Source organism: Lissotriton vulgaris, chromosome 1_1, assembly GCF_964263255.1.
Source record: "Lissotriton vulgaris chromosome 1_1, aLisVul1.2, whole genome shotgun sequence".
Lineage (NCBI taxonomy): Eukaryota > Metazoa > Chordata > Amphibia > Caudata > Salamandridae > Lissotriton > Lissotriton vulgaris.
The window spans coordinates 713121965-713410322 of record NC_141685.1 but is presented as its reverse complement, the minus strand read 5'-3'; the positions used below and the strand labels follow the sequence as shown (position 1 = coordinate 713410322).

Below are 288358 nucleotides of genomic sequence, written 5' to 3'. Positions count from 1 at the left end.
CCACTGACAAGGTTTCAGTTTCAGCGGGTGCTTGCGATGTCAATTACAGCTGCGGGCTTGAACCCGGGCGAGTTTGGGACCCATTCCTTTCGGATAGGGGCTGCTACAGAGGCTACAGCCAGGGGTCTGAATGTAGAACAAGTTAAACGTGTGGGGCGTTGGTCCTCCAATTGTTATAAAAGGTATGTGCGTTTGCACATGTTGTGAAGCTGTAATGATGTACTCACGCTTCTTGTTTTGTTTGGTTTTCAGTTACGCAAGCCTACGAGGCGGGGCGGACTATGCAGTCGACCCAACACCGGGACAGCGGTCAGACATCACCGGCTGTGAAAACGGAGGTGTGGGTCGTGGGCCACTCATACGTGAGGCGTGCCGCGGACGTATTCAAGGCAGGTGACATGGTGCACATGGCTGGGGAATACGGGTACAGTGTGTCCTTCTACGGAAAGGGCGGTCTCTGTATTGACCAGTTTCAATCATTTTTCGAGGGTTTGCTAGGGCGGACGAGGTCACCGCCGTCTGTAGTCATAGTACATCTTGGGGGCAATGATTTGGTCACCACTGGTAGACGACTTCTCCTGGAGGCGATGCTTTCCACTGTAAGTTGGTTAGCGAGGAGAGTTCCAGGGTGGACAATTGCGTGGTCCCATATGATCCCACGAAAAGTGTGGCGGGGGGCTATCTCTGTTTCTGCTTTAAATCACTCGGTGAGAAAAATTAATAACAAAGTGAGTAGGTTGTTCCGGTCCAATGCACTGCATTCTATTTCGCATGGGTGTATTAATGATGACAGTATGTATTTGGGGGACGGTGTTCATTTGTCTCGGGTGGGGAATGAGTTACTCATAGGAGACTTCATAGCGTGGCTAAAGATGTTGAAACATGACCTTTAGATAGGAGTTTGGTGGGGGGTCCGGATAGCCGGTCAACTATCCGGACCTGTGGCGGTAAGGTCATGATCGGTGAGCACTAATTGGAAGATCCCTATGAGTGGGCGTTACCCATTACGGATGGGGGCGCTCGGGGGAGGTGGCCATTGGCCCCTCAACGGGGAGGCGGTCCCTTCTAAGGATGGGTCGCCGAAAGGAAAGGGAAGGCGGTCAAGGCCCCTTCATGGGTAGGAGGGGTTACAGCCCCCTCCTGGGGAATTTCCCGGGGCCAGGACGTCTGCGACGGCAGATGTGGTAAGTTGTGTGGGGTGTGGGGGGGGGTCTACGCTACCTTCTAGATACCTCACACGAGCCTCGTACGACCTTTAAGTGGCGTCGAGTTTTACTGGGGCCCCCGTCAAGTCAAGGGAAATTGGTTTTGCACTTGAGGTATGCCTCCGTGCCGCCCCTCACAAGGGAGGGGGATATGTCTGGGTTAGGGATCTTGACACCGGTTACGACCTTGCCGTTGGCCCTTAAACGTTAGGATGTACAATTTCAAATTTCAAGTAAATGTTTTGTAGGATGTTAGTTCGGCTAGGAGAACCTTTGTATTAGAGGATATGTTAAGGTTAGCCAAACATCGCAATGTGGTAATGAAATTGTACATATTATGAAACTGTTATTTTAATGTTTTAATTTTGTTTCATATTTTAATAAATACGGCCGGGAAGGGTAACTCCCTTCCCGACTTCCAAAAGTTCAAGAACGGTTTCCAGTTTCCCATCCTTGGGGAGTGTGTTGAGAGGGGGTGGCGGGTATCTCAGCCATATGGCAAGGGGCGACCAATCGGTCCCCCCGAACGTATGGCAGAGTACCACGATCCCCCCGGGAAGCCATCTTGGGCGGGAGGCGAGTCTCGGCTGGTATGCCCGAAGCGGCGTAGCCGGGGTGCGCCTTTTTCCCGCCCTCGAGTGGGTTGGCCTAGACACTAACGCGGCTGGCCACGCCCTTGGGGCAGGCAGGGGCGGGTTTACGCCCGCCCTGAAGACGGATATAAGGAGTAACAAGACCAGAAGGCATCCTCTTCTTCCTGTGCTCTGAAGCTGCACCTCCTCGCTGCACGTGAGCTCGAGACGGAACGAAGAGCCAATTTTGACCCACCCACCAGCCCCTGAAGACAGCGAGTGGTTTTAATAAAGTTTGAGGGATAACGGTGATTTTCCTTTACAGGTTGTGGTATTATCGTGAAGATTTTGAGTATGCAATAAAGAATGGTCGATTGTGTTATGTTTTGCAAAATAAAGTAATTCTGCTTTAGTGTTTATCAGTACGCATGTGTTTGAATAAAGTTGTTGTTGCTACTGTTGGTTAGATATAGTCATTTAGTATTTAGTTAGCATTGTCGTATTTATTTTGGTCGGGCGGTAAGGTCATGATCGGTGAGCACTAATTGGAAGATCCCTATGAGTGGGCGTTACCCATTACGGATGGGGGCGCTCGGGGGAGGTGGCCATTGGCCCCTCAACGGGGAGGCGGTCCCTTCTAAGGATGGGTCGCCGAAAGGAAAGGGAAGGCGGTCAAGGCCCCTTCATGGGTAGGAGGGGTTACAGCCCCCTCCTGGGGAATTTCCCGGGGCCAGGACGTCTGCGACGGCAGATGTGGTAAGTTGTGTGGGGTGTGGGGGGGGGGTCTACGTTACCTTCTAGATACCTCACACGAGCCTCGTACGACCTTTAAGTGGCGTCGAGTTTTACTGGGGCCCCCGTCAAGTCAAGGGAAATTGGTTTTGCACTTGAGGTATGCCTCCGTGCCGCCCCTCACAAGGGAGGGGGATATGTCTGGGTTAGGGATCTTGACACCGGTTACGACCTTGCCGTTGGCCCTTAAACGTTAGGATGTACAATTTCAAATTTCAAGTAAATGTTTTGTAGGATGTTAGTTCGGCTAGGAGAACCTTTGTATTAGAGGATATGTTAAGGTTAGCCAAACATCGCAATGTGGTAATGAAATTGTACATATTATGAAACTGTTATTTTAATGTTTTAATTTTGTTTCATATTTTAATAAATACGGCCGGGAAGGGTAACTCCCTTCCCGACTTCCAAAAGTTCAAGAACGGTTTCCAGTTTCCCATCCTTGGGGAGTGTGTTGAGAGGGGGTGGCGGGTATCTCAGCCATATGAGTAGTGCGCTATACAAGTATCAATTTACATAGCGTAGAGTGTAGTGTGTCGTAGAGTGCTGTGATGTACACTGAAGTGGCGCACAGTGGAGTGGTGTACAGTGGAGGGGCATACAGTGCAGTGGCATGAACTGGAGTTTCATAGAATAAAGGGATATACAGTATAATAGTATAGAGTACAGTGGTGTGGAGTGGCATACAGTGGATTAGTATAAAGTGTAGTGGTGTATAGTGGAGTGACGTAGAGTGAAGTGGAGAAGAGTGTAACAGGGTAGGATGGAATGGGGTAGAGCGGAGTGTGTTAAATGTAGTAGAGGTAGTGTGAACATGTGTGAACGGATTTAGATGCAATGTGGCAGGAATATACATAACGAGGACAAAATGGCAATTTTTGGTAGTATATATGAATAGTGTAAGTAGTGCTAAAGTTATATATTTTTTAAAACATACTTATATATTGTACGGTGGTATACTGCTGTAAGTTTGTGGCATGCCAAAGTGTGTGCAGATGAGAAGTCAGTATGTGATTGGCTAATGGCTGTGTTTGTGAAAGATAAAATACAGCCATGCAGTTTTTATCACAGTTTTGCTGAATTCTGTATTTTGCTGTACTCTGGTTTGGGGTCTTAGATATAGGTAAGTACTAAGTTTTATTGTTGTCCAGTACCTATTACCACTTTGTTTAAGTGGTAATAGGTAAATAATTTAATTTATAAATTTTTATCTGTTGTTATAGGAGTCTAGGGAAAATTGCAATTTTTTTTAAAGTAGCGTGGTAATTTGTAGGTATTACCATGCTACTATCTATACTTTTTGTGCATATTTAAATATGTTAAAAATCAGAAATACACTTCTCTATTCTATGTTTGTAAAATACAGTGTAGTCCATTGTATTTTTAATTTTTAAAATAACTTTTTATTTTATACTTAGTTTTTTAGTGCTGCAGATTTCCTGAGGTTGTACCACAATAATCTGAAGTTTTTCTTTAAATATTTACAAACTTATAAATATTTTCCCCTACCTATTATCACTTTACTGAAGTGCTAATAGTTAGGGGAAAAATACCAAACCTACTTCTAGATCTGAAGGCGTAACACAGAAGAGAGCCAAACCGTACCTAAAAATAACATGGCTGCCTTTACCTTTGTAAAGGCAGCCATTAGCCAATCACTTAATGACTCGTCATCACTATGTACAGTGGTACTTCTGTAAAAATACCACAACAACAGATATCACCAAGTTAAAAAACCATATATTATGAAAAATGCTTACCCTCCTCCCTGTAGTACCCAAAATGATCATTTGCACACCATAATGTCTAATCCTGCCAAATGTCATTGTCAGAAGGATCAGCATGGGAGTGAAGAAGTTGAGACAATTCCTTGGCATGTGGTGTTACAGGACCCCTTACCATTACCTGCCCACTCATCTTTTGTTCTGCAGACGTTGATTGATGTTCAGGCCCCGCTAGACACAATAGTTCATCATCCTGAAGCCTCACAGACAGAAGAAAGCTTAGAAAGACATTCCCATATAGGAATGCAACACTGTCCATTTAAGGCCCATGACATTCCCATATGTGGGGAAGATACAGATGTTTCAATTAAACTAAAGACCACAGCTGAAGAGGATTGGCGGTGTGAAATGCGTGGAGATACAGCGTCTACAGGGAGCGCCTCGGAGAGGAGGAAAAGGATTATTCCCTGACCGACATGGACCGAAGATGAGAACACCACTGAATCCTTCGTTGGTCCTGAAAACAAGTCAGAGTGCTCTGCCCTGTTCTGGGAGAAGGGCGGAAAAGAGCAGTTGGGCCCCCGACATCACGTAAACCCAGCCATGTTCCAGGAGGGACGTGGCGCAGCCAGGTATGAAATTAAACACTGGGAACAAGGAAGGCTGGAGGTTCGTAAGTGGGTGAAGGGTGGAATTCGGACAGAGTCCGAACCAGCTCTTGGGTTCACAGGTGATTGGGCACTCGTCACTGCCTTTCAAGTACAGAGACACATGCATACAAGAGAAACACACAAGAAAGAAAAAAGATATTCTCTTTAAATTAAGAGAGGACTTCCCAGTTAATGGAGAATACCTAGTGAACTAACTTTGGGATACAAATAAGTGTGGTATAATGGACTTCTCACCCGTGGTGTTGGTTAAATCTCCAGGTGCTCCAAAACAACTCCCTCCCCTGATAAAAATAGAGAAAATAAGGAGTACACAAATAGTTATCATTGGCTTTTCCTTGAGGGCATTTTTCTGCCGGAAGGTTTTGAGATACAGCTCCACTTAGAGGAAAGAAGAAAAACATAAAGACTGAATAACAAAGACTTAATTGAAAATAAAACCTTACTATACAAATGAAATCCTGTGTTAAAAATTCTAAGTCTTGAGATGCATTACAGTCATGTTAATCCATTTAGCAGTTTCGGGGCTACATCCAATCCAAAATGTCTATGTAAAATGCATTGGGGTCAACTCAAAACCTGTTTTGGAACCCCCCCTTTTTCTTTACCTACCTTCACCAATCACTGCAAAACTTTGCATTCCCTGCCAATGCAGATAGAGGAATAAGTCTTCTAAGTTTCTTGTAGATTCCTCAAACGGGAACAAATTTATTAAGATGGACAATTCCTAGGAATTCCTATCTCAGATAAAGCTAACTATAACTACCACAATTCTGCAAAATATATATACCTATATTACCTACTGGTGGTTACCAGTAGGTAGTTATAGTTACAATTAGAACCATGTTTCTAAAGAAAAAATCTTTTTGGACATGCCTATTTCTTTGACGCTGTTTGATGAATCTTCACAAAAGTTTTCTAAAACAAAGTGCATCAGTGTTTCTTGTTGTGCTTGGAAAGATTGCAGCCTATGATTATCTCTGATAAACACTGTACCCCACTTATGTCGGTGGAGCAACGGCCCATGACGCAATAGGCCCCAAAAGGCAACATGAAGACATCAAGATTTCACCATGAAAAATTAACCATTTTGGCGATGTGAATAGATGTGGTGTTTAAACCTTTGCTTTAGGCTACCAAACCTAGATATTTCTGTAAACGAGACACTTAAGAGGATCCGGATCAGTGTCACTTTTGTGGATCCCATACAGTTTTTTTATCCAGAACATTAGCTAAAATCACGCATTTAACTCACATTTCTGTGAGGTAAAGTTCTGAAAAGTGAGGGAATCTACAAAATTCCTTCTACCATGGTGCATAGAGACATTATTTATTATCATAAAAAATTACCCCTTTTAGAGCTGTGGGAGCTGCGGTATGTAGGCTTAGGGGGAACTAACTGTTTATAGCACCTGTTAACTATCAGGTTGATAAACAACACAAAACTCACAATTCCTATATGTGAGGCAATGAATCAACAAATACATATCAGACATTGTCAGCCAACTCATAATGACATTTTCAACTGTTCAGTGACTTAATATTGAGGGTTATAATATAGAATGCCCAAAATATCGACTCCAAAATATCGTAGTACAGAATATAGAATCCCTATCTACAAACAGGTAAGTACTAAAATATCTAATCCAAAATATAGAATGTTAAAATATAGTTAACTAAAATATCGTATTTTTTAAATGTATTAAAAATAATATAAAATGAATTAAATATTAAAAACAATTCAATAAAACATACTTAAAATAATGTCAAAAAGCTTAAAATGTAAAAATAATAATGGTAATATAAAAAAAGTAGAGAATTTGTTGGATAGTGAGAGGGTAAAAATTACTATTCCCACTCCAAACATCCCAACAGTATGGAAAGTGTTGGATAGCGGGGGTAAAAGTTACTATTGCCACTCCAGAGAGTGCAACAGTAGTAAAAGCGTTGGATAGCGTAGGGGTAAAACTTACTATTCCCACTCCAGTGAGTGCAACAGTAGGGAAAACATTGGATAGCGTAGGGGTAAAAATTACCATTCCCACTCCAAAGAGTGCAACAGTAGGGAAAGCGTTGAATAGCAGTGGGGTAAAAATTACTATTCCCACTCCAGAGAGTGCAACAGTAAGGAACGCGTTGGATAGCGGGAGGGTTAAAATTACTATTAAAATTACTATTCCCACTCCAGTGAGTGCAACAGTAGGGAAAGCTTTGGATAGCGTAGGGATAAAAATGACTGTTCCCACTCCAGTGAGTGCAACAGTAGGGAAAGCATTGGATAGCATAGGGGTAAAAATTACTATTCCCACTCCAGAGAGTGCAACAGTAGGGAAAGTGTTGGATAGCAGGGGGGTAAAAATTACTTCCCACCCTATTCCCCTATAAACCCACAACCCACTCCAAATAATAAATAATACAATTAATATTTATCAATTAATCAATTAATAAAAATTAATGACCAATTAATAACAATTAATTACCAAATAAATACAAATGTATATACTTAATAATTATCAAGCAATTAATTATGAATACATATAAATAAAAATAAATAGTAACTTTATTACAATTAAATTACCACCCAATTGCCCTATAAACCCACAACCCGCTCCAAATAAATAATACAATTAACACAATTATCAATTAATAAAAATTAATTACCAATTAATAATTAATCAATCAATTAATTAGCCATACATATAAATAAAAATTAATATCTAATTTACTATAATAAAATTATTCCCACCCTATTCCCCTATAAACCCACAACCCGCTACAGAATTAAATTACGCACAAATTAAATTACATAACATATATTACTTTAAAAAACATTAAACATACATTACAAAATTAATACATAATTTTAACTCATATACTACCATACATAACAATAAAAAAAATCGATATTACGGAAATCGATATTTTTATTTCGATATTATGGAAATCGATATTTCCTACCCCAAATTCTATATCCTGAATAACTATATTTTTGTAATTCGATATTCTGTCCTATCTATATTTTGGAGCCGATAGTCTGTCCATTCTATATTTTGGATTCTATATTTTGGTCGTTTACCATATTCAACATCAGCAAGAACTCATTGGTATCTATAAAATCTACCCTTAGTGACAACTAATACTACATGGAAAAAAATTGCAAAACTGTGATTGAGCTTTAGAAAAATGACCGCTCTCTATCATAGATCATATCAGCTTAAAATGCTTTTCGGGTCTTTCGATGTTATCCATCCATGAAAAAATTGGGTTTGAGGGTTTGAGGGCAGACCTGACTATAACCCTAAATCTGAGCATTTAGTTGCGTGAGTTAAATTCATGTAAATTTGAAGATATTCAAACGTTTTTGCTTTGTCTCTTGTTCCTGTCCAACTGAATTCCATTAGTCCACTATGAACCTTGTATTTCCTTCAATACACCAGAAACTGCATTGGCACTGTGTAGATTTTAAAGGGATTACAGGAACTGTAAATTGTTTTAATGATAGATTATTAATGAATTTATTTATTTATATCATTTGTAAAGCGCCTGAATCACCCCACATGGGGTATCTCCACGCATAGGACATGTGTAGGTATGAAGTGCAATGTTAAAAAAGGCAGAGTTTTAAGTTTTTTCCTGAAACGTAGATAGTTAGTAGATTAGTCAGCAATTAGCAATTCGGATGAGACAGCAGACTAAACAAAATGCAATACAGGAAATTCAAGACCCAATAATCGGTAGAGTAACTGACTCAGAGAAGATCAGAGAAGCATTTTTACAGTGCTCTCTATACAGAAGAGGGAGAAATAGATCAAGAGGAAATCACTGAATATCTAGATATAGATACCAGTGACAAACTTAACACCGAAGACCAGTTAATCTTGGAAAAGGCCCTCGACATCGAATAAATAAGAAAAACCGTAAAAGATCTCTCCCGCTGGAAGGCAACTGGAGTAGATGCTATCTCACTTAAATTTTACATAGTATTTCAGGATCAACTTCAAGAAATCTTGTTGAACCTATGCTTACATTTATTTAGAGGAGGGCAACCCCCCAGCTCATGGTCTACGGCTAAAATTGTGATATTCCCTAAGAAAAACAAACCCCCTGACCAGATGGGCTCTTATCGACCCATCACATTAATAAATGCAGATTCGAAAATATACTCCAAACTACTCGCTAACCGTATCTCATCAATAATTCATAAAGTTACTTCCAAAGTTCAGCACAGCTTTATCCCTGGGAGAGACACTACCGATCACACGGAGGGTAATTAGTTTGTTTGACTACACCCAGGTGGCAGGAGCCCCGATGGCATTAATTTTACTCGATGCTGAGAAAGCCTTTGATCGGGTCTCCTGGCCATTCTTGTGACAGGCAATGTCCAGGGTCGGTTTCAACCAGGCATTTTTCAGGCAATACAAAAACTCTACATTAATCCTCAGGTGATGGTGATGGTTAATGGAGGTAATTCAAAAGTATTAAAAATCTCGAGAGGAACAAGGCAGGGATGCCCCTGCTCCCCGGTGTTGTTCGTTCTTTATATTGATCCCTTTATCAGGAGACTGAAAAATAATAGGAATATAACTGCCATCCGGACAAATAAATACTCAACAAAAATTCTCGCCTATGCAGACGATATTGCCATTGTCACTGCTAACACAAACCTGGCCATGCCAATTATTGAACAGGAAGCATCAATATTTGGCACAATTTCAGGATACGCTCTGAATCGAAGGAAAACCCAAATAATTATCAACAACAAATGCGTTATGACAGATTCACGTATAACAAATTCAGCCACTTACTTAGGGGTTACAATAACCTCTGAATTAGAGAATCTAGTCGACCTGAACCGTAAACCTATATCAAACAAAATGTAAAAAGATCTCCGCCGTATCAATAATTTACATCTTTCTTTGATTGGACGGGCAAATGCTCTAAAAATGGTCTACTTTCCAAACCTTTTGTATATATTTAGAGCCATTAACCTGGATATCTCAGATCAATGGTTTAAAACAATGGAACATATCTTTACGGACTTTATTTGGTCATACACACAGCCCCGCCGCGCCTATAAACTACTGACACTTCCCAAAGAAAGAGGAGGATTAAGTCTTCCAAATCTCAGGCTATATTATTGGGCAAGAGTCTTGCTATATAATCATGAGCTTTTTCTTCTTGATGGAACAGGGACAATTTGGGATAAAGACGCACCGACAATTCATCAAATAATATTAGATGACAGAAGTATTGGCTATCTTTGAAGATATCTCTTCGATAGTTACCATAAAAAAGTAAGACTAAAAACACTCATAGTCGTGTTTAAAGTTTGAAAATCTGTGAGGAAAATGATAGGTCTGGGATGGTTATCTTTTTATACACCGATACAAAATAACCCCCTCTTACCAGACATATTTAAAGATTCCTATATTGATAGATGGATCATAGCCGGAATTACTTATATAGGCTGTTTTTTCTCCTCAGAAGGGATATATTCTTATGAATTTTTGAAAGACAAGTATCATCTTGAATGGAGAGATTTTTTTAAATATCTCCAAATAAGAGATTTTCTATTACGACGAGTGAAGAGTGAAGACATTATGTTTAAAAGCACCATAGCTGAAACTCTTAGCCATTATCAGGAAAAAATACGGATTGGGGGTTTTTACCAATTATTATTGACACATTTATCTGATGACAGGCAAAAGATTATTCAGAAATGGCAAAAGAAATTTATAATCTCAACAGAAGAATTTGAGTATGTAAATGGGCTATCACAAACCTCACTCATGTCCACCAAATTACAAACACAATTTTATAAAATATGTTTTTTCATGTACTATCCTCCAGATAGAATTGCCAAATGGGGTAATGGGGAGGAACATGCTGCTTTCGATGTAACTTACAAGATGCGGAATGTATACATATTTTTTCATCTTGTCCCTCTTTAATTTTACTTAAATCAAAAATTTTACATTTCCTCTCATCGATCCTCAAAACTGTGGTTAATCTATCTGATCAAACAGTTGTATTTGGCCTAACAAACTGTACTAATTTGAATAATGGTCATGAATTGATTTTTATTTCGATGGCCGTATTAAGAATTTGCATAGCATCGGCTTGGCTAGATCCTATTGCCCCTCATATCAACAGTGGTTTTCAAGACTGTTAGCAATTTTTAATTTAGAAATGGCAATATATAAAACTAAAGGTAGGAAACGTAGAACAAAAGGCTTAAAAATTTGGTATCCTTTAATAGAATGGTCTGAATCCTAGTCACTCATATAACAATAACATGGCTAAAACCGTCTAGTTCTAATGTTTACCCATCTAACCTTTTCGTTGTACAAAATCCAATAAAAAGAGTTTAAAAAAATTGCAAAACTGTAATTGAGCTTTAGAAAAATGACCGCTCTCTATCATAGATCATATCAGCTTAAAATGCTTTTCGGGTTTTTCGATGTTATCCCTCCACATAAAATTGGGTTTGAGGGTTTGAGGGCAGACCTGACTATAAACCTAAATCTGAGCATTTATTTGCATGAGTTAAATTCATGTAAATTTGAAGATATTCAAACGTTTTTGCTTTGTCTCTTGTTCCTGTCCAACTGAATTCAATTAGTCCACTATGAACCTTGTATTTCCTTCAATACACCAGAAACTGCATTGGCACTGTGTAGATTTCAAAGGGATTACAGGAACTGTAAATTGTTTTAATGATAGATTATTAATTAATTTATTTATTTATATCATTTGTAAAGCGCCTGAATCACCCCACATGGGGTATCTCCGCACATAGGACATGCGTAGGTGTGGAGTGCAATGTTAAAAAAGGCAAAGTTTTAAGTTTTTTCTTGAAACGTAGATAGTTAGTTGTAAAACGGATATCGAGGGGCAGTTGATTCCATAGTTTGGGGGCCAGGTAGGAGAAAGATTTTCCTCCCTGTCTGGCTTGCCTGATATGGGGATGACAGGCATGTAGTGTAGTTCTTATATTCCCAATAGGCTTTGCGCATTGGAATAATATATCCTATAGATGTGACGTAGGACTTATGTCTACTAAGTCTCTATCGAATATATTAGACTTAATTGTGAGTGCCAGCTAACTCAGAGGTCACTGGAAACTTTCTTGAATTCACAAGAAGGGATTTAGTTTCTGACAACCCCATAAACATGACAACTTTGTTTCCCAAGATAAAACTGATCTTAAGAGTCGTAGAAACAATAGATAGATATTTCACTCAATCACTTGTGCATGCTTCGTTTCACCAGAGGTGCAGAGAAATAGATAGATGGGCGTTTTCAATAAAAGGATTTATTGAACAGTCTTCTTTCTCAAGCATAAGAAATGAAATGCTACAATCGTAAAACTGGTTGCAAAATATAATGCATACAGTAGAAAGAGTAGAATAAAATAATACTGTAAGAGCATTGTATGATTCCTAAACCATAGATATATACATACAAAAATAACAGAGGCTAAAAGTAATGAACTGGTGCTTCTAAAATACGCCTACCCCGCTGTACCTAACCTAAGCTTAGTAAGAGGGAAGAAGTAAGTGAGGTGTAGCATAAATGTACTATTCTTTGACAAGAATCTGTCCAAGATTTCTCTTAGGGTCTAGCAGCTCCGTACCTTGATTTGGAATGAAGAAGGTCTGGCTCAGGACTCGATTTCCCAACAAACCGCATGGGTAGCTTGGAAACACTCGAGCTGGATTTCTTGGCAGGAGAAAAGACAGCGTCTCTCTCACTGTGTCTGCTGGAGGGTCAGCTTCCTTCGGCACTTGCTGTAGCAGGATGCGTCGGGCAAGTAGATAGTTGAACTGCTCCAAACCACTGTGTGTTTGCTATGGCAAGTGTGTGGAAAGGGGCGACCAACTCGGTCCCCCCGAACTTATGGCAGAGTGCCTCGATCCCCCCGGGAAGCCATTTTTGGGCGGGGGGCGCGTCTCGGCTGGTATGCCCGAAGCGGCGTAGCCGGGGCGCGCCCGTTCCCGCCCTAGAGTGGGCTGGCCTAGACACTGACGCAGCCAGCCACGCCCTCGGGGCAGGCAGGGGCGGGTATACGCCCGCCCTGAAGACGGATAAAAAGGGACGCAAGACCAGAAGACATCCTCTTGTTCTTGTGCCCTGAAGCTGCACCTCCTCGCTGCACGTGAGCTCGGGACAGAACGAAGAGCCAATTTTGAGCGTTTTAATCTTTCTTTTTGTCTTCTAGATACTTCGCTTGAAAGATGCCCAAGAAAGGCGCGAAGAGAATGACGACTGACCAGATGGTTCGGGTCCTCATGAAGGAGATGTCCGAAATAAAGAAGCGGTTGGCGGAGCGAGACGGGGAGGAGGGAGCGGGGCGTCCACCGGCCGGAGGGAAGCCAAAGAGGCCGAGAAGGGGGCCAGCCGGGGGAGATGTCCCGGTCCCCTGTTCCCCGCTCGAGGCGCCAGCCCCGGTACCGGCCCCGGTACCGGAGGAAGGGAATCCGATTCCCGTCGTAGTCACCCCGACATCCACTGAGGAGATGCCTCCCGAGTTGGCGGCACAGTTAGCAGCGTGGTTGGGGGACAGTAGCGAGGGCGCCACGGCTGCCGAAGCGCAAGCACTGATGAAACAGTTGCGCGAGAAACGTGATACAGCCAAGGTACCCGCGCCGGCTGCGGTGATAGACAAGCCACGAGTGGCGGAAGCAGCGTTCGGTGCAGGTAAGCGGCCATTGCCGATCGCGAGGGATGAGTCAACACCCTCTCGTAGAGAAAAATTGGGGCAACATGTTCCTTTGACAATAAAGGAGAAGATTTGGGCGGGGGAATATGTAAACATTTTCTCCTTGCTTGTTGATCATTATGAGGTTGAAACTGTTAAGAGTCAAAAGGATCTGATGCATCCAAGTGTTTGGCGCGCAAAAATGGCCGCCTTTAAAGTGAATGAGAATATTGGCAACTGGGGCAATGCATGGGGAATTTTTACGTCAATTTTGGGGGAACGTAGGCCTGAATTGCTCCCTGAGTTTCCAGTATATCAGTCACGAATTATGGGGTACTCGACATCGCACCAAGGTAACCAATGGTTCTGTTATGATAACCTTTTCAGGAAAGCGATGGAGCATAACAAAAGTTTAACCTGGGACTGTTATGATTCTTTGACATGGGATAAAATGAAAGAGTCAGGGATGTTGAAAATGCCGTTGGTGGGGAGTACTGTTGGTGAATCCTCCCGCCAATATGGGGGGACGCCCTTTCGGTCAGGTACGGGTACCGACGATTATCCGAGACCCGCCGGCAATGCAGGGAAGAAGGGTTTCTGTTTTAATTTCAACAAAGGTAAATGTACTAGGCCCCCGGGATCGTGTAAGTTCAAGCACGAATGTAGTGGTTGCGGGGCACCCCATCCTGAGTCCTCGTGCAGAGCCAGAACGGGTGAGAATGGGGGTAGAGGAGGCGCCAAACAGGTCTAATGTAGTCCGAGGGGCGCCTTTACCAACCCCGATTGATACCTTGGCGATGATTCCCTGGCTCAGCGAATACCCAGATCGTACTTCTGCTGGGGTGCTGCGGAACGGTTTTTCATATGGTTTCCGCATCCCGGTGGGGGACTTTCAGGGTGTCGGGACGTGCAAAAATCAACTTTCCGTCTTGCAGCATACGACTGTAGTGCAGGATAAGATCCGGAAAGAGGTTATCCGAGGTCGTGTTGCCGGCCCGTTTAGTGTTCCCCCGGTACAGAATTTTGTCTGTTCTCCTTTAGGGGTGGTCCCCAAGAAGGACCCAGGTGAGTTTCGGTTGATCCACAATTTATCAGCTCCTCATGGCCTTTCTGTGAACGATGCAATTGATCCAGAGGTATGTTCGGTGCGGTACGCATCATTCGATGCGGCCGTAGCCATTTTGAATCGCTTGGGGCCCGGGACGCTGATGGCGAAATCAGATATCGAGTCAGCGTTCCGTTTGCTCCCGGTACACCCGGACGACCAACGTCTTCTGGGATTCATGTTTCAAGGTTCGTATTACATGGATAGGTGTATGCCGATGGGGTGCTCTATATCTTGTGCATATTTCGAGAAATTCAGTAGTTTTCTACAATGGGTTTACACGAAGGAAACGGGTTTTCGAAATGTGATGCATTACCTTGATGACTTTCTGTTCCTTGGGGCCGCTGGGGATGACGAATGTGCCCGGGCCTTGACTGAATTTTGTGTATTAATGGATCGATTTGGCGTGCCATTGGCACCAGGTAAAACTGTGGGTCCCACGACTTGCCTCGAGTTTCTGGGGATCGAGTTGGACTCTAGTGAGGGTTGTTTTCGTTTACCAGCTGCCAAAGTGTCGGAATTCAGGGCAGCCCTGCAAATGTGTATAAATGCATCTAAAGTTACGCTGCATCAATTGCAGCAATTGGTGGGGAAGTTGAATTTTGCCCTGAGGGTGATCCCAATGGCCCGCCCCTTTTCCCGTTCAATTGCCCAAGCGATGGTCGGCCTAAAGGAGGGTCATCATCGCACGAGACTATCGGCTGAGGTCCGCCAAGACATGCGTATTTGGTTAGCATTTTTGGCGGATTTCAATGGTCGAGTCGTCTGGAACAAACCAGCCTTGTCCTCTGAAGAGCTTGGTCTATGGACGGATTCAGCGGGAAGCATGGGCTTTGGCGCCATCTTCGGCACAAAATGGTCGGCACAACGGTGGCCAACATGGTGGCATGATGAGGGGCTGACGAGTAACATTGCTTTCCTTGAACTGTTTCCCATTTTGGTGGCCCTCAGAACCTGGCCCGATGGATTCAAGAATCACTCTGTCATATTTTGGTCTGACAATATGACCGTTGTAGAATGCATCAATAGTCAGGCAGCACGTTGTAAAATGATTTTAAGGCTGCTTAAAGAAATTGTCTTACTGTGTATGCAACTGAACGTGGTATTCAGAGCGAAACATGTCCCAGGGGTGATGAATCAGGCGGCTGATGCACTGTCTCGTTTTCAAATGCAGGCTTTCTCGGGTTTCCTTCCCTCAGCGGACCCAGAGCCGGCACCCTTTCCCGAAGCTCTCTGGTCTCTCGGTGCCCCGAACTTCGTTACCTCGTGGGAGAGAGTCTAGCACCAAGGACGAGGAAGGCATATGAAGGGGCGTTTCGGGCCTATTTAGCCTTTTTGGGGACTGAGAGAGGGGGGCTTTGGGGGCAGGAGGATTGGGTAGTACATTTTCTGATGTCCTTGCGTAGGGCTGGGAAGTCGGTGGCTACAGCCCAGAGGCATCGTGCTGCCATTTCCTTTGTGGCCAGGGCTCATAATATCCAGGACCCGACAGCGTCTTTTGTGGTACAGAAAGCGCTGCGTGGGTGGCAACGCCTTGAGGGTCGCAGAGTAGATGAGAGGCGCCCGATAGGTCTGGATAGGTTGTCCCAGTTGCTGGCCACACTCCCCGTCACATGCTTGTCTCAGTTCGAGGCCTGTTTGTTCCGAGCTGCTTTTACGCTTGCATTTCACGGGGCGATGAGGATAAGTGAGCTGGTGGCAAGGAACAAGCAGGATGTGGCGGGGGGTTTGTGCCGGGAACACGTTCAGATCCGGGGTGAGACGATGGCTGTATCCTTTGTCAAGTCCAAAACCGATCAAGGTGGGGTAGGGGACTGCATAGTAATTCGCAGGATCCCAGGGTCCTCCATGTGTCCGGTAAAGTGTTTAGAAGACTACCTAGCACGAAGGGTGGCATCATGGGGAGGGACATTGTTGAGACACGCGGACGCCACCCCACTGACGAAATTTCAGTTTCAGCTGGTGCTTGCGATGTCAATTACCGCAGCGGGCTTGGACCCGGGCGAGTTCGGGACCCATTCCTTTCGGATAGGGGCTGCCACTGAAGCTACAGCCAGGGGTCTCAATGTGGAACAAGTGAAACGAGTGGGGCGCTGGTCCTCCAATTGTTATAAGAGGTATGTGCGGTTGCACATGTTGTGAAGCTATGATAATGTACTCACGCTTCTTGTCTTTTGTTTGGTTTTCAGTTACGCAAGCCTTCGAGGCGGGGCGGACTATGCAGTCGACCCAACACCAGGCCAGCGGTCAGACATCACCGGCTGTGAGGAAAGAGGTGTGGGTCATGGGCCACTCATACGTGAGGCGTGCCGCTGACGTATTCAAAGCAGGTGACATGATTCACGTAGCTGGGGAATACGGGTACAGGGTGTCCTTCTACGGAAGGGGCGGTCTCTGTATTGACCAGTTTCAGGCATTCTTTGAGGGTTTGTTAGGGCGGACGAGGTCACCGCCGTCTATAGTCATAGTACATTTAGGGGGCAATGATTTGGTCACCACCGGTAGACGACTTCTCCTAGAGGCAATGCTTTCCACTGTAAGTTGGTTGGCGAGGAAAGTTCCGGGGTGCATAATTGCGTGGTCTCATATGATCCCACGAAAAGTGTGGCGGGGGGCTGTTTCGATTCCTGCTTTGAACCATTCTGTTAGAAAACTTAATAACAAAGTGAGTAGGTTGTTCCGTTCCAGGACATTGCATTCTATCTCGCATGGTTGTATTAATGATGACAGTATGTATCTAGGGGATGGCGTGCATTTGTCTCGGGTGGGAAATGAGTTACTCATAGGAGACTTCTTAGCATGGTTAAAAAACGTTGAAACATGACCTTTAGGTAGGAGTTTTGTGGGGGTCCGGATAGCCGGTCAACTATCCGGCCTGTGGCGGTAAGGTCATGATCGGTGAGCACTAATTGGTAGATCCCTATGAGTGGGCGTCACCCAACACGGATGGGAGCGCTCGGGAGAGGTGGCCATTGGCCCCTCAATGGGGAGGCGGTCCCTTCTAAGGATGGGTCGCCGGAAGTAAAGGAAAAGGCGGTCAAGGCCCCTTCCTTTGTAGGAGGGGTTACAGCCCCCTCCTGGGGAATTTCCCGGGGCCAGTGACATCTGCGACGGCAGATGCGGTAAGTTGTGTGGGGTTGGGATAAGGTCTACGATACCTTCTAGATACCTCACACGGGTATTCGAACGACCTTTAACTGGCGTCGAGTCTTTAGGTGCCCCCGTCAAGTCAAGGGAAATTGGTAGTAGTTGCACTTGAGGTACGCCTCCGTGCTGTCGCCCCTCCCAAGTGGGAGGGGTAAGTCGGGTTAGGGATCTTGACACCGGTTATGACCTTGCCGTTGGCCCTTAAACGTTAGGATGTACAATTTCAATATGTCAAGAAAATGTTGGTAGGATGCTAGTTCGGCTAGGAGAACCTCTGTATTAGAGAATCTGTTAAGGATAGCCAAACATCGTAATGTGGTAATGAAATTGTACATAACATGAAACGTTTAATGTTTTAATTTTGTTTTAATAAATACGGCCGGGATGGTCACTCCATCCCACTTCCAAAAACTTCAAGAACGGTTTCCGGTTTCCCTCCTTTGGGGATTGTGTTGAGAGGGGGTGGCGGGTATCTCGGCCATATGGAAAGGGGCGACCAACTCGGTCCCCCCGAACTTATGGCAGAGTGCCTCGATCCCCCCGGGAAGCCATTTTTGGGCGGGGGGCGCGTCTCGGCTGGTATGCCCGAAGCGGCGTAGCCGGGGCGCGCCCGTTCCCGCCCTAGAGTGGGCTGGCCTAGACACTGACGCAGCCAGCCACGCCCTCGGGGCAGGCAGGGGCGGGTATACGCCCGCCCTGAAGACGGATAAAAAGGGACGCAAGACCAGAAGACATCCTCTTGTTCTTGTGCCCTGAAGCTGCACCTCCTCGCTGCACGTGAGCTCGGGACAGAACGAAGAGCCAATTTTGACCCACCCACCATCCCCTGAAGACAGCCAGTTGTTTGTAGTAAATTAATTTTGCTTACATTTCGTTTACAGGTTGTGGAGTCTTGTTGATTTTGAGTATAATAAAGAATGGTCGGTTTGAGTACTTTTTTGCCATTAAAAAGATTCAGATATAGTGTTGAATTTGAAGCATGCTCTTTCGGTCATAGTGGCCAATGTATTCTTAGGTTTTGTTAGCACTGTATTTGTTAGCACTGTCGTATTTATTTTGGTAGGCGATAAGGTCATGATCGGTGAGCACTAATTGGTAGATCCCTATGAGTGGGCGTCACCCAACACAGATGGGAGCGCTCGGGAGAGGTGGCCATTGGCCCCTCAATGGGGAGGCGGTCCCTTCTAAGGATGGGTCGCCGGAAGTAAAGGAAAAGGCGGTCAAGGCCCCTTCCTTTGTAGGAGGGGTTACAGCCCCCTCCTGGGGAATTTCCCGGGGCCAGTGACATCTGCGACGGCAGATGCGGTAAGTTGTGTGGGGTTGGGATAAGGTCTACGATACCTTCTAGATACCTCACACGGGTATTCGAACGACCTTTAACTGGCGTCGAGTCTTTAGGTGCCCCCGTCAAGTCAAGGGAAATTGGTAGTAGTTGCACTTGAGGTACGCCTCCGTGCTGTCGCCCCTCCCAAGTGGGAGGGGTAAGTCGGGTTAGGGATCTTGACACCGGTTATGACCTTGCCGTTGGCCCTTAAACGTTAGGATGTACAATTTCAATATGTCAAGAAAATGTTGGTAGGATGCTAGTTCGGCTAGGAGAACCTCTGTATTAGAGAATCTGTTAAGGATAGCCAAACATCGTAATGTGGTAATGAAATTGTACATAACATGAAACGTTTAATGTTTTAATTTTGTTTTAATAAATACGGCCGGGATGGTCACTCCATCCCACTTCCAAAAACTTCAAGAACGGTTTCCGGTTTCCCTCCTTTGGGGATTGTGTTGAGAGGGGGTGGCGGGTATCTCGGCCATAGGCATATTTATACCTTGAAGGTACCGAGTTTGACGTAAAGGTGGACATAATAACATCATCAAAGAGTCCCAGTTCTTTGAAAACTCCATGAGTTCTTGGACAAGTCAGTTTTCGAGCAAGGGGAAGTCCCTAGCTGCTGAAGCTGAGTTTTCCAAGAAATCGTTGTAGATTTTCGGAACTAGTGGAAGTAGCCCTCCCGTATTTGGACTGCATGAGCTATGTCTAAATATGGTTAGGATTTCTATGCCTATATGAGGATATGGTGATTTATACCTATTTAAGGGCATGAATCGGAAAAAATTACAATAGGGTTCTAAAATGGCACACAACACCCACTCCACGTTATCATGTTCAACTAAGTTTAAGCACTAACATTTACAATCTAGAGCATGTGTTTACAATCCCACCCAAAAATTTGAAAATGGTTGTAGCATTTTTACAGTACGCATTTAAAGCAATGATTTCATTGTAAGCATATATTATGGTATTAGCAATGCTAACCGAATGAGTCAAGAAAATTACATTCATGAAATGGCTCTTAGTTACAGAAGAAAAAGTCAAGACTATCCCATAGCAGAATATACAAACTGTTTCGGTTTTGGTATGCGTTTTAGGTCAATATTGTTCCTAGGAAGTATTCAAAGAATTCTTGCTCTCTAAGAATAGTTCTACTTTAAGCAGATTGCTTTGTGCAAAAGTTCATTGCGTTTTGGAAAAAAGTCAAATCAAATCGTAGAATGAGGAGAGGGAAAAAAAATAGAGTTCAGAAGTTTTCTGTGTTGAAAAAAGTGAAGGTCGAACTTCAGATTTCAAAAGAACGCTGTGTGCAAACTTCAAAAGTTATTCTCGGTGTCAGGAGAAAACATTAAGTCGTCAAGGCTGGCAAAGAAATCGTCTACCACAGTAGATGAGTGTTAAACCACTTTATTACAAAGATCAATTGTACAGAGATGTGAAGCATCGCCGTCAGCGTCAGCCGCATTAGCAATGTTCGTAGTAGATGGAAGCTGTGTGCCTGTTGGTGCGCATATCGCACCTTCTGATGGAATTGCTGGTGAGAGCTCAATGAATGCCATCATCAGGATTGGTAGCCGTTGGGGGCAACACAATACATGAGCTGTTACCGGACCAACCAATGCGTTAACATCCGTTGGCAGCGCTGATGGAAGTGTTAGAGAGATATCCAACACGGATTCCTCTCCACAAAGCAGGCATGGTAGAACAGGTAAGATGCAATCTTGCCAGATTGGTCTGAATGACAGGAACCATGTGGTATTCAGCTCTCTTAAACGAGCCAAGCCAAGGATCTGTGTTATTCTTTCAAGATACTGCATGGCCAGGAGAGCATTCTCCATGGTAATTTGGGTATCGCTGGTGGCCGGACTTGCCATAACGGAGCAGGAGGACTAAAAATAGGATCCCTGCTACGAGTCCCAAGATGAGAGGCAGGCCGCCGAACACAGAGTGCACGAAGTTAGGAAAAATACCCAGGACTGCTTCAAAGGGTGATAACAGTCCCGAAAAAATCATCTTAAATACATGAACAGTACAGCTGGTATCAGACATGTTTAAGATACAACCTAACATTTCTGCAAAATGTATGGGGCAGTTTGTTGATAATGCATGTATCTCTACAGAGGACCTTGCAACTTGCAGATCATACGTCTCTCTGGACGAGGTCAGTGGCACCGTTTTTTGTAAAAGAATAGCTTTCATTCTGCTTAAAGTATCAATCGTATAGAAGAGATATTCAGTGAAGGCCATAGTGGCGACTCCCCGTCTGTCTTAGTTTTTGGAAACAATACATGCATACAACAAGTGACTCTGGCTGACACACTAACCAGATAGGCTGTCCTTGGCATCATTCCACAACAGCTGTGATCATTCAATATTATGTAGCTACCATTGGAAAGCTTCCTAAAAATTGGATCTATCACAGCCGCCGGGGAACCCTGCAGGTGGCATGATAAGTTGTTTGAAAAACCCTTGCAGGCTCCATGTAAATTAATGCCTTGACACAGAAGTGTACCGCTTAATGTGGTTTTACAGTTTCTACCACTAAGAAATACCTCCTTTTCCCCACTGCAACATTTGTGTGTGTATGGTAAGGTCGACTTTATGTATTCCTTACCCAACCTTTCATACAGGCCTGCTGGTATGTGTTTTAACCAATATTGAAACTGGAAAATCGTCACTGGTATCGTGATGGTGCCATGTATTATCCATTCAACTGATAGTTTCTCAGAAACGGTCCATGATAATCTCTCCAGTTTTTCTATGCTCAGCACCGTATAGTCTGCTCCCCTCTGTGCCAAAGAAATGTGTTTATCTGTAAGGTTAAATACAGAAAACAATGACGTGGTGTTGATTAGACACCAAGGCACATAGCCAGAACGAAGTTTTTGTAACGTCCAGCCTAACAGCATTATAGAACGTAATTGAGACTGGCCATGTTGTAACATTAGCAAGTCCTGTTCCATTATGTCTATGTCAGAGGATACAATGCTGTCCAAAGAATAACTTCCGGACGACAGAGTTGTTAACCCATTGTCAACTACTGATAGTGCTTTCTCTAAATTAATACGATTAATTTCTCATATTCTTTGCGTGGCTTTCCAAGCTTCATTGTAAGCAGTGTAAATACCGGCGTATATGAAACGTTTATGACGTGGTTTACGCGATCCAAGTCAGATGTCTCGCAAGTCAACGCCATCTTTAAGTAAAGTTAAGTGTTGTTTTATATCTGGGAGTGTGGATTTTTGTAGCCGTTCTTGTAGCCATTCAAGGCACAGTTTTCCTACACTGTAAGTTGTTATTATCCCTGGATGTTGTCTCTGGACATATCTTGGATCTGGCCTAGTTACTGTAAACCCTTGTGTCTTGTTCAGGAATCTATCTTGACAGTTATTTGTGTCTGTGGGCAAGATTAACCATTGTTTCCATTCAGGATTAGTTCTGTTTTGTTGTAAAATATAATTTACGTCTACCTCCTCATCTGTAGTTCTATTACTATCAGGTGTGAGCTTCAGTATGGACGGTTTGTTTAAATCTTTTATCTTAGCCAGGCCAAGACAAGATGTCTGTTGTACAGTCCCATTTAAGAACAGTATTTGTTCAGGGATGATGCAGGCTCTGAACAATGCTTCTAAACCTTGTACCTGCCTGTTCTTCGTGCCCCAAACAGTTTTTGTCTCAATGTTGTCTTTCCAAAAGTCAAAGCCTAATGTCGACAATTGAGCATAAAAGGCCACAGAATAAATCTGTTTAGTATTTGTCAACATACTTTTCACGCTTGTCTTATTACCATTTTTAAAGTAAAAGCTTTCTGGATTTGTGACATTAAAACCTGTAAAGTATGGAAATATTCTTTAGAATGTTTTAGAGCTATCTTTTGGAGGTGTTTAGTTTAGTTTAGTTATTCGATTTGTAATGTGCAACAGATACCAAAAAAAGGTTTCCCGTCGCAATAGGACGGAGAGGACGGAGAAGCGTAGGAGGTGATGGTGGTTATTTGTCGAAAAGCCAGGTTTTTAAAGCCTTTCGGAACTGTGAATAGTTGAGTTCATTTCGAAGAGTTGTAGGTAGAGAGTTCCATGTTGCGGGGCCAAGATAAGAAAAGGCTTTGCCACCAATCCTAGCACGTTGGAATTTTGGTACGATGAATCTCCTTGGGTGGCGGAGCGGAGATTGCGGGTGGGGAGGTATGGGCTAATCAGGGATTGAAGATAAAGAGGGGCGCAGTTTTTTTTATTTTGTGCATATAACTCAATGCCTTGAATTTAATTCTGTTCTCGGTTTTAAGCCAGTGTAGCTTATGTCTGTGAACCGAGACAGAAGTGGCAATTGGAACTTTCCACAAGAGTCTGACAGCAGCATTTTGTACTAACTGTAGCCTATGGACTACAGATTTATTTGCTCCTAGGTATAGGATGTTGCCCTAATTGAGTATAGATGTTACTAGAGCATTAACCACTGTTTTCCTGGTGGATTCTGGCAGCATCCAACAGATTTTTCTTAACCATTTCAAAATGGTGAAACAAATAGCTGCAACTTTGACGGATTGCAGGTGCATGCTAAGTGAGTCATCTATTATGATGCCCAGATTTTTTACTTGGGAAGAAGGGGAAGGAAGGTTGCCCATTTCGGTGGGCCAGTCTATGGGGTTCCATAGTTTTTTGTCCTTTCCTAGAACTAGGACCTCCGTCTTTTCTCCGTTTAGTTTGAGAGAGTTTTGCTGCATCCAGTGAGCTATATTAGTTAGACCAGTTTAAAGCTTTGAAGGGTCATTTGTTTTGTGAGAGGACAAGGAAAAAATGATTTGAGAATCATCAGTGTAAGACAAGAGAGAAAGTCCTGATTTTTCAGCAACCTCGGCCAGGGGTTTAACATAAAGGTTGAATAATAAGGGGCTCGGGATAAAGCCCTGAGGAACACCGTGGATAAAGGAGTGAGTTTCAGAGCAGGCTGAGTGTGAGAAAACTTGGAAGGTACGTTTATCAAGAAAGGAAGTGAGCCAGTGTAGGGCAAGGCCCCTTATGCCTAGTGATTGTAGTGTGTTAGTGAGTACTACATGAGACACGGTATCAAAAGCAGCGCTCAGGTCTAGCAGAATGAGAACTACTGTGTCTCCATTGTCCAGGTGTTGACGTATTTTTCCTGTGACTCCTAATAGGGTGGTCTCGGTCGAGAAGCCCGCTCTGAAGCCTGACTGGGATGGATGGAGGAGACCATGTGTTGTTATAAAGTGGTTGAGATGCCAGTGTATGTGTCTTTCTAGAATCTTGGAAAAGATGGGGAGCAAGGATATGGGGCGGTAGTTACTGGGTTCATCTGGGTCAACATTAGACTTTTTCAAGAGTGGGTGAATCATGGAGTGTTTCCAAGTAGCTGGGACAACCGCTTGCTGTAAACAGGTGTTCAAGAGATTGACTATCACTGATAGTGAGGAGGCGCTTAGCTGTTTGAGTATTGGGTCAGGAAGGGGGTCTTTCGGTGATCCAGATTTAATGTTTTTCAAGTGTTTTGTTAAGTGTTGGACAATGTTCCCATTGATTATAAGTTAAAATATTTCTAGGGTTTCCAGATTTGTGCAAATAATGGTGGCCAAAATGATTAAAACAATACATTTCTTCATAATTTGATGAACCTACTAAGTATTCATGTTTTGCAAAATTCGCTGACATTTCTACGTCTGCCATCATGATATTAAGTCTCAAAGGAAACCTTAAATTGGTGTGGAATCCTCAGCGGCGCAACAGGGCCATAAAAGTCATAATCAGTTCTATCCCAAGCTATACCACCAGGTGGAGGAACGGCTGTGAAGTGGACCTGAGGTTGAGTGTGCTGCTGCGCCTCGCTGCTGGTTGTGCGCGCTGTTTAGCGCTTTAAGCTGCTTTTTAATCGCCTGTTTTTTCCATTTTCTTTTAATTGTCCCCTCTTTTTAGCCACATTGTTTCTTGCCTCTTACCTGCACTGTAATTCTTGGAAACCCCACCGCTGCTTAGCGGGTCCGGTTCTGGGGAGGTTTTGGGCAGGGAGCGCCATCTTAGAGCAGGAAGGGAACTGTGGCCGCTATCTTTGAGCGTTCCTGCACTCGTGGACAGTGTGAACTGCCTATTTAAGGTGTGGTCAACACGGGGGCAGCCTGGTGAAGTGGACCTGAGGTTGAGTGTGCTGCTGCGCCTCGCTGCTGATTGTGCGCGCTGTTTAGCGCTTTAAGCTGCTTTTTAATCGCCCGTTTTTTCCATTTTCTTTTAATTTTATTTTGATTATCCCCTGTTTTTAGCCACATTGTTTCTTGCCTCTTACCTGCACTGTAATTCTTGGAAACCCCACCGCTGCTTAGCGGGTCCGGTTCCGGGGAGGTTGTGGGCAGGGAGCGCCATCTTAGAGCAGGAAGGGAACTGTGGCTGCCATCTTTGAGCGTTCCTGCGCTCGTGGACAGTGTGAACTGCCTATTTAAGGCGTGGTCAACACGGGGGCAGCCTGGTGAAGTGGACCTGAGGTTGAGTGTGCTGCTGCGCCTCGCTGCTGGTTGCGCGCGCTGTTTGGCACTTTAAGCTGCTTTTTAATCGCCCGTTTTTTCCGTTTTCTTTTAATTTTATTTTGATTGTCCCCTGTTTTTAGCCACATTGTTTCTTGCCTCTTACCTGCACTGTAATTCTTGGAAACCCCACCGCTGCTTAGCGGGTCCAGTTCCGGGGAGGTTTTGGGCGGGAAGCGCCATCTTAGAGCAGGAAGGGAACTGTGGCCGCCATCTTTGAGCGTTCCTGCGCTCGTGGACAGTGTGAACTGCCTACTTAAGGCGTGGTCAACACGGGGGTAGCCTGGTGAAGTGGGCCTGAGGTTGAGTGTGCTGCTGCGCCTCGCTGCTGGTTGTGCGCGCTGTTTAGCGCTTTAAGCTGCTTTTTAATCGCCTGTTTTTTCCATTTTCTTTTAATTTTATTTTGATTGTCCCCTGTTTTTAGCCACATTGTTTCTTGCCTCTTACCTGCACTGTAATTCTTGGAAACCCCACCGCTACTTAGCTGGTCCGTTTCTGGGGAGGCTGTGGGCGGGGAGCGCCATCTTAGAGCAGGAAGGGAACTGTGGCCGCTATCTTTGAGCATTCCTGCACTCGTGGACAGTGTGAACTGCCTATTTAAGGCGTGGTCAACACGGGGGCAGCCTGGTGAAGTGGACCTGAGGTTGAGTGTGCTGCTGCGCCTCGCTGCTGGTTGCGCGCGCTGTTTAGCGCTTTAAGCTGCTTTTTCATCGCCCGTTTTTTCCATTTTCTTTTAATTTTATTTTGATTGTCCCCTGTTTTTAGCCACATTGTTTCTTGCCTCTTACCTGCACTGTAATTCTTGGAAACCCCACCGCTGCTTAGCGGGTCCGGTTCCGGGGAGGTTGTGGGCGGGGAGCTCCATCTTAGAGCAGGAAGGGAACTGTGGCCGCCATCTTTGAGCATTCCTGAGCTCGTGGACAGTGTGAACTGCCTACTTAAGGCGTGGTCAACACGGGGGCAGCCTGGTGAAGTGGACCTGAGGTTGAGTGTGCTGCTGCACCTCGCTGCTGGTTGCGCGCCCTGTTTAGCGCTTTAAGCTGCTTTTTAATCGCCCGTTTTTTCCATTTTCTTTTAATTTTCTTTTGATTGTTCCTGTTTTTATCCACATTGTTTCTTGCCTCTTACTTGCACTGTAATTTTTGGAAACCCCACCGCTGCTTAGCAGATCCGGTTCCGGGGAGGTTGTGGGCGGGGAGCGCCGTCTTAGAGCAGGAAGGGAACTGTGGCCGCCATCTTTGAGCGTTCCTGTGCTCGTGGACAGTGTGAACTGCCTTTTTAAGGCGTGGTCAACACGGGGGCAGCCTGGTGAAGTGGACCTGAGGTTGAGTGTGCTGCTGCGCCTCGCTGCTGGTTGCGCGCGCTGTTTAGCGCTTTAAGCTGCTTTTTAATCGCCCGTTTTTTCCATTTTCTTTTAATTTTATTTTGATTGTCCCCTGTTTTTAGCCACATTGTTTCTTGCCTCTTACCTGCACTGTAATTCTTGGAAACCCCACCGCTGCTTAGCGGGTCCGGTTCCGGGGAGGTTGTAGGCGGGGAACGCCATCTTAGAGCAGGAAGGGAACTGTGGCCGCCATCTTTGAGCGTTCCTGCGCTCGTGGACAGTGTGAGCTGCCTACTTAAGGCGTGGTCAACACGGGGGCAGCCTGGTGAAGTGGACCTGAGGTTGAGTGTGCTGCTAGTCCTCCTCGCTGCTGGTTGCGCGCGCTGTTTAGTGCTTTAAGCTGCTTTTTAATCGCCCCTTTTTTCCATTTTCTTTTAATTTTATTTTGATTGTCCCCTGTTTTTAGCCACATTGTTTCTTGCCTCTTACCCGCACTGTAATTCTTTGAAACCCCACCGCTGCTTAGCGGGTCCGGTTCCGGGGAGGTTGTGGGCGGGGTGCCCCATCTTAGAGCAGGAAGGGAACTGTGGCTGCCATCTTTGAGCGTTCCTGCGCTCGTGGACAGTGTGAACTGCCTACTTAAGGCGTGGATACCACGGGGGCAGCCTGGTGAAGTGGACCTGAGGTTGAGTGTGCTGCTGCACCTCGCTGCTGGTTGCGCCTGCTGTTTAGCGTTTTAAGCTGCTTTTTAATCGCTCGTTTTTTCCATTTTCTTTTAAGTTTATTTTGATTGTCCCCTGTTTTTAGCCACATTGTTTCTTCCCTCTTACCTGCACTGTTATTCTTGGAAACCCCACTGCTGCTTAGCGGGTCCGGTTCCGGGGAGGTTGTGGGCGTTGAGCGCCATCTTAGAACAGGAAGGGAACTGTGGCCGCCATCTTTGAGCGTTCCTGCGCTCGTGGACAGTGTGAACGGCCTATTTGAGGCGTGGTCAACACGGGGGCAGCCTGGTGAAGTGGACCTGAGGTTGAGTGTGCTGCTGCGCCTCGCTGCTAGTTGCGCACGCTGTTTAGCGCTTTAAGCTGCTTTTTAATTGCCCGTTTTTTCCATTTTCTTTTAATTCTATTTTGATTGTCCCCTGTTTTTAGCCACATTGTTTCTTGCCTCTTACCTGCACTGTAATTCTTGGAAACCCCACCGCTGCTTAGCGGGTCCGGTTCCGGGGAGGTTGTGGGTGGGGAGCGCCATCTTAGAGCAGGAAGGGAACTGTGGCCGCCATCTTTGAGCGTTCCTGCTCTCGTGGACAGTGTGAACTGCCTATTTAAGGCGTGGTCAACATGGGGGCAGCCTGGTGAAGTGGACCTGAGGTTGAGTGTTCTGCTGCACCTCGCTGCTGGTTGCGCGTGCTATTTAGCACTTTATGCTGCTTTTTAATCGCCCGTTTTTTCCATTTTCTTTTAATTTTATTTTGATTGTCCCCTGTTTTTAGCCACATTGTTTCTTGCCTCTTACCTGCACTGTAATTCTTGGAAACCCCACCGCTGCTTAGCGGGTCCGGTTCCGGGGAGGTTGTGGGCGGGGAGCGCCATCTTAGAGCAAGAAGAGAACTGTGGCCGCCATCTTTGAGCGTTCCTGCACTCGTGGACAGTGGGAACTGCCAATTTAAAGGACTCCTCATGATGAGCAGTGGTGACACGCAGCGGGAGCGCCTTCCCTGCGCCTGAGTCGTGCCAGAGTCCTGCCCGTCTGCGCTCGTCAGCGTCTCGGAGGCCGGCGAGGTAGGCCCGTAGGTCTTCTCCTACGTCTTGCTCCTTTTGTGCGTCGGGGTGAGCTCCGCTAGCTTTCATGTTCTTCTATCCCTCCAGTGAGCTTCTGGCTCTACGAGGACAGATTTCCACCTGCCACCATGTCTTCCCTGGTGGCCGTTCTCTCAGGAAGGGCTGTTCTGGCTGTGGTTGGCACATGCCGAGTCGGGAGGGCTTTCTGCCTGAATCCACACCCCCATACTTTCAATCTCCTTAACACCAGATCTCTCAGTAGACATTCCACTGACATCTGGAACTTGCTATCAGACTCAAAAACATTGTGTCTGTTTCTTACTGAGATATGGCTGAGTGAGTGCTCCGGCCCTGATCTGGCCGCTGCTATCCCCCGGATTACACTATCTATAGAAGGAGGTAGGCAGGGGTGGAGGTGTGGCACTAATTGTTGACAAGAGTTTTCCTTGTTCAACCTTCCCCGTTGATAATATCACGGGCTGCGAAGCCTTAGGTTTTACTCTTAGGCTATCTCCCCGTCAAACCTGCGCTGGGATTATTATTTATAGGGCACCGGGACCGCTAGGCTCCTTCTTTGATGAACTACAGATGGCACTTTCAGTGCCTTGTTTGAGATCGGAGCATTGTATCCTATTGGGAGATCTTAATCTTCACATGGACAATACAAGTGACCCGGATACTAGTAAGCTGCAGGACATTGCCTCTTCTCTAGGGTTGATTCCCTATGTTTCCAGCCCTACTCATTTTCTCTACTAGTCTAATAAATGTCTCCCCACCACATCCAGTTCTGTGGTCAGACCACTTTTTAATCAAATTCGGCATTCCCTTTGCAGCTACACCTGGTACAAGACCGGCGAAAGATACCAGAAGGTTGTTTCGGCCTTTCCATCGAGTGACGGCAGAAATGCTCTCTGATGCTCTCTGCCAACATCCCTGTCTGTTATCCGGTAACCTGGAACAAGATCTTGACTTGGTTCAGAAGTGGCTTACAATTAGACTTGAGGAGCTAGTCCCGGGTAAGCCAGCCAAATCTGCGGGTAGACATGCCTCGCCCCTTGGTTCACTCCTCTCTTAGGTCAGATGTGCCAAGATTGCAAGAGGGCTGAAAGAGCTTGGCGGCGCATGTATGACCCGGAAGACAAAATAAAATGTAGGGATGTAACCCGACTGTGCCACAAACTTATTGTGGATGAAAAAAAAGTCTATCTTGAGCGCAGAATCGAAGCAGCGGAAAATACGAGCAAAGAAATGTTTAGAATTGTAAAGGAGTTTATCTCCCCCTCCTCGAGTACGCCCATCCATTCTCACACTGAAGTTTGGCTTAGCCAGCTCAGTGACTTCTTTATTAATAAAATCAAATCTATCCAGGGCTCTTTTCCCGATGTGGGCCTTATTCCAGCTGCCGGTCATTTGACCACTGTGCCACCATCCTTGAAGGAGAAAGGCCCTTTTCTGTTGGTCTTCCCTCCCATTTCTCCTGCTTCCTCCCTCGACCTCCTATCTCGGCTTCAATCGGGCTCACCGCTTGATCCTTGCCCAGTGAAATGCCTAGGGAGAGTGGCGCCGGCAGTTATCATCTTGCTCAACCCACTGCTTAATTCTTTCCTGACAACGGGAGAGGTTCCTATGGCTTGGAAGCACGCCTTGATTCTGCCGCTGCTTAAAAAACCATCTCTAGATCCCCTTGTTCACGCCAATTACAGACCAATCTCCCTCCTTCCCTCTCTGGCTAAGGTGATTGAGAAGCATGTGCATCTCTCCATTTCCAGCTTTATCTAGAGCAATAATATCTTGCATGATTCTCAATCGGGCTTCCGTGCGAATTTCAGCACGGAGACAACTCTTCTTGAGATCACCGATGCCATAAGAGAGACTCTGGACGGGGGGGTAAAGCCATCTTGGTCATGTTGGATTTGTCGGTGGCTTTCGACACCGTTCCCCACGACGGTCCCCTTTTAAGACTCCGGGAGATCGGCTTTCGTGGGACGGTGTGGAATTGGTTTAAGTCCTTTCTGACCAACCGCCGACAAGTGGTCTGGGCACGCCCGTTTTCCGCAGAAATGCCGCCGCTGGAGGTTGGGGTTCCTCATGGGTCCATTCTGAGCCCCACCCTTTTTAACATCTACATGGCCCCTCTAGCGGCGGTGGCGGAATCTTTTTGGTGCCCGGATCATATCCTATGCTGACGACACCCAGCTCCTTTTTACGTGTAACAAGGATGAGAATTTTGACGGTGGCCGGATCAAGGAATGCTTGGGCGGAGTATTTGACTGGTTTCAGAGGCATAGACTGAAGTGCAATTCCGATAAATCGGAGCTGCTTTTTTTCGGATGCCCGCCAGATCCCTGTTGGAAGACATGGTGGCCCCACGATATGTTCCCGCCTGATGCTGCCTCGGCAAAAGCCAAAAATCTAGGTGTCCTGTGTGATGATGCTCTCTACTTTAGACCCCAGATCATAGGGCTGACAGGGAAATGTTTTGGCATCCTGAAAATGATGCGGAGGTTTCTTCCACTACTGTCTCTGCAACACAAAAAAATTACTGTCCAGGCCTTGATAGGCTCGCGTCTTGATTACGCGAACGCTCTCTACCTCGGCCTTCCCAAATACCTGATGGCACGCTTGCAGGTCGTGCAGAATTTGGCTCCAGAGCCATTTTTGGACTACAGCGAAGGGCAAGAGCTTCGGAGCTACTCAAGAGACTGCATTGGCTCCCAGTCTCTAAGAGAATCACTTTTAAGATCTTGACCCTTGCTTTTAAGGCCCTCCATTCAATCGGCCCAAAATACCTTGGGAAGCATATGGCTTTCTATGCCCCCAGGAGGACTTTAAGGTCCGCTTTGCTGGCCAAAGCCGTTGTCCCCACCATCAGACGCGCTCGCATCGGAGGTCGTTCCTTCCGGTACCTGGCACCTCGATGCTGGAATGAGTTTCCCTTTTCCCTGAGAATAGCCAACAGTTTGCTCTCTTTTAGAAAGGAACTGAAGACTTGGCTTTTCTCCCAGTAACTCTGTCGGACTGCGGTCGGTGTTGTGTTGTGCACTCTTTCTCGCTGTTCTCTTTGCCAAAGCGCCGGGACACTCCATGGAGTAGCCGTGCGCTATAGGAGAGACCTTTATAACATAACATAACTGATGACAGGTCTTGCTGTTCACGATGAGATGATTTGTGTGGTTTCAGGAGCAAGTTGATGTTCTTACTTGCTGTGTCCATTTTACTATATTTTCCATCTATCAGCTTTCTCAACCTTAAAACAAGATTGAGCCATAGCAGGTGACAAAGTACACCTAACACAATCCAAAATTCAACCCATGGTGAAACTAGATATGTATTTGCAAGCTGGTGTTAATTGTTCCTTGAAAGTTTTATTTGCTGGCGTTGTTTCTGGCTCACTTGGATCATCAGAAAACGTATCAAAGTTTATGAAATAGCCAGAGGCAGTTCTGTCAATAGTTGGTATTGCATCCAGATTATTTGAAATCTCTGGAGCTGCTTGTTCCCTTGACATGTTTGTATAGTCAGATGCTACATAATTGTATACGGGAGTTTCTTGACAAATTGTTATTTGGGTTTCAAGAGGCACACGTTCCATGGCTTTATTGCATGGTCCTTCTTTTCTCACTGCAGAATCTTCAAAGGTGATGAGTCTTTCAGTTTGAAACTCTTGGATAGTAGCAAGATTTGGTTGTCTGCTACATCTTGGGAGTCCACTGGGCCTACTACTTATTATCTGCTACATGATGTGGCTTTACCAGGTCAATTGACATGGACCGGTTCTCCTTTCTTCCAGCAAGGGGCGGCAGTAACACTGTTCTTGATCCGTGGAATGATAGTACAGGTACTGGTTTTCTGTAAGAAGGCCCAAATTCCTTCGTATCCGCTATTTTCTCTCTGACCAGATCCCCAATCTTTGGAATCCAGACAGGTCTCGCTTGGACAGGTGGTTTTTCTTCAATGGCCGTTGGCTTTTCGATAGTGTTGCTTAGACTTCTTGTTTCATTTAAGTCCTGTAAAACAGCCAAACGATCTTTGATATCAAAGGTTTTTTGTTCCACCACTGAAGTATGATGATCAAGGTCTTCAACCATCATTCTAGTACCAAAAAGGATTTCATATGGAGTGATTCCACCCAGAGAATTTCTTGGCAGGTTATTAAGACTACGTTGGACATTTATTAGTTGTTTGACCCACCCATCAACCAAACCTAATACCCTAGCTGTTATAGATTGCTTTATGTCCCAGTTTTTTCTTTCCACTACCGAATTTCCCTCAGGATGGAATGGACTTGAGTACCGCAATGCAACGCCCAGATTGGCCATGGCCTCTTTGTAAGCTTTGGAGCTAAACACAGGACCCTGGTCAGAATGTAGTGTGCTGATTGCGTATGTGCAGATAAAGACTCGCAAATCTTTTATAACAGTTCAGCCGTCAGCCGAGCTCTGAGGCCACATCCAAATGAATCTCGTCCTAATATTTGTGGGACCGCTTTTGTCCATGGGGACGTCTGAGCGTGGATAGTCTAATGCTATCTAACAATGGTGTCTGTACGGGGCTGGCTACACTGTAGTCAGGAATCTGGTGGCGCTCCAAGTTGTGATCTCTGTAAAAGTCATTGCAATTAATACCGAATTCGTATATGTGAGCTTTCATCCCTGGCCACCAGTACATCTCTTCTAATTCTAATAGAGATTTTGCGATCCCTTGATGTATCAGACCCTCTCCCATATGTGCTTCATGAATTAGAGCACCTCTCCGGTTCCTGTTTGGAATTGCCCTATCCCCCACTCCAGGGATTCGAGCAAAAGGAACAGAGTTTGCATCAATTATGTATGTATATTCAAGTAAATAATTTAGAGGTAACGCAGCTCTGCTGCCTTTGCTCGTGGCATTGACAGCGAGCATGGTTTCACCGTCTATTCTTGTTTTTGAACAAGTATTTGTAGCTACGGAAGCCATTTGCACAGCTGCCTTTGTGGCTTCATCAGCCAATGAATTAACGTGAACACCATCATGCTGATGACTCAGTGTATGGATCACGATAGTCTTTTGTAGTTATTTCTGTAAAAGAACTACTTGTTCCCAAAGCATTTTATTCTTGATTGTGCCTCCTTTTGCGTCTTTAAAACCATTTTGAACCCAGTTCTGCAGATATTCATTATAAGACTGGACGCAATAATACGAATCACACACTGTGAGTGTGGGGAATTGGCTATCGGTATTTTCAAGCGCCATCTTGAAAGCCTGTAGTTCAGCTCGCTGTACAATCTCCGAGATATTGAGTTTTTGTGACCATGGGTCGGAATTTACCATCGCGCCAGCGACCTTTAACAATCGCGCACACAGCACTATAAGCTTATTTTCCCTTAATTGCGGGTTGTGCTGATCCGTCTGTATATGTTCTAGAGGCGGAATTTCAGTGGGCAGAGGACATTCGTGTTCATATTGGAGAAATTCTTGTGTCTTCAAGTAAGGATCAAAAACGTATTCAACGGCTGTCGCAGCAAGAGAATTAACCCATTGTATCCATCTTGGATGTAAAGCTTTTGCATTTGGAATGCTTGCCTTTGTCACTGCCTCTAAGGCAGGTACAGGCGTAACGACTTTTATGCGTTTACCCTGTGCGAGGGCTCTCTCTTTTGCTACTGCAGTTTGAACCGCTGTCAGAATTTTTTCTGTTGAAGTGAATTTCATTTCAGCTTGTGTGTACAAGTGTGACTTGTAAGCTATTGGTACATTTTCACCTTCATTAGGTTAGGTATGTGAGTCCGCATCTCCAGGGGATGATTCGGATTACAAGTTTGCGTTCGTTTACGCATGTCTGTAAATGTGTTGTTGCTAACATGTCTGCTTGCACTGAACACAAAATTTCTGTGTGTTTTTGAGTCCAATTAGTAGGTTTGAAATCAAGTTTGATTAGTTCGTAGAGAGGTTTAACCCTTTCTGCGTATTTCAGAATGTAAGTTCTTCCGAAATTCACGAATCCTAAAACTGACTGTAAATTTTTCAGTGTTTTTGGAGGTTGGAGCAGCGCACATTTTTCTAAAAAGTTTTCTACCAGGCTTTTGCCTTCACTTGAAAGTTCATATCCCAAGAATAGAACGTTGAGGTGGTAAATTCTTGATTTTTAAAAATTTTATTTGAACCCTTCAGAGGCGAAACCAAGTATTATGGTGTTCACCCTGTTCAAGTGCCTGTCCAAGTCATCATCTGTAAGATAGATGTCATCGACATAAGATAATGCCTCATCATCATACATTTGAAGTAACTCTGTTACTCTTGATGAAAATAATCCTGGACTGTTCTTGAATCCCTGGGGGAGACGAAAAAAGTGTTGTCGTATCCCCATTATCAAGAAATCTGTCAAATACCTTCTTTCAGGTGCAATGTTTTGACAGAAGAAACCGTTTGAAATGTCTAATGTTGTTTTATATTTTTTGCGAACAATGATATCATCAGTGCTGCACTGTGTGCATTTTGTACTGCAAATGTTCTGCAGCAGGAGTTTAAATGTCTGTAATCCAAGACTATAAGATATGTATTGTCTGGTTTGGAGACAGGAAACAAAGGATTGTTTATGGAAGAGGTGCATGTTTCAATCACCCCTTGGTATTCAAGTTGATCTAAGATCTCCCTGACCTGTTTTTTAGATTCTTGTTTAACAGGATACTGCTTCTGAGCAGTTGGTTGATTTTTTTAACTGGATCTTATGATGGTGAGGAGAATCCTCATCCCATCCCACTTGATTTTTTATATAATGTTGGAGCGTGGGCCACAGCCCATTTTCTGGCATAGGTGTATTTTTTATGAATAGGAATATGATTTGAGAAAGCTGGCATAATTATCTCTTCGCCATGTGGACACTCCCTGACAAATTCAGTTTCTCCCAAAAGAATGCTCTGATTTTTCTAGTAATGTCCCCCTCTATCTAGAGTGTTACTTCAAATAACTTATAGGGTACGCTAACCCTGGTATCTGCAGTTTCAACCTGAATGCATTCATTCAAGTCCACTGTCTCCAGCTGGTCCTTCAGGATCTTGCAAGCTATGGTAACCTCTGCTGCGCTGTCCAGCATTGTCTGAGCCAACTCCCCGTTCCTGAGTTGTGTCCTTAAGATCCTCGCATGTCTGATTTTTAAACTTGCTACCTTTCTTCTTTGTGTTATGATTGTCCTCTTCTTTCGGATTTCTGCGAGGAAGTCTGAAAGGTACGAGAGGAACGTCTATCAATATCTTGATATCTGTCAGGTTTTCTCAAATTATCTCTATTTCTAAGGTTATATCTCTTTTCAGAGGGCTCCCTTTGAGGAGACCTACCTCTGGACTTGGAACGCTTCTCTTTAGGAGGTAGTATCAAAAACAGTGGTCCAAGACCATTAATCAAGTGTTAAACTAATTCACACTATTAATCATTATTTACAGTTATTTAAGCCACATCTCGGTACCCAGGCCACCCCAATTCCCATCCCGAAGAAGACCCGCAGGCCGAGGTCCTCAATTACCCTTGAGCCACAAGGGTCGAAACGTCGACACCCACCTTTTGCTTGCACCTGAACCATTCCCAGTACACGCATCTTTTCAAACAAATAATTTATTCAGTTTATAAATCAATTATGTTGAATTGATATTACTTGATATTACCGAGTACAGAGGCCAGGAGCACTTAGAACTGGAAATGGTTGACCATTTTTTTATAAAATGATTATAAATACTCTTTTTATGTCACTCTGCTTCACTCTATTTTTTGTTATCACTTTGGCACCTTTTCCCCCTCCCTTGCACTTTCCTGGTCACACTATGTTTGTTATTTGTACCGAGGATTAAAGTTATCAAATATAAATGACGTATAATTGATCTTACAGAAGGAAGTGATTCAATAAAAACTCCTTTTCTGTAATACTCTTCCTCGTCAGATGTTGCATATGTCTATAACCAAGCACCTTGATATATATGATACGAACTTAATTTTTAGGAGTTCTCAAAAAACTGTAAATAATGATTGAAAGTGTGAATTAGTTTAATACTTGATTAATGGTCTTGAACCACTGTTTTTGATACTACATTGAACCCAGGTCCAGACCGGACAATGGAAAACCCCATTTTTGATAATGGCTCTCTTTAGGAAGTGACTGTCTAGTATTTTCCCACTTCTTTTTAGAAGTAGTTAGAGTGTTTTTGATAAAAAACTTTTTCAGGATTTTCTGTTAGTTCGCGCTTTACTGGTTTCCCTCCCAAACTATCTTTACCTAGTTCTTCATAGGATTTTTCCATTATTCTGGCACGCTCATATGGTTGCTCAGTTACATCAAGTTCTTTTAGTTTTTGGCGGATTGCCACAGATGCTGCTTCACCTTTAATGTTAGCTAATAATATTGCCGAGAACTGTTTGTGATCTTTTAGTAATTTCATACCAAGATTCAAGGCTGGTTCTGGTCCATATTTATTTTGAATCTGTTTCAGGACGTCAGGTATTACCGCCATTGACAGAACACCATGTGTTTTTGTGTAGATTGAAGCAAAGACTGTACCCCAGGTGTCACAGTCCTCCACATGTGGTGCTATCCCCCTTGGTAAACAGATTGTTAGAATCCTGTGTTTCTCATGAGGTGTACTATGGGGAAATACTGCCTCTATTTGAGCAATTTTTTGAGCTAACCAGAATGGAATTTGTTCCCATTTTGCGGGCAATTTACCAATGACTGATTGTATAGTCTGTGGTGTCATTTTATTTGTGTTCCCCTGATGAGGGGTGTGCTGTGGAATTCTTATAGCAGGATGGACTGTTAGAGTCCGCATGACATATTGTACCAATTGTCTATGTATATTTAATAATTGTTTTAGCTGAGCCAATAGTTCTGGACCTGTCATTTGTTCAATGTCAGGATGTGGTGTAGAGCTGGCTAGTACCGGCCATGTTGCTCCAGGTCTACCTAGTGGACCGAGCCTGGTAATGTGAGTTTGATGTTGTAGGGCGCCTTTAAACCAGAGCTGTTGCTCTTTATAAGTTAGTGGAATTTCAACGTCCTCGAAAGGAACGTATTCCGCTGGAGGTTCCTCTATCTTATAGAAGTGGAACACATGTGTTGTTGGATTTGCTTGCCGAAAGATAATCCGTGAATAGAATACCTCTGTCTGCAGATTTTGTGTGCCTCTATGACAAATATGACTCTACCACCTCTTGTTGATAGGCGTTGTTTCTGGCTCACTTGGATCATCAGAAAACGTATCAAAGTTTATGAAATAGCCAGAGGCAGTTCTGTCAATAGTTGGTATTGCATCCAGATTATTTGAAATCGCTGGAGCTGCTTGTTCCCTTGACATGTTTGTATAGTCAGATGCTACATCATTGTATACGGGAGTTTCTTGACAAATTGTTATTTGGGTTTCAAGAGGCACACGTTCCATGGCTTTATTGCATAGTCCTTCTTTTCTCACTGCAGAATCTTCAAAGGTGATGAGTCTTTCAGTTTGAAACTCTTGGATAGTAGCAAGATTTGGTTGTCTGCTACATCTTGGGAGTCCACTGGGCCTACTACTTATTATCTGCTACATGATGTGGCTTTACCAGGTCAATTGACACGGACCGGTTCTCCTTTCTTCCAGCAAGGGGCGGCAGTAACACTGTTCTTGATCCGTGGAATGCTAGTACAGGTACCAGTTTTCTGTAAGAAGGCCCAAATTCCTTCGTATCCGCTATTTTCTCTCTGACCAGATCCCCAATCTTTGGAATCCAGACAGGTCTCGCTGGGACAGGTGGTTTTTCTTCAATGGCCGTTGGCTTTTCGATAGTGTTGCTTAGACTTCTTGTTTCATTTAAGTCCTATAAAACAGCCAAACGATCATTGATATCAAAGGTTTTTTGTTCCACCACTGAAGTATGATGATCGAGGCCTTCAACCATCATTCTAGTACCAAAAAGGATTTCATATGGAGTGATTCCACCCAGAGAATTTCTTGGCAGGTTATTATGACTACATTGGACATTTATTAGTTGTTTGACCCACCCATCAACCAAACCTAATACCCTAGCTGTTATAGATTGCTTTATGTCCCAGTTTTTTCATTCCACTACCGAATTTCCCCAAGGATGGAATGAACTTGAGTACCGCAATGCAACGCCCAGATTGGCCATGGCCTCTTTGTAAGCTTTGGAGCTAAACACAGGACCCTGGTCAGAATGTAGTGTGCTGATTGTGTATGTGCAGATAAAGACTCGCAAATCTTTTATAACAGTTCAGGCGTCAGCAGAGCTCTGAGGCCACATTCAAATGAATCTCGTCCTAATATTTGTGGGACCGCTTTTGTCCATGGGGACGTCTGAGCGTGGATAGTCTAATGCTATCTAACAATGGCGTCTGTACGGGGCTGGCTACACTGTAGTCAGGAATCTGGTGGCGCTCCAAGTTGTGATCTCTGTAACAGTCATCGCAATTAATTCCGAATTCGTATATGTGAGCTTTCATCCCTGGCCACCAGTACATCTCTTCTAATTCTAATAGAGATTTTGCGATCCCTTGATGTATCAGACCCTCTCCCATATGTGCTTCATGAATTAGAGCACCTCTCCGGTTCCTGTTTGGAATTGCCCTATCCCCCACTCCCGGGATTCGAGCAAAAGGAACAGAGTTTGCATCAATTATGTATGTATATTCAAGTAAATAATTTAGAGGTAACGCAGCTCTGCTGCCTTTGCTCGTGGCATTGACAGCGAGCATAGTTTCACCGTCTATTCTTGTTTTTGAACAAGTATTTGCAGCTACGGAAGCCATTTGCACAGCTGCCTTCGCGGCTTCATCAGCCAATGAATTAACGTGAACACCATCATGCTGATGACTCAGTGTATGGATCACATGAGACTTTTGTAGTTCTTTTTGTAAAAGAACTACTTGTTCCCAAAGCATTTTATTCTTGATTGTGCCTCCTTTTGCGTCTTTAAAACCATTTTGAACCCAGTTCTGCAGATATTCATTATAAGACTGGACGCAATAATACGAATCACACACTGTGAGTGTAGGGAATTCGCTATCAGTATTTTCAAGCGCCATCTTGAAAGCCTGTAGTTCAGCTCGCTGTACAATCTCCTAGATATTGAGTTTTTGTGACCATGGGTCTGAATTTACCATCGCGCCAGCGACCTTTAACAATCGAGCACACAGCACTATAAGCTTATTTTCCCCCAATTGCGGGTTGTGCTGATCCGTCTGTATATGTTCTAGAGGCAGAATTTCAGTGGGCAGAGAACATTCTTGTTCATATTGGAGAAATTCTTGTGTCTTCAAGTAAGGATCAAAAACGTATTCAACGTCTGTCGCAGCAAGAGAATTTACCCATTGTATCCATCTTGGATGTAAAGCTTTTGTATTTGGAATGCTTGCCTTTGTCACTGCCTCTAAGGCAGGTGCAGGCGTAACGACTTTTATGCGTTTTCCCTGTGCGAGGGCTCTCTCTTTTGCTACTGCAGTTTGAACCGCTGTCAGAATTTTTTCTGTTGAAGTGAATTTCATTTCAGCTTGTGTGTACGAGTGTGACTTGTAAGCTATTGGTACATTTTCACCTTCATTAAAGGTTAGGTATGTGAGTCCGCATCTCCAGGGGATGATTCGGATTACAAGTTTGCGTTCGTTTACGCATGTCTGTAAATGTGTTGTTGCTAACATGTCTGTTTGCACTGAACACAAAATTTCTGTGTGTTTTTGAGTCCAATTAGTAGGTTTGAAATCAAGTTTGATTAGTTCGTAGAGAGGTTTAACCCTTTCTGCGTAGTTCAGAATGTAAGTTCTTCCGAAATTCACGAATCCTAAAACTGACTGTAAATTTTTCAGTGTTTTTGGAGGTTGGAGCAGCGCACATTTTTCTTAAAAGTTTTCTACCAGGCTTTTGCCTTTACTTGAAAGTTCATATCCCAAGAATAGAACGTTGAGGTGGGCAATTCTTGATTTTTAAAATTTTTATTTGAACCCTTCAGAGGCGAAACCAAGTATTATGGTGTTCACCCTGTTCAAGTGCCTGTCCAAGTCATCATCTGTAAGATAGATGTAATCGACATAAGATAATGCCTCATCATCATACGTTTGAAGTAACTCTGTTACTCTCGATGAAAATAATCCTGGACTGTTCTTGAATCCCTGGGGAGACGAAAAAATTGTTGTTGTATCCCAAATTATCGAGAAATCTGTCAAATACCTGCTTTCAGGTGCAATGTTTTGACAGAAGAAACCGTTTGAAATGTCTAATGTTGTTTTATATTTTTTGCGAACAATGTTATTCATCAGTGCTGCACTGTGTGCATTTTGTACTGCAAATGTTCTGCAGCAGGAGTTTAAATATCTGTAATCCAAGACTATAAGATATGTATTGTCTGGTTTGGAGACAGGAAACAAAGGATTGTTTATGGAAGAGGTGCATGTTTCAATCACCCCTTGGTATTCAAGTTGATCTAAGATCTCCCTAACCTGTTTTTTAGATTCTTGTTTAACAGGATACTGCTTCTGAGCAGTTGGTTGATTTTTTCAACTGGATCTTATGATGGTGAGGAGAATCCTCATCCCATCCCACATGATTTTTATATAATGTTGGAGCCTGGGCCACAGCCCATTTTCTGGCATAGGTGTATTTTTTATGAATAGGAATATGATTTGAGAAAGCTGGCATAATTATCTCTTCGCCATGTGGACACCCCCTGACAAATTCAGTTTCTCCCAAAAGAATGCTCTGATTTTTCTAGTAATGTCCCCCTCTATCTGGAGTGTTACTTCAAATAACTTATAGGGTACGCTAACCCTGGTATCTGCAGTTTCAACCTGAATGCATTCATTCAAGTCCACTGTCTCCAGATGGTCCTTCAGGATCTTGCGAGCTATGGTTACCTCTGCTGCGCTGTCCAGCATTGTCTGAGCCAACTCCCCGTTCTTGAGTTGTATCCTTAAGATCCTGGCATGTCTGATTTTTAAACTTGCTACCTTTCTTCTTTGTGTTATGATCAGCCTCTTCTTTCGGATTTCTGCGAGGAAGTCTGAAAGGTATGAGAGGAACGTGTATTAGTATCTTGATATCTGTCAGGTTTTCTCAAATTATCTCTATTTCTGAGGTTATATCTCTTTTCAGAGGGCTCCCTTTGAGGAGACCTACCTCTGGACTTGGAACGCTTCTCTTTAAGAGGTAGTATCAAAAACCGTGGTCCAAGGCCATTAATCAAGTATTAAACTAATTCACACTATCAATCATTATTTACAGTTATTTAAGCCACATCTCGGTACCCAGGCCACCCCGAATCCCATCCCGAAGAAGACCCGCAGGCCGAGGTCCTCAATTACCCTTGAGCCACAAGGGTCGAAACGTCGACACCCACCTCTTGCTTGCACCTGGACTATTCCCAGTACACGCCTCTTTTCAAACAAAGAATTTATTCCGTTTATAAATCAATGATGTTGAATTGATATTACTTGATATTACAGAGTACAGAGGTCAGGAGCACTTAGAACTGGAAATGGTTGACCAGTTTTTTATAAAATGATTGTAAATACTCTTTTTATGTCACTCTGCTTCACTCTATTTTTTCTTATCACTTAGGCACCTTTCCCCACTCCCTTGCACTTTCCTGGTCACACTATGTTTGTTATTTGTACCGAGGATTAAAGTTATCAAATATAAATGACGTATAATTGATCTTACAGAAGGAAGTGATTCAATAAAAACTCCTTTTCTGTAATACTCTTCCTGGTCAGATGTTGCATATGTCTATAACCAAGCACCTTGATACATATGATACGAACTTAATTTTTAGGAGTTCTCAAAAAACTGTAAATAATGATTGAAAGTGTGAATTAGTTTAATACTTGATTAATGGTTTTGAACCACTGTTTTTGATACTACATTGAACCCAGGTCCAGACCGGACATTGGAAAACCCCATTTGGATAATGGCTCTCTTTAGGAAGTGACTGTCTAGTATTTTCCCACTTCTTTTTAGAAGTAGTTAGAGTGTTTTTGATAAAAACTTTTTCAGTATTTTCTGTTAGTTTGCGCTTTACTGGTTTCCCTCCCAAACTATCTTTACCTAGTTCTTCATAGGATTTTTCTATTATTCTGGCACGTTCATATGGTTGCTCAGTTACATCAAGTTCTTTTAGTTTTTGGCGGATTGACACATATGCTGCTTCACCTTTAATGTTAGCTAATAATATTGCCGAGAACTGTTTGTAATCTTTTAGTAATTTCATACCAAGATTCAAGGCTGGTTCTGGTCCATATTTATTTTGAATCTGTTTCAGGATGTCAGGTATTACCGCCATTGACGGAACACCATGTGTTTTTGTGTAGATTGAAGCAAAGTATGTACCCCAAGTGTCACAGTCCTCCACATGTGGTGCTATCCCCATTGGTAAACAGATTGTTAGAATCCTGTGTTTCTCATGAGGTGTACTATGGGGAAATACTGCCTCTATTTGAGCAATTTTTTGAGCTAACCAGAATGGAATTTGTTCCCATTTTGCGGGCAATTTACCAATGACTGATTGTATAGTCTGTGGTGTCATTTTATTTGTGTTCCCCTGATGAGGGGTGTGCTGTGGAATTCTTATAGCACGTTGGACTGTTAGAGTCCGCATGACATATTGTACCAATTGTCTATGCATATTTAATAATTGTTTTAGCTGAGCTAATAGTTCTGGACCTGTCATTTGTTCAATGTCAGGATGTGGTGTAGAGCTGGCTAGTACCGGCCATGTTGCTCCAGGTCTACCTAGTGGACCGAGCCTGGTAATGTGATTTTGATGTTGTAGGGCGCCTTTAAACCAGAGCTGTTGCTCTTTATAAGTTAGTGGAATTTCAACGTCCTCAAAAGGAACGTATTCCGCTGGAGGTTCCTCTATCTTATAGAAGTGGAACACATGTGTTGTTGGATTTGCTTGCCAAAAGATAATCCATGAATAGAATACCTCTGTCTGCAGATTTTGTGTGCCTCTATGACAAATATGACTCTACCACCTCTTGTTGATTGACCATTTTTTCTAAGCTTTATAGATATGGTTTTTCTTCAGGTTTCCGGGATGATTATAGCATCACAGTCGTCTTCATTAAACCCTGTAACGTCAAAGCCTGGTTGGTTTGCATTTACTGCAGCTCCACCGGTTGCGTTGTTGTCGCCGTTAAGCGACATTGTTTCGTGAAAGTTGCAGAGCAAGTTTCAAGGAAACAAAGATAAGGTGCACAATATTTTGGAACACTGTATCCTTCAACGTTGATTTAACCAAAAACGTATACATAGGATTTTTCGTCCTGCTCAGTTATGGCAGATTTTTTTATCCTTTAACCCACTCTAGACGTCTATTGGAGTATTTTACGGGATAAAGGGGTCTGTGAAAATCACGACTGAGTTACTCTAGTATCTAGCGTTAAATTAGTGCCTTACCAAAAGTTGGGCGCCATGTAGTGTAGTTCCTATACTCCCAAAAGGCTCTGCGCATTGGAATAATATATCCTATAGATGTGACGTGGGACTTATGTCTACTAGGTCTCTATCGAATATATTAGACTTAATTGTGTGTGCCAGCTAGCTTCGAGGTCACTAGAAATGTTCTCGAATTCACAAGAATTGATTTAGTTTCTGACAACCGCATAAACATGACAACTTTGCTTCCCCAAGATAAAACTGATCTTCAGAGTCATGGAAACAATAGATAGATATTTCACTCAGTCACTCGTGCATGCTTCGTTTCACCAGAGGTGCAGAGAAATAGATAGGCGCTTTCAATAAAAGGATTTATTGAACAGTCTTCTTTCTCAAGCATAAGAAATGAACTGCTACAATCGTAAAACTGGTTGCAAAATATAATGCATACAGTAGAAAGAGTAGAATAAAAGAATACTGTAAGAGCATTGTATGATTCCCAAACCATAGATAAATATATACATAAATAACAGAGGCTAAAAGTACTCAACTGGTGCTTCTAAAATATGCCTACCCCGATGTACCTAACCTAAGCTTAGTAAGAGGGAAAAAGTAAGTGAGGTGTAGCATAAATGTACTATTCTTTGCCAAGAATCTGTCCAAAATTTCTCTTAGGGTCTAATCAACTCCGTACCTTGATTTGGAATGAAGAAGGTCAGGCTCAGGACTCAATTTCCCAACAATCTGCAAGGGTAGCTTGGAAACACTGGAGCTGGATTTCTCCGCAGGAGAAAAGACAGCATCTCTCTCAGGGCATCTGCTGGAGGGTCGGCTTCCTTCGGCACTTTCTGGAGCAGGATGCATCGGGCAAGTAGATAGTCGAACTGCTCCAAACCACTGTGTGTTTGCTATGGCAAGTGTGGGCATATTTATACCTTGAAGGTACTGAGTTTGACGTAAAGGTGGACATAATACGTCATCAAAGAGTCTCAGTTCTTTGAAAACTTCATGAGTTCTTGGACAAGTCAGTTTTCGAGCAAGGGGAAGTCCCTAGCTGCTGAAGCCGAGTTTTCCAAGAAATCGTTGTAGATTTTCAGAACTAGTGGAAGTAGCCCTGCCGTATTTGGAATGCATGAGCTATGTCTAAATATGGTTATGATTTCTATGCGTATATAAGGATATGGTGATTTATACCTATATAATGGCATGAATCGGGAAAATTACAATAGGGTCCTAAAATGGTCCACAACAAGCAGGCCTTTCCCTTCAGAGCGAAGGGAGCATGGCGGTGTGTATTTAAGTAGCTTATCAGCTAGATAAGCAGGACTCAGCTGGTTTAAGCCTTTGAAAACAATGCAGCAGATTTTAAAATGAATTCTTTTGCGAATAGGTAGCCGGTGAAGTTTGTGTAGCAGGGGAAGTGAGGGAGCACGATAAGGTGCACTGGTTACCCAACGAGCAGCTGTGTTCTGTACCACCTGAAGGCTTTGCAAGGCAGATTCCTTGGTGGAGATCAGCAAAGCATTGCTGAAATCCAAACGACTAAGTACCAGGGCATGGATAAGGGTTTTACGTGTAGATGCAGGGAGGAAATTGAAGATCTTTCGAAGGAGGCTAAGGGCATGAAAGCAAGCTCTTTTTGTTACAGCTATATGTTTGTCCATGTTTAAGTTATTATCTATTAGTACCCCAAGATTTTTAGCTATTGCCTGCTGGTGACATCATCCTTGAAAAGCATTATTTCCTTCTTTCCTGCGTTCAACTGCAAAAAAATGACTGCTCATTCAACATGTTATAACTTTGATACCTTCAGCGAACATACTTTGGATGTTAGGAGTATCATTCTTGTAAGAAAGAAGAATTTGAGTGTTGTCCGCGTAGGAGATCGGGGTAAACCCGATCTTCCTAAGGAGTGTTGAAAGGGGGGCGACGTACATTTTAAACAAAGATGGACTCAAACAGGAGCCCTGTAGTACCCCTTTGTTTACTGGGGTAGTCTTGGAATTAAATGGTCCAAGATTCACTGTTTGGGTCCTGTCTTGGGGGAAGTCCTGTAGCCAGTCCAAAGCTGAATTCTGGATGCCTATAGAGCGCAATCTGTCCAGCAGGAACTGGTGTGAGATGGTGTTGAATGCGGCAGACAGGTCAAGCAGTATGAAAATTACTGCTTGGCCAGCATCCGCCAGCACACGAATGTCATCTGTTACATTAACCAGGACTAGTTCAGTACTATGCCTGGGGTGGAATCCTGACTAAGAATGGTCCAGACAGTTGGAAAATTCTATAAAGACATAAAGATGGATGTTAATGTGCTTTTCCAGCAATTTGCTATAAAGGGGAAGCAGTGAAATGGGGGGGGTAGTTGGTTATATCATTGGGAGACAATTTAGGATTTTTCCTGATGGGAATGATCTGAGTATCCTTCCATTCTTTAGGAAGTTTACCATCTTTGATAGAGCAGTTAAGGATAGAGCACAGAGGCTCTGCCAATTGGGCTGCAAGTTTTTTAGCAGTTTTAGCAGGAATTAGATCTTTAGGAGAGCCTGATTTGGCAGATTTTAGTAGAGATTTAGTAACCTGGATGGTAAGCAAAGGAAATTCTTTTAAAGTAAACTGTCTTGAATAATCTGGGGCAGGGTCAGTCATCAGATTATGATTGATGTTGGTAATGGAGGATGTTATCTTATTATAAATATCCTCTATTTTTTGTGAAAAATTATCAACTATATTGTCACAGAGTAATTGAGTAGGTTCCTCTTGGCAGCTTTATACTGTCCCTTGTGTATGGGATCTTTAGTTCAGCGCTATTGTCGTTCTAGCCTTTTACATTTACTTTTCTCTGTTCGACGATCCGGTGAGTACCAAGGTTTCAAATTTAGGTACATGATGAGTAAATAATAATAATACATTGAGATATGTGGTTCATCATATTTTGTAAGACATACTAAGGTAGAATTCCACGCACTTTATGGGGAATCTATGATTCCCATAGTGAACATTTTCTTCACTTCTTCCTATACAACTTTCATGTGACCTATTGGACTTGTGGTCTTCATTGCGTTACTTTGGAAGGTTATGTGGTGTTAGACAAGGGAAACCTGTCCAGGATTTTCTACAAATAGCTTGGGGGAATTCAAGCAGTAAAAACTATGTATTTTCACTTTCTCAAAATAAATAAACTCTTTTTTGTGGACACAATCTTTTATTGAATCTTTAGGGGCTATCTGTACCTTCACCCCATGTAGCAATTCTTATAACTGACTCTCTACTTACCGTGTGACTCTCTTTTAATGTGTCTGGCCCCTCTCACTTCTTTAATACAATTATGTGATAATTTTGATCTTCATTCATTCAAGATGCTCAAACACTTGGTCCTAGCCACTTTACTATCATTTTGTGTTTGTTGGATGGTAACAGCAATAATGTCAGATCATTTGATTAAAAAGTCTGCGACTTAGTATCATTGTTATAATGGCACGACTGTTGTGTTTACTGGCCTTTTGTCATACTTCTATCCATGATTTGATTTACTTTACTGATGTGATTCCTTAACTTAAAAACCTTCTCCGAGTTTTATTTTCAATATTCAGCTTTTCCTCCCTCTCCTAATTGGCCACATCGAGAACAGTATGGGGCTTGCTTTCCAAAAAGTATTTCAAACAGGCAGAAGCCAGTGAATATTTTTCATGCCACTTTATTGCATAGTATTTACAACAAGGGGTGGTGAGGGACAGAGTCTCTGAATTAAACAGAAAGCTCTCACCCAGTCAAGAGATCAGGGCTAGATCCAACACCGTTTTTTAGCTCACTGCACCATCCCAGTTTCAGAACCTGGCTGTATGCAAATTAGTCTGTTCCTGTCCCAGTGCATGATGGGAACAGGGCAAACCAAACTACAAAAGCCAATTCTTACACTGGGAAGGAAACAAGCTCCCGGGGACTCAGACATGAGTCCCTTTCTCACTGCTCCATCAGGATTCAAGCAAGCCGGGCCGAAGAAGGCTGAAATGCCAGAAACCGGTCCCCGGTAGCTTGTCTCCTTTCTGGTGAAGAATTGGCTTGGTAGTTTAGTCTGCCCTGTTCCCATGATGCACTGGGCCAGGGACAGACTGATTTGCATATAGCCAGGTTCTGAGCTGGGATGGGGCAGTGAGATAAATAACGGTGATGGATCAAGCCCTGATCTTTGGACTGGGTAAGAGTGGTCTGTTTAACTCAGACACTCTGTTCATCACCACCCCCTTTTCTAAATCGTTTTTGGCCACTATAGGTGTGGCAGGGTATACTCAGACATGAGTCCCTTTCTCACTGCTCCATCAGGATTCAAGCAAGCCGGGCCGAAGAAGGCTGAAATGCCAGAAACCGGTCCCCGGTAGCTTGTCTCCTTTCTGGTGAAGAATTGGCTTGGTAGTTTAGTCTGCCCTGTTCCCATGATGCACTGGGCCAGGGACAGACTGATTTGCATATAGCCAGGTTCTGAGCTGGGATGGGGCAGTGAGATAAATAACGGTGATGGATCAAGCCCTGATCTTTGGACTGGGTAAGAGTGGTCTGTTTAACTCAGACACTCTGTTCATCACCACCCCCTTTTCTAAATCGTTTTTGGCCACTATAGGTGTGGCAGGGTATACTCAGACATGAGTCCCTTTCTCACTGCTCCATCAGGATTCAAGCAAGCCGGGCCGAAGAAGGCTGAAATGCCAGAAACCGGTCCCCGGTAGCTTGTCTCCTTTCTGGTGAAGAATGGGCTTGGTAGTTTAGTCTGCCCTGTTCCCATGATGCACTGGGCCAGGGACAGACTGATTTGCATATAGCCAGGTTCTGAGCTGGGATGGGGCAGTGAGATAAATAACGGTGATGGATCAAGCCCTGATCTTTGGACTGGGTAAGAGTGGTCTGTTTAACTCAGACACTCTGTTCATCACCACCCCCTTTTCTAAATCGTTTTTGGCCACTATAGGTGTGGCAGGGTATACTCAGACATGAGTCCCTTTCTCACTGCTCCATCAGGATTCAAGCAAGCCGGGCCGAAGAAGGCTGAAATGCCAGAAACCGGTCCCCGGTAGCTTGTCTCCTTTCTGGTGAAGAATTGGCTTGGTAGTTTAGTCTGCCCTGTTCCCATGATGCACTGGGCCAGGGACAGACTGATTTGCATATAGCCAGGTTCTGAGCTGGGATGGGGCAGTGAGATAAATAACGGTGATGGATCAAGCCCTGATCTTTGGACTGGGTAAGAGTGGTCTGTTTAACTCAGACACTCTGTTCATCACCACCCCCTTTTCTAAATACTTTATTGCATAGTGGCCCAAAAGTATCATGTGGCCCTGATTCCGTTCATCTTCTTGCGCGTTCTTTGCATGATGCTTTTCAGGCTGTGGAAACCCATCCGGGGCATGTCTCACACTATTATCAATAAGACTTGGAAAAATGGCAAGAATAGGTATAATTTCCAAGTACTCAGCTACAACTAACAGATGTTTGTAGCCTCTTGCAGAAATGGCATGAGGGCACACCAAGTACATGTCATGGACGAGAATCTCTATCATGGACAAGAGGCAGAGAAAAGCTTTGACTACCGTGCCTGGATTGTGCTACTGACATTCTGCTTTACCTTCTTTAAATTACTGTCTAATATGTGTGAAGAGACAAGCCAACCCAATCTATTAAGGTTGAGTTGTTCAATTTTTTTTTTTAAATCAAAGTTTCCCCTATGTGCTTGGGCCTGACATAAATCTTGATTTCTAAATAATATTGGCATTAGCAGTTACAATTATGTCCCTCCTTACAGGTGGCCCATTACCAGCCCAGTTATTTTCCCGCACCGAAATTATCAGGGGACTTGTAACTCCAAAGGCAATACAATAACATGGTTTACAAGTTTCTGGGGAATAATGTGTGGGAATCAATGATTCCATTTTAAGGCCCTGCATGTTTTCAGCAGCCAAAGTCTCCTTGTGAAAAAACAAAAATTGTAGTTCTGATAAGCCGAGCAACTCTAGTTATGAACTTTATGGGATACTCACAATCAATGACAATGGGGGACAATACAATCAAGTTGATAGGTCTCTTTACGAAGTCTTGGCCTAAATTAATAGGATGTGTCTGTGAAACTGTTAGTTAGATGGTCTGCCAGAGACTTAGATTACCTGGTTGCACTGCTCTGAAGTTTGTCCACCTTTCCAGTCAGCTTGTAATTTTCACCTAGTCTTTGGGACTTGGCCAGATTGCTAAACATCTCTGTGTTGGGGAAGAAAGCGTCTCTCCACCTTCCTTTTTTTCAGGGACGAGGCTTTCTTTAAGACACTCTAATAATTTCATGGTATCTGATTCCAATATGAGGTCTTCCGGTGATTACAGAAGCCCTTCCACCTGGCTGTGTGGTAACTCAAGCTGCTGAAAGTAGAATGCCTGAAGTGGGATACTTCCTTCGGTCTCCATGGACACAAGAGACCCTTGCTCTAGGTTCTATATTTTGCTGGGTTGAGCTCACTAGGTGTTAATTGATAACATCTTGTGTAGCCCCAGTACCACCCAAAGTCTATCTAGGCTGTCTATTAAGTAATACTGTTTGTTGATAGGGCAGTGCCTACATTCATTAAATAGCATGATCACACCTGTGAATCACATTTTAACAAGGGTTTGTGAAGTTGTCGTCCCTCACCACACTCAAAACACTGAGATGCCAGAAGTATAGGCATACATTGTTTAGAGTCTTCATATGTTGTTTCAAAGTCTCTTTGTATGGAGTAAAACATTTGATTAGGTTCAGTTGCAAATGGTATAAAGTGTGCCGTAAAAAGACTATGTTGACCACCCTTGGTTTTGTTCCAAATTTTAATTTTAAGTCTTGAGACAAATGATAAGGGTACTCTTAAGCATCTTGGAGGATGAATATTGGTGGCATTCCACTCATTGTGGGATATTGGAAGGCAACACACATATAACTTCCATATAAAAATGATTTTTAGTTATATCACCAATGGTAGCAATGGCCTTTTGAAGCCTTTTAAACCTTAGGTCTTTAATACGAAAGTAAAAAGCATGAGGATACTCTTCAGGGGACATTTTCTCGGCTCAGAATTCAATGCTGTAGCTCTCATCATCAAAACCTATCCTGTTTTTTAAATAGTTTGCTTAAGGTTTAGATAAGGGGGCTATATGTTTGTTTGTAACGCAATAGGCTTTCTGTCAATCCTCTAACAGTAAAGGAGCAATGTATTTTTATGAGCACTCAACTGGCCATTTGGCTTTTGTGAGAAAGTACCTCTTTTTGCATGGTCACACCAATTTTATGTGGACTGGTTTATTGACAGTGTACTGGGACACTGCTAACGATGCCCCAGTGCTTTTGCTTTGACCCCTAAAAATTGACTAAAACCCTAACTGACCATAATTTACAATTGACATAGTGTAGGGGGCTTTAGGTACACCTACGTCATATAAAGTTAACTGTCACATATGGACTACAGCTCTACTGTGCCATCTGCTAATGTGATAAGACAAACATTACTCCAGGCCATCCACAGAAGCCTGGCTGATGTAGATTTAAAACTACAAACTGACTTTTCAAAATAAACTCCTTTGACAGGAGAAAACCTTTCTTTTAATTCTTAATAAGTCACCCTGGGTAGACCTTGTAGCCCACAAGGAAGGGTCATGGTATTTGAAAAATATGAGGAAATGCAGAAACTTAAAGTGAACATTTCTTTACCGTGACTAGCCTCCGAAAGATATCTTCACCACATGAAGGGTGGCTGAACGAGAGAAACACTGGGAAGCAATGTTAAATAGGAATTCTGCTTTATCAGGCTAGGGATGAGATAGAAAAATAGGTCAAGGACTTTTTTTAAATATTTATTAAAACCCCACTTTAATGGGGAAGTCTGAAGTTAAGGAAAATTGATTTTTAGAAAGTTACATTTTTCCTGCCCGAAGCTTCTAGAGGCTTATTTGCATTAGTGTCTAACTGTCATAGAGCTCACTCTTGCACAGACCTCTTCTTTTGTCTTACCAGTCAGGCAGGCACCAAACCCAGTGGGGAGAATGCTGTCCCTGGAACTGGTAAGGAGTGACTAAGGATGAGGGGACTTCTCATTACCCTGGCCACATATCTTAGTGGGCATGCATGTTCTGCAGAAGGGGAGAAGGGTTTCTACATCTTGAATTTAGTGAGTGACACTGTGGGATTGTTTGCATTGAGATCCTCTGCAAACGTAGGTAGAGTTACACTCGGGAACCTTTATCCTATTGGTTAGTGAAGGGACAGGAGTCCCTCCTCCCAAAAGCTTGTGCCAGGCATAAATGTGGCACCACAGGCTACCTTCTTCAGAATGCAACTGGACCTGTAGAAGAGCAGAAGAAGGACGGCACCTGCTTTTTGTAACCTTTGAGCAGTCCTGAAAGGTTGGGCCTGCTCCTACTTGTACCTAGGACAAAAAAATGTACTCCAAGGTTTAATTGGCTGACCTTCTGTATAGGCTACAGGGTCACAAAAAGCTGCAGGCCTTTTCCTGAAGAGCATTACTAACTGGACCTGATCTGAACACTGCATGTGACCTCTACTGGTATGAGTCTTGACCATCAAGGGCTGTTCCTGAGGTCCTGGGACACTTGGCTATGTCTAATTGGACTTACCCTAAAATCCGTGAAAACCAGGGACTTCAAAAGCTTTTGGATTACAAGGCCCTCTGAAAAAGTTGAACAAACCTGCCAAGCCGAATTGAAAGTTTGAACATTTATTTTAGAAGTTACAGTAAATGTAAATGCCATTTCAACTACTAGGGATTCAGGCTTCTTCACACCTAGAAAGAGAGTTCTCATATAATATCCCAAATATATCAAAAACGTTGCAACTACCAGTCATCAGAAAATAGCAACAACATTCTACGTTTGGTCTTTTGAAATCCAAATGTTCATTCTTATAGGTCAGTGTGATGTTGCTCCCTTTGGTTAGTGAGCAGAGGAGTCGACCATAAGCATTCTGCTTATTTACACTCTCCCACTTTTTATTTGCCTCAGCTCCATGCAGCGGGTAGGCTTTTGCTTCACTAACGTTATTTTTCTGGGACACTGTGTAGTGATTCTTTGTTAGCCTATTTCAGAGCTATTCCTTTCCTGATTGCCCCTACTTGGACTGATGACATTTTTTTCTCAATCCATTTCAATTCCAAATTCAGTATTGTGTCCCAATCTATTTTCCCATTAAGGTCACCCCACTGCTGACCACTCTACACCACCTCTTCCTCACACTTACCTTGGGCTGGGCTGGATGAACTGGTGCCCTTTTTCTGGTTGAGTGATGGTAGTTGAACCACAGATCCCACTCTTCTCCATCTGCTTATTTTTCAGGTGTTGTCTTTCAGGCAGCCCTGCAGTCTCCTCCTCTGCTGAGCTTATGTGGTTGAGTTCAGAGTACCCTCCAGCTGTTCTCAACTTATTGGGCCTTATTGATAAAGGTACATTGATGTGCTTGGATTAACTCACATGTAAACCCACTACTGCACCTAGTAGTAACTTTACGCCTTTTTTTGTTTTCACCATTTCTGATTGTAAATTTATTATGAGGATATAGATTTACATGTTTCCACCTCATCAAAACATGGGGGTGGAGTCTGAGAATAGGATTCATGAGTGTAAAGGTACTACTACTAACTTTCATACATCTGCATGGGTCTCTGCCACCAGGTCAGAGGTCCTACTTTAACAAACAGATGAGTTATTCATTTCACTTGTGGATAAATTTCTTTGTTGTATATCGCACACTCCAGTCTGAATCAGGTGCTACCCGTGTTTGGGAGATTAGGGAACTGGAATTTGGGACAATATTGTGATGTTGCCAAGGATCACATGGTAATACCACCTGGATAAATCAGGATTAGACTGCCATGTAGGCTGTTTTCAAACACTGTGATTCAGCTGTTAACCCACGACCACTGTGAGACCACACCAGTGCTAGAAGGAGTAGTTTTTTTACCTGTAACTCCAGTTCTGTAGTAGGGGTATCTCTGTTATAGTCATAATCTTGTGAATATACCCGCCCATGTGCGTGGAACCCGGAGCAATCGAAATAGTTTCTTAAGTTGTCTTCTTCTGCAGTCCTGCATAGACACTTAAGAGAAAATCAAAGACAAATAATGCTGCCTAAAACTACAAGGTTACATTGGCCAGCACTTCATCTTGAAGTGAAATGGATAGCCAAATAATATTAAATGTAACACACTTTGTTAAGTTTCACACTCAAAGGAACTCCCCTTCACAAAAATCCTTTGTAATGATAGAGAGGAAGGGTTGGACAGACAAGCCCCATAGGCTGCCATTATGTGTCTGGAAAAGGGATACCGTGCCTTTAAGGAACTCTCCAGAGTCCCTCTGTATCCCAGGATGCACAGTAAAAGGCCTTTTACTTTCACAATAAAACAACAAAGGTAGTGGTGATTTAGACTGTTGCACTTTCCAATCCTGTACTTAATTTTGTCATTAGAAATGAAGCTGTAATCTGTAAGTAAGGAGTTATTTTCATAATAAACAAGGAGGCCTCTTAGGGTTTAGCCATTGCAGGTTAATGGATTATATAGAACGTAGTAGTCATTGCACAATAAGACAGCTCTATGCAGAACTTTATGCACTAAAAGGTGATGACAGGGGCAAACATGCTAGCAAATGGGTGGAAAAAGTGGGTTCGCCTCCTGAGGGATTATAGGCTTCTTTGTGATCTAGGCCGGACAGTCCTGTGTTCAGCGACACTACAAGCACAGCACTACAAAACAGTATATTCATTATACCATACCCCTGCCAGAATTGCACAGTGGGGGGGGGGACCACCGGAATAACCTGCCCGCGTTGCGACTCGAGTAATGCGGATATTGTTCACATGTTCGCACAATGCCCACGATTGCATACATTGAAATTGGCAATTGAGGAATTTTTGGAGGGGTCCCTGGGGATTAAGATTACAATGACAGACCACCTTTTAATGCTTGGAGTGATTGTAGGAGCAGAAGGCCTCTCCATAGAATTTTTATTTATGGTAATGGCAGTATACCGGATTGGCATAGCAAAAACATGGCTTGATAGGATGCCTCCCACGTTTCAGATGTGAGTAGCAAGGCTACTATCTACATACAATATGGAGAAAGCTATATATGATAGGAAGTGTAGAAGGGCAAGAGCACTGGGTGAAAGGATATGGCTGCCCATTGAGCATTGGAAGACTAGGGCAGGTTAGGGGAGAGCTCTCCATCATTGAAATTGAAGGAAGGACGTATACATATTTTATATAGGAAAGTAGAGCGGGCGGCTGAAATAGGTTTATCTATTTATATTGCTAGTTCTTTCTTGATTTCCTTTTTTGTCTGTATACTAATGTGTATTTTGAAACATGTGTACTGTAACATGTATTGGAATTCTTGGTAAAAGTTTAAAAAATGCAAGAAAAATATTTAACAAAAAAAAACCACACAAAAAAAATGAAGCTGTAAATAGAAATTATTTCATATGCGAGAAACGGTGCCCTTCAAGGTAACATTTGACATCCCACTACCTCAGATGTCGGCTTCCACTCAGATCCCAAACGGGGTCAGTTGTAGGAGACTATTAAACACAGTTGATCGTACCTCTGCACTCAGATATTTATGTCATAGAAGCCAGTGCTTCTAAGGGAGTTTATTCCCTGTCTTGGCCTGTTTAGAGAGTCAAGACCACCAATTACTCATATGCACAGTACCAATATTTCACCATTGAGAGAACATCCGAAACATAGAATGGCTTTGATGTTTTAATGACTTGTTTTGCATATATATATATCAGTACAGTCCTTTGTAATAGTACACAAATTATTGTTGCCAAAAGTCCTTCTGTGCTGAAATCCCAAAAGAAAAAGGAAGAGACAGGGAGCCGACACGTGTTTCGTTACTAAAAAGTAACTTCTTCAAGGCTTTTTGGATTTGCAGCTGGGAAATATCAAGGCCAATCCGGGATTTTCCCTGAGTGAATGGATTGCTACACCTTGATTTAGTAAATGGATTGCCTCTCAATCCTATAAGCAAGTTTGTTGTACTCCCAAGCGTCATAAAAAGCGTTTCCCTCGCTAGTATATTGTTGGTTTATTCATGTCCAATATGGGTCTGGTCAAGGGATCATTAGCCCTGAAAAAACGACGACACAAGCAAACTAAAATTTCTAACTAGATCAATTCCAGTCGATACTTTTTGCAAGTTATGTTATGTTATGTTATCTATTTGGTTAAGTGCAAACAGCTGCCCCAGCAACGAGGCGTCCCGGCGCTGAAGAACCACAGAAGCTGTACTAAGAGGAAAGGGAGAAGGAGGGAGTCCTAGGAGGCGGGGAACAGATGGGTCTTTACGACGATAAAGTTCTTCTTTGGCTTTCTCGAAACTTAAGTCTTATGACGAAGGCATGAGGACTGCAGTATGCCCTGATTCTTTAGCTGTAGTTGCAGCAATGGGAGCTATAATAGGCCCTTCGAACACCGTCTTGCGGCGCGGGAGTCTGGGGTGTTCCGGAAGTACGGTTAGGGACACTTTACTTTCAGTTCTTTTTGAAGGTGTATAAAACCAGGCCTGTAGCCTAGAGTACATTATTTTTTCATCCACCGGGGAGGAGGGCGGGCGCTTATGACTATAACAGAGATACCCCTACTACAGAACTGGAGTTACAGGTAAGAAACTGCTCCTTCTGTAGTAGGGGATCTCTGTGTATAGTCATAATCTTGTGAATAGAATGGCAAGCCCATCCCAACAAACTAAGCAGCAGTGGATAAAACAGACAAAACCACTACTGTGCAAACAGATTTCTCAATGAAGCCTGCCCAACCTGAGCGTCCGCCCTGGTATCAGAGTCCAGGCAGTAGTGTTTGGCAACGGTATGGACCGACTTACAAGTGGCAGCCCTACAGATATCTGCAATGGGAACATTACGCAGCAAAGCCGTTGTAGCCGCTTTGCCCCTGGTGGAATGAGTCTTAGGCTTACCCCCTACGGTCTTGTTAGCCTTTTGGTAACATAGCTGAATACAGGACACAATCCATCGAGAGATGGACTGTTTAGAGGTGGCAAGACCAGTCCTGACCGAACCGTAATTGACAAATAATTGGTCTGACCTACGAATGTCCTTGGTTTTATCCAAGTTGAATTTCAACACCCTTCTTACATCCAGGGAATGAAGAGACCTATCCGCCAGAGAGAAAGGATGTTGGAAAAACGTAGGTAAAGTTATCGTCTGATTAACATCGAAATCAGAAATTTCTTTCGGAAGGAACTTAGGGTGAGTCCTCATTACAACTTTGGAAGCATGAAACACTGTATAGGGCTCTTGACAACACAGAACCTGAATCTCACTCACCCTGCGGGACAATGTTATAGCCACAAGGAAGGTCGCCTTCCAGAATAAATGCTGTAGAGATGCCTTATGAATAGGTTCAAAAGGCTCCTTCATCAACCGTGACAGCACCACATTCAGCTCCCATGAAGGCAAAGGACGCCGAACAGGGGGAAATACTTTCTTCAATTCTTCCAAAAATCTTTAATTACAGGAATCTGGAAGAAGGGTGTTTGTGAAGGGCATTTCCCACACGCAGTTAATGCTGCGAGGTAAACCTTAATAGAATGGAAATTAAGGCCAAATTGAGCCACATGCAAGAGGTATGGATGAATGACATCTTCTTTGCAGGAGGTAGGATCATAGTTCTTGGACGTGCACCAGATGCAGAACCTCTTCCACTTGTAGGCGTAGGAAGTCCTTGTGGAAGGTCTCTTAGCCTCCTTGAGTATTTCCATGCAATTGTCAGGCAAGTTCAAGTGTCCCTACTGTACTATCTCAGTAGCCATGCCGTCAAACTCAACGATGAGAGGTTGGTGTGCACCATCTGCCCCCCGAACTTCGTGAGAAGGTCCGTCCGACATGGAAGCCCCAGATGGGGTTGGAGAGACCGGTGGAGCAGGTACGTGAACCACCACTGTCGAGGCCACTCCGGAGCAATGAGGATCATTCATGCTTTGGATTGAGACAGCTTGATGAGTGCTGCCAGAATCAGGGGAATAGGTGGAAAAGCGTACAGAAAGCTTTTCGACCAGCTGATCCACAGCGCATTCCCCAGAGTCCCCGGTTGGTAAAACCTGGAGGCAAAGTCTTGGCATTTTTCTGTTTTCGGCGGTGGCAAACAGATTTATTTTGGAGTGCCCCATCTTTTGAAGATGTTTCCTAGCACCTCGTCGTTTAGGACCCACTTGTGGTTTTCCTGGACCAGCCATCTGAGTGCGTCCGCCTGAGCATTCTGCACACCTGGTAGATGGGTAGCCGTTATCGTCAGTCCTCTGGCTAGCAGCCAGGGCCAGATCGCCTGCGCTTCTTGGGACAGTGTGCACGATCTCGAGCCCCCCTGCTTGTTGAGGTAATACATTGTGGTCGTATTGTCCATCTGTACAAGCAGGGAGTTGGTCTGGAAGGACGGATGAAAGGCTTTCAGCACCAAATGAACAGCTCTGAGTTCCAGAAAATTGATGTGGTAAGTGGATTCCGCCTGGGACCCGTTCCTTGGATCTGTAAATGGTCTGAATGCGCTCCCCAGCCGTGGAGAGAAGCATCCGTCACAATAGTCTGTGTGGGAATGTCCTTGTGGAACGGAACCCCTTTGAGGAGATTCTCTGCTGAACACCACCATCTCAGGGACTGTTGAGCATGTAGAGACAGTTGAATCCTGTCGCCCCAGGTCCCTCGTTGCTAGTCCCATTGCTCCTCCAGACATTCCTGCAGCGGTCTCATGGGAAGGCGTGAACGTGGTGTAAGGAAGATGCAAGAGGCCATCGACCCCAGAAGAGAAGACACTGTCCTCACTGTCGTTGATCGAACGGACACGAGAGCCTGAGCCTTCCGAAGGATCGATAAGCGTCGTTCCTCCGAAGGACACACGCTTGCTCTGAGAGTATTGATGGAGGCTCCCAAATACTGCAGGCATTGAACAGGAGTCGGGACGGACTTGGACATGTTGATGTGCAAACCCAGCTGGTTCAACAGAACGGCCGTCTTGTTGAAGTGCAATTGTGCTTCCTGGAAGGTGGAGGCTTTGATCAACCAGTCGTCCAGGTACGGTTAGACAAACACCTTGTTCTTTCTCAGGTGCGCTGCCACCTCTGCCATGCATTTTGAAAAAGTTCTTGGTACAGACTTCAGTCCAAACGATAGTACGGTGTATTGATAGTGATTGGTGCCGACCAGGAAGCACAGGAACTTCCGGTGTTTCCGTGCAAAGGGCACATGGAAGTACGCATCCTGCAGGTCTATTGCGCAAAGCTAGTCTCCTCTTTGCAGATGAGGATAAATCTGGTGCAAGGACAGCATGCATAATTTCTCCCTGCGAATCCATTTGTTTGCTTGTCGCAAATCCAGAATGGGCCTGAACTCATTTTTGTCTTTTTTGCGTACCAGAAAGAACCTTGTTTATAGACCCTTTCCCCTTTGAGACAGAGGGACGTCTTCTATTGCCCTTTTTCTTTACAGTGTATCGGCCTCCGCTTGAAGTTTGCGCAGCTGGAATTGCGAACTAACCAGTGGAATAGCTGGAGGAGGGCTGACAAACCGAAGACTGTATCCATTGCAAACAATATTCAGCACCCACTTGTCCGGAGTAATTTTGCTCCACTCTGCCAAGTAATTCTGTATGCTTCCCCCCACCGGAGCGGGTAACAGACAAGGGGGAAGTAACTCCTCAGGGCTTAGACCCGGCCGGACCCTTGTTTGCAGAGGAGGCCTGCTGGCTGCCTCTGTCCCTCTGACGCTTCTGGAAGGGTTGTCACTGGTATTGCTGTTGTGGCTTCCAGTTGGCCACTTGGGGACCTTGCCCTCGCTGAAATCTCTGGGAAGAGGAACGCCTCTGGAATGGGCGGAAGGATTTCTATTGTTCCTTATGTTTCTCCAAACCTACCGCTTTCAGTGTTTCCACTTACGCCTTCATGCGGGCCATCATGAGGAGATGGCCCGCATGAGTCCCGAAGAGGGTAGATCCTGAAAAGGGCAAATTAGCAATCCGCTGTTGCGCCTCTAGCTTAAGAGAGGCAAGGCACAACCAGGAGTGGCATCTCAAGTTTATGCCATGGCAGTACCAATGAGCAGCCAGGAGAGAGGCGTCTGCCGCTGAACTGATTACCTGATTCGAGACCATCATGCCATCATTCAAAATCTCCTGGAAGTCTTCTCTCCTGTCCCTCGGGAGGAGCTCAATGAATTGCTGCAGTGACTCCCACAAGGAGCGGTCATACCGGACCAAAAGCGCTGATGCACTTGCAGCTTTCATCGAGGTGGCAGCTAAACTGCAGACCTTCTTCCCTGCCGAATCCATTTGATGGCTCTCCTTGTCAGGAGGGACCGTAGATGAAAGGGCCGTAGAATGCTGCTTCTTGGCCACCGTCACAACAACAGAATCCGGTACTGGGTCTGATCTTAAAAATGCCGGATCCGAGTCCGGGGGCCTGTATTTCTTCTGAAGCCGTGATGGCGCCGACTTCCACGTGGCCGGTGTCAGAAACAGCTCCATGGCCAGTTCCTCCCGTCCTGGAACCAAAGGCAGCAAAAGTGCGAGAGAGATGCCTGCGCTACAATGTTTCAAAGATCACAGAGGTGGAAGGAGTGGGTACCGTCAATGTGATCCCTATCTTTGCTGCCCCCCTCAGCAGCACATCCTCGAAAGTCACAATGTCATCCAATGGCGACACTCTCGCAGGGGGAGAGTCCGATAAAGTGGGAGAGTATCTCCTGTCACTGGACGAGTCCGTGTATCTGGACCGTGACCTGTCTCTCCTTCGACGATGACGAGACCTCGTTGAAGATCTACGCTCACTGCGAGAGCGATGTCTCCCTCTGGACCTTGACCTCGTTTTCTGGGCCTTGCCGGAACTACCGGCAACCGAAGGTTGCGGCAACGGAAGAGACTGAACTGGAACCAAAGGCTGTGTAGGGCGAGGCGGTGGTGGAAGAGGAGGAGGCGGTGGAAGAGGAGGAGGAGGAGAGGGAGGCAGTGGAGGAATCTGCTGCGGAAGAGCAGTAGGCGTAGGCGTCCTGGGCCTTGAGGGCGAATAGGTCCGGGAATAATCCGAGTCCGGTGACCTAAAAACTCTCCTCTTCTTACGAGCAGTCCTCGGGGAGGATGCTCTGAAGGCAGACCTCCCCGAGGACGAGCGACGGTGCCGCCGCGCCGATGAAGATGATACGCTCACCACAGAGGCACTAGACACTGTCCTGGGCCTCGACTTCCTCCTGGACGTCGACTTATCCTTCCTCGACATCGATCTTCTTGACGTCGACGAACTCCTCAACGTCGAACGTCCTCGCTTTGACGTCGATTTTTCTCTCGTCGACGTTGATGGCGAACGGCGGTGTCGCCTCGACAGCGAGCGCCTGCTTCTTCGGGACTCATCACGACGTCGATGGTGTGTCGACGCGGTGAAGACCACGACGTCGACCTCGTCCGAGGTCTTGACGTCCTACCCCTCGACGTCGAATATTGACGGCACTTCAACCCGGAGCCCTGGGTCGACAGGGAACAGATGGTAGTCTTACCTCTCGACGCAGACGTCAAAGCAATCGACGTCGACCGGGACCGGTGCCGTTTCTGGGCCTTTTCTTGACTGGGGAGCCCCCCAGAGGACGAAGCATGGGCAGAGGATGATGACAGAGTTCCTCCATGCCCAGAAGTCCCACTTGGTTCTTGATGTCTCCTCTGTTCCAGGCCTTGGAGACAAATCTTTTCCCTGTCACGCAGGGTCCTCCTGGAGAAAGAGTGACTGATATCACAGGAGTCAGGGACATGGGTGGAAGGGAGACAGAGTATGCATACTCTGTGGGGGTCAGATTTAGCCCTCTTCCTACCACACTCAGGGCACTTGTCGTATAAAGCTGGCATTTCGACAATATAGAGGTGGCAAAACTGGTAAAAAAACACAGCAAATGGAAGAGAAAGACCCCAGACGTCTAGTGTAACACTCAAATCACTGGAAAAGCTCCAAAAATTGAAGATATATCCAAAAAGGAAGAGCTCAATGCTCCAGGGTCCTGCTAGCAGGAGCCAGAAAAAAGAACTGAAAGTAAAAGGCCTTTGGCTGTGCATCCTGGGATACCGAGGGTCTCTGGAGAGTTCCTTAAAGGCACGGTATCCCTTTTCCAGACACATAGTGGTAGTCTATGGGGCTTGTCTGTCCAACCCTTCCTCTCTATCATTACAAAGTTTTTTTGTGAAGGGGAGTTTCTCTGAGTGTGAAACTTAACAATGTGTGTTAAATTTAATATTATTTGGCTATCCTTTTCACTTCAAGATGAAGTGCTGGCCAATGTAGCCTTGTAGTTTTCGGTTGCATTATTTGTCTTTGTTTTTCTCTTCAGTGTCCATGAAGGACTGCAGAAGAAGACAACTTAAATGACTATTTCGATTGCTCCGGGGTTCACGCACATGGGCGGGACTATTCACAAGATTATGACTATACACAGAGATCCCCTACTACAGAAGTGTGCTATACACATGCCAAGGACAGTCCTCTCATAACTCTTTGATTTACTTGCAACTGTTTAAAACCGTCCCTTCCATGCATTAAAATGGGCAGTAGGAAACGGCTCAACATTTTTACCAAAGTATTTGAGCGGAGAGTTATGGGTCTGAGGGTATCTGGGCAGGACTCTTGGACGTGGCAAATCTTTCACAGATTCCCAGGATACTCGAAAGCACCTGGTGAAAGTTGCCAACCTTCATTCCTATCCCCTGTTAGATGCGCACTAATTCCAATAGGCAGGTTTTCATATAGTGTTTTGAGTTGACTTTCCTTGTAGCCTTACCTCTAAGCTCTTGTAAAGATTAGAGGAAACTTCAGAATAAAAGTAAGAAGTAGTTTGTCAAGGGTACATTGTAGTTACTAAAACCCAGCAAAATCATAGGTGTCCACAAGTCAAAAGTGTACATTTTCACCAACATCAGAAAAATAACGTTTGCAATACTCGGCACCATGACTATGGGTGGCAAGGTTGGAATTCTGCTGCTGGTGCTGTACCGAAGAAGGATGTGAGCTGCTTCTCTCCATAAGACACCTTTCTGTGTGTATCTGTAAAGGGTGAGAACAACCCTTTCTTAATTACAAGTTAATCAGGGCACAATTCAGAGGACAACTGTTTAAATACTTCTAAAACAGATTGAGAAAGGTACATTGTAATAGCAGGTGTTTTAAATTTTGCCTGAAACAAGCTCTTTTACTGCCATTTATTCATAAAAACATTTTCCACTTTAGACTGTATGCTTCATCCTTCTGCAGGTGTCTTTGGGTACACACCGTGTGAAAGGCCTTGTTATTTTCAGAGCACTGGCTTGGCTCTGGTTTTTCCTGGTCCTGCCTCTATGTATGGAGGAAGAAGACCAGCCGAAAGAGAGGGGCGCCTTGGAGAGGCTGAGGTTTAAAGTGGGGAGGAGGGGCGGTACGCAGGCTGCTATCCCAACAAAGGTTTTGTATAATGTTTTCCCTTACAGCAGGGTACTCTCCATGAAGGAGCACTCACAACAGAGAGGTGTGATTAACCCAACTGAAAGGGTGATCAAGAAAAACAAAAGTCTGAGCAGGTTCTTACCTAAAGGGTTCCCCTTCACCCTGCGCACTGCAGTTCCACCCCTCACCAGTGCCAGCTAACATAGGACAGTGCTCAAAGGACTCTAATCAGTGCCCCCTTGCTAACAAAGCGTCATTGAATTTTTTAAGGAGCCCCTTTCCTTAGTGTCTTTATCTCCATCAAAAGGAATGCAGGTAATTCACTTCCAGTGTCTGGGGACACTGTCCTCACAATAAATATTGTGTCATGTCAAAACACAGGTGTCCTAAATGGATCCTACTGTGTTTATAATCAATACTCTGAGCCACTCTTGGTGACAAACATCAGCAGACAAACTCTCCAGCATCTGCAGAATCCCCTTTCAATATTTGCATCCAGCCTTTATCTAGTAGTACCGTAGCAGTGGGCAGACTGGTTACCATACTCTAGAGCCTATCAAAGTACCTAATATAGCATTGTCTTTATATTCTACAGTCTTGCATTTTCAAATTGCATGCTATCAAACAAGTCTTCTACAATCCTAAAATCTGGCATGAAAAACTGATCTTTACGTAAAACTTGTAAATGACACCTCTCCTTTTTCATCTTAAATAGTTCTCTTCCTTCTTTCTATCTGATGCATTCCTCTTCTCTCGAAGCACAAACTTTTCTAAGTCAGATGCATGCTTGTCTTTATCACCATTAAAGTAGTTCTGTCCATAAATCATTTCAGAGATCACAACCTCTCCTTTTTTTGGAAAGTGATACCCCTGCAAGCTTACATTATCTAATTTACTTTAGTTCATCTATTAACCCCACCAATCATCTGCACGAAATCACATATCCCCCTTTACACAATAATGGTAATGCTTAGGGCCTTATTACGTGCCGTTGGAAACCGGCACATAATCCCAATGGACAGCATTTCCACCATTGGGATTACGATGTCAGTTTCCGACAGGCTTTCCATGTCGGGCTTTCCGACATGGAAAGCCTGTCAGAAAGCTACATTGGGGGCCCCTAGCAGACCCCCTTTAACCCTGCGGCCTCGGGTTGGGGTCTGAGGGGTCAACTATGGTGGCGCCCTGTGAATCCCTGCACCGTGTTGCAGGCAACATAAGGTGCCTGACATACGGTGCAGGGATTCATACAAACACCAATTTCAATATGGGAGCTTGTGCTAAGGCTGGTTTACGGCCGCCGCACAAGCTTCCATAGGGAAATTGTAATTAGGTATGCGGAACTGCCGACCAATGGTAGGGTGGTTCCCATACCGATACGGTGTCGGGCAGGCGCAAGTCCACCCAACATCGTAATAAAGCCCATAATGCCTATTACATTAATCTGCCACAAAGAAACTGGAATGATTGCATGGAATAGTTTACTTGAGCACATTACTAATGCAATAATCAATAAATCTGAACTGACCACTAACACTGGGCTCTGGAGCAGTGTGCTGCCCAGTGTAAAGAGCTTCAATGCCTCGTTAGGGGTAGTAAGCACTATATAAATGCACCTACAAAACAATACAGTTTATTTAAAACAATTTAAAATACTTAAATGTAGAATACAAATGTAAATTAACTTAAATAATCATTTTTAATGTCAAGCTAAATAAGTACAATTTTACAGCACTTTAACTTATTCAATTAAATGTTCTATAAATATTTTTATAAATAATTGATAAAATAAAATATATTAATTTATTGTAGAATTATTATTATTCCAAATCTTTGAAAAAAATCCCACCCTTACTATCCCTTTATATTGAACTATTGTTTAGTGAATTTCATTTAAATGTATTGGTGTAATTCATTTTTTTAACTAAAATGTTATTTATATTTAATGAATTCTAGATATAGTATTAGAACTAATATTATCCTAATATTTCCTTTGAGGTGTAACATTAAGTCCCTGCCTCCACAGTTTTCTGTGAGAGTATGTTGCAATACCTGTGAGTGGCCATGTGTGGTGCTGAACTTACCTAGAGGCTGGGCTGACATACATTAATAACAGTTGGATCGTTTTTGGCTGAGTAACATTAGAAGTGCAGTTTGAGAATAGCAATAGGCTTGCTTTTTCATGGGTGTGTGTTTAGTTTAGTATGTTCTGCCCTAAACGTCTAATAACCGCTCCCTAAGCTACTTCCTACCTCTCCCTAATCAACCCCCATTAAGTAGTAAGGATTCCGCGCTTTACCGCAACCCCCTCATGTTTCTCCCACATTTAATATCAAAATGTACAACTATGTTTGGGAGACCTGCGCAACCGGGGTGGATAACTCTGCAAAGAACAGATAGAAGAGGAGGACGTCTCCGCACATAGGTTTGTGAATAGCATTTTGTTGTATGTCAGTAGTAAACTAATAAATGCACTGCAAAGTGCGGTTTGTACAAAGGCCCTTTTGATTTCAGTACAGGACTATTTCTATTGTGGTAGTGCATAGTCTTTGATGGCCTCATCTTCTTCGGTGGCTGATCATAGCTGCAGTGTCTCTTCCCTGAAGATAGCATTTGCAGCTCCTCTAGTCCTTTAACTGGTACACCATGTGAGCATCTCAAATGGCTTATTATGGCTAGACTATCCATCTGTTGAATGTCTGACATAATATCGACAGACAGAATATCGAAATGCAAAAATATCGGCGCAAAAATATCGACAGCAAAAATATCGGAATCCTATCTTCATTAAGGTAAGTACAAAAATATCGAAAAAATAATATCGTAGTACAAAAATATCGGCATCAAAAATATCGTTTTTTAAAATGTATTAATAATAATGTAAAAATAATTTTAAAATACATATAATTTTACAAATATTAAATAAAAATATTAAAACAAAATTAAAACTAATACATATACATTTAAAATAAATAAAACACTTAATAATTTAATGTAATTTTAATTTTTATCATGTAATTTATTTGATTTAATGTAATATTTTTTTGTTTTTACCCTGTACGCCTGTACCCCAAAAACCCAAAACTGACCCTGAACCCTAAAAATATCCCTGTACCCCAAAAACCCAAAACTGACCCTGAAACCTAAAAATACCCCTTTACCCAAAAACTGAAAACTGACCCTTATCCCTAAAAATACCCCTTTACCCAAAAACTGAAAACTGACCCTGAACCCTAAAAATACCCCTTTACCCAAAAACTGAAAACTGACCCAAAACCCTAAAAATACCCCTTTACCCAAAAACTGAAAACTGACCCTGCACCCTAAAAATACTCCTTTACCCAAAATTAATTAATATTATTTAATTACCAATTAATTAACAATAACATTAAAGTAAATATATTAGCACATTTGCTGTAATTAATATTATTTTTCCCAATTAATTAATTAATAATAACAATAAATTATATATAAAAAATTACTATAATTAATGTAATTAAATAATTAATATTAATTAATTACCAACTAATTAATAATTATAAATATGTACAAAATTATATTAATTATTTAACTAATTAATAGAAATTAATTACCAATTAATTATTAATTAAAATATGTACAAACATATATCAATTAATTAATTATTATTAAATTACTTCCCACCCTATTCCCCTATAAACCCATAACCCGCTACAGAACATATTTATCAATTAATCAATTAATTAAAAATAATTAAAAATGATTTCTCAATTAATTAATTAATAATTCCTACTAATTAAAAATTAATTTAACATAATTAAATTACTTCCCACCCTATTCCCCTATAAACCCACAACCCGCTACAGTAGTAAAAGACAATATTTAATTAAATTACATTAAAAATAAATAATAAAACATAATAAATACAATATAATATACACTAAATGTATTTAAAAATTGATATTAGTAACATCGAAGTTATTAATTTCGATATTATTGACATCGATATTTACAACTTCGATATTACTGATATCATACCAATATCGATATTAAGACTGTCGATATTACTTACCTTCGATATTTTGTCCCATCGATATTTAAACTTCGATATTTTTGTATATCGATGTTTAAAAATCGATATTTTGTCTGTGTACCATCTGTGATCACTTCAGGGATTGCAAATACATTCATCTCTAAGTCACAAGCTTGTTCTCTTCTTTATTGCTGCCATACTTCCTAGCTCCATAGATCCCACTGCTTTCAAGGTTGTGCCATAAGTGAGGTGAAATTGATAGAGGAGGGACTGTGTCAAGGAGGGGTTAATGATCCTTTAACTGTTTTTAAATCTAAAGGAGAAAGGTACAAGAGCCATTGTTGGAGATTGAAGACCTAGGTCTAAAGCCAGCTAACTGGCCCACTCAGCCAGTCCCAAAAACACTATATAGAAAGTATGGCTACACTTTACTAGTGGAATCCAACATAGTCAGTAGTTGATAAGATGTAAGTGCCTTCTTATTCCTTTATTTGCATACACACGATGTAAGGTCATTTCCATGGAATTGGACTGTTTAACCAACTAACTTAGAAAGTAGAAAATATAATTTTTCTTCCTGTTCAGAATGTTCTCAGTACCATAAAGTTAAGGCTAATAGGTCATAGAGCCATTGAAAGTTTCATAATGATCTCTAGAACTTCATTCACAGTAGGAACACTTCATTTAGTATATTGCCTTCTAACAGAAAGTTAAATCTTTCAAAGTGCAAATAAAAAGGAGAGATGAGCCACCCAGGAATTTTTCATCTTGGCCATTTTTTATCTTTTGTATCCCCTAGCGATGAACAACAAATAAACAATTTTAAAAATGTATGAACATTGTTTTCATTCATAATTGAGAGCACAGCTACAAGTTTCTTCCCAATGTTTACACACGCACACACACAAATATATATATATACACACACACACATATATATATATAATTTGCACTTTAGACTTTTGCAGGGTATATATAAATAGAAAGATAGATAGATAGATAGATAGATAGATAGATAGATAGATAGATAGATAGATATCTACATATTCAACATTTTGACAAATAAAGTGGCAATTATGAATGTGTGCCCAACTACAGCAACCTTTGCTTTGTTGATATATTACGACCCATTTCTAGGTGCACACTACACATGCGCACACATGCACACTTACAGTCGACCATGTTGGCACCATTTGAAGAGAGACTTTGCTTTGTTGCAGGATGCACCACACCAGAGCCTTCAGTACAGTCAAGGAAAATGAATCTCCTTTGAAGCCACATGACCCTCATGAGGTTTGCAAATCGTGGAGGCTATCTTGAAGATACCAAATATAAAAGTTTTGCATGGTCTAGAGAGCCCTTGCTGGGCAATCAAGATACGTTGTTGCTGCAGCCAGGACCTCGTTGCCAACGTTCAGGAAAAGTTCAAAGCTGTTTGTGATGTTTCTTGCATACCTTAAGTATCTATTTGAGGAACAGAAAAGATTGTCATCACTTTTTAGACTTTTATATGTCTTTATCGTTATGCACATACTGTGCATTTGTAGTATGTAGATTGGAGAAAATTACTGCTTTTTGACTAGGTGTACTCTATCATCATTCTTAAGACTGTTTATTGCATTGTAGTTTCATTAACAAAAAACAACATTGAATTTATTTTCAAATCAGGGAGTGTGTTTTCATATAAACAGATGTCAATTCTCTATTGTGAAAGAAGCACAATAGTTCCAAACATATTTGACATATGTTTCATAGATAATATTTTTGTTTCAGCTCTTAGGAAATTTAGAGTTCCATCAGACCTTAGAGAGTCAGAAACACAGACATTTTCAGGGTGTATCAATTGTAAAAGAAATTATCAAATGCTGTAGTAAGATTTTAAGATATTAAGGTAAATTTCTTGTTTTTAGATGCCAGTACTTAACCAGTTGATGGCAGCTGAATGTCAAGTCAGAGTGGCGATAGCCCGTGTCTCAGATTACCCTCTTCTTTCCTTCCTCTTTGCATGGGTTTACTGCTAAATAACATATTTTGCTGTGGTTTCAGAGAGGTGTAGAAACATTCATCACTCCCAGACTACAAGCTTAGTGGATTTACAGAGATAGAGCACACTCAACTGTGCCCCAACTTCCAAGTGGAATGCATTACGTTAAAGCATCAGTTAAAGAAAGGAAGGAAATTGCAATCTGCACATCATTCACACAGACATGGAAGTGACATCCAAAAGGAGAAATTGCAGAATAGCAAAAAAACTGAAGTTCAAATACGAAGAGGGTAACAAACAGAACCTTGTATCAGAGAATGTGAAAAAGGGGAGAATTTAGATCAGTTGTTACATAAAAGCAGTAGCGGAATGAAAAATGCTAGTGTAACTTCTGTAAATGCGAAGAAGTTCTCAAGCCACAGTGAAAGTGAAGTAAATTTGAATCGAATGAACAATGAAATCGCAAATCAGAAACCAAGACAGAACATCATCTACTGTGGAAAACATTTACAAAGTCAGAACTATAAAGAATAGCATTTTGAGCAAAATAACCACAAATCAAAGTGAAAATAAATCACAAAAGTGCAAGATAATATAATGAACCATCCCCTTCATATCCGTAAAAAAAGTAAGGGTGAAAAAAGAAGAAAAACATTCTGAGGTTTTAATTTTACAGGAGGATAACAGAAGATGCTAGCTGTTTAAAGTAGTCAAGCAATTGCTCCTCGAATTGAGTTAATAACATCTCAGAAGTAGATTAATTGAATAGATGGGGAGGCATAATAAAGTATTTACATAAAATGAACGAAAAAGATGCTCAAGAAAAAGAGACAGGTAAGTCTTTCTTTTCATTTGAGGATTCTACAACCAGGAAGGATACCACATTATAATATTTATGGGAAGTGATCACAAGATCTCTAGGCAATAATGTTGGATTCGTCTGCAACATAAAAGATCAATTCTTTGGGGTGAGGGCAAACCTGCTGAAGGAAAGCTTTCACTTACCTTCCATGAGTATATTTGGAAATAAAAGTACTTTGCATTATCTGTTATCTATTATGGTTGCACTCAGTGCATCTATAGAGTTGAGGTGTTTGGCTCTTCAAATCATATCCTATTCATTTCTTCAACAGAAGCCCTGCTCCATGCCCTGTCCATCAGCACACTTACATGGGCCTGGGCATGGGTGCTATTACTTTGGCACAACTGAAACATAGCTGTTGTACACCTGGTGTGTAGGAGATGCAAGTATATTGTTTCTAGGTTAAATCTTGTTTACTTTTTCAGTTGTAAAAGGGGTGAAAGGTAAAACTAAATTAGGTCTATTGATTTATGTAAGAGAAACTACAAGTACTAAAGTTCTAGAATACAAATAGTAAAACATGTTGCCAAGATAAGTTTCAAACGTGATGCTCAATCACACTTGTCTATTCTTTGTTTCTGATGAGAGTTTACTCCCCCTGTGGTTGGATAAATAACATTAGGAAATTAGATGTGCTTATGATATCAGAAGGTCATTAGCAGGCCAACCGTTATTAAAACACAGATTTATCCTCTCCTGGTGATTTTGCTGCCTTAATTATGGGTGATGGACAGCGGTGCTCCCAATGGCAGAGAAGCTGAATTATCGCAATCATACTTTTGGCAGCCTTGACATCAATGGAAATTGTTTCAAATTGGCTGCCTCTTTTAGGGCATCGTATCACTGTGGGGACTACCTCTTAAACCTACACAATGCCGCCCAAACACTGTTAGAAACCACCCAGGCTGTCAGGGACACTTCGGCTATGAATCATTGAAATTAACCCAATATTTCCAAGTCTATTTCCAGAAAACAACATCGAAGATAGTACTTCTCCGAACATTTTTCTTCTGTACACAATTCCTATAATGCATGCCATAGCCTCTTTGGAAAATGTTCTCATCACACCATAGTTATCATTGTAATTGCAGCGGAGGCTATACCTCATTTACCCTTTTGGTTTTGTGGATTGTAGGCCAAAATTGGAAGATTTACAGTTGACTCAGATGTGTAAATAGAAGCAATGCACAATTACAAAAGCAACACCACATTTATAAACGTTATAATAAAGGTGTAAGTCAGAGAAATAAACGTCTAATTTACCAAAGTGTGCAGAACGTACACACCCTTACGTTTTTCTTCCGGATATCCACAAGACTATGACAGAGGATTAGTTTGGGAAGTCTCAATCAAATGTTGTGGCCACCAACTCGTGTAACATTTTGGGTTGATACAAAAACATTAGTAGCATTTTCCACACTTATCTAGAGACTTAAATTGCAGCTGGAATGTCTAGATGTAACTGGTGCACAATGTGTGTTAAATCACTCCAAGTTTCCCAGACTAGGTGGGGGAAGAAAGAATATTTATAGGAAATTAATTTGAAGTGAGAGAAGAAAGTATTTTCAGAGTGAAATCAGACATGAAAAAAATCTTCAACTTTAAATGAGTGTATTTTGTGGATATTTATAAAATGTACAAACTTTGCGTAGCTGAACAGTTGTTGCTGTTTTTTTCCGGAGAATTCAATACATTTACGACAGTTTCATAAGCGAACTGTATTTTACATCTATTTGAAAAGGGTGTGTTAATAAACACTACAAAAAGGAGTAATTAAAAAAACATTACATAACTTATGAGGGTCATAGGTTACCTGTTTTCATATATCATGCTTAGTGTTTTATGTCAAGTATTTAAAGCAGTTAAAGTGGACCCCGCAAATTCTTTAAAGACCACATGCAAACAGCATAATACTTAATTTTCATAAATATTAGACTACTGTGGATAAGAACAATACATATTCCTGTCATTGAATATGCATGGGGACACTTAGCAAACGTGAACATTAAAAATCATGGAATGGTACGACTCCTAACAAATTTAGTTAATTTTTTTGGGTGGGATGATTTACTATTTCAATCTTCACCCTTAGAAATGATGGTGCAGAGTAGGCACTTGACAGATATCTTAGTTTTGCATGTGTCCTTTAATGAACTGAGTTTTTCCTTGTTTTTATTCATATAACACATACACAGGAGCTCAGTTGCTACTCTGGCAGCATGTCCTAGTTTACTAAACGGTGACCTGTAAGTGAGTGCATTGCCCCCAAAAATTAAAAGGGCATAACAACTAACCAGACAGCAGTGAAAGTAGAAGAGCGGAAATTCGGATTTAAGGCACATTTGAATAACAATGGGAGATTAAGCGAGGTTACCAAGGCTCTCATGAAATCAAACACTCCAACGAAGTGCTGGTTACTGTATTTATTACTTTTTGAGTAGTAAAAATCCTACTGTGTCCGGTGCTACACGGAGTGTCTGTCACCAACATGTGAAGTGCTGCACTGACTAGTAAACATTTGCTATTGCCTTACTAGGTGGTATGATGACCTAGCTTGAAGTAACAAAGACAATAGTAGTAGAATTAAAAGCAAATTGAGTGAACAATTGAGCGAGGTCTCTTGCAAGACACATGCTGGCACTGATGTCTCAAAGTTGCTGAATATTATGGAACAGTAAGAAGTCCTATAGGAAGTGATGAGTCCTAAGTTTAGAGTGACTGTTAAACTGCCCGTTAACAAAGGTTATCCAATATAAATAATCAATATTACACACAGATCCCATCAGGCCACCAGGCCATTAAATAAAATAACAAATGCAACTAGAGAAGACAATGCAAATAAAAAAAACTATTTGTGCTGCTTTATGCGCTTAGCACACAACTTATGGATAGACAGGAACTATTTTACCTTCATTTCTCAATTAATATTGGAACATTCTCCATTGATTGATTTGTTGGGTAAATACATTTACAATTCCCTCTCATTGCATTGGTATATGTAAGAAGAAACAGAAAATGTAGACATAGCTGAAAAGGAGCCGTTAATTTATTATTTGCAACCAAAAATAATTCCATCATTGTTAAAAATACGAGACCCACTCTCGTGCACCATGCACTGGTGTACAACAGGGGTCTACAACACCATATATATCGCGCACCCAGTAGGAGAGGGCTGGCGCGCACTCTGCGAGGGTGGGTCTGCGATTTCTTTTTTTTTTTAATCTTTTTTTTTACTCATCTCATAAGACCTCCGTAGCTATGGCACCCATTCGATTTGTACCACCTCTGATACGTGGTGGTTCCACTCTCAGCTGATGTTCTTTACGGGGCATACCCATAGCATACAACCTGAGCTGACCAGAAGTTTTAATCATTAGGTCATTTTCATGTCCCTACACTCAACCAGATGCTGCATCATCCAGAAGATCCAGAAGCTCCCAAAACTGCCCCTTATCTGAGCTTTCCCTATAAACATTTACTTTTGGTCCAGCGCTTTGAAATATCTAACCGAACTCCACCAAGCATTCCAAGTGGGAGGTGTCATCTGACGCCACAATTTACAAATCTCCCTCCTAGCCAGCAAATCAGGTAAAAGATCAGTCTTTGTTGTGGCCCTATCGGATCTGAAACTCCCCCCAATGCTGGAGTACAACCAAATATTTTTAAGAGATGGGTTTACCTCCACAATGCGACCCAGGGCTCTAGAGATAGTCTTACCCACAATTATCCAAAATTCTTGTACCTTGGGGCAGGAAAAAAATACATGGACATCATCTGCATTCTGATGGCCGCATCTCATACAGCTGGCTTCTCAGCCACCCTTTATCTTGGATAACTTGAGGGGAGACCAAAAGATTCTATGGAATGTAAAAAAAATGTTTTTTTCTGAGTGCAGCAGATTTAATCAAGGGGTAAAGAGTATCTAGAGATACTTGCCATAAGGTTTCCAGCTCCTCGCTCGAAAAGTGGTTCTCCCAGATTCTGTATGGTTGATCCATCTTGCTGTCCATAGCTGTCAAGAGATGGTTATACCATTGTGCCACTTCTTTTTTCCTAGGAGCTAGGTCCTGTAGTTCGCTTTCCATACTGCTATCATCTATGATGGGCCAGCGTTGACTTTTACACCAGGAAGAGAGCTGATAGAATTTGAGCCTGGACAGATTTCAGTTGCTAATATGGTTCCAATATTCCCAAGAATGGCATTCATCACCCCGACAAGGTATCTCCAATATACAACCCCTGCCTCTTTCAGTGGGTGAGCAAGGGAGTCCAAAAGACAGTCAGGTGTACCGGGAGAATCCCAAACTGGCAACCACTCGATATAATAGAATAGTCCTAAACAATTTCGGCAGTCAGACCACAACCTAGACGCCCAACGCAGAGTCTTTAAGCGGATTTTCTTGAAAGATGTAGGAGAGCCAAACTTGTACATGAAACCTAACTCCTCTTCCCCTAGTAACATGGCTTTAAACATGCAGCCTATCAATGAATTATCTGAGGAGAGAAATAACATTATACAATTCTTTAGTTGGTAAGCCCAACAGTACAGCTGGAAGTCTGGTAGGGCCACCCCCCCCCTCGCTGAAGTTTATGTCTGAGTTTTTTACAGGATAACCGGATTGCTTTACTTACCCAGATAAAGGAAGATATCTTGCCCTGGATTTTGAGAATATCAGGTTTTCCGAATTCTAAAGGGATGTTGTTGAAAAGGTAGGTGTATTTTGGGAGGACACACATCTTGATCAAATTAACTCGCCCATACAATGATAATGGGATTCTCTGCCATCTTTTTAGCAAAACATCAACCTCCTTTGAGACTCTATCTAGATTGATCTTAGGGATTTTGGTAGGGTCTTGAGTAATTATAACTCCTAAGTATCTAAGTTCTTTGGCAAAATTACCCTCCTGATCAGTTGGTGGGTCTGCCATTTCGTTAGGCTAACACACATCAGCAGAGTGGGGCAGCTGCTCACCAGCCCCACAGATAGCGTATGTTACTAAAATCTCTCTTTGTCTTTTGTGGTGAGAGGTTATGGCCACACTCAGGGGATTTCTCAAGCCATGCTGTGACACAGTCCTTTCTTTGGCAAATGGCAGGAAATACTCCATATGGTGGTTTCAATCTTCTCCCAGTACACCCTCCTGGATGGTTGCGGTGCAGTTTGTACATCCCCCATAGGTACTGTTGATTCAGTGCTTCTTCAGGGAGGATCACCTACCCCTACAACTGTTCTTTGATCAGGCATCACAGGGAAATGGGAATTCCTTCATTTGTACAGAGAGCACCTCTCCCATAAATGATGAAACAGCTCTGTCAAGCAGCCTTTGATGGGGTTACCAGATCTCCACATGTGGTGTGACAGAGGTTCCAAAATGCCTAAATAACGACATAACAGAAAAATCTTAATCTTTAAACACAACAGTTGAGCTCTGCTGTGAACAGTTAAATCTCATGCAAATTAATTTGATTATAAGGACATGAATCCTGGCCCTGAAGAAAAGAGGTCTCTTGCAAAACACTTGCTGGCATAGATGTCTCAAAGTTGATGACTATTATGGAACAGTAAGCAGTCTTACAGGAAGTGGTGAGGCCTAAGTTTAAAGCGACTGTTAAACTGTGCGTTAACAAAGGTTATCCAATAGGCACAATCAATATTACACACAGATCCCATCAGGACTTATTTGTAATTACAAATGTAACTGGAGATGCTAATGCATATAAAAAAAGCTTGTTTTGTAATTTATGAACTGACAAGAATTTTTGTTGTTTCATTTTTCAATACATTTTGGAACTTTCCCCATTGGCTGTTTTGTAGAGTAACGACATTTACAATTCGCTCTAATTGCATCTGTATATGTAAGAAGAAACAGAAAATGCAGTCATACCTGAAAAGGAGACGTTTATTTATTATTTGCAACCAAACATATTCCAGTATTGTTAAAAATACGAGACTCACTCGAAAATTCCCACAGATTCTGATATCACAATCCCCAAAGTTGTTCTTGAACAATTTGTACATTATAAAATGAGTACAGTAAATAAAACTAGTACTGATCATATATACTGGTGGGTAAAAGGGCTTATCCTTTGCTCCAGAATAATGCATTCCACAGTCTCACTGGAATCAGCATCTCCAGGCAGGACAATGTCAGTCAGACGCCATGTCCTCATCACTATCATAGTCCATCCTCTTTAAAAGTCACAACAGCCTGGCACCTGTAGCACTGCTGGAAAGTTCCACTGGCCCACCTGGTCACCACCAATTCTTGGCAATACATTCAATTTCATGTGTTGTACAGCGCAAAGATGAAAGTGGTTACGTGTAAAAAAAAGAATTGAACTGCTTCTTCTTTGCTGGGTCCTTAACATTCACTTGGCCGTATGGACACTGTGAGGAAAAAACAGATGTGTTAGCGCTTGGTTGATGCAATGCGGCATACAATGAAACTTAATTTACACCATCATTTAATTAATCTTGCTCTCTAGAACCCAAAGAAAAACAATCTTAATTAACAGAGCTTTTCAATGCAAACAACCAAAATATATGTTTTAAATTGAGCCCTGTAATGTGGCAGTGTACCATTGTTGCTGTATGGCCATTATTTCATTCAACAAAACATTAGTCCATAAAATCTGAAATAATAAAATATGCTAGAAAGGGGCACATTTGGATAATAGATTTCATAATTTCCAAAAACATTTATTTGTGAACTAAGGGCATTGTTTAGCAAGTTTGCTTCTCAGTCCCAGCATCTAAAGAAAACCAGACTGTGAGAAATTGGGTTGTTAGTTGAATGGGGAGTGAGCCCTGGTCAAGAAACAGCCACAATCTCTTGCAGGGTGAACCACAAAAAGTCACTAACTTAACTGGTGCTTAACCATGGGTAGCTTGGCACAAAAAGCAGTCAGGCTTAAATTAGAGGAAATGCATAATTTATTTACGCAACATGCATATAATCACAAAGTGAAAACACAGCAAAAGAAAAATTCCACATCAATTTAGAAAATAGAGTACATTTTAATAAATTATTTGATAACAAAATGACAAAAATCCAATCAGTAAGTTAAGAATTTTTATTAAAGTATTTGGTAAAAACTAGCACCTAAAAATCGCGCCAGACCAGGTCAGTCTAAAAATATGTAAACAATGGGATTCTATCAATGTGAGTGGTGACTAATTTTATATGATTTTGTATATTTCTCTAAACTCGTGAATACACTGCAATGTGAAAATTAGGCCTCTCTGCGGGTGGCAGAATGAGGGCACTGTGTGTTTTAAAATACCCCTCACACACTATGAATCCCATAGTGTCATTCTCCCATCATTGGGGTCTTCCCGTCCCTCTACGGGGCGGGCCGTGCTTCGACCCACGAGTGACGCGGGAGCACTTATATTTTTGACAATAGGCTATGTGATGTGATGAGGATAGTGATATGTGTTAGGGAGTGTAGGGACCTATTTGCGTGAATGGTAATGTAAATAAAGGGTTAAAAATTCCCTGGTTAGTCGAAAAAATTAACTTTAATGGTTTCGCAAGCTGGGAACATTAAAAGGGGATTAGTAAGTAGAATTACAAGTGTGGTCTACTTTGTCGACATGACATGTTTCATAGGCAGACCCCTCCTGCCTACTCATCAGGACCTCTGTTGACCCCTACAAAAATACTCAATTCTAAACTAAATGTTAAATGCCTATGGTCCTAAAACTTAACAGCAAAAATCGGCTGCTAGGTTTAGCCTTGGGGCTTGAGTTGGCCCATTAGTGAGGCATTATCATGAAAAATGACCTAATATGGTCTCTGTGGAAAGAAAAAAGGAGAAAAAGGGTACATGGTTGTAGAATTACAATATGTAAAGCACAATTCATACATCGCTCATTTTTGCGTGAGTCACAATGTGGCTTAGTATCTCAAAGTATTCTCAATATTAATTATGTATATGACCCGATGAACTGCCATTCGCCATCGTGGCCAAAGGGTATGAACCCTTGGAAAACTTCAACACAAAGCGTGATATACACTTCAAACACAAACACATCTTCACAATCCAAAACGACCCATCTGGTGGTGGGTTTTTAAACAAGCAAGGGTGTGGACCTCCTTGCAGTTCCAGGACAAGTGTCTAGTTAAGAAAAAACGTCTCACTAGCGGCGTGACATTAAAACATCCACTCATCATACTGATAAATGGGTCATTATCACACATGCCGGTTGATATATTATTCGTGAATAAAACAGCAGATGATGGCTTAATGCCTCCCAGACATCAACCTATCAAGCCCCCAAAATGCGTCATAGTCAAACATGCTGGTTGAAATAATGATTGTGACATTGTCAAAAATATAAGTGCTCCCGCGTCACTCGTAGGTTGAAGCACGCCCCGCCCCGTAGAGGGACGGAAAGACCCCAATGATGGGAGAATGACTCTATGGGATTCATAGTGTGTGAGGGGTATTTTAAAACACACAGTGCCCTCATTCTGCCACCCGCAGAGAGGCCTAATTTTCACATTGCAGTGTATTTACGAGTTTAGAGAAATATACAAAATCATATAAAATTAATCACCACTCACATTGATAGAATCACATTGTTTACAAGTCTAGCTCAGGAGGGTGATTCTATCATCTCCTCTACACTTCCCCAATTGATTTTTTGCAGTCTAAAAATATGTCCGACCGTGATGGAGCGCAGTTCGCATACAAGAATTGGATTGGGCCCAGTAAGGGCTTACCTTCAAACTGAGAAGACATTTTGAGAAAAATGTTCTAAGAACGTAAAGTTCAGCAGGGCAAGGCTGCAAGAAGTGTATGAGGAGGAAGTTTTCTAGTTTTTGGTCGAAGCCGCGTTCGGACATATTCTCTTTTTTGGAAGTCAAGAATCTCCAGTGGAATGAGGCAGAGGGCTGTATCTGAAGACAGTTTCGCAAGGCCAGATACCTTTTTGGCAAAGGACCACTGGACAGGATTTGCTGCTGTGGAGAAGAAGGTAGCAGGAGAAACCACAAAGTCAATGTGACCAGTGATGCACCTCAGGCAGATAGGCAAGCAGGTTCGTTCAGATATCATCCTGTTCTCAGAGCAGTTTTTGGTCAAAACATGTTTAAGTCCTCAGTTTGAGGATTTTGCCACCTGGGCACCTACACCACCAGAATCTAGGGGCCAGGACTGGTGGAACACCACTTGGGGGTTTGGGACTCACTCAGGCTGGGTCCAGGTGTGGGTTCAAGGTGGAGGGAGCCTTTTGTGTCCCTTTGGCTTAGAAAAGAGACCAGCAAACTAGCCCTTGGAGTCACTCTGGAAGTCCTGGGTTCAGGTGAAAAATGCAGGGTTCAACAGCAGGGTTGGAATCTGAGGGTTCAAGGCAGGCTCTAGGTAGCAAAGCAGTCCTTACAGGAACAGCACAGCAGTCTTGCAGGGTGCACAGCAGGTAGTCCTCTGAGACTCCTTCTGCAGGTCCAGGAGTGAACATAGGTCTTATTTTTATCCAGTGGTGCACTCCTTCTGGAAGGTGGGAGAAGCTTCTAGACAGTGTCTTTGAAGCTGGCTTCACTAACAATATGGAGGTGATAGGTCCTTTGTATGAAAGCAGACCACTCCCTTTTCAGTTGCAATTGTGGCTGTGCTCAGCGCCATTCCCCTTCCAACCAGCAGGTGGCCCATTCAGCTACACCGAATCCCTCTATTGTGAGACTGTCTGAGAGGAATTCACAAAGTCTGTTAGTTCTACCCAGTCACGTGACTTAAGGCAGGCTGCAGGTAAAAAATGGGTAAGGGAAGGTAAAATGCCAACTTTCTAAAAGTGCCATTTTCAAAATTGTAATAAAAAACTCAACTTTATCATTAAAAAGGGTTTTTCATGATGATTCCAAAGACACCAAACATGACATACCTAGCTGCTCCCAATTGGAAATTGCAGCTTATTAAATATAATAAGAAATCGCCAAAATTATCCTACTGGGGGTAGGCCTCACATTAGTGAAAAATGAATTTAGGAGATTTTTCACTATCAAGACATGTAAAATTTTAAAGCACATGTCTAACCTTTTAATTACAATGCACCCTATCCTATTTATTTGGCACATTTGTAGAGCGCTCTGTTACCCGGAGGTGTCCTGGCGCTGGTATGATGGAGCTAGCGTGAGTGAGCAGGCTTACTGAGTGAAGAGCCAAGTCTTGAGTCCTCTTCTAAAGGCCATCAGATGCTGAGATTGTCTGAGCACCAGTGGGAGTTTGTTCCAGGCCTCTGCCGCCCTAAGGGAGAAGCTCCTACCTCCCCAGCGAGCTCTTTTGATTCTGGGGACCGTGACCAGAGTCAATTCTCCTGACCTCAGGGTTCGTGCTGGTTTATGCCAGTGAAAAAGCAATTTCATGTGTCTAGGGCCCATATCGTGAAGGGATTTGAAGACCATGCATAGTGCCTTGAATGCAATTCTCTTACGAATTGGCAGCCAGTGTAGTGCCACCAGGTCCTGAGTTACCAAAGCAAATTTGGGAGTATCGGTGATCAGGCGGGCGGCTGCATTTTGCAATAGTTGGAGTTTATTGAGTACACTCTGCTGGGCGTTTAACATCAGGCTGTTACAGTAGTCCAGGCGTGAGAGCACTAGACCTGTAACAATCGTTTTCCTATGTTTCTTCTCCAGATACGGTAGGATTTTTCTGATGGTTTTGAGGGTATAATGGAGAGAGGAGGAGAGTGCATTAATCTGGGGTTTAAAGGACAGGGAGCTGTCCACCAGTATGCCCAGGTTTTTTACTTTGTCAACCGGCACGGGGAGTGGTCCCATTTCGTCTGGCCACCACCTCGGGGACCAGAAGTTCTCCCTAGCTCCAAAGAGCAGGACCTCTGTCTTCGAGGAGTTCAGTTTAAGGCAGCTTTGTGCCATCCAGCACCCCACTTCGCGCATACAGTTTTTGAATCTGTCTGCTGTATTATCAGTATTGCCGGGTAGGAGGGACACCACAATCTGTGTGTCGTCGCCGTAAGCCGTGAGTTGAATGCCGAACGATCGAATCACCGGGGCGAGGGTCGACACATAAACATTAAAAAGGGTGGGGCTAAGCGAAGATCCCTGGGGTACTCCACAGGGTAGTACAAATGAATGCGATTCATGGCCTCCTAGCGCCACTGTCTGGGTTCTATCGGACAGGAAAGCCTGTAGGATTTTTTGTGCTTTTCCCTGGATTCCACAGGCCCTCAACCGGTCCACCAGCAAGTTGTGGTGGACCGTGTCGAAGGCCGCGGAAAGATCCAACAGAATCAGGGCCGCTCTGCCTCCTGCATCCATCACCTGCCTAATGTCTTCCATTGATTTGATCAGGGCGGATTCCGTGCTGTGTTCCGCACGAAAACCATGTTGGGAAGAATCAAGATGATCCCCTGTTTTGAGGAAGGCGCTTAGTTGTGCATTCAGGCTACCTTCTATTATTTTGGCAGGGAGGGGGAGTCGGGCGATCGGGCAATAGTTGTTCATCTCTGTGATGTCTAAATTTGTTTTTTTTAGTAGGGGTAGGATGGAGGCTCGCTTCCATCTAGAGGGATATTCCCCTTTCTCCAGCATCTGATTAAAAAGGGGGGTGAGTCCCCTGGCAATGGCCTCTGGTGCTAGTTTGGCTACTGCAGTGGGACAGGGATCATGAGGGGAGCCTGATTTCGTTTTTAGTATGCGTCTCATCACTTCCTTTTCCGTAATGGGCTGGAAGTGTTGAAGTGTTACCACAGATCTGAGGGGATCCGGGTCCTCGCTCGAGGAAGAAGTCTTCACCTGACTGTCTAGGGAAAAAAAGATGTTCTCAACTTTTTCACGAAAAAAGGTGGCCAAACTTTCACAGAGTGAGAGACTTGAGGGAATTTCTTTGGTTTTTGGGTTTGCTAGGGAAGAGACCGTTTGGAATAGTTCTTTGGAGGTATTGCTGGCATCTTCTATCTGTTTAATGAGAAAGGCCTTTTTTGCTTGTAGGATTCTTTTTTTATAACGTCTTTGCTCAGAGTTGAGAGTTTGTTTATCCGACTCGCTGTAATTCATTCGCCAGATCTTTTCGAGCTTTTTACATCGTATTTTGTGTTCCCTGATTTGTTCTGTAAACCACGGAGCAGCGGGATTAGCCCGGGTGGAGTGGGTGGTTTTGGGGGGAGCTAAGAGTAAGCAAGCCTGGTCCAACCAGGCCGTATAGGTCCAAGCTGCTTCCTCCACGTTGTTAGGAAGAGGGGTCAGGGAGTTTTTTAATATGTCATCCAGATTGTCCCCTTTAATGTTCTTCCATTTTCTAACTTGTCTCGGGACGTTTCTAGTGCTAGGTGGTTTTTCAGGAGTGGTGGGGGAATGGCAAAGTAAATTGCTGAGTGATCTGACCAGGAGACTGGTAGAACCGAAGTAACTTTTAGACTGGGAAGATTCGAGAAAATCTCGTCTAGGGTGTGTCCTGCTCTGTGTGTGGGATCAGTTACCAGTTGCATCATATCAATCCCCAGCAGTAGGTCGATTAACTCTCGAGTGTCTGTGTCTGCATTGCATTCCAGATGAAAATTAAAGTCCCCCAGTAGAGTAAACCCATAGGCAGCCAAACGCCTACCTTAAGAATGTTGTATGTGCAATAAAAGGGGAGTTTAAGGCTTGCAAGAGGGTTATATTGCCAGGTCGAATTGGCAGGTGAAAACTACATTCAGGGTATAGTTGCAGTCTTGCAACATGTTTTAGGTGCTACGTAAGTGGGTGGCACAATAAGTGCTGCAGGCCTACTAGTAGCATTTAATTTGCAGGCCCTGGTTATATGGTATACCACACTACAAGGACCCATAATTAAATTAAATATGCCAATCAGGAATAGGCCATGTTTAGGAGAGTGGGCTTAAGTCGTTTAGCATTGTTTAGAAGTGGTAAAGTGCACAGAGTCCTAAGGCCAACAAAAAAGAATACAGAAAAAAAAGTGGAGGGTAACGGCAAAATGTTTTGGGGGGTCGACAATGCCAAGTCCAACACAGACCATTCGATATTGCTAAGAAATATTAAAGTAATACATTATGCTTATATCCTAGCACCTCAGTCATAAATGAGTCAGAAATACCTCCAACACAACATATACCTATAACTAGTACATACTATTGTCTACTACTCCTAGTAACTGAACCACCAAACATGGCAGACCTTCTCCTGCACCTTTTAAAATATTGGGGCATATGGTGCTCTATCCAATATGCACTATCCTTTAAGCAGGGCCGCTGGAATGATGTGATTCTGTGTCGATTTTCGCATAAAAATGGATTTGCCTCATTTGCAGCATAATCCATAATTTGCTGCATAATCTACTGTATTTAAACCCACAACATTTTGGTGTCTAGTTCAAACAGATCAAAAGTTACAAAAAATATGGAGACTAGTCATCTTCTAGTTGTTTATTGCTGTACTTGGGTTGTAAACTGGTATTAGTTAAGGTGAAATATTTTCACAGACACTGTTACCAGGTGTAAAAATGACAAAATAATTAAGTAAAACAATCACAAAAAGTGTCTCATTATGCAGCATAATTTGCCTTTTCTTGCTGCATAATTTATGTAACCCTGCCACATAATTTGGCTCCCCCTGCTGCATAATTCTAGGGTCCCTGGCTTTAAGCACAGCCTACACCAGTGCTGCCCACATGTACACTTAGAAGTGCTTGGAATTGAGAAAAAGGTATGGCAAATGGATCTAAATTGCCTCCAATCTTAAGACTTTGAACACATTATTTACACTGAGCGCAATTTGAGACTTCGAGGCGAACTCTGAATATCAATAATCATGTTGTTACATATGATAGCCCATAAAACTTCTTCCCTGTCTGAACTTGCACTTATATGTAACTTAACCAGATGGGCTGATCAGGATTTTGCCTGAAATGTTTCAATTTTTTTGCCACTCACACCTAGTCATGTGACCCTGGAACAGACTTTAGGCATCATATGGTGATACCACAAACGTTCTAAAAGTGTCATTTTTAGAATTGTGACTTAAAATCGAACATTACAATTAAAGAGGATTTAAAATTACAACTCCTTGGTCACCAAATATGACTTTTCCACCTGCACCCAATCAAAAGTTGCCACTTATTAAATGTAAAAAGGTAAATCTATATTATCCTATGGGAGGGGCAGGCCTCACAGTAGTGAAAAACAGATTAGTGAGTTTTTTTACTACTAGGACATGTCCAACTTTTTAAATACACTGCACCCTGCCCTCTGGGCTAATTAGGGCCTACATTACAGATGTGTTATATGTATTAAAAGAGGGTGTTTTAGGCTTGGTAACGGGGTTATTTGGGCAAGTCTAATTAGCAGTTTAGAAACTGCTAGTAGACTGCAATGGCAGCCTGAGACATGTTTTAAAGGGCTACTTTTGTTGGTGGCACAATAAGTGTTGCAACTCAATTTGTAGCATTTAATTGACTGACCTTGGGTTTATGGTATACTACTTTACTATGGACTTAAAAGTAAATTAAATTTGCCAATCAGCTGAAAGCCAATTTGACCATGTTCTAGGGAGTGAGCACAATCACTGTAGCATTGGTTAGCAGTGGTAAGGTGCACAGAGTCCTAAGGCCAACAAAAGCGAATTCAGCAAAATAAGATGGGTGAAGACTAAAGGTTTGGGAGAAGACCACTCTAAGGCTGACAGGTCTAGTAGGGAGATTATGTGATATGCTTAGAATCACAAGCCATTGAGCCCAAGCCAAGCATCCGGGCACCTCCATCACCTTATTAAATACTAGGTCGGCAGTTGCGCATCAACAGGAGATCTTCAACCTCCTTGACAGCGACAGCCCTGACATATTGTGCTTAACCGAGACATGGTATCGTCCTGATTCCCAACCCAGTGTCTTGGCGGCTCTTCCTCCTTCTTATTCCATTCTACGAGCTGACCGACCTGATGGCAAAATTGGTGGTGGGGTTGCCTTAATCTTCCGTGACAACCTCCGGTTTCAAATACTGGCATCCCCCCCTTTGCCTGTAGCGGACTGCTTGGTTGCACGCTCTGTCTTACCCAAATCCCCCGTAACCTGTGTGCTGGTTTACCCCCCTCCCCAAACCCCTTCCGAGTTTATCCTTGCTTTCCAGGAGCTGCTGGCCCCATTAGTGGTCAATAACGCTACTGTACTTGTGCTTGGCGATTTTAATTTTTGGCCCAGTGATCCCGCAGAAGACCTCACTTCTAAGGTTATTACCTCATTGCTATCAAGCTTAAATTTTACTCAACACGTCCGTGCCCCTACACACACCCGGGGCCACATTCTAGACCAAATATGGATCCTTAACCTACCCACAACCAACCTGTCCATCGTTCCCTGCGTATGGTCCGACCATCATCTACTGTCTTTTTCCCTGGACCTGCGCCTGTGAATTGCCCCTCGTGGTTCTAAAACCCTTTGGGCTAGAAGTTGGAATCGTGTTGATATTCCTGCGTTCTGCGATTCCTTAACTGCCACCTGCCCTGATCTCACTGACACACCTCCTCAATTTCAGCTGGCCACTTTGGACAGTTGGCTAATCCATCTTCGTGATGAAAAGGCCCCTTTGAAGAAAGTTACCATCAACCACCATCACCATGCTAACTAGTGGTTTACTCCTGCTCTGAAAGCACTTAAATTAACGGTCCGTCAAGCAGAACAGGCTTGGAGGTCGAAATACTGCCCTGCCAGTAAAATTAACTATACCACCTTACTTTCAGAGTATAAAAAAGCCATCCAAGAGGCCAAGAAAGATTATTTCTCACAACGCATACTGGTAGCAGAATGCCAGCCTCGTGAAATTTTTGCAACTGTCCACGAGTTAGCTCTATCAGACAGGCCTTCACCTATGATCATACCCTCCCAGTCATTGTGTAACTCACTGAATGAGTTTTTTATCGACAAAGTTGCACAAATAAAAGCACACATTCCTCCCCCATCAAACCCTTCTCTAGATTGTTCATCACCACAGAACACCCAGTGCCTTACTCACATCCCGGAGCTAACTAGTGAGTCTCTCTCCCCTCTTCTTAAGCGTGTAAAATCTGGGTATCCATCCGACACTTGTCCGGCCCGCATTCTGGCCCAGGTGTTCTTGGCCTGTCCTGCCCCCGCCCTCACTGTCTTAAATGACACCTTCTCTAAAGGTCTAGTCCCCACTGCATTTAAATCTGCCACCATCATCCCCATTTTAAAGAAGCCCGGGGCTGACCCTTCTTCCCTAGTTAACTACCGTCCCATATCCCTGCTCCCCTACTTGGGAAAGGTGGCTGAGGCGCATGTTTCTCAGGTGCTGAGCTCCTTTATAGAGGACAGCAATTACCTGGCCCCATGTCAAGCTGGTTTCCGGCCACGACATTCAACCGAGAAGGTGGTGATCTCGGTCATGGACCAACTTAGGGAGGGACTCGACGCCAACACCCCCAAGATCCTGGTCCTATTAGACTTATCCGCCGCCTTTGACACTGTGGATCATGGCATTCTCTTATCACGTGTCAGGGCGGCGGGGATAGGGGGATTGGTATTAGCTTGGGTCGAGTCTTTCCTGATGGACCGCACTCAGTCAGTTCATCTAGGCACCTTCTCGGCTCCTCTGCGTAATGTCAACTGTGGTGTTCCCCAAGGGTCTGCTCTTTCTCCTCTATTATTTAATCTTTATGTCCTTCCACTGGTGTTTGCTTTACAGAATATGGAGGTCACTGTATATAATTATGCAGACGATCTACAACTCATCTTTGATCTTTCTTCCCCTTCAGGAGTTGGCAGTTTCCAGTCCGTCATGTTATTTATCCGAGACTGGATGAACATCAATCAGTTAAAACTTAATCCGGATAAAACAGAACTTGTGGCGACGGGCGGTGCTGCCAACCCCTGGTCCCCCTCCTTTTGGCCCCTTTCACTTGGGCCCCCTCCTCTCCCTTCTCGCTCAGTTAAAACACTCGGGATCATGCTTAATAATCAATTAACTCTCCACTCACATATCAACTCGGTGGTTTCTTCCTGTTTTTTTACACTACGAGTTATTCGGAAAGTTGCCAGGTTTTTTTCCACCTCTGCACTAAAGCTGATCCTAATGGCCATGGTCCTGTCAAAGATTGACTATGGCAACATCATCTATAATGGAGCTCCTGCTTATGCTCTGCAGCGCCTGCAGTTGGTACAGAACCAGGCTGCCCGCCTGGTTTTTGGCTTATCCAGGTCCCATCATTCGACCCCTCTGCTCAGGAGCCTACACTGGTTGCCCATAAAACAACGAGCCAGGTTCAAGTTAGGGTGTTTGACTTTTCAAGCAAGAGCGGGCACTGCCCCTGCCTTTATCAACTCGGCAATCTCTCCCTATGTTCCCTCTAGGGACCTTCGCTCCTCTAGCCTGGCCTTACTAACTACGCCCCGTTTTAAAAAGAAACGGTCAGGGGGGCAGAAGTTTGCTGTACTTGCTCCCACCTTTTGGAATGACCTCCCCCTACCTTTAAGACTCTCCTCTTCCTATATGGAGTTTCGGAGGTCACTAAAAACGCTACTATTCCAGCAGGCCTCTGGCACCTAGCTTTTTCGTGCTCTCACTCAGTGACCTCACCAGCGCCATGAAACTGACTCAGTGTACGTGCGCTTTATAAGTATTTTTAAATTCAAATTCAAATTACGACCTGGTTTCCCTATTAGAAAGTCAGCAGCTATAGCTGAAATGTCACATCCTCTCCCTTCTTGTACGGTTATTTACATTTTTACACAAACAGGTCTCTCATGTTGCCAGATACATTATCCCTTCTTTTATCACAATCAGTGAACCTGTCGACATTCTTGATTTTACCTGTGGTGTTTGACACTTTAGATGGCCCTTACTCCATACCATTAGCAAGAAGGTTGTGGCTCTTCAGAGGTTCTCTGTTCTAGCAGACTACTTCTTCATAGCTGTACTGGATTCCAAGAGATCCCTACCATCCTCTCTAGCAGTTGAGGCAACTCATACACAAGCCGCCAACCAACTTCTATTTTCATTATCTACCACCTCTTGTCCGAACATCATATAATTTCTTATCTTTTCTGATCACCTTTATAAAATTGGCAGATAACTTTTCTCCTTACCCTCCTCTCCCACTCGCTCTGGTTACCTACCTATGACTACTTTCTATCCGTACTGGATGGCTATCAGGTCACTTATGTTGAACTCCCCTCAAACTGACTTCCTTCACTTTTCTTTTTCTGCAGCACCCTCTTCCCCTCAGCCAGCAACCTCAGGACCATCTTCAACCTTGTTATGCAGAAATGATCTCTGCCACCACAGCATGCTACCAAATAATAAATAGGAGACAAATGTGTGCACCTCTCAAGTTCTACACTGCCAAGACATTATTCTTTTCACTAGTACTTAGTTCTCTTGATAACTGCAACAGGCTGCTGGTAGGCCTCCCTAAATTTTCATGCACAACCATGGGCAAGGTATTCAAATCTGCCACAAGATAATATTGAACCTTTGTAAGCACACACCAGTCACACTCTTTGGACGTGAAGCAGGGTGACTACCAACGACTGACAAATGTACACAAAGTTGTCCACTGTAGCTCATAGGGCTTCCTTATCAATATTCTCACAGACTATAAACCCTGAAGGAATTCACTATCAGTCATCCAGAACTCACTGATCACAATGAATGCCCCTTGTGCAGTATCCACATTCCAACTACTCTGCCTTACTTGTTTTATTTGAAAATTGCGCGAACTTCAACTAGGTGGGTATCAGAGCGCTTTACAATTTGGATAGGTATTACAAGAGTATACATAATACAAGATAGTCGTGCAACATAGTTAAGGTTTGTGGGATACAGACCATGGAGAAGAAAATTTGGTAATCTTCGCTACATAAATGAGCATGGCAGGCGAATACTGGGATTCAAAGGTGCCCAACAATCACATTGTCAATCAGGTGGTAAGCAATGAGCAGTGGGTCAGGGCTTTTTAAGGCAGAAACTTAGCCATTAGGATTTCTTTTACTTCCTTTTTTAAGGTAGTCATGGAGGAAATTTGTCGGACTTCCGGAGGAAAAGAGTTCCAGATCTTTGGGGCAGCGCCTGAGAAGGCTCTGTGACTCGTTCTCATTTTCTGAAAGATCTGTGGTTTTAAGAGCCAAGAAATTGCACTTCTTGACTGTCTGCAACCACAAGATAGTTCTAGTTTTTGAGCCAGATACGTGGGAGTCTTGAGATGAAGGGCTTTGTGAGTCATGCAGACTATCTTTAGGTGTATTCTAGACTCATATGGCAGCCAGTTTAGGGATTGGAGGGCTGGGGAGATGTGTTTGTTTCTTTTTGAACCAGTGAGCAGTCTAGCTGCTTCATTAATGGACTCTTTTAGTTGGGCCAAGCTATATTTGGGAAGTCCATAGAGCATGGAACTACCGTAGCCTAAGCAGCACCAGAGCTTGCACTACCATCTTGAAGTCCTCTTCTGGAAGGAAATATTTTAGATTCCTTAGAATGTTCATCTGGTGTTTAGCCCCCTTGCTTAAATTGCTACAATGATTCTGCAAGCACCGGTGCTTATCCAGTGTGATTCTGAGGGATTTTCACAGAGTCAATAATGTGGGGAGTGCAGTTGAAAGCCGTATGATGTTTCGGCAAGTGGTTGATCTTTGGGGTGTGTTTAGGCCGAATAATGAGAAGGAATTTCTTATAGGAGATGTTGAGCATGAGGTGGTTATCAGTTAACCATTTTTGAGTATCCAAAAGGGTGGAGTTGAGTGAGACGAAGTTTTCAGGGGAGGTCATTTTCAGATAATCAGTGTCATCCGTATACATATGGAAGAGGATGTTCACGGCATTCAGAACATTTGCCAAGGGTTCTAGGAATAAATTGAAGAGTATCAGTGATATTGCCAACCTCTGCTGAACCCCCAGAGAGACTGAGGGCTGGGATAGGGATTGCTTTATATTGACTTTTTGTGATCTAATATGGAGGGAGGACCCAAACCATCGCAATACTGGCCCTGAAAAGCCCATCCAATGTTCAAGGCTGGATAAGAGATTGTCGTGGTTAACAGTGTCGAAGGCTGGAGAAAGGTCAAGGAGAATCAGGAGGCATGCTTTTTTGCGGTCTAGCATTATCAAGATGTCATCCAAAATGTGAGTGAGAGCAGATTCCGTGCAGTGGCCTCTTCGAAATCCGGATTGATGTTGGTCCAGAAGTTGGAAATACTCCATGTGTTCACAAAGTTGCATCTGTATGCATTTTTCCAGCAGTTTAGCTAGCATTGGGATGGTGGAGATGGGCAGGAATTTATTGAGATCAGCTCTGTCTGCATTAGGTTTTTTTAGAATGGGGGAGATCTGCGCTACTTTTATGCAGTCGGGGATCTGCCTTGTGATAGCAAGGTTTTGAGAATATTTTTCCGAAGGGGGAGAATGGTATCCTTGATGTCTTTGAAGATGGGTGGTGGTAGTGGGTCAGTGAAATTATTAGATGGATTGATCACCCGCAGAGGGTGGTAAATATCTATTTCGCTGAGGGGGTTAAAGGAGAACCAAAAGGCGTCGTTCTTGGTGCCAGTATTGAAGGGGCTAAGAATCTCAAGGTGAGCTAGATCATCCCTCCCTGCTGATGGGAGAATAGCCCTCTTTGCTTCTAGGTCGATACTGATGCTCTTTATCTTCTCAGTGAAGAAGGCCGCCAACTCGTCATAAAATGGAAGGCCGCCGTCAAGGTAAGAGCTGCTGGGTGTCTTGCTTGATTGTTGTTTTAACAATTTCACACAGTTTCCTGCTGCAGTTTTTGGTTTGATTTAGTTGTGTTCGAAAGAAGGCAGCCTTTGCAGTTCTGATAATTTTGTTACAGGTGTTCCTGACTAATCTAAGCTGAATAGATGTTCGCTGGAGGGTACTGAAGTTCAGGTTCTTACAGCTGACCTTAATTTGCGGCATCAGAGTTTAGGTTGTCGTTGAACCAAGGTTTGGAGATTTTGACAGAGGCACTTTTTAGTTGTAGAGGGCTATTTCATCCAGGATGTCAGTGATGGTGGTGTTTTAGTAGTCCATGAGGTCATGCACATTCGACATATCCGATTGGGGAGTCTAGGTCTCTTTACAGCAGGTTGATAGATCCATCGAGTTAATATTCCTAAGGTTCCTTTTCCATTGTTTGATTTTTTGAGGTTGGACCCTCTTTGTGATACCTCCTTATTAATTAGGAAGAAGATGCAGTAATGGTCAGACCAATCACAAGGCATAATGTTTTCTATTGAGATGGTTTTTCCTTTGGAGATAATGAGGTCCAGAGTTTCACCCTTGTTATGGGTTGGACTTTCGCAATATTGTGTCAGCTCGTGCTCCAATAGGAAGGCTTTTACACAGTTTACAGTTTGATCATTTAGGTTAGACCAGTGAAGGTTGAAATCTCCCAGGAATATTTGGGTAACTAGGGTTTCATAATTGGAGTAGATTATTTCCATTAATTGTTCAATGAAGAAAAGATTGTCTCCAGGAGGGGTGGTAGAATGTGTGTAATTTGTATATTGGGCGGGGATTGCTAGAGATTTTGATGCATAGTTACTCACTGGAGGTCAGCTCGGAGGGATCGGAATGTGAGACCGAGAGTGTATTTCAATGTATGCAGGCTAAACCTCCACCCTGTTTTATTAATCTGTCTAATCAAATTATGTCATGGCTAGGTGGGACTAGAAGGTCAAGGAAAGGTGTGGACGAGCCTTTTAGCCAGGTTTCAGTGAGGATGAACATATCAAGCTCGTTGTTAAGGATGAGGTCAAAGGTGTCGGCTGAGTGTTTATTCGCATATCTGCAATTGAGTAGTATGCATTTCAATTGGAGAGGTGAGTAGGTGATCGGGGTCTGCATGATGTTCACTCATTTGAGGTTGTCATTGTTTATAACTCTGATGTTGTGGGAGGGTTTCCTTTTCAGGTTGGCATGGATGGTTTGGATTAAGTTCTTGCATGAGTCTAGAGGTGTCTTGGTGTTTAGTGGGAGGGCATAAGAAAGGAGAAGAGCATCAATGTAATTGTTTGACACCTCAGACTTTATTATTATTGGGCAGGAGGGGGCATTAGTGAGGGGTACAGTTTTCAGGGTAAGGTGAGAGGGATGCATGTCTGAGGCAGGGACTGTGCTCGTGCGGCTCAAGGATGGATTCCCTAGTACGCATAGCCTTCTGAGCAGAGGGATTTATTCTTCTTGGCCCCTGCATTAGACCTAACTGCCCCCTGACACCTGAGCCTATCTCACACTCAGTGAAATGTTATCTCATGAGACAGAAAGGAAAATGAAAATAAATTTTATAAAGCACGCTGCTGCCCAAAGGCATCTTGTGTCTGTCAGCAACAAAAGAGAAAGCAAAAAAGAGGTAGCATAAAGAAACCAGGTAGCAGACTAGTCGGAACTAAAAGAATAAGCCTGAAACTATAGATTAAAAAAACATGTTTTCAAGCTTTTCCTGAATGATAGAAGACTTGTGCATTTCTTAAGCTGTATAGGCAGAGAATGTCATCGCTTAGCCGTACCATAGACAAAGCTTCTGCTGCCCCAATGGGCTCTTTTGAATTTCGGGAAGGTAACATTAAATGCTGTGGAAGATCGTAGAGTCCCAGAGGGAGAACACCAAGTGAACTTCTTCTTTAGATAATCCGGGCCTGAACCATGCCAGGCTTTAAGGGCAATATAAAAGGCGTTCACGTCGATGCTGTTGCGAACAGGTAGCCAGTGAAGCTGGACTAAAGCCTAAGATGCCGATTGATGCTTGGCAATCCCAATCAGCATCCGTGCAGCAGCATTTTGCAGGACTAGTAATTTGTTTAATAACAAAGGAACAATTAATTATGCAAAATGTGTGAGTCCACCATGTAACTAATGTTGTTGCTTTGCTCTTGCAGCTTTGCTATTGTCTTTATCACAAAAAAGAGGGTCTCTGTCTAAACACTTTATCACCACTCTAGGTCACGTACTTCATCGTATCAATATACTGCTATTGACCTTAAATAAGACAGTTCAGGTAAAAAGTCAAGCCACTTGTTGCCAAATGAATAAATGAATAGTGAATAAATAAATAAATAAATCATGCATTATTGGGGCATTCTACATAATCTAAACAATGTCACTGACTCAGTAAATGTATTTGTAGCTAATTGAAGAATTGCAATTTTTCAAATAATGGAAACCACGAAATACCACAATCATGCCGATGAAAGTAAACATAATGAAAGTCTTCGCTCACGGCAATAAATCTCTTATGTGCAAACGAGCAAAAACTTCTGATAAAATCAGGGAGTTGTGATTTGCGTCAAAAAGTACATAAACAATGAACATCTGAGAACATATCAACATTTTACTATTGTACATGAGCAACAGACCGACTATCAAAGCAGACTTTTTCGGTCTGTTCACTTGATAAAAAATATGTTTCAGAATTCTCAATGAAGCTGGGCTTGCTGTCTGTGAATTAGAAACACATCACCTGATTAACACTTAATGAAACAAATAGTGAATCCCACCCCCGAACCATCCATGGCTTATTGAAGAAAGTGTAAAGTAAATGTGCTTAAACAGAACACATCAGAGTTGACATTTTTACTGACAGGCCCGAGGTTGTAAACTGAAACCACCATAATTTAGTTTGTGGGTCGTCCACATCCCAGGTGAACTAGCAAAAAATTATAGAATAGGAATGCATTAATCTTTTCATGGTTGGAGACAAAATTGAAAAAGAAAAACATACAGAAGAGAAATGGAGAACCTGTACCCCTCTGTGTCATTAAAGTATGCAAAACACGTATACATGAAAGGGAAACATCAAACGAAAAACAAACAATGACAAAGCCAAAAGGTCTGGACTCATCCGCCAGTCTTTTGGCAATTATTGTTTTGTTTTGACATGGTTTTTGCAAAACTTTATTGTTTGGGAAGCTCCAGGGAGTTTGTCAATCTAAAAAAAAATCACTGACTAAAGGCAGAAATGTTTTTGGGTCTCAAGAAAGTTCGTATTACAAAAGGTCTGGCATTGAAGGAAACTACTTTGTGTGTGGATGCGCTTCCTGTGAAACCGCAGCATACCGAAAATCATAGTGAAGTCAGCCAATGCTGAAGTGGGGTGACACATTGCCCCTTGATGTATACTTGAGTGGGTTGAAGAAAAATGTAAATCACACAACCTTAGGCACATGGATGAATTTTGGCCAAACACCCTTATAAGCAGCTATGCCAAACACATAATTTTAGTAAAATCAAAAGGCCTTGGCTATCACAAACCTAAAAAAAACTGTTGTTGTGCCACTGGCTGCCAGCATCTTGCCTTTGAGAAAAAAAGGAAAAAAAGAAGGTAACAAAGTAGGAAAGAAAGAGAATGGAAGAAAAGAAGGAAGGCGAGAAAGAAGTAAAGAATGAAAGAAAGAAAAGAAGAAGGAAGGAAAAAGGGCAAGGAAGAAGACAAGAAAGAAGAAATGAAAGAAGGCAAGAAAGAAGGAAAGTAAGAAGGTGAGAAAGGAAAGAAAGAAGGAAGGCAAGACCGAAGAAGGCAAGAAAAAGAAGGATAGAAAGACAAAAAGCAAGAAAGAAGGAATTAAAGTATAAAAGAAGGAAAGATAGAATGTAAGTATGAAAGAAAGGGATAAAGAAAGACGAGCGAGAAAGAAAGAAAAAAGAGGAAAAGAAAGAAAAAAGAAAGCAAGAAAGAAGGGAAGAAAGAAAGATAGGCTAGTAAGAAGGAAGAATAGAAAGTAAGAAAAAAAGAAAGGCAAGCAAGAAAGTAGGAATGAAAGCAAAAAAGAAAGAATGAAATTAATGAAGAAGGAACATATGCAAGAAAGAAGGAAAGAGGGAAAGAAAGAAGGCAAGAGAGAAAGAAAGCACGAAAGGAGGAAAGATGTATTGAAATAAAAAAAGAAATAAGGAATTGAACAATAAAGGAAACTTAGAAAGAAGGAAAATGGGGATTAAAGAAGGCAAGTAAAAACAAAAGGAGGAATGAAAGAATAGGACAGAAAAGAAGGAATGAAAAAAAGAAAAATGAAAGCAAGAAAGAAGGAATGAAAGCATGAAAAAAAGGAATGCAAGAAAAGAAAGATGAAATGAAAGAAAAAATGAAAGCAAGTAAAAAGGAAAGAAAGGATGAAAGGAAAGAAAGAAAAGAAGGAATGAAAAAGAAAAGAAGGTAAGAAGAAAAGAAAGAAGGCAGACAAGAAAGTATATTAAAGAACCATTGGAAAAATTGAGTCCAGAATAAACGTCTTCTGATGAATTCATATATCTAATATTGAAGCTTTTGATAACTTAATACAGAACAGTTTGTTTCAAATGGGCGAAATCTGTTATACTGTGAAATACCAGCACTCAAACAGTACACAAAGGACACTACAGAAGAAACTTACAACAGCGTTGGCAGGAGACAGCAACTGATAAAGCACGGAATGTGTCCTTTGTACCATCCTGCCATCACATCAGACTCTGAACACAAATGCAACATCAAAATAATATAATGTTTAAAAAAGCATTGCATAGAAGGGAACTAGCTTATTTGTGGATGTGATCATTGTGGAAGAGCAAAATGTTACCCAGTGCCTAAATGGGCTGACCCCCCGTCCAATGCTGTGTGCTGTAGTGGGTGGAAGCAAAATGTGAATGGCACACCACAGACCAATGGATGAAGAAAGCGGTCTGAAAGGCCCTTTAAATAAGCATATTGTACATATATTTCTATAAAAATCAAAAGGTATTTGCTAACACCACATGTAACTAATGCTTTTACCAAACACAGCAGAGATATTAAAACAAGCAGCAGAACTCCTTTCTTTCGATCCGCCCATATGTGTCCATCACATATGTATGATCTTCAATGTTTATATTTAATCACCTCTCTCCTTTGGTCTTATACTCTTGTGTCAGTCAGTGACCAGTGACTCCTTAAATAGGTTTGTACACTTTTTTATATATAAATCTGATCTGTTTTATCTTTAAGGCAAAACAGCTCTTTGTTTAAAAGACATTACAGACATGATGGTCTGCCAATCCCAGCAGGCTACCCTCTCTGTGATTGTGGCAAATCATAGTGGGTTGCAAATTGGTGATCTAACTAGTTCGAATTACAAAACACTCGGATTTTGTATTTTGTGAACTGACCAATACATAGGTCTGTTTCCAAAATCAAAACCGATTTAGTACAAGTCAGTGTGCAACTTGCGACCACCTTTACTGAGTCAACTCTTTATATATGAGGCCCTAAGTTATTTTTTTCAGTACAAAGGCATGCTGGGAGAACATTATAGAGGGTGGGGTATTCTTTGCATTGCGACCTTCAGCCAAAACAGTTGCTCTTGCAAGGAGAAGGTACTATTTATTTAGGATACCGTTTGGTATGTTGAGGAATTCCAATTTTTTCTCCATTTTACTAGACATGCTGGCTAATTATTTTATTCGTGTGGCAATGCAAACAGTGTTCCACTTGGCCTAACATTTCAAACCGGAAGACAAACACAATGTTCACAACAAAACCTCAGAATTATGTTTTTACAAATTAAAAAATGATTTACAGTATGGCAAATACTAAAATCACAACATTCATTACAGGACGGACAGCCTGTACTCCATGGTGGCAGAACACAAAAGAGGAACAGGAGGGGGTAGGTGGCTGTAGGAATTGTAGCTTGATGTCGTGGCCAGACTGGAGCATCAATGGACAGTCCTGAGCCCTGAGAGCAGTGACGTACTGCAGTAGGAGCCAGGGAAGGAGGAGCTCTGGCAGTAAATGCAGGATATTGGCTGCATCTGATTGGGCCCAACAGCCCCGCACTATGGCTGTTCAATGGGTGTAGTAAAGGATACACTGCCACATGGGCAGCAATCGGTTTCTACAGACATGCTGAGACCCTGAGATTTGGCTCCCATATGACATTTGAATTGTTGGTATGTTGAAGCTAAAGGCAGGGCACAACATCACCAAAGAATATGAAAAAGGGTGTGGGTTAGGTTTGATTTTTAAGCCGCATGCTAACATATCCAGGGAGTCCCTGTGGGAGGAGGGAGCAGAGACTCGAGGAGTCTACGAAGTAAAAGACCTGTCCAAGGAGAGAGAACATTTATGCTCTGCCTTCACTGCATAACAACCTGCATGCTAAAACTAGCAGTTTAGAGTAGTGGTTTTTATCTTTTTGACTTCTGTTGCTCGTTACTTATTCATTACTGGAACCCGGTGACCACCCCTGAATCATTATTGGTATCCAAAGATACCCCCGCTAAGTGGTTACTGGCAGCTGGGAACCCCGCAAAACCTTTTTCGATGATTGAAAGGTAAAACAAATCATAAAAATACAAAAACAAGCATTCATCACACAAATAAATATATGATGAAAGATTTTATATAGCTCACAAATAAAAAAAAAGCTGTATATTGTTTTAAATTAATGGCAGGGTTAGAGCTTTTATAAATTTAATTTATACCACTCATCATCTATACTATCTTTTGTTTGATGCACTTGCTCCCACAACTCAATCTGGGGCTAATAACGTAATATTTAGCCCCCACTTTCACATTTAAAGAATGTTTTAAAAATGTCAACTCACATTTTTGCTTCCTCATTTTCATATACTTTATTAATCTACTTATTCAATTTTCTAAGCAGTTACAGACCCCCCGAGAAGGCTTTGCGGACTACAAGAGGTCCCCAGACCACAGGTAAAGAATCACTAGTTTAGACAGAACTAATATGAAATGGATGCACAGGTGGAACTCCTTATTAATAGTTTACTTATGCAAATGAATCATAAATGCAATGATATGCACACTATTGTAAGGTAAATTCCAAAGATGACCAGAGGTAGCCAGGAGGTATAACACAAGTAGAAGGTTTATTGGTAGGTTGAGTAGAAGTATGTTACAGGTCTTATCTCTCTCCAACTGTGCTCTCTCCACACAAGCAGGCACACCAACATTCCACTCTCTCTCTCATCAGGCATTCTAACATTCCACACAGTCATCACATTCATTCTGGCTGAGCAGCTAAGGAGGGGATGCACTTGTAGGAATAAAGGTATAACGCGTCTCCTTCCCTTGGACAACAATAAACCACAATCATTTGCAACATTGGAACAAGAACATAAAAATGATACTTGCAACATGGCACACAATAAATATCAGAGGAAGAATGAAAGTACAGTGACAGGGAAGAAAGAAATGAATAGGTAGTGGAAAGTGACTAGAATGAAGGGAGGGTGAAACAGTGCGAACAGCTACAAGATAGCACATCCCGTTCCCTTGGAAAAAAAAAAGAAATAATTGAAACGTTGCATGTAAAACATTGCGTGTAAAACAATCTAGTATAACATCATAAGAGTGAAGGAAGAAGAGAAACAGAATATAAACAGAAAATGTTATGTGAGTAAAAGGTGCAAGGCAGTAGCGTAACTCAAGGCTGGGGAAAGGGGACACCAAAAAGTATAACATCCCAACCACGTTTCTACACACAACACAAGAGAGGAAATAGTGCAGGGCTGGGAGAGTGAAGGACAATGGAGAGATGTAAATACCCAGGCACTCACCCTCTTCTGCACGCCTCATATACGAACTATATAGAGTACACAACCTATTGCAAAAAGGCACAAAAGTATAGGGTAAATAACCCATCGCACAAAAGCACAAAAGTATAGGGTAAATAACCCATCGCACAAAGGCACAAAAGTATAGGGTAAATGACCCATTGCACATTACAAACCAAAGAGTGGGTACACAGCCCAATATGCATCTCAAACACAGACCAAAATATGGGTACACTGCCCATCACACATTTCCAACTCAAGAGTGGGTACACTGCCCAATGCGCATTTCAAACACAGGCCAAAATATGGGTACACTGCCCATCGCGCCTTTCTAAGTAAAAACTGGGTACACTGCCTAATTTGCATAACAAACCAAAATATGGGTACACAGCCCATTGCACACCACAAACTGATGTGTAAACACAACAAAAGTAAGGAGAGTTAAACAACGTGCACTGCTGGATGAACATATGTAAAGGGTGATGCATGTGTAACACTAATGCTAGACATAAAAAAAACTGTGTAGGGTGAAGACAGTGAAAAGGTTGTGCGCACCACCCACACTGAAGAATAGAACACGTGTATGGAGATCAGCTCCTATACACAACTACCCAAGAGAAAAAGTTAAAATGTAGTGCTCTGAAAATGTCTAGATCAGCCAAATCAATAACGCATAAAGCTCACACTAAATACATACCACATAGGCAAATACTCAAATAAAGTATGAGTAAAGGACAGTATAAGTAAACTAACACAGTGCGTATAACACATGACTTAATGTACAAGATTTTTTTTAAAATGAGCCTTAAACTCACCAAATAACAATGAGGCGAAGCATAACTCTCTATGAGCTGTCACAGGAAACCATAATGTAAGTAATATGTAGAGTGAACAACTCACTGCTGTGAGATGTCACTAACATTGTTGTATAACTAATAAAGCATACATTACAGACAAAGAAAGCATGTAAACATAAGAAGTAACCACAGTGCAAAACACATGTCAAGAAAGGCTGTCCATTGTAACACAGTAAACTAAAACAACTAAAGTTGTCACCGAAGTTCCATTTTCAAGGATACTTCTCTGCAATTGTTGTAAGTTAGTCCCAAACGTTTTTTCTCCAGTGCAACATGTCTGTTCATTAAGCTGTGCTACTAGATTTCCACAGAGCATCTGAGCAGGCAGGCACTTGAAGAATTAACAGGATATGATGTCCTGGTGTTGTTCGAAAAAACTTTATTGTCTCCCAAAAGGAAAACAAACGTTTTTTGGCAGAAGCAGCACCACGGAGTGAACACCGGAAGACAGTGTGGCTTAGGTGCATGATTCTGGTGGAAACACAATATGGCGGCACGCTTCATGACGCCGCACCGGGTGGCTCACAGTGCGTCTGTGCACACAGGCATCCAGGAGCAGTTCTGACAGGCACGGAAGCAGAGACGCCTCGCAAGGAAATGCAGGTGAGCTTGAGCATGCTGAGGAAGCCACGCGCAACATTTTCAAATAGCAAACAGCAATTCGAATTGCTAATGCCTCACACCCTCAGCAAGGCTCAAAGTTCAAAAACCAACACAGAAAAAAACTCACCCACGACATAGGTATAGCTCCATACTTGCACATGACTCAAGATACACGACTCTTGTCAAGTAGCTGCCAATCTGGTGGAAAGCAGATTCTGTAATGTCAGTTGAAATACATAAGCAGCCATAGTAGATGGAGCTTGTCGTGTCTGTTAGGGAGCGCTCATTTCCAACCATTGTAGATAAGTTATTTTATGCCAAATCAACGCCTATGATGATAGTTGCAGCTCTGCTAGAATAAAGATGAACGGTGTCTTCCGATATTGGGTGAATGACAACAAGTTTCAGAGTCGATGGTGCTCTCTACCCACCAAAAGGTAATACAGTTTGCCGTAACCGTTTCTGAAGGTTGCAAATGAGGGCATCTCCAAATGTTTAAACACACTGCTAGACTCTGCTGAAGGCAGTGGTTTGAAGACAGTAGTTTAAAGATTGTCAACATTTTTTTTTATGCCAGGTTCACGTTTTGGTAGGCAGCATTTTGAAAGTAAGCCAGTCTTAAACGTATACTGATTAACGCTGTATTTATTTTCCTTTGAAGTATAAATCCATAAATATAAGGAATGTGAAGCACCCTTGGTAGGCTGTCCAGATGTTGGAGGACACTGATGGGACTCGGTAGGAGTTCTTTTCCTTAGTTTTTAAAGTTGCTCTTCTTTAAGTAGTTTCTTGAACATATAAAGTTCTGTAAAATTTTGTTTCCTCACCTTCTGTAGTCTTGTGGCCAAAGCACGCAGGGTTTCTTCCAGATCGTCGCCAAATGTTGTGAGGTAAATTCCAAAGATGACCAGAGGTAGCCAGGAGGTATAACATAAGTAGAAGGTTTATTGGTTGGTTCAGTAGAAGTAAGTTACAGGGCTTATAGAGGTCCCACCAGGAGCAGCATGGTTGCTGCTCAGCCCACTCTCTCCAACTGTCACTCTCTCCACACAAGCAGGCACACACACATTCCACTCTCTCTCTCAGCTGGCATTCTAACATTCAACGCAGTCATCACATTCATTCTGGCTGAGCAGCTAAGGAGGGGATGCACTTGTAGGAATCGAGGTATAACACACACAAATCAGTTTACAGAAAAAACATTTAAGTTCACCATTGAGGAATGTAGGTGCCCACCTTGCGAAGTGAGTCCTAACGTACAATGTTGTACGGCTCATAATATTTCAGTAAGAGGGTGCGTTTGGACAACATAACTTCAAAACTATGCAGTTCTGAGTATGTGGACTCCATCAAGATATGTTGACCTTAGTCTTGTCTAGCTCACAGTGCTTCATCAGTACCCATACAAGGTCCCGGATGGCATTGCAACCCCAGAACATGAAAACCCTGACTCCCCAAAGAAATCGTGGAAACAGGTCTAACGCTTTTCGTTGGTAACTCAGGCATGCCCAAAGGGAAATACTCAAATTGGCATTTCAAACATTTATTGAAGCAATAGGATTCTTGTGTAAAATACGTGCACTGCAATGATTAACAGAAAGAAACAAAACAGAGTAATCAGCATTACGAGAATGGCAAAGAAAATAAACAGTTCAACCATTGTGCTGTTACATTGGTTATATGAATATATATAATGAAATATATATATACTCCTACCTTGCATAACTTATCCCAATGTACATAGAGGGTGCAGATCTGCCATAATACCTCAGAGTGGTCTAACTCCCTATTTCCCTGAAAGTACGTTTCATCTGGGAGTGTGCATTCGGTCATCGCCCTTCTCAGGACGATATTCAGCTGGACTGGAATTCTGGCATGGGTCTACCTCGACAGTGCCAGCCAAATGATCTTCTGCCTAAACAAAGGATTGATGTGGCTTATATAATAAAACTTCACCCATCTTACCATACCAGAGCTCCAGTCAGGCCGTCATTAGTGATTTTACATTTGCAGAGCTGTCGCTGAGCAGACAAAAACAAAAATCAATATTTTACGCAGTGAACTAAAGTCATTGTACAGAATGTTCAAGGTCCTGATAATATGCCTACGAAGATGTGTCAATGTAAGCAAATCCATTTCAGAGAATATCATCCCAGATGGGCACGCAAGCAACTGTGTGTCAAATGTCACTGTGTAAGAAAGATGTCAACTTTAAAAATTAACATGCAAAAATGGTGGTGTTCACTGCCCGAGGCCTATGGGACCATATGACAACAGCCTTGCTTTCTAACTCTTTGCTAGCTCTTTAAATGATAACCAGTGCTTGATATATTATTATCAAACTTGGTCTTGTTAATAAACATTTGCATTCATTGCCAAAATTCATACCCTGTACTATTTATTCTGACAAAACTCAGGGTGTTTAAAAATCTCCTCATTTGTGGGCCCTCACCCAGTATTATTCTACAATATAGTTCAGCAGCAACCACATTTATCATGACACTCTGTACAGCACCTCAATTTTGAAAAGAAGGAATAGCAAAAGGCACAAACTTTCAAAACCTGAAAATGTCCTTTCTTTTCAGGAACTGAATTCAATTCGGAGAAAATAAACATGCCCACATTATTATCCAGTAAACTGGATTTTTAGAATTAGTTTTTATGCTGTATTTTTGTGAATTTTTTTTCTTAATGATTTGGACTTCTGACGGCACATGTATTGCAAAAGCAACAAGTGCTATTAATTCTGTTCCTCAAAAAACTGAGACAATTTGCATCATGATCACCAATGACTTTCTAATGGTTTTAAACATTTGTAGTTTTGACTTAGCATCTTACTGTATTTTTTACGATTGAGAAATGTGTGTGCAAATACAATATTTTATCCAGTGAAGTGTTCGCTATTCTAAGAAAAGGAAGAATGTTTCTGTATATTAATAGATTGTTTGGCCTCTGCTTCCCCATCGGTGTAATACCTGTATCCCAGAACTATAATCTCCAAGACTAAGAATAATAAGGGGGCAATTCACTCAGCATCGGACTACTTCAGGCCCTCTTGTTCATAGTGACAAAGTGGTATCTCCAGGCATTGCTCAAGCCTTCACATTCTATATACAATGAAAAGTTCCCACACTAACTTCAAATGTTTTTAGAATGAAGGGGGAAACTATAAAAGTCAGTTCCCTGCACATGAACTGAAGTATGAGCGGATGAAATACCCTGAAGACAGGACTGCTTTTAGAAATTCCATAGTAAATTGTTTAGCAGAGGATTGCTGATTAGACCTTCCGGTGCACTGTTATTTGGGTAAAGGGGGAATGGGTTTCAGTCAGTGGATCCTGTTGTTAGAAATAGGGAAACTTCTATGTAGTGCCTTTCCCTTTTGTCTCTCTCTGAGTCAACCAGGAAAAAAACTCACACAGTATCAGAGGAATTAGCAATTATTTTTCTTAATACAAAACCATCACATTTGTAGGCCACCTGGCATTATAAAATAAAAAAGTTCCAACCGGTACCTCATGCAACCATTACATGGCATATCAGTCATTCCTTTTTTCACCTAAATTTCTCCCTCCATGGAGCACCAGAGGGCACAGCTTCAAGATGGCCACAGTTGTGCAAGGCTCTGGCAACTGGGGATGGCAATCCAGCTTGAATCCCCACTACTGTTGCTAATCCAAGCTACATAGTGAAGGAGGCATCACTGTGGGCTAGAGAAACAGAGGCTGTTGCGCACTTGAGAACCCTCCATCAGAACTTCATCTGTCATGTTTGGGACAGGGGATGACCTGGGACTCCTGGCCTCTGACCGGGGCAGTTCTCCTCTGGCTGCGTAGGGCTGTTGCAGTATTGGGACACTTCTGAATCTGAGCTAAGACCAGGAACATTGATATTCATGCCTGGACTCCAACATTTACACAAGGTCTCTAACACATTAATATCCTGGTCATGGTTAGAATCTGGTCTGCCTCATCTACATTTTCTTAACCTGAGGGGGTGATGTGAACCCACAGGCTCAGACTGGGGTGCCCGTTGTCTCGTTGGATTCCACTCATCACATTTCGCCGATCCAATCACGGTTCAGTGACCATGGCCTCATGTCAATGTTGATATGGAAAAATCTGTAAAGCAAACAGGGGTAGACTGACATTTGAAGCCCGGCGGGCAGGAAGTCTTTGCAAACAGAGCCTACACCTAGACATCACAATGACCCCCAACTTGCAGGACAGCCTCAAAGAGCTGGACCTGGGGAGTCTACTTCTAGACATGATAAACAGTCTGAAGAAACTTGACCCAAAAATAAATTCAATCATAGATTGCTTGGACAGGATGAAAGAGAGAGCCAGAGGCAACGACGGACAGAGCGGGGTCTCACAGTTCCTGAGCCAGGTCCAGGAGAGGTGAAGTCTGGTCCCCGGGCACACTGGATGTTTGACAGACCAGGTGACACGGAGGAGTATTAACAGATGACGGAAAACTATATCCTTTTTATTATTACCTTATAGTAATTCACTATTTTTGGATCATTTCTGCACATTATGCATTACACGCAGTAGCATTTATAAGTTAGAACAGAGGCCCTGAAGAAAGCCTAGGGTCCCATTCCCATAAGGCTGAAACATGTTGGCCCCCATGCAGGTATTTGGTTAAACTGCACGGTACATATATTTCTGCACTGTTCTTGTTTTTAACAGAAAGAGGCCCTTTTCAATAAAATGTTCCTTGTGGTTCTCTATCCTATTATAAATTCACCACTTTCATATATTTTTTGCACTGCACTTGATCCCATCAGATCAGAGTCACATGGTCCTATAGTGATTGTGGGTCGGAACCCCATTTTTGACAAAGGGTACGATCAATGTCTCAATGATCTAGAGACACATAACCCTTAAAGGATAACCAAGTGATAATATTGATCATTACAAGACTTTGATGGGAATCCTTAAATGAGTTTCTTCTCCAATCACTGGTGGCCCACTGTTGGAATTCCACGTCCCATGTCAAAACTAGTTAGTCTTGGCTCTATCTTGATGTACTAATTTAGGCATCTAGATAATTATTTAGAGGTTCTCAAATACCCTCTCTCTGAGACCCCTAGGTTTCTATGTTGTATATATCCTATTTGGAAACTGGAATTGCATGGGGAGCAAAAAACAATGGATTTGGGCCCAGATCTCTGTACTGAGGTGAATGTATGACATTGTTCTGCATTCTGTCCATCAAATATTCTTGCCACTGAATACTGATGTTTTTTGTTACTCAGCTCAATGTTACTCATTTTTTTGACCTCTGAAGAAAATACCCAAATGACCTAATCAGTCAAGCCGAACATACATGTCTGAGAGCATTCGTCAAATAGTAAACATTATTTGCACCAAATGGTATAACATGTTAAAAGCTGGATTGCAGCAATTGAGCAAAGTTCTTAAAGACATGGGAACCAATTCATAAAGGGCCTCCTCACTCATGACAGAGGCCCTGCAGTCATTGCGGGGGCCCCCGTACTAGCGGCAGGGCCTCCGTACTGCAATTACCCATTGCGGAGGTCCCGCCATATGTGCTGGACCACCGCCACTACCGCAGAACCTTGCCAATGAGTGCGGAAGCCCTTTGTGAATCGGCCCTAAAGTCTACGTGAAGTGCATGCACAAATCATAAAAACACTTCAAAGTTCCAGCAACAGCATATCATGATTAAGGCTTCCGGTTTTCCGTTTCTACTGTTTTTTGCAGATAAATACAGAAAGAAAAGAATGTGTTTCCTGTCTTTAAGTATTTTAAAAGCAGAAAAATACAACAAATTGTGCTTCTTGTGAGAAACTTCCCATGCTGTCTTTCGTGAATTCTAGGCAACAGCTACGCAGGCAGACAACATGGAAGGTTAAAATAGAGGATGAGATTTCCTTAAATACAGGCACATGTTAACATATATTTGACGAATGACGCTAATATGTACCTGTGAGTGAAGTCTTGTGTTATACGTGGCTGCCTGGTTTGCTAAAATGTGACAGGCATCCATGTTTAAGTGCATGTCCAAGAGTTAAATAAATGTGGAAATATACCATTTTACAGCTACATTTATTTTTGAAACACAAAATAAATATGAATAAATACCAATAAATATGGATGAATACAGACAGAAATGTAAAAAAAAAAAAAATACCATAAAACCGGGACCCCTAATCATGATACACTGATAAACATGCCACTCAGATTACATTACCAAAAAGCATCCCCTGGCACACCACAAAAATGCCACATCACAACATATTGAGGTAAATAATATGATAATGGAAAAATATTGAATCCAGAATATCGACTCCTAATATCGATTCAATATTCTTAACTCCACATCTGCATACCTCTGTGACATACATTTTGAAAGTATGTAGATTTAATGGTATGAAAGTAAAAATATAATCACCTAGACATACTTCTCCTCATAGTATTCTCGATGCATTATTATGGCATAATAAAATAAAAAACTCGGTAATTTAGTAGAACACGTTGCAGATTTTGTCAATGAATTTCCTGCCTTCCATATTCTCTTCACAGTCTGGTGCTTACTACATAAACCATTAATGTAATGTATCACAAAACCCAATTCTTTTACATTTGCTCTTTCCCACATTAAAACTTGATTTACGGTGTAACAAAGGAAATGATCATCTTAAAGAAATTCTTTGGAAATAAAATTATTTTGTTTTACTGTACACCTATATATATGACTGCCAATTTACGTTTGAACTAGAATATCTTTCAAATGTCATAAAAGTGCACTTGGGCCCACAAATCAGTTTCATATGCTTATGTGCTTCATAGACCACTGGGAGCACTGAAGAAAGCTGATTTATGGGTATTTTTTCATGATGTTGAGGAGGCATACTACTTACATGTCGGCAACCACATCCACAGCATTTCCCTCTTTGTAAATGAGCAAATTTGGTGAATACAAAATATCCCGTCTCTGGATCGACGTAGTTCTCCTGATGGGCCTAGAAAACACAAAACACAATTTCACTCTAGATAAAAGTCAGCCAATCAACTTGTTTATAAAGGCACATTAAAAAGGACTGTATATTTTTAAAACACTTTTAATTAATTAAAGTCGTTTTGTCCCTGCGGAGGGGGAGGAGAAGGCCTGTGAATTGTCGTGGAGTGGTGTGGCTCACTGGTTAGAGGCGGCAGACCCGGAAGCAGAGAACGGCCTGGGACCAGGGTTCAATTCCCGACGCGGCAGGGTCGTGGACCAGGGTCAGCGGACTCGATAATTCTCGCCTCGGTGCCTACTCTAACCAGGGATCACACTCGGCAACTCTGGGCATTAGCTTGCCTCATCTCTACAACGGCCCCCCACATTCGCCGGGGATACCCAGTAGGGACCATCTCACAGGGATAGCCAGGACGGGTTCCCCAGCGGTCTACAGCGCCACAACGCCTCAGGGCAGCAGTGCGCTTTACAAGACCACATACATTACATTACATTACATTACAGGAGTATTGCACATTTACGTGTGTGTGTGTGGGTAAGCTCTCTGAAGTTCCCTAAACTAAGCCTCGCCTCACATTATTTTTTAACAGCTCATGCTCATGCATGTGACTCTGCGGCACCATATTTAAAGCACCTCTCCAAATGTCAAGCACCTCCACGTACATGTCCCATTGTGTGTCTTTCCGACCATACAGTCAACACTGATGCAAAAAAGAGCACTTTCCGAAAGAATGAAATATTATATAAATGCTACAAAACAATACAATATGCACTGGATACCTCAAAAGAATAATCCACCAGGGCTGATTATAATGTCAATCAATCTCTTTTATTATTAGCGCTACAAGCCCAGTATCTGCCAGCGCTGCGCCTTTCGGGTCAAGAACTATGTTCTACATATATTAATATACCATTTTGGGAGAGGATGTGCCAGGAGTTGGAGGCGTGGAGGGAGGGTGGGGGGGGGGGCTGGGGGGGAGACTGGGGGGAGGTGATGTGGGAGGGATGGGGGACGGGACTCTAGGAGTCAGAGGGGAAATAAAAAAACTTAACTGCAGCTGTCCCGTTGCGCTCTTCTGCTCCTTTTCACCTCTCCTGCGACCTATCATGAACCTGCTCTCGCGCATAAGAGCAGCTTCAGGATTGGCCTAAGCACCTTTGATCTGCGCTCCAGGACAGACTGCAAGTCTGTGCCTGCTCTGTTCAACCCAGACTGAGCTGCTGGGTTGGAGAGAGCTCTCACTGCGCATGATGGTGTGACCAGCCTGAGATAGCAGGCCAAACCATCCTGCGCAGTGATCGGAGGGCACTACCACTTCCCTCAGTGCCTGCCACCACCACGTCTGCCCTCAAGACTCGCTAGGAAAGGAAAAATAAAAAGAGTGTCGCTTTATTTTTCCTTTTGCAACATTTTGGCGGGGCGACATATTCCTCCGCCACAGCGGAGGAGCTGCCCTTGGATGTGGCCTTATAGCCGGAGCTGCTGACTTTGGAATTGAGGAACTAGGTTTGAGTCGGATCATGAACGTTAATTCACTAAAATGCCTGGGGTAACGGAAGCGACATCAAACACCCTTTGATCTTCAGTTCCACTCATACACATATATTACATATACAGACACATTCACACTTACACACACCCTCTCTCACGTAAACACAAAATCACCTGCTAGCATGCACATGACATATATTTTAAAGCTTTTTGATTACTTACCTCCGCTTCCAGCTAATTCTACACCATTTTGTACTACACTAATAGCGAATAATGAAACATTATTTGCTATTAGTGTAATAAAAAAATTGAAAGCAAAGATAATGAAGCCCAAGCCGACGTTCAGAAGGATGAGCTGACTCTGTGTTCCTGGCAATGATTTAGGCACCTCTGAGGCCAGGGGCTGCAAATACAATAATGACATGGGTCTCAAGAGGCAAGACAGGGGTCACAGCTGCGACAAAATGAACATTCAGTGGTTCTGATAAAATCAATTAATCTCCTGTGCACCCCCCAAAGAAAATTTATGTGACTTTGTGTAATGTAGCTGGTGCTCATGTAAAGTGCTACAATTCCCATTGGTTTGAGTTTATGATATATAGATAAAAAAATATGTGAGTCTTGCTCAAGACTTAGGTCTCATTCCCATACAATACCAATAGGTTCAATAAAGCACAGGTGCTACAGTATCAACTGAATAAACAAAACTACAGTCGCCGCACATGCCGGATTTCTGGGTTTTTCCCAGGTAAATTTCGGCAGGTCATACCTGATTAACTGTTTTGGGAAGAAATGACCAGTAAATACCGGGACATGCAGAATTCACTAAAACATGCGTGTTATGGCAACTTTTTGCAGTCAAACCTCAGAATAGGTGATAATGATCACACTTGCAATTCCATGTCATGTTTTGTCAGGTGCAAGAATTATTGCATCCACAATGGGTCACTCATTTAATTCTCAAGGGATGCCTTTTATTTGATATAAATATTACAATTCTGGTTGCATTCTTATTACCTGAATTTCAGTATTGTTCCTAAAAGCTGCCAAATGTGACTTTTTAAATCTATGGCAGAGGTGTTACCTGCTCTAAATTCATTAATGTAGGTGGATCATGCAAGGCCAACATTGTTTGAATTTGTTGGTAGCTTTGCCACCATCACATAAACATTTATTTGTCAATGATGCTTGAATTTCATGATGGTATTATACTGAGGATCTGTCAGTAAGGAAAGCTATTGTTGTTCCAGGACGCTATAGAGACTTAGAGGGAATTGAGGCACTCCATGAGCCACCTATCTCCTCCCACGCTATAACAGAGCATTAGAACAGGGCGCAAGATATGATATATACTAGAATAAGGGAATGATTACGATGACGGTCGGAAAGGCTCCGAACGGCATTCGGATTTTCCTAAACCGTGTCGATCCTATGTTTTCAACCGAAGGTCCGATTCCAATGCGGTAAGGAAGGCCAGCAGGTGGAATCACACTGTGCGGACCCTTAGTGGGCCCCCCTGCACCCAGAGCCTTACCAATCGGGCCCATGGGGGTACCCATGAATCCCCCCTTACCTGCCATGCACAGTGTGACAGGCACCAGGGGGTGCCCCCCTCAGGGTGCCCGATTTTCCCCAGCCACCCCTTTTTTCAATGGGAGCCTATGCATTCGGTTGGAACATAGGTTCCCATTGAAGTCAATGGGAGTCCGACCGAATTGTAACTGGAGGCATCCAGATGCATCGTACTCGGTCAGTTGGACTCTCCCAATCCGAGTCGGTCGGAAACCATTCCCAACTCCATTCGGTCGGGAAGATTTCCAAACCACATCGGAAGCGGGCCCAGAGTCGGAAAAATGTCCGACTAACCGATTATGATGGAAAGGTAACGCTTCGGTCATTCTGACTTGGTTCCGACCAGCACTCGGAAACTCCGAGTCATCGGATCCGATTTGTGCAGCTCAATGGACAGCTTTTCCGACCGACCGATTAAGATGTCAGATTCCGACAACCTTTCTGACTCGGTCCGTCCAACACATAAAGGCTGTCGGAAACTGACTTTAGGGGCCCCTAACAGACCCTCCTTCATCCAGAGGTCTCAGTTTGGGGGCTGTGAGGGTACACAAGGGACCCCTCTGTAGAACCATGCACAGTGTGATAGGCACCATGGTGTGCCTGCCACAGAGTGCAAGGTTTTCCAAAACCACCCCTTTTTCCAATGGCAGCCTGTGTTGGCGGTTGGAACACAGGCTCTCATTGAAGTCAATGAGAGATTTTCCGAACGGTGTTCGGAAGCATCATAATCGATTGGTCAGAACCTACGCCCGCCAGTCGGTCGGAACCGTTTCCGACAAGAAGTCGGTCAGAAAGTTGTACGACCAGCATCGTAATCAGATCCTCAGTACTGACTCAAAGAGGGAAGGGGCGGATATTGTTTTGTTAATGGGGAGAGGCTGCAAATGAATCTAATTGGTTATTCAAATTAAAAGACTGTTGAGAATGAGGTGCACAACTGCGAATGTGTTTTATGATACGAAAAAACCCCAATAAAATATGTTTTTAAAAAAGGGAACCTTTTCAAGGTAATTTATAAGGAGCTTCTTTAATACCATATTGTACTATGTTATGTATGTATTTTTCATTGTTGCCAGTATTATTTCAATAGGCATCTGCCCAGCAAATTTAAATGCCAACAACCACTTCTGCTGTCGGCAAATTCAAATATTGCAGAAACTTCATGATTTCACAATTAATATGACTGATATGTTCCAACACTGAAACGCAAATCTGTGATATGGTCCCTGCCTTAAGCATTTTTTTTTCAAAATATCCACATCAGAGGCTATAGCCCGAATTCTACTTAATATTGTATGTTTTGGACTGTGACGTCTGATTCCCTTTGGTGTGGATTTCCCCTCCTGTTTGCTAAAAGTCATTTTTGCTGGCTTTAGGACTCGGTGCACTCCACCACTGCTAAACTTACTCCTTAACTCCTTGAGTGCTCATGACAAGGTCAGCTCGTCATGGGTGTTACCTGCGCTGTGCTTATGACGAGCTGACCTTGTCACAAACAATGGGAAATCATTGAATGCAGCACCGGGGGGGAAAACCCCCTAGCAGCCAAGGTGTTAAAACAAAGTCGACGTGAACCAAATTGGCACATTTAATTTACTTGTAAGTCCCTAGTAATGTCGTTCTACAGGTACCCCGGGCCTGTAAATGAAATTCTACAAGTGGGCCTGCAGCACTCATTGTGTCACCCACTTACGTAGCCCTTTAAAACAGGCCTCAGCCATGCCATTGCAGCCTGTATGCAGTTTAAACTGCCAACATGACATGGCAGGCCTAAAATGTCAATTTTAATACATATACATCACGCCTAAAGTAAGTCCTAAACAGTGCACAGGCCAGGGTGCATTGTATTTGAGGAAAATGCCCAATGAGAAAAATTGGCAATTTAGGTGTACAGTGGGTGAAGCACTCACTCTCCAAAACAGAATTACTGCTGTTGGACACCGACCTTTCTGTAGGGTCAAGCCTAAACTGTTTTGCCTTCATCTTCTTGTTTACTGAATTTGTTTTTGTTGGCTCTTTGGAATATGCACACTTTACTACTGCTAACCAGCTCAGCCGAGCGAAAGGACAGAGATCTCCCGGGACGCAGAAACAAAGGCGAACCGGACCAAATACAAGACTGGGACTGGGTAGCAAAAACCTTTAACACCAGATATATAGGCCCATGACAGTCTGAAGAACGATTTAGGAAAGTGTCAAAATCAAAGCCATCGCTAAAACTGTGTTCATGGAACATAAACAGACTAGGTCCAAAAACCACAAACAAAGATCTATTGTTATACTTCCAGCAGTACGATCTAATTTCACTACTAGAAACGTGGTTGGTAGAGTCGTTTCACCTCCACGGCTATAAGACATACCATCTCCCAGACAGCAGAATCTCAAAGTTCGGCTACCAGAAAGGAGGACTAACTACATACATCTCGATAAAAACAATAACAACAGTAAAAGAACTGCTGAGTAAAAACACATCGGGAATAGATAATGGAATAAATGTAGTACAGCTGGAATTTTCAACCGCGGAGAAAAATAAACAACATTGATCGTGGTCAATACCTATTTGCACCCGAAAGGCAAAAAAAACGGTGCACAGTCCTTGGTATCAGAATTGACTAAACTTATAACGGAAGGAGAAACCCCGAATCTTATTGTAACAGGAGATTTTAATATGTTCCTTTCTAAAAGCAAAGGAAACAACCACCCAAAAGAAGACCAACTACACGAAAGGGGTATCCCTTTCTTGGACGAGTGCCCATGGGGAAAACAAACTATTTTATCTAAAAAGTTATTAAATGACCTAACAAATCTGGGCCTCATTTCAATAAATGGCCGATTTCCGGCGGATCGACCCCAAGCTGTAACCTTACACAACTTCAACTCAAGCACTGCGATAGACTACACCTTTCTATCTTACTCACTTTTCCCATTAGTACATGATTTTAAAATTGGCACATATGATTGCAGCGATCATCTCCGGCAAGAACTGACACTGATGGCACAGGGAACAGCACAAACAATTTCAACTGACATGCAAAATTTAACGCTCATGTCAAAGTGCAAAAGAATCCAATGCAAAACAAGCGATCCAGAAAAACTCGCGGAAGATGCTAGGATCTGCTGGGAAAGTGCTAAGCTATGCAATGATAACAACATAACCGCCTGGGAAACCTTTCTGAAAACCTTTGGTCTAGCTAACTCAAAGAGCAATTCCTCACAAGAAATCTATGCACCAATGAGGCTAAAAGATCAACACGCCAGGCTGACAAGTAATCGAAAAACTCAGCCACAGACAGCCCGAACCTCCAAATTAATGCAATTAAAAACAGCAATTAATAGAACACTCCGCTCTTTGCGGAAAAACGGTAGTGACGAAAACCTACTGACCGACTTGCGGTCATTAAAGGCCAACAAGAATAAAAACAGGACTCCACAGACAAAACATGGTTGAAATTCCTTTATGATGCAAGAAGTAACAACAGCGCGAGATTCTGGAACACCGTTAACAAAATTGAGTATCCTAAGCCCCTGGAATAAACTCCCACATAACGGAAGAGACCGGGGTAAAACATCTAACCAACCACTTTAACAACGAAACTGATAAAATAATACAAAGCCCAGGCATCTGGGAGGAGAAAACGAAGGGCCAAAAGCCCCCAGCCGAGGAGACCAACTTCCCAGGCTCAACAACACAGATTAAGGGGAGAATTGCGAAAGGTCAGAAAGAGGGAGCCTCGGGGCCAAACGGAATTCCCCCGCCCTCTACAAGCAAGATCCAAATTACTGGGCGAGCAAATGCTCCCAATCTTCACGAAAATCTGGGTGGCTGAACAAATCCCGAGCTCTTGGAAGGGATCAATTATCGCCCGATCCATAAAAAAGGCAACAGGAGCGAAGCAAAAAATGATTGTCTCATTGCCCTTATTGGCATAGATGCCAAATATTTTTCGGGGCTCTTACTAGAAGAACTAACAGCTTGGGCATCAAAGGAAAACATAATCCCCATTAACCAGACCGGGTTCCAAAAAAACACAGGGACATCAACAAACATTTTGGCCCTCTCCCTGCTAATAGATTCTACAATTCAACACAAAAAACAGCGATACATCTGCTTCATTCACTATTCAGCTGCATTCGACAGCATACACAGAAGAAAACTTTGGGCTAAGCTCTCAAGCTGGGACCCCGACCCCAAACTGTTGAACCTACTGATCTTATTGCATACAGAAACCTGGATCCAAATAAAACTGGGGGCAGGTAACTGTCTATCAAGAAAAATAACTACCACAAAAGGTCTGAAGCAGGGGTGCCTCCTCGCACCGACCCTGTTCAACCTTTTTATGTCCGATCTTTCCAACGATCTTGATAAATGCAATCAATACGCCCCAAAGCTAGGGGGCTTCATTTTGTCGAACCTGTTGTACGCGGACGACTTAATACTAATAAGCCAAACCCCCATTGGCCTTAAACATCTCATCAATACAACGAGTAATTTCTCAGAAAACAACGAATTAAGCATAAACTTGGGGAAATCAAAGGCGATGATATTAAATCAAAAATCTAAAAAGCTGCACCCACAATGGTTCCTGCGAGATCAGAAGATGGAAACAGTCAAAGAATATAAATATTTGGGTATCATTTTCGACTCAAAAGGCTCGTTCAAACAACAAAAAATGGCTATTAAGACCAGAGGGATATCCCTGGCAATTGCTCTAAAGAGCATTAAGAACAAAATAGCGGGCCCAAATCTAATCCCTCTGTTAAACGTTCTACAAGCAAGACTACTGCCATCGATAACCTATGGTAGCGAATGTATGAGAGGGAGAGACGAGCCCACATTAGACAAATAGTAGCAAAATCAATGCTAATACTCTTCAGTCTCCCACAGTACACCTCGCCAGCTCAACTAAGGCTTGAGTTCGGCCTACAGAAACAACAAATAGCACGTAAGGGTGCTTACGCAAAATGCTGGCACAAAGTAAAGAGCTCTGAGACGGGCACCCTGAACACTTACCTATGGAGAGATCTGGAAAGAAATATGGACAGCCCTGCAATGGTCTATCTTCAAGCAGCAATAAGCACCCTTGCGCTAACAGACCTTTGGGATACAAGCTTCACACACAAATGCTTCAAACGGCTCGTTAACAAATCTGTGAAGTATCAATCTCTGGAGAAGATAAAGCAGCACTAACCAGTAGGACTCACGGGTGGTTCGTGATTCAGAGCTACACCATGCCCCAACCAAAGGCCTATCTAGGCACTGGCTTCTCAAGGGCGGTGAAGGAATCCTTCTTGCATTTGAGAATGGGGTAATACCATCAAAAGAACATCTTCCCCCGTGGAAACGCTCGGAATCCAACACAAAGTGCAGACTCTGCGAAGATCCAAAAGAGGATGTGTTGCACTTGTTATGCAGCTGCAAAACCCTATACAGTGAACGAAGGAAACAACTAACACAGATGTGGAACCAAAGACGTCTGCGAACCCGTCGACAGGCATTGTTGGCATGCTTTAACGGGGAGGACATTCAATTAGCCTGCAGACTGGTTTGCTTCATGAAACTAGCAAATACCGCACTAAACCCAGCCGTTAGTCCATGATCCGGAATAACTATGACCTGCGAAAAAACCCTTACATGAAAAGAACTTTCATTTGCGAATGTTTGACAGTGTCCTTTTCTTTTCTGCTATAACTATGACCTGCGAAAAAACCCTTACATGAAAAGAACTTTCATTTGCGAATGTTTGACAGTGTCCTTTTCTTTCCTGCTATAGCAAGCACAGAAATTACACACTGACAGTGCCTCATAGGAATCCTTGGGATTTTAATTCTTCTCTATTTAAAGATAGCACAAGATTCTTTATGCACATATTTATTTACAAATTTATCACTATTGCTAAATCTTGAAATGCTTTTATACGAATGTGACTGTAATGAAATCTACTCCTTTTACCTTTGCTATTTTATGTGCCTTGCAAAAGTGCTCAAGACAAGCACCTTTTATACCAATTGCAAAGATTCTTATTAATCATACAATAAAGAATTTACTTACTTACTTACTTACTCACTTACATAATGCTAACCAGCAATAAAGTGCTTGTGTTCTATCCTTAAAACATGGGCAGAATGGCTTATACCAAATTAGTATATTCAATGTACTTGTAAGTTCCTAGTAATTTGCTACTACTTCTGCCCAGGGCCTGGAAATTAATTCTACTAGTGGGCATGCAGCACATATTGTGCCACCCACTTCGGTAGCACTTTAAACATGTCTCAGGCCTGCCATTGCAGCATTTGTGTGCACTTCTTTATACTGCCATTTCGACCTGTCAAAATAAACCTCTTGACAGGCCCAAACTTTCTTTCTTAATACAAAAAAGTCACCTCTAGGTAAGGCCCCAACAGCCCTGAAGGCAGGGTACAATTTATTTAAAAGGTTGTATATGTACTTTTAAAATAATGAACATTCGTTTTTCAATGCTGAAAGGCCTACCTCTCCCATAGGATAACATTAGGTTACCTTATTACATTTAGTAAGTGCTAACTTTTGATTGTGAACAGGTAGAAAAGTCATGTTTGGTCCCAAATAAATTGTAATTTAAAATCCTCTTTAATATTAAAGTCAGAATTTTAAGTCAGATTTCTGAAAATTGCCCTTTTAGAATGTTTTAACATTTTCTTGTCCTAACAATTTGGTGTCTGCAGCCTGTGTCCAGGGTTACATGACTATGAATAGAGTGGCAGCTGGCCTTTGTGTATTGCTCCCAAACAGTGATACAAAGTGGAACTAGGTCCATCCTGTTGGGAGGGGTTGAGCTGTTCACTGCTCCACTTAGATTTCAAAGGGCTGCCTCCAACACAACCACAAAGAACTTGCCACCAGCCTTTTATCAGCCTAGAACTCTTAGTGCCTTGGCAGGGGAAGGAGGGAAATTTCCAGAACCAGATGTAGGAAGGCCTAGAGGTTTCACCTGTCCTGTATTTCAGAGGATTGCCCTGCTGCTTAAGGCTAGCTTTGTACCTCAGAGGACTGACCTGCAGCTACCAGAGGATTGCCCTATTGTTTGAGACTTGCCTTGTATTCTCAGAGGACTGCCCTGCCACTTGAGACATTTCTTGCTGCTTTACCCCAGGACTATAAGAGTCCTGGTCTATTTGGCTGTTGTTAGACCTGTCAGCCTTAGGCTGGTCTTCCCCCAAACAATTTTGTCTCACCTCCTCAATTTTTGCTGAACTTATTTTTGTTGGCCTTGGGACTCTGTGCACTTTACCACTGCTAACCAATGCAAACGTGCTTGTGCTCACTCCCCTAAAACATGATAAAAGTGGCTTATCCCTAATTGGTATATTTAATTTACGTAAAGCCCCTTGTAGAGTTGTATACCATATACACGGGCCTGCTAATTAAATGTTACCAGTGAGCCTGCAAACTCCTATTGTGCCACCCACCTACGTAGCATGGTAAAACATATACTGTAGTTTGCTGGGCAACATCGATCACAACATAATCCGGCCGAACAGAACTCAGATATGTTGCAGTGCTTATGTTCTACCTCCCAGGACTAGTTGTCTATCCCTCCAGTTCACCAGGCAAGCACGAGATCTGCGAAGCAAGGACAAACTGCTGACCTTGCAGTGCCTTGTTTTGGTAATGCCTGTCAATTAAACAAAACTGATGAATGATACTGATTGTGACATAAAAAAAATTGCATGGCACAGTGATCAAATGGTAAATTGCCATTGCAGTATCAGTTTTCCCTGATTTTTTCTTTAAAATCACTGCATTTGTTTTTATATCCACTGAATACATTTCTTTTGCTGAACAACATACAAGGCCCAGGGGTTCATAGGTTCACTTTACAGAGTGATATTCTTTTACTAGATGCATATGTTTCTTGTAACAGAACTCAACCTTTAAATTTTAGGAGCATTGGACGTATAATTACACTTTTATAACCTGTTTACGGCCAATAACATTCCAATCTCAGTGAAACAAGTATTTTAACTATGCAGACATCATGCCGTAAAACAATTTTTGCTTTAATATGCTCAGAACTTGAACACGCACACTAGATCAAAACATGGGGAAAGCCAATATGAAATGACCTTGAAGTAACCCCTTGTTCCCAAAGACTGGCTCCAGCAAGCATTAAATCAGAGTTTGTCCAACGTTTGGCCGCGAGGGTCAGTTGAATGTTACACTTTGAGGATAACTTCGTGGAGAAAGTTTAGGCACCATGAATCTCAATAAAGAATGATCTGTGTTGGCAAATTTCACCCTGAAAATCAAGCATCCCAAACCCCTGTAAACTTATATTGGCTAAACCTACCTTCTAGGATTTACCCCCCCCCAGTAATAATATTGAAAAACTGAATCAGCAGTTTTAGGATTGTCTCAAAGAGCCTCGTCTAATAATGAGTACATTTAATTTTGACTACAGTTGTAAGAACTACAGTTTTGCCATTTAATGTTGCCTCAAGAATGACAGAACATCAACCCTGATGCGTTTCGACCGCTAGTCATGGCCTTGTTCACAGGTGAGGTAAATCACATTTAGTGAACTCTCACTGTTTGCAAACTGAGGTAGATGTAAAATAATGCTGAATAACTTAATACCACGGTTGGAATAAAATCATCGCCGAGTGCTTAGACTGTGATATAATGCAATTCATGCTGAATAGCGTCCGAAATCACAGTCCAATGGGCCGAGTGCACTGTGATGTTCAAAACAAATTGTCACGTAAGATGTATGCAGCGATTACCTTTCATGTTTTGAGTCCTCAATATGTGCTGCCCATAATGTCGCCATATATTAGCACCCGATGCCAGTGAGTACAAGTCGGCAAGAGGAGACATCACTCCTCTGGTACTCCCTTTCGCGCAACGTGCAAGAATCTATATATATATATATATATATATATATATATATATATATATGATACACTCCTCCGTTTTTGGCGAAAGAAATGGGCGCACACTCGCTGCCTTCCACAATTGATTTATTCACAGCTTTTACTCAGCTTGGAAACAACAAAGATCAACGCGTTTCAGTGCTCCTGGCACCTTGCTCACGATCACTTGTTTTCATTTTTTTACATCTTTTAAAGTAGCCAATGACATGGATGTTACCTCACATCCTGTTTTACTCTAGGCATTGTGGTTATGGTAGTTTTTCATAAAAAGAGTCTCTTTGGTGAAGTTGAGACTGCTAGTTCTGATTGAGGATATTCATTGCTTCATGAATATTGTTCGTTTTGAGTTTACATCCCTCCAGTGGGAATACTTGACTAGCAGTTAATTTTTCAGAGGTCCTTCGAAGGGTTGTTTTCATGTTTTCACCCTCATTTGATTCTTCTTCTTTCATGTATCCTGGGTCACTCATTTCTCTTGGATTTTCACCAACTCATTGTAGTTCCTTATACGAGGTGGATGTACAGCTCCTCCGATTGGTTCAGGCCATGTGGCTGTAAGGTTCTGAAGTTGAGGATGTGTCGCGATTCTTTTTGGCGCATGATTTTTTCACGATCTCCTCCCCGTATATTCTTTGGTATGGTTTCTATCCCAAAGAATTTGAGTTTTTGCCAGTCAGCATTGTGCTTAAGCTCCATGTGTTTTGCCACCGCATTTGTTCTGTCCTTATGAGTTGTGGCTCTTGCGTGTTCCATTATCCGCTTTTTCAGCTCTCCCTTGGTACTTCCCACATACATTAGGGGGCAAGGACATTCAACACCATAGACTGTAAATTCTGTTGTGCAAGTAATTAGTTGTTTTATCTGCCATTTTTTGTTGTTGTCAGGTAGCAGTATTTCTCTGGTAGGTTTGGCAATTTGACACATTTTGCAATTATAGCATTTTGCAAAGCCTGTGGTTTTCAACCAGTCTTTCTTTTTGCTTGTGCTGCAATGGCTGTGGATTAGTCTGTCTTTCAGATTTGGGGCTCTTCTATAGGACACCTCCGGGTGTTGGCCCACTATTTTTCCTACCGTGTCATCCAGATGGAGTATTTTCCAGTTTTTCCTCATTATTTTTACCAGTTCTTTGCTATTCTCTGAATAGTCCATGATTAGTCGGATTGGTTCCCGTATGCATTTTTCTTTTTCCTTTGGCTTTGTTAGACACTCCTGTCTTGTTTTTGCATTTGCCTTTTTCCAGCACTTTTCAATGTTGCCCCAATTATATTTTCGATTTTTGAATCTTTGTTTTGCTTTGGTACTTTGTTCCTTCCATTCTGTCTCTTCACTGCATATCCTCCTGATTCGGAGGAACTCTCCATAGGGTATGCTGGAGATCAGGGATGCTTGGTGGCAACTCGTCGCTTCCAATGTGGCATTGGTGGCTGTTGTTTTTCTGTAGAGTGTCGTGTGGATATGGTTATTCTTGACATAGATGCGAGTGTCCAGGAAGGTGATTTCAGTGTTGCTGATCTCGTAAGTAAAGGATAATCCCGCCGTTCTTGTATTGATGATGTTAAAGTACTCTTGAAATTCATCTTTAGTTCCTTCCCAAATGATCAACAGGTCATCTATGAACCTGATCCAACACATGACCTTGCTTGTGAATTGGTCAAATTCTGGTGCCCAAGCTATCTCCTTTTCCCAGTACCCCATCGTGAGACAGGCGTAGTTGGGACTGAATGAAAAACCCATTGCGGTTCCACTGCTTTGTCTATATATTTCTTCACCGAACAGGAAGATGTTTTGTGATAGGCATAACTCCATCATGTCTAACAACATTTGATTGTGGTTTTTGTACATGATATCTCTTTGTTGCAAAAAATAATTGCAGGCTTTAAGACCTAAATTATTTTGTATGTTTGTGTATAATGATACAACATCCATGGATATTAACTGGTAGCTTTCTTGCCATGGGATGTTTTCCAATCGTCTCAACAAATCGTTGGTGTCCTGTATATATGAGCTCAATTCCGTTACATGGGGTTTGAGAAAGTGGTCTATATAATTTGAGATTGGTTCTAGCAAAGAGCCCTTTGCCGACAATATCGGTCTGCCAGGTGGTTTGTTGCGGTCCTTATGTACCTTAGGGAGGAAGTATATTGTTGCTGTGATTGGGTGGCTGGTTGTGAGATATTTTTCTTCATCACTGTCAATGAGATTGTTTAATTTCCATTGTCTCAGTTTTTCATCTACCTTGATCTTAATTTCTTTTGTTGGGTTTGTTCTGAGTCTTTCATAATATCTCGTGTCTTTTAACTGACGGTGTGCCTCGGTGATGTATGAGCTTTTGTCCCAAATCATGATATTTCCGCCTTTATCGGCCATTTTTATCTCAATTGAGTCATCATTACAAAGATTTTCTAGCCCTTTTCGTTCTTCTTGGGTTAGATTGTCCTGATATTTGGATCCTTTGATTTTATATAGGTCCCGAATCACCGCTTCCTGGAAAGTATCCACCTTATTGCCCGGTGGTAACTGAGGATAGAATTTCGATTTAGGTTTTAGGTTGCTGATGCCTGCTCCCTTTTGTGTGATTGCTTGACTCAGCGTTATTTCTTCCCCGTTCATGGTGTCGAGATTCAAAAGAGTGGTAAAGGCTTCTGCATCTCTTGCCTGTAGTGCCTGGGTATCCTGGTTTGTTGTTTCGGTGTTTCTCCCGCTTTTGTGTTTGTTTTCCTCAAAGAATTTAGCTAATTTAATCTTTCTCACATACAGGTAAAGATCAATCCTTGTTTGGACAATGTTCATTTTCTTTTTCGGGCAAAAATTAATGCCTCGTTTGAGAAGCTTCATTTCGGTTTCAGTGATATTTCTTTTTGAGAGGTTTATGATTTGTAACTCATCCATTACTTCCCCTTCTTCTGGCGCATGCTCCTTGTTTCCGTGCCTATCTTCTCGGATGACTGTTCTGTTCCGATTGCCCCTTCTTGTTTTCTTCTGTTTGTTGTCCAACGTCTGCCTCTTCCTCTTCCTCTTTGTTGATTCTGTGCGCCTCGGCTCTGTTCCCATTGCCTTTGTTGTAGCACGAGGCGCATATCCCCTAAAAAAGGCATCCTTTCTGTGTTTGCGGGAGCCCCTTGTTGTACTTCAATTCCATCTGCAGATATTAGTGAACATGAGGATGAGGCGCTGCTTGACAGGTTTGCACCTCGTTTATCAGGAGACATTTGTTTGATAAAGTCATATTTTCTAGAAAAGGAGAAAATGCAGCCATCCTCATAATCCACTGTGTCCCTCATGAACTTGTTATGTTTGCGTTCTCGTACTGTTTCCTCATGTTTGGTTATTTGGCTGTCCAATTCTTCCTTGAATTTAGTCATTTCGCTGTTTAGTTTTAGTGAGATGATTTCTTTTTCCATTTCCTTGAGTTCTTCCTGTATTTTATTTAGGCTGATTTCGATGTGTTTTACCAGGATTGCAACCAGTCCCAGGGAAGATTGGAGGATAAACTCCCCCCATTCCTCTAGTAGTTCGTTTGAGGTGTCTTGATGGCTGGGCATTAGCATTATCCTTAATCCTCTTGGTATCATTTTTGCCTCCAAGTATTTCTGTAGGGCAATGAATTCCCAGGACTTATTTATTTCTTTCCGACTTAATTTTTCCCACAATCTCAATTTACTTTTCACATCCGACTTTTGCGTGTCTGCTTTAGGTGGTTTATCACCTTTGTCTCTTTCGACATTGCCCTTTACAAACATCGTTGCTAACATTTCACCTCTTTTTGCTGCCCTTTGTTCCATTTTTGTTTCCAATTACTGCTGTGTGTTTAGAGTTCTGTTCTGTTTGTCGTGGCGTGTGGAGAGGCAGTGCCCGTTCACTATGTGCTTTAAATAAGTGGGAAAGTTCATGCGCGCATCATGCTGTGATGATATTATGCTCGCGCCCTTCAGATCCCAAAGCATCAATGATCGGCACCAAACTGACAGACTTCAAGTTAGTAATTTGTTTACCGCTCCGCTCTGCCTGACACAGTCACGCGCTTACCTTCTCTTCAAGCGCCGTGTGTGTCCCGAGCTGCGGTAATCTTTTCCCGTCAGTGTTCACTCCGGCTGGGTAAATTCAAATCCTTCACACTGGTTCCTGCTTCCCCAGCACTACGAGCGCTCAATGTGGGTGCGTTTCCCTACGGCGGAACCTCGCCGTTCCATATGATACACTCCTCCGTTTTTGGCGAAAGAAATGGGCGCACACTCGCTGCCTTCCACAATTGATTTATTCACAGCTTTTACTCAGCTTGGAAACAACAAAGATCAACGCGTTTCAGTGCTCCTGGCACCTTGCTCACGATCACTTGTTTTCATTTTTTTACATCTTTTAAAGTAGCCAATGACATGGATGTTACCTCACATCCTGTTTTACTCTAGGCATTGTGGTTATGGTAGTTTTTCATAAAAAGAGTCTCTTTGGTGAAGTTGAGACTGCTAGTTCTGATTGAGGATATTCATTGCTTCATGAATATTGTTCGTTTTGAGTTTGATGTGAGGTAACATCCATGTCATTGGCTACTTTAAAAGATGTAAAAAAATGAAAACAAGTGATCGTGAGCAAGGTGCCAGGAGCACTGAAACGCGTTGATCTTTGTTGTTTCCAAGCTGAGTAAAAGCTGTGAATAAATCAATTGTGGAAGGCAGCGAGTGTGCGCCCATTTCTTTCGCCAAAAACGGAGGAGTGTATCATATGGAACGGCGAGGTTCCGCCGTAGGGAAACGCACCCACATTGAGCGCTCGTAGTGCTGGGGAAGCAGGAACCAGTGTGAAGGATTTGAATTTACCCAGCCGGAGTGAACACTGACGGGAAAAGATTACCGCAGCTCGGGACACACACGGCGCTTGAAGAGAAGGTAAGCGCGTGACTGTGTCAGGCAGAGCGGAGCGGTAAACAAATTACTAACTTGAAGTCTGTCAGTTTGGTGCCGATCATTGATGCTTTGGGATCTGAAGGGCGCGAGCATAATATCATCACAGCATGATGCGCGCATGAACTTTCCCACTTATTTAAAGCACATAGTGAACGGGCACTGCCTCTCCACACGCCACGACAAACAGAACAGAACTCTAAACACACAGCAGTAATTGGAAACAAAAATGGAACAAAGGGCAGCAAAAAGAGGTGAAATGTTAGCAACGATGTTTGTAAAGGGCAATGTCGAAAGAGACAAAGGTGATAAACCACCTAAAGCAGACACGCAAAAGTCGGATGTGAAAAGTAAATTGAGATTGTGGGAAAAATTAAGTCGGAAAGAAATAAATAAGTCCTGGGAATTCATTGCCCTACAGAAATACTTGGAGGCAAAAATGATACCAAGAGGATTAAGGATAATGCTAATGCCCAGCCATCAAGACACCTCAAACGAACTACTAGAGGAATGGGGGGAGTTTATCCTCCAATCTTCCCTGGGACTGGTTGCAATCCTGGTAAAACACATCGAAATCAGCCTAAATAAAATACAGGAAGAACTCAAGGAAATGGAAAAAGAAATCATCTCACTAAAACTAAACAGCGAAATGACTAAATTCAAGGAAGAATTGGACAGCCAAATAACCAAACATGAGGAAACAGTACGAGAACGCAAACATAACAAGTTCATGAGGGACACAGTGGATTATGAGGATGGCTGCATTTTCTCCTTTTCTAGAAAATATGACTTTATCAAACAAATGTCTCCTGATAAACGAGGTGCAAACCTGTCAAGCAGCGCCTCATCCTCATGTTCACTAATATCTGCAGATGGAATTGAAGTACAACAAGGGGCTCCCGCAAACACAGAAAGGATGCCTTTTTTAGGGGATATGCGCCTCGTGCTACAACAAAGGCAATGGGAACAGAGCCGAGGCGCACAGAATCAACAAAGAGGAAGAGGAAGAGGCAGACGTTGGACAACAAACAGAAGAAAACAAGAAGGGGCAATCGGAACAGAACAGTCATCCGAGAAGATAGGCACGGAAACAAGGAGCATGCGCCAGAAGAAGGGGAAGTAATGGATGAGTTACAAATCATAAACCTCTCAAAAAGAAATATCACTGAAACCGAAATGAAGCTTCTCAAACGAGGCATTAATTTTTGCCCGAAAAAGAAAATGAACATTGTCCAAACAAGGATTGATCTTTACCTGTATGTGAGAAAGATTAAATTAGCTAAATTCTTTGAGGAAAACAAACACAAAAGCGGGAGAAACACCGAAACAACAAACCAGGATACCCAGGCACTACAGGCAAGAGATGCAGAAGCCTTTACCACTCTTTTGAATCTCGACACCATGAACGGGGAAGAAATAACGCTGAGTCAAGCAATCACACAAAAGGGAGCAGGCATCAGCAACCTAAAACCTAAATCGAAATTCTATCCTCAGTTACCACCGGGCAATAAGGTGGATACTTTCCAGGAAGCGGTGATTCGGGACCTATATAAAATCAAAGGATCCAAATATCAGGACAATCTAACCCAAGAAGAACGAAAAGGGCTAGAAAATCTTTGTAATGATGACTCAATTGAGATAAAAATGGCCGATAAAGGCGGAAATATCGTGATTTGGGACAAAAGCTCATACATCACCGAGGCACACCGTCAGTTAAAAGACACGAGATATTATGAAAGACTCAGAACAAACCCAACAAAAGAAATTAAGATCAAGGTAGATGAAAAACTGAGACAATGGAAATTAAACAATCTCATTGACAGTGATGAAGAAAAATATCTCACAACCAGCCACCCAATCACAGCAACAATATACTTCCTCCCTAAGGTACATAAGGACCGCAACAAACCACCTGGCAGACCGATATTGTCGGCAAAGGGCTCTTTGCTAGAACCAATCTCAAATTATATAGACCACTTTCTCAAACCCCATGTAACGGAATTGAGCTCATATATACAGGACACCAACGATTTGTTGAGACGATTGGAAAACATCCCATGGCAAGAAAGCTACCAGTTAATATCCATGGATGTTGTATCATTATACACAAACATACAAAATAATTTAGGTATTAAAGCCTGCAATTATTTTTTGCAACAAAGAGATATCATGTACAAAAACCACAATCAAATGTTGTTAGACATGATGGAGTTATGCCTATCACAAAACATCTTCCTGTTCGGTGAAGAAATATATAGACAAAGCAGTGGAACCGCAATGGGTTTTTCATTCAGTCCCAACTACGCCTGTCTCACGATGGGGTACTGGGAAAAGGAGATAGCTTGGGCACCAGAATTTGACCAATTCACAAGCAAGGTCATGTGTTGGATCAGGTTCATAGATGACCTGTTGATCATTTGGGAAGGAACTAAAGATGAATTTCAAGAGTACTTTAACATCATCAATACAAGAACGGCGGGATTATCCTTTACTTACGAGATCAGCAACACTGAAATCACCTTCCTGGACACTCGCATCTATGTCAAGAATAACCATATCCACACGACACTCTACAGAAAAACAACAGCCACCAATGCCACATTGGAAGCGACGAGTTGCCACCAAGCATCCCTGATCTCCAGCATACCCTATGGAGAGTTCCTCCGAATCAGGAGGATATGCAGTGAAGAGACAGAATGGAAGGAACAAAGTACCAAAGCAAAACAAAGATTCAAAAATCGAAAATATAATTGGGGCAACATTGAAAAGTGCTGGAAAAAGGCAAATGCAAAAACAAGACAGGAGTGTCTAACAAAGCCAAAGGAAAAAGAAAAATGCATACGGGAACCAATCCGACTAATCATGGACTATTCAGAGAATAGCAAAGAACTGGTAAAAATAATGAGGAAAAACTGGAAAATACTCCATCTGGATGACACGGTAGGAAAAATAGTGGGCCAACACCCGGAGGTGTCCTATAGAAGAGCCCCAAATCTGAAAGACAGACTAATCCACAGCCATTGCAGCACAAGCAAAAAGAAAGACTGGTTGAAAACCACAGGCTTTGCAAAATGCTATAATTGCAAAATGTGTCAAATTGCCAAACCTACCAGAGAAATACCGCTACCTGACAACAACAAAAAATGGCAGATAAAACAACTAATTACTTGCACAACAGAATTTACAGTCTATGGTGTTGAATGTCCTTGCCCCCTAATGTATGTGGGAAGTACCAAGGGAGAGCTGAAAAAGCGGATAATGGAACACGCAAGAGCCACAACTCATAAGGACAGAACAAATGCGGTGGCAAAACACATGGAGCTTAAGCACAATGCTGACTGGCAAAAACTCAAATTCTTTGGGATAGAAACCATACCAAAGAATATACGGGGAGGAGATCGTGAAAAAATCATGCGCCAAAAAGAATCGCGACACATCCTCAACTTCAGAACCTTACAGCCACATGGCCTGAACCAATCGGAGGAGCTGTACATCCACCTCGTATAAGGAACTACAATGAGTTGGTGAAAATCCAAGAGAAATGAGTGACCCAGGATACATGAAAGAAGAAGAATCAAATGAGGGTGAAAACATGAAAACAACCCTTCGAAGGACCTCTGAAAAATTAACTGCTAGTCAAGTATTCCCACTGGAGGGATGTAAACTCAAAACGAACAATATTCATGAAGCAATGAATATCCTCAATCAGAACTAGCAGTCTCAACTTCACCAAAGAGACTCTTTTTATGAAAAACTACCATAACCACAATGCCTAGAGTAAAACAGGATGTGAGGTAACATCCATGTCATTGGCTACTTTAAAAGATGTAAAAAAATGAAAACAAGTGATCGTGAGCAAGGTGCCAGGAGCACTGAAACGCGTTGATCTTTGTTGTTTCCAAGCTGAGTAAAAGCTGTGAATAAATCAATTGTGGAAGGCAGCGAGTGTGCGCCCATTTCTTTCGCCAAAAACGGAGGAGTGTATCATATGGAACGGCGAGGTTCCGCCGTAGGGAAACGCACCCACATTGAGCGCTCGTAGTGCTGGGGAAGCAGGAACCAGTGTGAAGGATATATATATATATATATATATATATATATATATATATATATATATATATATATATATATATATATATATATATATATTAGTTATTGACTGCGTTCTGCACTGACAACACATTAAAGTGATGGTAACAGAAACAAAAGAAAGTCTTAAATACTACATAGGAAATGAGACTAGAAAGAAGGCATCAGGCAAATGTATTCTTTTAACCCTTTCGCGAAAGATATTTACTTCTCTTTGTTAAGGGACACCATCAGGTACTCACATATTTACATTGGAGAAGTAAGTGCTAAATGAATTCAGAGACACCTTTCAGGTTCTGTTTTGTCAGCAAAAAGATTTCATATCCTCAGGTGAAGGAAAAATGCATGTACTGTAATTTTGCAGATTCTACCTGGCATTATTATTTAAGAGCCTCGGGCTGGCTTACAGCTAAGAAGGAAAAAGACGCCCATGTAGGCACCATCTTCAAGCAATCCATCTAAATTGTAGTAATTGGGTGAACTATAGAAAATAATGTAATTGGCTGATTCTACTATCCAAATGATATTACATGATGTACCAAGTACAGGCTTAACGCTGTCATACACAGAGGTACACTTATTTATATGCCTCATCATTGTGGTTAATACAAGGAAATACAAATTCAACTTGTGTATCCCCACTGATGTATTTTAAGGTGTTTGCAATATGTCTGCTGAACAGCCATATCATTTAAGGAAAAAAAGAACTGTTTCACAATGAGGGGAAATTTTGGTTTCTGAAAACTGGTTTAGAAATGTAGAACGTGACCAATTAAGCTGCACTAAAAACATGGCGTCAAAAGAAATGAAACTAAACTAATAAATCACAAGAAGTCACAAGTAGTAGTGAACAGATCGTTCTAGGAGAAAGGGGAACTTTGTAATACTCTGAGATGCCATACCACTCAACCCAGAGGGAAGTTCGGGGGTTTCACTTTCTGCCTTCCACTGGGTACAGCCCAACAGGATGCTCTGTGGCATTCACATTCATATGGGCATTGGAGAGTTTCTGTCAAAAAGAGTGGACCTATTGCATTTTTTAGAGTTTTTTTCAATGTGATTGGTAGCAGGTCTGCCAACCAAATTTACAGAAAGCCCTGTGGCCACCACCCGGGCTGGGAGTGCCAGAGGCTGCTCAGCAAGGGAGAAGGTGGAATTCTGTGCCTAGTTGTCTTGGGAGCCTTTCCCCTTTGTAATTGTAAAATATACGTTTGATGGAGATTAATCAATGGTCCATTGTCCACTGCCAACTCTCAAACTAAAACAAAGTCAATTGTTTTTCAACACAGCCCTCCTTAACCTAAAGGAAAACGAGCTTCATTTAAAAAATAAGTTTCTACATTGAAAGGCAATCACAGCCATGGTAGCTGGCTGACCCTAGCAGGCCACTATCTCAGCAATGCCCACTAATTATACTGAGTTACAATTTGCAACCTACCTCATTAATATTCACATATTAGGTACGATTACAACTCACTCTAAATCTGAATTTTACCAGCAATCCTATTAGGATATGGGTTGGTTTGTAAAAATCACTACTGATTGCAAAAAATACTGGTTGCAGATTACGACCAGAGTTTTCCGACCCGATTTCAGTACATTAGGCCCAGTGTCCCGATAGTCATGATAATTAGGCCAAGTGAGGTTCCCATACCTTGTAATTTATCTCCATTTTATCCAATACTCTATATCATTTTCTCATATTACACCATATGAAAGAGCTCCATGCAAAATTCACACTGAGGTAACACACCTTACTTCTAATGGCAGAGAATGCAGACTTTTGCAAATGAAAGAGAAATTGATATTCACATGTGGCATTGTGAGGTGTCCCTCTGAACATGTAGCATAATGTGTACCAGGGCTAGTCTCATTAAGGGTTTGAACGGTATATAGCTAGCTTCCCTTAGCATATGTCAGACATCTGCCAGTACAGAGTCAAATTGGGACATGATTAGGGTTTCTGAAATAAGAAAAATTTGGATTAGCTAAGCTTGCATTTCCATAATTACACATATTTTGTGGGAAATTGTGCAAAATTAAGTGTGAATAACCAAAATGCAATACTCGTATTTCGCATTATATGTTACTGCAAAAAGCACTGTTGCATCTATTTGGACATGGGAATGCATATCATGCTGAAAAAATGTGCAAAAAAGACAACTATTGCGTACAGCAATTGCTCGTGTCCTGGTCGTTTGCATTGGTCCAGTGAGTTTGTGCTATAGTTTTCAGGTATTTTGGCAAATGAATACATTACGTGGAGTAGTAGTGTAATTTCAGCAATTTGGCGTGGCAAGCATAACGCAAAATTAAAAAAGTTATGAGAGATTACACTGGTGTAAAGAAAACTTTGCCCCGGCATAGACATAACCACAGAATACATGGTCAGTAACCTTCAATGTGGCCACGTCTCCAACACCTATATTCTCATGTTGGAGAGTGAATTCATAATATACCTGGGCATGATGGAATGAGCATTTTTTGTTGATAAGTGCCAATTAGAGTTAAGTGACAGACACCGCTATGGCAAATAAGAACTGTCTTGGATATATGGAGAAGAAGGTGTGCCTAATCTGTATTCAAGCATGTTGGACTGCCTTGTGGAAACATGCAAACAGTGTCAATAATATAGTTCAAGCATTATTCAATAATATAAGTTGGATGGCTAGAGCAGACGGGTATGACAAATCCATAAATAACATGGGATAATAAATCTCATTAACATTTCCAGGTGCCTTCATATTGTGCCCTACACACAAGTCCAGCTATACTGGAAGAAGCAAGACCACAAAAGAGAAGTGCCCTTGACTTTGCTGCACAGACACCACAGGTCACCTCTAGCAAGTCTAGATATTCCTTGACCCTCCACATGCACACTTACCGGGTATTTTAATGTGCTTGCCCCAGTCAGAGAAGGTCAAGGAGGCTTTGTGTCCCAACAGCCCCTGCATGGATCTCAACACCACCGATTAAAATCAGCTTTACTGACCTTTAATCCACCTGAACCACCCCACCTGCCCCCATTCTCCAGAAGGAGCTCCATCATGAACTATTATGGGTCCCCAGCAACTAAATCATACCTGACCCCATTATTATTTGACATCTAGTTTTACAAGAGTGTCATATCTCAAGGTTCTGAAGGATACAGCTGTATTCTGTCTAAAATTCTAGAAGTGAATTAATCTTACAAACCTGACAACCAAAAAAAATGCTGTGTAAGAAGGGGCAGGGCTTTGGAGGGGGTGGACACTCATGGCAAGAACTACCTAAGGGGACATTCTGCCACCTCCCGAAACCAACCTCCGAGCTCTAAAAAAGAAATAGCTTGCCATAACAGGTACTGATAACCTGGGATTTTTCAGACCCCTTCATCTACATTGGCTGTCCAGTGCCTCAGATTACATGGTGGAAACCAACGCTCAACTTTACTGCCACCATGTGATATCGGCTCCTCACCAGGTGAAAGTGTGAAGAGAGCCAATATCATGGACACATGGTGGCACCAGGTGAGTCGCCAGGCCTGATCTTGCTATGATGCTGAAAGGTATTCTGGAACAAACTACACTTTCCAAACGTTTTAGCGTTAGAACACTGGGTGCTCTAGCTAGAAATTGCATTTCACAGGATTCATGGTGTTTAGGTTTTAGATATCATGCTAAAAGGGACAAAAAATGTACTTATTACAATTTACGAAAAAATAGTTTGTCTGGTCAACTTTAAGGCAGTGGCTGATCTGGCTTGAACATTGATTGGTCATTCTATCTCCAAGGAAGGTGCCTAGGTGTTTACCATCTTGCAATTCAGGTCTTTCTGTCACATTCAGAGGCACCCTCATCTACCGGACCCCGCCCCCAGTTCAGCCACTCCATCGCCAACTTGATCAGCACGCATGCCCTGACCTCCACCAACTACATCCTCCTCGGAGACCTGAACTTTCCCCTTGAGAACTACAATAACAACTACTCCACAACCCTGATCGCCAACCTCGCCAACCTCGGACTGAAGCAACTCGTCACAATGCCCACCCACTCCGCCGGCCACACGCTCGATCCAGTCTTCTCCTCAAGCCTGCATGTCTCTGTCAGCCACACCACCGAACTCCTCTGGACCCACCACCGCTGCATCCACTTTGCCTTCCAGAAACCCACCACACACCACTGCACCCAACAGATCCCCAACCGCTGCTGGAGCAAAATCACCGAAGACCAACTACACGCACACCTCGCTCTCAGCCCACCCACTGAACCCTCCAACACCGACGACGCTGCCACAGCCTCAGACGCTGGATCTAGGACTGCGCCAACACCCTTGCCCCACTGAAGAAACCCCCTCACAGAGACACCAGCAAGAGAGCCAGCTGGTTCACCCAAGAACTCCTAGCCTCCAAGCAAGCCTGCCGGAAACTAGAGAAGAAATGGCACAGTGAACAAACTCCGGACAGCCACGCAGCACAAAAGGACGCCATCCGCAACCACCACCACCTCATCAGGGCGGCCAAGAGGACCTCCTTCAAAGAGCGCCTCAACAACAACGCACACAATAGAAAGGAGCTTTTCAACATCGTGAAGGAACTCTCCAACCCCAGCTTCAACACCGACATCCCGCTGTCGCAAGCCCTGTGCGACTCCCTCGCCGCCTTCTTCCACCACAAGATAGCAGACATCCACGACAGCTTCAACACACAGACAGCCCCAACAGACAGCAACACAACATACCTTCCGCACACCATTGACCACGACCCCCTGCTAGCCAGGGCCAGCGTGAGCATCGATGACACCATCAAGACCATGCGCACAATCCACTCCGGGTCTCCGTCAGGCCCATTACCGCACCACATCTTCAACAGCGCAAGCAGCTCCATCGCACCCCACCTGCGCAACATCATCAATCTCTCCCTCAATACCGCGACCTTCCCAGAGATCTGGAAACACGTCAAGATCAACGCCCTACTCAAAAAACCTAAGGCAGACACAAGAGACCTCAAGAACTTCCGGCTCATCTCTCTGCTCCCCTTCCCAGCCAAGGTCATAGAGGAAACCGTCAACAGACAGATAACCCAATACCTCAAAGAAAACAGAATCCTGGACCCTTCCCAGTCAGGGTTTTGCAGCCACCACAGCACCGAGACTGCCCTCATCGCCGCCACCGATGACATCAAGACCCTGCTGGACAACGGTGAGACCGCAGCACTCATCCTCCTAGACCTCTCTGCCGCCTTCGACACCGTCTGCCACCGCACACTACGCGCACGCCTCCATGCCGCAGTGATCCGAGACAAGGCTCTGTATTGGACCACCTCCTTCCTTTCCGGCAGAACCCAGAGCGTCCGCCTCCCCTCATTCCGTTCCAAAGCCTCAGAGAACATCTGCGGTGTACCCCAGGGATCTTCCTTCAGCCCAACGCTGTTCAACATTTACATGGCCCCGCTCGCACACGTAGTCCGACAGCCTGACCTCAACATAATCTCCTACGCCGATGACACTCAGCTGATCCTCTCCCTCACCAAGGACCCCATCACCGCCAAAGCCAACCTCCACGATGGAATGAAGGCCATCGCCGTCTGGATGAAGACCAGCCGTCTGAAGCTGAACTCGGACAAGGCGGAGGTCCTCATCCTCGGCTCCAACCCTTCAGCCTGGGATAACTCCTGGTGGCCGACGGCACTGGGGGCAGCCCGACACCCACTGACCACGCAAGCAACCTGGGAATCATCCTCGACTCAATGCTCTCAATGACCAAGCAAGTCAACGCCGTCTCCTCCTCCTGCTTCAACACTCTCCACATGCTCCGCAAGATCTACAGATGGATCCCGACAGATATAAGGAAGACAGTCACCCAGGCCCTCGTCAGCAGCAGACTCGACTATGGAAACGCCCTCTACGAGGGAGCCCTGACCAAGCTCAAATGACTACAACGCATCCAAAATGCCTCGGTACGACTGATCCTCGACGTACCACGCCACTGCCACATCACCCCCCACCTGAGAAACCTGCACTGGCTCCCTGTCAACAAGAGGATATCCTTCAAGCTCCTCACCCACACAAACAAGGCACTCCACAAGACGGGCCCAACCTACCTCAACAGACGGCTCTCCTACATCCCCAACCGCCAGCTACGCTCCACCGACCTCTCACTCGCCACCGTCCCGCGCATCTGAAGAACAACCACCGGTGGGAGATCCTTCTCCCACCTTGCCACCAAGACATGGAACACCCTCCTACTGAGCCTACAACAGACCCAAGACCTGCTGACCTTCAGGAGGATACTCAAGAACTGGCTGTTCGATCAGTAGTGCCCCCCCCCCAAGTGCCTTGAGACCCTCGCGAGTATGTAGAGCGCTTTACAAATGATTGATTGATTGGTTGATTCATAATTTAAATGTAGTTTACAAGTTTTTGATTAGTAGTTCACATTGTCACTGAATAAAGATCAGTGCTGAACTTTCCTGAGATGTTTGACGGTTGCCATCTCAGCTATGTCCAGTAGCCAGCTGTAGTGTGTATCCTTTGTGAGAAGAGAAAAACAAAAATGGGTTAGCTTGTGTCCTTTAACGATTCCCATCCATGGCAAAATGCTGTGGCTGCAATCCGGGTCAGTGTGTGGTGCACACTGTGCCATTAACAGAAATGGATCAACTAGACATAAATCAGACAACCCCTAACATATTTTGGCCTTGTTGGTCCCTCTCAATTGAGTACAGTCTTGTTTTTGCATAAGGGTGCAATGTGCTATGTACAGCAATTATTTTTCAAAGTAGGGAAAGGATGCTTCCTACTTTGTCCATGGGCTGTAGAAAGCCGGATGTGGTCTTACGGTCAAAACTGCAGACTACGGAACTGTTGAACTAGGTTTGAGTCTCTTTGTGGGCTTACCGTCCTGTGATTCTGGGCAAATCACTCAATCTCCCCCTGCCTAAAAATGAATGTGTCCTTGTGTAATGTAACTGCTGCTCATATAAAGCACTCCAATACCTTCAGGTCGAGGTCGAGCTATATAAAAGTACAAAAATAAAAATTGTGTTTTGCATAGGAACAACGAAAACTCATGCATTGCAGATAGGGACAACCCTACTACTGTTTCTGGAGCACAGGGGGACAATACCCAGATAGGCAGCAGGTCAGAACTCAATGGTGCAGCAAGCATAATCTCATTAAAGCTGTATTATATGGGGAACTGGATTTTTAAGGCTGAGCAATTACGCTCTGGATAGCAGGATTATCAGGCGGCACTCAAACCATCATGCAGTTGGCATCCACCATTTTGCTTTAAAACACATGTCTGAGGCTGCTCTACATCTGTCAGGTAAGATTTTTTTTTCCTATGCAATTCCAATAAATGGCGCCTCTGTAATAGAAATCTGACAGGACCCCCGCATGTCAGGTTTCTATCAAGTTAACTTACAGGTACATTTTGCTAACTCATAATGTCTTCTGCGCTTTACTGCCAAAGTCTGGCTGTATTTCCCCATTCTGTTTACTAGCTTGTGTGATCATTTTCCTTTCCTGCAATCTCTGTTGAGTTTCTGAATTCTTCTTGCTAGCTGAAAAAAGTTATCTGATTATCTCCAGTGAATCTTTGTTCGATTCTCTCTGTGCTAGTCCGCAATACAGTGATAGGCTAAGCTGCCTTCTGCCCAAATATTATTAGTCTAGCTGCTCAGTTAGCAATAGTTCCTACTTCCTAGTTCATGTAGTTTCTTCTTTCCTGCTTACTGGTGTGACATATTTGATTTTGTAAGTCAAGTTATGTTACACGGTATCACTTGCACGCCTGCCAGAGTTGACCTTACTAATACGCACTCATGATCCTGTGCTGTCCTCTAACTACACCAGTGTTCGTTTTAGAGACTATACGTACTTATCCTTCTTTTATGAATGACTCAGTCACCCAACTCCCAACAAAGAAATTTAGTTCATCATAGCACTAAATATCAGTTCTTTTTAAAGACATGTGGAGAAGGCTAAAGGATTACAGTTACTTGAGCTAGTTCTCCAAGTGAGACATCTAAACCTGACTTAGGGGCCGATTATGATCGCGGACGGACTTGCGTCCGTCCGCGATCACTGAGGAGGAGGGAACGTCCGCATGGGCTGCGGCGTTCCCTCCTGTGCGATTAGGATGTGACCGCCACCCTGGCGGTCACATCCTCTATTATTAACATTGCGGTGGGTGCGGCTTCAAGCTGCACCCGCAGCAATGTTAAAAATGCAGGCATTGCATTTGTATGCAGAAAGAGGTAGGCACCGCGCAGTGCCTGCCGCTTTCTGCATACAAATGCAGGGGGGTACCATAGGGACCCCCCATGTGCACCCCCCACGCCCCCTTCACCTAGGGGGCCCACAACGGGCCCCCGCAGTAAAGATCTGTATGCTTTTCCACGGCGGAAAACCCACCGTGGAAAAGCATTTCTTTTGGGGCATCCTAATATGGCTGGCGGTGTCTGAGAGACACCGGCACCATATTAGGGCTTTTCCGCCGCGGTTGTAAGCCAACTGCGGCGGAAAAGCTGCGGACGGAAACCAGGACCCACCAGCCATCCTAATGTGGCGGTGGGTCTTTGGTGGGTCTACTGCGGTTTTTCCGCATCCTCAGGGCTTCCGCCGGCATGGAGGATGCGGAATAACCGCAATCGTAATAGGCCCCTAAGTACTACAGAAGGCTACAACACAGAGAAACAGCACTCAAGACATTAAGGGCCTTATTACGAGTACAGCGGTCCTGGGACCACGTACTCGCAGTGGCGGTCTGACCGCCACCACCCCTGCGGTCCAACCACCGTATTACGATTGTGGCGTGGGAAGGACACAAGACCGCCGCCTCTGCCGAGAACCAGGATCCCACGGTGGTGGCCTTGTGGAAAGGGGCTGTAAATGCCGGCGGTGCCGATGCTGGCACTGCCAAACATATTAAGACCTGCATTTCCACCGCTCATTTCATGGCAGAGACCGTGGCATTAAAAGAGTGGCGGAAATGCTGGTAAGGGGTCATAACAGCTTCCCCAGCTGAGTCTGTCCAAGGGGGTGCGTGCGGGGCCACGTGTGCCTCCCTAAAACAGCATCTGGGTTCACGCACTGTGTGGCATGCATGACATGGTGCATGCCACACTGTGCATGAACGTGCTGTAGGCACTCCCACTGCAGCGGTATACTGTTTAGGCTCTCCTATGAGCCTAACATGCCCACTGCAGTGACACCGCCACAGCACTGCCCGTCTGGCCTGGATTTAATTTGTAATCCGGCAGGCAAATTCACCACGGGATTGACGGTCTTCCCGGGACCACTGTGCTGGCGGTCCCAGAGGAAGACCGCCAAACTTGTAATTAGGCCCTCAGTGATAACAACATCTTGTATCCCACCATTTACTTTACTCATAGTTTCCCTTTTGTGAAACTCTTTCTGAAATGAGCACAGCTCCAGCTCTTATGGATTCCAAGTAATCATTTGAAATTCTTCCTTTGACCCACACATTTTGCTCCTACACACACATATGTAGCTTTAACTTCATATACCATGAAAGGGCAGCTAGATGGCTTCTAGTGCACAGATTTCTTAAGAAACTTTCATAATTTCCTATTCAAAATATTATTCACCAGCAGTTAGGTAATTTGTTTTTTTATCGAACCACAGCAACGCTATTGTATTAATACTTTCCTTAATAATGCTTACTAATGCTCAGAGTAAACCATATCGTGAAAAACATATACAGCGCTGCAATCTGAAGAAAACAACCCGATGTATATAGACTTCTGGTATGAAAATGTGTGCTTCGTTTATTCAAAGCATACCAGATATCTACAACTATTTGTCTTTGCCTTTGGATTTACTCTCCTTTCATGAAATATGTATTCTGGAATTCCAAGAATAAACAACGCTTTAGAGCAGTATGGGATATACAGATATATCACTCGGGTATCTGACGAGGAGGCACCAGGATTCAAGAATTGGATTAAACGAGAAATGCAAAATGGTTGACATTCTCAAACGTTACAAATCCTGAGCTAAGCATCTCACAAGATGTTCGAGTCACAGTAAATCACTTTATCCCATGGTGTTACTGTTCGAAATAGGTCCAAGGAGCCACTTATACGCATTTTACCACAAAAACAAACAATATTGTTAACAAACAAAAAATAGTTGTTTCTCCTCATCGCACAGTAATTGTAACTTCAAGAAATACATGTCCTCAAAACATACTTAATTCACAAATAATTTTAACCTGTTCACTCCAATTTACAAATAGCCTTCTTTTGAGCAAAACACCCCATTCACGGTGCTAAGCAAATAGCCCTGAGACACCTATGGGTATTTGCACGCTTTATACGTTGTTTTAACATAACATAGCAAAACAATAGTATAACACTTACAAATGTCGATGGAGTGCAAGGTAATTACAAAAGAACATTTTCCCCATTAAAAAGACATATTTGCAAAGTTTGACAAGTCTTTGCGCACCATGAAAAAAATGCTAATTTGATAACAGTTGTATCTCATGTAAATACGATTTTTGTGAATTGTGATACACACGTTTTAATGGCTTGAATTACGTATGAATACTAGTAGTGTTTACACTACTCATGCAAATATCTCATCTCTTTTAAGTCTTGACTCAACAATGATGCATTTCGTTTTGTTACACTCTGCAAATTAACTTGCACGTGAGTGATAATGTAGGAACAGTGCAAAATAAAATTTATGTAGAAAATTCTAAAGCTGAAACTCATGTTTTTACAAGGGCCCGGATTTTAATGTGGGTCCCTGATTTTATGGTATTTATGTTTTTGTCATTTCTGTCTGTATTCATCCATATTTAATTTTTGGCCTAATGATGTGGAATCTATTACAGTTCCAAATGTAATCTGATAACTGTGCAGCCCCACTTCGGTATATGTACGGTTTTAGTGTACTATGTTATATACAGTAAAAACTACACACGTCTAAAAGCATCAACATTCCAGTACCTGCTCATGTACTTCTCTACAGCTACAGCTACAGCTATTTTAGATTCCCGAAGCATGCACGTGCCTTGTTTTAAATCCCTTTGCCGTCAATAAGCACAGACACTGGCCTGCCTGTAATGAACGACAGCAAGGAGAGATTTATTTTTATTTGTATTTTGCAATTTAAAAGACAGTACATAGATTGATTGCTGTCTGTATTTATGGTAAAAATGTGTACAAAAATTAAAATAAAATAAAAAGAGGGACCCCATTAATTATTTTCAATCGTATTTTGTTATTTTAAAATTGTACCTTCATCAGCGGGGATCCCTTAAAGTCAGCATATTCTTCACACCCGCACACGGCTGTATGCGCTTCCTGAGGAGCACCAGCGAACGAGATGATGACGGCATTACAGCTAAATATTAGACAAGGCCCTCATACATGTATTTTGCATCATTTCAAGCTTCGGTAAGCAAACAAAAACTTAACTATGCTCTAAGTTTATTATGGTCACATCTTTCAAGTTTTTCAAACACCCATACATAAGAAATCTCGCCCTTCAAGCAGTTCTACATTTTTTATGAATTATGAATGGTTATTATTCAAAGGTGGTGAAGCTATGAGCCAATGATTTAGTCATTCATAAATTCGAAAAGAAACACTTCGCGATTTATGACTGCTCATACGTTTTATGCTGTACTAAAAAGGGTTGACTATTAAATATTAGGTCAAAAAATGTGTGTGTCTATAAACAAACTTATGAACGTTCATGCATTACATGTTAGGATATTATCGTTGTGTAATGCTCTCATATGCTAGCCTTACAAATGCCCTTTAAAAAAATAAGCTGAAGGGGCATTATAAATAAACATATTTTGAAATTCCCAAGTTATGACTAGCTACTCAACCATAAGTCGCCCAATCGACTGTTCTTCACCACACACTAATTTATTGTTATTTATGCAGCAAATCAAAACCCTGATACCATTACAAAGTATTGCCTTGTGGTTTGGCCACCATTTCGGGGTACATGGTTGAAAAAGGTCGAGGCTGTAGCAGACTTGTAAGTAAGGTGGTGAGTGAGGAGGATGATGTTTAGACGGGTTGTAAACACGGTTTGGGAGCACTGCTGCACATAGACAGAAGTGTCGAAGAATAACGTGAGAATAGACACTGTTGAGTATACCAATAGTTACAATGTCATTAAGTAATTACCAAGGTTGTTAAGTGCATGGAAAGCGTAAGGTATTAAGTCTAAATTTTCAATTGTAGTAAATTAATCCCATAGGTGATGGCGTTCCATATTTTAGCATCTTCAACCAAGAAGGAATATTCCCATATGTGCAACGATTTTTCAAAGAAAGGAAGGGCCAGGAGTGGAACCAACCTAAATCGAAAAGGAGTTTAGTAGTAGGTTCAGGCTTTTTCTTGAAGGAAGGGAGGCCTGTGAATTTCACAATGAGCAAGTACAGTAAATGAACAGCAAATGAAATGTGAGTCCGAAAAGTCAGGTTGAGAAGTTGTCTCGCAGAAGCCTTTTGAGTTTTCGGTGCTACAGAATCACAAGGAGGGATGCTCCAAGGTATATACTGTGACATGGTCTAGATGGAAGAGAACTAGGTTGATGGCAGTTTGCACTCTTCCAGGAGGGTCTACATAAGGGAAAATATGATGTTAAGTATTTTTTCAAATACAATATTCCGCTTCAATCAATCTGAGGGTTTATAAAGTGCACTACTCACCCAGGAGGGTCTCAAGGTACTCGGGGGGGGGGGGAAGTAGGGGGGGGGGGGAGGTGCAGCTCCGGTTCAGTCGAAGAGTCAGGTCTTGAGGTTCTTCCTGAAGGTGTGGAGAGTGGGGGAGCATATGATGTTCACTGGGAGCTCTTTCCAGGCTTTGGCTGCGACGTAGGAGAAAGCTCTTCCTCCTGCTCTGGTTCTGCGGATACTGGGGGTCTCTGCAAGGGCAAGGTCAGCTGAGCGAAGGTTTCTCTTGGGTACATGGAAGGAGACTCTCTCGTTGAGGTATTTCGGTCCGAAGTTGTGGAGGGATTTGTAGGCGTCGGTAAGCAGTTTGAAGGTCACTCTCTACTCTACAGGGAGCCAGTGAAGGTTGCGTAGGTGTAGGTGTCTCGACTCACTTGTTGAGAAGTTTGAAATCATAATCATACCAAAATTTCTTACTTGATTTGATGGGTTTGGAAGTGGGTCAAGCTCTTATGGCCAGATGGTGGTCGGGTGGCTGGTAGTCCACTTACCACGGGCTAGAATCTCGGTTTTTGATCTGTTTCGTTTGAGGTGATTCGTCAGTGTCCAATGATCAATAGTTATGAGGTCCTGCAGTATGCGCCAGAAATCTACGAATTTACTGGCCAGTTTACACTCCAGCTGCCGACTTTGAAATTCGGCAGGCAGACTGAAAAGCTATGGTGTTAATCGGTAAGTCTCCGACGAGCGGTCGGAGGCTTACCAACCAACATTGTAATGAGGCCCTTACTCTGATTTGTGGAATTCGTTAAGAGGTCAAGGCAATGTTTTACTGGAACAACAAGTCTTCCTTCGCTTTTACATCACAACATTTTCCCAGGTATTTGTTTCTAGAGATAAAGTTGTCTACTAGTGAATTCAATTATCATCTTGTAAGTTTCTAAGTGGGCAGTAGCTTCAAAGAAGCACCATTAGTAAGGTATTTTAGGAATTCTGACAGTGACTTTATATAGTTTAGCAGGATCAACAGCTTCTCCTTGCCATTAATGTTGTTTGCCTTTTTTCCTATGCCTTCCCAAGGATATGTAGTTTCATTTGAGAGTTCTTAGGACTAGTGTAATCCGTACAGCTTTCCAATTATGGGCGGAGGTTGAAGTGGTTTTGATTGGTATGATGTTGTCAGGCAGAAATGCAACTAAAGTACTGTATTTCCTGGTTTATCATGTACGAAAGAGACAAACTGAATGTAGAAGGTGGGAAAGTCCTGTTTTATCAATGCTCTAGCAGGTGTTTCAGAAATTGGGATGGAAGGTGTCTATAGAGGATAGGAGATGTGAAGGTTGATCTAAATTATAAAAATGATGCATATTTTCAAAACTGCAGACTTATGGAAAGTATCTTGAAAAAGGCCAACTACTTCAGGATTCCACCACATTTTTTCTAGTCTAACTTTATGGATCACCTAAAGAGGCAAAAGTTTGACGAATCTAATAGTGGAGTTTAAGCCAGTGGGCATGCAAGTCCAAGTGGTAGAGCAAAGTAAATGGACGGTATTTTGGAATAAAGTGTTCACTCTACTGGAAGAGACCACTGAAGCAGCAGATCTTTTGAAATAGATACAGATTGGTTGCCTCAACTCAAAGTGGTAAGAACGCCATAAGAGACATTTTGATCACTTAGCAATTAGTAATGAGAGAGAATTTAAAAGATGGATACAAACAAATGAACTTTTAAGATTTCAACAGGGTCAGAAGGAGGTAAAGAAAGCAATAGGAAGAACAAACAAGAGTAATGTTTAAATGTGGACTTGCTAAGCACTTTTGAGTGAGAAGAACAGAAACTAGAGGGATTATCCTGACTGATCTCCTTTCCATCATCTATATAATGCACAAATATAGTCAACTGTTCCTGAGCAAAGAAACAGGCATGGAACCCACCTTTCCCCTAAACGGACCCATTCATCAACAAAGCTAGAGTTACGAGTGGAGGGGAAAAGAGTGAGAAGTGGAGGAAAATAGGAGGTGTAGGAACAGGGAAATGAGGACACTAAGCTATGCGGAGTTGGGAACTTGTGGAACAAAAGTGGAAAGAGTGGAAATTATTGTTTTGGGTAAAATACAAAGTAGTAGGGGGCAGAAAAGTTCAAGTCATCATTTGGGAAATTCTGAAGTTCCTAATATTAAATATGAATGCAGCTACCTTCCTAGGCTGATAACACTCAAATTCATCCTCATCTCCATGGCAATAGTAACCCAACCAGTGAGAATTTCAACTAACTGCATCAAAACTGGCATAAACTCTGACAAAGTAAGGTCATGCTGCTCTGTCGCTCTCATTCAAGTTGGTCCTCTTCCTGGTTGTAGACTGACCTCCACCAAACTCTCTCTCTTCCTCTTTTACAGTTTATAACCTAAGAGTTTTATTTGAATCAACCCCTGTCTTCATGGCCCAAATCTGTCATGTCTTTGTGATATGCTTCTACTACATCCAACTTTTGAGAAAAATCTTACTCTTTCCCTTGATACAGTTGTAGAAAACTCTAATCCAGACAGTAGTTTTCTCTGCCCTTGACTTTAGGAGCTCTCTCTTCCTCATCATTTTATCACACAACTTCAACTTGTGCAAATACTGTTGTTTTTCATCTTCCCTAACTTCCACAGCATGCATTCATCTCAAATCACTTGACCAATTTACACAAGCCAAACAATCTCTTTTCAAAGCACTGTCTATGGCCATACTCTCGCTATCTATATAACAGAATCAGACACCACAAACCTGCCCACTTATTGCGTACCATCTCTCTTCAACTTTTGATTCTTCCCAAATTTCACTGGGCCAAATTTGGGGGGAGGGCTCTTTTTGTCACCTAGGACCCAAACACTGGAACATGCATCCACTTGCCATTCGTTCACAATCCAATTGCTTGTTTGTCTGTGAAGCCCTGAAAACCCACTAATTTCCTCTCTCATTCTGGTTTGTCTTTGGCTGCTTTCTCTTCCTCCGACTTAGTCCTAGCTTTTATTTATTTGTTCCTTCATTTCATTCTTTACAAAATATTAATAAAAACCCTAATCATTAGACTGGCCAACCTGACAAAAGAATTCGTAGATAGCAATTAATCAGGATTAATTCCAGGGAAAATGCTTGCATCAAATGCTTATTATGTAAAGAAAGCAATTGGTTTTACGTTGTCCTATAATCTGCCTCTTGCTATTTGATTCTTAGATGTCGCAAAAGCCTTTGATCTGGCAAACTGGACATTTCTAGATAGGCTTTCGGAGTTAGGAATTTTCCCCCAATGTTACCAGGTGGATGTGGTTTCTTTATCAGGGGTCTTACACAGAGTTAATACTTAACAAGAAAGCTGTAAATGGGATAGAAAAAAGGTCCAAGGATTTCAAGGCTTGAACAATGCTTGAATAAGTAGTGTTGGTAAGTGAGTGGAGACACACTCGAAGCTCTGGACCTCTTGGGCTTCAAGTAAAGAAACAGTTTTGAAAAGTGGTAAGTGTGTTCTCCACAGAAATTCACATCAATTTTTCAGGATTAGTATCCATTCTTTCCAGATCGTAGTATGAAGGACAGAGCCATTTTTAGTTGCAGTGAAGTGTCACAAGGACAGCCGACACGTGTTTCGCCCCCTCTTGGCGATTTGCGCCGGGGCTTTCTCAAGGCTAGTTTAGCTTTATGACGTAAATGGTTGTAGTTTCCAAATGATTTATGGTGGTTCTTGGGTTGAATCCCACCATGTCGAAGGGATACTAGGAGCAGGGGCATCAGCCTAACAAAAACATGTTTTATTTCTGAAGAATTATATTTTCGCATTTGGGAAACTGTAAATCATTTGGAAACTACAACCATTTACGTCATAAAGCTAAACTAGCCTTGAGAAAGCCCCGGCGCAAATCGCCAAGAGGGGGCGAAACACGTGTCGGCTGTCCTTGTGCTATGAACAAAAATAAAGACACTTCACTGCAACTAAAAATGTCTCTGTCCTTCATACTACGATCTGGAAAGAATGGATACTAATCCTGAAAAATTGATGTGAATTTCTGTGGAGAACACACTTACCACTTTTCAAAACTTAACAAGAAAGCAGCTGCTGAAATCGCTACAGAAAAAGGCAAATGACTGGGATGCCCATTTTTCTACTATTTTGTACTTTTTTTAAGTGCCTGTGCCATTGCAGTAGTAATAATAGGTGGTTTGAAGTAGCTCCAGAAGTACCTGGAGCATCTAAAATCAGACTACATGCAGATGAATGACAACTTTTCATTACCCCAGAAAAGAGCAGCATTGGGTCAGTATATAAAATCATGAATAGGCTTTCCAAAACCTCTTGGGGTACAACATAAATACCACTGAGACAGAAGCCCGACTGGTGAATTATAATCCCCTAGACCAACCTTTGAAATTCCATAGTATGCAACTACAAGTGATTTTAGATACCTGGGAATATATGTTTTTCGATCAATGGCTGATATTTTCATCTAAATTATAGCAGGATATTAACTAAATTAAAGAAAGATTTTGACGCCTAGCGCCACCTAACACTTTCAGTAGTAGGAAGGATAAAAAATGATTAAAATTGTCACTAGACCTCAATGATTGTTCTTCTTTCAGATACTCCCATATTACTTAAATTTGTACTTTAAAAGAAATTGTGGGATGATCACATCTTTGTATATGGGGCTACAAGCAACAATGAGTTGCAAGGAAAGCCTTTGTCTTGCACAAGAGAAGAGGAAGGATCTCTCTCTGATCTAAATCTGTATTATTTAGCAGCTATATCTCAGGCATTCTAATGTCTCATGATTCCAGAAACAAATGCACAATTCAGCACCGTCCTCCTGAATCTAATGACAGGGAAGTATAGCTTACATGGCATCACTTTTACATTTTGTAACCCTAAAATATATAAAAGCATTATATATCACACTCTTAGCGATGTATGGGTCATATGTATCAAGCTAATTTTTAATCGCAAACGCTGCGAATCACAAAAAAACAGCGTTTGCGAATAAAAATTAGCTATTTCCAATGTATGAAGCAAAATCGCATCACAAAATGAGAAATCACAAAAATTGCAATTCCTTACGTTGCGAGACCCAGAATTCTGTGGATTACCTAGCGATTCCTTATTTTGTGATTTCTCAGTTAGCGAAATTTCCCAAACGGGAAATCTCAAATTAAGAAATCGCTAGGGTATGTATGAAAAAAATTGTAATTTGGAATTCCCGAAAATTGCAATTTAGAGAATCGCAATTACCACCAAGTAGGAGCAGGTGGTAACCAGGTGCAAACTATTTAAGGAGTCCCAGAATGCAACAGACTCTTTCCACAATGGCTGGGCTGTACGTGATAGCCAGGTGGCTGCGACTCAGAGCTGCTGCACAGAGGAGGAGACGCCAAGAGAGGATATTCCGTGCGCGCATTACCATATTCCAGCGCACTGAGGAGGACATCTATACACACTACAGACTGGATTTAGAGAGTATCCTTGATTTAATTGAGGAAATCAAACCCTTCCTTGAACACCTCACACGCAGGACACACTCCAACCCCACCCACATCCAGGTCCTGTGCTCACTGCACCTCTTGGCATCAGGTAGTTTCCAGGGGGTGATAGCCTCAGCAGGAGGGGTGTCACAAAGTGCACCTTCGCGCTTTTTCCACACGTTCCATGGTACAGAGGCTGCATCACCACATTCACTTCCCAAGCACCCCACAGGCACTAGACCAGACCAAGCAGGACTTCTAACAAATAGCCCAATTTCCACATGTCATTGGATGCATAGATGGGACACATGATGCAATATCCCCTCCCCCCCAGAATGTGTACGTGTACAGGAATCGCAAATGCTACCATTCCCTGAACATACAGGTGGTGTGTGATGCCAAACACATCATCACAGACATTGTCGCTAAATACCCAGGCAGTACGCACAACGCTTTCATCTTCCGTCACAGTGGGATACACCGTAGACTCACAAGTGCGGAGTTTGGTGAGGGATATTTACTAGGTAAATGCATTTGAACAGAGGCCACACTTGTTAAGACTAGCATGTCCATCCCACCCCACAGGTGACAGTGCGTATGCGGTCCGGGGCTTCATACAGACGCCCTACCTGAATCCAGCCAACGCTGGGGAGCAGCGGTACAACAGCACCCACATAGCAACCAGAAGCACCATTGAGAGTACATTCGGGATACTCAAGAGCAGATTCAGATGCCTACAAAAGAGTCGAGGGGAACTACAATACAGCCCCCAGACCTGTTGCAAGATAGTGGTAGCATGTGACATGCTGCACAACATCGCCACCAGGAAAGGCACACCGGTGGAGCTCAGTGAATCAGATTTATCAGATGTGGAGGGGCCCACACGAGGACGTATGCCAGCCGGTGTAGCTGGTGCAGCTGCTGGGCGCCAGAGGCGAGATGAGATGACACGCAACTATCTCTAGGTAAGAAAATATGACACAATGCTAGATATCATTTGTGAGACTGTGTTTTATTCCTTAACTTCAGGATGAATTATGTCACACAGCCTGAATGACACCCAATGTCTCTCCCAATGTCCAGCACATGTTATTGTTACAGTGCAAGTCTTGAACAGGAGCAAGTGTACAAGTAAAGTGGGTAGCTGCACCCATCCGGTGGTACATTCGGTGCACATCAAATGCGGTGCTGTCGTGAGGAAGCCCCTGTTTGGGGTTGCACAGTGCCCTCCTCACTTGGGCCACTAGGCCTACTGGTACGTCCACTACGGCACCTATCCATGGTGGGCGGGGGTGATACTGCTCCTTCCTGACTTTGCATCCTCATCTGTGGGAGTCAGGACTCCAGGCCCAGTAGTGCGAACTGCCTGCAGCTCCTCTACTGCTAATGTAATTTGAACCAGTGCCCTTGCAACGTCCTGGCTGTTGTGTGCCACCTCCCGCTGCATGCAGATGCTGCGCCTTGATAGAATATTGGTGGCAGAGGACAGGCGGTTCACCGCCCGTGTGTACAGGTCCAGGCCCTGCATCTCTCTGCGCCTAGCAGCACGGTCAGCTTTGAGTTCTGCACAGAGTGCCTCCAGGGCATCCCTTAATGCCCCTGAAGCCTGCCCTCACTTCCCTCTGTAAAGCTTTGATACTTTTTGCTTGCAGGCGCTGTACCTGCAACATGTGCATCTCCAGGCTGCCAAAGACTGTTTCATCCCCTGGATCTGCAGCACTGCTGGATGTGCACGACCTGCGCCTGGTTGGGACTGGTGGGAATGGGTCAGCACGTGCACATTGTTGTCGTTGTGGCTGTGTTGGCTCAGGGTGCACATCGCCATCACTGTCCTGGCCCTCGTCCTCCAATGGGGGTAGTGGTGGGACTACATGTCTCCTGCGGCGCTTTGGAGGGTTGATGGGGCTGTCCTCCTCCTCTGTGTCCTCCTCTTGCCCTGCTGCTTCTATGTTTGGGGAATCGCCCTGTCTTCCACTGCCTGTAGGCTGTGTTCCAGATAGTGCTGTGGACATAAATGCACACATTTATTAACTGTTCTGACCTGCACTTGGCAATTATTAAATATCACTGTTTGGGATTACATGTGTCTTGTATTTGCCTTTCCTGAAGTGCACATGTTATTGGGGACTGGCTGGGTGTAAATGCACCACTGTAATGTGCATGTGACTACATCTCCCATAATGCATTGCAGTGTGTGCTTGTATACCTGCACTGGACTACTGATTTTGTCCTGCCCCTGGGTCGCTGCTGGGGTTGTGGGGGGGATTGGGGGTTGTCAGGGGTGTGATGGCATGCTTCTTACCTGGTCCTGGTACCGGGTGCTCAGAGGCTGTCTGAGTCAGCCACGCCCATTACACTTTCAGGTAGCAGGGTCCCCTCCACCAGTTCCTCGAGAGGTGTGGAGTCAGTGGCTGTGGAGGTCCCTCCACCGGTCTTCCTGGTCTGCTCCAACCTGGCAGCCACCTTCTCCTTAGAGCACTTGCGCATATCATACCAGCGCTTTCTTAAGTCTTCAACACTCCTGAATTCTTACATACATACCATTTTGCAAATCTGATTTTGCGATTCGCAAAAAATTGCAAATTCAGAATTGCAAAAGGGTAGCTTGATACATATGGCCCTATGTCAGGTATATGCATTGTGGATCAGACAGACTAAGACAGATATCCAGAGGGTATACCTACCACTCTGGAACAACCTCAAGCTCCCTGCAGATCGTTCTAATAAGGAAAGGGGTAAAAATGGGTTGGGGAATTTAAACAAATCTGGAATACAATCAGGCAATTTTGAAATGATCTTTTCCTATGGTTGAGGACGAAACAGCGTGCGTATTTGTGCCTGACCTTTGAATAGCCATGTTCGGCAGATAACAGGAGCCTTTTATAAGGGTTAAAATGGCTAATGACCATGACATTGTATTTCACCTCATTAGTGGCTAGAGCTTTAGTACCAAAGTTTCAACAAGGGGCTAAAGTTCCTATGAAGGATACAGAGGAAGGTACAGTCTCACAAAAGGTGGAGCGTGTCTGGGTCAGAGTACTAGATAGGGACAGTCAGCTGGACTGTTTATAGTGCCCGCACACATCCCCTAGAGGATGTCATGCTTCATCATAGGGCGGTGCTCTTCATCGGGCCGGCGCTGCAATGCCCTACAGGTCCCCTGAAGGGTCACTTTGGCAGAGATCTTTTCAGAGGCTTCTGCATGATGGGTGCGGGTGAGGTGGTTCATGATGTGAAGTAGTGGGGTGTGAAATAAAGGATTAAAACTGGTAAAGGAGATCCTACACTAAACGTTAATGAGTGGGCATCCCTTACAGGGATAAAAACCTGTTGGCAGGTGAGTGCTACCTTGGGGTTTGAAAGGAACCCCAGTAGTCTGGGTACTGAGACTGGGAAGGAGTCTCCTACTGTCTCAGGGGAGAGACCAGACTCTGGTCACCCCTTCAAAAAAGAGTTGACATGTTTTGTGCCTAAACTGGTCAAAGGATCCACGGCGCTTCATCAAGACTAAAAAACAGTGGACAAACTACCCCACACTAAATTTGTGCCACTAGGTACTACCTACTGTGGGTGTGTGTGTGTGTGTTGTTCCGGGTCCAACCTGTAGGGAAGGAAAAATAAGAAGAAGGTTAAAAATCCTGGTAGAGCAGACAAGGATCTACCAGTCATGTCCCTAAGTCATGGACCCATTCCTCGACTTACTGATCAGCTTAAAAGACGGCGAGCTGGTAACCAAGACTTACTAAAAAGCAGCAATTGCAACAGCCTTCTCCCATTTGAGAGTCACCGTCCCAAGGCCCTCAGGGAGAATCTCCCGTATGGACAGTTTCTTCGCCTCGGACGCAATTGGAGCGACCTGACCAGCTACCGCACTTGAGCTAAATAACTTAGCAAGAATCTACTTGAAAGGAGACATCCAACGAAAGAAGTAAGTCTGGCAGAGAACAGGGCATGGAACAACAATAGAGAAGCACTTCTGGAAGAGAACACACGGCCAAAGATGATATTATGACCTGTCACCTCCTTCACTCCCCTTTCCAACAAGGTGAAATCCATCATCCTAAGACATTGGAGGATCTTGAATTCTGGTAATCTGAATCTGGAACACCCACGCTTTGCTTTCAAGAGAACGTCTAACCTGAGGGATCAACTGGTACCCACCAGACTACGTGTAAAGAAACCCAACACACAGGCCACCCTCTGGAATCTCCTGCAGGTAACAGGACACCACCCCTGTGGCAGTTGCATGGCATGCAACTCCACTGCCCATTCCACTGTCCTCCAGCTGGGCACTTTTCTGTGGATTCAAAAGCAACACACAAACTGCAAGACAAAAACTGTATTTACCTGATTACCTGACCATGCACTACGTAGGCATGACCACGAGACCAGTGAAGATCAGAATAGGAGAACACAGAAGCACCATCAGATGTGGCCAAACTTCGACCAAAATGAGCAATCACCGCAAGGAGGCGAACCATTCCGCCGCAGATCTAAAATGGACGGTTCAAGAAGCGGGTCCATCTTGGAATATGAGCACTCTTTATAGATGGGAACAATGGTGGGTGTTTCACCTCCAGACCAACAAAAATGACCTAAATTATGAGATCCCCTGGACGGAGGTCTAAACTCCCGTCCCCTCCGGAGAATTATCTCCTTCTGATCATGACCAGACTGACACAGTACCGATCCTCTGACAACCTGGATGGGAACAGTTAAAATCTACACGCCCCTTTTTGTAGCCTGCCGGTTATAATAGTACTTAACTCCTCGGGGAGGGTCCAAACTTGGTTCCTTTATGCTCCCACACCCCATGGGGCTACATGTACACCGAAAGAGCGAGCCCTGCTCAACCTCGCTCCAATGGCTCCTCGGACAAGAGTGTCTTTTACATCCACCAAGAGACCATAACCTCCACTTCGGGACCCAACCGCTTGAGTGGTCCACCTTCATTATTGGTTGTGAGATGTTGCCCATGTCATTATCATGACAGCACCAGGAGCTATATGACATCTATCTCCAAAATAACACCCCTTTTTTATAACTTCAGCAACCATTCCTTGGCTCTCCCTGTCAGACTCACAACACACTCTTCTGCCGGATAATAGACCGGTTTCTCAGACCCGAACCTATACTTTTGGAAGCCAACCTATGAGACTCACATTAAATATTCACTCCGGTTCACCATCCGGCCTCTCATAAACCACACCAATGCACCTTTCAATCATTTATGTGACTTGTGACCTCCTTAAGATCACCACTGGTCATGCGCAGTACTGCCACAAGGACTGGTCAGCTCTCTTGTGTTTCAATACAGGAACTGGTCATAACAAGCTCCGGTCCCTTCTGCGGAGACAGGTAGGTGCAGACACGCAGTCCGCACACCAAAACTGTAGTTACTCTGACTGATCCCCGATCGGCCGACTTCCTTTCCATTACTGCTTGGGTTTGTAATCTTTTCCCTCATTCAACTCGGCTCCTCCGCGCCACCTGATGTTGCTACGTGTTTGCATTACATAGGAAAGCGCCACAAATAAGGTCAAACTGATCCGGTTTTTGACACATTATAGCAGCACTACGATGAATGACACCACATGTATGTGATGCGAGCACGGTGTTGAGGGTCATTTGTCTTACATGTTTTTGCTGCTAAATAACTGTTCACTTATTGTTTTTCGGTCAGCTACCATGAAACACTCATATCCAGGGGCACTTTTAGATGTTTTTATGTGTTTTTGTATCATCTGTGTTTACGATGTCAGTAACCATAGTCATGATGAACATAGTCTTTTTACTCCCTAAAGCGCGCTCATATGGGGCATTGTGTTTAACTACAGGGTCTGGTACTGTCTCATACAAACCTGTAGCTACATAAAACCTGGAAATTTAGATGTTATGTGTTCGCACTGTCTATATCTATGATGTCAGTCGCCAGTGCCAGTGCCATGATGAGGAGGGTCATTTCCATCTCCACACAGTGCCCCTAAGGGGTATGATGTTCTATGATTGGGATCTGCTGGGGAGCCAGACATTCGTGCAGATCCAGAAAACCTATGAAACGCTAAAGCCTGCACCAGCATAGCCTAGATTTCTCCTGCACCAGCATAGCCAAGATTTTCCTTGTGACCACCCAGACATATTGAATGGAGCAAGATCTTCTGCGACAGTAACCTGCATTAAGCCACACATCCGAATAATACATAGATATTCAGACTAGCACCTCTGGATTCCTTACGACTATGTTCTTGCCTTTGATACATATCCCTGATATTAAGGAGGGAGTTCTTTGTTGACCGTGGGTACCAGGGTCACAGTGACAATGTCTTGTGTGGACATCCTTGTGACGGCTCACCTTTGGGCACCACTCAGCGGTACTCACCTGTGGCTTGTACATTTTTTGATAGAAGCATTCCATTTTAATATGCTGTTTTTTATATATGGCTTCTTGTTCTACATGGTTGGGGTAACATTCTAGGGGTCCATGACTGATAGATCCCTGTCTGCTCTACCAGAATTTTTAACCTTCTCCTTTTTTTCCGTCCCTACAGGTTGGACGCGGAACAACACACACACAGTAGGTAGCACCTATTGACATCAATTTAGTGTGGGATAGTTTGTCCAATATACATTTTGTTTGCCCTGATGAAGCGCCGCAGATCCTTATGACCAGTTTTGGCAAAAACATGTAGACTTTCTTTTGAAGGAGTGACCGGAGTCAGGTCCTTCCCTTGAGACAGTAGGAGACCTCTCCTACCCAGTCTCAGCACCCAGACCATCAGGGTTCCTTTCAAACCCCAAGGTAGCACTCACCTGCCCACAGGTTTTTATCCCTGGAAGGGAGGCCCCCTAATTGAAGTATAGTGTAGGATCTCCCTTACCAGTTTTAATCCTTTATTTCACACCCCACCACCAAACCGCCTCACCCACACTCATCATATGTCAGCCTCTTAAATGATCTCTGCCAAAGTGACACTTCGGGGGACCCATAGGGCATTGCAGCGCCGGCCCGATGAGGAGCACAGCCCTATGATAAAGCATGACATCCTCTAGGGGATGTGTGAGCCCACTATAAACAGTCCAGCTGACTGTCCTATCTAGTACTCTTGCCCAGGCACTCTCCACCTTTTGAGAGACTGTGCCTTCCTCTCTAGCCTTCATAGGAACATTAGCCCCTTGTTGAAACTTTGATTCTGTATAGTAGCACAGTCTTTTGGACCCCCCAATTAGGCTCCCTGTCCCCCCGTACTGCCTTCTCTTTGACAAGGGGTCCTTCTTGAAATGTAGACCTATTGTACCACAGAAATAGAGATTGATGAAACGTAATATTAAAATGGTTCACTTCTTAAATGTAGAAAAAAGCCACAGGGGTGCCTGGGCAATATGTAGCCTGATGACCTAGTGGATTAATTGCACACCATGTAAAATAACTTTCATTAAACAAATGTAGAAGCTTTCAGTGCAGAAATATGTAAATGTTAACTTTTTACTTTGAGCATTGTGAGAAAGTGGTTTATTAATTTGGGGGGACAGAGATCTACCACAAGTTATAAAGGCACTGTAGTCCATTTCTTTATCCTGGGTACAAGTGGGAGTTGGTCCCACCCTTCAGGTCTTCTCACACGTTTCAAACAACATGTGCCGACCTTATTCTGATCTTCCACAGGTCCAAAGTGTCCTGAAGGTATCTTCAGGTTCCACATTTATGTCTGTCACTAGATTGCGGGGCCAGACTCATGGACACTCACTAACCAACAGGTTAAATGTTCCCAGGAGTAATCCTACACATGTTTGCAGAAGCCTCTATGTGGCCTATTGCAGCCTATGCTACAGGGTCCCTCATTCACTAAATCCAAGATGGAGAATCTCTTCTCCACTTGTGAAGAGCCTTTGTGGTCCCCACCCAGAGAGGGAATTAAAGAAGCCTGAGTTTGGTGCCTGCCTGACTGGAAGGAAGGACAACGAACGGGTCAGTTCAGATGGCATCTTACATCTGCTTGTGACAGGGGAGGTCCCTTTGAAATAAAGTATGTTCCTGGGCACAGCCCAACTAGTCTTCCTGTCAGGAGAACAAAAACACTTCTCCATGCTCAGACCATTGTCTCTGCTCTGGGAGCACTTTTCACACCTCATCAGCACTATTCACGAGCTATGTTACAGTTGTAGGCATAATGCAAATTAGTCTCAATGAGCTTCAAGCATGTGAAAAGGAGCTATCTAAAAGCCGATTTTGTTAATATTCATTAAAAATCCAACATAACCATTATGTTGGGCTTTTAATAAAGATAGAAATTGTCATTTAATAATATTTTTTCTAACTAGTCTCTAGCCTTAGATAGCAGAATTAATGGTTAATATTGCTTCGCTGTGGTAATCTGTGGGTCAGCCCATCTTCCTACAGTGAAAATAGTTTTTGGGTGCTAGTCACTGTAAAGACATGCTTTCAGGGGTTCCTCTAAGGATACCATCAGAAGGGAAAAAATCAGTGACAGAAAATAACTCCAGAAACTTAATAATGGAACTAGCACAAGATACCAGCAAAGCGGCAGGAAGGTAAAGAGAAATAAGACACAAGACTAAAGCTTGGGCGCGTTGCAATGCATTGGCAAATATTCTCAGCATGCTTAAAAAGTAACATATGACCTGGAAATGAAACTAGAGACCAGGAAAACAACTCCAGTTTAAGAACTCCAAGAATGTGTTACAAGGCATGAGGAAGAGCGTGTCCTGCGGGTAAATTTGTTATGGGCATGTCCCACCGGGGTTCCCATCGTTAGAGAAAAGGCATTACCCACACATGTGCCAGGCACATTAACTTTACGTTTCTGCATGTCCTACGTTTAAATACCATGCACCATGCTTTGTGAGCTACAAGGCTTACATAGGGCTGACAAATTATTATTTACAAGGGACATTTTCACATGTCAAAAAGGGTCATTTTGACGGGTTGGACCCCAATTTTAAAGCTGCAGCAATCCTGGAGTCCAGTTTGTCTTGTCCCACTAGTTGATGGCAAAGTGGTGCTACAATCCATAGTTTACATCTAACTTTCCACGCCATGTGTAATTTGGGACACCATGTTCTATGGTCTGATAGGAAAGTACAACGTGGTCTAGGGCCCTGGCTAGCAGTGTCCCAGTTTACAAAGTCAAACAACCAGCAGCATCAGACAGCAAAAAATAGATGTGACCACACATAAAGAGGATCTTTCTCACATACAGTTATTTATAAATCCCTTCTAGACCAGTGTTTTAAAATACAAGCCAGCAGATGACAGTGTACTAGTAGAAGACTAGAAGACGACCTGAGTCAGAACATCAAAATGAAAGGATAACATCTGCTTGGTGTAGTCAACATACAAGCAAAACATTATAATTAGTATACGTATTAATTTAGAAGAAGCTTTCAAAAGATCTTGAAAATGATGCATCTAGGAGAAGCACCTAATTGACATAAAATACAGGGACAATATTAATGTAGAGCTTGATATTGCCTTTTCACTAACTTTTTAGGTCTCGCCTTCACAGCTCGCATGCGCTGTATAGGAAAAAGACCTTTAGTAATGGGCACAGCTTTGCAGGCAAAAACGTGCATGTGTTGCATTGCTTTGAATGGCAATGCGTGCACGTTTGGCGATTCCCTTGTGGGAGCAAGCAGCAGTGCCATATGTTAGCAATTATCATGCCTTGCTGCTCGCTCCCGCAAGGGAATCGCGCAAGCCCCCTCCTCTCTCGCCTCCCCCTGCTGCCGCGCGGGCCTGTGCTTCTTTTTTTTTGCATTGTCTCCTTTATTTTCCTTTCCTTTCATCTTTCGCTTTCTTTCTCCCTTTATTTAGTTCTCTTTCTTTCAATGTTTTTCTCAATTCCCTCTTATTAAAAAGCCTTTCTTCACTTCTATCTTGCACTATGTTTGTGTCCTTCTTCCAACCCCTGGTTAGTCCCATTATTGCCCATGCCTGATTTGTCCTCGCTCTTTCTTTCTTGTTCTCTCCCGTGTTCTTCCTTCCCCAATCTCCCTCTGTTCTTTAATCTCTGTAGCTTATCCTCTTTCTTCCTTTTGCTCCATGCTATAATTATTATGTCCCTCCCTCCCGCGCCCGCATTCCTCAGCACTCTGGCATGAAATACACAACCGGGTTTCGCAGTTGTTCTGCGTTCTCCACCCCCAGCTCCTGATAGCATGCGCTGTTCTGTGTGTATTTGGCAGTGGGCACCCATAGACCCCCGTTAAAGGTTAACGAGTGGGTAATTAGCCCATTGTTTTGCAGGCTGGGGCTTCCCCGGCACTGGGGGCCGAGGGCCCTTTGAAGGTTCACTGTAATTGTTAATATACCCTTTGAAATGTGGCAGGACAGCGGCCGGCGGCCTTTGTCATGGAAATCAGCCCTAATATTAACAAATGTAGAAGTGGTTACACCAGACCCAGAGGATGGAAGGAACAGCAATATATTGAACGCTCCTTTCCGGATTAAATCTACATCAGAACACCCAGAATATTCCTGTGGAATCCTCCTCCTTGTTGACATAAAAAGGAGAAGGGATCTTGAAAAGGAAACAGTCGATTTGTTAAAGCTGACGCTGCTCACCATGAACAAAGAGGCACTGAAAGAGGTGCTCTTTTTCCCATAAGGTTCATGGGAATTGTGTGATTCAGCAATACACCCTCCCCCCATTCTCCAACTGTGGGAGAGGAAGGGCAGCTCCATGGACGGCAGGGTTGGACCCTCTGGGTAGCACAAACCGAGCCACGGAATCCCTAGAGCCTGCCATGTCATAGCACACAGAGCGGGCTTTGAAGCACTAATAAAATATGTTGTATTTCACCGCCGGCCCAGCCAACCACTCTGTACTCGCCTCACTCTTCCTGGCCATGAAATAATTGTGTCTAACAGGAGGACTACAGGGTGCAAGGGACAGAGCTGGGCTTTCTTTTTCTCCTTAATCCCTTCCCATCCTGTTTCCCCCTCACTCCTTACCTTCTTTCTTTCTTTATGTTCGTCCGTCCGTGCTCTAACTGTGATTTTAATATCTTGTTTACCCTCACTGAGGGCTGTGGAGTGCAGGGAATGCTGCTTCGGTGACCTTGTGCACCTGTGGGATTAGACTCACAGTTTGTACTCACACTAGGATATGTAAGTGCAGGGAGTGCTGATCAGGGCAGGAGAGCCTCTTGCTCCCAGAGTGTATGTGGAGGTCCTGGGTGTTCACTCACACTGAGCAAGGCCATAGCCAGTGTGCCAATGGCCCTTGTGCCAGGAAGGAAATGGGCCCTCTGGCTGCTGTTTGAACTGTGAAATACAAGAATAATCGGGGTTCAGTGGGCCCGCAGGCCCCTAAGCAGTGGTGCCACTGCACCTGCTGCATCTGCTTTGAAAGGTACCAAGCTCTGTGAAGTGAAGCTCAGTGAGCCGGGGTGCTGTTTCACTGGTGGGACCAGACCCCGAACAAGACCCCTGAGCAAATGAAGTGAAGGGTCGCGCGAGATGACTCACCCGGGTCTGTGGGTTCAGGCACTGATTATCCACTCACACTGAGCTGCGTGAAGTGCTGGGAGTGACCCTCAGAGAGACACCTGCATCCCGTCTTTGGGGTCACACCCGAGTGGTCACTCACACTGAGCTAAGTGAAGTTCAGTGTTGCGCGATCTTTGGTGGGATCAGACCCTGAGTGGTCACTCATTCCGTTGTGGCGAGCAGTACAGTGAGTGCCTCTCAGGTCATTCCTGCCCTCGCATCTGTTGGGCCTGCGACGTTCCCTCCCTGGGATAAGCCTCTTGAATCAAAGGGTGTCTTCAGAGACCACGGGGCAGCAACAGTAATTCGTAGGGCTCTGATATAACCCAAACCATATATGCGGACCCTCAAGAGTCGGGCACCTATGCCAGGCTGTCTTTCCTGAGCTGGGCCCGGCCCGGTTCCTTCCTTCCTAGTGCACCGAATGCTCCATCACCCGAGCCGGCGCTGTGCTGCCATACAGAAGCTTCCGCACCAGCGAGGGAAGCAGGGCCTGCTGGGCTCCCACCAGTACCAGCTGCAAAAGCACATTACACAACAGCTTCATTGCATCAATGTATGTATCACTACTTGCATGTATGAAGCTGTGCATATATTTAGCTCCGTAGAGTCAAAATCAACAAACCCCTGGAAGCGTAGAAATGGGGCACTGCTGCAGGTAAGCACCTTTGAGCCGAATGCCACTCGTCCCTATCAATGTGCCTAGTGAGTGGGGGCCTAGATGAAAGAGGGTGGGATTCAAAGAGGAGCAAACATTAAAATTAGACGTTGAAAACTCACCTCCTTTTGAGGATCTGTTCAGTCCACCCCTGAGGTGCTGCCTGGTCATTTTACACATGTACATGTACATATCCACACACAGCTCGCAGTGTTGTGCGCATTTATTGGGTCGTCTGAAGAGAGCCCAGTGTTAGTGCCCAACATGTCATTGGTTTCCGGTTTTAAATTCCAGACCTGGAGCAACAGGCAGGATGTATCTTTAGCAAAGGCAGGCGTTATACCTACAAGGGAAATGCCCACTTAAATACTCTTTTCGAATTTTTGAACAAGCTGATGCCACATGTGACTAAACTCGGGCGCTATTGAGCGTGACCTTTTTTTGGGGACTTACATGATCATGTCTCTTTTTTTTAATTTAGGTATGTTATTTTAAAAGGAGAGACAATCCAAGACAGCTCTCATCTGCATTTAGAACGGCTGTATTGAGGGATTTATCAAAGATAATCAAGGGTTGTATCAAGGACTGTAGTCAGATGGATTCAGGCTGCACAACATCAGTCATGTAAAGGGTTCCATGTTAGGATTCTTAAGAGACGCCCCTCGGAGACCCCTTTCGCTTTCATCTCACATCAATCACTGCCTGGAGGTGTTTGTAAAACCGCACAAAGGATGCCACAGTGTCTATTACAGTCTTTAAGTGGGGTGAACTAGGTGGGTGGGGTCCTCTAAAAGGGGTGTGGCCAAAGAAAAGTAACAAGGACTCGTTTCCAAAGGGGTGGCCTATGTACGCAAGGCTGTGGCTTAAAACCTGTAAACTAGAACCTGTGATTTAAACAGCATGGCACCTTGCACAGTATGTGGAGGTTTCTCTCACACCACAAACAAGCATTGCCATAACCAATAGGTCTCACCTTTGAGACCTTATAAGTGTTTAGCCAAGCAACAGTTGATGTTGTTGCACCAAGGATATTGTGCTGGTTAACTAAACACTTATAAGGTCCCAAAGGCTAGACCAATTGGCTATGCCACTGCTTGTTTGGATAGGAATGTGTACAGCTTACAAGCAGACTTAAGCAAAAGTTCACTGGCTTTTTTGGTAATGAATTACACAGAGTAGTTAACTTTTGTTATAGTGCCCATGAATATGTTTGTAGTGTAAGCCTTTAGAGGAGTTATTTATTTCCTTTTATCTAATATGTATTCAGGTGGCTCATCCTACAATACCGTTGTGATAGACTTCACCTTTTGCCTTTTTCCTTCAACGCATTTTAATACTCTGGACATCATGTATTTGATCTCTTGAGCAGCGAGAAGGGACTGCTGAATAGACCTCGGCTATATGAGCAGTTCCTTACAAAGAAAAATCATTTTGTTCTAAAGTTGTCATAACTGACAAACAGAAACAACAACTGTAATTAAGCACAGTTCAGTTATGAAGGATTTTTTCCTACTTGCATTTAAATAAGATACTATGGGCCAGATATATGGATACTTTTGGATTTGATGTAATTTGGGTTTGCGACCAAATTCCAAATTGATATTTGGTAGGGACGTGCTTAGGGCATCCCTTCCAAATACTGAATCGGATTGGTACGTGTTAGACCTGGATTCACTTGTTTGAGTCTCCCTTCCATTTTTGACGGATTGCCACCTCTGTTTTGATATGTTTTTGCTGGTTATATGCTTTGGGCACTGTGCCACTGCTAATCAGTGCCACAGTGCAAGTGCTCCCTATGTTAAATGTATGTACTAATTAGTGATTCCATGATTGGGTTGTTTGATTTACCGGTCAGCCCCTAATACAGTGCACCATGTGTGTCCAGGGCTTGTAAATCAAATGATGCTGGTGGGCTTGCAGCACTGGTTGTGCCACCCACAGAAGCAGCTCGTAAAGTGTGTCTCAGGCCTACCATTGCAAGGCCTGTGTGCAGTCTAGTACTGCCATGTCGACTTGGCAAGTGCACCCACTTGCCAGTCCCTACAACTTCCCTTTGCTTCATATTTGACACCCCTATGGTAGGCCCAAGGGCAGGGTGCATTGTAAGTATAAGGTAGGACATACTCTGATGTGTGTAGCATGTCCTAGTAGTGAATTACAGCCATTTTCGTTTTTCACTATTGAAGGCTACCTGTTCTCCATAGGCTAGAATGGGCAGTTAGATTATTACATTCTTATAATCCTAACTGACTCAGGGAACATGGTGGAAATTCGGATTTAGTATGCCTGAACTCAGAATAATAAAATACATCTTTTAGTAAAGTTTGTTTTAATAATCTGTGTTTGAAAATACCACTTTTAGAAAGTAGGTATTTTCTTGCCCAACTGTCCAGGCCTGCCTCTGCTAGGTTGTGTATTCCTTGTCTGGGTTTGCGGGTGACAGGGCTGGGGGATTCCAGGAGATAGGCTGGGGCAGCCCAGTGGTGAATAGAGAGATCTGCATCTAGATGGGAGGGAGGAGTGGCACCTGGGACCTGAATAGGGCTGGGCCTTCCCTCTACAATGCTGGCTCCACCTCCAGTGGCTTGTCTGATGTCTCTGCCCTGCACTTTGAAAGGAGAGAAGGAATCTTGTCAACAAAGTGCTCCAGAGCTGTACCTTCCCTCCCCTGTGCTAGCTCCACCTCCTGTGGGGTGGCTGATGTTTCTGCCCTGCACAGTGAAAGGAAGGAGAGAGTCGTGTAAACAAAGTTCTAAGGAACTGGTTTGGACTAGGCAGAGGCCTATCTGCCTTCAGAGAGCAAAGGATTTTGGGGTATAAATATTGGGACCCTGATCCCAAGAAATTAGATCACTTCTGGAACAAGAAACCTTTTGCCAAGGAGAAGAACCAAGGAAGCTGCAGGAGTTTTACTGCCCCTCTGTCAGTGTGGTGTTTGCTGGGTTGGCCTGCAGTGGTTGCTTCATTGCCAAGGAAAGGAGAAGGAACGTTTTAAGGACTTTCATCATCTTCAGAATATTCTACAAGGGCTTGAACTGTGCTTGCCTCCTGCTGAAGTCTCAGGGACAAAAGACTTCATCTCCAGCTCCCCTCTGAATTTCCTTGCTGGGAATTCTCAACTCCAGACATTTGCGTGTCGCTGGGATCTGGAAGCGCGATGCATCGAGAGGAAGCGTGTCGCCACCACAGCTGAAATCGTCGTATCGCCGGAGAAGCGAGTCTTCACCGCATCTCCCTGGAAGTGTGTGTTCATTGAAGCTGCCTGCTGTCGCGTCACCGGAGAAGCATGATGCCATCGTGACAGTCGCCATCGCATCACCGGAGAAGCGTGTCGCAGGGATTGTCGTGGCTCCAAAGTACAGAGTCGTCCCAAGGCTACCAGGGCGCCTACGCATCATCATCGCATCAAGGACGCCATCTTCTTGCATCACAACCAGATCATCGCATCGCATCAAGTTGTCATTTTGCGCACAGCAAGGGGCCTGCAGGCTGAGAATCTACGCATCACCTTCGCACCGGTAAGGATAACGACGCATCCCCTACTCTGCGCAAGAATTGAGGCCCGACTCATTATCTCCCTCGGCTCACGGAACCAATGCATCTCCCCATTTGCGAGCCTTTTGTTTACTTTGCGTTACGCATCCAGGTACTTTGTTAAGAACTTTGTTGTATCTATCATCAACTTGAACTAAGTAACTTTAATCATCTTTAAAGCAATCTTAGGAGTAGTATTGTGGATTTTTGTCGTTTGTAGTCTTGTGTTTAAGTCTATATAAAGAATACTTATTTTTATAAAAACCTGTGTTGCATCCATCTGTAGTGTTTTGACTGTATTACTGTGTATATTCACAAATGATTAACACACTGCCTCTGAGATAAGCCTGTCTGCTCGTGCCAAGCTACCAAGGGGGTGATCAGGGGTTATTAAGTAGTGTAATACCCTTATCCTGACTTAAAAGTCATGGTCCCTATTTGGACAAAGGTGAATACCATTGCCAACTAGAGGCCCCCAGATCTAACCGTACGTATTTATCTTTTGCAACACAATCTGGTTGCAAATCATTAATACTTAACCAACTACTGATATATAGTGGTAAGACATTTGCAAATGGGAAGGAGTCCCCATGTGCCACCTTCCCCTTTAAAAATGTTGAAAAAAGGGTGGCGTGGCTTGGCGGCAACCAAGATGGCTGCATAATACTGCAGCGCTCCTGAGGAAATTCCGAAGGCCCCATCAATCCAGCATTTATCTTACCGGCTCACTGCTTTGAACGACGGTATTAGTAGGCTGTTGCACTCCGGAGCCGGGAGGTGTGTGTCTCGTTCCTCTCCGACATCCAGAAGCGCGGCGACAGCCCCAGGCGTGTGGAGGCTTCCTGGGCCCTGGGCCGCTGGAAGCCGAGACTGCAGCACCGGCCTCGCGTGATTGGGGGGCCGGGCGTGGTGGACCCTCATCGGCGGCGGCGAGTGACGGGGAGCGGTGAGGCCCGTGTGGGCTGCAGGGGGCTCTGGCCTGAGGTCGGGCAGTTGTACCAGATATCCCCCTGTATGTGAGCAGCAAGAGTGGCAGCCCACTGCAGACGGCGGCGGAATAGAGGCACAGCGGCCCCAGAGACTGAATATCGAGGGCGCTTGAAGGCCCTGACGGGGCAGTGGCGGATCCTGGGAGTCAGGGGCATCAGACCAGCGGTGAGCACCTGGACCCCTGCTAGGGAGCAACGAGTGGCGGCAAGTTACAGGTACGGAGGCCCCGGGAAGACCGACACTCAGTCCACATGGCGATGGCATTTGAGTGGACATCGGCATGAGCTCGGAGCCAGGCGAGTGGACTTGGGCAGGAGTATTAGCGGTGGTGGAGGTGCGGTGCCCTGGTTTGGGAAGTGCGGCGTGAGGCCTTTGGGAGGACGCCCTGATATTGACATATTCTAAGAGTGGTAAGTCCCCACAAAGGGCGATCTGGCCTCCTGGGGGGCGGCCCTTACGGTTTGTGGCCGGGAACCTAAGTGGCGAGGGTGCTGGGGGATCCGTGGACTGAGCAGCGGTGGCAGCGGAGAGAGCGCAGTATTCCCAGGAGTCCCAGCCGAGGATCCCGCACTTCCTCACACGAGCGCCTCCCGGAGGGGGAGGAGTTCGCGCTGGGAAGTGAGTGCAGCGAGGTGGTTGGGTACTCCAGAGTGTGAATAGGTGGTGGGCATCGTCCCCTGTGGTCCCGTGGCCTGTATCAAAGACGGCAATGAAGCCCAAGAAATCCACGATGACGCAGACCAACACCATGGACAATAATACGGCGGCGACGGGTGGTGGGAATGAGGCCCATCCCGGGTACCTGGCTGAGACACAAGAACCTTCCCTGACCTCTATAATGCAGGCTATACAGACCCTGGGCACCACGCTGGAATCAAAGATTGACAAAGTGTCCATGGAGCTGACGCTGCAGTGGGCGGACCTAAACAAGACCTCAGAAAAGGCCACTCAGAACACCACGGACATTACAGAACTTCAACACACCACCAAACAGTTGCAGCAGCAGGTCCAGCAACTGACCCATCAGCAGAAACTGGTGGTGGCCCGGCTGGAAGACCAGGAAGGGAGGGCCCGAAGGAATAATATACGGGTGGTGGGAGTGCCGGAGAAGATGGAAGGGCCAAGCGTTGACTTATTCTTAGAGGATCTAATATTAAACCACCTTAAGCCCAAACGCCTGTTGAAATACTTCGTCATTGAATGGGCACATAGGGCGCCGGTCCCGCCGCCGCGTCCCGGAGCTCCACCAAGGACAATCATCGCGCGGATCCTCAACTATAGGGATAGGGACGCCATCTTGCAGGTGGCCCGCCAACATGGAGATCTACGAATTGAAAACACCACTATTAGACTCTTTCCTGATTTTACGCTCAAGGTCCAGCAAGAGCGCCGATCATTTGATGGAGTAAAGAAAGAGCTTCGCGATCATGGTATTAAATACATGATGTTCTTCCTGGCGCGTCTCAAGCTCCTGGCAAATGGGAAATCCTTCTTTTTCACATCCCCGGAAGAAGTGCATGCTTGGTTGGAGGAGCACGTACTCTCGTCGGCAGGCCACAGGCAGGGGGGCGGCTGGAGGAATGCAGCACCCCTATCTCCGACTTCATCAGTGTGCACCATTGGGAGAGAGCGGCGGCAGCAGGGTAGCCCTCGACCACCGGGCAGGTACAGGACTCAAAGTCTATCGGCGTCGCCAGACATGGGGTGAAATGGCCCGGTCTGTCGGTTTTGTGCTGGACGAGAGCGGAGAGCACGTAACGTATAATGACTCTCCTGTGTATGAACTCTCTGAGACATTGGCGGGGCGGAGGGTATTGTCCTGAAGGATGGTCCCCAAGGGGCGGGATCTAACAGCTATTGGATCTATTGTATCGAACTGTTCGTGTAAATCAGGTGGAAGGGGCCATGGTCCCTGTCTTTGGGTCAGGATCCTATACTTTTGATATCACCCCCCATCATAGAACATGGTGAGATGGCTAATGTACTGTTGTGATGGGTAGGATGAAAACCTCAGGTTGCAGATCCGGTTGTCGCACTCATCCCCTAGGTTTTTCATTGCAAGGGCTACATGCGCTCTGCTTGTTGGGGGATGTCTGGCCATGTTGGCCGGCTTAGCAGGGAGGGGGGGAGGTTTTGGGGGTTGGGGGGAAAGGTTGACTGTTTATTTTCTGCGTGTTTGATACTGCATTATGTAACTGTTATGGCTCCAATGGCACTATTGGTGGGCAGGCGGGAGGTGGGAGGTGGGGGGTCTGGGCAGCCATCCCTCAGGGTTTGTGTGCTAGATATATATGATGCATACACCAAAGGCGCAGCAAGTCAATATCTTATCCTGGAATGTAAATGGCCTGCAGAACAAGATTAAGCGCACCATGGTGCTTCAGTACCTTCACAGACATGCCCCAGATATTGTCCTACTCCAGGAGACTCACCTGCTTGGGAATCACTGCAAGGCTCTTAACAGATTTGGTTACACCCTGCTGGCTCATGCTGGTTTTACCACAGGCTCCACGGGAGAGGGGATTCTCATTAAAAACAACTTGCCGCTGATAATTGGGCAGCAATGGTTAGGCCCCTTGGGGGCGCAACACAGCATTGTCGGCACAATAGGAGGGCCGGACGCTGAACCTGTGTTTGCTCTACATCCCCCCGAAGTTGCACAGCACCACTCTCCCCGATATTGGGAAATTGCACTTAGATGTGCCCACTGGGATGTTGATCATGGGGGGAGATATGAACGAAGTCATGGCTAGGTCACAGGCTCTACTAGCGGGGGGGATGGGTCATCTCCGGGATTTTGTGCGAGCTATGGGCCTGGTGGATCTATGGAGGGCGCACAACCCCTACGTTCGGCAATACACACATATATCCGCAACTCACGGCTCGGGGTCCAGGATTGATTACTTATTCTCACAGACTGGACATATGGGCCTCTTCCAGGGTGGGCATCATAAGGCGAGGGGGATATCTGACCACTCCCCGGTGGGAATACAGCGGTCTAGAGCGAGAGTGGAATACCCCCCCCCCCCCCGCCCCGGCTTGACACATTTCTGTTCAAAGATCATGAGATTCAGGAGAAGTTCCGAGAGCGGGTAGATCAATATTTTGCAGAGAATGTGGGCTCAGTCAGTTCTCCTGGAATAGTCTGGGAGGCGTATAAGACCGTAGCCAGGGGCTTTGTACAGACGGAGGTGGGAAAACGGTGCAAGGACATGTATGCCCAAATTGACAAGTTGGAGTTGGAGCTCCATGCCATAGAGGAAGAAAGGGGGCATACTCAGGAACAGGAACAGGATCGGCAACACAGGTCCCGGCTCCTAGAAAAAGAACTGAGGGATGTACTTACTGAGCAGGCAAGATCGCGTGCCCTAGCCACCCAGAGGCGAGTGTATGACTTAGGGGATTAGGCCAACAAGATGATAGCCTGACTGGAGAAGCGGGATAGGGAACAAAACTGGGTGCCGGGGATAGGACTGCCGGATGGGACTGTGCGAGACACGAGCACGGGTATAGCGGAAGAGTTTGCGCTCTATTATGAAGCAGTATATCAGTCACAGACTGCCAGGGGGGGAACAGGAGTGCCGGGATTTCCTGGCCCCCTTGCAGTTGCCCACCTTGAATCGGGCAGATAAGGACGTTTTGGAGTCCGATATTACAGTCAAGGAGGTGGAAGAGGCCATGGGGGATTTACAGGTGGGAAAGGCATAGGGCCCCAATGGGTTCCCGACAGAGGCGTTCGGTGTGTATCAAGTAGAATCGCACCTCACATTCTACCCATGTTCACCGAGGCAAAGCAGGTCGGGAAGCTTCCGTGGGATTTATGGTCGGCGACAATTGTAGCTATCCATAAAGCCGGCAAACCGCAAGGCGTGTGCAGCTCATATAGACCCATATCCCTTCTTAACTACGAAAGGAAGATCCTTGGGAAGATCCTGGCCACAAGACTGGGGGCGGTTGTCCAAACCCTGATCCATCCGGATCAGTCGGGCTTCATGCCTCACAGAAGCAGACTGCTCAATCTGTGGCGCCTGTTTGGTGTGATGCAGGCGGTGTCTGCGGGCCTGATATACCGGCGGCCCTATTATCCCTTGATGCCCATATGGCTTTTGCTAGCATGGAATGGCAGTACATATATGCGGTTTTGGAGAAACTGGAATTTGGGGACAACTTCCGATCATGGGCGAAGCTGCTGTATACTGAGCCACTTGCGAGGGTCCGAGTCAATGGCACTCTGTCAAGGGAGTTCCAGCTGAGGCGGGGCATGAGACAGGGCTGCCCCCTTTCCCCAACCCTATTCGCCTTAGCGCTGGAACCGCTGGCCCCTGGATACAGGCAGACGACGGGGTGTGGGGCATAAACTCAGGAGGGGGCTGGGATGCCGATTACATCTTATTGTACGTACAGCGACCGGCTGCCTCCATTCAGAGGTTGATGATCATTCTGCGCACGTTCGGTGAGTACTCCGGATACCGCAACAACTGGGACAAGTCCCTGGGGCATGTATTGGCGGGGCCGCAGCCACAGTTAACTGAAGACTGCAGGGGTCTGGTTTGGAAGGAGATATTCTGATATCTGGGCATATGGATCTCAATGTCAGACACAGAATTTCTACGCTTGAATGTGTCGGCGCAATTAGAGCGGTTGCACGGGGATGTGGAACATTGGAAGACCCTTCTGCTCTCCTTGATGGGGCAGGCTGTCTTATTTAAAATGATGGCCCTTCCCCGGCTGATACATGTCCTGCAGACCACGCCCTTTCCGGTCCCGGAACAGATCTTCAGAACTGTCAAGTCGGAACTGCGCTCCTTATTGTGGAGTGGGGGTTGCCCGAGAATAGCTCTTAGGAAGCTACAACGGGGGCCATATGAGGGAGGACTAGCCATCCCAGATATCTGCCTATACTACTGGGTGACACAACTGATTAATATCAATGGCTGGGCGTTTGCCCCGCAGGAGGAGACAGCATACAGGGTGGACCGCATGGTCCTCGGTAGTGGTACCTACTTAGCAGCTCTTTATACCAAGGGTAGGCGCGGTCGGCCCTTACCTCCCCAAACAGAGGTAGTGGTGGGGTGTGGAAGCGGGCGACAAAACTACTGGGATGGGAGGCGAAACTCACGGAGCACACCCCATTGTGGGCTGGAAATGTCCTCCTGGAGTTTGCGAACCTACGGGATCTATGTCATTGGAGTCTAATTGGTATTGATGTGCTGGGGGATGTTTGGAAAAGGGGGATATGGTGGACTTTACAACCCTGCAGACAGAATTTCAAATGGGGATTGGAGAGTTTTTGCATTACCAGCAGCTTAGACACGCCGTACATCGACACATGAGTCAGGGGAAACAACTACCTGAATATGCCCCGCTGGAGGATAGGCTACTGCTGGACCCCATGATTGATAAAGCTATCTTCCTCACGTATAAAAAGCTCATAAATAACCTCCCGGACCCATTGGGGCCTCTGCGAGAAAAGTGGGAATCAGATATCGGGCTGCTGGAAGATGACGACTGGGGTGAGGCCTAGCAGTGTCCCCGAGAGGTGGCGATTCGCTCCAGGTTTCGGCTGGTTCAGTTACGTATCCTACATAGGTCATACACCCCACGTACGGTACAATGCAGGATAGGGGATGTAGATTCACAGTTTTGTATAAGGGGGTGTCGAGAGGAGGGCACTTTCTTCCACATTCTGTGGGACTGCACCAGAATCCGGGCATACTGGACCAGACTTGCAGGAATAATGGCGGAAGTGGTGGGTGCAGGGGTCCCGCTGGAGGCCCGATGGCATGTCCTGGGGGTGACGGGTGACATTACCTGGCTGAAATGGGACAAGATATGGCTGGCCCTGGCGAGTATGGTGGCCAAGAGAAATATAGCAAGGTTATGGGGAAGTGATCTTTTGCCAACGGTGGAGGAGTGGGAGCGGGACTTGGTTTGGTGCCAGAGGGTTGAGAAAGTTATCTATAAAAGTGGAGGTTGCCCCAAGAAGTGGGAGAAAATATGGGCGGCATGGAGGAGATACAGGGGGGAATGGATGGATACCGAATCTGGGTCTGCACTGGATTAATGAGGCGTATACTAACAAATTTGTATTTCCTGTATGCACTTGTTGTGATGATGTGGGTTGCCCTGCACCCCTTGAGCTCAACAGACTGCTACTGTGGATAACGATGGGCACATTATGGTATTGGAGGAATAGGGAGGGAGCGGGATGTGGAGGTTGATTTATATATAGGAGATTTTAGTCTGGGGTATTAGAGGCGCCTTTGTTATTGCATAGGTGTGTATTTAGGAGCTTGATCTTTGTATGTAGGCCATTTTGGGTGATGGGATTTTATGATTGATTCTGTTTGCATTTGCCAAAACACTTCTGATGCTGACTAATGTGCAATGTTATGGAGCTGGTTCTTACAATAAAAATAATTTTAAACAAAATGCTGAAAAAAATAGCTTTTGTGAGTAGACAGTGGTCCTACGTATGAAACCCAACTTGCGATTTGGTATGAGTTACCAAATTACAATTTGGTTTTAAGGCCATATACCCAATTGGTATTTGGAAGAGGCATATTTAGGGCATTGCTTCCAAATAGCAACTCAAATTGGTATGTATTAATCTTTTGCAACCAGAATATATATATTTTTTGTACACAACCCCTTTACCTTTAAGGAAAACGGGTTGCATTTAAAAGAAAAATGGTTTACTTACAAGTAAGCACAGACATGGTGGTATGTTGACATCAGCAGTCAACCATTCCTGTGTTGCCTGTAATTTCTAGTGGGGCACAACTTTCGGCCTACCTCATTAATTTTCAGGAGGTAGGTCAAATTGCGACCTACTAGGAATCAGAATTTTGCAAACCGAGCTATTAGTATGTAGATCAGCCCACAAAATAGCACACTGGTGGCAACAATACTAGTCAAAGTGCGACCAGTATTTTGCAACCAGTGCTGCGTACACCTGGTTCCTGGTGCTTAGAAAATCTATGTTTTCTACAGCATACTCTATAATTCTCAATTTAAAAGTGTCACATGTTCAGAAAAACCCTAAATTCCTAACTCTCTTGCAAAATACTACAAACTCCAAATTGGCAACATATCAGTAAATATGTTAAACAAAGTCAGTGACAAAATTGTTTTTTTATTGTTTCTTCTATTTATCTATGTTTTAACCTTTCTACCCGTAGCTTATCAACAGTGTTCAACAAAATGTTACTCATTCCTACAGCTGGACTCCGACCAGTCAAAACTCAATGTCATTTTTCACACCTTATATACTCTTGGGCTGCGGTGGCCAACTGCCTCGGGTCAAAAGCAGACCATACAAACTATTAGGAAGAGAGTGAAAGATCTGAGGAAAGAGAAACCGGGCAAATTTCTGAGGTCGAATGGACCACAGGAATAACCTTTGCCAGGTAAGATATCCTTATAACAGGATATAAGTCGTTCTACTGAAAATATTGAATTGAAAAAGTGTGAGAATCTTCGTTCTTCTCTCAAGTAAGAGCTAAATAATGCCTAAAAAGAAAAGATGACGCTTTCTTGCTGTAATAATGCCTAGTGGCGCAAAAAGGTTGCATGTCTTTCTCTGGGAGGATCTGTTAGACTAGAAATCTCCCAGTGATAAGGAATCCAGACCACTTGCTGATATCCAGTATTGCCAGTGAAGTCTGCTTGCCCAGTGGATCAACTTTCCTGGAGCAAGAGAATGGAGAAGGTACTGCAGACAGAGGAATAGATGATGCTGTATCCACTAAGATGTCAATCACTGGACAAGGGGTAAAAATAAATTTCTTCAGATCTCCTATGAAAAAGGTCTCCACTGTCCTTGTATAGTGAGGATGGCCCTGTGGATCATTGGATGGAGCTAGCCAAGAGAAATCAGTATCCAATTGTACATGGATATTTTCCGTTGGACCTACACTGGGGTTGTGGGAAGCCTTCCTGCAAACTGAAGTGTGGACTGGGGCCTCAAATCATTTTTGAAGGCTTTTGGACCATTAGAAAACAGTTCATTTTTTCTTTTATACTTGCAGACACTTAGACTATTTTCTTTATTTTCTGGAGTGCCAGAATAAAGTGACAGGGCTCCCTGATTAGGATACAACCTCTCCAGCCACATTTTAGTAAATTTCCACCCTTAAAGTTGTTCAATGTGAAGTTACAAGTTACAGTAGGACTATGATAAAGGAACATCCCACCTTGTGCAAACCCGTTGGGCTACATTTTCAAGACATTTACCAAATAACATTGTAGATGTTCAAAAACTTCCTAAGTGTGAAAGTGAGCTTTTTGACCAGGATAAACCAAAGATAAAACAAGTTCTAAAACCAGTATCCAAAGCAGGTGCGTTACGGGAGAGCCTACTGATTTCTGATTTTGCATTGCATGTAAATGTTTTTAGTAACTCCCAAGCAAACTGAAATGTTGTTCATTATCTTTTTTTTAACTAACTGGGTTTAAAAATTTTAGGTAATTTATATTTTAACTTTTTTGGTGTTTTGCAAATGTACAGCATCATTTTCCTCTGAGGAAAGCCTCGCTGCTTATGCGAAGGGTAAGTCAGATATTCCTCGTCTGATCAAGTTTAACTGTTAAGAGGATCACTGTCTGGACTTCGTTGACACTCAGTCACGCTCAGTTCAAGAATATCCTCTCTTTTCTCCAACATAGTTTAGCAATCCAGTTTCCTCCCTTGGTGATTTTAATATGTGACCTTAATATGACCATACAAACAAAAAGAGTTAATATTTTTATTTCAAAAATACCTTTGTCAACATTATAGTGCAACTGAGTGTATCATGCACAAAAAAACTAAATAAACATGTAGGGGGTCATTACGATGGCGGTCGGACTCGAGTCCGCCCGCCATCAATGCGGGAACTGGGACCGGCCTCCTGGAAGGAGGTGGTCCCGCACCCGGGATTAAGATGTGACCGCCACAGTGGTGGTCGCATCGTGCATGGCTAACATTGCGGTGGGTGCTGCTGACTGCAGCACCCACCGCAATGTAAAAAAAAATGTTGTGTGTTTCCATGCAGTACTCGAGGTATCCCCCCAGTGCACACCCATGACTCCCAACCCCAGGGAGGCCCACAACGGGCCCCCAAAGATCATCCCACCAGCCTATGAATGGTGGTTGAACCACCATACACCGGTTGGCGGGGATGCAGCATTGTAATTTGGTGGATGGTGCCGGCTAGACACCGCCACCATTTTGGAGATGCTTTCTAGGTCCACCAGGCAATCATAACACTTGCCTGTGGTGGACTTGTGGCGGACGGACTTTGCGTCCACCAGCACACCGCCCGCCATCGTAATATGGCACGCGGAGATGTGCTTGCAGATAGCGGTGGAACCGCCACCGGTAGCCTGCTGGTGGCGGATTCACTGCCATCGTAATCGTTCCCATAGATTTTTGACCCAATGATTTGACACACTTTGCTGATATATGACTACAGTATATTACAGAAGCGACACTGTGTTCTGACAACTGTATGAAGTTCGTTTTCTAAATGATGTTTGCATGAGAAGCATTTCAATAGAGTTTGCATGAAGTTGTCTGTAATTTTGGACATACACAGAATGTCAGTTGTGGCATAAGATTACCCAAATGTGCAATGGAATGGTTGCGATTTAGTGCTGAAGTAATGTGTACAGTATTGACTAATGAAGGTGACCTAAAGCAATGCTAACACAAGAACTATGTTTTATGTGAAGGAAAATAATGTAAACATTACACTTGACGACTGATCATGACCATCCATCTTTAATGTTATTAGCAGAAAATACGACAGTTGATGAATATAATTGGAATTGATGTTCACTGTTGCACCAAATGTATTAAATCTCAGCTATAAAATGGCATGGAAGGAGCAGGGGACATGTATCGTGATGAAAGGGAATTTATTCCAACTGTGCAAAATAAATGGAAAATATACCGGAATGTTTTAAATGATGAGCTACCATTGTTTAGCATAAAAAAGAAGTGCATACTTGCAACAAATGCTGAGCACATCACTTTTGTTAGAAAAAGTAGCAGCATTTCATGTAACCTATCCCAGGCGTTCATCAGACATGAAACGAGGCGCATGTCCAAGTGCTGGCTCCCTGTATTCTATTTATACTTGCATTGTGGATGTCACTGTCACTTATTTCTCAATGTATCAAGTCGAGTGGACGTTTTTTTCTAATAAATATTCATTGTTTTGTCCTGCATTCGTGAGAAAAGTGACATGTTCCGCCTTCAAGGATTCCATGCAATAGTCCACATTTCATAATGCAATAAAAATTGTGCATGTGCCAGTATTTAAAGGACTAAAATAGGAAATTAACACTATAAATGTGAACACCTACATATTATTACATACATATATATATATATATATATATATATATATCTATATCTATACATATATATATATATATATATATATATATATATATATATATATACATATATAAATATATATATACAAGCACACAAAATTTAATATAGTAATAAATGTATCTAAATATTAAAAATATAAAAATGACAAAATATACATGATAAAAAATGAATAAATATAAAAATGTCTTTCTACCCTTTGCCTTAAAAACGAATTAGTAAATTGTTTCTTCCTCAAATGGTTTGAAAGTTACTTGAACAAAGTGACAAATGTTGCCGCAGAATGTACATCGCAGCATCCTTTACAACACATTATTTTACATTATTTTACATAGCATGCCATTACATCGCATTTCCAAAAACTAACTTTACAAAGCATTCCATTACATTGCATTATACCTTTACAACGCATAGCATTACAATGCATACCATTACATTGCATGTAAGGTAAGTGTCGGATAGTATAGGGGTAATAATTACTATTCTAACTCCAGTGAGTGCAACAGTAAGTTAATTGTTGGAAAGTGTAGGGGTAAAAATTACTATTCTAACTCCAGTGAGTGCAATAGCAGGGTAAGTGTTGGATAGTGTAAGGGTTCTATGCGTTGTAATGTATGCATTGTAATGACTTGCGATGTAATGCCTGCGTTGAGGTGACATGCGTTGTAGTGACATGCAATGTAATGGCTGCATTGTAATGACATGCGATGTAAAGGTAGTGTGATGTAATGACTGCGTTGTAAAGGTTGTTTCCTGTTGCAGCACAGTGGAAGGCCCTTTGCAAACGATGACTGTTCACCTTTCTGTAGCGTATTGCTATACTTGGGCATTAAACTGGTACTAGATGGGTTCAACTAATGCCCAGACAGTGTTAACAAGTTTAAAATTGACAAAATAATGAAGTCATACTATCACAAAATGTGCCACATACTTCAACTTTTCTTGCCACGTGATTTACTGAACCCGGCTGCATAATTTGGCCTTCTACTGCTGCAAAATCCCACTGATAATTACCAGCACATTGCATACTCACACTTTGCCCTTAAAATGTATCAGTATGAGCACCCACAATGCCCCCCTAAAAACTAATCAGAAACACAGTAAAATACCCATACCTACATCCTAAAAATGAATAAGTAAACTGGTGCAACACCCATCCCTATGCCTTTAAAAATAATAAATAAAACAGTACAATACCCAGACCTTCACCTAAAAACTAATCAGTAACCCGGTGCATTACCCATCCCTGTGCCCTAAAAACAAATAAGTACCCAGTGGAACACCCACAACGGCGCCCAACCCCGTGCAATACCCACAAAGACAGCGTAAAAACTAATCAGCAACCTGTGAAATACCCATCCCTGCACCCTAAAAAATATTAAAACAGTGCAACACCCATCCCTCAACCCTAAAAATCTAAACAAAAAAGAACATATTTACATTATATATACACACACATGCATACACACAAAAACATGAGCGTTTTGATTATTTTGTTGAAATGAAGTGGTATAAAAGCTCATATTTCACAGGGAACCATGAAATATGGAAAACATTTCATGGTTGCTTGCAAAATGTGAATTTCATCATCATAAGGGCAGCCCCTGAACAATTCTGCAGAGCTTTACCATCAGGAGGGCACTAAGATTGTGTATCAGGAACAAGGTTGTCTACATTATCCATATACGCCAAATACATCCATTTGTGATAGAAACAACATTTTTGGTGAAATCTACAAATGCTGCAAATTATGTAGCCACAGATTCGCCAAAATTCAAGGATTTACACCAGTGAATGGCTCATACCAGGGGCCATATTAGGAGGTGCCTGGCTGTTAGCATTTGCGGCGTGCGGAAAGGCCTTTATCGACTCATTTTATTGTTTTATGCTTTTTGTAGTTTCTCCCTTTTGATTAAACTTTCTTTTCCTTACCAGTATTTCTCACCTGCGAAGGAGCATGCTTAGTGGGAAGGGGTTGCTGGACCCCAGTTTGATCTATTTCTTCCTCCTCCCCGTTTATAAAACTTCTGAAGCGTTTCAGTGCACCTTTCATTGGCCACGACCCTGGCCATGCCACCATTGATGCGGGCCCTTCAAAAGAACTGTGCAGTGGCCTTATGGCAAGACCGTCAACCGGACTGTACCCTGCGCCAGGACCATAGGTGTTTTTCCATCTCTGCATATTCTAGGGAAGTCCATCTTGAACTACGCAATGGCGGTAAGCATGCTTCCTGCAATATTCATGATTTCAATAGTAATCCAGGCAGCTACCATTGGTCTGCATACAATGTTGTTTTTAACAGACACTTCCGCCCACCCTGCCTTATTCTGCCACTGCTTCGAAAGATGAGCAGAAGGTCTTACCACAGGTGATTTCATGTGCAAATTTAAAGCACCCGGTCCCTAATTAAGAATAAATACAAATTTGCCTATTTTGTGGAACAACATGCACTAGATGTTATAATTATCACAGAGACTTGGGCTGCCATTTCTTCAGACCCTGACCTCAAAACTGCATTCCCAGAGGGTTTTAATAGTGTAAGAGTCAACCGACAGGATAGGAGGGTGAGTGGAATTGTGATTAATCATCGCAAGCACATTAAGGCTACCTTTCAGCCCATTACTTGGCTTGACTGTGAAGCCCTCATGTTCAATCTGAAACTCTACCAATTCCTTCAAGGGCCTCCTTATATACCGTGCACCGGACCCTAAGGGCAAATGTATCCAAACTATTCAGAACTTCATGGAATCTTGCATAGAATTCTACCGTCAATGGCGATTGCAATCTGCATCTAGAGCTTCTTGGCAATTCGTATACTCAATATCTGGTGGAAAATCTATGTAGTTTCGACCTTACTCAGATCATAAATTAACCTACTCTTCAGGCCAATCATATTTTAGATGGAGTATTTACCAACAATCCGGATCTAAGTCTAGAGAATGTCCAGCCTGTAGCGTGGACTGACCACAAGGCCATCTTTCTTACACATACATCTCCCACTAATAATTGCATCCGTTCTAATACCCCTAGTACATTTAAATATTGACCTTGGAAAACATTGACTCTAGAGAACTTATTAACATTCTCACAAGCTCTAGCGCTGTTTTAGACAGTAATGTTAAAACTGCAGCGGAGAGTTTTGGGAACTGGCTACATTCTGAAGGTTTCGTCACTAGAAACTGCAAAAAACTGTAATAAACCACAGGAATAGACTCTCAGACCCCTGGTACTCGCAGGATCTAATAGATCTGAAACAGAAATGTAGATTTCAAGAACGTAGGTGGAGGAAAGAATATCTTTCCGAAGAAAAAATAAGTTCAAATTGATCCTTAATGAATATAATGCTTTAATTATCTCAGCGAAACCCAAATACTTTAATGAAACAAGCATTGGCATTGCCAATAGGTCTCGCTTTTGGGTCCTTATAAGTGTTTAGCCAGAGCTATTGACTTTGCCAAAGTCTTTAAATTGTGCTGTAGAGAAGTGTGGCTGCTGCCACGCATGCTGAAAAGTTATAATAAAAAAGTGTCAGAAGCATTTTTGTAACCTTATATATGACCAAGAAGGCATTATGTACAACTGAACAACCATATTTAAAAAAGTATTTACAATAAAACATTTCCTCCATTTTCTTTTGTTCTTGCAATGCTGGGAACTTGTTTCTGCCTATTCCAATGGTTGTTGGTTAAAGCTTTTTATTGAGGGTGCATAAACAATCGGAGGGTGAAGGTTGGGAGCGAGTAACTGTATTATAACACTAGCAGCGGCCATACGCTAGGGGAGAACCAACAGATGCCAGATTCCGAGAGCAGGCTGAGGTGGTGCTGAGTGATGCTGAGGTGGTAGTGGTGGTGACTGGTGTGGAGACGATGCTGAGGTGATGCTGAATGATATATATAAACAAAGAGATTCTATCAAAGTGTAATGATTTTTATTATTTTTATTGTTTTCTGTGGGTGATAAAAACTAATAAATGAGCTCTCTCTTAGGGTGGTAAAGATGAGAGCACAGTGTGCTTTTTAAAATACCCCTCACACACTAAAAAAATCCAATAGTGTCATGCTTCATCATTGGGGTCTTCCCGTCCCTCTACGGGGCGGGGCGTGCTACGACCTGACCGACTACGCGGGAGCACTAATATAGTGACAGGACTATGTGACTGTGCAAGTGTGGGTGATGTCAGTGAAGTGTAGGGACCTAATTATGTGTGGGAATAAAAAAGGTTAAAAATCCTCTGGCTAGTGGAAAAAAACAATTTATTCACTTCCCTAGCTGGGGACGTTAAGAAGGGGGTTTTGTTAAGGTAGAGCGATTCGCTACTACCTGGTCTACATGTTTCGTAGGCAGTCCCCTACTGCCTACTCATCAGGACCTTCTAATGGTCCCTACTGGAACAAAGCTCAGTTGCTAAATGTAATAAGCCTGTCGTCCTAGAAACCAGCAGTAAAAATCCACTGCTAGTTTCTGCTTCAGGGCATGAGCTGGCCCTCTATAAGCAAAAGGTATCAAAAATAATGACCTGAATGTGGTCTTGCTATTGCGCAAAAGATATGCCCCATGAGCTGGTACTTGGTAGGTATTCAACGCGGCGTCAGTGACCGCTATATCATTAAGGCTTACTTCTACCACGAGGTACCGCTCCGAGGACCCGGTACCTCGTGGTAGAAGTAAGCCTTAATGGTATAGCGGTCACTGACGCCGCGTTGAATACCTACCAAGTACCAGCTCATGGGGCATATCTTTTGCGCAACAGCAAGACCACATTCAGGTCATTATTTTTGATACCTTTTGCTTATAGAGGGCCAGCTCATGCCCTGAAGCAGAAACTAGCAGTGGATTTTTACTGCTGGTTTCTAGGACGACAGGCTTATTACATTTAGCAACTGAGCTTTGTTCCAGTAGGGACCATTAGAAGGTCCTGATGAGTAGGCAGTAGGGGACTGCCTACGAAACATGTAGACCAGGTAGTAGCGAATCGCTCTACCTCAACAAAACCCCCTTCTTACCGTCCCCAGCTAGGGAAGTGAATAAATTGTTTTTTTCCACTAGCCAGAGGATTTTTAACCTTTTTTATTCCCACACATAATTAGGTCCCTACACTTCACTGACATCACCCACACTTGCACAGTCACATAGTCCTGTCACTATATTAGTGCTCCCGCGTAGTCGGTCAGGTCGTAGCACGCCCCGCCCCGTAGAGGGACGGGAAGACCCCAATGATGAAGCATGACACTATTGGATTTTTTTAGTGTGTGAGGGGTATTTTAAAAAGCACACTGTGCTCTCATCTTTACCACCCTAAGAGAGAGCTCATTTATTAGTTTTTATCACCCACAGAAAACAATAAAAATAATAAAAATCATTACACTTTGATAGAATCTCTTTGTTTATATATATCTGATCGGAGGGTGATTCTGTCAATACCTCTTCACTTCCTCAATTGTTTTGGATGCTGAATGATACTCAGGTCTTGCTGAGTGATGATGATGTGGTGGTGTACTAGTGCAAAGGTGATGCTGAGTGATACTGATGTGGTGCTGAGTGATGAGGTGGTGGCGCTGAGCGATGCTGTGGTGGCCCTGAGTGATGCTGTGGTGGTGCTGAGTGATGCTTTGGTGGAGCTGAGTGATGCTGTCGTGGCGCTGAGTGATGCTGTAGTGGTGCTGAGTGATGCTGTGGTGGCCCTGAGTGATGCTGTTGTGGTGCTGAGTGATGCTGTGGTGGTGCTGAGTGATGCTGTGGTGGTGCTGAGTGATGCTGTGGTGGTGCTGAGTCATGCTGTGGTGGCCCTGAGTGGTGCTGTAGTAGTGCTGAGGGATGCTGTGGTGGTGCTGAGTGATACTGTGGTGGCGCTGAGTGATGCTGTGGTGGTGCTGAGTGATACTGTGGTGATGCTGAGTGATGCTGTGGTGGCCCTGAGTGATGCTGTGGTGGTGCTGAGTGATGCTGTGGTGATACTGAGTGATGCTGTGGTGACGCTTAGTGATGCTGTGGTGGTGCTGAGTTATGCTGTGGTGGTGCTGAGTGATGCTGTGGTGGTGCTGAGTGATGCTTGTCTCATGCTGAGTGATGCTGAGGTGGTGCTGAGTGATGCTGTGGTGGCCCTGAGGTATATTGTTGTGACACAGAGAGATGCTGTAGTGGTGCTGAGGGATGCTGTGGTGCTGCTGAGAGATGCTGTGGTGGTGCTGAGTGGTGCTGCTGAGTGGTGCTGTGGTGGCCCTGAGTGATGCTGTAGGGGTGCTGAGTGATGCTGTAGTGGTGCTGTGTGATGCTGTGGTGGATCTGAGTGATGATGTGGTGGTGCTGAGTGATGCTGTGGTGACGTTGAGTGATGCTCTGGTGGCGCTGAGTGATGCTGTGGTGGCGCTGAGTGATGCTGTGGTGACGCTGAGTGATGCTGATGTTGCGCTGAGTGATGCTGTAGTTGTGCTGATTGATGCTGTGGTGGTGCTGAGTGATGCTGCCATGACACACTGTCTTTGCTAGTTACAGTGGTAAAGAACTCCCTCCAAATGTGCACAAGTGAATAACTAATGATAATATTTTGAAGCACACAGCTAATGTTACCTTGCCCTGTGGGATAATAACTAATAAAAAAAATTAACAGAGTGCGCAAACCACAGAGTGAATGGTTAATTAAAAAAAAGAGAGGCGTGCATGAGTGAATACTTAATGCTGATATTTTAAAGCAATGAGGATATTTTAAAGCACATGCCACACGCATGCTTGTCACAGTAAAAGAAGAACCAGAAAAAGAAGCTGTGTAAATCAACTGTCTGTTTAGTGTGCGAAGAAGTTTGGCAAGAGCAGTCGTTTGTTCTTGGGTAGCTTTGTGTGTGTGTTTAAAAGGTCCAGGAAACATTCAAAACAAGGAGGCATGTTGCAAAGAAGTATGGCAAGCGCAGTAGTTTGTTGTTGGGAAGCTTTGTGTGTGTGTTTTAAATGTCCAGGAAGCATTCAAAACAAGGAGGCACGTCTGGCGAGTGGTGTGCGGTGTGCGCGCTCTGTAAGGGTGCCCTCGAGCGATGCGCTTAGTGAGCCATGACGAGAGAGAGGATGCTCCGTATCTAGGTGCCTATGGTACTCACAAGGTCAATACTGTGCCTCCTTGCAAATGGAATTGAAAATACTGTAGCAAATGGACATTTCCGCTTTCTTGTAATTCACAAGAAAATGCATCAACACTTCATGGGTGTGCATGCAATTTGAAAGCATTGAAAAGTGGCACAGCACAGCAAGGAGAGTGGCCCACGTGCTATTTTACATCATAGCTTGCAGAGATGTTCATGTAGTGCAGACCAGTTTCATAAATATTGTGGATGGCCAAGGAAGGGCCTCGGAACACTGGAGATAGGTGATAAGATGTGACTTTGGATGGTTCTTGAAGAACACGGGGGAAGGGAACAGTTGTACAGACATATGTTGCTGCATAGCCCCACACTTTGTACTGATAAGGCCTGAATCAACGTTCATTGCTTCAGACTATTTTTCAATACCGAATTTGTCGATGGAAGTATTGCAGTTGTTATCCTGATCTTCACAGATATTGAAAGTGCTCACTAGGCTATGAGGTTTGGGCGAACGATCTTATAGAACATACACCGCTGAACAAAATATGAGCTGGAAGGGGTTGACAGTGCAGCTCTTTTAGGTTGTGGGTGATGTGTTCAAATTTCACATGGTTTACAATCAAATCAGGAGTGACAGACACGCAGAACAGCTATCAGTGGGCCCATGGTAAGTCAAGTTGGTCGATAAGCAAACCATCCGCCTTCTCTATGAGACAGTACGGATGCTTGTTCTCAGAATTGATTTTGAGAAACAGGCTAATCTAGAACAAGGCTGTGTGAGTTTTTCACTTGACAAGGTGTTCAGGAAGAGGTTGAGTTTTATTTAGAAACAAATGGACTTTGCACAGTGCTGTTGGAATGTGGTGAAGATTTGAGGTTCAAGCTGGTGAGCCCACCTTAGGTCAGTGGTTGGAGAGTGCCACTGTTCATGAAGACAAATTCAGTTTTTGAAGAGTTGAGTTTAAGCTACACAGCCAACACATGGCCTAGCGATCTGGAAACATGTATATTTCTACTTTGTGTACATTATTGCGCCTGAAAGTAACTATTCTGTTTTCAGAGCAGCTGTGGAATTATGGTGTTTACAGTACTTACCATGTTACAGGCCCGCAAATCTTTGAAACACTAAAACATCACCAATGTCCCCATGAAATTAGCCCAAGATATTACCCAAGCAATGTGCTGTGAAAGTCTGCAAACTTCAAATGTGGGCCACTTACTTTGAATGATGAGACCTACTGTTGGTGTCAATGAAGCCTTTGGAGCCAGGAAAGTAATTATGTATTTGTTTAATCTTGTGAGAAAGATATATGTGTTTCTATGAACATCAGAAAACCATTTATTTCGTTTTTTTAAGTACTCACATAGAAGGTATTTGTTGGAGGTTACTGTTTTATAGATGTGAGAAGTAAGAGTTTTGATAACACGGCACCATGTTTTCCACCTTCTCGGCAAACTATTGATAGTTTAAGACATGTTCTACAAAAAGAGTATATGGTACTCCTGGTGGTGCTGCTTACCGATGTGGGAACCTTCTACTTATGGCACAATTAATGAAATAGACAACAGCTGTCATCATGTTATGTATGTTAATGATCATGATAAGCTGGGTTTCAATGGTTTAAAGTCCATGACCCAAATCCTTCATACAACTATGCACAAGAGGAACAACTGCAGAGATCGACAGAGGGTGTTATTTGCTTCTATTGCTATTGCCATTGTCTACACATCTCTGACACATTGATCCAACAGAAGCAAATGTATACTTTTGATGGCCAGTATCTGAGTAAGTTGGGGGTTAAGAGCAACATTAAAACGGCCAGTTTTCAAAACATCCACAAATGCATGATCCTATAGTCTAAAGCCTATTCTGGCTCCTGTGCCTTTATCTCTGCAATGTGTTGACTTCAAGGTCTTTGGCCACCCCGCACTGAGCCTGCAGTTCACACTCAGGAATTCAGTCTGCTTCCAGCAAATGTATTTGAATAGATTGTAATCCACATATACACCACTCAATGCCTAATAGCTTGGCCTCTACCACTCCAGACAAACATCTAATCTCTATGATGAATTTCATATTTTAGATATTTCAGGACATGATCAGTGTTTGGGCCTTAGAAGTAACACTGCAGTACTTCAAAACTGCAGTCTTGTAATGCTCAAAATATTTCTTTGGAGATACAACTAAAAAAATAAAACGGTTTATATGGCCTTATGGAAACCGTAAACAAAAAGTTCCAGGGAGTTCCTTTGAACAGATTTAACTCGCAAACACAGAATAAAAGAGATCTGGAAGCCCCGTTCATGAAAGGTTTCATCACATCATAAAAAAAAATCACAAAAATAATACAGTAAATGGAAATTGTTTTCATGGCTCCAATGCAGTAATTGCATTTGATCTCTATTCCCAACTACTTCTTTATTGTCTTCAATAAAAATATATATATGAGATGAAAAAGCATTATGGTTCTGATGTACTACCCTTTCACAGGACGAGTAATAGAAATCATAAGCCTTAGACAATCAACAGGAAAGAAGCACACATGCCAGTATTTGCTTGCTTGGTCATCTATTAAGTGCATGCTACCAATACTTCTGAAGCTAAACATGTAGGCCTATCCTTGCAGGCTGCTTGCTAATGTTTGCTGACTGCGGAGCTAACCCTGACCTCTGTTCCTTAAGGGAATAGCACAACACTATAAAATTCTAAAACAATCAACCCCACCCCCTTCCCTAGCTTCTTCTCTGCTCTCTGGAAATCTTTTGAAGCAGTCCTTAAACTGAAGGTTCTAAAATAAGTTTATCCTTTCCTCAATTTATATTATTAAAAGCTGCTGCTTGTACAATATTTTTTTGCAATATTTTTTTGCACAAAATTCTTTACACTGCAATGAATTTCCCTTCAAATCACTCCTCTGAACTATATACTTCATGGTTATTTTTTTTGCCGCCTTTAAATACTTTCTGCCTTTAAATTCTGAAATCCCCTTATCTTTTATAACAAGCCAAATTCTTGTTATACACAGTATATCTTTTGACCCTGTTTCCTCACATTTGTAAATATTACTTATGTTGTTTATAATAGTAATGTACATTAAACGAGTTACCTATTTTCCCCAAATACAGCACCTGGACGCACTCTAGCTTGGTTCTCACTCAACAGAAGTACAAATAAATACATAATCACTCCATCAGCTGAAAATGCTATCTATGTTGCAGTTTTTAGCCTAGTTTTCAGATGGCCCTTAAATGACACTGTGTTTGTTTTACATAATGCATTACAAAGTTTCATTCCTTACTCTGCATGTACAACAATGTAATGCATGGGTTTGCAATTTTGAAACCTTGTGACAACGTACTGGCTGGCAAACCTAAAGGCATTTTTACCATTGTACGTCAAATATAATAAACACAAATGAACATTTAAATATATTTACCATGATTTTTAAAGTAAATTAGACAAATGTTACGAAAGAACACGATATTTCCATTTCTGATCAGAATTATAACGACCTGTATACAAACATTAAATAAATGCATCACATATGTATACTTAATTTGCCTGCCGCTAGTTTCCATGCCTTTTATGGAGCAAGTTGAAATACAGAGCATGTATGCCTTTATTTTAATTGATCATTAAAAATGCTGGGACAAGTGATACAAGTTTTATGCACACCACAGTCCTGCGCCATTATTAGTTCGGAGTGAACGACGTAGGTCCTGAAGTGCTACGTCCATTCCAGATTTTCAGTATCTCTATATAAGATAAATGTATACACAGTCTAAAAGTTTAACATTGTACAGTCAATAAGTATCTGGAAAATCTAGCATGGATCTGACTATCTTAAACTGTGTGTCTGTGTTTTAAAATTGAGCTGCCTTTTTCTTTTTTTTAACAAAAAAAAGAGGTAGAGCTAAAAGCAACAAAAACAACTATAGAAAGCGCTGGTTGGCTTGAAATAGTCTGTGCCCTGATAGGATGTTAGTTCTGAATTTTTAATATGGTGCCGTGTTGGTAACGCATTGCTGAAGGCACTGCCTTGTCACCCAGAAATGTATCAACTAATGTCAGAGCCACTGAAAGAATGTGGCAGAGGAACACCAAATCATACAGAAGGGTTGATTAAATTATTTGGCAAAATAAAGCAAATTATGCAGTGTGGTACAATGCAGCATATTTCTTGATAGTATTTCTTCATTATTTTGTTGTTTTTACACACAGTAACACTGTCTGGGCAAAGATTTCCCCTCATTAGTACAGTTTAACAAACAAATACAGAAATAAGATAATAAATGATGGACAGTGTCCCTCTGTGAGGGGCCTTCCACTGACTGCAAGCGAACATGTTGCCACATTTTTATTAACATTGATCCATTTGAGCTAGAAATGTATTTATTTTTCAAATCGGTAGGTTATGCAGCACATGATGGATTATGTGGCAAATGTGGCAAATCCATAATCATGCATACACCAAAAAAAAGGCTTACGGCCGCAGAATCGCATAATTCCAGTGGCCCGGACTATTGTCAAGTTCTAAGTCATACAGATGGAAAACCAACATTTTATACTTCAAGGAGTCATAATGGGGGGACTTAATGTATATGGTAGAAGGAGTGCAAAGGAGCTGGCCCTACTTGCTATGCCTGGTTTTAGATGGTTTGAAGTGGTGCTTCTTTGTAGCCTGACCCAAGTAAATCAATGGTGACCAAGGGTAACTTAGGTATTCAGCAAAGCAGTGTTATTCTGACTTGTAATAAACAACCTAATTAGCAGTTTGGGACAAATGGGTATATCTACGTCAATTAGGAAGCAAATACCCTCAAAGGCACCAAGCATTCCATTCTCAGACACTCTGAGGAGTAACCAGAGCACCATGTATGAAGCCCTGGCGACTCTTGGTACAAGAGGTCAAAACTGTCTTCAAACCAGAAGATGCAGTGCTCACTTAAATAATTCACCCAAACGTAGAAAGATGGCAAGCATCTTCTTGCCAGCACCTGCCAACTTCCATTAAAAAAAGAGAAATTTCTGGGAAATATTTAATCTGCCCCGGTCACTCAGACGGGGCTTATGTATTTGTCTCCTGGACAGTGGTTGTCAAGCATTGGTCCTTATTTCATCTGAAAACTCTTCAGTGTGTTACTGTATCGCTTTTGACTCCATCTACTGCAAGCCAAGCAAGGCTCGAGCTGAATAATTACCTATGTTTGGGACTGGTGAGTCAAAATATAGCTGAGCCATGCCTCCCAGACACTACCTTTTACTCTCATTATTGAGTTTTAAAATAAAAAACCCTCTGGACACATGACAGCTGAGCGTTCACTTTCTAGAGAGGTTTGTTTCTGCAGCCGAGCTGATCTGCAGTTCAGATGTGAATTACCGAAAACCTGCACAAAGTCAGTCCCCTTCATTTTTAATGGGGGTAAATGGTTTCAAGGAGTTTTTCGCACTATACCTCTTTCTACGGTATGCTAAGTCTTGGGAATGCAGTTATAGTAACATAAAACCAGTCCCCTGTCTCCCTTTCGGCTTAATATTCACAAGGAAAGGCATTTTAAGGTTTTATACATATATCGTCACGCTAAACCAGCATGTGATATATGTATTTATGGAACATATTTTCCAAATTTAGGGCAGGAAAAAAATGTACAGACAGCATTGTCCCTTGCTCGTACAGGGCCAAGCAAGGAAATATTCATCCAGTGATAGGGTAGCACAATGTGAAACCAGGAACACTGGGCGGAAGGCCCAGCTTCCCCACTTCACCAAATTGTGAGATACTGTACAAATAACTTTACTTTACTGTCCCTCATTGTAATTCAGCATCAAATCTGGGACCACCTCAAAGAAATTCAGTTCAGGATGTTTGCAATACAAAATCCTTATTTAGTAATGTTTTAATAGACAAAAAATATCCACCTACATTAGATCTCTGTAGTGCACGTGATAACCAGGTACCAAGAAAAGCAAACCTTGTAATCTTTTGAAATTATTTCATGTCACTAAAGGCTTGACAGCAGAAGAACCCCATCTAACTTTTTTTAGGTATTACCATACATACCTTGAGCCTTAATCTTGTGAATCATCCACAAGACTATCCATCCACAGCTACAACAACACATGGCCAATCTACTAGTGGTGGCTGCCACGGAATACTACGGGTGAGGCGGGCGGGTTGGTGGGAAAAAAATTCACCTACCTGGCTGCCGGCCGCCACCTCTCCTTCATCCTCTTCTGTTGACGCACAGACACACACAGGCTCCCAGACTCCCCTAATCCAATCAAGAAGCGCCTGTCACCAGCATGACAGCAGCATTCTGCTTGGACTGAGCAGCTTGGTTGGGCGCTCAGACAGGGTGTGGGCGCCTGTGCATGTTCTCCACCAGGCTGTGCAATACAGCAGTGTGGAGAAATGCTAAGTGTGCAGATCTGTTTGGGCGGCCCAAGAGAGCCAGCCAAACAGTCATGTGCACTTAAGTGCACCAACCACTCCTCCCCCTGCTGGCTGTGACAACAGCTCGCCCCGTAAGGTAAACAAAACTGCCTAGCTACGGGAAAATAAAATAATATTAACATTGTGTTGTTATCATTTTACTTTTACTTTTTGCACTGCTCAAAGAGCAGTGGGGCAGCGTACTCCACCTTAGTGGAGGAGCCGCCGCTATCGCAAAATGACTGACAATCTATTCCTGCGTCACTTCAATTTCAGCACCGTAATATTCCAAATTAAAGTTTCTCGCTTGAGGTTCAAAAACACGCACAATTTTCCCAAACCTATCCACTTGCACCTTGGCCAAGAGCCTGTTTTTTTTTTGGGGGGGGGGGGGAAGGGGGGGTTACACATGAGGTGTCTAAGGTTCAAACAAATAACGCATTATTTCTCAGAGTTAATGTATGAACTTTAGACAGAACAAGTCTCTCACTGTTTCCAAAGTGGCCTTTCAAGAGTTCATGCATTGCCAGAAAAATTCTAAGTTATATGTTTGAAACTTAAGACACGTCACACACACACACACACACACATATATATATATATATATATATATATATATATATATATATATATATATATATATATATATATATATATATATATATAAAAAACTTAAAACAGGCGTTCGGCCCATCGTGACATAACGATTTACGTTCAAAATGCAACAATAAAAAATGAAATTTGATATACTTGGGTTACCTCTTACAACACTCATTTTTCTTCACACTCATCTTCAAACTCTTCTTCTTCTCTCTGTTGATCTGTTTTCTCTTTTCTTTTTCTTTCTTTTCTTTTTTCCTTATCTTTAATTTACTATTTTGGATATCCTTTGATTTTCCCTAATTTATTATATTCAAGATTTTTTTCACACCGTTCCATATTTTTGTCAATAATGTGTTATTTATTCTGTTCTCATAAAACCTAATTGAAGAGTGATGAAACTCAAAAACTCATATCATATGAACTATGCACAAACCAATCCGCATGTCTCGTTGGGATGAAGAACAGTACACAAACTTATCCACCAGCTATTCGGAGCTCAAAAAGACATGGCAGAACCAAACTACTGCAAGTGTCTCTCTAGATTCCAAAACATTACATTCATACCCAAACCTGGCCACATAAACTAAAATTCCTAAATCTGGTCCCGTCACATGCACCTTAAAACATGTGACATGCCTGAAGTCAAAGTCATGCGTGCGTGGCCAGGGTGGTGCTTTGGTGCCTGCCCCTCTCTGTGGAGGCAGAGGAGTTGGGACAGGGGAGGGGCTTGTAGGACACAGAGTCGCCATTGCGGCTCACTGTAGGGAAGTGTGGTTACCCGGCATGCCTTGTCGTGCGCCTCCACGATCCTCCTGTCAGACTCAGCCATCCCATCCGCGGTGTCGCCGGGACTCCTCTGCTTGGGCTCGGTCGCCTGCCCGCGCCCCTCCTCGCTGCTCATGCAGGCTGCAGAGTGCATGAAGCCGGGGGCCCGGTGACGTCCGAGGCGAGCTGTCCCCACACGAAGAACCGGCGCCACCGCCTGCCAGCGGAAAGGGTACATTCAACTGAAGAGGACGGCCCGGGGAGCGGCGGTGTCAGCGAGGCTGGGACAGAGGAGGGGCCTGGCGTGGAGAACATTACCCCGCTCTGACTTCCTGCTGTCGCGTGTTTTAGGGGCAGGCCTGGAGAGCAAGAACGCGCTCGCCTATCTACCTGCTGTCAGAAAAGTAGTTTATTCCTCCGTCCTTACGTTGGGCTTGCATAAGTTTTGTCCGACGCAGAGGTTAATTTCAAAGATGTGGGAATTCTCTATTTTTGTCCAGTCACAGAGTAGACTCCTCGAGTACTTAGCGAAAAACGACGATGTACATTACAATCAGGGACGTAACTACGATTGGTGCTGCAGTGGCACCGGGGCCCATTAAACCCTGATAATTGCTGTAGTTTACTACCCCGGTAGCAGTCAAAGGAGCAATTGTTATTGTTTGCTCCAAGGCCAACGGCATCCTTGCAATGCTTCTGGGAATTATTCTTACAGAAAACAGGGGGGGGGATAATTATCACAGGCAATAAACAAATACATCACAACAGTGACCTCTCATGCCGCTACAACAATCAAAGAAATGTGATGGTACTTAAGGTTTTACTTTTCATAAATCGCATTCATTTGTTCACATATCAAATTGTAACAGACTTGCAGAACTCGCTAATTACATGCTTAAACTGCTTTTAGTAAGTGAACTAAATATATAGTGGTTTTAATATTAAACTCGCTCTTAATGCCCGCTTGTTTCCTACTGGTGTGTTTATCCAGCTTGTGTACTTATCAATAGAGGGGATATATGTTCCTTAGATCAGAGATTAAAACGTGACCCCCTGTCTGACCCATTCTCACAAAGGGGTATGCTACCAGTCAGTGGGGCGGAGGTTTGCAAATGTACCGAAGCCAGACTAAAGACATCCAGTGTTTGCAAATGCAAGCAGCCTCAGTGCTGGGTAACAGGGTGACACCCCTCACCCAGGGCTAAAGAGAACTGCGTCCCCTTTCTAACACTAGTGAGGGATTCCACCCACACCCGACGTGTACCCTTTTCAAGATACTTTCAACCGATCCATAGCCACACCATTTAACAGCCGTAGAAGGATGAAAAGCTAAATTGCCCTAAATAACATGTAGTATTACGCTACAGAGTTCTCATACATATTGCTGACTAAATGTATCAGCTATTAAGATAGTTCAGAGGTCTGTGGGTTCCAGAGGTCTAAGTGTACGTTGGAGGCCAGCGGTTATGATCATCATAAAATGGGGTAATCTGGAGATTACAGGCTTGAATCCTCTAAATTCGCTTTTTTTAGTTGTGCGCTTTGCAAATATCTGCATGTAACCTGCAGGATATACATGTGAAACCCTACAGAGTGGCAAACTTGCTGTCTTCTGAGGTCGATGAAAGTGAAGCCTTGGAGATTGGTAGTAATGAACCCCTGTTCTCAAGCACCAAGAGGCACTCTAGTTTACGATGCGCTGTATAAACAGTCCTATTTTTTATATTAGTATAGATTACATACATATATTGTGCATTTAATAGCCGCATTCTATCAATTTCCTAACTTGAATACAAGAAAGCGGTATACTTGCTGAATTTCCCGAGGAGACACTTTGTGCTAGATGAAAGTAGTTTGCATTTGCAAAAGGAGTGCGGCTGACTTTGCAGATGAGAAGTACTAATTAGCACTGCTGCTAATTGCTTTCCAATTCATGGCTGTCATCACAAATCTTAATCCTACTACTTATTTAATTTATATTTCAAATGCTTTGTTTTCTCACTTTTCCTTTTAAATGTTTAACAGAATCCTGTGGCGCATATCGTAGTTTAACAGAATCCTGTGGCGCATATTATAGAGCACAAGTGACACACGCATACATAAGAAAGCCATGCATACAGACTGACAGATACACAGCAATATATTGACCGAAAGTCGATATGGGGAACAGGCTAGAGATCAGTTTGAGTGAGTTAGGTTGTACTGTTCCGTGAAGATATGTTGTTTTCAGCTTCTTCCTGGACTGCAGGAAGAATGTGTTGATTCTAATGTCATTAGAGATAGTGTCCAGCTCCTGGGTGCATATATGACAATGTCTGAGAGGCCCGCGCAGGAGGTGGATCAATGCTTAGTGACAGGGGGTAACACAGGAACCACAGCCCCCGCAGTGCAGGGGGCCCCCCTCATGACTGTACTCAGGCCTGAGAGCTCGGGATTAAATCTAGAGCAGGGGCCCTTCTGTGTACCTTGCATAGAAGCCCCCTCAACTTTCGTTACGCCACTGTAGCAAAGTCTGCTGAGCGATCGACAAGTATCAGGAGGCAAGAATAATTTCTGTCATTGATAAGGTAGCATCTTCAACTGCTCGAAGATTGCTTATCTGCCTGCAGCAGCATAGTCTGAAGGAGGAGCAGCATTCTTGTGGACAACCATTCTTGCTGATCGGCTCCTGTGGCTAGATGGCGACTGCTTTCTCTATAGTTTTTCATCTGAAGGACCGGTGGATGAAAAGATCGTTTGGACTCAGAGCCAATTTCTTGAGCAGTTGAAGAGTCTGTAGTGTCTTAATGTTGCCTGAGAATGTCCTTAGGCTGAGGGAGGTGTGGACTGTATTGATGAGAGATGAGGGCATCCCATCGAAGAGAATTAATACTGGCTGTTGATAGAATGTCATAGTTCAAGGAGGTGGTTGTGTGAGAACTCAGGATATTGGATAGATTTGCATACAAGAGGAAGCAGAAGGAAGTCCATTTGGGAGTGGGTCAAAGGGCGATAGTTGGTTTCGTGGATGTTGGTGTCATACACTTCATGTATAGTATGATTTTGTTGATATTCTGGGTAAAGAACAATTGTTGGTAATTTGTTTTTTAGCTTTTGAGGGGTATCTGGGATTGGGAGTGAAATGGTGTACTTCTGGACCTAAAGACTGCTTGCTTTTGTTGGTTGTCTCATTAACCCCTTCAGCGCTGATGACAAGGCCAGCTCGTCATGGGTGTTACCTGCCCTGCGCTTATGACGAGCTGGCTTTGTCATGAACAATGGGAAATGAGAGGAATCAGCACCCAGCGGGAAAACCCCTAGCAGCCAAGGTGTTAATGGTGGTCTTGTGGATGTGTTTAATTATGTTGATGAGGAATGTGTGTGTGGAAAGAAATGTGTGGAATTGGGAGATTTGTGCATCTCCAGTTCCTTTATGTCTACACAGTTCACTTGTTTTTAGGTGTACCATGATGCACCATTGAACTTATATGTTTGGATTTTAGGATTATATTTTCGGTGGACATTGCATTCTACGTGAGTTTCCGAACTGTATTGAAGAGGTTGAGTAGAATGTTGACATCTAATGAGGTCTCAAGGTGGTTTAGCTGATTGCTGAGATCTCCATGGAGTGTGCACTTCTTGGAGTGTGCCCACTAGGTGTGGTGGGAGGGCCTTTATGGGGAATGGCTGTGAATGTGATTCAGAGAGCCAATAGGGGATAACACAGGCCGAGCAGGCTTGGAGGAAACGAGAGAAGTCAACTAAGGATTTGAGGTCATCTTGCAACCTAAAATGTCAAACAACCGAGAAATTAAGGGATGATCCTTAAAACGTCTCACTGCAGCTCAGAAATCTCAAAACTGTGCCCTATATGTAGGTATTGCCACCTTTACATTCTAACACAATGTTACACCTTATTAGCACTTCACTAAAATGCAGGTTTTGTCAACCAAAATTCAATAAAAAAAAATCTATTCTGAATTCTCAGTTATCAGGACCACCCTTTATTGGTGGATGTTGCTTGGACTATGGGTGGGTGCTGTAATGGCCACTGTTGTGCACCTTCGCCTCACAAGTTGCATCGTTCGACCACAGTAAATAGCGACCCCACATTAGATGCCCAAGTTGTTGCTATGCATAGATGTTTACCTTTGGCACCCCCTTTGGGGCATCACAGGCAACACAATTGTGTAGTAGTCCTGATTGTCATCAAAGTACACTTTACCTAGATGGATAAAAAATGAGGAGGGTGCAAATATGTATCTTACCTTGGGCATCGAAACAACTTGGAATGCTCTTTCACCAGGACTCAGACACAATGACTCTACTGAATGAATAACATAATTAGGTCTCCTCCTGGGTTTGATAGCCCTGTGCTCTGACTGGAGACAATTTCAGATTGGTTCAAGATGGTTGGTACAACCTAATTATGTTCAGGTGGTTTCATTTAGCTTCTTTGACATAAGCCCCTTGGTAGGAAAGTATATAACGCAACGCTTGCACAAGGAGAGCTATCTTAAATTAACCTTCACAAGAACTTTATCTCCCTCACCCCTCTTTTAGCACTACCTGCTTCTTTAACTCTGCTAAATAAGGTGCGTGCTTACCCGTGGATTAAATCTATGATTTAAAATATGAAAAAAAGTAATAATAAACACATACACAAAGGAAAACTGTCCTAGAACAAGATATTTTAATGACATAGTTAGGCTGTTCACAATATAAGTCGAACATTGCTGCCATTTCTAAAGTATTCCTGAAGAGAGTTTGCCTTCATTCCGGTCTCCTTTATTGTATGCCTTTAGAGGTGCATTAAAAATTTGCAAACATACGTGACAAGAATTTTCAATTCTATTAAGGACACGGAGGCGAGAATTATGCTGTCTCATTTCTTTACTACAAATACTCAGCAGCCAATCATAAAAAAGTAAAGAAAAACACAACTACAATACCCATGAATACTCTGGCTATCACCTGGTAAACCATAGAGTAACCACACTATAGGCCCGATGTAGGTAATTCTAAATTACCACTTCTAAAATACCGAATCATATCGATTCGGTATTTAAGAAGTGGTAAATTAGAAGGGGGGAAATGTAGGTATTTCAGATTCGGTAAATACCCAATCGTTAAGATTCGGTATTTACCGATTCTGTAAATATCGAATCGGTAAAGCCCATTGATTCCTATGGGCGTGCAGCCCATCAGGAATCAATGGTCATTACCGAATCGGTATTTACTGATTCAGTAAATTCCGATTTTTGCAAGGGTGCAGGGGGTGTCACTTTGACACCCTCTAGCACCCTGAATTCAGGCACGTGTGCCATGTGACACACAGACATGCCCTTAGGGCTTGTCTGTGTGCCACATGGCACTGGTGTGCATGCACACATGTGCATGCACACCTGTATTCGGTATTTTACCACCCAATCGGATTGGGTGGTAAAATACTGATTCTTAAAGCCCTGTGGCACTCTGACATGTGCCAGCTACAACTGCATTTACAGAATCAGTATTTTGCCGAGTCTGTATTTACCGATTCGGTAATTTTACTGAATCGCTAAATACAGAATCGGTAAAATACCGATTCTGTAAATGCATGCCCTACATCTGGAAACCGTACTACCAGTCGGAAACGGCCGAATTCGGCCATTTCCGACCGGTATTAGGGCACCTACATCAGGCCCTAAATAAGGTCCCATAGAGAATATCACATCCTCTTTCTTTGTCCATAGTAAAACAGTTCATATTGAAGAATTCGCAATCCAAAACGAAACCATGGATTAAAGGAAAAAACCACGAAGCACCAGTCCACTGGAAAGGAAAGCGCGATGCTTGCAGCAAAGGCAGGGATCCTGGAACTGGAGACGGTCATCAGACAGAGGAAAGGATCGTACAGGAATAACCTCATTTAGGATCAGAACCTGAAAAGAAAGACAGAGTCGTAATACACCCTTCCCTCAAAGTAGAAAATGCGTAACAATCAGAAGGGGGGGGGACAACAAGGAGTATAAGTAAATAATACACAATATACAGATGCATGAAAAATGGCAACAATAGTATCACATTTGAAAATGCAATCAGACAAAATAGGTTGGATAATCCTCGCCTCCTTAATAGAATTGAAAATTCTTGTCACGTATGTTTGCAAATTTTTTATTCTATGTCAGGACCGGAGGCTCCAATTATGCTTGTTTAAACCTGTGCCACCACTACAGATGCAATATCAACAATAGGTTTAAAATAGAAAGATTTAAACATAGAATCAGATGACCAATCAGCTGCCTTCATTATGTCCAGCAAACTCCCTCCCATAGAAAAAGCTTTAGAAGCCATAGCCCCTTGTGCGGAATGCGCACTGAATGTGGAAACATCAATGCCTGCTTCATGCATGAGCCATCGAACCCATCTCGCTAACGTAGCTGGAGTCACAGGCCGAAAAGGCTTCTGCAGAGCAATCAACAATTGACCATGCTGATCCTGTCGAAAAGGAGCACTACTCACCTCATAATCCTTAATACACCGAACCACACAAAGCTTCAGATTATTTGGAAAAGAGGGATAGGTAACAGAAGACGTATTACATTTGGTGCGTCTGGAGATAGTAAAAGTAACACCTTCAGGTGAAAAAATACGACCAGCAAGATCCAGAGCCCGAACATCAGAGACACGTTTACAAGAAACTAAACACAGTAAGTGAGTTTAGCCGAGAGTTATTTGCGAGATAAAGAGTTGGAAGGCCAAGACTCCAAAAAACACAAAATAACAGAAACATCCCATAAAGCTACATATTTTGGACATGACAGTTTTAACAGCCATATACTATTGAGTAACTTAGAAATCAAAGGATGCTCCCCAGCAGGTTTGCCATTGATAGAGATATGCACTGCAGAAAAGGCAAAACGAAAATTATTAACAGTCCTATAAACCAGACCTGATGAAGCAATAGATGCCAGAAAATTTACAATTAAAGAGATATCCGCTGAAGCGGGATCCACCTCGCGTTGAGAACACCGGCCACACCATCGTTTCCAGGCTGAAGCATAACGTTTGTGTGTGTCGGGGGACCAAGCCTCGCTGATAAATCTAGCAGCGTCTCTAGAAAGGTCTGGAATCTGCCAGCGTTCCCCGAAACCCGTCATGCCACTAGGAAGAGCTGACTCGATTGTATGAGGGGATGCGGATTGAGAAGAGGGTCCAGCAACAGGTTCCATTTCTGGGGGAGGAGGAGCGGCATCGAACAACTCCTCTCCAGAAGGACTGGGAACCAAGCCTGAGCCCTCCACAGAGGAGTGATCAGAACGAGCTCCGACTGGAAATGCTTCGTTCGAACCAAGACCCTGGGAATCATCACAAACTGGGGAAACACATAACACAGGAGAGGAGGCCAGACCTCGAGAAAAGCATCTGTAGCTAGGGCTTCCGGATCCGGACGCCAACTGAAAAACTGGGGAAGCTGAGTGTTGAGGCGAGATGCGAACAGATCTATCTGACAGCTCACTGTGCATTTTAATTGTCCCCTGAGGCGGAAAGCCGGCGGTTAGGATAGCGCTTGGCAAAAACCGATATTTACTCTTTTAATTGTGTGTGTTTCACTCGAAGTGTTCATTGGAAGATTAATTTCCTTTTTAAAAACGCTGTGCGTATGTTTCACGGGAAGACTCGATTTCCCCTTTGAAACGCTGCACTTACCCGCGCTCCTACACTTACTCAATCCCTGGTCCTTGCACAGCGATTCACAGCTGATGCACCGAACCCAGGGACGGAAGCCATCTTGAGAGAACAAAGGGCAGCGCTCTAGTCTTGCGATGCCTCCCGCCCTCCCAGGTACAAAATCAGCTTCACACCTGCCCACTTTAGCTCACTGTGCATTTTAATTGTCCCCTGAGGCGGAAAGCCGGGGGTTAGGATAGCGCTTGGCAAAAACCGATATTTACTCTTTTAATTGTGTGTGTTTCACTCGAAGTGTTCATTGGAAGATTAATTTCCTTTTTAAAAACGCTGTGCGTATGTTTCACGGGAAGACTCGATTTCCCCTTTGAAACGCTGCACTTACCCGCGCTCCTACACTTACTCAATCCCTGGTCCTTGCACAGCGATTCACAGCTGATGCACCGAACCCAGGGACGGAAGCCATCTTGAGAGAACAAAGGGCAGCGCTCTAGTCTTGCGATGCCTCCCGCCCTCCCAGGTGCAAAAGCAGCTTCATACCTGCCCACTTTGGCTCACTGTGCATTTTAATTGTCCCCTGAGGCGGAAAGCCGGGGGTTAGGATAGCGCTTGGCAAAAACTGATATTTACTTATTTAATTGTGTGTGTTTCACTCGAAGTGTTCATTGGAAGATTAATTTCCTTTTTAAAAACGCTGTGCGTATGTTTCACAGGAAGACTCGATTTCCCCTTTGAAACGCTGCACTTACCCGCGCTCCTACACTTACTCAATCCCTGGTCCTTGCACAGCGATTCACAGCTGATGCACCGAACCCAGGGACGGAAGCCATCTTGAGAGAACAAAGGGCAGCGCTCTAGTCTTGCGACGCCTCCCGCCCTCCCAGGTACAAAAGCAGCTTCATACCTGCCCACTTTAGCTCACTGTGCATTTTCATTGTCCCCTGAGGCGGAAAGCCGGGGGTTAGGATAGCGCTTGGCAAAAAACGATATTTACTCTTTTAATTGTGTGTGTTTCACTCGAAGTGTTCATTGGAAGATTAATTTCCTTTTTAAAAATGCTGTGCGTATGTTTCACCGGAAGACTCGATTTCCCCTTTGAAACGCTGCACTTACCCGCGCTCCTACACTTACTCAATCCCTGGTCCTTGCACAGCGATTCACAGCTGATGCACCGAACCCTGGGACGGAAGCCATCTTGAGAGAACAAAGGGCAGCGCTCTAGTCTTGCGATACCTCCCGCCCTCCCAGGTACAAAAGCAGCTTCATACCTGCCCACTTTAGCTCACTGTGCATTTTAATTGTCCCCTGAGGCGGAAAGCCGGGGGTTTAGATAGCACTTGGCAAAAACCGATATTTACTCTTTTAATTGTGTGTGTTTCACTCGAAGTGTTCATTGGAAGATTAATTTCCTTTTTAAAAACGCTGTGCGTATGTTTCACGGGAAGACTCGATTTCCCCTTTGAAACGCTGCACTTACCCGCGCTCCTACACTTACTCAATCCCTGGTCCTTGCACAGCGATTCACAGCTGATGCACGGAACCCAGAGACGGAAGCCATCTTGAGAGAACAAAGGGCAGCGCTCTAGTCTTGCGACGCCTCCCACCCTCCTCCACCACTATATGAAGATCAACACCTCCCGTCCGCGTAGCGGGCGCGCCGGCGGCGCGCCGAAGGCTCGCCAAAGGCAAGCCCGTCTGCGCCCGTCCGCGCCAAGGACGCGACAGGCGCAGGACACTCTGGACCATCACTCCCCCTCCTTCTGTATCAGGCAAGCAACCTTCATGCCCTCAATAATACTAATCCATGTGCCTGTACCATGACCATGAATATGACTCAGATTGAGGGACCTTTCACCTGTAAACGCTGCAAGTGGACCTCTCTCGAGCCCCCTGTTGAGATCACAGTCCCGCCTACCACTATTCATACCGACATCCCAACTTTTAAAGGTGGACTAATAAATGCACGTTCAATGGGTGCCCATAGTCAGGACATTAATGACCTCATTCTGGAACATGATCTAGACTGCCTTCTCATAACTGAGACATGGCTCACGAACAGCAGTAACCCAGACTTAGCAATGGCCTTACCAGACGGCTATACTATCATCAGGCAAGACAGAACGAAGGGAAGAGGAGGAGGTCTTGCTCTGGTACTGAGAAGCCATATAAAATGTCACACCTTTAACTTAGACCCCCTGCAGGGTTCCGAGGGGATTGGGTTTTCCATCAAATTAAATGACACCACCTCCTTTTCAGGAGGGCTAATTTACCGCCCACCAGGATCCACAACAACATTTTTAGAATCACTGAGCGACTCCTTAGGGCAGCTCCTTCTCCGTTACCCTCACTTCACACTACTGGGAGATTTCAATTTACATCTGGAATCCAAAATAGACACCCAGGTGCTTACTTTCCACCAAATTCTGGAGATCTTCAATCTACAGCAAAAAATAACTAAACAAACACATCAAACAGGTCATACCCTGGATGGGATATTTTCGAACTTTCCTCTTCTGAACGTCCACATTCCCATCCCACAAATTTGGACAGATCATAGCCTGATACCCTTTAACATCCAAATAACACGTCCCCCGAATTCATCAAAACTAAGCCAACAGACAGCAAATAGTATAAATTGGACTAAGGTCGAAGATAGTTTTAAACTCCGACCCGCAATACAGACTCAGACCCCCATCTTGACCGGCAATGTAGAACTAGATTCAATACATTTCCATAATTGGATGCAGCAAGAGATCACACAACGTGTTTTACCTAAACATCCTCGCAAAATGGAAAAAAGAGGAAAGACGAACGCCCCCTGGTTTACACCAAAACTAGCAGAGCTCCACTTATCATGCAAGAAAGGTGAACGCAACTGGCGTAAAACCTATGACTCTGCCCACAGAACCCTCTATGTACAACAGAGGAAAATATACCTAGCCTCTATCAAAATCGCTAAGAAGGATTACTACACCAAAGCTATAAGGTAAGCTAAACAAAAACAAAAAAAACTATTTTTCATCGTAAAGACCTTTACGCACCCAAAATCCTTACAGCCAGAAATTCCACCCTCATTAGAGCTTTGCAACCAAATTGCAGACTTCTTTGTAGAAAAGATTGACCTTATACAAAAGACTTCCCAACTCCTAAAGTCGACCAGCCCTCAACCCCCCTTCTCCAAGGAGCAAATGCAACTAACAATCTTAACACCTTCACACCAGCATCGCTTGACCTCACCAGGGAAGTAATTCTTGCCTGCAAATCAGGTGCCCCCTCTGACTCATGCCCCTCAAAAATTCTCCACCAGGCAATAGAAATGGTAAATCCTCGGATAAACAAGATTGTTAATACCTCTCTTAATACAGGCACAGCCCCTCGTCAATGGAAACAGGCTGTCGTAAAACCACTGATGAAGAAACCCAACAAACCCCCACAGAACTGGCCAACTTACGCCCAATATCACTTCTCCCAGTCCTGGGCAAGATTACAGAACAGATGGTGCATAAAGAACTAAAAAGGTACGTGGAGAGCAACAATATCTTGCACCCTCAACAATCGGGTTTTAGATCTAGCCATTCCACAGAAACAGCCTTGATCGAGCTCTCCGACTCCATGAAAACCTTGCAGGATCAAGGAAAGAACGCCGTTCTAATTCTACTAGACCTCACAGCGGCGTTCGACACCATCTCCCATACAATTTTGATAGGGAGTATTAGAAATATCGGAATCTCAGGGGTAGTATTGTCCTGGATTATTTCTTTTCTGATGGATAGATCACAAACTATCGCTTTAGGCCCCTTCCTATCCAAGGAAAAAAAGATCTCGTCAGGAGTTCCTCAGGGCTCTATTTTGAGCCCGCTCCTGTTCAATATTTACATGATCCCTCTCATCGCCCTCATTGAATCATACGGCATACTCGTAAAATCGTATGCCGATGATACCCAGCTCATTGTTCCCCTGGAGAAGAACTCCACCACTGCTGAGCAAAACCTTAAGAATTGTTTGAAGGATTTGTTTCTCTGGATGGACAAAAACCATCTTAAATGTAATGTCAGTAAAACAGAGATTCTTCCTATGGGAAAATCACAACATTTCTGTCCCAGCAAATGGTGGCCCGAAGACTCTCCTGCCCCCCCACAAACTGTGACATCAGCAAGAAACTTAGGTGTCCTATTTGACACCGAACTTTCATTTGACCAACACGTGAGGAATGTCGCAGGAAGCTGCTTTAGCATCATCAAATCCATAAAGAAATTCTTTGACTTCCTGCCCATCGACTAACGAAAAGCCGTCACTGTAGCACTAATTCTCGCACGCTTGGACTACTGCAATGGCCTGATGGCTGGCACTAAGAAAACAACTCTAAAAAAACTCCAAAGTGTGCAACACGCGGCAGCCAGACTGGTCCTCAAATTGCCAAGAAAATCCTCAGCGTCAGCTGCCCTAAAAACTTTACATTGGCTACCCCTCCACAAGAGGATTTTATTTAAAATCCTGATTGTGGCCTTTCAAGCTTTTCACGGTACCGGCCCGAAGTACCTTATTAAGCGTTTCCCCCATTACAATCCAACCAGGACATTACGATCAGCAGGAGAAAACCTCATTAAATTGACCAAATTCAACCTCAAAACCAAGGGGGGTAAAACCCTAACCTTCCTATCCTCCAAGGCCTGGAATGCAATGCCCAAACATCTCAGACAACTCACTGAAGAAAAACAGTTCAGGAAACATCTGAAAACCTGGATCTTCAATCTTCCAGACGAGTACGCATTGACAGCCATTTAACTCAAACCCGCAATTGTTTGCACTTTGTTCTATTAGCGCCAAGATGCTCCTTCCGGAGCGATAGTTGCGCTCTACAAATATCCAATACAAAATACAAATACATCGACTCCAAATCTGGGACAGAGACCGGAATACACGAGGATGAAGCCTCCAATCGCTGAAGTCCCTCAGATAACGAGAGTTACAATCTTCTATCAAATTGTCGCGACCCAGGAGGTATTCTGCAATAACAGTGATCTGCCGCTGAAGACAAAAGTGCCAAAAATCCTTCGCAATCTCTGCCAGAAGTCTGGACCTCCTCCTCCCTAACTTGTTGACATACCGAACTGCTGAAACATTGTCCATGTGGAGGAGTATGCAACAATTCGTCATTTCTGGGCTAGACAACGAATCGCAAAGGACCCCGCCAGAAGCTCCAAGCAATTTATATGGAGCACCAATTCCTTCTGAGACCACCGGCCTCCCGTCGAGAATCGACCGCAACGGACTCCCCAACCCCACAGACTGGCATCGGATTCCAGCACCACATCTGGGGATGTCCCGAACAGGGCTCACCCGTTCCAAGATTCCATGTGCTCAACCACCATAACATCTCCCACCTTGCGTCCTCCAACAGAGGAATGTGACCTGAATAGCGTAGGCCTTTCTGGAGATGTCTGATCTTTAGACTTTGAAGAGCCCGGTTATGCAAAGGACCCAGGAAAATCGCCTGAATCGAAGAAGCTAGCAGACCAACAATTCAAGCTACCGATCTCAATGACACACTCTGTCTGGACAAAAGCAACCTCAACTCCCTCTTGATGGATCTGATCCTCTGATTGGGCAAGAGGAGTTGACAAGAGACCGAATTCACTAGAAAACCCAGGAATTCTATTGACTGAGAGGGACTGAAAACAGACTTCTGAGGATTCACCAGAAACCCTAGTGATTGTAACAGATCTATTGACCAATTCAAATGAGTTCTCAACAGGAGAGGACACTGTGCCAAGATGAGAATATCGTCGAGATATATGACAGTAATCACTTTATTTGACTTGGTTTAAATCATAAAAAGAGCGGCTTGACCGCTAATACACATTAACACATATGGCATAAAATTAATTAGCGAAATACTAGTTAATTGATAAACTTGTCATTTAAAATTTATATTAACCCCCCCCCCTTTTTTTTTTATTAATAAAACAAAGAGAAACTGTGCAATTGGTGCCTTTAGTCTTATAGGAGTCATTCTGGCTATGGGATATCTAATTCTTATGCTGGATTCTGGGTCATTGCCTAAACTTTTTTACATTACTTGCTTAGCCATTTAAAGTTCTATATCTCTCTTTTCTAGTATGTTTGCAGCTAGTCTTAAAAACTTTAATGCTTTGCATGGCAGTTGCACAGTTGACCCTCCTAAACATTTTATTACTGCAGATCTACAAGTCCTTATCTGCTCTTTTTTCATTAATGGTAGCAACAGTTCTTTCCGTTTGGATTATAATGCCGGGCAAATACGAAGTGGAGCACTGATTCGTCTCCTTGCCCGCAGAGGTGGCAGTCCGTTGAGAGCCAGGTGCGTTTCCATTTTGGAGTTAGATCTTTAGTTGGGTACACCACCAGTCTCAGTAAGATCTGTTGCTGTTTCATTTAAGTTGCAAAGTGTTCCAAAAGGTATGATTGGGGCTTTAACATATATGATTAGGCGAACACCTCGGTCTCGCAAAGACTCCACAGTGGGCCTCGGAAGCTTCGTGAAGCACAGCGGTGCCGACGATAGGCCGAAAGGGAGAACTTTATATTCGAACCAAGTCCCGAGACATTGGAATTGGAGGAATCGCCGATGAGGGCTGTAAATTGGAATCGACAAGTAAGCATCCTTCAGGTCGAGACAGACCATTCAGTCCCCTTCCTGAAGAAGATCCCGTAGAAGATGGATACCCTCCATCTTGAAGTGGCGGTAAACAACCACTCCGTTGAACTCCTTGAGATTGAGAACCAATCTCGATCCACCCCCTTTTTTCTCGACCAGAAAGACATTGCTGACGAAACCCTGAGGATGACGGGAAGTCTGAACTATGGTCCCTTTGGCTAAAAAAGACTCTATTTCCACAGAAATTACCTCTTGATCTTGTTGGGGAAAAAACTAGGGACGAAGGAGGATGGGGTTGATGCGGACAACTGTAGAACTCTATTTTGTAACCCCTTACCATTTCCAACACCCAAGCATCGCTCGAGATCAATCGCCAATTTGGAAGAAAAAATTGTATCCTGCCCCCCAATACAACTTCTGAGGCTAGGATCAAACTCACCTGAATTGGAGGAGTTGTGACATCCTCCCTGATTACCACCGTAGTGACCTTTTTAGAACTGCCCTCTACCTTTGCGGGAGGGGTAGAAGGAAGACTTGTTATTGTAAGAGGAATCTTGACCACCTCCTTTCTGGGACTGATATCCACGCTGGTTGTATTGATTGGATCCCCGGCCGAACGAACGTCCCCTTCATCGGGCCCCTCCAAAAACCTGGCGAAATGCCTGCTGAAGAGAAGATTGAGCCTTGTCAAGCCCACTAAAAGTGGCTACAAACTTGGTTAATTCCTTGAGGAAGGGCTGCCCAAATAATAAGCCCTGAGCTAGAGATCCCGATTCAGACGTAGCTCTCTCAGCAAGCTTAGGGTCCAGTTTTAACAAAATAGAGCGACGATGCTCACAGGATATTGCACAGTTAGCATTCCCTAACTGACAGATGGCCTGCTGGGACCAACCAATCAACTCGTCAGGATCTATGACAGTGGCAGACTCCTTGGCCCGAAAGCCCAAGTCTAGAATCTTTGTAAGGGGACCCAGAAGATCTAACATTTTTTGGATCCTTGGCATATTTCTTGAGATACGTAACCATTGTGGGATCCACTTCAGGGGTATCCGCCAAATTGTCAGCCAAATAAGGCCGCGGGCACTCCGACCTAAGACGGGCCCATACATCCCTTTCCAAAGGCTGGCAAATATGCGCCTGTACATACTCCGCCACTTCTGGAGATGGAAGCCAAGATGCCGAATTTGGATGTATAATGTCAGTAGGATCGAAGGTAAGTAGTAGGTATGGGCAAATTTTGCGAAATCGCGGTTTGCAAATTCGCAAAAAAATCTGCGAATTCACGGATTTCCCCACAAAATCGCAGATTTTGTCGCAATTGCACACTATACTCAACTGGAGAACTTTCTACTGGGTAATCAGTAAGTGATACCTCGTTGGATAAATGTATTGTGCTTTTCCAGCACTACAGCTGTGTAAAGGCCCAGAAGAGTTGTCTCCAGTGACCCCGTGTGTCTGTAACTTTGCCACCGCGCCCATAGGCGCGAGGTCCCTCGAGTGAGCTGTTCATCACAGTGGGGGAAAGGGCGGGAAGAGGTTGCATAGCCTAGTGTATTTGGGGCCGGGCTTCTATGCGAGTTCACATGCCTCTTGTCTATAAAGGTCAGAGGCCGATCAGCGCAGCAGATGAGGAGAAAGCAGTAAGTGCTACCTCGTTGGGTAAATGTATTGTGCTTTTCCTGCACTACAGCTGTGTAAAGGCCCAGAAGAGTTGTCTCCAGTGAGCCCGTGTGTCTGTAACTTTGCCACCGCGCCCATAGGCGCCGAGCTCCCTCGAGTGAGCTGTCCATCACAGTGGGGGAAAGAGCGGGAAGAGGTTGCATAGCCTAGTGTGTGGGGCTGGGCTTCTGTGCGGGTTCACATGCCTCTTGTTTATAAAGGTCAGAGGCTGATCAGTGCAGCAGATGAGGAGAAAGCAGCCTCCTGGTCACCGGAAGTAGAGGGGGATTGCGCTCGAGAAACTCGTGGATGCCTAGACCTCCATCACGGATTACAGCTATTTGGGGAGAAAGCACACCTGCCTAGCATCGACCGTGCTCACTAGATTCTTGGGCTGATTATAATGTGTTACTGAATTTGAGCTTGAACTCGGGCACCTGATTTATATATGTAATTGCTTCCTGCTTAGGTTTAATTTTTGTGACAAGAGCCTCGTTGCCTAATTGTAACTATTCTCTGACCCTGCTTCGAGGATCAGAGCAGGGTCAGAGAATAGTTGCAAGTAGGCAACGAGGCGCTGCTCAGGAAGCACTTACAGGGTTACAGCAGGTGTCCAAGTTGAAGTTAATTTCTTTGTAACCATTTTGTAAATGGTTACAAAGAAACTAGCTTCAACTTGGGCACCTGCTGTAACCCTGTAAGTGCTTTCTGAGCAAAATTCGTCCCGCTCGCGGATTCGCGGATTTTGCAGCGATTTCGCGAAATCGTGGAAAATCCGCAAATTTGCGAGCGTCCGCCCATACTTAGTAAGTAGTTGGGGATGAGATGACGCATCCACATAGTGCTCCTTACGAGCTTTCTTAGCTGGAGGAGGAACATCGTGATCAGAAGACGAAGAAGAAGACGTATTGCCATCGTCCGTCTGAAGAGGTGAAGATGCTTGAGCATCCTTGGATGAGGTCCCAGAAGCCTGCTCGGAAGACAGCGCCTTGGCCAGTTTGGCAAAATCCGACTGATGTGGATTTTTGGGAGATTTAGAAGTGCGTCCAGAAGAAGAAGGCAACCATCCTTGCTGCAAAGCATAATTTGAAAGATCACGCTTCAAGGGTGCAATTGCGCAAACCAGCGCCTTATTAACCGAATGCTGAACACCCTGATCCAGTGCCTCCACTGAATCCTGTTCCATAAAACCAGAGGCTTCTTCATCATAATAATAACCATCTTCCTCGTAATAATCTCCCATAATTACACAAGTGTAACAATGCACGCCCACAAGAGGAAGGGAAAATCCAAAAAATGCCGAAGGCAAATCTATCATGGGGAGTGGCAACCCCAAAGCAAGCCAATGCAATGCAGGTAGCCCCCTGATTAAAATAAAAGTTAAGTGTGGAGGGAGGGCTTGCTGACAGCCAGGCCACTCTAGGCAATGCCTGTGACTATTTTGCAGCCCAAATTATAAATATCCAATTTGGGCGTAAACTGGGGACCATAAGCTCAGGCTGTGGGCTTAAGCTATGAAAACGCTGCTCTGGTGTGTAAAACTCCGTGACAACACGGAAATAAACATAGAAAATGGCCGCCTGGTAAAATGCTTAGGAGAGGTCCACATAAGCAGCACGCGCAACCTCTCGGTCCCCTTGTCTCCCAACTCCACGTAAAGCAAGGCTCGGGTGCCAGGCACCCGAAACCGGGGAGGCGAACATGCGCTCCCTGCAAAGGTGCCACGAATCCAGAGAACACAGCGGCAAAGCGCGAGACACAGCGCGAATACAGGCAGCACAAAAGTAAGCAAATACATGCATGCAGTAAGGAATAAAGCATAAGCAATGCAAGCAATGAGAAACATATAAGGCACTTAACTGGCTGCGGAGCAGCGAAGAAAGAGGATGTGATATTCTCTATGGGACCTTATATAGTGTGGTTACTCTAAGGTTTACCAGGTGATAGCCAGAGTATTCATGGGTATTGTAGTTGTGTTTTTCTTTACTGTTTTGTGATTGGCTGCTGAGTATTTCTAGTAAAGAAATGAGACGGCATAATCGGAGCCTCCGGCCCTGACATAGAATTCAACACCAAGCTGCATATTTGCTGCAGTATTTTTGTTCCATTCAGTGCCACAGAGACCGAAAGAGAGATGTGCTTGTTTTCAGCGTGATTGTGCCGTCTACGCCACGTGCACTGCGTCCTGATTCCAAGAGAGTGGTCTATTCCTTAAGATTGGAATTCTGAGCGTTGTAAACACTGCGCCCCTGCAATTTCCACGTTTCTGAACCACAGACTTGTCCAACTTTATTTGGGAAAGTGTACGAAAAAAAATTCATACGTCTGGAAAACAGGTGGTAAGATCTTCTTTACATATGCTGTTCGTCCTTTTTCCTTATGAATTTTCAGACTCGTATGAGGTATTTACAGTATGACGTAAATACGCCTTCCGCGTCATACACAGAAATTGAGGCTGAGGGGCAGATTTACAACCCCCATGTGCCACTTTTGCGTCATTTTTAACATGTGGAAAATGACGCAAAAGTGGCGCAAGTGGCTTGCAAATCTGCCCCTGCCCCCATGCCCCCCCCCCCCCCCACCCCACCCCACCCCAGTGGTTTTGACTTCTGAAGCAGCAGATAGCCCTGCTCGTAAATGCGGCAAAAAGTGTCCACCCTTATTTCTCCGTACGAGCAAATAGCACAACCATCGGCCTCCACAGTTTTTGAACAACGGAAGATACTATAAAAGAACACCGAGAGGGGACCGCCCCCGGCAGTGTTTCTTCCACGAGCCATTGAGGCTTTCGGTTTCGTCAGGGGCTGTGCACGTTCGATTCCTGAACTTGCAACTCTGGCGCTTCCGGGAACCCGGCCATTACTCTTAACGTTGCAAATGATTAAACACACGACAGTGATGCAAACGATATATCGTTTTAATGAAAGCTTAAGACTTTAATTCCCAATCAAAGTATGAGAAGTTTAAAAGAGTCGAGCTGCCGCGATAGGACACGTGACCAGTACCAACACCTCCCTCAAGATGGTAGTAATAAGGGCCGCTGACGTGCGTTTCCCCTGCTTTTAACTCAGATGCATTAGGAGCAAGGCTTGGAACGGCCCGCTTGAAAAACAAAAGATCTCTCGAGAGCGTTGTAAAACAACAAGTCACATGCAAAGAGGAAATGGGGCTGAAATGTATTCCATACCCGTAATAAAGGCTCCTGGTTTTTAATCTCCATCGAAAAACTCTGCCATTTGCCGATCAAAAATGGTTTACGCAAAAAAAACGTGTTCCTCGTGCCTATGTATACAGTTAAGCTAACATCAAAACACGTGAACCCGTGCATGTAAAGAAACAGGTTTTGTGCACATAATGTTACTTAAGTACATCTGATACTATTTATCAACTTTTGTATTCCAGAAGGACTAGAGTTTGTGTTTTGGATACAGTTATTTAACCTATCAATTGGTCATTTTCAACAAAGGTTGTGTGACTTTAATTGCAATAAGCTGGTTAGGTATTGATATATATGGCCCGCAGTTATAACGTTATTTTTCCAGATGCCAAAAATACACCAAGAAAAACACATCATTTGGATGTGAGTAAATAAATATTAACAAGTAGGTACAAAATGCGTTTCCTCAGCTTTTTTTCTGCACAACGCACCATACACCGGCTCATTTCTATTATCAGAATTCTGGTAGATATAACCACTGGTTTGCAAGAATTATTCTTTGCATACTCATTTTGCAGCTAAAACAAAAAAAGGTAAAAATATACTCTAAACAATTAAAACTCGGTTTGCAGTGGAAAATGAGATCTTCGTGGTGCAACATTTTTTATGAAGTTGAGGTGCAACATTATTACCCAACTAAATACAGCACATACACATTTTTATAACTGCAGAATGTCTGCTTTTTCAGATGAAAGACCCATGGTAACGATATTCCCAACTTTGTGAAATTCTTAGGCTTTTTAAATAGAAATTCACGTTTGGAAGTGAAGTCCAGGAACTTTACACACCTCTGTAGATTCTAATTGTTAGTAGGCCTTATGGTAAACTTAAATGGCCTCCAAAAGGCATGCTGTAGTAGATACTGTATGTACAGTGCTGACTTTACGAAAGATGGCCGCGGTGGTGTTACTGTTTAATAGTAAGATAAAGGTTGCAGCAGAAGCTGTATTAATGAAAACTGGGAAGGATACGCCTAGGAACCATATGAAATAGAGCACCATGCAGAATGTAATGCACAATGCTGATTTTATTTTTATGGCCAAGTTAGCTCGGCAATTTAATCAGGAAGGAGAGGTTTTTGTTTATTAACATTGGCAAACGCACGGTGTGTACTACAACAACTGCTGTACTTAAAAAAAAAATACTACCATGGCTTGAAGAATAAATGTGGAAAGCTCCAAGCTCCCTGCAACCTAACACACCCTGCAATCAAATATAATAAAAGTCTCTCAGGGCTATTTGAGGGATTAGGCCATGAGAAAACAGGAAGAGAGTCAAAGAGGGTGCGAGGAAAACACAATGAAATGGAGAGGAACGTACCAGGAACTGTATCGTAGAGGAAACGGGTATAGGGCACATGCATCAATAAAATAAATGAAAAGCATGTTTAGAGGCTCTGGAGACTGGTCCTAATCAGGTTGGCAAACGGGAAAGCAATGCAGCAAAAAGAATACAGAAAAACTACCAGGATGAAGAATTTCAGGAACCAAATCTGTATATGAGGAACTAGAACACAGCGCCTGTAGCAGGGACCATGGGCCTCCTTTACGAAGGCCTTGCGTCACTGGTACGTCACTTTTTCTCATTTTGAAAGTGACGCACCGGCGGTGCAAGGCCTTCATAAATAAGGCCCAATGTTTTTATACTATCTGTGCTCTCGGGAGACCAGAAGTAGTTCTTACTAATGCCTTTTACATTGGGATAGTGATGGCTGGCAGCCAACTTGAATAGGACAGAACATCTTGAATCACAGCAGGACACTATGTGACTCCTCATGCCCCAGAAACCAGTGCTGTACTCTCCATCCCTCCTCCCTCCACCTCTCAACCCAAGGTAACAGGTCGCTGAACCATCAATCGTGCTCTGGTGCTCTATGATGGATAAGAACTGCAGTGAGTGGACTTCCTGTCAGAGGACAGCCCAGAACCCCCAATCCCCTGTTAGTCCTGGACTGTGCTACCACCCTTATAAAACCTGACAATCTTAGTATGGAAATGAATGTGAAACACTCAAAGTGAGGTCCCAAGCGCCACAGTCTTTCATTTCAATGACATTCTGCAATTAACCACAAAGTAAACAGGAGTCTAGAAAGCCTCCAACTCTTATTCCAGAGCATCACACTTCCGGAGAGGTGAAGGAGGTGCTACTGTATGTAATGACACAGAGGTTCCGGGTTTCAAATAATTTTTGTGGAAAACCAGAGGTATTCGCCAGTGCAGTGGCAAGATCAAGCAAAGAACAGGACTTATCACAGACAAAATACGAAAAGTCCCCAAAAAGCAATTTTTGGATGAAAACGAATGCGATCTAAACAGCCTGTTGACAAGCAGACTAAACGTTTTAAGACTGTGCTTGGATACAACAAGCATTTGCAAATTTCCTATATGCACTCTTCGCGTTCAGGACATATGAAACATCATTAGTCTGCAGTGATTCAACAAGGGCAAAAACTAAAGGGACCATACATGAGAGAAACTCAGTCAGAGGAGTGCTAGGATGAAAAAACACTAAGGCTATAAAGAGCTGTGTAATGAGTTATTGTAGACAGACTCAGTTTCAAAGGCCTGTCTAATCTTGTTTTAAGAAAACGAGATATGGAAAGAAAAATTCTATTCATTTGGCATGCTGATAATTCTCACATTCCATAGAATGAAAATTCCAAGATTTTGTGGTCGCCAAACTACTACATCATGGCTGGATCACTCCAAAGGTTGTTGCTAGTGGCTAGTTGCCTAGTAACTCCAATTTGTAAATGATAAAATGCTGCTCAGTGATTGTAAGATGCCTTGAGTAGAAAGCGAGAGGATGAAGGGCCTCAGTGTTAGGATCTCACTTAGATAATATGGTGCCAAAGACAGTTCCGGAAGCATCTCTTTTTAGTCCCAGAATGCAGAAATCCCAGATTTTCCGCTCTACAAATTAGTATTTCATAACTGGATCACTCCAAAGATTGTCGCTAGTGCAAAGTTGCCTAGTAACTCCAACGTGTAAATGGTAAAATGCTGCTCAGTAATTGTAAAATTTCTTGAGTAGAAAGCAAGATGAAGAAAGTTTTCAGTGTATGAATGTCACTGAGATAATATGGCGACAAAGACAGTTGCTGAAGCATCTCTTTCTGCTACAAAGAGTAGAAATACTTTTGAATGATGTAAAACCGGAGCAAAGGTAATCTATTTCTTGGGAGGGCTAAAGGCTTGTTATTTCTCGACTTTACCCCTGGATGATAGGCTCTCATTGCGCCGTCAAGTGTTTAATTGTATAATTATGTCAATAATGGGGAAAAATGTTTAATTGTGGTTAGTAAATTCGCTGAATACGTGAATGCATTTGATATTTTTCAAATAGTGCTATTACAGAACAGCTTCAACTTCTCTGGAGTCCTTGCTGATGATCTGTGAAGAGAAATAGAAATTAAATTAGAGACTGCCCTGACTATAAACGTAAACTTTTCTAGTTTTGCTTATGAGTGGTGCCACAGATGAGACAGGACCTCTCAAACATGCTGCCTCTTTTTAAAAAGAGAGGGAGTAAACACAAAGATGTCATTCAAATACTCCACTACATCTTCTTCGATAAAGTCAAGTATACTATCATTGGGCGTGGCTAGCGGCCGATGATGGCGGCAGCAACCTAGAGAGGCTCCCGTAGCAAGGCGGTTTCCCGCATCAATCCGCATGCCTATCCGTTCACTGATCAGTCCGAAGAGGGTGTCCTGGGTGCGGTGACCGAACGGCGCCAGCACAGAAAATTTGGGAGCGATCAGACCCCGGCATCGGGACGTAACTTCATCTACGTCCCTCACGGAAGACAGGCCTGATAACACGAGGCGAGCACCGGTGTCAAGTGAATCCTTGGGCCGGGCGGAAGTCCACCCTCCCCAGTGCAACCACTCGGAAGTAGCCGCTGACGACAACGCTCGACACCACCGGCTGGCAACCCTTCCCGCCGACCACTTCATCCTTCACGCTGTGTATCCGGTGGCGCTACGCAGCGGTGCCCCTTGGCTGCGCTCGACACACGCCGAGGGACCTGTGCGGCACCAGTAGCCATTTTGCTTGACCTCGCCGAGGCCGCAACAGCTCAGCGGCCGTCGGCGACACTCCGCCAGCGTCGGCGACCTCTGGCCCAAACCCAGTCTGGGCCCCCCTGCATTCTTCTCCCTCAAGCGGACGGCTACGGGCGTCCGGCCTGCTCCACCATAAACTTGTCTTGCTGGAAGAGATAAATGGCGGGGAAGGGGCAGCGGCAGGCCGCCGCTCAGGCAAAGCTAGGGAAATATGCCTACGATAACCAGACATCCACCCAACCTGAACAGCGCAAATCACTGGGGGAGGTGAAGGACTGGGTTATTTAGAACCCAGCGGTGCCAGGGCACAACACCTGAAACCTTCGTGGGTAACCTGCTCCGGCGTACGAATCACAGAGACACGGGACACTTCCTTCGGCGTCAAAGATTCAAGGTTTATTTGCTGCAGGGAAACACAGAAATCACGAAAGTACAACAAGTGTAGTTCAGAGTGTCTGCTTCAAATTGGTTCTGCGGATCGCTCCTTTTATACATGATTTTCCCATAGAGTTACATTGAACACAAAAGTTTATGACCCGGTTCCCACAATTATCCCCCAGAGGGGTCGCTTTGGTCACTTTGATACACACAAGGCCCGGAACATAAGTGCGGAAACATTTGGCGGTTCCCAACTGTAAAAACCCATCTTCCCAACATTAGTGCATTCCAATCGGCAATAAAACAGATCAAAATAGGAACAAGGACAGGTGTAGAGGAAGACGGAGACAGTGGGGAGATCGGAAAGGGTGTAAAAGGGAGGTATCGAGAAACACGAGATACAGGCATCAAAGGGACGTGCCTAATGAGATGCACGGCTGAGACAATAAACCGGCACGGCGAGATGAGCCTCGAGCGGGGCCATCTGCCTTACAGTATCATCCCCCTCATCATAAAGACACTTACAAAGGACCTGTGTCTTCCGCAAATATCTTGGGAGTCCCAGGGTCGCGAAGCGGACAGCGTCCGTTCGCTGGCTACTTGAGGGCAAGAGACAAAATGGATGCCGTATCTAAGATGGAACCCGTGGGTACAGATAGAAATACCCACGTAACAAACAAACGGTTTAGGTTAGCGCAGCGAAACTGCGTACACCCACTAAACTCGTCATTTGCGGTTCATAGATACCAGACTCGACCATATTCGTGCGAGTCGAAAACACCACTGACAATTGTCACGGAACCTCAGACGCTCCTTTTGCCCTCATGTAGGCAAGCACTAGTCGGAATCATACTCGATATTCATCAGACCATCTAGATGTTGCTGTAGCATAGCTCTGTCCAACCGAGTCCCCTTGGTAACAGGCGGCTGTCTCATACACGTTGTAGCACAGAGGCCACATAAGGCAGGACCGCACTGCACACAAAGGCAACACGTGAACAGGAACGCCACAACGACTCCGATGATCATCAGAATCTTCCAACCCCAAGTCGACATCAGGCCCCAAAACCACCCAAGTAACATACAATCCCCTACATCCACGTGTATGGATTCGGAGATCTTATGCAACTTCGAGATGGCTTGATAAACGGTCGGAGCATTATCAGGAATGAAAATACAGCAGCTCGAATGGATCACCTTACATACCCCACCACGATCTGCTAAGATCACGTCTAAAACCATACGGTTTTGTAACGTCATAAGTCTATCCGCCTGCAGTTCTGTGGTGATATTACCAAGGGCACTGGCAGTAATGTTAGCTGTCGATTCCACCACTCGAGTCAACTGTCTCAGGTTCCTACTATTAACCATAGGTCCCCAAAACGGGAGGAAACCCTTGAAAAAGTCTCCTGCCTCTTGACCGGCAGTGTCCTCTTCGCTAACTACGCCTCTCACAACTCTAGTCTTGTGATAATCTGCATCTACAGTAAACGTCGGAGGCAACAAATTTGCGATAAAACATGAGCCCATAAAGTCAGAGGGCAACCATGCATACGCACGATCATGGCAGATAAAGTATGTACCCTTGGCAGCCAGAAACACAGGGGACGAGACCATCGGCAGAATGTAATTTTCAGTGCAAGCACTCTCTCCAAGTCGGGCTTTCGATCTTCGGCCACGACCTATGAGACAAAAATTACCAATGTGGGGTACGACCCATATCGGAGGTGAGCTTTTGAGCTGTTTTTCACTAGTGAACACGCTATACTCGCCTCTACTCAGGACCCTGTAGGCTTGTACCTCTTCTTCAGGAATAAGCGAGGGATCATAGATATCACTATCTAAATCCTCTATTGCTATAGACAAAGGTTTTTGATACGAGGTAGGACCAGAGTAGGGGGAACGTGGTTCTCGAATGGGGTGGAAACCTAGTGCGCTTCGGAACATTGCTTGAAATGCTCGAGCAGACCCTTGGGAACTATACGGCAACACCAGATATGGGATTCCCTTATCCGTAGTATGTGGCATCAACCCACACACCCAACAATTAGTAGTGTTAACCACTAACTGATGCTGATGGAGGAGCTGAATAAAGGAATTGTTGCGGAATTCTGCACGTCTAGCCTGCTCGTGTTCAGGTAAGATATGAAAAGAATGAGGAGAAGCAGTGGAGGTAAGTTTAGGGTCAGGGGTAGGAGTAGGTGTAGCAGAAGGTAAGAAGTAAGACATTGTGTAATACACCCCACCCGCCATTAATGCAGAAACAGTCAAAAATAATACAAATATTTGAAACATAAAACATTTGGTGCGACTAAGTTGCTGCAGCTTGAATCTTTGAGCTTGAGCTTCTTCCAAATCCATCAACTTCGAAAATGCCATTCCCTACGACCGTCCGCAACGTTTCTTGACGCACTTCGTTCTGTGTAGCAGTAGTCAATCCCTAGGAGTTCCCAGGAACCGACGGTCTTTAACCTAGCGTCAAGACCTACTAAGCAGAAGGAAGTACGCGCGCGGCCCTACGGCCTTTATTTCACAAATATATATATATATATATACGAAAACAATGTTTCTCAGCTGTGGAAAAAAGGTGTAAGGAACGAAACTCAATGAATATATACAAAAATAATCACAATGATACGAATGTTCAAACTGATCACGGAAAGCGGGATAATGCAGTTTTCAATGAATCAAAGCAGGATCTTTTATTAGTCTTTAGTGCTAGATCGCAAAAAATATCGGGTTTTCCCAGGACGTGTCTGTTCGTCAAACAAAGGATCCTTTGAAGAGACAGCGTCCTGTTGATCAGTTGAATGTTCTGGTCTTGAGTCTTTTGCTGACAAATGTTCAACAGTGTCTTTCTGCTGCACTGAGGATTCCCCGACAGGTTGTGCGTCGCTAAAAGGTACAAACGCCGGCAATCCTTCGGTTTCAGTTGATGCAATGCCTCTCCTCACCCACGGGTCTGCCGGCAAAGGGATAGGGACTTTTTTGGTGTGGGTGGCGTGCACCCAGTTTTTCCGTCCCTCAAGACGAACAGCAGTCCTCGTGGCAAGGAGAACCTGGTAGGGTCCAGTGAACCTCGGATCCAAATTGTTCTTGCGCGAAAAGTTGCGCGTCACCACCCAATCTCCGGGCTGTAGCTGGTGGCCTGGACCCTCCGTCTGCGTCGGCAGTGCGTCGTGAACCTGTTGGTGAATTAACCTCAGTTTAGCAGTCAAGTCATGAAGATAATCGATCAACATTGGATATTCAAGATCATAGAACATACCTGGCCTAGGAACCCCCCAAACATTCGCAGGACGACCGAACACTATTTCATAGGGACTAAGCCCTACTTGGGAGTGTACGGTCGCCCTAGTTGACAGTAATGCTAAGGGCAAAGCGTCAGGCCACGAAAGACCAGTCGTAGCCTGAATCTTTGCTAGTTTCAGTTTAAGGGTGCCATTATACCCTTCAACCAAACCAGCTGACTGGGGATGATTGGCACTATGGAATTTCTGACTAATTCCAAGGCCCTTACACACACTCTTCATCACGCTCCCCACAAACTCACTTCCGTTATCTGACCACACGACTCTAGGCATTCCGTACCGAGGAAAGTATTCCTTCAGTAGGATTTTCGCAGTAGACAAAGCAGTATTGTCTTTGAGAGGATAGGCCTCGATTCATCGGGAGAATGCGCAAACCACAACTAAAACGTACTTCAGGTTATTGCATCGCTCCATATGGATGAAGTCCAATTGAATCACCTCAAAGGGACATGAAGGGGGAGCAAAACTGCCGGGAGGAGTTGGGGTTCCCTTGCCAGGATTGTACAACATGCACACCATACAATTCTTAACCAAGCGTTCAGCACATTTCGTGATACCATCATTCTTCCACACCGGGGACAGCAGCTTACAAATACCTTTCGCGCTAATATGTGCTAACCCATGCGCCATTGTCACAACGGCCAGCACATACGCATCAGGCAACAACCATCTTTTCTGATCCGACAAATCAATCCAACAACCATTCGCATCCAACTTTCCCGTACTTTCTTTCCACTTCGTCTTTTCAGTCTCGGTGGCCTCTTTCTGAATTTCTTTCACACTCTCAATAGTGTCTTTGCACATACTCGACTCTATAGGCCACCTAACCGAACTCGTCACATACATTCGAGTGCTAAGGTTCCGGGCAGTCTCCTTAGCAATCTCATCCGCAAACGCATTACCACGACCAACATCATCCGTCACCTTACGATGCGCACTACATTTAACAATCGCTACCTGCTTAGGCAACGTAAGTGCATTCAAAAGATCATTCACAAGCTGGCCATGCTGAATCTTCGTACCATGCGATGTCAGAAAACCTCTCTCTCTCCACAACCGTCCAAAGCTATGGGCGACGCCAAAAGCATATTGGCTGTCGGTAAACACATTCACACGTTTCCCTTTCGCTAACACACACGCTCTGGTGAGAGCAATCAGCTCTGCAGCTTGGGCAGAATTCTGATTCAATCTTGCAGTCTCAACAACAGTATTCAACGTTCCAACAGCATAAGCAGTAGTCACATCGCCATTCGGCAACTTGAAACATGAACCATCCACAAACAGTGTTCCATCTGGGTCTTCCAATGGGGTGTTTTTAAGGTCCACTCGACCTTTTGTTTCCTCCTCTGTCCTCAAATAACAATCGTGTTCTGTTATTTCATCTGACTCTGAGCTAATTGGTAACAAAGTTGCCGGGTTCAGGACATTACAACGTTTTATTTGAATGTGGCTTGCCAACAGCGTCAACTCGTACCCAGACAACCTCGCACTCGTCAAGTGCTGAGTTTTTGTACGATTCAAAAGAGTGTCGACTGCATGCGGAACCATCACCGTAAGCATATTATCCATGACCAATCCTGCTGATTGTCGGATGGAGACCGCAGCTGCCGCTGTTGCTCTCAAGCAACTCGGCAATGCTCTAGCTACTGGGTCCAAGGTCGAGGAAAAATATGCACATGGACGTTGCTTACCACCAAAAGGTTGCGTTAAGACACTCAACGCACAACCTTCTCTTTCGTGAACATATAATGTAAACGGCTTGCTATAGTCAGGAGTACCTAACACAGGAGCCGAACACAATGAATCACGTAATTCAGAAAAACTTTTCTGACATTCTTCCGTCCATGGTAAAGGAGTCGAAACATCCTTGCACGTAAGAGCCACTAATGGTTTCGCTAGCAATGAAAAGTTAGAAATCCATTGCCTGCAGTACGACGTGATACCTAGAAAGGCACGCACATCTCTTTGGGTTTTTGGCACAGCCATTCGTGCAATTGCTGCAATTCTCTCTGGGGTCAACCGCCTTCCCTCCTTTGACAATAAGTGACCTAGATAGGTTACTTCTTGACAACAATATTGGAGTTTAGAAGGTGACACCTTGTGATGTAACTCGCAGAGATGTTGCAGCAACGACACCGTAGCAATCTTGCAAATGTCCTGAGTATCAGCAGCTACCAATAAGTCATCGACGTATTGGATTAAGGCCGCACCAGCCGGTAACGTAAACGCATCCAGTTGACCCTTCAAGGCTTGACTGTAAATCGATGGACTTTCACAGTAGCCCTGAGGAGCGCGTTTAAACCGGAAGCTACGTCCACCGAGAGAGAAACCAAAAAGGTCCCTGCTCTCCTCTGCAATCGGGATGCTGAAGAACGCATTCTTCAAGTCAATCACCGAAAACCACGATGCAGAAGCTGGAATCAGAGTCAGTAGCGCCGTGATGTCAGGCACAACGGGGAACTGAGGAATCACAATTTTATTCACCTCCCGTAAATCGATAACAAAACGATAAACGGGTGGTTTCGAGGGATCAGTAGGTTTAAGAATGGGCAGTACAGGGCTGTTGCACACGTTTCCCCGAGTCTCTTCAATAACGTCTTTCTCGATCAAATCATAGATGATCGCTAACAATGCTCGTTCACCATCAAGAGAGATCCGATACTGGGGAATACGTGGCAATCGCACATTAGATTTCAACTGAACAACATAAGGGGAGATGTCAAGCAGGCCCACATCATTGGGACCCGTTGCCCACAAAGACGCAGGAAGAGAACTCAATTCCGGTGGAAGCTTATCGAGAGACAAATACATAGGAGAGACAACCCTTTCTCCTAACGTAAGCTTTACACCCGCAGGAGAACAATACAAAGTTGCATACAAACGTTTAAGCAAATCCAGGCCCAAAAGATTTTCACCACAACCAGTAGTCAAAATCAACGGAGCTTTTAGCTCACGAGGCCCAATTGTAAGGGGCAAAGGGCACGAAACTGGATTGCTAACGGGGGCGCCAGAGAATCCAACGGAAACATTTGTTAAGCCAGACAAAGGTGCGCCAGGGAGTTTCGAATGCTTAATGGAACTTTTCGCTGCACCAGTGTCCAACAGAAAAGGCTCAACGACGCCCGATGTAGCAACTGCGACGTAAGGCCCTCTCTGATCAACCGGAACTGATACCACTCCCTCTCCTTGTCTTTGGCTGTCCTAGTAATTACTGTCGTCAGTTCCCTGATCGACGTAATAATCGTCTACATTGTACTGCGCAGATCGGCCTTGCAATGACCCACGCTGATCAAAACAGTTGTTAGAATTAGATGAATTATCAGAACGATCACTCTGAGCACCACGACCTCTACCACGTGATGCCTGCTGTGAACCACCCCGACCTCCTCTAGATGAATTACCACTATTACGATCGTTCAAAACAGGGCAATTGAATTTGATATGACCCTCCTGTCTACAATAGGCACATTGATTGTACCCTAACGACGATCTTTGGAAAGAGGAGTCATTACGAGATTGTGATCGGTTCGATTGCGACTGCGATCTATTTTGTTGCGAAGTATTCTGATTCGAACGTGGAGGATATGCTTGCTGAAGCAACACTTTAGTTTTAAGCTCTTTCGTCTTTTTATCAGCGCGGTCGTTCTCTTCTTTCTCTCTGTTCTCATAATATTGTGCCGTGGCCAATATCTGAGCTGAAGTAGAAACGGCCCACGCACTCTCTGAATTCTTTAATTTATTGCTCAAATCGGGCAATAAGTTGGAAACAAATTTATCCACGAACAACCTTTGACCACCCTCAGTGCTCATATCCTGACCACTATGATCAATGAATGCCTCCTCAAACCTCGTAAAGAAGTCGGAGACACTCTCGTCCTTCTTCTGTTTACAAGCTGATAATTTATCCCAATTTACCCTCATAGCTGGCATAAGAGTTTTCATTAACGTTATTATTCTTTGAGGGAGAGCAGCAATCAACTGGTCGGGTTTAGCACCACCAGTTTGTAACCCATCAGCCGCTATAATGGCCGCCCAATCACCACCTAATTCATTCGGATGATTTTCCTGACGAATCTTAGCCCATACCGGTTGCGGAACAACATTGCCAAACAACATATCAATATCGGCAAGATTCATTATCGTAGCATCTACGAGCTGCGATAATTCCTTGTAGTACCCTGCAGGATTTTTACGAGGGTCAGGCAGAGATTGCTTCACCTGTAACACTTCTGAGCGTTTCCATGGGAGATGTATCCACACTCTCTGGAAATGCGCCAATGTCGCAGGGTTAGCATTAGGATCAGCTGGCATCCATACCGGTGGAACTTCGCGCATAGGAAATTGACCAGATTCATCTGGCAGTCTTTCAACATCCTCAACAAACAAGGCTTGGGGTATAGGAGTGGGATGAAAAGATAGCAACCGCTCAACAGCACGTCGAACGTTGGTATCCACTATCAGTCCAGTTGAGAACTGAAGCTGTAGATCAGACAAAGCGGTCAGGACCTCGTCAGGTGCGTCGGCCGATATCTGATCGCGAAGGACCTTACACATTTCTTCGAACACAAATCTCTGGGTTGGTATATTAAATTGACAAAATGTGTCGAGTACAACACGTGGTGGATTTCGAAGAGGATGCACCATTCAACCCATCGCCATATTATATAGCGAAGCGCGTTCTCTGGTACCAGGAAGCTGACTACGTCTCTGAGGACCATCCGAACCAGCGGACCCAAGAACAGGTCCGAGCGAATGAAAGAAACTAGCCGCAAGAGGAGAATTACGACTACGAGTAGAGGGAGAAGTATAGGACACAGGACTAACAAGTGAAGGAGTAGAAACAGAAGCAACAACAGGAGTTAACAGAGCAGGTGCAGTAGCGGGACCAGGAGTATGTGGAAGCGGAGGAGCAGTAGGGATAGCGACAGGCAAAGGAGCAGGAACAGTCGGAAGAACGGGTGCAGGTTGAGGAACAGGCAAAGGAAGAATAGGTGCAGGAACAGGTACAGGGGGAAGCACAGGAGCTGTGGTACCCTGTACATACGGAGGTGGCGACTTCATAAGATAGGACATTAAAGGATCCTCAACTGGTTCTTCCTTCTTATCCGACTCCGTAGGCAAAGCAGGATAGCATTTATCTATGGACATACGCTGTAGCCTATCAAACACTTCCTTTTCCATAACCTCCTTATCACGCTGAAACTGCTCTGCTTTCTTTACAATGGTAGCAACATTATCTCGCTGATTTCGTTTAGTCTGTCTGATTTCTTTCTGTTTGGCTTCTTTACGCCACAACCGAAAAGCATCAAACATGGCCAGCCTTGACTTTTTCGCAAATAATTTAGCCTCTAGGTTATCTAAAATCGGGGTTTCAAAGCTACCATGAGGTGGCCAACTAAGGACACCGTCTTTCTTCGTATAGCGGATCCAGTAATCATTAAAAGTAATCGGGCCTAGCCTATGTTTACTGTATAATTCATAAGTCGGAGTTCCAACCGGAGGTATCGGACACGAGTCCTCCAGTCGGGAATCCATACCACAAGGTCTGAAACAACTAAACAAAGTACTGCGACTAGGCATCTTGCACACTAGCCGAGTTTCACAAACTTCAAGGGTTACGGGATTTACCAAGTCCCAGCAAAGAGCAAAAACCCTCGGTTTTCGGCGGCTGCAGTCGTCAAACAATACAACAAAGGACCAGGAACTACAAATGCAATGGAACCATGCAACCACTGAGCAACCACAACCAAGAACTCTGGGAGCGACCCACAAATACTTAACTCAAAGATCGATGGCGTCACCAGGAAGGCCCGTCAATCGTCTCGCTCTACCAAGGTCTACGCCAGGCGCCAAAACAGGTCTACAGTCAGGGCAGCAGTCCGTCGCAGCCGTCCGGAGGCGGGAATCTTCGCGGGAAAAGTCTTCGGGCCACTTATTTCGACAACAGGATCGATGAAGCGGAGTGCACCTTCCCTCGGAGATTTCACACGAAGTTCCTCACGATCGTCGGGCTTGGACCGGTACCACTGATGCAGCCCAACGTTGGGCGCCAACTGAAGGACTGGGTTATTTAGAACCCAGCGGTGCCAGGGCACAACACCTGAAACCTTCGTGGGTAACCTGCTCCGGCGTACGAATCACAGAGACACGGGACACTTCCTTCGGCGTCAAAGATTCAAGGTTTATTTGCTGCAGGGAAACACAGAAATCACGAAAGTACAACAAGTGTAGTTCAGAGTGTCTGCTTCAAATTGGTTCTGCGGATCGCTCCTTTTATACATGATTTTCCCATAGAGTTACATTGAACACAAAAGTTTATGACCCGGTTCCCACAATTATCCCCCAGAGGGGTCGCTTTGGTCACTTTGATACACACAAGGCCCGGAACATAAGTGCGGAAACATTTGGCGGTTCCCAACTGTAAAAACCCATCTTCCCAACATTAGTGCATTCCAATCGGCAATAAAACAGATCAAAATAGGAACAAGGACAGGTGTAGAGGAAGACGGAGACAGTGGGGAGATCGGAAAGGGTGTAAAAGGGAGGTATCGAGAAACACGAGATACAGGCATCAAAGGGACGTGCCTAATGAGATGCACGGCTGAGACAATAAACCGGCACGGCGAGATGAGCCTCGAGCGGGGCCATCTGCCTTACAGTATCACCCCCCTCATCATAAAGACACTTACAAAGGACATGTGTCTTCCGCAAATATCTTGGGAGTCCCAGGGTCGCGAAGCGGACAGCGTCCGTTCGCTGGCTACTTGAGGGCAAGAGACAAAATGGATGCCGTATCTAAGATGGAACCCGTGGGTACAGATAGAAATACCCACGTAACAAACAAACGGTTTAGGTTAGCGCAGCGAAACTGCGTACACCCACTAAACTCGTCATTTGCGGTTCATAGATACCAGACTCGACCATATTCGTGCGAGTCGAAAACACCACTGACAATTGTCACGGAACCTCAGAGGGCGCGGACGCTGACGGTGCTAAGAAAGTCACGCTGGACGATGTATTGCGAGCACTGGAGCAGGTACAGGCTACGGTGGGCTCGACCGCGGCGGAGGTTACCCTTATTAGAGCCGACCTCCAGAAAATGAGCGAAAGGGTGAAGCAGGTGGAGGTGGTGACTAAATCTTTAATAGAAGACGTTTCCGACCTACAAGTGGCAATGGAGAGACTGCAGGCGGACAATAAACTTCTGAAAAGTAAGCTGGATGACCAGGAAGGGCGTTCCAGACGCAACAACGTCCGTATCTTGGGGGTTCCGGAGTCTGAAACAAAGGGTGCCATGGATCTGTATGTTGAGGATCTTATAAAGACTAAACTGGCCCGAAGGGACTGTCCAACTTTTTTACAGTGGAGCGGGCCCACCGGGTCCCTGGGGGGACGCCTACCCCGGGGGCCACCCCGCGCCCCATCCTGGCGAGACTCTTTAACTTTAGAGACCGCAATGCAGTCCTCCAGGCAGCCAGGGTGGCACCGCCTATCTAAATCCAAAATTCACGGATCTCTTTCTTCCCAGACTACACGGCGGAAGTCACCCGCAAGAGGAGGACATTCCTAGAGGTTAAAAAATCACTTCGCGACCAAGACCTGCCGTACTCCATGTTGTTTCCGGCCCGGCTGAGAGTGGTGGCCGATAAGAAGGTCTGGTTCTTTGACTCAGCGGAGAACGCCAGGGAATGGCTGGATGGCTGGCGTACTGTGGACCGCACTTCCAACCGCCGACGCAACGGGATGGGAGAGGAGAGCCGGCCGGGCTCGCGTTCTCCGACCGGAGACAGCGCGAATGGATCACCGTCACAGGACCATTTAGGAGCCGCTGGGGGGGAATGATACTACCACGAGGGACTAAAGCGTGAACCCTGGACTTAACTCCCACTCTGATTGTTCACCAAGTCGTTCATGGACGCTGGCCCGGACGACCAGAGGACTGCAAAGGGACCGCCTGCTTTGGGGGACACTCTCCCCTGACGCGCAAGTACTTTGTTTCTGGCATGGGATAAGCGCTCTGCTAAGTTGGGGTGGCGGGCAGTTCTGAGTCTGTTTGGCAGGGAGGCAGGGAGGGGGGAGTTGGGGGGGGATTTGTTCGTTTTTACGGGAAGTTCATGATATCGATCACAAACAGTAAAATGTGCTATGATGTTCATTGGAATAATGCTGGGGAGATGGTTTCTGTCTCTAAAGTTCGATGGTGGTGGATGTACAACCTAACGTGATGCGTGCGGGGGAGACGCGAATGGGCGGCTCCTCCCTCAAGCTTCTAGCCTGGAATGTGCGCGGCCTAGGTGATAGAGTGAAGCGCGGCCTTGTTTTGTCCGAGGTGAAACGTCATAAACCTGACCTAATACTCCTCCAAGAGACCCATTTAATGGGTAGCGCCACTAAGGCCCTGGACAGACGGGGGTATACAATGCTGACCCACTCAGAATTCTCCACTGGGTCCCGGGGTACGGGGATCCTACTCAGGAAGTCATCCACTTTTATCACCCTCAGCACTAAAACTGATACGCAGGGCTGTTTTGCGGCAGTGGTTGGTCAATGGGACGGGCGCCCCCTGACTATAGTTTCAGTCTACATCCCGCCGTCATTGCACTCAGTGATGTTGCCTGCCCTGGGCGAATTCTTACTATCCCTCCCTGAGGGAGACACCCTACTAGGCGGGGACTTTAATGCCCCTGCTGACCCACAACTTGACAGGTTCCCAGCGACCGCCCTCCCGGGGGGTCCTTCCAGGTTTCAGCGCTTCCTTGAGGCATTGGGGCTGGTAGACGTAAGGCGACATGTCCACCCTACACTACGACAGTACACGTTCCACTCCACCGTTCACAATAGTCTGTCCCGCATTGACCACTTCTTGGCGTTAGGGGATGGGTTACAGCGCGTAGAGGAGGTGCTCATACACCCTAGGGGCATCTCAGATCACTCCCCGCTGACTCTCACTATTACCTCACGAACACGCCACCGCGTCTTCCCTATGCACGCCTCCTATCTTAAGGTCCCAAGGGTCAGGAAGGCCCTGCAGACTGCCACGACACATTACTTCGAGAAAAACGAGCCTACCGCGGCCTCGGCTGAGGTCCTATGGGAGGCTTATAAGACAGTCCTGAGGGGGCAAGCCATCAGCTCTGTAACATCACATAGACGGGAGCAGGCGGCTGACCACACGGCGCTTGAGCTCCGACTGCGCGAAACCACCACTGCCCACGAAACGGACCCCACTGATGATACATTGCATGCACTCACACTGGCCCAACGCATGTATACAGACCACGCTCGGCACATCACACAAGGCCATATCACGGACACACAAAATCGAGTATATGATGTTGGGGACAAGGCGGGGAAAATGTTGGCCTGGCTCGACAAGAGAGGGGGTAGCTCCAAGGGGATCCAACAGGTAAAAGACGAAGAGGGAAATACTCAGACTGACCCTGATCGAATAGTGGAGGCACTGGCTGCCCACTTTGAGAAAGTCTACACCCCGGAACGGGACGTTACTGCGATTGCAGCCCAAAGCGCACTATATGACTTGAACATCCCGGCACTACTACCGGAGGCTGCAACTGAGCTTGAGGCGCCATTCACCGCTGACGAACTGCGGATCGCCATCGGGGCCCTCCATACGGGCAAGGCGCTGGGGCCAAACGGCATTCCAATCGAATGGTTTCAAGACCGCACTGACGTTCTAGGCCCATACCTGCTCCGAATGTACGAAGAATGCCGTGCTAAGGGGGTGCTCCCACTGGACCAACGAACGGCCACGATCGTGGCTATTCCTAAGCCCGGTAAGCCCCCGGAGGAATGCTCCTCGTACCGCCCTATATCTTTACTTAACGCGGAAAGCAAAATTCTAGCAAAGCTTTTGGCAAATCGTCTCATGCCCCATCTATCTGACCTTATTCACCCGGACCAGTCGGGGTTCATGCCCCACAGGAACACCTCGCTCAATCTCCGACGGGTGCATGGGGTGTTAGCTAAAGCGGATGACATAGGCGAGTCCGCGGTCATTTTGGCCCTTGATGCAAAAATGGCCCTTGACATGGTGGAGTGGGCCTATCTCTTTGAGGTTCTCCAATACATGGGATTCGGTCCCGTTTTCATCTCCTGGATCAAACTGCTATACACCGCACCAGTAGCACATGTGGTGGCGAACGGCCACATTTCGCACTCCTTCCCACTCAGGCGAGGCACCCGACAAGGATGCCCTCTCTCCCCCCTGCTATTTGCGCTTGGCGATCCGCATCAGGACTACCCCCTTGCTTAAAGGGATTAAATGGGGGGAGGGTTGGGAGGACCACATATCGCTATATGCAGATGATATGCTGGTATATCTGACGGATCCCGATCACGGCATACCGGCTCTCTTGCGCATTTGCAATGACCACGGAGAAGTGTCGGGCTACACTATCAATTGGAGTAAATCCGAATTGTATGCCCTGACGGGCAGCCACCCAACAGTTGGTCCACACTGCCCTCTGCGACTGGCCGGTTCCTCATTTAAATATCTCGGTATTCACGTCACGGGTGACCCGGCGGAATACGAAAAACTGAACCTAACGCCACCGCTGGACCGCCTCAAGCGAGATGCAAGCTTCTGGGCAGGATTACCGTTGACGATGCTGGGGAAAGCAGCCCTGTTTAAGATGAAGTCCCTGCCCCGCTTTCTATATATTCTGGACAATACCCCTTTTGCTGTGCCCCCGAGGTACTTCAAGAAGGTGGCGGCAGTGGTCTCTGGTCTGTTGTGGGGTAACCGCCCAGCGCGGATAGCTCACGCCAAGCTATGCAAGAGCTGGTACGAGGGTGGCATCGCACTTCCCAACTTCCACCTCTACTATTGGGCGGCCCAGCTCAGACCGATCAATCAATGGTTGCACGCATCGCAATCGGACCCAGCATTCCAGGCGGACAGGGCCCAGCTGGGAGCCAGCACCCTGCTGGCCCCGCTTTATGATAAACGAAAACTCAGGTCGCTGAAGGGGCCCACTAGGCTCACAGTAGCTACCTGGCATGCAGCCACCGCTGCGCTAGGGTGGAAAGGCACAATTACCAAGCTCACGCCACTCTGGGACACACGTGCCTTGGGCAACCTTCGGACCAGTAAGGGGTTCTCCCGCTGGGACGACATTGGCATTTCAACAGTGGGGGACATGTGGGACCGTGGGGCTATCATTACTTTTGACCGCCTGAGGGAACTCTATGACCTGGGGCCACATGAAACCTACCGATATGTCCAAATCCGTCAGGCATTATTGGCGGCTGTTCCGGCGGGGTCGACTCTCCCCGAGTCGTCCCCGCTAGAGGATCGCCTCTTGACTGACTACATGGTGGAAAAGGCCACCTCCCTCACTTACCGGAAACTCCTTAACAATTCCCCAGACCCGCTAGTGCCTCTTAAGGAGAAATGGGAGCAAGACGTGGGCGAGATGGATGAACACGAATGGAACGAGGCACTGGCATCCCCTAAGGAAGCGGGCATATCATCTAGAATGAGACTCATCCAACTCAAAGTTCTGCACAGAACATATTACACCAGAACATTGCTTCACCGCATACAGCGAGCCCCTGACCCCTTCTGCTTGCGGGTTTGCGGGGAGGAGGGCACACTCTTCCACACATTTTGGGACTGCTCAGTTATACAATCCTATTGGCGTCAGGTCATGCGCACTGTGTCACAGGTGTTGGAGGTCTCAGTGCTCCCTGAACCTCAACGCTGCCTTCTCAATGTGTGGGAGCCAACTGACTTGTCCCGGCATGGCCGCCTCTGGGTAACGCTAGGAATGATGGTGGCCAAGAGGGATATCGCGCAGCGCTGGGGGGTGGCGGGCCCACCGACGGCCTCACAATGGTGTGTAAATATGGACAGGGCAATGGTCACAGAACGGGCAGTGTATTTGAACAGGGCATGCCCGGCCAAGTGGAACAAAGTATGGTCCCCATGGAACACGTACCGGGGCGAGATTTGTGACCCACTTCCTGAAGATGACGCAATAGACTCAGACGAAGAAGACTGAATGGGCTGGGGGGGGCTGAGTGATGCGGGGGGGTGCACCGGGAGGGGGCGGGGAGATGGAGAGGGACGGCTCACACTTTACCTAGCATTAAGGGCAACGGGCTGTTGGCCCTAACTCCGAATTACGCTCACATCTAACTGGCATTAAGTTTATTATATTGATCGTAATGTGACTTCCCGAAGTTTTGAATGTTCTTTCTTTAGGTTTAAAACAGAAAATGAAAACCTCACACACCTAGCATGGAACATTCGCATTTTTCCTTCACAATTTGTTTCTAGATCCTACCTTCCCGTCCTCAAAGAATGCAGGCACAATTGTATAGTAATGATGGTTTTTTCGTACTTGGCACTTACTTGGCGGCCGGCCCAGTTGGGTTGTAGGCGACAAGCTGTGTAACAACTGTGAAGGTTCAATAAAGGTTTTCAAAAAAAAAAAAAAAAAAGTATACTATCATTGATCAGGTGCTGAAAAGTTGCAGGAGCATGACATTACTAGATATTCATAAATGATCGACGATGATTGAAATGAGGGGTCAAAGGTAGGCATTTCACACATTGAGTGTATTTAACTTACTTTGATGAATTCACAGCATATGTTGACCATGAGGTTTGGGATGGGTGCTCTGGCTGCTAATGTGAGGGATGTAAACCCTTTGATGGATTGTCTTTGAAGTACTGCTTTAGTACTGCTTTTTCCCTTTAAGAAAGCACATAAATTCACATCATTGGAGACTTAGCTACAGAAGCCAAATCAGTAACACAATCTTATTGCAGTGTGGTGGTAGCCTTCTGCTCTATTCTTACAAAACACACCCTGCTAACTTAGTTAAGGGACTGGGACTTTTACAGAATACATTACTACTACTGTTTCAGCGTAAGTGGCCATTGTTATTACAGACACCAATGACTTAACAGGAAAATAGTTTTTTGTAGCAGGAAATGGATAAAACACTGGTAATTTTCCATACTAAATCATAGGATTTTGCTTGTTAAACCAGGATACTAATTTAAAAGAAAAGACCTGAACTTGATACCATAAAATGGGAACGTTTCTATATGTCTTAGTTATAAGTAAGACCAAAAATACAGTTAAAGGACTACCATCTACTTCTCGTGTTGAAGTTTGTTTTCTGAGAAAATGGAAAATGATGTATTCTGGAGAACTGAGCATCAATCAAGGTTTCTGGGGACCCACAATCTAGTTGTGCTGAAACCACTAATGAAAAAAGAACAATTGATGGACAGAATGCTGATCTATTCACCCCAGTATTGAGGTCTGGGCCTAAATCCATTGTTTGTTTGCTCCTCATGCCATTCCAGTTTAGTCTCAGCCAAACTCAAATCAATCTTGACCCTGTTCCCCATGAGAACAGTCCAGCCCAAACTGCTAGACCAGGTCCTCCCTGGACTGGAACCAAGCATCCATGGACCGGTTTCAGGGTATCACCCCGTAACATTCAGGCTAGCTTGGACAACCCTGGACCCATGTCTGGGCATGGCCGTCCCACTCGAGGTGACAAATGCAAAAAGAATTATTGATGGACAGAATGCTGATCAATTTCATACATTCACCCAAGTACAGAGATCTGGGTGTGAATCTTTCGTTTTTTTGCTCTTCATGCCATTCCAACTTAGACCCAGTCATATTTAGGTGGAAGGCAGCTTAAAGACTTTGATATAAAAGCCAACATTTGAGGCGAGCAAATTTAGAGTGTTGCTGATGTTGAGAGTGCTCTATACTGGAGCTGCTTTCCACCTCAACTTGAGAACTACCCAGAGTTCTCTGCTTCTTTTTTTGCATAATTTATGCGACACTCCATGCCTGAAAGGGGTTTGTTTTGACCTATACCGGGTGCTCCCTTGTGTCTGGACCAACCTATACCTTTCTGGAGAGCTCTAATGAGAGCAAAACATGTCAGGGGTTGCTTTTGTTCATTTCAGTTTGGCTTGGATGGTATTTTAGCAATCCAAAGCTGTTATATTGTGCCTGGAGTGGTAAAAGGCTTTGGCCATTTTACAGTTCCGCTTGGATAGCATTGTGCTAATCCTATGCTTAAAGACTTTGCTGTAGAAATAGCAAAAGTATTTGTCCGTTTCTTAATCAATCAATACATCTTTATTTTGGTATGTTAAGTACCTTAAAAGATGCATAAAATACATTATGATTACATTACAGTTTCACAATATACATTAAATGGATTGCAAGGTCACATAATGAGACTAATAGTTTATAGGCAGTACATTTCATATACTCTGTAAAAAATACATTGCATTATAAAAGGAAACATGCATACAAAAACCACATATTGATTTTAAGTTACACAGTTAAAAGATTAAAAGGACTTTAGCCCTCCCTTTGAACATAACAATCTTTGGTAATAACATACTTTACACAGCTTTTAGACATCATTAGTGGTAACAGTGTTCTAAAAAATTTGATAGTTACGGTACATAAAACTGTTGTACGACGGTTTGAGGCAGTTAAAAACCACAGGAAAACTACAGCCCTTAGTTAAATGAGTTCCTCTACCCACTAAGTTGTTGTCCATACCCTGGGGTCTGGGGGAAAGCATGTAGGATGTATTTGGGTAGAAGTCATGTAGGTTCCAGGTGCAAATAAGTCCATCACCTTTTTGAGGTAACCAAGTTTGCATATATGGCACAATGTGTCTGCTCCTAAATTGTATCAGGATCAGATCGCCTGAGATGTCTTTTTTGAGAGGACCAAGCCAGCCCACCCTCCGGACGCTTATTATTCTACCATCAAGGTGATGGGGCAGAGGTCGGTTTTTAGCTAACCAGAACTTGACCTTATTCATCAGCTCATATTGTCTCTCAGCTTTACCTTGGGTTAGTTCAGGGACTCCCGAGAGAACAGTTACAAAAGGGGCTGCCTCTGGTGGTAAGTGTATGTGGGTGGTGTGCTCAAGTTTAGGAGGAATGTGACGCGCTTTCGTTAGATTGCGGGGGACTTTGGGAATGATTGGAGGCATGGAGGTGGGGACTGATAATTGGGTAGGCACCGCTTCATGGGATGTAATCAGTTTGGGCGGGTTTAAAGAAGCAGTTGTCGGAGGGCAGTGAGGTATTACAGCATGTGTGGATGATTTCAGGTGAGATTTGATTGAATTCTCCAACCCGGTCAGCCTATCCCCCAACGTGGTGATTTTGTCAATCAAAGGATGTAGTAGAGATTTGATCAGATGTTTGATCATGGGCAGTAAGGCCTGTTGGGATGATGGTAATAAGTCGTCCACATTTTCAACAATTGCCGGGGTAAAAGGAGACTTGATTACGGGTGGTGTGGGACTTAAAGATGGTTTATCTAATTTTTGAATTTTGGCTAAGCTCCTATTTTGATCGTCCCCATCGTGCTTCCTTTTGGCAGGTATAGCCCTGGGAGGTGTTGCGCTATGGGTGTTAACTTTATGTGTTTCAGGGAAGGGTTCCAACTCCCTTGGACAAAGTGGTAGGTTGCTGCTTTTTAACGTGGGGGAAGACTCTACTGGAACGTACTTTGCCTTACACAGGCTATTTAAATCTTCCAACCAAGAGAGACTAGATGGTGGATGTGCGATTGAATCTTCACAGGGTGAACTGATCGTAGAATGGCAAGGTGCATTTTTATCCGCATCTCTGAACAAGGGAAACAGTTGGCTAGTTGTGTGCACAGGGGTTATATCAAACGTAACCTCTGTTTGGGGCTTAGACATGGCTTGGTTGGGAACTTTCCAAAACAAGGGATTTACCTTCGATTTTAGAGCCAAAGGGGGTGGCCCGTCCCGTCCCGTCCTCCTCAGTCCTCTTAGGGCCACAGAGGGCCCGCCCTTTGCCCGGGCTTAGCCCCAGGCACCGACCCGCGACGCGGGATGGGTGAAAGAGTTAAATAGGCTGAGGGTGGGGGCACGGCTTACTCCAAGTCCAGGTGTCAGCAGAGAGGATCCTGGGACTTGGAGTCCGCCTTGGTGTTCCGGCGTGACTACGACAAGCCCAGGATCACAACAGAATGCCCCAAGCAATCCTCCCGTGTCCGCTGGTCTCCGTGTGTCAGGGCAGGGCTGGAATCCGGCAGACAGTTTTAGAATTTACCCCCGGACCTCCACGCTGCGGCACCCTGTTGACCAGGAGCTCGTTCCAGGTTATGGCTGCAATATAGGAGAAAGCTCTCCCGCCGGCTTTGCTTCAGCGGATGTGGGGGACCTCTGCCAGGGCGAGGTCAGCGGAGCGGAGGTTCCTCTTGGGTACGTGGAAACATACTCGGTCTTTGAGGTATTTGGGTATGATGTTGTTGAGGGATTTATAGGCATGGGTGAGGAGTTTGAAGGTGACACTCTTCTCGATGGGGAGCCAGTGGAGGCTTCGTAGGTGTTGGGTCATATGTTCATGGCCCGGTGTCCCTAGTACGAGCCTGGGATGCGGCGTTCTGGACAGTTTGTAGCTTGCGTAGAAGAGTTTTATTTATTCCTGCGTAGAGGGAATTGCGATAGTCAAGTCTGCTGGTAATTAGTGCGTGGGTGATGGTCTCTCTGCAATCGGGGGATCCATTTGAAGGTCTTATGGGGGATGCGGAGGCAGTTGAAACAGGTGGAGGAGACGGCGTTGATCTGGCAGTTCATGGAGAGGGAGGAGTCGAGGATTATGCCGAGGTTCCAAGCGTACCCAGAGTTCTCTGCTGCTTTTTTTGGATAATTTATGCGACACTCCATGCCTGAAAGTGTTTTGTTTTGACTTATACAGTGTGCTTCCTTGTGTCTGGAAAAAGCTATACCTCTCTGAAGAGCTCTAATTGGAACTCAACACGTGTCAGGGGTTGCTTTTATTCATTTCAGATTGTTTGGATGGTATTTTACCAATCCAAAGCTGCTGTAATATTGTGCCTGGAATGGTAAAAGGCTTTGGCCATTTTACAGCTCAGCATGCATAGCACTGTGCTAATCCTATGCTTAAAGACTTTGCTGTAGTAATGGCAAAAGACTTTGTCCCTTTCTATCTCAGCGTGAATGGCACTGTGCTAATCCTATGCTTAAAGACTTTGATAGAAAAGCAGACATTTGAGGTGAGCAAATTTAGAGTGTCGCTGATGTTGAGAGTGCTCTATACTGGAGCTGCTTTCCACCTTAACTTGAGAACTACCCAGAGTTCTATGCTTCTTTTTTGGATAATTAATGTGACACTTCATGGCTGAAAGGGTTTTGTTTTGACTTATGCTGGGTGCTCCCTTGTGTCTGGACAAACCTATACCTTTCTGAAGAGCTCTAATGAGAGCGCCACATGTGTCAGGGGTTGCTTTTATTCATTTCAGGTTGCTTGAATGGTATTTTACCAATCCAAAGCTGTAATATTGTGCCTGGAATGGTAAAAGGCTTTGGCTATTTTACAGCTCGGCAGGGATAGCACTGTGCTAATCCTATGGTTAAAGACTTTGCTATAGAAATGGCAAAAGACTTTGTCCTTTTCAATTTTGACTTGGATGGCATTGTGCTAATCCTATGCCTAAAGACTTTCATAGAAAAGCAGACATTTGAGATGAGCAAATTTAGAGTGTCGCTGGCTTGGAGAGTGCTCTCTGCTTGATCTGCTTTCCACCTAAACTTGAGAACTACCCAGAGTTCTCTGCTTCTTTCGTTTGCATAATTTATGCGTATCATTATGCATGAAATTGTTTTGATATTGCTATATATCTATATACAAGAATTAATTGAATTTGAACTTCACGGTCGATGTAAGCAAGGAAAGTGTACAATTTCTGGATGTCGAGTTATATGTCAAACATGATACCATTTATACAAAATTTCATAGAAAGAGTACCGCAGGCAATGCAGTACTTCATGCGAGCAGTTCCCACCCTAACCACCTTATTAAAAGTATCCCCAACGGGGAATTGATAAGGAGAAATTGTAATTCAGAACAGGATCTTAAAATTTGTCAAAAGGAAGCTTTTATGTGATTCAACACTTGAGGATATAATGACAAGGACCCTGAATCAGCTGTGAAGGAAGCAAACAGTCATACTAGAGAACAGTGCTTAAACACCCTGGAACTTGATACCAGCTCTACTGTAAATGAGTCTACTACTGAAATATCTAAACCTGTTGATGCAAGAAGACTCATCAATTCTTATAGTCGCCAAGAAAAGCAATTTAGGAGGATCATCTACAAGAACTGGCCCATTGATAAGACTGATTGAACTTTGTCACAATTATTGCCAGAGTTACCCTCCCTAACCTTCAGACGTGCTTCCTCTATGAGAGATGCACTGGTAAAAAACTAGCCCTGAGGTTATTGTTGCATCTAATTGGTTGTCCAAAAGAACTGGTTTTTACAAGTGCAGCTCCTGTCGAGCTTGTAAATTTGGGATCAATAAAATTGAGTACACTACAGCATTTGAAAGTAGACCTATTAAAATCAAGGGTCTATTATCATGCAGAACGGATTTTGCGGTTTATGTTTTAGAATGCTCCTGAAAGTTAAAATATGTGGGTAGCACGAAACTACAAGTTTTTAATTGTATTCTGCAGCATCTGAGAGCTAATGTTAACTCGGATCCTAGTTATCCGGTTGCCTGACATTTTAAGCATGTACAAAATAGTGACCTTAATGATCTGAGTTAGTGTACCTAAATCACTCAGAGGCAGTAATAAAGACAAAAAACTCAGACAATTAGAGTCCCATTATATTCTATTGTTAGACACCAAAATGCCTAATGGACGTAACACAGGAGAGGACTTGTACAATTTTTTGTAATCTATTAGATATGTTGACTCCCTGTCTCTCTTCCGTTCATTGCAATATGAGTGATACTCTGGTAGGCTGTTTTAAAGGATTTTATCTTGTTATGCGGTTCCATATTTAGCACCTGGTTTTATCCTAGTTTTTACCTGGTTTTACCCAGTTTTAGCGCGGTTTTTATAGTCTTTTTATAGATTTTATCCTTTGAGCCTCAGCATATTTCCTACTACTTGCCGTAAGAACTTGGCGTGTGGATTTTTGAGACGCCAACTGGGGGTACCGGGACCGACCCTGACAGGTGACTACCTCAAAGTGACTTTGAAATTGTGTGTCAACCGAAGAATTAGGAGTAGGACCACTTGACGGTGCAAAATGTGCACGTCACACCATTAAGGTCACTACCTCAAAGCGACTTATACAGCACACACGAAGCTAGGCAGAAGAAGTAGGACCATTTGAATTGTGTGAAGTACGCTCGTCTAAATAGTAAGGCGACTATCATATCCTCACATCCTCCAAAATATCTGTGAGAGATACCATTTGAGAAAAATATTCCCTTTAACTTGGACCTACCTCACCCTTGACCACCCGCATAGAGGGAACAGATATACTCTAACTGGACGTTCTGCCTTGGAACATATATACGTGTGATGACACCTATTGCGCCCTGAAGAAGTTCCGCTTGACGGAACGAAACGCGTTGGCTGGTTTCTTAAATGGACTATTAAAAGAACTTTGAACTTTTTTGCAATTACGATTCAGCGTCTTTTCATTTGGGACAGTCTTTGACTACGAATTCTATCACCCACGTTCGGTGGAGATTTAAACTCTTAAGCGGTGCTTTTCAAGCTTGATAAAAATATTGACCTTTTCCCAAGGCTTTGGGATATACTCTCAGGACAGGGAGTATTTGAAAATTTGCACGCACTTCTAATGAAAATTATATATACATATTAGTGACATGTGGGTTGGTGCTTTGAGAGTGTAAGAGTGGTCCACTGTCCAAATTGTGTTGTACAAAATCATATTTAGTACTGTATTTGAATCTTGAATTTTTCTATTCCAATAATGTTTTTCTTCATGCACTAGTTACATCAGTGAAACTGAAAATTTTGGTTATCTATTGCAGCATTAAGCCTGTGAATATGAAGGAAAATAGTTCAAGGGTATATGCTAGTTTACCAACTCAAGCATATTTTGCACATTTTTTATGCCAGTTTACAGTGCACTTGCACTTTATGTGTTTTGTGATAATATTCTAGCATCTAGCGGTCTCCCTGAAGGTTCATCATCAGTTATGTCCTTCAATACCTAACAGAAGATGACGTAATTCATGTATTTAACTTTTGCACTTGCACTTTATCATCTCACCTATTGCCCCCCAATCGTCTTGATTTTTAGACATTAAAGTTCAATAATGGAGTGTACAAACATTGATCCGGAACATGTGTGGCTAATATTTGAAATCATTTGGTCTAGATTGTTCCAGTATTCAAAAGTGTGTATTCTGTATAAATTATGCGGGTAAGCCACGGTATGATGTTAAATTGTACTTCTATGCTAACGTGCTCAATTAAGTCACTATTATTTTAATCTATGTTCATTACAGAATCGAAGTGATGGCATGGTGCCTCGATCTTTGAGTACGTCTTCAAGTTCTATGATATGGGATAGGGGCTGGCTTTCTTCAAATTATTTTCACCAATGTCGTCACTATTTATTGCTTCAATAAGCCCTCAGCGCGTCATGTGATCAAGACAGTGTTCAACTGTCGAAACGCGTCATGCTGGGCACTAGCCTAAAATTGCCTATGCTGATTATTTTGCAATAAAAGCACTTTGAAGCAAACAAGCACGGTGTGGTCCGTCCCTGAATGTTATTGAGACAGTGGCGATATATATATATATATATATATATATATACATATAGGATTCCACAATCCTGCAGTGCGTGCGACCCACCGGCAGCACCAACACGAACACAGGTACAGACCACAACAAGGGATTTGTAGAGTTATAAAGTGCGTTATTCCATCGATGGGATCAGCTACATGGTGCGTTTCGTCCGGGGAAACCCGGACTTGATCACATGACAGTCTCAGAGATACAAGTGGTTAAATACTATAGGGCACTCCCCCTAACTCCATAGTAAACATACTGTTTCATGTTGTATCATTAAGATCGGCTGGCTATCACATTTACTTCAATTCCACAAATGTACATTAATAACATCATCGTATTAATTGAGTTCATAAAAAAAGGAAAAAATATATAGTTCCTGAACTTTCTCCACATAGTGTGAGTAGAGATTGATCTAAATGGGTTCTATGCCCTAAGTTGATACAAAAGGACACATATATATACACACATATATAAAAAATATAATATACATATATACATTACAAATACAATGATAAAAATACTGAAAGTGATAGAAATGAAGGGCAAGTGCCCAATACTACAGCCGACTAGTACAACAACAGTAAAATATTAACCTGTTATTACTGTCCAAGGAGGTCAAAGGGGACACAGTTCAGTAAAAAGGAAAAAACACATAATGTAATAGAAAGTGCAAAAATAGTGCAAGAATATTGGCCCATAAAATGGGCTAGAGCAAGATAATTTCAAAGAATTATAAGTTATCAGCAGCAAAGAAATTCTTAAAGTGAAAAGTGCAAAGTGCAAAATCCGGCTAATGCATCATAATCAGCAGAAAAGTACATACAAATTGAAAAAGTGCAATACTGTACTAAAATTTAAAAGAATTCATAAGAAGAAAGAAAGAAAATAGGTTGCTCCTAACGTCTGTTCAAAAATGGTAAAACATTTCAACAAGTTATTTATCATGATATAAATGCCTGTTAAAATCTTTATAAACTGCCAAGTATCAATAAATTAACCCATTAAATTGACATCAAATCATCCTCAGAACAATATAAAAATAGGTAAAACCATAAATATAGGTAAAACCATTGAAAAACTCTGCTTATAATGAAAAAAGCTAAAATTCCTTAAAGTTAATGATGGTATAAACCAAACACAGGGGATATATGATAACAGGATTCATAAAAAATTATGAAGATCTTCCCCCATATTCAGGCCATTGGGAATTTTGCTATTAAGAAGGACTATGTAGTGACTTTCCAATTGTCTCAATTTGTTTTCTCTGTCTCCACCTCTTTTGGACAGAGGAACAGCGTCAATTACAAATATTGTAAGTCATTTAAATTGTTGTTGTGTACTAATTTAAAATGACGTGCCACCGGGTAACTTGGGTCAGAATTTACTATGGCCCACAGATGTTGTAAAATGCGGTTAAACACTTGTAGCTTAGTACTGCCAACGTATTGCATATATATATATTACCTACTGGCGGTCGTCAGTAGGTAATATAGTTAGGACCTAGTTACCATAGGAAATTCCGAACATATGGCTGAGATACCCGCCACCCCCTCTCAACACAATCCCCAAGAATTGGGAAACCGGAAACAGTTCTTGAACTTTTGGAAGGCGGGAAGGGAGTTACCCTTCCCGGCCGTATTTATTAAAATATGAAACAAAATAAAACATTAAAATAACAGTTTCATGTTATGTACAATTTCATTTCCACATTACGATGTTTGGCTAACCTTAACAGATCTCTAATACAAAGGTTCTCCTAGCCGAACTAACATCCTACAAAACATTTGACTTGAAATTGTACATCCTAACGTTAAGGGCCAACGGCAAGGTCGTAACCGGTGTCAGATCCCTAAACCAGAAATACCCCCCTCACTTGTGAGAGGAGCGACCGCACAGAGGCGTACCTCAAGTGCATCTACCAATTTCCCTTTGTACTTGACGGGGGCCCCAATAAACTCGACGCCATTTAACGGTCGTTCGAGGACTCGTGTGAGGTGTCTAAAAGGTAGCGTAAACCCCCTCCCGCACCCCACACAACTTACCCATCTGCCGTCGCAGATGTCCTGGCCCCGGGAAATTCCCCAGGAGGGGCCGTAGCCCCTCCTATCCAGGAAGGGGCCTTGACCACCTTTCCTTTCCTTCCGGCGGCCTCTCCTTAGACAGGACCGCCTCCCCGTTGAGGGGCCAATTGGCCACCTCCCCCGAGCGCTCCCATCCGTAATGGGTGACGCCCCCTCATAGGGATCTTCGAATTACTGCTCACCGATCATGACCTTACCGCCCGACCAAAATAAATACGACAATTCTACCTAAGTTACTAAGATTACAAAGCAAACATCACTTATTACCAAGCGTACATACTGATCAATCCTCGTTCCAAATTACTTTATTTGCAAAACATACTGAAAATAACCATTCTTTATTGCATCTTAAAAAATTTCACGACAATCATCACAACCTGTAAGAAAACAGAGAAAAACAAAAGAGATACTATATCAAAACTGTATTCACAACGAATCGCTGTCCTCAGGGGCTGGTGGGTGGGTCAAAATTGGCTCTTCGTTCCGTCTCGAGCTCACGTGCAGCGGGGAGGTGCAGCTTCAGAGCACAGGAACAAGAGGATGCTTTCTTGGCTTCCGCTCCTTTTATCCGTCTTCAGGGCGGGCGTAAACCCGCCCCCGCCTGCCTCCGAGGGCGTGGCCGGCCGCGTCGGTGTCTATGCCAGCCCATTCTAGGGCGGGAAAAGGCGCGCCCCGGCTACGCCGCTTCGGGCATACCAGCCGAGACTCGCCTCCCGCCCAAGATGGCTTCCCGGGGGGATCGTGGTACTCCACCATACGTTCGGGGGGACCGAATGGTCACCCCTTTCCATATGGCTGAGATACCCGCCACCCCCTCTCAACACAATCCCCAAGAATTGGGAAACCGGAAACAGTTCTTGAACTTTTGGAAGGCGGGAAGGGAGTTACCCTTCCCGGCCGTATTTATTAAAATATGAAACAAAATAAAACATTAAAATAACAGTTTCATATTATGTACAATTTCATTTCCACATTACGATGTTTGGCTAACCTTAACAGATCTCTAATACAAAGGTTCTCCTAGCCGACCTAACATCCTACAAAACATTTGACTTGAAATTGTACATCCTAACGTTAAGGGCCAACGGCAAGGTCGTAACCGGTGTCAGATCCCTAAACCAGAAATACCCCCCTCACTTGTGAGAGGAGCGACCGCACAGAGGCGTACCTCAAGTGCATCTACCAATTTCCCTTTGTACTTGACGGAGGCCCCAATAAACTCGACGCCATTTAACGGTCGTTCGAGGACTCGTGTGAGGTGTCTAAAAGGTAGCGTAAACCCCCTCCCGCACCCCACACAACGTACCCATCTGCCGTCGCAGATGTCCTGGCCCCGGGAAATTCCCCAGGAGGGGCCGTAGCCCCTCCTATCCAGGAAGGGGCCTTGACCACCTTTCCTTTCCTTCCGGCGGCCTCTCCTTAGACAGGACCGCCTCCCCGTTGAGGGGCCAATTGGCCACCTCCCCCGAGCGCTCCCATCCGTAATGGGTGACGCCCCCTCATAGGGATCTTCGAATTACTGCTCACCGATCATGACCTTACCGCCACAGGCCGGATAGTTGACCGGCTATCCGGACCCCCCACAAAACACTCCTACCTAAAGGTCATGCTGTAAACTCCTTAACCAGGCTATGAAGTCTCCTATGAGTAACTCGTTCCCCACCCGGGACAAATGAACACCGTCCCCCAAATACATACTGTCCCCTTTGATACAACCATGCGAAACAGAATGCAGTGTATCTGAACGAAACAATCTACTCACTTTGTTATTTATCTTCCTTACTGAGTGATTCAGAGCAGTAACTGAAATAGCCCCCCGCCACACTTTCCGTGGGATCATATGGGACAATGCAATTGTGCACCCTGGAACTCTTCTTGCCAACCAACTTACTGTGGAAAGCATTGCCTCGAGAAGAAGTCGTCTACCAGTGGCCACCAGATCGTTACCCCCAAGATGGACTATGATTATAGACGGCGGTGACCTCGTCCGCTCTAACAAACCCTCAAAAAAGAATTGAAACTGGTCAATACAGAGCCCGCCCTTTCCGTAGAAGGACACCCTGTACCCGTATTCCCCAGCCACGTGACTCATATCACCTGCTTTGAATACGTCCGCGGCACGCCTCACATATGAGTGGCCCACGACCCACACCTCCTTATTCGCAGACGGTGATTTCTGACCGCTGGTCCCCAGGAGTCGGGTCGACTGTACAGTCCGCCCCGCTTCGTAAGCTTGCGTAACTGAAAATCAAACAGAGACAAGAAGCGTGAGTATATCATTACAGCTTCACAACATGTGCAACCGCACATACCTTTTATAACAGTTAGAGGACCAACGCCCCACACGTTTTACTTGCTCCACACTCAGACCCCTGGCTGTAGCCTCAGTAGCAGCCCCTATCCGAAAGGAATGGGTCCCGAACTCGCCGGGGTTCAAGCCCGCGGCCGAAATAGACATCGCAAGCACCCTCTGGAACTGAAACCTCGTCAGTGGGGTGGCGTCAGCGTGTCTCAAGAAGGTCCCCCCCCATGCTGCAACCCTCTGTGCCAAATATTCCTCTACGCATACCACAGGGCACATGGAAGACCCGGGGATCCTCTGAATGATTACGCAGTCCCCGATTGCTCCTTGATCGGATTTGGACCTAACAAATGAGACCGTCATCGTCCCCCCCCTGACCTGAATGTGCTCCCGGCACAATCCCCCCATCGTATCCCGCTTGTTCTTTGCCACTAATTCGCTTATCCGCATAGCCCCATGGAATGCTAGTGCAAATGCGGCTCGGAACAATACCGCTTCATACTGGGATGAACACGTTGCCGGGAGCACAGACAATAGCCGGGTCAGCCTGTCCAAACCTATCGGGTGCCTCTCATCTACTCTGCGAACCTCAAGGCGTTGCCACCCACGTAGCGCTTTCTGCACAACGAAAGACGCTGTCGGGTCCTGGATCCCATGAGCCTTTGCCATAAAGGAAATGGCGGCCCGATGCCTCTGGGCCGTAGCTACTGATTTGCCTGCCTGATGTAAAGAGAGCAGAAATTTCACTACAAACTCTTCTTGACCCCAAAGCTCCCCCCTAGCAGTACCCAAAAAGGCCCAATAGGAACGGAACGCCCCTTCATATGCCTTCCTTGTCCTGGGTGCTAAACTCTCTCCCACGAGGTTTTGTAGTTCGGGGCACCGAGAGACCAGAGAGCTTCGGGAAAGGGTGCCGCCACCGGGTCCGCTGTGGGCAGAAAACCCCAGAAGGCCTGCATACGGAAACGAGAAAGCGTATCAGCCGCTTGGTTCATCACCTCCGGCACATGTCTTGCCCTAAACAGTACATTCAGTTGCATGCATAACAACACAATTTCCTTGAGCAGTCTCAGAATCAATATGCATCGTGCTGCCTGACTATTGATACACTCAACCACGGTCATGTTATCAGACCAGAACACCACAGAGTGATTACGGAAATCCCCGGGCCACGTTTTCAGGGCCACCAAAATAGGAAAAAGTTTGAGAAAGGCAATGTTACTCGTCAACCCGCACTCATGCCACCATGACGGCCATTTTTGAGCCGACCATTGTGTACCAAATATGGCACCAAAACCTATACTCCCCGCCGAATCTGTCCAAAGCCCCAGCTCCTCGGAGGACACCGCTGGTTTGTTCCAGACAATTCGACCATTGAAATCCGCCAGAAATGCCAACCAAATGCGCATGTCCTGGCGAACCTCTGCCGAGAGTCTCGTGCGGTGATGTCCTTCCTTCAGGCCGACCATGGCTTGTGCAATCGAGCGGGAAAAGGGGCGCGCCATTGGTATCACTCTTAGGGCAAAATTCAACTGACCCACCACCTGTTGTAATTGATGCAGGTTTACTTTTGTTGCACGAATACATGTCTCAAGGGATAACCTGAATTTCAACACTTTTTCCTTGGGTAATCGAAAACAACCTTCTACCGAGTCGAGCTCGATCCCCAGAAACTCGATCAAGGTCGAGGGACCCACAGTCTTACCTGGCGCCAATGGCACACCAAATCGATTCATTAAGACACAAAATTCATGTAAAGCCTGTCCACACTCCGGATCCCCGGCTGCCCCCAAAAACAGAAAGTCATCGAGATAGTGCATAACATGTTGAAAACCTGTCTTCCTTGTGAATACCCACTGCAGAAAACAACTGAACTTCTCGAAATAGGCACATGAAATCGAGCACCCCATTGGCATACATCTATCCATGTAATAGCGACCCTGAAACATGAAACCAAGAAGACGCTGATCGTCTGGGTGTACCGGGAGCAACCGGAACGCTGACTCGATGTCTGATTTCGCCATCAGCGCCCCGGGCCCCAGGCGATTCAACATGGCTACGGCCTCATCGAACGATGCGTACCGCACTGAACACACTGCCGGGTCTATCGCGTCATTCACGGAAAGACCATGTGGGGCTGACAAGTTATGTATCAGCCGAAACTCACCCGGGTCCTTCTTGGGGACCACCCCTAGAGGGGAACAAACAAAGTTAACAACCGGTGGCAAATCGAATGGACCGGCGACACGACCTCGAGTCACCTCCTTCCCAATCTTTACCTGTACCACCGCCGCGTGCTGCAAGACCGATAGTTGATTCTTACAGTTTGCTACACCCTGAAAATCCCCCACTGGGATGCGGAAACCATATGTGAACCGGTTTCGCAACACCCCAGCGGAAGCATGATCCGGGTATTCGTTGAGCCAAGGAATCATTGCCATGGTATCAATCGGGGTAGGTAAAGGCGCCCCTCGGACTATATTAGACCTGTTTGGTGCCTCCCTTACCACCGTTATCACTCGTTTTGGCTCTGCACAAGGACTCAGGATGGGATGGCTGCCCACACCCCCCACACTCATGTCTGAATTTGCATGACCCCTGGGGCCTCGTACATTTCCCTCTGTTAAAATTCCAACAGATCCCCCTTTTCCCTGTGTTGCCATTCGGCTTCGAGTGGTACTCGTTACCTGCACCCGTCCGAAAGGGTGTCCCAGAGTTTTGGCGGGAAGATTCCCCTCCGTTACTCCCTACCAATGGTACCTTCAACATTCCTGTACTCTCCATTTTTTGCCATGACACGGAGTCGTAACAATCCCAAGTCAACAATGGGTCGTGTTCCTTAGCTTTTCTAAAAAGATTGTCGTAGCAGAACCACTGATTGCCCCCATATGCCCCAGAATACTCCATAATACGTGACTGATAAATAGGTCACTCGGTCAGCAACTCGGGCCTGCGCTCGCCCATGATGGAGGTAAATATGCCCCACGCTCTGCCCCAAGTACCAATGTTCTCGTCAACCTTAAAGGCGGCCATTTTTGCGCGCCAAACACTCGGATGCATGAGCTCCTTTTGGCTCTTCACATGCTCTATCTCGTAATGGTCGGTAAGCAATGAAAACATGTTTACATACTTATCCGCCCAAATCAATTCCTTAATTTCTAGTGGGACATGCTGGGCAATCTTCTCCCTTCGAGAAGGTACAGACCCCTCCCCCGCAATCGGCAATGGCCGCTTACCTGAAGTAGACCCTGCGCTTGTCGCCGAACTTGGGCCTGCTGTACTTTCAGCCGCCGGAACCTGTGGGGGAACAGAAGATGTTGCCTTCGCAGCCTCCCTAGATTCCCGCAGTTGCCTCATTACTGCCTGGGCGTCGTCAGCCGTGGCGCCTCGCTATCTTTTCCCAACCACGCTGCCAATTGTGCCGCTAACTCGGGGGGCATATCGTCCCTGTTCACGGGGGTGACCACCACAGGGATTGGATTCCCCTCTTTCGGCACCGGGATTGGCTCCTCACGTGGGGTATCGGGAACCGGGGTGTCCCCCCCAAGTGCCCCCCTTCGGGGCCTCTTGCTTCTTCCACCGGGGACTGCTCCCTGCAACGGCCGTTTCGTTCCTCCTTCCCCGTCCTTAGAGTCTACCTTTTTCTTTAAATCGGCTATCTCCTTCATGAGCATGCGGAGCATCTGCTCGGTACCGACCCGCTTTCCGACTTTCTTGGGCATCCTCAAACGGGATATCTGTAAGACAAAAGAAAGATTACAACGCTCAAAATTGGCTCTTCGTTCCGTCTCGAGCTCACGTGCAGCGGGGAGGTGCAGCTTCAGAGCACATGAACAAGAGGATGCTTTCTTGGCTTCCGCTCCTTTTATCCGTCTTCAGGGCGGGCGTAAACCCGCCCCGCCTGCCTCCGAGGGCGTGGCCGGCCGCGTCGGTGTCTAGGCCAGCCCATTCTAGGGCGGGAAAAGGCGCGCCCCGGCTACGCCGCTTCGGGCATACCAGCCGAGACTCGCCTCCCGCCCAAGATGGCTTCCCGGGGGGATCGTGGTACTCCACCATACGTTCGGGGGGACCGAATGGTCGCCCCTTTCCATTCTATTGGGAATAACTTTGGCGCCGAATGAGGGATCTGCTTGTAATGTTCCTTAAATTTGCCTCGCTGCGCTCCGCTCCTTCCCTGAAAGTTTCGGGGGGATTCATCAAGCGGGGGCCGAAAGGGGGGTCCCAAAACATGTTTTCCCATGTTAATTTCCATAGGGACATTCTGACAAGGCTACAGCTCGAATGGCTGAACGGAATTACACCAGATTTGGCAAAATGGTAGGGACTGGTATGCAGCAGTGCCTTTTGTATGTTTGGTGTAAATCCCTCCAGTAGTTTTTGAAAAAATTGAATGTGAAATGTAGCCCAATGCAATTTTCCATAGGACCTTTAGACACGGCTACAGCCCGAACAGCTGAATGGAATTACACCAAACTTGGCAAAATGGTAGGGACTGGTATGCAGTAGTGCCTTTTTTATATTTGGTGAAAATCGCTCCAGTAGTTGTTGAGAAAATTGAATTTTCCCAAATGATATAGCTATGGGTGGGACACCTTGAGTGCACTGTAAGCTTACTGTACTCTGTACCTTCCCGAGTATGAGCTGCATGCTGATTGGCTGCCACTGTCTGTCAACACTCCAAAACAGAAATTGTTGGCAGCCATCTTGTGCCTCGGTAGACTGAGGCACAGGAAAGCAGAAAAAAAACGTGTAGAGCTCAAAAAGTATGCAGGGTAGAAGCACCCTGACCCCCTAGTCCTGCTCAGGGGGTCCCACAAGGTCCGCCCAGGCCCCAATTTTTTTTCCGGAAAATCGCGGGGGAATGCGCACCGTACGCGCCTGGTGAAAAGAAGGGACAATATTTTTTTCTTATCTGAGGCCATGGGGTCCCAAGAACCTCTCCATAAATATCTGAGTGCACGCCTAGCCGGTGGAATGTTGACATCCAGAAGTGATCTGGAAGCATGCAGGTGGCAGGGAAAGAGGTTGCCGAATTTCACCAGTGCTGTAAAAAGGCAAGGCACCCAGAAGCTTGAGGCCGCACAGCACTGCAGGTGAGTAACAACTCTATTTAAAACAAGCAGGCAGCTTAACATCCCTTTGAAGTCAATGGCCTGACGCGAAATAATTAATGAAAAATATTGAAAGTCATAGATCTAGAGATCTTCACCAGTGATATTCCCAGTAGTAAGTCTCTTCTGTTAGAAAGTGAAAGAATCTTGTGACCAGCATGTGCAGAATTAGCTACTCGATCGTCGGTCACGGTGTTCCTATACGCCAGGTCCCGATCGGAGGAGCACACGGAGTCCCTAACTGAGGCACTGCCTGTGGAGGATTGGACATCCCTACTGCTGGGAATGAAACAAAGTCTTACATCGATTGACTCCAAAATAGATGCATTAAACATGCGGCTGGACACTGTGGTTGCGAAATTGGGACAACATGGCACCCGCATCAAGGAAGCAGAGAAAAGGATTTTGGACCTGGAGGACAATGCCGCAAATAACAGTCGCCACGTTACACAAATGGATAAACTGCTAATAATTTATACCTCTAACATTTATCACTCACACATTTAAGCAAGCAATCACTTTCACTACATACAGTTTTTCTAATTTTAACTAGAATGGATGGTTCCATGAGAACTGTTTAAAAAAAAATTGTATTTATTTTGTTCGGATATTTTGGATTTTTAGCTTAAAAAACCTTTATTGTGTATAAAGCACGGTACATCAGTGCAATAAATTCGGGCAATAACTTATCTGGTAATCATACAAGTTTTTAGCTCCATCTATAACAACAATCTACGTTTTGATATGCATTACATCTACAGAAGTGATGAAGTTCATTTCACAGATGAAGGAAACAGAGTGTTTCTCAACAACCTTAAGCTGTACATCCGCTCATGTAGCTCCAACAAAGTCATAATGAAAACAATGGCTCTTTTAGAGCCACCCCATAACCCAACAGTGAATCGTATTTATTTTTTAACATACATAACATACATACTCTTTTTACATTTTTTCCAGATTTTCGAACCCGTCGCGAATTTCCAAAACAAAAGCACAAATTCAATGTACTACAACACAATATATTTTTCAAATGTAACTTTTAATTTTTATTATCAAATGTAATGTAATTATTAACTTCAATCTCACTAGCTCTATAAAAAAGTTCACAAACTCAACACTACCTTCTGAATTCGATACTACTACATTTTTTATTTAAGATGGATCCATGAATCACTGCAACTTTACACTGGGGGGCCACACTGAGAGCCGTGATAGGATCACAAGAGAAAAAAAAAATTCCCCCTAGTTCCATTGCTGGATATCGGCCCCGGGGACCCCATCCTCTGGGGCCTGGCCATTTAAAAAAAAAAGAATAAAGAGTGGGTCTCGAGCCCCCCTTACCCCTCCCAGGCCATTTGTGGCCCCAGGGACCCCATCCCCTGGGGCTTGCCCAATTCATTTTTTTAATTATTTGTAAATGAATAGGGGGGCCTGCATGGCCCCTCCTACCTGGGTAATTTTGGACCCTGGGGACCCAATCCCCAGTGGCTTGGCCACTGGTTGGGGACCACGGGGGGGGACCCAATGCCCCCAAGGTCACTGCTGGCTCCCCGCCTCCTGTGGTAGCAGGCATTACTTTTGAACAAAAAAGGGAGCTGCAAACAAGCAGCTCCCTTTGCCCAAAGGCAATTCTACTTCGCTTCATGGAAGCTCGAGCTCCCCACACTTAATTTTTTTAAAGTAGCCCAGTGAAGGTGGTGGTCCCAGGGGCTTGGGGGGGTGTGAGGTCCCCCACCCATTGATAAAGCCCCAGGCAGGTGGCAGTCCCTAGGGCAGCATGAGGGCAGGCAGGACCCCCACACTACTTACTTTAAAAAAGCCCAGGGGAGTTGGCGGTCACCGGGGTTGCTGGGAATCCACGTGCCCCCCGCATATCATTAGAAGGAGGTGGTGGTCCCCGGGGTTGCGGGGATCCCCTGTGGGCCCCCCGCATGTTGGCAACCAATCACAGTGAAGCTCGAGATCGGGAGGGTTCGTGGATCCACTACGGTCAGCAGATATTAATATTTCTAAATATATGAATTTCTCATTAACTACTGAATGGATTTACACCATTTAACAAAAAGAGTACACTCTGGATCAAGAGCTACCTTTCTGCCAAATTTGGTGTAAATCCGTTTTAGCACTTTGGGCTGTAGCTGTGACAACATTTTCCTGAGGAAATTGAGAGAACGCATTTTGGGACCTCCCTTTTTTCTCGGCCCCCGCTTGACAAATCACCCCAAAACTATCAAGACAGGATCTGACTGGAGCGCTCCATTAGTTTTGAAAATTTCACGAAGATTCGTCACATGGCGCCAAAGCTATTGGCAAATGAAAAAGAGCTTTTCCTCTGGAAACTAGGTCCTAACTAGAACTACCTACTGGTGACCGCCGGTAGGATATGCATATATCTCTATATTCACTGAAAAAACCATAGGTTTCACACACGTTATAGTTAGGAATTAGCATTTAAAAAACCTTAGAAATTCACTAAAAAACCATAGGTTTCACACATGTTATAGTTAGCTGGACATTTCACTCATACAAAACTATTGAAATTCCCCCGTTATAGTTAGTTCAGCTAACTCGCGCGCCCGCAATGCAATGCTGATAACGTCACATATTACACCACTCATGACATGGTCAGTGACATCACTTATGACATCACTGATGACATCTAAAATGACATCACTGATGACCTCACTGATGACATCATCCCGTGAATGTGTGTCTTTCTGAAAAATAAATATGTTTTATATATGTATATCTAAAGGTTGATGGAAGAATAAATGTGTAAATAAGTGTCTAAATGGATGTTTTTTAAAAAAAATATTGTATAACTGACTTATTAAGTGTATCTTAGTGAATACATGTATTAGAGAGTAATGTTTAAATATGTAATATGGGACGTCATCAGCAGTACATTGCGAGTGCGCAAGTTATAGTTAGCTGAAATAACTATAACGGGGGAATTTCAATGGAAATCTATGAGTAAAATGTCCAGCTAACTATAACATGTGTGAAACCTATGGTTTTTTAGTGAATTTCTAAGGTTTTTTAAATGCTAATTCCTAACTATAACATGGCTGAAACCTATGTTTTTTTCAGTGAATTTCAATGGTTTTGTAAATGATCATTATTAATTGTTAGATTTTTTTATACTGATTTACTACTTTTTTTTAAATTATTTATTTTTAGATATTTTATTTTTTTAATTAGATTACATTTTTTAATATAAATTGAAAAAATGTTTTTTAAAATATTGAAATTGTAATATTTTTTATTTATTTAATATTTTCTTTATTTAATATAAAATTAATATATATTTTATATATCAGGCAATGATATCCTATGGAAGGAAATTCAAGTTACTGATAAGTACAGTTACATTTACTTTTCAGGAATAGTAGTGAGCTAGATTGGGGAATTAATTCCTCTTCAATCCTGAGGTCCCCTGTGAGCCAACTAGCCCACCAGGTACCTCCAGTATGTGCCAGGCAGCTGTGTTGCAGAGAGGTGTTCAAAGGGCATGCCCCATTTTTACAACACTCTGCAACACAGCTCTGTGGCGCTTACTGGAGATACCTGTTGGACTTGTTGCCCCTAGGGGACCTCTGGATTGAACAGGAATTAATTCTCCAACTTAAAACCCGTCTCAGGGCATGTTTGCACTCACATCACCTCAAGCCCCGCCCCTACCTTCACCACTGTGCAAACGCACCCTATAGAGTGTTCTAAGTTGGGGTATTAAGACCCCTTGCATACTGGGGGTCCCTGGAGGCCAACTAGCCCACCTGGAACCTCCAGTATGCGCCAGGAGGCTGTGTTGCAGAGAGGTGTAATGGGGCCACGACCCTTTTTACACCTCTTTGCAACGCAGCCCCGGGCACGTTTGCAGAGGGGGAACTAATTCCCCATGCATACTGGGGATCCATGGGGGCAACTAGCCCACCAGGAACTTCCAGTATGCGCCAGGGGGTTGCATTGCAGAGAGGTGTAATGAGGCCACGCCCTTTTTTACACCTCTCTGCAATGCAGCCCCCTGGCGCTTTTTCAGAGGGGGAACTAATTCCCCTTGCTTACTGGGGGTCGATGGGGGCCAACTAGCCCACCAGGGGCCTCCAGTATGCGCCAGGGGGCTGAGTTGCTTTGCCCCGGGGTGGCGGTCCCCAGGGCAGTGTAGGGGGATTGGGCCCCCCCCACACTTCTTTTTCACTATGACCCCGGGATTAAGTCCCCCCGGGGGGTAATTTGAAAAAAAGCAGACCGGGTTTTAAATGTTTTTATTTAAAAACGTGCAAGTTCACTGAAAAAAACATAGGTTTCAGGTCATATATAGTTATGAATTAGCATTTAAAAAACCATTGAAATTGCTCCTATATAGTTAGTTGTACTAACTATATTTCGCGCACCCGCAATCCACTGCTGATGATGTCACATATTACATCATTCATGACATGGTCAGTGACATCACTAGACCTGGAACTCCCTCCCGTCCGACCTGCGCCTGACCCAAGACCACCTCTCCTTGAGGAAGAAGCTGAAGACCTGGCTGTTCGAGCAGTAGCGGCACCCCCCCCCCCCCAGCGCCTTGAGACCCTACGGGTATGTAGCGCGCTTTATAAGTGTCACTGATTGATTGATTGATTGATGACATCACTGATGACATCTCAAATGACATCAATGATGACATCACTGATGACATCATCCAGTGACTGTGTGTTTCTGTAAAGTTTAAATATGTTTTACATATTGAAGAATGAGTGGATGTATAAGGGTCTGGATGAAAGATTTAGGAGGTACATGACTGAATGTATGAGTGAGTGATTAAATGTGTCTTACTGAATGCATGGGTTAGTGGCTAAACTGTCTGAATGTGTGCATCAGTATGTCTGTTGTTGTGTAAGCTACTGCATGTGTTGATCAGTAGCTATATGAGTGGCTATATGTGTTATTAATTGGTTGCCCGAGTATTTGTATTTACATTACTTGCTCGTCTGCTTTCTGTCAAGTCAGGATAAATATTTTCTTTTACCTTTTGCAAACTTTGCTGTAAAGGGATTGTTAAACTTGGCTATTTTATTCTTTGGTTCTCAAACACTGGGATTACAGGTCCTATCGTTACTGGGACTGTTACCTCTTCTATATTTCCTCATACTATATTCTTTCATATTCCTTCTTCTAAAAGGGCTATTTTCACTCGAATTTAATTTCTCAGAAAATTGTAAAGGCCATTTTTTGGGTGTTTTTCTAATTTTTGAAGGAAAAAATAAAATGGAAACAGTCCAACTGTGGTGTTTTTTTTAGAATGAAGAAACACAAGGAAGAAAACTAAAAAAAAACATAAAAATAATTGGCACTTACGTGCTTTTAGGAGATTTACAATGGCATCAATGGAGAGCTCTCCAACACAAAGCATGGTCAGACACTTCTGACAACCCCTGCAGAAGTAAATGGTTGACTACCATCATCACTGGCAGCTTGCTCCCTCTTCTGGCGCTCCATTATCTCTTGTGCCCCGCAAATGGGATGGATAGTCTCAAAGAAGTGCCACATGAGTGCTTCTTCTCTGATCCTCTGGAGAGAACTTTGTGGTAGATGCTTCAGGACACCTTCCAAGCATTCACTTTCTTCTCTCCCTCCGGCACAGTCAAAAAAGCCCACACAATACTGTCCTTTTTCTTTTTTACTGGCTCCTCCACCTCTTCCATCTCCTCCTGCTGCTCCTCCTCAGGAAAAGCTGATGCCATTTTCCAAACTCAAAAATAAGCAACACCAAAGAAAATAAAGAATTAGCAGAGCCTACCAAAAAGGTAGTCTTAAAAGCAGACACACACAACATGAAAGTACTGGAACAGATGTTGGTTCCACCTTCCAAGAGAATGAAACTCTCTTCAACCAATGACAAACTTTCTTTTTATGTCATATGGAGTCGCTGGGGTCCCGCACCCATCGCGTATGCATCTCACACCTGTAAAATATACTAAATGTAATATAAAACTGTAAATTGCTATTAGGATATTGTGTTTCAAAGTATTTAAATGGAAAGTCTTTATGGAAAACAGATATTTAAGCTTGATACAATCATATTTCATACTTTTAAAAATGACGCCAGAAATACGTGCCAGCAGGATTCGTGACCCCTACGAGTTCAGTGCGCAATGGTGCCTCGTACATAAAAATGTGTTTTAAACATCTTAAAAATATTGTACAAGAACACGAATACTAATTATTTGGAATCATTAATAAACTTCTTTGTTTAAAAAAATATATTATTTCAGTGTATGTACGTACTTTAGACTTACATTCGTGTAATGGATTTGCGCACCCAATGAGTCGATCTGCGACCGGTGCCCAATACCATTGCTTACAGAGAAATTGTTAAAAACATTTTAAAACAAATTTATAACTTCTATATCACTATTTTTATGTACTCAGAAATAAACCTCCTCATGAAAAATATATTAATTCATTCTAAATATGTATGTTAGAGTGATATCTGATAACAGATCCACGCACCCACCGCATAGGTTCGTGTACAGTGCGCAACCCTTTTTTGTAAGTAAAAAAAAAATATATATATAAAGAAGATATTTATCATAATAAAAGAACAAAAAATCTTTCGTACTATTAAAAGCAATCATACAAAATGTAATTTAGCAAAAAACTGTAAAATAAATATGCAAAAAATTATATACAAATTTTCTTTTTCCTATTCACAATTCTGTTATATAATATCAAACTGTACAAAATTAGAAACAATAAAACAATATTACAATTTTGTAAAAAGTTAAATTATTCAAATAAATAACACTATAAATCTTTAATCAGCTAGGTTATAAATATTTTTAAAAAAGTGATTATTATTATTTTAAATGTTTATAAACATACATAGAAAATCATAGAAAAAAAGTAAAAATAGTTACAAACATCTTTTCATAAATAAAGTGGTTTAAAAAAAACCTTAGAAATTCACTGAAACAAGACAGGTTTCAGGGACATTATAGTTAGGAATTAGTATTTAAAAAACCTTAGAAATTCACTGAAAAAAACAAAGGTTTCAGGGACGTTATAGTTAGGCTGACATGAAATTCAGCCGTTACATCACTCATGACATGGTCAGTGACATCACTGATGACATCATCCAGTGACTGAGTGTTTCTAAAAAGTTTAAGAATGTTACATATGTATATTCACTGAAAAACCGTAGGTTTCAGCCACGTTATAGTTAGGAATTAGCATTTAAAAAACCTTAGAAATACACTGAAAAAAACATAGGTTTCACACATGTTATAGTTAGCTGGACATTTCACTCATACAAAACCATTGAAATTCCCCCATTATAGTTAGTTCAGCTAACTATAACTTGCGCGCCCGCAATGCACTGCTGATGACGTCACATACTACATCACTCATGACATGGTCAGTGACATCACTCATGACATCACTGATGACATCTCAAATGACATCGCTGATGACATCATCCTTGTGAAAGGGTGGTATACCTCCTCTCACCCTAATATAACCTTTGATGCACACATTCAAAAATAGAAATTAAAATATTCAAAACAATGGAGATACCAATACTAGTTAGAACAACCTATTCAGTAATTCCAAAATATACATACACATCCACTCATTCACCAACAGTTCTATATAGTCACTCATACATGTACTCACTCATCATATAAACTCATACACCTATACATCCTGTTACACACCTACACTCATACATAGAGTTACTCACACACATACTCACACATGCAAATAAACTTTCAAACATCCATTTACTTGCATATATAGCTATACACACACCACTACACTTATTTGTACATCAATGTACACATACTTACTCTCTTAAACAATCACTTGTAGAAACACATACTTAGTTATACAGCAACTCTTCCAATCTCTCACGCTCATATATACTCACTTATATACACCAATAAATGTAATTGTAAATGTACATGTATTTATATAGCGCAAATCACTGACCGAGGTCGGTATCTAAGTGCTTGCTTAGGGAACCCGTCCTGCTATTACCCTGTGAGATAACCCCGGCAGGGTATCCACAAGGTGAAAGCCAGGCATCCCGCTGCGAGGGGCCGTTGTGGAGATTAAGCAAGCTATTGCCCAGAGTCGCAGAGTGTGAACCCGTGAGTCGAGAAGGCACGGAGCGAGAATTATCGAGTCCGTGGAATTTTTTAGCCCAAGACCCGCCGAGGCGGGGAATTGAACCCTGGTCCAGGGCCGATCTCAGCTTCCGGGTCTGCCGCCTCTAACCCCTGAGCCACACTTCACTCACCTTTAGTAGTTTAAAACATATGTACTTAGTCATAAAGACAGTATTGAGACAGTCATTCACTCACTGTCACACCTATACACACACTCATCCACCCATACATTCCTGCACACATGCTGTCTTCAAAACACATACAAACAGTGAGTCAATCATTCTTGCATCTATGCGCTAAGTAATATCCCCCTCCGAACAATATAGACACTCAGACACTCATACTGATATTCAAAAAAACAACTAATAACCTATATAGACACTCATGTAGCTACTCACCAACCCAGGCAGCCACTTATTCAAAAAATGTGCGAGACTGATACAGATATTTACATAGTTAAACATTACTCACTAACCCATGTATTCAATAAGATACAATTAATCAGTCAGTTATACAATCAATTTTACTAAAAAATCATCCATTTAGACATGTATATACCCATTTATTCTTCCATCGACCTTGAGATATACCTATATAAAACATATTTAAATTTCAGAAAAACACACATTCACTGGATGATGTCATCAGTGATTTCATTTGAGATGTCATCAGTGATGTCATGAGTTATGTCACTGAGTGATGTAGTATGTGACGTCATCAGCAGTGCAATGCGGGCGTGCGAGTTATAGTTAGGTGAACTAACTATAACGGGGGAATTTCAATGGTTTTGTATGAGTGAAATGTCCAGCTAACTATAACATGTGTGAAACCTATGTTTTTTTCAGTGAATTTCTAAGGTTTTTTAAATGCTAATTCCTAACTATAACGTGGCTGAAACCTATGGTTTTTTCAGTGAATTTCTAAGGTTTTTTAAATGATAATTTTTAAATGTATTAATTATTATATTTCTTTCTTTTTATACTAATTTCTAACATTTTTATAATAAATATTTATATTTATTTTATTTTTTGAATTATATTTCATATTCTTGATGTAAAATAATAACAAAACAAAATTAAAACATTTCTTTTATTAATATTTTTTTTTTCTTCAATATATTAAAATTCAATTCTATATAATTCCTTTTTCATATTTTTTTGGGGTAATCGCACCGTACGCGTATGGTGATCGCACCATACTTTGTACGGTAAATCATCCTCTTCAGGTGCCTCCGCACATGTTACGGATACGCTTTGACGTTCCGCGTCGTACGGCGCGAAAGTGTCTAATTGTTCAAAACATATATTTATGTATTTAATATACATATTAAGGGAAGACATTATCTGGAATAATCACAAAACTGTTTTTTTAAAACTTTTAATAAGGGTATATTACTTTTAAAAGCAACTACGCAAATCGCGGAAGTACATCGTACGTACTCGAAGCGTAAGCTCACCAAAGCCATGTGACTTAAAAAGAAGAGATTTGATTGGTTCATAACACTTCCTATTCCAACTGTGGAAAGACCCCTCCTATTTTAATCATTCTACTTTGACTTTCTAAGAAGAAGCATCTCTTCTCTGAAGCCTGTCAAATTAGAAGGAGGACAACCATCACAACACCTATGGACTCGTCTTCCAACCAATCCTCTGATGGAGAATTTGTTGCAGAAGCACCTCAGAGGAAGAAAAAAGAGGCGCTTATTTTGAAGTTTTTTACTTTCCCTGAAGGGGTTAAAAAGGTCAATGCTCCACTTGTGACATGTAAAATTTGCCAGACAACGCTTTCCAGGGGCAATCCTGCAAAAAAACGACTCATTTGGCACTGCAAGTATGGTGCGGCACATGAAGAACTTGCACCCCAACAATTTTGCGAGAGCTGCAACACGGAGGTTACAAGAGGACCCACCTTCTACTGTAGCAAGTAAATCAAGTGCACCACCACCTGTGGGAAGCAGTCCACACACCCAGTTCGAACCTGATTTTGGTGAACTTAAAATCCTCTGCATTTATTGTGATGAACTTTTATGTTATGGGGAACAGTCTATCAACCTGATAAAACGCAGGAAGCGGGAGCATCGTTGTCCTCGTCATTCGGTTTTTTTTCACATTCCATTTTGTTCCTGTTGGACACTTTTTGGGTTCCAGATCCATTTTTTGGGTTAAAAAAAAACTTGTTGAAAAAATACAAAAAAAGTAGAAAACTAAAAACACAAAAAAACAGTTCTTTTAGAACTACCTTCACTGGTCAAAGAAAGAACTATATTTCTATGTTAGTGTGTAAAAGTTTGTCAGAATGAATGTGTAGTTTATAAATGAATGAATGAATACATTACTAGTGTATGGTGAATGTGAAAGTGCAGCACCATAAGGAAGTGCTACAGCATAAATCTATAAGGTGTTTACCTATAGAATACTGTATTACTTCCAAAGCACTTGAATGTAACATATCCATATAAATATGTTACAAGTCTATGCTTCAATTTGCACTGCTGGTGAAACTGCCTGGGTGAATTTGTATGTGTTAGGAACGGATTTACAACCCCCTTGTGCCTCTTTTACACATTATTGCGTCACTTTTGTGATGCAGCGGTGGTGCAAAAGATGTGCCTTGGTGTGTGGTATTTACAATGTGATGCATATGGAAGGTGCATAACATTGTAAAGCCCTGCGCCAGAAGGAGGCTTTCAATTCAATTCAATTCAATTAACTTTATTTCGATAAAAATATCATAAAAGTTCATAAATACATGAGTACAATCATAAAATATTTAAAAATCCATTATATACATAAGAACATCACTAAATACAGGTATTCCCTATGTCTTAGTTAATCGAATTTTTACAATACACGGTTAAAAATGTGTTTGTTATTTAAAAGAAAATTTAAAAGTTCATTTAAAACACTGTATAGACATTTCCTATCAACTTTGATCAGTTATCTTATTACAGTTCATAATTTTCCCCCCGCTTTTTTCCTTGTATAATACACTGCAAGGAGATACCTGCTTATGCCAAATACAAGAACCTGATGTGTATCTGTTAATAGAATTCTTTCAGCATCTTTACACCTCCGTATTCCCAGATTTATGCAGAGAGGTTTGATCCACTTTGACCTTTGAATCTTGTAAGCAGGACAAAAGAATAAAACATGCGTAATGTCCTCCCTCGCACCTCCATTGCACATAGTGCATTTATCATCACTGTTTTTATTCCACCTTGCAACACAGGTTTTTAGCATGAGTATTTTATATATAAATTTGAGGTATAGAGTTTTAGCTAATGGAGGGTTCACTTCATTCAGGATGGATTCGTAATGAGGGGCTACTTTGAACGACAGGAATTCACTTGTTCTGTGATCGTTCATATAGACCCAAAAAGTGGCTTTTAGTGTCCTTCTCGAGATAGTAGTTAATGCATTAGGGTTATTCCAGAAGTGTAACAGTTCTACCCTCTCAAACCATGCTCTTATATGAGAAAACCATGTGATATGATTTGAAGTATCCAGATCTTTTAGCTCCTCTAACTCTGTTCTATAATGGAGGAGTGCCGGTGTAGTCCATAACCGTACCCAAAACATTAGTGGTCTAAGTATTGCGTGGTGGTCAGTTCGCCTCATTTTGAGGTCTAGCAACATCGGGGTTGTGGGAGTACGTACAGGCATCCTTAGGAGGGATCTGTAGAATATGTTTTCTTTCATCTCAAAAGATTTTTACATGCAGGGCCCCACAATTCCGCCCCATATAGGGCCGCCGCTTGAGCTTTAGCGCGGTACACCTCAAGTGCAGGGAGAACAGCTTTATTCTGGCTTTCCCCATGCCTTTTTAATATGGGGCGACTGTTCTGAATTAAAAGTAATTTACTTCTATCAATGTGGGATTTCCACTGCATTTTAGAATCAAGTGAGACTCCCAAATAGTTAAAATTTTCAACATATTCCAATCTTTCACTGCCTAAAACCAGATTCCTTCTAAAGGAGCTGTGGGGGTTTATGGCCATATATTTGGTCTTACTAGCATTTATCTCCAATCCCTTGACACTACAATAAGTGGCAAAGGAGTTGAGAAGACACTGTAGACCATTTGCAGTTTGAGATATTAGGATGGTGTCGTCTTGAAGGACTGAGCTAATTTAAAGCCCAGCGGTGTCAGGGGACAACACCTGAAACCTTTGTGGAGATACCTGTTCCGGTGTACAAATTACAGAGACATGGGACACTTCCTTCGGCATCAAAGATCAGCGTTTATTTACTGCAGGGACACAGAAATCGCTAGAAGTACAACATAGAGAGTCTGCTTCAAATTGCAAAAGTGGATCGCTCCTTTTATACACATTTTCGCCATTGCACAACATAACGAACAAAAGGTTGCAACTCAGTTCCCACAGTAATCTTCAAAAGGATCGCATTCATGTTTTCAGAAGCCCGGAACATAATTACAGAAACATGTCGGTTCCCAACTATAAGAGCACACTATCCCACCATTAGGCACATTCCATTCTAGTCGTAAACGACCTGAGAGAAGGGACAGAAACAGGTGCGGGGAAACATAGACAGACAACAGATTGAAAAGAGTGTGGGGGTAATATCGGAAGCGTGATCACAGGATCAAAGGATTTGAGCCTAACGTATGCAAGGCTGAAACAATAGACCGGCACGGCAAGATGAGCCTCGAGCGGAGCCATCTGCTTTTGCCGTGTCACTTCCCTAGTCATAAAGGCACACTCAAAGGAATATGCATCTTCCGCAAGAGCTTGGGAATCCCAGGGTCATCAAGCGGACATTGTCCGTTCGCCGGCTACGTGAGGGCAAGAAACAAAATGGATGCCATATCTAAAATGGAAACCGAAGGTTCAGATGAAAAACCCGTAAATAACCCTTCCAAGTAGTGTAGCGAAAACACGTACATCTACTAATGTCATCATTTACGGTTCGTAGATACCAAACTCATCCATATCCGAACAAACCCAAAACGTCGTTCTGATTCTCACCGAACCTCAGACGCTCCTTTTGCCCTCATGTAGGCAAGCACTAGTCGATATCAAAATCAATATCGATATTCATCAGATCGTTTAGAGGTTGCTGGAGCATTATTCTATCCATCAATGTCTCTCTGGTAACAGATGGTCTTCTTATACATGTTGTAGCACAAAGGCTACATAAGGCGGGACCACACTGTACACAAAGACAACACATGAACAGAAACATCACAACAACCCCTACAATCATCAGAATCGTCCAACCCCAAGTCGACATCAGACCCCAAAACCATCCTAGAAGCGTCCAATCACCTTCGTCCACGTGTATGGACTCGGAGATTTTATGCAACTTCGAGATGGCTTGATAAACAGTTGGAGCATTGTCAGGTATGAAAATACAGCAACTCGAATGGATCACTTTGCACACACCACCTCTATCTGCGAGTACAACATCTAGAACCATACAGTTCTGTAATGTCATCAGTCTATCCGCTTGCAGCTCTGCTGTCAGGTTACCAAGAGCACTTGCAGTTATGTTAGCAGTTGATTCTACCACACGAGTCAACTGTCTCAGGTTCCTGCTATTAACCATAGGTCCCCAAAATGGTAGGAAACCCTTAAAGAAGTCTCCTGCTTCTTGACCGGCAGTATCCTCTTTACTAATAACGCCTCTCACAACTCTCGTTTTGTGGTAGTCTGAGGCAACTGTGAAAGTCGGTGGCAAAAGATTCGCGATATAACAGGTGCCCGGGAAGTTACGGGGCAACCACGTATAAGCGCGATCATAGCACACAAAATAGGTACCCTTGGCAGTCAGAAATACAGGGGAAGAGAGCATCGGTAAAACGTACGTCTCAGTACAAGCACTCTTCCCAAGCTGAGCTCTCGGATTTCGACCAAGACCTTGCAGACAGAAATGGCCAAGGTGGGGTACAATCCAGATTGGAGACGAGCTCTTAAGCTGTCTATCACCTACTGAAATACTATACTCGGCCTCACTCAGATCCTTGTAGGCTCGCACCTCCTCCTCTGGAATAAGTGATGTATCAAAAATATCTCTATCCAGATCAGCAATCGCTATCGTCAAAGACTTGTGGTACGGGCCAGAACCAAGGTCTGTGGAACTTGGCTCTCGACGGGGGTAGGAATCAAGTGCACTACGGAACATGGTTTGGAATGCCCGAGCTGACCCCTGGGAGCTGTAGGGAAAAACTAAATACGGGATACCCTTATCCATGGTATGTGGCATTAACCCACACACCCAACAATTGGTAGTGTTCATCACCAACTGATGCTGATGCAAAAGTTGGACAAAGGAATTGTTCATAAATTCCGCACGTCTGACCTGTTCATGTTGGGGCAGAAGATGAAAAGAATGTGGAGAGATACTGGGAACGAGAACAGAATTCAGATCATGAGAGGGGGAAGTAGGTGAAGTGGAAGGCAACAGTGACTGAATCCCAAAATACACTCCACCCACCAATAACATAGACACAGTTAGGAACAACATGAAAATCTGAAACAAAAAACACTTTGTTTGTAAAATCTTATGCAACTTAGATCTTTGCGCCAACATCATCTCTATTTCTGACAGCTTAGAGAACTCCATCCTCTAAGGACCGTCGGTAACGTTCTTGACGCACCTAATTCTGAGTAGCAATTGTCAATTCCCAGGAGTTCCCAGAAACCGACAAAAGAAACCGACCTAGTGTCAGAGACCTGCCAAACAGAAGTAGGTACCCGTACGGCCCTACGGCCAACCCAGATGGTAGGTTTAATCAATTAAGCATCCAATTTCATATAAGTCTCCTAGCTGCACAGAAAAGGAACACACGTGATATGTAAAACAAAATTAAAGAACTCGAGATCAGGAAAAAATGCAAATGTCCACAATGTTCAAAGCAACAGGGAGGGGGTAATGTAGATTCAAAAACAAAAGGGAATTTTTTATTTGTCCTTGGTCACGCGATCGAAGGAAATATCGACCTTTTCCAGGTCGAGTTTGTTCTTCAAACAATGGTTCAGGTGGCAAGACAGAGTTCGATTGTTCAGGTAACGGTTCAGAACTTGAATTCTCCAATGCGGAAGACAAAGGTACAGTTCCAGATGATTCAACAAACGTATCTGGCTGAGCTGGATCGATCTCTACAGGTTGAGCATCACTAAATGGCACAAACTTCGGGATTATATCGGTTTCAGTCGGGGCAAACCCTTTCCTTATCCAATTATTTTCTGGCAATGGAAACGGCACTCTCTTCGTGTGGGTGGCGTGCACCCAATGTTTCCTGCCGTCCAACCGAACTGCAGTCCTCGTTGCCAACAAGACTTGGTAGGGTCCCACGAACCTGGGCTCGAGATTTCGTTTTCTCCCAAAGTTACGAATCAGCACCCAATCTCCAGGTTGGAGTCGATGTCCAGGTCCTTCTGTTTGTGCCGGTAGAGCTTCAAAAACCTGTTGATGAATCAAACTCAATTTAGCAGTCAGATTGTAAAGATAGTCAATCAACATTGGATATTCAATTCTGCTAAATTCCTTAGGCCTTGGAACTCCCCAAATGTTTGCAGGACGGCCGAACACAATCCCATATGGGCTAAGCCCTACTCGAGAGTGCACAGTCGCCCCGGTCTACAGGAGAGCTAGAGGCAATGCATCAGGCCATGATAACCCACTCGTTGCTTGGATTTTGGCAAGTTTCAGTTTCAGAGTACCATTGTACCCTTCTACCAAACCCGCCGATTGAGGATGGTTAGCATTATGAAATTTTTGGCGAATACCCAAACCCGCACACACACTCTTCATCACCTTTCCCACAAACTCACTACCATTATCCGACCATACGATCCGTGGCATTCCAAACCTTGGGGAATACTCTTTGAGTAGAACTTTTGCTGTGGACAGGGCAGTATTATCCTTAAGAGGGTATGCCTCAATCCATCTGGAGAACGCACAAACCACAACCAATACATATTTTAAATTATTGCATCTCTCCATATAGATAAAGTCCAACTGGATAACTTCAAAGGGGCATGTAGGAGGAGCAAAATGACCAGGTGGAGTGGGGGTGCCCTTGCCAGGATTATGCATCAAACATACCATACAGTTCTTGACCACTCTCTCAGCACACTTAGCAATCCCATCATTCTTCCATACGGGAGACAACAATTTACATATACCTTTCGTGCTAATATGTGACATGCCATGGGCCATAGTAACAACAGCAAGCACATAGGCATCCGGTAACATCCATCTCTGATACTCTGACAAATCAACCCAACATCCATTCATGTCTAACTTCCCCGTGCTTTCTTTCCAATTAGCCTTTTCAGTTTTGGTGGCCTCATTCTGAATCGCTTTCACACTCTCAACTGTGTCCTCACACATACCAGTCTCCGCCGGCCATCTCACTGAACTCGTAACATACATTCGGTTTGTCAGATTCTTGGCCGTTTCCTTAGCAATCTCATCTGCAAACGCATTACCACGACCAACATCATCTGTAACCTTTCAATGTGCGCTGCATTTATGATTGCCACTTGCTTAGGCAATGTAAGTGCATCTAGAAGATCGTTCACGAGCTGTCCGTGTTGAATCTTCGTGCCATGAGACGTCATGAATCCTCTCTCTCTCCACAATCGACCAAAACTATGTGCTACGCCAAATGCATACTGACTGTCAGTAAACACATTCACTCGCTTTCCTTTAGACAAAACACACGCTCTCGTTAAATCAATCAACTCTGCAGCTTGTGCCGAATTCTGACTCAATCTCGCAGTTTCCACAACCGTACTCAACGTCACTACAGCATACGCAGTCGTCACATCACCATTCGGCAACTTGAAGCATGAACCATCTACATACAAAGTACCATCAGGATCTACCAATGGAGTGTTTTTCAGGTCAATACGACCCTTCGTCTCTTCTTCAGTTCTTAAGTAACAGTCATGTGGTGCTACATCACCTGATTTCATATGAATCGGCAACAATGTCGCTGGATTCAACACACTACAACTTTTTATCTGTATATGACTTGCCAAAAATGTCAACTCATAGCCGGACAACCTTGCACTCGTCAAGTGTTGAGTCTTTGTTCGATTCAAGAGAGTGTCAACTGCATGCGGAACCATCACTGTAAGCATATTATCCATGACCAGACCTGCGGACTGTCGAATAGACACCGCAGCTGCCGCTGTCGCCCTTAGACAACTCGGCAACGCTCTAGCTACTGGGTCTAAAGTCGAAGAAAAATATGCACATGGACGCTGTTTGCCGCCAAATTGTTGCATCACAACACTTAACGCACAACCTTCTCTCTCGTGAACATATAGTGTAAACAGCTTACTGTAATCAGGAGTACCTAACACAGGAGCCGAACACAACGCATCACGCAATTCAGAAAAACTTTTCTGACAATCTTCAGTCCATGGCAAAGGAGTCGGAACATCCTTGCACGTGAGAGCTAACAATGGCTTCGCTAACAATGAGAAGTTTGGAATCCATTGTCTGCAGTATGACGTGATACCTAGAAAGGCACGTACGTCTCTCTGAGTTGTTGGCACAGTCATTCGAGCAATCGCTGCAATTCTTTCTGGGGTCAATAAGTGACCTAAATAGGTTACTTCTTGACAACAATACTGTAACTTAGAAGGTGACACCTTGTGATGTAAGGCACATAAATGCTGTAACATCGATACTGTAGCAGTTTTACAAATTTGCACAGTGTCGGCAGCCACTAACAGATCATCGACATACTGAATCAAGGCCGCACCAGCAGGTAACACCAATGCATCAAGTTGACTCTTAAGGGTCTGACTGTAGATCGATGGACTCTCACAGTAGCCCTGTGGTGCGCGATTAAACCTAAAACTGCGACCACCTAATGAGAAGCCGAATAGATCTCTGCTTTCCTCAGCAATCGGAATACTAAAGAAAGCATTCTTTAGGTCTATCACCGAAAACCAGGAAGCAGAAGCTGGAATCAGGGTCAGCAAAGCTGTAATGTCAGGAACCACTGGAAACTGTGGAATCACGACTTTATTCACTTCTCTCAAATCAATTACAAAGCGGTACACAGGAGGCTTGGATGGGTCAGTTCGTTTCAAAATAGGTAGCACAGGACTATTACACACATTTCCCCTAGTATCTTCAGTAACATCCTTTTCGATCAAGTCATAAATGATCGCTAATAGCGCTCGCTCGCCATCAAGAGAGATACGATACTGGGGGATACGTGGTAATCTCACATGTGATTTTAATTGGACTACATAAGGTGGTATGTCCAGTAGGCCCACATCATTGGGACCTGTTGCCCATAAAGACTCAGGAAGGGAACTCAATTCCGGTGGGAGCTTATCAGTTGACAAGTACATAGGAGAGATCACTCTCTGACCTAACGTAAGCTCCGCTCCCGTAGGAGAGCAATACAGAGTCGCATATAACCGCTTTAACAAATCCAGACCCAAGAGATTCTCACCACAACCAGTAGTTAAAATCAAAGGAGCCTCTAGCTCACGTGTCCCGATCGTAAGGGACACAGGGCTAGAAACTGGATTGCTAACCGGGGCGCCAGAGAATCCAACAGAAACGTTCGTTAAGCCAGACAAAGGTGCACCAGGGAGTTTCGAATGCATGATGGAACTTTTTGCTGCACCAGTGTCCAACAGAAAAGGCTCAACTACGCCCGATGTGGTAACTGCGACGTAAGGCCCTCTCTGATCAACCGGAACTGATACTACTCCCTCTCTTTGTCTATGGCTGTCCTAATAATCGCTGTCTGCACCAATCTGATGCTCAACATAATAGTCATCCACATGATACTGTGCAGATCTATCAGACGATGCATTCCGCTGATCAAAACAATTGCTTGTGTTCGATAGAGGAGCAGAACGCTCATTTTGATTTTGAGAGGTGCCGCGACCTCTACCTCGAGAGACTTGCTGATAACCACCACGACCTCCTCGAACCGAGACACCATTCGTTCGGTCACGTAAAACAGGACAATTAAACTTATAATGGCCCTCACCCTTACAATATGCACACTGATTGTTCCCAAGCATAGATCTGGATGCAGAGTATTCAGAGCGCGACTGCATCCTAGAAGACTGCGCCTGTGGTCGATACTGCACATGCTGCTGTTGTGAGTCATTCTGATTCGAGCGCGGAGGATACGCTTGCTGCAATAAGACCTTAGTTTTTAGCTCCTTCGTTTTCTTTTCTGCACGATCATTTTCCTCTTTTTCTCTATTCTCATAATATTGAGCCGTTGCTAATATTTGAGCTGTGGTTGAAACAGCCCAAGCACTTTCAGAATTTTTCAATTTGTTGCATAACTCAGGCAACAGATTGAACACAAACTTATCGACAAACAATCGCTGACCTCCCTCAGTGCTCATATCCTGACCACTATGATCGATAAATGCCTCCTCAAACCTAGTAAAGAAATCGGAGACACTCTCGTCTTTCTTTTGTTTGCAAGCAGACAATTTATCCCAGTTCACCTTCATCGCTGGCATGAGTGTTTTCATGAGCGCAATGATTCTTTGGGGCAGATCCGTAATTAACTGATCAGGCTTGGCCCCACCAACTTGCTGTCCATCGGCCGCTACAATTGCAGCCCAATCACCACCTAACTCAACTGCATGATTCTCGTTACGAATCTTCGCCCAGATCGGTTGCGGTACTACATTACCAAACAACATGTCGATATCAGCAAGGTTCATAATAGAAGCATCTACAAATTGGGATAACTTCTTGTAATAACCTGCCGGATTCTTCCGTGGGTCAGGCAAGGATTGTTTCACCTGCAAAACTTCTGATCGCTTCCATGGGAGGTGTATCCAAACACTCTGGAAGTGTGGCAAAACTGGAGGAACGGCAGCAGCATCACCTGGCCTCCACACTGGGGGGGACCTCTCGCATGGGATACTGACCAGATTTCATTTTCAGATCACCGCAGTCGTCGTCAAACGACACTCGTGAAGGCACTGTGGACCTAAAAGCTAACAAACGCTCTAATGCACGCCGTACATCACTACCTACAATAATACTGTTCGAAAACTGACTCTGAAGTTCAGTCATATCGGGCGGTACGATATCTAGCTCATCATTATCCCACTCTTCTCTCAATGATTTGCACATCTCTTCGAACACGAATCTCTGTGTGGGCTCATTAAACTGAAAGAACGTATCGAAAACTATGCGTGAAGTGTACTTAGCAGGGTGTCTAATCCACCTACGTGCCATAGATTGTAACACCTCACCTTCCTTTACACCAGGCATTTGACTTCGTCTCTGAGAGATTTCAGAGACATCGGATTCAAATAACGATCCGAAAAGTGGAGAATAGAGATTAGCAATAGAATGAGGTATACGTTTACGAACAGAAGGAGAAGAGGAAAGAAGAACAGGAGCAACAATATTAGGACTAAACGTAGGAGCAGTGGAAGTAGCCAAGGTAACAGGAGTAGTAGTAGCAGTAGACTGAGAGGTTACGGGCAGAGGAGCAGTAGGAAGAAGAGGTGGTAAAGGAGCAGGGCCCACTTGAAGAACAAGGGGATTTGGAGGAACAGGACCAACTACAGGCTGACCAGCAGCCACCGGAACGACAGGCGGAAGAACAGGAGGAACTATAGGGGCTATAGCACCCTGTACATAATGAGGTGGTGACTTTAGTAAATAAGATAACAAAGGATCCTCTTTCGATTCTTCTTCCTTCTTTTCAGAACTTGACGGTAAAACCGGATAACATTTATCCACCGCCATGCTATGCTGTCTGATAGAAACTTCGCTTTCCTTCTCTGCCGTGTCTCGCTGATGTTGTTCTGCACCTTGCATTATCGAAAGGACTCTCTCTTTCTTATTTTTCTTAGTCAACTTGATTTCTTTCTGTCTGGCCTCTTTGCGCCATAACCTAAAGGAATCAAACATTGCTGGCCTAGCTTTCTTTTTAAACAATTTTGCTTCGAGATTATCTAAAATCTCAGTTTCAAAGCTACCATGGGGTGGCCAACTAAGGACACCATCTTTTCTCGTATAACGAATCCAAAATGCGTTATATATAATGGGGCCCACTCCATGTCTACTATAGAGCTCATAAATCGGAGTTCCAACTGGAGGTATCGGACACGAGTCCTCCAACCGGGAATCCGTGTTGCAACATCTAAGGAAACCAAACAAGATACTACGGCGAGGCATCATGCACACTAACCGAGTTTCAAACTTCAAGGGTTATCAAATTACGATATCCTCGCAAAAATACGAGACCCTCGGTTTTTGGCAATTGTCAAAGAACCCAAATAACAAAAGAAAAAAACAACAACTAAGGACCAAAAATGCAATGGAACCATGCAATCAACCAAGTTTCAACAACAACAACCAAGTTTCAAAGTACGAAGCAAATGTCAAGCAAATGCCAAATTTTAAAGTTTGAAACAAATGTTCCAAAAAGGAACCAAAGAGCTAACCTAAGAACTGGGAGCGACCCACAAATACTTAACTGAAAGAACAATGGCGTCACCAGGAAGGCCCGTCTATCGTCTCGCCGTACAAAGGACTACACCAGGCGCCAAAACAGGTCGACAGTCAGGGCATCAGTCCGTCGCAGCCGTCGGGAAGCGGGAATCTTCGCGGGAAAAATCTTCGGACCACTTATTTCGACAACAGGATCGATGAAGCGGGGTGCACCTTCCCTCTGAGATTTCACACGAAGTTCCTCACGATCGTCAGGCTTTGGACTGGTAACGCATGATGTCGCCCCACGTGGGGCGCCAACTGAAGGACTGAGCTAATTTAAAGCCCAGTGGTGCCAGGGGACAACACCTGAAACCTTCGTGGAGATACCTGTTCCGGCGTACAAATTACAGAGACACGGGACACTTACTTCGGCGTCAAAGATCAGCGTTTATTTACTGCAGGGACACAGAAATCGCTAGAAGTACAACATAGTGTATGTTCAGAGAGTCTGCTTCAAATTGCAAAAGTGGATCGCTCCTTTTATACACATTTTCGCCATTGCACAACATAACGAACAAAAGGTTACAACTCAGTTCCCACAGTAAACTTCAAAAGGATCGCATTCATGTTTTCAGAAACCCGGAACAGAATTACAGAAACATGTCGGTTCTCAACTATAAAAGCACACTATCCCACCATTAGGCACATTTATTTTATTTATTTATTTTATATTCTTCTATAGCGCAAGAATAGACCCCCGGAGGGGTATCTCCGCGCTTTGCCAGTAAGTAAGTCCTCAGATGTTAAAAGAAGAGGAGAATGGTGCATTTAGAGAGAGAGATCAGTTAATGGGAAATAGATGTGTTTTCAAGACCTTACAAAAGGTCAGATGATTGGTCAGTGTCCTTATCTCAAGAGGCAGAGAGTTCCAAAGCTTTGGTCCAAGGTGGGCCAGGGCTCGCCCCCCTTGTCTGGCCTTTTTTATTCTGGGCACCTGCAGAAGTTGTTGGTTCACAGAGCGCAGGGTTCGCCCAGGGGCATAAGGCAGGAAGATGTTGGCCAGATATTTGGGGCCTTTGCCTATCACACTTTTGTGAATTGTGCATAGGGTCTTAAATTGCACTCGTTTCCTCACTGGTAACCAATGAAGTTTGGTCAGCAGGGGAAGGGAGGGAGTCCTGGGGGGGGCGTTGAGGACTATCCTAGCTGCCGTATTTTGGATTACTTGCAGTTTTTTGATCTGCCCTTCATTTGCTCCCAAAAGAAGGCCTTTGCAGTAATCCACTCTGCTGATGATTAATGCCTGCACTAGTGTTTTTCTATGGCAGTCTGGCAGGTAGGGAAACACTCTCCTTAGCATACCGATGGCTCGGAAACAGGTGCTTGCCACCTGGTTTACGTGGTCCTTGTAGGTAAGTGTTTGATCTATTAAAACTCCTAGATTTCTCACTGTGTTTTTAGGGCTAGGAACGAGGCCTAATTCCAGGGGCCACCAGTCCGGTGTCCAGTGTGTTGTTGCTTGCCCAAACAACATGACCTCCGTTTTTCCTATATTGCATTGGAGGCAGTTTGCTGACATCCAAGCAGATATTGCTCTCATTCCCTCTGCGAAGGATTTTTTTATTGCAGGTGTCAAATCTTTATAGGGAAAGAGGAGTTGGGTGTCGTCAGCGTACGACACTGGTGTAAACCCAAATGATCTTGCTAGGTTGGCTAGGGGAGCCACATACACGTTGAAAAGTGTAGGGCTTAAGCAAGAGCCCTGTGGCACTCCCTTATTGAGCTCCCTGTGGATGGATTTGTGGGAGCCCAGCCTAACCTCTTGAGAGCGTCCTGAAAGAAAGCTTTCCATCCATGCCAATGCCGTGCCCTCCAAACCTACGTCTTTAAGTCGCTCAAGAAGCACTTTGTGAGACACCGTATCGAAAGCGGCGGAGAGATCCAACAGCACCAGAATCATAGAATTGCCCCCATCCAGTGCCATTCTGATGTTATTGGTCACTGTTTGGAGGGCAGATTTGGTGCTGTGGTTTGGCCTGAACCCAGATTGGGAATAGTCCAGGCCCTCCGTCGCTTCAAGGTGTTGTGACAGATAGGTGTTCACATGCTTCTCAGCTATCTTACTGATGTATGGTAAGAGTGAAATGGGACGCAGGTTGGAAAGGTCGGTCCATGGGGAAGCAGCTTTCTTGCGTTTTGGGTTTACTACCGCCCTCTTCCAGTCTGCTGGGACTTGTCCTTTCGTAAGAGATGTATTGATGACATTCTGTATGAAGGGGCCCAGGAGAAGGAGCAGAGGAGGAACCATCTTAGCAGGGAGAAGGTCGTTTGGAGACCCTGATTTAATGTGGGTAATAAGGTGAGGGAGATCTGCACTTTCAATAAGGGGGAAGTGTGATATGGGACTTCCACTGTCTTTGGGCAGGTTTGGAGGTATAATCCTGCTAGCACCATTCGTACTGTTATTGGCAGCCACTATTTTCTAGTATATAGTGTCAATTTTACTCTCAAAAAAGGACGATATCTCGTCATATAAAGTCTGTGAGAACTCCTCTGCGCTTTCACATGCGGCAGGATTAACAAAGTTTTGGAGGATTTTGAAAAGCTCCTTGGGACAGTTAGTGGCTTCTTCTAGTTGTTGCAGAAGGCGATTTTTCCTAGCCTGTCTGATGTTTTTATAGTACTGAGATTGAGCATGATGAAAGATCGCTCTAGTTTCCTTGGTCTTATGTTTTCTCCATTTTTTTTCGGCTTGCCTACATTTTTGTTTTTCCTCCCTTAACTCCTTAGTGTACCAGCTTTCTTGTTTGGAGGCAGGATGTTCTTTGTATAGCTTTAAAGGGGCCAAAGTGTCAATGGCTTGTTTGATTGAACCTGTAAGTTTAGCCAATGCTACATCCACTGTATCTTCTGCTGATATGGTGGGTTGTACCCACGTTTCCTGCAGATTGCTTAGGGAAATTTTGTGCCATTGACGGCGCCAAGAAGGAAGGGAGGGTCCTTTATTTATCGGTCTTTTGGGAGTTGAGAGTGTGAATTCTAGAAGAAAGTGGTCTGTCCATAAGATTTCTCTGGCTGGAAGACAGATGACCCTGGGACCATTGGAAAAAACAAGGTCTAGCGTGTGGCCACCATTATGCGTGGGTCCAGTATTTTTTATCTCTAGACCTACGTTTAGCAAGTCGGTGATTAGGGTATAAGATTCAGGTAAAGTTGGTAAGTCTACATGAATGTTGAAGTCCCCTAGAAGAATGAAGTCTTCATTGGATTTAAGTTGGGGAGCTAATAATTCTTGGAGAAGGAGAGAAAAATCAGGGTTTGGTCCTGGTGGGCGGTACACAAGGGCTCCTTTCCAGAAGGTGTGGCTAGTAATGGCAATTTAAAAAAACATAATTTCTAATTGCAGACTTTGATATTGTGAAAATATGGTGACCTTTAAATCATCCTTATGTATGATTGCTAGTCCACCGCCTGTCTTCCCTTCTCTGTCTAGATGTTTCAATTTGTATCCGATTGGGATCCCTAATGTTACGGCTGTGATGGTGTGGGGTTTCATCCAAGTTTCAGTGAGGAAACATATGTCTGGTTGGATAGAGTTTACCAGGTCCCATACCTCATGCTGGTGTTTAGGCAGGGATCGTACATTTAGGAGGAAAGCCTTCAGCCCAGTGACAGGGGCTCCTGCGTTGGGCGGTGCGTTGTTACCACGTAGTCGGTGATAACATTGGAAACATGAAAATGCACCTTCTACGGTGTGCCATGGTATTTTAGAACCACATGCTGTCTGTGGTTTTAAGTCTAGTAGAGCGTGAGTGGTGTAGGTGATATGATGTGGACACATACCTAAACGTGGCAAGATGGAGGAAGCAGTGTCCCTGGCCCCTGAGTCCCGTCCTGTCGCGGACGGGCGCAGACGGGCAGCTCTTTGGCGGGTCTTCGGCGGGGCTGCGCGCAATCGCTGCGCGCTCGGGAAGGCGCGAGGGCTATATAGCGCTGTGAGGATCCACTAGAGCGCTAACCGCTCCCAGTGGACCAGGAAGTACACAGGAAGTGAGTCAAAAGAGCCTACCACCCCCTTGTGAGCGAGGGAGGCGGCAGCCTAGCGTTTCCCCAAGCGAGGAGGGCTGGAAGCAAAGCTGCTTTAGTGGATGCGTGGGTGCAGGTAATGCGCTCCAATTTTAAAAAACACACAAATACAATACAATGTATTTCAATTTAAGTAAAATGTTGCTCCAATTCGGTTTAAAATCGCTACCATTACATAAGCGCTCTCCTGGGCGAGGTAACCGGCAAGCAGGTTAGAGACACTGCCACTGTCTCCTTGCCACATTCCATTCTAGTCGTAAACAACCTGAGAGAAGGGACAGAAACAGGTGCGGGGAAACAAAGACAGACAACAGATTGAAAAGAGTGTGGGGGCAATATCGGAAGTGTGATCACAGGATCAAAGGATTTGAGCCTAACGTATGCAAGGCTGAAACAATAGACCGGCATGGCAAGATGAGCCTCGAGCGGAGCCATCTGCTTTTGCCGTGTCACTTCCCTAGTCATAAAGGCACACTCAAAGGAATATGCATCTTCCGCAAGAGCTTGGGAATCCCAGGGTCATCAAGCGGACATTGCCCGTTCGCCGGCTACGTGAGGGCAAGAAACAAAATGAATGCCATATCTAAAATGGAACCCGAAGGTTCAGATGAAAAACCCGTAAATAAGACGAACCCTTCCAAGTAGTGTAGCGAAAACACGTACATCTACTAATCTCATCATTTACGGTTCGTAGATACCAAACTCATCCATATCCGAACAAACCCAAAACGTTGTTCCGATTCTCACCGAACCTCAGTCTGCAAATAATAAGGACGACACCACCTCACCCCCTAGTTTAGGTGAGTCATTCTTGCATTTACTTAAATAACCCGGAACATCATTAACAAACAAAGAAAAAAGGGTGGGCGCCAGGACGCAGCCCTGGCGTACACCTCTTTTTTTATGGGAATTGGACTTGTGAGTTCACCCCCAGGGCCCCACCTCACCCTTGCAAAGTTATTGTGGTGTAATCTTATCAGCTGTTCTATAATGTTAGCGGGTAATCCCTGTTCCTCAAGTACTTTCCACTGCAGATGCCTAGGTATGAGATCGAAAGCAGCTCTTAAATCAATAAAAGCCACATACAAATGGCCCTTCTTTAAACTAATATATTTCTAAGTCAAACAACAAAACCTAAACACTTGGTCTATAGTGCTGATTTTGTTTCTAAATCCCGCTTGGAATTTGGAAAGTACATTTCCTTCTTCTATCCATAAATTAATTCTAGAAGGTGTCTGGCATATATTTTTTGCAGTATGTCTATCAAACTGATAGGGCGGTAATTAGCTGGATCTCTCCTGGGTGTTCTGGCACAGGAACGCCTCCTAAAAGTGACTGAGAGAAATCTATAAGATTTCATTCAGTCACTTTTTGGCTTATGCTGCGTCAAAACCCTACGTCTGCTTGAAACAGGTATAAGGATTGACACAGTATTGTAAGCATAGGGCCCAAGACCATTGCTGGAGCTGCGTTGTGCTTGCAACGCAAGTCAAGCAATGCGCCACCTTCACAACACAAATACATCACATATCTGTGCCGTTTTTGCCCCATAATACACCACATTGTAAATAAGGTGCATCCATTGTGTTGATGTCACGGTGCACAATAACTGGCATATCTCTGGGGATGTACCACTTATTGTACATCTGCTGATTACTGTTTGAATGTAGTGAATGGATTATTACACACTGATCAATGAGTCACTACAAAACTATAACAGGAATGACTGGGTGGTTGGTGGAAGTGTAAGGATAAAGACTGGGGAATTGAACATATAAAAGGTAAATTTGCAGGTGCATAGAACAGTGCATGCATAGTCTATAGGAGTTTGAAGCAGTCCATGCCCTAATGCCCACTTTGCACCATGAGTACTTGGGTACTGGATACTGGCTGAATGATTACAATTCTGCAAGGAGAGTGTTTTACTTTTACAACACTGTTTATATAAGCACATACTGCTGTATGGTTCACTACAATACTGAAACAGTAGTGTGAGAGTGTTTGGTTTAACAATACGTACTGGGCAATTGAAGGTATAAAAGGCCAGTTTGCTGGTGTATAGAACAGTGAATGCATAGTCTATAGGGATTTGAAGGCCTACTTTAGTGCATGACTACTTGGAAACCAACTGAATGCTTACACTTCTACAAAGAGATTGACTAGCTGAATATATAGCACCTTCACTTTTAGAACAGTGCATACATAAGAACATACTGATGTATAACTCACTACAATACTAATATAGCAGTAGAAAAATGTTTGGAGGAAGTGTCGGGATACAGACTGGGCAATTCAAAGTTTAAAAGCCAAGTTTGCAGATGTTTAGAAAAGTGTATTTATTATCTATAGGTCTTTGACGCAGTCCATGCCCTTAGGCCTACTTTGCTGCATGACTACTTGGGTAGTGGCAGAATGATTACACTTCTCCAAGAAGAGTGCAGAGCTGAATGTATAACTGCTACACTTTTTGTACAGTGTATAGATAAGCATATGTTGCTATATGGCTCACTACAATATTGAAACAGAAGTGGCAAAGTGTTTGGTGTGAGTATAAGGATAGAGACTTGGTAATTAAAAGTTTAAAAGACAAGTTTTCAGGTACATAGAAGAGTACATGCATACTAAATAGGAATTTTGAAGAAATCCATATACTAAGGCCTACTTTACTACATGAATATTTGGGTACTGACTGGATGATAAGAGTTCTGCATGCAGTGTCAAGCTGAATGTGTAACTACTTCACTTTTAGAACAGTGTATAGAGAAGCACATACTGCTGTATGGTTCACTACAATACTGAAACAGTAGGTTGAGAGTGTTTGGTGAAAGTGTAACGATACAGACAGGGAAATTGAAGGTATAAAAGGCAAGTTTTCAGGTGCATAGAAGACTATAAGCATAGTCTATAGGGGTTTAAAGAAGTCCATGGCCTATGTCTACTTTGCCCCATGATTACTTGAGTACTGACTGGATGATTACAGTTCTGCAAGGAGAGTAACTAACTAAATGTATAAGAACTTCAGTTTTAGCACACTGCATAGATAAGGACATTCTGCTGAATAGCTCAGTACAATACTTAATCAGCAATGACAGAGTGTTTGCTCAAAGTAAAAGAATACAGACTGGGGAATAGAAGATATAAAAGACAAGTTTGCTGGTGCATAGAAGACTGCAAACATAGTCTATAGGGGTTTAAAGCAATCTAAGGCCTAAGGCCTACTTTGCCCCATAATTACTTGGGTACTAACTGCATAATTACAGTTCTGCAAAGAGACTGCATGACTGAATTTATAAGAGCTTCATTTTTAGCACAGTGCATAGATAAGGACATTCTGCTGAATACCTTAGTACAATACTGAATCAACAGTCACAGAGTATTTGCTGGAAGTGTAAGGACAGAGACTGGGGAATTGAAGGTATAAAATACAAGTTTGCTGGGGCACGGAATAGTGCATGCATACTCTATAGGGGTTTTAAGCAGTCATTGCCCTAAGGCTCACTTTACCCCATGAGTACTTGGGTACTGGCTGAATGATTACAATTCTGCAAGGAGAGTGTCTAGCTGAATGTATAGCAGCTTTACTTTTACAACAGTGTATAGATAAGCACATACTTCTGTATGGTTCACTACAATACTGAAACAGCAGTGTGAGAGTGTTTGGTGAAAGTGCAACGATACAGACTGGGGAAATTGAAGGTATAAAAGGCAAGTTTGCAGGTGCATAGAAGACTGCAAGCATAGTCTATAGGGGTTTGAAACAGTCCATGGCCTAAGGCCTACTTTGCTCCATAATTACTTGGGTACTGACTGCATGATTACAATTCTGCAAGAAGAGTGCATGACTGAATCTATAAGAGCTTCATTTTTTTTCCACAGTACAAAAATTAATCAGCAATCACAGAGAGTTTGTTGGAAGTGTAAGAATACAGACTGGGGAATTGAAGGTATAAAACACAACTTTGCCGGTACATAGAACAGTGCACACATAGTCTATAGGGGTTTGAAACAGTCCATGCCCTAAGGCCCACTTTGCACCATGACTACTTGGGTACTGGCTGAATTATTACAATTATGCAAGGAGAGTGTCTGGCAGAATGTATAGCAGCTTCACTTTTAGAACAGTGTATAGATAAGGACATTCTGCTGAATAGCTTAGTAAAATACTGAATCAGTAATCACAGAGTGTTTGCTAGAAGTGTAAGGATACAAACTGGAGAATAGAAGGTATAAAACACAGATTGCCGGTGCATAGAACTGTACTTGCATAGTCTATAGGGGTTTGAAGCAGTCCATGCCCTAAGGCCCACTTTGCACCATGACTACTTAGGTACTGGCTGAATTATTACAATTCTGGAAGGAGAGTGTCTAGCTGAATGTATACCAGCTTCACTTTTAGAACAGTGTATAGATAAACACATACTGCTGAATGGCTCCCTACAATACTGAAAAAGTAGTGTGAGAGTGTTTGGTGAAAGTCTAATAATACAGACTGGTTAATAGAAGCTGTAAAAGACAAGTTTGCCGGTGCATAGAAAAATACATGCGTAGTCTATAAGGGTTTGAAGCAGTCCATGCTCTAAGGCCCATGAGTACTTGGGTACTAGCTGAATGATTACAATTCTGCAAGGACAGTGTCTCAAACAATTATTATTATTATATAATAATAAATGTATTCTTGTAACATCTCATAGTTTAATAGAGCTTCTAAATTAATTTAATCAAGTGTTTCATTTTCCTGGTTATCAATTTCAAAAGTCATATGATCAAACTCAATTTCATCTAATGCATCCACAAAATCAGCATCGAAGGTTTCGTCTAGAAAATCACAGCTTATATCTGCAGCATTCATTTCTTACTCTTCATTCTCGCTGCTCGTAAAAGGTATGTTCAGCTCTTCTATGACACTGTTACTAATTTCGAAACCGTCTTCCATATTGTTTTGTTGATTTTCCATAGTGAATTTCTTATGTTATAGGTCCTTGTACAAAAACATAAACACTTCATGTTATCATTTTTCCTAATACAGAACACAAAACTAGCTTTATCAACTAATTTTCCCTTTAAAAAATATTATACAAATACCATTCTCAACTACTTTTTATCATTATATAAATATAATTATTTATATGAATGTTCAGTTTTTAAAATTTCTTAAATTATCAAACCAGTCACTCCTTATAACTATCGGAAAAAACTCAGTCTGTTATAATAAAATGCAGTACTAAATAAAGTACAATATGTCTATTCACCTTACCTGTTCCAAACTAGTAGATGTGTTGTAGTAAAATGCAAAGCATACTGGTACACTCAGTATATATATATTTTAAGTTTTTCAAATGTATATAAAAGATACAAACCATTGTTGCACACTAATGTACTCCACTTGTTATTTCAGCTCTGTAGAAGCACACTCCATTGGCCATTTTTAACAGTTGCTTAACTTATCTTCAACATAATAAATAATAAAAAAATTATATATTATAAAATTAGCATCTGTGGAAGACAAAAAAACAAACAGTTACAATACATCCTTTACAACACCAAATAATTTGTAAAGCATTTCATTTGCCTTTTTTGCTGTTCTCAGAATATATTGAATTTCACTAGAAACAGTGAGTTCAATAGTACTTATCACATAACAGCCGCCAAAAAAAGACAATCAATAAGATTATCTTAAAAAAAAACATTCAACATTTTCAATAACAATCTAAAAAATAGAAATAAAACATATGTTAAATGTTTTTTTCAAACAGCAATTTCTTACGTAACTATGAGATATCTCAAAGAATCTTAAAATACCAAAACACTATCGTTAATTTTCATACACTGTAAACAAAGTTACTTTCAAATATATGCTGACAAAATATACAACGAATAGTCCTTAATAGTTTTATATGCATTTCCTCATGGCCAAATAGTATATCTCAAATTCTTAGTAAAGAAGTTCCTCAATAGTAATCCTCAGCATCCGTCTCCCACCTTTCTGATCCAAAACCACCGACATCATTTGCAACGTCCCTCAGGGCTCATCCCTCAACTTGACGAAATTCAACATCTACATGGCATCCTTACACAAGTGGCCCACCATCGCAACCTCAACATTATCTGCTATGGCAACAACACCCAGCTCATTTTCTTCCTCACCAAGGAGCCACACACCACTGAAAGACGTAACCAACTGCATAAGGATGAACTCTCTAAATCTCAACTTGGACAAACACCTACCACGACTACAATGAGTCCAAAACACTTCCGCCCAACTGATCATCAATGTCCCCTGCCGCAGTCACATCACCCACCACCTGAGAGATCTAGACTGGCTTCACGTCAACAAGAGAATCACCTTCAAGCTCCTCACCCTCACTTACAAATTACGCTACAACACCTGACCAACCTACCTTAACAGCAGTAATCTTGAAAGGCCTAATTTTGTTCCTAAAATTTTGGCTTTAAAAATATTAGGTAAGAATTTGGTAACTCTTTAGGCAAACGTTGTTTAAAAACCAATTGGCTATCATTACAATGTATCCAACCTTTCAGATATTTTAAATAAACAGTGTAATGTCCAGATGTTGTAGAAGGTCCATCATGAAAAATATTTGCAACAGCTACAAAAGTTCTTCCTGATATTGATACTTGAGTAGATACAACATTTTTAATTAAAGTTTCCAATTTTCTTCCATCAGCTCTACAACGTTGCAGCATTAAAATTACATACTGTCCATATCTTTGTATAAATAATGTTGATGACATTTCTGATTTACATTGGCTACACTTCATGTTTTGACTTGCTCCTCTAATTAGATTGTTAAAAGACACTGATTCACAGTCAGGTAAAGTCAAATATATGAATCTTTCAGCGTCTATGGTAGTGCTACATGTAAACAAACAATTTTGACAGTCATGTTGTCATTTATAAGAAAGGCCAAAAAGGTTTTCAATATCTATACCTTCATCTTCCAGTACAACAAGCATAAACATTAAAAATTCCTGACAATCTTGCTGAATATTCTGTGTAAATTGACTTGAGCCAGAACATATGTCCAAAACATTTTGAATATCAGAAACACTTTGTATTTTACTTTTATCACTACTACATTTCTCATAAACAGAATAAAACAACAAACAGAATCTTTCTTCCCGATTTTCAACAATTTGCTGTTGCAAACTTTCAAGAAAAAAAACCCAACATTAACAACTACATTAGCCTAACAGTTGACAACAGAACTATTTTCAAACTGATAACCAACATTCTCTTGAACACTGTCCTTTTTCTTTTGCTTGCAATCACAACTTCATTTTGGTTTTTTTCTTTCTCTACAGCTTCACTACCAAAGCCAGATGCGACCTTGAGTCCCAGGACAGGGGAAGAATAGCGTGTATTCAGTTGTCTCAAGCAAATCAACTAAGCTCGGGCCTGACAGACATTGGAAGGTAGCACGTGATCACTGTTCGTGCCTAACGCAGACAAGAAAAGATGGCGTCTGTATAGTTTTCGGCCTACTTGATGAACAACAGAACACACACACACAGCATACACCCTTACTAACTCAGCTAAAGAGGTTATAGATTACTTTCTATGCATACCTGTATACTAAAAATATATAGATAAATCATGCTAACACAATATACATATACGACCCATACCACTAACATAGAGGAAATCGGAGTTTTATCCCTCATGTCCACTAATGTAAGTGGGCGCCTTGCACCAGTCCAAACACCCCTTATGGTGATTTAAGAGGTCTTAGACAACCTTGGAAAACTCTCCTAGTGGTAGCTGTTGAAAGCAGCCTTTAGGATTAGACCAGAAGGAGTGTAAAACAGCTTGTGAAAAAAACCACATCCAGTATTTATAAAAATATGTCTTTATTATTTAATACTCTCTATTATGTTTTAATCTCTCCAACATGGAGATAAACACAATTCACACAATACTTTAGCAAAGAAACACAGTAAAAAGCACTAAATACACCGTGGACCCCGGGGGGGGTGGGGACCAAACCATATATTAAGAAACTAGTATAAGACCCACGACTCAATCAAGACAGGTTCGAGAGGCCATAGAAGTGCTGGGGACCCAAGGATACACCCAAAGTGAGTAGATAGGGACCCCACAGAGAGTGTGTGCAGTGTGGAAACATGATAGCGTGCTCCGTACAACTCTATGTGCAAGTCACGGTTGGATTTTTAGAGATTAAGGATCCTTCCTAGTGGACCCTGAAGAAACCCCATGGAAGACAGAAGGTTGGAGAGCCACCTCACTCATGGATACCCCAGTACCCACATTACATATACCAGGGAAGCCGGGTGCATACGTGTGAAATGGTGTCAGAAACCGCCATCGAACCTAATGGAAGACTTCAGGAAAGTGCTGCTGTGGAAGAAGTGTCCGGATCCGAGGATGGATTATTGGTGAGAGGTACCTGCAAGCAGAGGGGACATAGTCTATGTCACTTAGGAGTGACCAGAACTTGGAAGACGAATGCCCTCCGATGTCGAGTGTTGCAGGATGGGTGACGAGGACCTTGACTCTGTAGCTGTGAGGACCAGGTGATGCTGAGGAGGACCAGGAGCTATGCACAAGCTGTCCCACGAAGGATGTTGAGGCTAAGGGTCGGTGTCCGGCGGGAGCACCAACAAGTCTTAACAAATGCAACCAACACAGGAATCGAAGAAGGAGCAACGTTGGGACCAGCAAGGTCCAGGGGACTCACCACAACCAGGGGAGTCAGGGCATGCCCTGAGAAGTCAGGGGAGCCCAAAAACAACAAGTGTGACCCTCAAATGGACCCACAGGCCGGAGGCACTGGAGTCATGAGAGGACCTCAACCAGCTCACCAAAAGATGCAGGCCACAATGCACACGATGAGTTGTGGCTGAAGATCCTGGTCACTGGAGGTGTTTGAGGTTGGGGCTACTTGGAGCCCAGAGATCTTCTTGAAAGGAAGCCAACAAGCCTTTGCAACTGAAAGTTGGATGCAGTGCACATGTGTTCAGTTATTGCAACCCCCACGAGGGATACTGGTCTGAACGTTGGTGAGAGGGCAGGGCAGGCCTCAAGAGCTGTTAAAACCACCACCTGTGTTGCAGAGCCCACGGAGTCTGGAGGAGCTCAGGATCTGCAGACCGGTCGACTTAGTTACGGTGCCTGCGAATGCAGGGGAGTGACTCCTTCACTCGAAGGGAGATTTCCTCAAGTGTCTTTGATACTTCACAGGCTTTGGGAGGTTCCTGTATGATGCACAGGCACAGATGATGCAGTAGACTGGAAGGGAGAAGAAGTCAGGCCCAAACAGAGTCCAGCAAAGTCCAGAGTGCCCAGACGGTAGAAGTAGAAGTGGTGTCTGATCTGAATCTTATCCCACAATGAATATAGGGACCTGCACCCAGGTAAGCCCTTAAGTTCCCTAGGGAAAGTGTTGGGAATATTCAGGGGGACCATCCCAGGGGAGGGTCTGGACAAAAGGGAGGTAACTCCAATGTCCTTTGTCCAGTTTTGCGCCAGAGTAGGAGCCAATGGCTCCCAGTACTGTTTTGAACTGGACTATGCACGGGCACACAAATGTGCCCTTAATGCAGACTTTGTGGCACTGACAAGCGCACCCACCCGGTCCCAATACACTAAATCCTCTCTGGGATGTGGTCACACCTCTTTGTGACAGGATGCCTATTGTTCCAACTTCCTTTGCTCGCTCTTGGCACATCAGCAGGAGAGCAGAAATGTGTCTCTGGTCGGCAGCAACCATTTTGTGCTGTCCGAGTCTAGAAGGTTGGCACTGGGAACACTGAGAGCCTAAAGGAGGGCTTTTCCAGTGCTTGGAATCATACCTCCCATACCATGTACGGTGTGGGGGTATTATTTGCTTGAAATCATACCTCTCACTCCATTTACGGTGTGGGGGTTTGATACCAAACATTATAGGATTCGTTGTAGTCGTCTTCGAGATGGTCCTCACGTAATTACGTGGTTCCCCTCTGTATAGTATAAGGCTGCTTCACTGACAACCTAGGAGAATGGACTCCATAGGTTGCAGGGGCGTCCTGCCTATGCAGGGGCACCCTTTCACTTAAAAGCAAGCACCCTGACTTCAGGATTGCAAAGGCCTGCTATAGGGGTGACTTATAGGGTGTAAATGCAGTGACACTTAGATATAGGAAACCTATATCTTAAGTAAGTGGTGCAAGCACCAACTTAGACAGGCTACAATGGCAGGCCTGTAGTTCCATTTTGCATGGTCTCCCATGGGTGGCATAATGCATGCTTCAGCCCATGGGGGACCTATGGGGAACCTATGCTCTGGGTACCTTAGTACCACATAGTAGGGTCTGATAACATTCCCCAGTATCCAATCTGGGATTTACCTAGGTACTAAACACAACATGTTAGGGAGAAAGCAGATAGGCTGGGGTCCTGATTAGCAGGATCCCATCCAGACTAGTCAAATACAGCATCACATCAAGCAAAAACTGGGGGTAACCATAGAAGCAGATCTTACTTTCCAACAGCACTCTAAAGAGGTTTGTAGGGGTATTGAGATCCACCAGGAGGTGTACTCCCCCTTCTGCTCCTTCACCTCCTAAGGGTATTTCCAGCGATCTTGGAGAGCTCTGGGATCCACAGGCTCCATGACACACACCTCTGGCCAGGTTGAAACTCTACCAGAGTGGCCTTCTGGTCATACCAGATTTTCTTGAGGTCTTGACTGGCCTCCAGATTTTTCTGCCTTTTTCTAGAAGTGAAGCGTCTGGTTGCAGAGGTTCAGCTTGTAGCTGGCCACATGCTAAGGGGTTTCCCTGGGGGATCGTTCCTTCACCTCTATGACAAGGCTAAGAGGTCCCCTTATAGGGTGGCCATAGAGGATTTCCAAGGAGCCCAACCGCCTTTGGTGACACCTCATTGTAGGCAAAGAGAAGGCATGGAAGGAGGACGTCTCAGTTACACCTCATGGGCTCAGGAAGACCCATTATTATGCCTTTGAAGGTCTTGCTGAATCTCTTCACAAGTTTGTTTGTTTAGGGTTGATAGGGTGTGGAGAATATAAAAGTCAATCCACACTCATACCACATGGACTTCGTGTACGATGACATGAATAAGCATGGGCGAATTTTGCGAATCTGGCTTTCGCGAATTTTGCGAATTTGCGAACTCGCAATCCGCAAAATCCGCAAATTCTCGCGGATTTGCGGATTTTTTTTTGTGTTCTCAAGGGTTTCTGCCAGTTCGCGAGGATTTGGTACTAGTTCGCAATTGCGAACTTAATTGTCGGCTTGCAACGGTCGCGACTATGTTGTTTCTACGTCTGGTTCATCATCACAGCCTCCCAGCACCCTCTGTTTCACCACTGCCACCCTCTCTTTCACCCATGCCACCCTCTGTTACATCAATGCCACCCTCTGGTTCATCATCACTGTAGAAGATGGGGGGGGGGAGCAAGCACACCTGCCCTGCTTCAACTGACATGAATTAATTTGGGGTTAGTTTATTAATGTGTCACTGTTTTAAAATTCCAGGTCTGGCACCTGCTTCCTTATCAGTAATTTGCTTTTTGTTGCAGTGCAATTTCTTTTTCCAGGACCTTTGTGGCCCACTTCTAGCTATTCTATGAGCCTGCTGTGAGGGTCAGAGCAGGGTAATACAATTGTTGCAACTAGCAACTGAACTGTGGAGGGGCCCCAGTCAGGAAGCACTACAGTGAATTGTTACTAATGATGAGTTTGAACTCTTGCACCTGCCGATTGCTTTCAGTTTTGCAAAACTCGTTTTTCTGCAATTTCGCGGGATTCGCGGGGCACGAACAAGCGCGAGATCGGATTCGGAAGCCGCAAATTTGTGCGAATATGCGATTTCTTTTTTTGCGGCGTGTTAGTTCGCAAGGTTTTGTGCGTTTTTGCGAGCCGCTTGTAGCGCAAGGCGCAAAGTTACCCTCGCGGTCGTTCAAGGGCGCGGCCATCTTGTTTGCATGACGTATTTCCGTTTCCGGGCGCGAAGTGTAATCTCGAAAAGTGTGCGGCTCGCAAGTACAATTTCGCGAGTGTTCGCGAGGAACATCTTGCGCGAACTTACCCGCGCGGTTGTGAACAGGCACGGCCATCTTGTTTCTCATTCATTGCTATGGTTCTGGGCATGCTTCTTGTATCCTCTCTAAATCTGTGCCATCCTTTGCTTGTTTGAAGTTTTTTTTAATCTATTTTACTTATTATCTACCCCTCTATTTTTCTAGCCCTATATTTTTGTGTTTACTGATACTTTTTGTTAATTTTAAACTACTTTTGTAAACTCTTTTCTTTTCTTCTCTTCCCTATTCTCTTTTCTTTATTCCTGTCCGCCCAGACCATGGTGAAGGGAGCCGGGAAGCATCCCGAGAAGGGGAAGGGTCCCGCACCCCGAGCCCAGCTCCCGTGCGGGCGTTTGAGGGGGGAGACAGTCGCACCCCAGGAGATTTTCAGCCCGGAGGAGGTGGGCGCACTAGTGTTCTATGTACAGCGCCACCTCCCCAGGACCATAATGGCAGGCGGCAAGATCGGAGGCGGGTACGAGATGCAGGATCGCCGGAAGCGGTGGGATGAGGTGTGCCGGGCCATGTACCACCACTCTCGGGTCCGGCGCACCTACAGCCAGGCCACCCACCGCTGGACGGATGTCCTGACCCGTGAACGAGATCTGCTCGACCTGCTTGGCCTCGAGATCCCCGGGCTTGGTGAGTAGTAGTAGTAGCTATTTCTTTACTACTCTGTTTTCTCCTGCTGTGTTATTATATTGCATTTTTTTTTTACAAAGAGCAATAATGCTGCTCATTACATTGTAGGTATATTATATTTCAAAATCTTCTGTGCATTTCAGGTGCACTGCTCTCCTTCTCAGTAGTGTTGCTACTATGCTTATTTGTTTCCCATTTTGTGTTCATTTCATTGGCCTGTGAAATTATGTATGAGTGTAGTTTAAAGAACTGCGTAATGCTACACACTAAGGTTCAGATGTTTAATTACCGGCGCATCCCTCCAAAGTAGCAGGGATGCGCCAATAATTGTGTGCCATGCCACTATCACCCATGGTGCGCCGTATTTACAATGCGGCACACCATGGGCCCAAAACGTCACCAAAGCGTTACGCATCTGTGCCGTAAGGGCGGCACATTGCTGGAATTGCGTCGCAACGATGGCGCAGTTCCATCAATGCTCAGGGGTGCCCTATCTCCCCAAAGCTGCGTCAAGCCGTACGTCTGCTTCAAGCAGGCGCAGGGTTTGAGTCACACATCATTGTCGTTAAAGTGAGTGATTGAAATCTTGTAGATTTCCCTCAGCCACTTTTAGGATGCGTTCCTGCGCAGGAACGCCCTCCCTTGCGCCGGATCGCCCCCTGATGGCGCAGGGCTTTACAACGTGATGCATCTCCCATATGCGTCACGTTGTTAATATACGCCGCATCATTGCGCCTCTTTTGTGCTGCCGCTGCGTCACAAAAGTCACGCAACAATGGAGCAAAAGAGCCGCAAGGGGCTTCTAAATCAGCCCCTACAGACTCAAGTCCAGTCCTTCCTTTGTACACATGGCGATAAGAAGAAATAGTGGTGGTGGATTGATAGTTTGAGTATTTTAATGACTGGTTAATGTAGTAGGAAACTTTAGTGTTGTCGCTGATCTGCAATCATGGTGGACTTTGGCTGTCACTTCGCGTGCTGCGGACTGCTGCCTGCCAATCCTAGGCAAACCTTTTTAGTACTTTGTGTAGTGAGTTACATAGTAGACCACATGAGATTGGTCAATAATATATCCCGTTGAATAGTTGTCTATTTGCTATTTCACCAAAATATTTTGTTAGTTCTTTTGAAATGTTTGATTTGGTTGACAAATATCATCCATGTTTTCTGTGTTTCTTTCTTTCATGTTGTACATCAGCTTCCCCCAGGGGCAAGAGGAGGACACAGGAGGAGGAGGAGGAGGGTGCTGTTGAGGATGCAGGCCGGGATCGGGCAGGCGAGGGCTCCTTTGCTGGCCCCAATAAGTTTTAATTTTGAGTACTTATTTTTTCCCAGCGTTCCTCATTCGATTTTTTCTAAATCGTCTTTGATATTCTTGTATACTGGATCTAAATTCTTATCCTGCCTCGACTATGACTCCGTGTGGTATTACTAGATTATTCTTATTAGTCTGTCTGTGTAGCTAACTAAGATTGCACATTTGGCAATTCCATTGGACTCCCATTCTAGTCAGCAATAGCTCTATGCACAGAGTGCAGTCCTCTGGGATTGTCCATAATGTCTTTTCAAGTCTTCTAAATGTTTATGCTTTGACAATTGCCAACAATAAAAAGGTGAATGACCACCAAGAAAGAATAAGATACTACTTTACTTTTGGTTTGGATAGGAGGACAATCCATTCTACTACTGTTGCAGGGACAAATCTGCACAAACAGAACTATGGACACTAAATAATGCATTGCTTAGCTTATCAATTATAATAGGTGCTGTTAGACTTTCCACATACCTCAGTGATAACAGACTTTGTAGTTGAACCCCCAATCTCCTTACTGACTAGATAGTGTGGCAGAGTCATTTAGCTCCCAAAGTCACCAATGATTATGATTATTCCCCAATGATGTCAGAGACACGGACTCATGCTTGCAAAAATTGCAAAACCTTTAGCTCATCCACTCTAGTCTGGAGGACCAAAAACCACAGAGTCTATTTAAGTTTAAAAGCTTTATTAAAAGTAAACACATTTATTAAAATCAAGTTTGTCATAAAAGTAAACGTTTAACTGAAAATGGAAAAGTGCTTAGTGCTGACGATTAATTGGACACATTTCTTGTGGTCGAGTCGAGCTCTCACCTGGTTTGAACTTGATCCTGCTCGTGTTCTTAGAAGTCAAGCTTCTGTCTGTTAGGAGAAAAAGTGGTTCGTGTTAAAAATAAAAAGCAAGCATTCATCAGTTGTGCCAAAAAGTGCAGCAAGACAAAAGCCTTCCCTGGAATAAGGGACATTTGTACTTTATAGTAGACAGTCACAAATTATTACATTGTATACTGTTTTTTTCACATTTCTTTCTTCCTCCTAGACCAAATATTATATAGTAGTGAGTGGTGTATTCTAACATTATTAAATGTACTTTGTAGGTGGAACATCTGGAGGCGGGGCCAGCGCGGAGGTGACGGTGGCATTGGACAAGGACAACTCTGGGGAGGAGGCGGTGGAAGTGCCGGACAAATCTGTGGGGGATGACACGGTGGTGGCGGGCAGACGTAAGCTATATATTCCTTACTTATTGAGATTGAAGACTGCAGAGTGTGCTTTCTGCACGGGTGTATTATAAATAAACCAGGTAGTAGCCTCCCTCCTCTAAATGTATTTCGACTTAGCTGTGAAGTTTTTGGCGAGAAGAATGGCAATCAGATCTGAGATGAACTTGATGGATGGGATGAACGAAAAGCGAAAGAAGGGTGTAAGTAAGTGTGGAAGGACGAGAAATGTAATGATGACTGGCAAAGAAGAATGATATGTGTTTGCTTGGTTCCCGAGGTGGCTGGGAAGGAAAGAATATGGTATGGTGCATGGCTGGGTGAATGATGAAGCAAGGATGGGTGGAAGGAGAACAGCCTGGGTGGGTGAAACAGAAACTGTATGTGTGCATATACTTTGAATGGATGGATGCCTGGATCATTCATGGTACTATCTGACTCTTAGATAGCATATGTGTATCTAGAGAGCATAGACGGTCACTGGATGAACTAAGTGTTACTTTGAAGAGCATGTAACACCGCAACCGCACGTCCGTTCCAGTGTAGGAAAGGCAAGGAAAAGAAGTTGTAATTTTGTCCAAATACTACCATGAATAGTAGCAGTAGTTTGTATTGCAACTGCAAGCACAGCATATATCCGGTTATTACGGTGGACACTCCCTACCTCTCTTAATAACTTTAGTTTAGTAGTAGTACGTCATTCATGTGTGGGTGTATCACTGTTCACTCAATAATAAGCAAAGCACCTAAAGTCATACCATATGTCATCAAATACATCCCATGTTAAGTGATAGATAATCAGATTATTTAGCTTCTTCATTTTCCTTTTCTAATACTCATTTGCACTGTAGGGTGAAAGCTAAATTAATTAAGCAGTAGCCCTTTTAACAGAGTATTCTCAGTGCCACCCGTAATAGAAAAGTAAGAGCTTCACCACCTGCATGTACTGGACCGGTACAGTAACGCGAGTCTGTCTCACTCACCATGGTGTGCGTCTGTTTTTCTCGGGTGCAAGTTCACTGCGCTGGCATTATGCCGGCTTGCATAAGATAACGTACCAATTTTCCTAAACAAGAGAGAAGAAGAAGAATAAGACTGGTGTACTGTCATAGTCGACTGTAATGGAAGTCCAAAGTGCTCGTAGAATTTTTTCCTTAAACTCCCACTAATGTTAAAGCAAGGATGAAGAAGTCGGAGGTTACATAGATACTGTCCTCAATAGTTATGTACTGTGCTTTCAATTTGCTACTTGTACTGTGACAACTTTCTGCTCAATCATTTTGTGTTAATCTTAAGGAGCATTGGTTACAGACTATGTCTTTCTTTCTTCATGTAGTTGCTCCTTCCAAATCCAAGAAACCATCAAGGAGGAAGGATCTGGCTCGAATGGCCCGGCAACGGAGACTGGATGCCACTGTCGCTGAATATCGGCGGCTGGTGGCTCTGGAGGAAGAGGAGACGCAGTCTGGTAATACAACAACGTCCACTGGGACAGCTGCATCCTCCTCCGTGCGGGCTGCCAGCCAGAGCAGTGCTCCAGCGGTACGGAGCCGGACAACCAAAGCCAAACGCCACCGCCGAGCAGCAAAGACAGCAGCTGCCCCCCACAGGATTTGCAAGGCACACCGGCGCCGCTTATCCCTCAGACTGTCCTACCTGGAGCAGGAGGTCCTGAACTATAAGAACTTGGTGGAGGGCCTCCGCTTCGAACATGCCACCCTCCGCAAGGAGCATGATGCCCTGGCTGCTAAAGTCAACAGCACCCTGCCATAGTGTCCCTTGCCCCTTTTTTAGAGACTT

General features: G+C 43.8%; 1 protein-coding gene across 2 annotated transcripts; it reads right to left on the bottom strand.

The window, feature by feature from the left end:
* Positions 1-76465: 76465 nt before the first annotated feature.
* Positions 76466-188880, bottom strand: C1_1H1orf53 (chromosome 1_1 C1orf53 homolog). Of its 2 annotated transcripts, none has more exons than XM_086954845.1 (3): positions 188604-188872; positions 107437-107538; positions 76466-76971 (listed from the first exon to the last, which is right to left on the bottom strand). In XM_086954845.1, the coding sequence occupies exons 1-3, from the start codon at positions 188826-188828 to the stop codon at positions 76900-76902; spliced, it is 399 nt and encodes a 132-aa protein (XP_086810971.1). In that variant the 5' UTR covers positions 188829-188872; the 3' UTR covers positions 76466-76899. The 2 variants fall into 2 exon arrangements, with proteins under 2 accessions (XP_086810971.1, XP_086810963.1); XM_086954837.1 differs by lacking the exon at positions 76466-76971 and adding an exon at positions 102293-102459 and having other exon boundaries at positions 188604-188880.
* Positions 188881-288358: the final 99478 nt, after the last annotated feature.

Coding starts and splice junctions, on each gene's coding strand:
- C1_1H1orf53 (XM_086954837.1), bottom strand. CDS start 188,828: ATGTACCCTTTCCGCTGGCAGGCGGTGGCGCCGGTTCTTCGTGTGGGG. Junction 107,539..188,603: donor CGCACGACAAGGCATGCCGG/GTAACCACACTT, acceptor TGTGTTTTCTAG/GCCCATCAGGAGAACTACGT. Junction 102,460..107,436: donor GTGGATGTGGTTGCCGACAT/GTAAGTAGTATG, acceptor TCCTTTGTTTAG/GCAGAAGATCATTTGGCTGG.